The sequence below is a fragment of the Triturus cristatus genome, chromosome 6, assembly GCF_964204655.1.
Source record: "Triturus cristatus chromosome 6, aTriCri1.1, whole genome shotgun sequence".
NCBI lineage: Eukaryota > Metazoa > Chordata > Amphibia > Caudata > Salamandridae > Triturus > Triturus cristatus.
This window is the reverse complement of record NC_140589.1, coordinates 372,676,015-372,964,372: the sequence shown is the minus strand read 5'-3', so window position 1 is coordinate 372,964,372 and position 288,358 is coordinate 372,676,015. Positions and strand designations below refer to the sequence as shown.

General features: G+C 45.7%; 1 protein-coding gene across 3 annotated transcripts; it reads left to right on the top strand.

The window, feature by feature from the left end:
* The first annotated feature begins 118,274 nt into the window (after positions 1–118,274).
* Positions 118,275–264,801, top strand: LOC146817182 (uncharacterized). 3 transcript variants are annotated; one of them, XM_085609183.1, is made up of 6 exons: positions 118,334–118,376; positions 119,493–119,601; positions 133,712–133,823; positions 208,162–208,202; positions 233,908–234,150; positions 255,408–255,568. In XM_085609183.1, the coding sequence occupies exons 3-6, from the start codon at positions 133,781–133,783 to the stop codon at positions 255,453–255,455; spliced, it is 375 nt and encodes a 124-aa protein (XP_085465309.1). In that variant the 5' UTR covers positions 118,334–118,376; positions 119,493–119,601; positions 133,712–133,780; the 3' UTR covers positions 255,456–255,568. The 3 variants fall into 3 exon arrangements, with proteins under 3 accessions (XP_085465307.1, XP_085465308.1, XP_085465309.1); XM_085609181.1 differs by lacking the exons at positions 119,493–119,601; positions 255,408–255,568 and adding an exon at positions 263,223–264,801 and having other exon boundaries at positions 118,275–118,376; XM_085609182.1 differs by lacking the exon at positions 119,493–119,601 and having other exon boundaries at positions 118,318–118,376.
* The last annotated feature ends 23,557 nt before the right edge of the window (positions 264,802–288,358 follow it).

Sequence of the window (288,358 nt, the reverse complement as noted above, 5' to 3'; positions counted from 1 at the left end):
GACCGTATTTTCTGGTGTTGGCGGGTAGGGGAGCCCGCGGAACCATGTCCCTTCCCCCTAAGCATGCCAGGACCATGGCGGCCGGTTCCCACCCTTGCTGGTCCGGCTCATACTCCTCGGGTCCCTCTGATGATTGCTCTTCCCCCAGGGCAGCGGCAGCTACCTGGCGGGGCTTGGGTGGTTGGTTTAGCGGGCAGTTTGGATCGTTGGCGTAGTGGCCTAGTCGCTGGCACCGGTGGCACGTGACGTTGGCTCGGTACCCGGGCCGCCACGGGGGGTTGCCCCGGCCGGCCGGAGGTGGGGTGCTGGCCACGGGTGTTGCTGGTAAGGCGTCTCTCCCTCGCCCCTGGCCCCCTCCTCCTCCCCGAGGACGGTGCTGGCCTTGGTTGCTTCTGTTCTGGTCGTGTTGCCCTTTCCGGCCCACTCGGGTGCTTTCCCACCGGTCAGCTTCGGCGGCGAGCTGCCGGGGGTCAGTCAGCTTACTGTCGAGTAGGTGCTGCCTGAGCTCGACGAAACAGTTGTTTGACAGGTGCTCCCATACCATAAGGTTGAAGAGTTGTTCGTAGGTGGTGACCTGATTTCCCTTGATCCAACCCTCGAAGGCCCGGCTGAAATAGTTCACGTATTCCACCCAAGTTGTACCTGGGATCCGGGTGCAATCTCTGAACCTCTGGCGGTACATCTCGGGCGTGAGGCCGTAGCGGGTGAGGAGGGCAGCCTTCATGTGGTCGTAGGACGACATTTGGTGATCGGGGAGCTGCAGCAGGGCATCGCGACCCTCGTTAATGAATCTCCCCCAAAGTCCGGCTCCCCAATCACTCCGGTCGATCCGGTGGGAGGTCATTGCGATCTCATAGGCTTTAAACCACTGTTGTATGTCGTCTTCTCGGACATACTCGCGGACCACATCCTTGGGGATGTGAACTTTTTTCTCAATAGGCCCCGGGGTGTGTGGTCGCTCAGGCACCCCCAGTTCCTTATTCTGTTTGCGCAGTTCTATTTCCGCCAGTCGGCGCTCGTGCTCGAGCGTTATTTTTTTCTCTTCCAGTTCTCTTTGTCTCTGCTTTTCTTCTCGTTCCTCTCGAAGCCGCATATGCTCGAGGTTGATTTTCTGTTCAGCTAACTTAAGTTCCCCATCCATCTTGAGTCGTGCCATCTCTAATTCGTGTAATCTGACTCTGTCTCTTTCTCGTATCTCCTCCTGTGAGAGGCCCGTTCCCCGCTCCTCGGGAGCCGTGGCGTTCCCCTCTGGTGTGATGCTGTTTTGGTCTGGTGTGACGCTGCTTTGGTCGGAGGGTCCTGCGACCCCAGTTTCTGTCCATGACTCAAGAGCGCGCTTTAGATCATCCTTGGTACTTAGGCCGGTGGTAGCAATGCCAAGTTCTATGCAAAATTGTCTCAGTTCGCGGTGGTTGTATTCTTCTAATTTCTCCATTTGGAACTTCTCGGTAGAGCTGCTATCTTTGGTCGACATCGTGCTTTGTCGCGGGGTGAGCTACTCTCTGTACGATTACGCGTTGATTCGGATCGCGCCGCTGGCCACCAATGTTAGAAAAGGTAGATGGACCGGGAGGGTCGGCCGGGGTCAGGAGGAGAGGTCTCCGGGGAGAGCCGTCTCCAGCGATCGTACAGACAAGTAACTTCCCCCCCACAGACAGATATCACACACGGATAAGGTTCAGTGTTCTTTATAAGCACTTATTTAAGGTACGGTTAACTGGTACAAGGAGGTCTGGACTCAGGGGTCCCCTCGATTAGAGTCTCGCAAGGTAGGGAAGGGGGTAGCGGGACAGTCTATTTACCAATCAGGTAGTTCGGATGAGATGATGATGAGCTCACAATCCTCGAGCTTGGTGGTTAGGTGGTATGGGCCGCGGCAGCGCCAGCAGGTCCCGGTGTGGATGGTCGATACAACGGGCCGCGGCAGCGCCAGCAGGTCCCCGGAAGATATACGGTCCGCGGCAGCGCCAGCAGGTCCCGGTGAGGATGGTCGTTACAACGGGCCGCGGCAGCGCCAGCAGGTCCCAGGAAGATGACTGTTGTAGAAGGCCGCGGCAGCGCCAGCAGGTCCCGGTGAGGATGTTCGTTACAACGGGCCGCGGCAGCGCCAGCAGGTCCCAGGAAGATGAAGGTTGCAGAAGGCCGCGGCAGCGCCAGCAGGCAGGACGATGGTTCACAAGAGCGGGCTACGGCAGCGCCAGTAGACCGTCAGGGTTGAGTTCACTCGGTGTCTCTCGACTCCAGGATACAACTCCCTTCCTGCTCCGGAGCTGCCTCAGTTATAGGGCTGGTGCCCTTTGATGTCCGGACCCTCGCACTTGGAGGTCGGAGGGTCCGGGATGAAGGTGTCCAGACACCCAGCAGGGGGTGGAGCCAGTGCCTGGGGGAGCTGGGGGCGCTCGGCACCTGGCGGGGGAGAGCCCTTGACACTTCGTTCTCCCATTGACCTGCCAAGTGGTCCGCTCACCTCCTGGGTGGATGGTGGTGCCGGGATGTCGGGGCCGGCCAGGCCCGGGGTTAGGGTCGAGGGGAGGCCATGCGGCCGCGTGGTGCAGGGCCCAAGATGGCGGCTTGACCCGGCCGGGAAAGCCGGTGGGGCTGGACCCCGTGATGAGTAGGGGTCCGAGGGCAGAGGGTCCGTTGGGAGACGGAGTACAGGTGCTTGTTGCGGGGATATGCCAGGTGGGCCGGAGTTCGGGCCCTGTCGAGCGGGGAGGGAGCAAGCCGTCTGTGAGGCCTGTCCAACACCAAGTGTTTTTGGTTTTATTTGAATGAAGATGTTCTTTGTAGACAAAATGCTGTTTAGTTGATGTAGTCTCTGAAAGTTAAAGAACATATATTGTTTTGGTTGTTTTCGTTTTTTTAAGTGGGGTGGTATTGCTGTTTGGTATAGACTATAGGTGTTAATTTATACAGGTTTTTAAAAACTTAAAAAAGAGAACATGGATTTGTTTAGGGGTTTAGGATGTTTTGGGGTTTGAGTAGGATTTAATTAATATTTTAGAAAGTATTTTGATAGTATACTTACTTTTTTAGTGAGTCCTTTCTGGCAATGTTCAATCTTTTCTTTAGCTGTTTTGAGTAATATCTGTAGTGGAAACATAAAGAGATGGAATATATAAGTTAGTTATTTATTTGAGTAAAGGTAAATTAGTGTTTTAGTTTAATTTGGCAGTTTAGTTAGAAAAGATAATTTACTTACGTTTTTAGAATAGTAGTAGGATGTAGGTTTCTTCTGTTTAGCAGAGTTTCTTCTTCGTTCAATGCTTTGGTTTAAGGCACAGTAGAAGACTTGTTTTAATTGGTTTATATAGTGGTTTTAAATTGTTTCTTGAATGTTATTGGTTGCTTTCTGTATGTGGCCTTTCTATTGGATGTTTTGAATTTTTTTTATTTAATTGGTTTCCTTTTATGGAAAATGCTAAGTAAGAGTATATGTAGTTTTAAAGGAGGAGAGTTTTAAATAATTATATAGAAAAAGATTGTTTATAATGTGTTTTAATTTTTTTGAATGTGTTTGAAATGCCTATTGGATAATTATTTCTGTGTTTTTTTATTATGTTGTTAAATATTTATATAGTTATAAATGTTATGTTTATGTTTAAGTAGAATATAATTGGAAAATGTATGTTTTAGGAAAATATTGTATTTATGTTGTTTAAAGTATTGGTTTTATTAGTATTAGAATTGTCGATATATTTAAAAAAAACGATATTATTGATGTCTATATTTTGGTTATCGATATTTGTTACATGTGTTATATTTATTTATTTATGTCGATATTTAGTATTGCGATATTGATGTGTGCGATTTTTGTGTGATCGATATAATTGTATTACGATATTGTAGTGTCGATATTAGTGTAGTTTTTTAATTAAGTATACAATGTCGATAATTTTGATGTCGATATTTTTGTTGCAATATTTGTGTAGTTCGATAATGTGTCTTTCGATAATATGTCAAAGATCCGTTCATTATTTCACTCACATCCCTCCCTAGCTCATTTGCCAGTACTACTCTCTCTAGCAGTCCAGTACCACCCCATGTCCAGGATCAACATGACTGCTGATATGTTTGCAAATGATTAAGATTTAACTATAGCAGATACAGTTTTAGTTGTGAATATTTAACACATCTTCCTGCTGCTCTGTTCTTCAAAGATCGACTGAATGACGGTTTCCACTTAGGATATGTGATATACATTGTGGCGTGCTTTGTGCTCTGTTATCGCAAAACAGTTTCACACTGTCCAGTTCTTTGTCCCGAGATACCAGGAAAAGATTTAGCTAATAAATGTGGTATTCTGTGCCTATTACTACTTTATATGGTCATACGGAAGAAGTCTGCTGAGGAATTAATATGCATAGTGTTAGCTACGGGGCCTCTTTTGCTGTAAAAAGCTAATGTACTAAAAAATGGCCAAGACCTGCAAGATGCCTTGAATATTTTTCCTATGGAGTTCACCATAAACTAAGTTTATTTCGTGATAATGGGCCATGCATATGGTATTTTGTGTTTTACTGAAATTCAGTACAGAGGAAGCTCAGAATTTATTTTTACCACACACTTTGGCCTTTGTTTATTTGAAAGCAGTGCAGGATTTGGGCCTCTTCCTTGTTTACTGTTCTTGTGCTCGGTCTTGGTGAAAAGAACGAGAACTACTCCGCAACTACATTAAATATCTTGCCGTAGATTGCATAGGTGATTTTGTCAAGTGTCGGGCCTTGTTTAAGCACCCAGGTTCCAAGCTTCATTTTGACATGGAGGCAATAGGAATGAAATTTGAACTTGATGACCTGGGTCTGTATCACAAACATGGTCGACTTAAGTATACAGGCTCAGAACTGGCTCCAGCACATGTTTTCTCTCAAATTGAGATGTTTGCACCACATATTTGCAAAAGTGGAGCCATGGCTGTCTCTTCAGGATTCTGATCTGTAGGTAGTCGCACCTTGTAGACTAACTTGTAGGTTTTATGTGTTACTGTATATGCAGTAGACAGCTGAGTTTCAGCAAAACCGGAGCACTGTCCTCTTCTGGGCCTCAGCATGGTTGTTGAAGTTATACATGATATGGACCTGGTCCTTCTATGTATGAAGATACAGCTCCTAAAGGCATGCTTTTTAGACCATCACCCTATAAAACCAAGAACAGGAGTACTAGGTACAGAACATAGATTTTAGATGTGTTTGTATGCACAGTGATCTTTTTTGCCAACATTTTTATACCTGATCTTTAATAAAGCAAAGCTTAGTACTGCTGTAAGAGAAGGAGGAGTTATAGAGCTTTGCTTCCCCTTACTGAGACCCTGCTCAGAATTCAGCCGTGAACCTGCTGGTCACTACACAGCAACATGCATTCAACAGAGAGCTGGAACCATATGAGTGTCACCAAACTGGAGTGGAAGTAGGGTCCAGGGACTTTGCGAATGGACTAACGGGCCTATTATTTGGCTTACCTGGCCTTATGGGGTCATAGCAGGAGCATCCATCAGAGAAAATTGCTCTGATGTAGAAGTGGGACATGTACTGTTTAGAATCAAGAGAGCTGTAAAGCAGTAAAAGTGCAGAAAAAGATGTTTTTTCTGGATTCTACTGAAAAAGAAATGTTCCTTTCTGTTATATTGTATTTGTTATAATCTGCTTTAACTGAAAACCAGAAATCCAAAATACATATTTAAACTGATTGGCAAAGGAGAAAGGCCTCATATGGGCAAGGTAAACGATCTTCAAACTGATCTGATATTGTGAGAGGCATGGGATGGGGCCTAACTTCTGCAGAGGACTTCATTTGTTGTCTTATAGTACACTGTTTAACAGAATTTTAGGATGCTTATGGTATATACGGCTGCAAGTATTAGTTCCCACGTTGACACAAGAACATGCTGCCGCTCACTCCCACAGTCTTGCGTCCTATATGTGCTTCCATTCAGGCATAAAAGCACATAACCACAATCCTCAGGCTGAACCAAAGCCTGCTGTTTGCTCCCATTTGAACTGTCTTTCCCCTGCTTTCAGCAGCCTCTCACCCCCTACTTTCCATCAATGGCAGCATAGTGTTCCTGCGCAGGATTCTGTAAAGGGTAGAGGGAACATTGCCCGTGGATCACAAAGTTATAGCCCCTCCATCATTCATTAAAGCCCTCAGCACAGGATTGAAGTTGTTCTCCTGCCAGGCACCTGAGATTCTCTTTGCAGCAAGCATTACTGCCTTTCCGTTTCAGAATTTTCTTCTGAGAAATTGGCCTCAAAACTTATAGAATCACTCCCACAGCCCAGAGACAGTTACTCAGGTCTCAAGACATCCAACAAAAAAGATTATACCAGCATTTCATTTGGGTACCAGAGGAGCAGAGATGGAGCATGCTTACAGTGCATGCCACCTGGACATGCTTCCATTAACTTTAGAAATGGCAGACTCTTTGGTAGCCTGTGATATGCCCCCATGGTAACCAGATAACTATACTTTGGACCTTCCAGAGGTTAGTACTTTGTTCAGCTTTTCTTATTCAATACTGAGGAGACCTGTGCACCAGCATCTGGAAACATGTGTAAGCTGTAGTTGGATCCAAGAACATCTTGGCTTCAATCTCCAGCATAAGGTTTGGACATGTTTGCTGTTGTTGGTTGAGGCCCAAGATCTTGAAATTGTCTTTCTATCCAGTTCCAGAGCTAGTGTTGTTCATAGGTACAGGAACACTTAACCACAAACCTGACCACAAACTGAGTAAGTGAGTGATGTACACAGTTATAGAGGACATGTAGTACTAAAAAAGCGGATGAAAATGTGTGAAGCAGTTAACAGAATATGTGAGTTATAAGAATCTTGCACTCATAGCATTATTAGCAGTTTACCAAATGACCATTAGAAAAATGTTTAAAAGTTGAGGCACTATGGCAAAAGAGCCCTTCCTGTGGATTTTCGAGTAGGGCTAGGGATAGGTTTAGTGCCTAATGTCAGTGGTATTCAATCGTAAAACAACTGACAGGACATATAGTGAGTATTGGCTCACTATTCAGCCGCTGTCCCCACAGTGGCAGGAGCTCATTACACCCTTCTCTGGAATCTTAACTGGACTGTATCCACTCATCTGAGCATTGATGACTGGTTCGTAGGTCACTCAGCGCACTTCAGGTAACACCCATGACCTTTTCTAAAATGGCCACCTTGCTTTTTAGGTGATGGATTTTGGATGTCACTTTTTTTAAAACTAATTTGCATTTTTCATCAAAATCCATGCATTTCCAGTAAATGAGAGTTCACCATTGCAATTTAAATGCAGGATTATACTGACTGACTTAATCAAAAAGTAGCTTGTACTGTTGCTGAAGGGGTGGGAAGAAGTGTAAAGTTCGGGGAGAGGGCTGGTTGAGAGTAAGACGTGGGAAAGAAGGTTAGTAGAGAACAGTTGTAGCCACACACAGAATAGTTAGAATAAATTGTTGATGGGGATCAACAATGCTGCCAACTGTGGTATAGTAGCAGGATCAATTGGAGATCCATGCTACCTGAAGATTGAAATACTCATCTTCTGCAGACCAGAGGATCCCAGGTGCAATCAAAATCTGTAGATAGTTCTGTAAAATGTATACCACCTTTTAGTAGCATACCAAGTTCATTATCTCATATTCTCATGTTTCCTGTTTGCATATTATTTCCACTGCCTTAAGATGCAGAGATTTGCAGCCACCAGAGATGTGGTAGTACACTTCTTGCAATGGATCTTTATATTCTCAATACTAATTTGTTGCCAAGGAGGACAAGTGAAGCATATTTAAGTAAGCTAAGGATGGGATTATAGAATACCCTGCTGCAGTCTAGTTGCTAGCACCTCCAAAAGGTAACATGTGGGCTGAGACCTGCCCCTCACAGTTGAGAAGGTATTCAGTTTCAATTGTGCGGAAGTTTGAAAATGCGTATCTTACATTTAGCTTCATGTAGATCTCTGTCTTGTGAAAGCAGTATCGTAGACCGTCCCCCCATATCAATATATTTCAATACTGAAGAATGCCTGGTCTCTGGAAGGGCTGTCCGAAAAACAATTCAATAATCAATGTATCAAACAAATCAGAGATGGTGCTCCTGTGTTAGTCTAAGGTTTCAGTAATTCTATAAAATGTATGGGGAGGGACCAGAGCTTGTTTTGCAATCCATGTCTTAGGTGTGAGATTGACACATAATCAGGACTATAAGTCGTGATAGGATTTGATTTGGCCATCATGTAGCACATCTTCATGCTAGACGATCTCTTTGGACTCAGTGAGTAGGATTGTTTCCTATAACAACTTTTGCATTATTACACCTTTTGTGCCTGAGAGTGGCGGTGTCAGCATATTTTCAGTTGCTTGTTTATAGACTGTCATGCATTCAATATGGAAAAACAACAGTTGATGGACAGAATGCAGAACAATGTCATACATTCACCCCAGTACAGAGATCTGGGCCTAAATCCATAGTTTTTTTGTTCACCATGCCATTCCAGTTTGAACCCAGCCATATGCAAATCAGTCTTGACCCTGTGCCTCATGGGAACAGTCCAGCCCGAACTGCCAAGCCAGGTCCTCCCTGGACTGGAACCAAGCATCCTAGGACCGGTTTCGGGGTTTCACCCCTCTTCAACCAGGATAGCTTGATTCCAGTGGCATGGAGAGCACGGGACTCACCTCTGAGCATACCCGTCCCACTCGGGGTGACAAATGCAAAAACAACATTTGATGGACAGAATGCAGAACAATGTCATACATTCACCCCAGTACAGAGATCTGGGCCTAAATCCATCGTTTTTTGATCACCATGCCATTCCAGTTTGAACCCAGCCATATGCAAATCAGTCTTGACCCTGTGCCTCATGGGAACAGTCCAGCCCGAACTGCCAAGCCAGGTCTTCCCTGGACTGGAACCAAGCATCCTAGGACCGGTTTCAGGGTTTCACCCCTCTTCAGCCAGGATTGCTTGATTCCAGTGGCATGGAGAGCACAGGACTCACATCTGAGCATACCCTTCCTACTCGGGGTGACAAATGCATACAAATGCAGTATGGCACATAGCATAGTGTTTGTGGCTTATGGAGGGTAACAGGTAGACATCCAAGTTCTTCTATTGTTAATCAGACTGGTCTAGTAGTGGCTTTGAAAAAATAATTGGCCATTTGAGATAGTTAGTGGGCCAGGTAGTATATATCCATATGATATATACTACCTGGCCCACTCATATATCTATATGAGGTAATCTGAAGCTTCTGGAACTAGTACCTGCATGCACTTTTGAGACTTTAACTTTTTATGTAATTCCTGCCAATACAAAAAATTCATTTAGGCGTCAATATTTTGTAGTCACTATTGTAGTAGTATTGGATTTATGTCAGATATCATCTATACAAATGTAATGTGACATAAATATTGTCCTAAATATCTTTTTAAAAATATCATCCAGTTGGGGGTTGGAACACTATGTAATGGATATTTACTTGTGGCCTAAGAGGTGTGGGTTTCTGATGCTTGACGTTCAGATGAATAAGAAAGTCTTTGAATTCTCAACTGTTGAAAGGTGGGCCATTGTCAGACTTCAGAATTGAAGGAACACCCCATGTTGCAAAAATACCATCTACCATCTCAATTAATGTTTCCTCAGTGATCGACGAGAGATCTTCTACCTAGGGAAAGCGAGAATACTCCTCAATGACTACCATTAGATGATGTCTATTTTCATGGGGTCTAAAGAAGTCAACAGCGATTCTCTCCCACACACACTTTGGAAGATCATGTTCAATGGATGCTGGGTTGTTTTGGGAGATAAACAGTTGCACAAATGACAGGCTTTTAATTGCCTTAAAACTCTTTCATCAAGATGAGGAAACCAAACTCGGCCTCAGAGAGCTCGCTTAGTTGCGACAATACCACTATGTCCCTCATGTGTCATTTTAATGACTTGCTGCCTCAGACTCTGCATTATGAAGATTCTCGAACCTCGTAAGACGATACCTTCTTATGGTAACGGAAAATTCATCTTTCACGTTTTTTAATATCCACTATTCACTGTCATTTGTAAGCGGTCGAATGTACTGTTTCCAGGATTGATGTGCAATAATGTTTTTGAGTATTAGCATCTGTGCTCATGGCAGCAATAATTCATTCCACCGATATAGCAGCAGATGTACTGGACTTTATAATGAAGTTAATATAGGCTTCTGATGTTTTGGAAGTGGTACTATGTCACTGTCCTAGCACTTCGTGAAAAGTAGTCAGCTGGGTTTTGATCTTTCCCTGGTCGGTGCACAATAGTGTAGTCCTATTCTTGCAGTTGCAATCCCCACCTCTCAATGCGAGGGGACATCTTGGCTTTGGGATTGCCAAATATTGTAAGCAATGCTTGATGATCCGTGACAATAGTGTAATGCTTTCCTTGTAGAAACCCATGAAAAGATTCACAAGCCCACACCACAGCTAGGCCTTCTTTTTCAGGTTGGGAATAGGAACGTTCAGTTTGTGAAAAACGTCTGCTAGCATAAGCCACAATATGCCTTTGTGCATTTGGAAATCCATTCTGTTGGGCAAGAATTGTGCCCTACCCTACTGAGTTTGCATCAACCACATCTGCATTTAGGTTTGGATCAAAGTAGGCCATTTCAGTGGTGTTCTCAATTGCATATTTGATTTTCTTGAAGCATTGTTCACATTCATGTGATCTGACGGTATGGGGCATCATCAGTATGTGGTATTTTCATTATTACTTCCTTTACTACTTCATCTGCAAGATTCATGAGATATTTGATGATCTTTTTGTTATATGCTTCTTTAAGTGCATCAATGAAATTATCTAAAGTTTGGATTCTGGCAGTCCCTCTTGCGCCAATATTCCTCATTTTTGTGATTTTGAAGGAAAGCAGTGGTTTCAGGAAAATGGCAGTGTTATGATCGTTTGTGGAACTTACTGACGTTGAGAGTGTGTGCTGTTCAGACAGTGCTGGATGGGCACCTAATTCTGTAATTCTGGAAGTACCTGCTCAGTACTTGAACATGGGTGGTCTGGCCCACTTACTGGACACGCAGTGCCTTCTTCCTCTTTTACGGTAAGTAATTGTTTTGCCTCATGCATGTGTTCATCCCCATTTTCAATCTTCTGCATTGTACCTGGTTTCCACTGCCGTAAGCGTTTCTCTGTACTTGGCTTTTTCTCTTCTAATGCTTCATTGCACCTGGCTATTGCTGCATTTAGTGCTTCTCTGTACCTGGTTGTTGCTGCCTTCAACGTTATTGTTTCATATGGCTTATGGATCTGTGTCGTGTTGCAGTTCCTCTTTCACTGCCTCACCAGCAGTTTCCTGGCCGATAATCCACAAATTTCCATGGAAGGCCTTTGTCTTCTTTGAAAGCTTTGCCCTGGCTAGAGTGGCGCTTTGACTCCACATACGCCAACCATCAATCTTCCTTTCATCTGAGACCCATCTGGCATGCTCGACCAGTTTGTTGGACCACGGCAAACTCTCTAGGAGAGCACTGTCTGTTCTTCGGGTTATATATCTCCTATCTGGTACTATACATTTTTCTGCAGCATGTGACCATTAACATTCTACATCGTGAATTCTATCAACCACACCCAAGCACTTACATCACTATTCTACGTCTGTCAGGAACCAAAAGGGTTCCATCATCTCTAATTCACAAGCCACTACAAGGAGGAATGTATATCTTGACTCAACTATTCCCAATGTTTTAGCGAATTTTGCCTTCCTAAATCCTGCTTCTATTTCTTTTTGTGGGGCCACACCTGAGGGACATCCTGTGCAAGCCGTACCGGATATAAATTAGATTTAGCACCTTTAGTGCCAACTAATTTGGGAAACACAGATTCCAGTGTGGCTTTGTCTTGAGTTCTAGCCGAGAAAAATGCATGATTGATGATCCAGTGTCCAAGATACACCTAATGTAATTGTTCCCTTTTGGGAAGATGAAATTCTGTTTATATTGCAAAAATATCTTAGTCACGGAGGCCTTGAAGTCACGGAGGCCTTGAACATATCGAAAAGTATCCTACACCCCTCCCTTCTCTCCATCCCTGGAATACAACATCTTCTGCTTCTGGGATTAAAACATTGCTTTAAAGAATGTGAGTGTAAGGTGAGGGGTACGACACCAGGCCTTGTGCTACTACAAACATGTCCTAGACTGGCAATGTTGTGGAGACTGAGGTGCTTAAGTATGGATTTGGTGGTCTGAGTTTCTTGTCCAGCCAGTCCAGGTCACACAGGCTCCTTTGACAATGCTGTGATCCATGTGAATCTAATTCTTTTCAGATTCTACTATGGACAACTCCACTTCTACTGTCATTTAGAATGCCGCATATAACAGAGAGGTGTTGGGTAATGCCAGCCCATCTACCTCTGTGCCATGCATTAGACGCTTCTAACACACCCTCGGTGCCCCACCCTTTCATACATAACGTTGTAGCTCTTGTGTGATTAGTTTTAAATATCTCCTGTCGACCCAGATCGGAAGGGCTTGGAAAATGTACTATAGATGTGGGAGATATTAATTTTCATGATATTAATCCTCGTACCCGAGATGTGATCAGGTTACCCCAGGACTCCAGGTCCAGGCATATTGAAATAGCTCTCCCAAGCTCCTGGTAATCTGAACTCACAAATAGCTTTCAATTTCTTGACCCCAAGGAATAAAAAATCCCCATTGTAAGAAGGCTGCTTTAGTTTAGGGCTTCGGATATTTCATATTCAATTTTGTAACAAGGGACCGATTTGAAGGACTCGAGGATCTTTACAGGGGGAGAGAGTGCGAGGGCCCTTTGGTTAGTAACACATTGTCTGCATGAAGGATAATTTTATATTCCAGAGAGCCAAATTGTATTCTCACCACATGATCCGATTGTTGAACCTGGCAGTATAGGGGCTCTATGAAAAGGGCAACAGGACCGGGGATAAGAGGTATCAATGCCTTGGTGCCCTTGTGCCACTTATAGGCCTGTAAGGTCGGGCCTTTAAGTACAATTCTGGCAGTGGGACCTATGTAATTAGAGAAAATCATATTAAAAAACGGGATCCGATTACCATTCACTGAAGGACAAGGCATAAGAAGGACCAATCCACCCAGTCAAAAGCTTTCTCGTGCCTCTTTTTACCTCTAGCAGACCAGAAAGGAATCCACTGAAATTAATCTGCACCACAGGGCTAATATAGAAAGATTTGACTTTGAAATGTAGCTAGGATAATATGCTTGCCTGTTCAAATTCCGGAACAGGTATCCCCTCTTGATCTGATTGAATGCTATCTTAGCATCCAGAGAAAGTGCTACTTTCTCACAGGGATCATTTTTACGGTATTTTTGGATGAACAACTCAGAACAAATGCGACCCTTGAAGCAAGGATGAAACCGGGCAGCCTTGTAGTCTATAAGCGTGGACCTTCGCTTGTATCTTTATATATTTATTAGCATATATGACTGTAGCTATAACATTGTACTGGTGCACCCAGACGCTTATGAATAACAGAGAGCAGGTGTGACCGATTGCATTTAGTTTCCTTTAAGACATTTAGAAGTAGTGAATTTAATATTGACATGCCCATTTAAAAAAAATATTTTATTGAATCCTCCCCACCTACAGTGCTTTTCTTATGGCTATATACTTTATTTCCGAATTTCTACCTTTAAGTGACTATCAGGCCAACACCAACAGAGGGTGAAACATGGGAAACCAATAATTCTGCTCCAGATTATGATTTGTGTTGCCCCATGTTTCCTCACAGGAGCAACCAGTAAGCACCCTGCAGTTTCATTATGTTTATAAGAGCTTTTCCTCTGGCTGAGCAGAGCTGATCTTGATTGGGAAGCAAAGTAAGGGGCAGATTTACAATCCCCTTGTGCCACTTTTGCATCACTTTTCCCATTTTAAAAGTGATGCAAAAGTGGCGCAAGGGGCTTGTAAATCTGCCCCTAAGTGTTTAACTTGTATTTCCACTCCTCCTTGGCATACAGCTGGTGTCTTGCGTTGCGATCGTATCCTTGTCAGTTTGAGTGTTTGTCTTTCTAACATTGTTTTGCTTTCTTGCCTTCCTTTTCGACAACACAGATTTTCTCCACAGATCTTGGTTGAAGTACATCTTTCCACCTGCCCAAACTGATTGATAGAATCTCATAAAATCTCTACACCAACATACAATCCTAGGAGAAAGGTAACATGAGACCTGGTTTCCCCAAACCCCAGGACAATTTGGGATTAACTGTGCTCTTGTTGTAACAATTAGGGTCATTTACTGCTGACAACCTGGACCTACTTTATTATCGGACCCAAAATCTAACTACTAAGTAACACTCGTTAGCTGAAGCTACTTTTGTATAATACAATTTTTAGACTGATAGGAATAGGGATGTGTGATGAAACATGTTCGGGGCCTTTCTTGTGTGAGTTCTGGCTTTAGTTAGAAATACTGAGATTTTAGTAATTTTGATGCATAGGTTGTTTAGATGTTTTGTGTATAATAAATAACCAGCCATTGTGAAATACCAATCATTATATATGTGTCCTTTTTGGTGGAACCATGGTGGGACTCTGCTTTATAAATAACTCCTGCAGATGAGAGATACTCTGACAGCGTTGTCTGACTCCTAACACTGCCTGTCTAAAGGATAATAACTTGTTAGAGAGAGGAGTGTGAGATATCTGCCAGTTCTCATTTGTTCTAAAAATGTTACAATATCTATATTTCCTTTTGCTGTGGATCTATCTGAGTGTGCCCACAAAGTGGGAGGTTCACAACATTACTTCCAGTTCCTCAAGGCTCAACCCTTAAGGGCCTTGAGAGCCAGGAATTCAAAAATAAGTTACACTTGCAGAGTGTAACTAGAAACATCCAGAGGAATTTTACAGTCCTCCTAAGAGATAGGAGTGGTGACCCCTGCTCCTGCTGGGGTTTGTTAAGCACTTAACAGATACAATGTGCCTTCCCATATAATTTTTACCACATTGTGATTAGGTCTTTGTGAGCAAAAGCAGGAGAATCAGAAGAGGTTGAACTAGAGGTGGTTGAGATACCATAAAAATGATCACCCAACCTGACTGCCCTTAAGACGGTGAGAGGATTCCTATTAATTGGGTGCTTAGGTACCCTATTGGCTGGATCAAACCCTGTGCATATTACAGAAATATTGTGTTCTTGAACTGAAATAGAAGGTGCTAAAGCAAGTTATGCAAACATTGATCCTTTATCCAAATATGGTTCTTTGTTTATATTGATATGCCATTGACTTATATTGAACAGTTGACATTGTTCCAGGGTAGATTACCACATGTAATACAGAATGGATGCTAAGACCCACTCATGCAGTCAGGACATACCTGGCCAGCGTTAGTTACTTATATCCCGCATCCCAAAAAGGATCACGTTTCCATAGCAAATACTGGGGAAATTCTAGCAGAAATAATAAACATGTACATATAATTAAGGCAGTATGAGTTACAAATCCGAGGTGCTAAATTAGTTGGTAATACTCATACAACTATACCAGTTTCAGCTGGAGACTCCACAAACTGTAAAAGCTATATTAAAAGGAAATATCATACAATTTTTGTTAGCTAGGAATCCATGTGCAGTCGAAGTCCTATTTCCTCATTCAACTCCTCGGGATAAATATCAGATTTTAAATAGATGTCTACCGATTCTCAACATTGTCAGTCATAGAGAAGTATATTTGCTACCATGTATTCCACTACATATTGTAGTAACAGAAGTTTTAAAACAGACACAGGAAGAATATGGAGTTTCACTTAGCAGATTGGGAATGAAGCTTATAGGTAAATATAGGCACAGGATCTGAGATTAGTTTTGGTAACATTAAAAGCAATGCAGCATCATTGGCTATATGTCAGAGATAAGCTGCAACTCAGCAAGTTCATAAAGATGTGGACTTACCGAATTGTAAAACCACAAAGAGCCCAATTGAAACCCAGAGTAGCAATCAAGAATATTAAGAAAGCTGAAGTCACAACACTCCCATTGGAGGACTGTGAAATCCCAGGGAGCTGGATGCAAGAAGCCATACTTTTATCATAGAGATGAGTAAGGAGGGTATAATCTGAGAGACAGGCAAAGGTCCCCCTTCTACTCCAAGAGCTGACAAAGGACAAGCCTAGCTGTAGAGAAGAGGGTATACAGGAGGGTTGGGACTACCAAGGCCATCTGTTTTGTGTGTAGCCAGAGCGAGGAAGAAATGTGCCTCTCAGAAAGACCATATAATTGAAGTGTGGGCAATGGGCAGTGACTGTGTAAGACAGTCCGGCAGAAATAACAGCAGCCCACTGGAATCTCATGCTTCTCCTGATCATGGCGAAGTCTAATGACTATGTTTAAGTTGAAACACGAGATGGGCATTTGAGTGAACCAGATCCAATTTATAGAATTCTTATTCAAATTGAAGGTGATGAAGTGTAAGCAATTTCAATGACTTTCTGGACTAAATTGACTGTTTCCCATGATATAAAATTAGCAGAAGAATATTGCCTTAAACTGGGCATTGTAAATGGTTCCAGCTCTTTATAAAAATCAAGCAGAATGAGATAAAGGTGCATCCCCACTAATAATTCTTTTGAAAGATAAACTGTGGGTTAAAAATAAAATTTCAAATGAAATGGGACACCCCGTTACCTCAAACAATTCATGAATTAAATACAGTATCGGTGAATCATCATTGTGTGACCATCACTAATTAATACCTGGTTCATCTAGTTTTAAAACCAGATAATACTGGGAAAGTAATAGGATTGTTGCAATTTTAGCCAAGAAAATGCACATTGTATTGGATTAACTATGCGCAAGAAAAGCAAAACATAATTGACAGAGCAAATTTTTTAATCACTCAGTTTAGTCCCTTGGTCATATTTGAGTTCCTACACAATCAGGGGAATTCAATGCGGCCTTGGAAGATTGCCATAGAGTTATTTTTATACAAATAATTGAGTTACTACAATATGATTTAAGGGCAGTTTCAGATTTCACCAACATCTCTGTTACTGACAATTATTTGAATTAACATTTGCAGCATGCAGGAGTACAGCTTGGTCTGTAAGATTGATGGTGGGGGGTGAGCTTCGGATTTCCCAACAATCACCCTGGCATATTATGTCAAAATACATTATGAGACAAGCAGACTGCATGAGAGGGACTTAAGGGGCAGTGGAAAGGGAAAGGAATGTAGATTGATAGGAGAACTAAAGGGTCTCTTAGGATTGCTGTCCGACCGCCATGGTAGCGAGAAAACACCACCTGCTAGGACCGCGGCATAACCGCCGGTCCAATTAGTATGCTTTGCAGTCGAAATCCGCCCGCGGCGGTACAATCGCGGCGTTTAACATTGCGGCGGTTGTTGCTGCCAGCAGCACCGCTGCGATATCCAAAAATGCATGTCCAGCATATCCCTGCACTGCGTGGCAGGCACTGCACAGTGCCTGCCACCTGGTACAGGAATATGTAGGTGGGTACCATGGGTACCCCCCACCCAGTGCACCCACACCCCCCCAAACACATTGGGGGCCTGCAATGGGCCCCCGGAGACATTCTCCGCATGCTTTTCAATGGCGTTTCCACAGCCGCGGAAAGGCTGGCTACCGCCGGCATCATAATCAAGCCGGCGGAGCCTGACCCTGCACCAGCCCCATTTCAGCGGTCCAGCTCCGCCTGCCAGGCTAGTGTGCGGACTGCTACTGGCGGAAAAGTGGCGGGCGGGAAATCTCACCGTAGCGGTCGTCACCGCCAGGTTTTCTGGGTTGCAATCGCAGGCGGATGACCTGGCAGCAGCCATCCAACCGCCATCCTAATAGACTCCTAAGTGAGAAAAACGCAATATTTTGTAAAATATCCAACATTTTGAGAACTTTCAAAACAGAGTTTGGGGTTTTTGTCAGTGTGTGCATGCCAAACTCCCAGGTGAAATCCGACAAGCACCACACCATACCCGACTGAAATGATATTTATTAGGGGGATGGAACTCCCCCCCCGCACCTGAAGCTATGCTCCTAGCAGCATATATATAGGATAGTGTCTTTCTTTATTTAATCTATTTCGGCCGATGGCCATAAAAGTAATACAATTAAAATAATTTAAAATGAAACACAATTAATGTCATCTAAAAACTGTACAAGTACCATGCACAAAATGTTTCTTAGAATTGGCCTAGAAACACAAAAACAGATATACAAGATCTGACCATAGACAAAAACCTAATGCGGTCCGTTATGCCTAAAAGTACAGATTATGCATATCATGCTGTCGTATTATACATAGTTATAAAGATTACAGACCGGAATAATAAACTTTAAGGAGTAGAAACTCCAATACAATACATGACTAAGCATGTGCATACTGCATTTATCACATAGATCATAGGATCTTAAATATTGAAGAACAGAGGTAGTATAGATACAGAGAAACATCTAAGGTTGCTTACCCTACCCTGTCTCTGAGGGCAGCCATACTAAATAAAGTGCAAGTACTCCAGCTTACATTCTATTGATAAAAATACAAAATCTACAGTCAATAATTCATGATATACATTAGGAGGGGGATTTGCATTAAGGCTGGGCAAAGACTGAAGTGAGGGTAAAAGAGACAATTTTTTGCCGAAATGACCATATGCTTCCCGAATATTTAGCAATGGAGAAGAAAATGACCGGAGAGGTGTTATTGCTACCATGTATTGCACAATACCTAGAAGACGCCACAAAGAACAATCCAAAGCCTGTGCTGCTTGTAGTACCTTGGACAAAAAAAGAGAAGATGGTTGCCGTTTTTTTCATCACTTCTACAGACAGAATTTGTTTTACTACCTCCTTGATAACCATTCCATTGAGCAGTAAAAGAAGCAAAAGGAAGTGTATCTAACCTGAACCGTATGTAAAGGGCTTTATGAATGGGGGATCAATATCATTCATATAATTTCAAAGTACGAGGTAGGCTTGAGTCCTATGAAACAATCAGTAATTAGGCCCAAGACTACCTGTTTGGAGATGTTGTCCTCCTCAAAGTCCCAATAAATGGCCTTCAGTTTCTTAGTTGCAGGAGTTGTAATAGTTTCAGGGTACAACCAAAAATGTAGATTCATAGAGTATAAGGTCTGTTTTACATAGTCCAACCAGGGTTACAAAACTTCACCATGTGATCTATCCAAAACATCTCTTTGACCCATCCTGTATTCTGCCAGTTCATGGTGGACAACATTTGTAACCAGTACAAAATAGGTTTCAGTTGCACTATGGGGACAAAAGACCGAAAGCCTAGGTCATGCTTAAACATCAATGGCATGCTTCGGGGCAATTTAAGGGCTACTCTTACCTCCAGGGCTTTTAAATTGACGTATCTCCAAAGTTATGCTCCATATATTGCGGCAGCTACAGTTTGGCCCTCCAAACCCCAAGAAGGGGGGAAATTGGGTGCAACAAGGTCCAAGGTCTTTTTTTTTGATAAACAAGTTTTTATTGTTTTAGGTAGTACAACAGAAGAAACTTTCGGGACCTTCGAACCACCACCACACAGTAATACAGTATAAAAAGCACCGCATTCCCACCATCCCCTTGAAACCCCCCCCCACCCCCACCCGTCTTCTAAACGGCCCATCATGGTACGTTGCCCAGCCATTTCCCCCAGACTTTTCGGTATTTCTTGGGGCAACCCCGTGCCCGGTAAAGAGTTCGCTCCTGCGCCGCACACCAGTCCACCCCGGCGCCCCACTTGGCCAAGCTAGGCGGCTGGGGCTGCTTCCACGCCGCTGCAATGTCACGTTTGGCCACCATTAAGGCTATCATGAGGAATAGCTGCTCCGGGCATGTGCCATCCAGGCCGTCAGTGATGCCCAGTAGGGAGTGTCTAGGCTCATGTGGCACCTCCCACCCCAGGACCTCCGTAAATTCGGACTCTATTCCCCTCCAATACCCCTCCAGTTCCGTGCAAGACCACACCATGTGAATGAAGTCGGCCGGCTCAGAGCCACAGCGGGGGCAGGCCGCGTCAGTGGAGAGGCCCGCGCGGTGTAGGCGAGCCGGTGTGAGATAAGCGGTGTGCAGGTAGTAAATTTGGATAAGCCGCAATTTGGCGGAGGCCGTCACCAAGCGGGGGGCCATAAGGGCATCCCGCCAGTGGGCCTCATCCATGGGACCCACCCATCCCGCACATCGTTCCTTAAGGCCCTCCAGGGATGTAGGGGTGCAGTTGATGAGGGAGCGATAGATCCTGGAAATGCCCCCCCTTCCCAAATTACCCATCATGACGTGAGCCTCCGGGGGGCTGTGGTCCGGCAGCTGAACGTCCAGTGGGGTGTAGGTGCATATGGCGTGGCGTAGTTGGAGGTATTTATAGAATTGGGAGGGGTGGAGGGAGAAGCGCGCCTGCAGCTCTGAATAGGAACACATTCGCCCTCCCCGCCAGACGTCCCCCAGCTGGGAAATGCCGAGTAGGTCCCATGATTTAAACCCCTCCAGCTCCGCGACCTCCCACAACCAGGTCCCATGCCACAAAGGAGTGACACGGGTCAGCCTCCCAGTCCATCGGGTGTGGCAGAGTGCCGCTCGCCAGGCCAGGAAGATTGCTTTGGTGATATCCGGGCAGGATGCGGGATGGAGGCGCCATACAGGCGGTCCTGAATACCGGAGAAACCAAGGTCCCCAAGTTCCACCCTGTTAGAGTTGGGGATCTCTGGTTGGCGCAAGGTTGCCCTTGTGTCAAGCAGGAACCCTCTCCTCCACGTCAGGGCGCAGGATAACCCTTCGCGAATGACCCTTGCTCACCCTCTGGGTGCGTGGCGTGAGCAGCCAAGGCGATTCCTCAGGCGTTGTTGGTTAAGCACTTACAATCATACACACAGTAAATACATCAATCTCCCCCAGAAACGGACACCAGGCTTAGGTATGTGAAAATACGCTTCTTTATATAAAAATAGGTATATATATCTCCGCAGACTTATCACAAGACCAATAACGTTTTCGCTATGCCACCAGGTTGTAAAGCGGGCAAATGTTCGTTGTTCGTAGCTTCAAATGGATACTTTGTGGTCTCTTGCAAATGTTACTTGTGGTTCCAGTACTCACGGAGATCGACTCCTGCAAACGGGGAAATAAGGCGTTGCGGGCCCCGAGCCCGATGCTGGAACTTCTTTCGTGATGTGGAGAGTCGGCACCGGTCGGTGCGACTCTCAGCTTGGGAAGTGTTCTTGGGTCCTCAATCAGCAGGTGTGGGCAAGTAGGCAGGCGCGGCCCGCGACCCTTTAGCACGGCGGTGCAGGGGGGGGTCTCCACAGCGGGGGCGGCGCGGCCTGAGATGTCCGGGGATAGCGAAGCGGGGTCGCAGGGCACGGTCAGTGCAGCTGGATGACCCGGCGTAGATCACAGTCGTCGGACGGCTTCCGGCGGGAGGGGTGATAGCGCGGTCAGCGCGCTCCAGTAGCAGGCGGTGACAGGGATGCAGGCGGCCTGGCCCGGGGACAGAGAGCGGCTCGGGACGGAGCGGGGCTCTCACGGGTTTGAGGCAGGCGAGCTTCTGAGTGTCACGGCCCTAGGAGGGGCGATGAGGGGCGCAGTCTCTTTTCCAGCGGGATGCACACACGGCTCGAATTGGAGGACGAGCAAAAGCACAGAGAACCCACTGTTCCTGGGGTTTAGTTCAGGGGGCAAGCTCAGATCAAGCCCTTGGAGAATGTTCAAGCACAAAGTAGCAAAGTCTTTTCAGTAAGTCCCTTCCTCTCCTTTCTCAGCAAGGCAAGCAGCAGGCCAGCTCCTCCAGCGTCTTCTTCTCCTTCTAGTCGGGCAGAGGTTCTTTGTGGTAAGCAGGATTCTGATTTCTTAGGAGCCAGGCTCCTACTTTTATACCATGATTCTTTTGTTCTTTAGCGCCAGGGGGCCTAGGCCTGGCTCAGTCCAGTTCTGGAGCACTTTGTTATGGTGACTCTGCTCTTTCCTTTCAGCAGCAGGGCAGAGACATCAGCCGCCCCACAGGGGGCGGCGCCGGCTTTGTGGTGGCAGAGCACAGGGCTATTCAAGAGTCAAGGTGTACTCCTCCCACCCATCCAGGTGTCACCTCTCTACCCACCACCTGGCAGCCAACCTGTCTCTGGGGATCCCCCCACCCTGCTCCTTACTGTTGCCAGGCAGAACACACACACACAGCAGAGGCGGACTGAGATGGTCAGGTCAGTAAATACTAACTTTCTAAAAGTAGCATTTACAAACCCAGGATACTAAAATAAACTTGACTACAAGAAGTATTTTATTATCCTGAGTTCAGGCATACTAAACTTGACACTTCTACCATGCTCCTTGAGTCCACTGGGGTCACAGCGTTGGCGTGATCCCGGCAGCCCATTCTGGCCTATGGAGAGCAGGTAGCCTTCAATAGTGAAGAACGAAGATGGCTGTAATTCACTACTAAGACATGCCACACACATCAGGGCATGTCCTACCTTATGCCTACAATGCACCCTGCCCTTGGGCCTACCAGAGGGGTGGCTAATATGTAGGTAAGGGAAGGTTTAGGGACTGGCAAGTGGGGGCACTTGCGCAGTCAGCGCAACGGTCCCGGACCGCGCACAGGGTCTGCGGTGGCAGACCCTAGACACACTTTACAAGGCCGCTTCCGTGGGTGGCGCAACCAGCGCTGCAAGCCCACCAGCAGCATTGGCATTCACAAGCCCTGGCACCCCTGGTGCACTTTACTGGGGACTGACAGTGAATCCAATAAACCAATCATGGACATCAATTACAGGTACACTTTACCTAGGGAGCACTTGCACTGCGGCACGGATTAGCCGTGGCGCAGTGCCCTGAGCGGACAACACCAGCAAAACAATCGAGGCACACCATCAAAAAGTGGAAGGGAAACTCACGCCAAGGTGCCAGGTCTAACACGTGTCCCCTCCAGCTGAAATGTGGGGAGAACTACCCTTGCCCAGGGGGTTCCTCGTCACTAAGGCGGAAATACCTGGACAGACCGTCAGCGTTGGCGTGATCTGTACCAGGACGGTGTTCCACCGTAAAGTCCATACCCTGTAGGGAGATGGACCACCTCAACAGCTTCGGGTTTTCACCCCTCATTTGCATCAACCATCTGAGGGGCCTGTGGTCCGTCTGAACCCGGAAGTGAGACCCAAACAAGTAGGGTCTTAGCTTCTTCAGCGCCCAGACCACAGCAAATGCTTCTCGCTCAATTGCACTCCACCTACTTTCCCGTGGGAGTAACCTCCTACTGATGAAGGCTACGGGTTGGTCCCAGCCCTCCTCAGTCATCTGTGAGAGAACAGCCCCTACACCATGCTCTGAAGCGTCTGTCTGTACTAGGAATTCCTTGGAGAAGTCAGGGGCCAAGAGCACGGGCGCCGTGCACATGGCAGTCTTCAGGGTGTCGAAAGCTTTCTGACAGGTGTCAGTCCAAATCACGTTCCTGGGCTGCTTCTTGGAAGTCAGCTCCGTCAAGGGGGCAACGATCGTTCCATAGCCCTTGACAAACCTCCTGTAGTACCCAGTGAGCCCCAGGAAGGCCCTCACTGCGGTCTGCGTCTTGGGGGGTTCCCAAGCCAGGATGGTCTCAATTTTGGGTTGCAAGGGTGCCACCTTGCCACTCCCCACTTGGTGTCCCAAGTACACCACGGAACCCTGCCCGATCTGGCACTTGCTTGCCTTGATCGTGAGGCCTGCTCGGCGCAGAGCCATCAACACTTCCCCGAGGTGGCGCAGGTGTTCGGGCCAGGTGGCACTGAACACTGCGATGTCATCCAGGTAGGCGGCACTGAACGCATCCAGCCCAACCAGTACCTGGTTGACCAACCTCTGAAAGGTGGCAGGGGCATTCTTCATTCCAAACGGCATGACTCGGAACTGGAAGTGCCCATCTGGAGTAGAGAATGCTGACCTCTCTTTGGCCCCATCGGTCAAGGCGATCTGCCAGTACCCAGACGTTAAATCAAACGTGCTGAGGAACCGGGCAGCCCCCAGCCGATCAATGAGCTCATCAGCTCTGGGGATGGGGTGCGCGTCAGTCTTCGTTACTGAATTGAGTCCTCTGTAGTCCACACAGAACCGTAGTTCAGGTGTGGCTCCCGGCGCAGCAGCTTTGGGGACCAAGACCACGGGGCTGGACCAAGGACTGCTGGAGGACTCAACCACCCCTAGCGCAAGCATTTTGGAGACCTCCTCCTTAATGCAAGCTCTGACCCTGTCAGTTACCCTGTAAGCCTTGTGCTTTACAGGTAAGCTGTCTCCTGTGTCCACATCATGGACGCACCAATCTGTGACACCAGGAACCAGGGAGAATCGGTCGGAAAACTGTCCCAGCAAGTGGCGGCAATCTTCCTGTTGTTCAGGCGTCAGGGTGGGTGAGAGGTTAACTCCATCCACTGACCCATCTTTCTCAGAGGCCACTAAGAGGTCAGGAAGAGGCTCGGTCTCCTCTTCCTTTCCATCATCAGTGGCCAGCAGCATGCCCACTTCGGTCCTCTCTAAGTGGGGCTTAAGGCGGTTAACATGTAGGACCCTCAAAGGGTTCCTGGGAGTCTGCATGTCCACCAAGTAGGTGATAGGACTTTTGCGCTCCACAACCTCAAATGGACCTGTCCACTTATCCTGAAGTGCACAAGGCTCCACTGGGGCCAAGACCCACACCTTTTGTCCAGGTTGAAGCTCTACCAGAGTGGCATTCCGGTCGTACCACCGCTTCATCTCCTCCTGGCTGGCTTCCAGATTTGCCTCAGCAAGTTGCCTGAAACGCCGAGTCTGGTTTCGGAAGGCCAGCATGTAACTATATACATTCTGGGGAGGTTTCCTGGGAGATTGCTCCCAGCCTTCCTTTACCAAACTCAGAGGTCCTCTTACCGGGTGACCATACAGAAGCTCAAAGGGGCTGAACCCTAGAGACTTCTGCGGCACCTCTCGGTAAGCGAAGAGCAGGCATGGCAAGAGGACGTCCCACTTACGCCTCATTGGACCGTCCAGGCCCATGATCATGCCTTTGAGGGTTTGGTTGAATCTCTCAACCAACCCATTTCCTTGGGGGTGGTAAGGAGTGGTGAACCTGTAAGTTACCCCACACTCCTTCCACAGGGATTTCATATATGTGGATATGAAATTGGTCCCCCTGTCGCTCACCACCTCTAGAGGGAATCCCACTCGGGAGAAAATTCCCATCAGTGCCCGTCCCACCACGGGGGCCGTCACTGTCCTCAGAGGGATGGCTTCAGGGTACCGGGTGGCATGGTCCACCAAGACCAGGATGAATCTGTTGCCCAGGGCTGTCTTGGGGTCCAGAGGCCCCACAATATCAATACCCACTCGTTGGAATGGCGTACCGACCACAGGGAAAGGTTGCAGAGGAGCCTTGTGCTTCCCTCCGCTCTTACCACTTGCCTGGCAAGTCTGACAGGTTCTGCAGTAGGAATCTGAATTCTTATGCATTTGGGGCCAGTAAAAGTGGGTGACAAGCCTGTCATAGGTCTTGTCCATCCCCAAATGTCCTGCTAAAGGCACATCGTGAGCCAGCCCCAGTAGGAAGGTTCTGAACTTCTGGGGTACCACCAGCACACGGGCTGACCCAGGTTCAGCAGCCTTAGGCTCGGAATACAGGAGGTCACTCTCCCAGTACACGTAGTGTGTTTTGGCCTGAACACCGTTGGCCTGGTCTGCAGCCTGTTGCCGCATACCCACGAGAGAAGGGCATTCTTTCTGCTCCCTGCAGAATTCCTCCCTGGAGGGACCTCCTTCTTGCTGCCAATGGGTCAGCTCAGGCAGATCTCCCAGTTCGGCAATCTGTTCCCCGGTAGGCTCCAGAGCATCCCCCTCAGGGTCTACTTCCTCCTGGGCCGTGGGAACTTCGGGGGCCGGTTTCCCGCGCCTCCTGCGCCTTCTCCCTAAGGCCGGTTCCTGGACCTCTCCCTCAGGCTCCAGGACCCTCTCAACACCCCTACTGGCTGCCATGGACCGGGTGGTCACGCACGCCCAGTCGGGTAGACCCACCATCCTCAGATGCGTGGTCTTCTCCACCTTTTCCCAAGGGGAACTCTCCAGGTCGTTCCCTAGCAGACAGTCTACAGGCATGTCAGTTCTCACAGCGACTTGTAGAGTACCAGAGACCTCCCCCCACTCAAAGGGAACTTGAGCCATTGGACAACGACTCTCTACGTTGTCAGCATTGACAACCCTACAGTAGGCATTGGGTACAATTTGCTCTTGAGACACCAGGTGTTGCCTCACCGAGGTCACGCTGGCTCCTGTATCTCTAAGAGCCTCAACCTTCTTTCCATTGATGGTCACCACTTGCCCATATTTCTTAGTGTTAGAGGGCAGGTAGGTTACAGGGACCATCTCACTGTCTCTTAGCGAGACTAGGGTCATCTGCCCGGGACCCCCTCCCTCCTGGACTGCTACCTCCTCCCCAAAGTTAACACTAGCTACTTGCCGGGGTGGAGCACCAGTGGGTGCGGTCTTACCAAACAGGCGACACTTAGGATCAGAGGCAATGTGACCCGGGTCACCACACCTATAACAATTGAAGGGCCTCTTTGGAACAGGTCTACCTGTCGGGGCCCCGTTCGGCTGCGGGGGTGGGGAAGGGTGAGAACCCTTCTGCTGGTTCCCTTGGGAATTACTTTGGGGGCCTTTTTGGAACCCCTTCTGTTTACCCTTGTCCCCCCCACTCTTCTGCTGGGGACCCTGCCCACCTTTGGCGGAGTCTCCCACTTGACCCTTGTGGACCCTGGTGCTGAGCCAGCGGTCCGCCTCCTCAGCAAGCTTCCTCGGGTTGGACAGCTTGCTATCTATCAGGTGCTGGCGTAGCTCAGGAAAACATTGACTGGACAAGTGCTCCCATGCAATTAAATCAAGCAGCCCTTGATAATCATTCACTTTGCTACCCTTCACCCAACCATCCAGCGCTCTGCAGAAAAAGGTCACATACTCCACATACGTGCTCTCAGGGATCTTCTTGGTCTCCCTGAACCTCTGTCTATATAGCTCAGGAGTTAACCCATACCTGGTCATTAAAGCTTCCTTCATATGGGGGTATGAGGTCTGGACTTCTAAGGGCAAATCTAACAGTGTGTCCCGCCCTTCCGCAAGGAACCTTCCCCACAACCCCGCTCCCCAGTCTTTCTCAGGGACCCGGTGTGAGGACATGGCCACCTCGTAGGCTCTAAACCACTGCCCTATGTCATCCTTTCTAAAATACTCCTTTACTACATCTTTGGGGATGTACACCTTGGACTCTACCTGCGCTGGTGGAGTGCTGCCACCAGAAGGAGCGGTGTCCAAACTTTTCGCCTTCAGCTCCAACTCCTTCAATCTTATATCATGATCCATTTGGCGTTGTTGTGCCTCCAGGGCCAACTTCTGCTTTTCCATTTCCATTTGTCCGGCCAACTTTGCCATCTCCATTGCATGCGCCCTGTCGGCTGCCCTGTCTGCCAGCTCTTCTGGCGACCGGACTCTGCTGGGCTCCTCAAGGTTGTCGGGTGGAACGATGTCCCCCGCATTCCGTGGGTCTCTTGACTCCTTCCAGGCTCTCAACGCCTTGGTGTACTGGGGCTTCCTCTTGAATCCAGCATGGGGAACTCGGAATTTTACACTGTAGCCTTTCAATTGCTCCATCGAGTAGCCTTCCAGTCTCTCCCAATCCACCTCATCTATTCCGGAAATCACAGAGAGTGCTCTCCCAGCGGAGAGTGAGCTAGGCATGGTTGCAGTAATGGCAGATGTCTCAACAAAGTTCAACAAATAAAAACCTGTGGCTGCGTTATTTGGTCTGCTCTCACTATCTGGTGATTAATAATTCACTGTATGTAAATTACAAGTGCAAATCCGAAATCCCACCCGCTGCCAACAATGTTAGAGTCGGGGATCTCTGGTTGGCGCAAGGTTGCCCTTGTGTCAAGCAGGAACCCTCTCCTCCACGTCAGGGCGCAGGATAACCCTTCGCGAATGACCCTTGCTCACCCTCTGGGTGCGTGGCGTGAGCAGCCAAGGCGATTCCTCAGGCGTTGTTGGTTAAGCACTTACAATCATACACACAGTAAATACCTCAATCTCCCCCAGAAACGGACACCAGGCTTAGGTATGTGAAAATACGCTTCTTTATATAAAAATAGGTATATATATCTCCGCAGACTTATCACAAGACCAATAACGTTTTCGCTATGCCACCAGGTTGTAAAGCGGGCAAATGTTCGTTGTTCGTAGCTTCAAATGGATACTTTGTGGTCTCTTGCAAATGTTACTTGTGGTTCCAGTACTCACGGAGATCGACTCCTGCGAACGGGGAAATAAGGCGTTGCGGGCCCCGAGCCCGATGCTGGAACTTCTTTCGTGATGTGGAGAGTCGGCACCGGTCGGTGCGACTCTCAGCTTGGGAAGTGTTCTTGGGTCCTCAATCAGCAGGTGTGGGCAAGTAGGCAGGCGCGGCCCGCGACCCTTTAGCACGGCGGTGCAGGGGGGGTCTCCACAGCGGGGGCGGCGCGGCCTGAGATGTCCGGGGATAGCGAAGCGGGGTCGCAGGGCACGGTCAGTGCAGCTGGATGACCCGGCGTAGATCACAGTCGTCGGACGGCTTCCGGCGGGAGGGGTGATAGCGCGGTCAGCGCGCTCCAGTAGCAGGCGGTGACAGGGATGCAGGCGGCCTGGCCCGGGGACAGAGAGCGGCTCGGGACGGAGCGGGGCTCTCACGGGTTTGAGGCAGGCGAGCTTCTGAGTGTCACGGCCCTAGGAGGGGCGATGAGGGGCGCAGTCTCTTTTCCAGCGGGATGCACACATGGCTCGAATTGGAGGACGAGCAAAAGCACAGAGAACCCACTGTTCCTGGGGTTCAGTTCAGGGTGCAAGCTCAGATCAAGCCCTTGGAGAATGTTCAAGCACAAAGTAGCAAAGTCTTTTCAGTAAGTCCCTTCCTCTCCTTTCTCAGCAAGGCAAGCAGCAGGCCAGCTCCTCCAGCGTCTTCTTCTCCTTCTAGTCGGGCAGAGGTTCTTTGTGGTAAACAGGATTCTGATTTCTTAGGAGCCAGGCTCCTACTTTTATACCATGATTCTTTTGTTCTTTAGCGCCAGGGGGCCTAGGCCTGGCTCAGTCCAGTTCTGGAGCACTTTGTTATGGTGACTCTGCTCTTTCCTTTCAGCAGCAGGGCAGAGACATCAGCCGCCCCACAGGGGGCGGCGCCGGCTTTGTGGTGGCAGAGCACAGGGCTATTCAAGAGTCAAGGTGTACTCCTCCCACCCATCCAGGTGTCACCTCTCTACCCACCACCTGGCAGCCAACCTGTCTCTGGGGATCCCCCCACCCTGCTCCTTACTGTTGCCAGGCAGAACACACACACACAGCAGAGGCGGACTGAGATGGTCAGGTCAGTAAATACTAACTTTCTAAAAGTAGCATTTACAAACCCAGGATACTAAAATAAACTTGACTACAAGAAGTATTTTATTATCCTGAGTTCAGGCATACTAAACTTGACACTTCTACCATGCTCCTTGAGTCCACTGGGGTCACAGCGTTGGCGTGATCCCGGCAGCCCATTCTGGCCTATGGAGAGCAGGTAGCCTTCAATAGTGAAGAACGAAGATGGCTGTAATTCACTACTAAGACATGCCACACACATCAGGGCATGTCCTACCTTATGCCTACAATGCACCCTGCCCTTGGGCCTACCAGAGGGGTGGCTAATATGTAGGTAAGGGAAGGTTTAGGGACTGGCAAGTGGGGGCACTTGCGCAGTCAGCGCGACGGTCCCGGACCGCGCACAGGGTCTGCGGTGGCAGACCCTAGACACACTTTACAAGGCCGCTTCCGTGGGTGGCGCAACCAGCGCTGCAAGCCCACCAGCAGCATTGGCATTCACAAGCCCTGGCACCCCTGGTGCACTTTACTGGGGACTGACAGTGAATCCAATAAACCAATCATGGACATCAATTACAGGTACACTTTACCTAGGGAGCACTTGCACTGCGGCACGGATTAGCCGTGGCGCAGTGCCCTGAGCGGACAACACCAGCAAAACAATCGAGGCACACCATCAAAAAGTGGAAGGGAAACTCACGCCAAGGTGCCAGGTCTAACACACCCTGTAGGCCGGATCGGACCATCCCCCCCAAACCAGTTGTGAATGACCAGGAGGCGGGTGGCCAGATAATAGAGGTAGAGATTGGACATGCCCAAGCCCACATCAAAGGTGGGCAGGCGGCATATCGATAGAGCCAACCGAGGCCTCCCACCACCCCATAGAAATCTCGCCGCCATCCCGTCCAGCTCACGAAACCAAGGTCTTGGAAAGGAAAGGGGGGTGTTTTGCAGCACATACAAAAACCGGGGAAGAATCATCATTTTGTAGAGGGCCACCCTCCCCAGCGGATTGAGGGGTAGCTGTTGCCATCTTGGCAAGTCCGCCTTGGCTTTCTTAACCAGGGGGGTAACGTTAAGCGCCCAGCTCAGTTCCGGGAGAAGGGAGACCCAAATGCCCAGGTATTTAAAGGACAACCGGTGGAGGGGGATGGTCGCTTGCCAATCGAAACATTCCCGGGAGGGGTGCAAAGGAACCAGAACCGACTTCCGCGAATTTAGAGACAGACCAGACGCCTGGCCAAAGCGGCCCAAGATGTATAATGCACGGGGTCCAGCGCACCGGGTTTCCAAGATACAGCAGGACGTCGTCCGCGTAGAGGGCGATTTTGTCAGCCTCTAGGCCAGGCCATTCCCAGCCCTGAAGGAGAGGGTCAGTTCTAATCAGGGCAGCAAGGGGCTCCATCGCAAGCGCGAAGAGAAGGGGCGACAGCGGGCACCCCTGCCGCGTCCCCCGGCCGATCCGAAATGGCCTCGACAGCGCTCCGTTGACCAATACCCTGGCACGGGGGCAGGCATAGAGGAGCCGCACCATCCCCAAGAACTTAGGGCCAAAACCCATGTCGGTCAGGACATCAAACAGGTAGGCCCACCCCACCGAGTCGAAAGCCTTTTCGAAATCAGCAAGCAGGAGGGCGAGGTATGGAGTCAAACGGTGGCGATGAGCCAGGGCCACATGGAGGCGGCGAAGACAATGGCGGGTGCCCCGATCGGGCATGAAGCCACATTGATCCGGATGGACCAGGGTCGACAAAAAGGGCCGGAGCCATTGGGCCAGGACCGCCGCATAGAGCTTCATGTCAGTATTGATAAGAGAGATCGGTCGGTAAGCCGCTCTGTCAGTGGACGGCGGCGTAGACTTAGGCAAAACCACAATCGTGGCCAAGTCAGCTTCCAGGGGGAAGGAGCCCTTCTCAATCGCCTCCGCATAGTGGTCCCGCAGCCGCGGGACCAGGCTATCCCTATAGGTGGCATAGAATTCTTGGGGGAAGCCGTCGGGTCCCGGGGTCTTCCCAGCGGACGTACGCCCTATTGCGTCCCCAATTTCCTCAAGGGAAATGGGGGCCTCCAGGCTCTCCCACTCACCCGGCCGAAGCCGGGTGAGTCGCACGTTACCATGCGCGAGCAGAGTGGCCAGAGAAAGATCCGGTGCCCGGGCCCGGTAGAGCTGAGAGTAGAACTGGGCGAAAGCTTCCGCTATCGCCATGGAAGAAGACTGGAGCACGCCGTCGGTGATCACCGGAATGATGCGCAACGTCCTGGGATAGGTGGCCAGGCCATGCAACAGCGCGCCGTTCTTATCGCCCCATCCATACACCCTCGCCAGTGAAGATTGCCAGAGAAGCTTGGCCGCCTCAAGGGATCGCTGACGGATCTCCTCGCGAAGGAGCCGCAGCTGCCGGTTCTCAGCTGGGTTGTCGAGCTCAGAGAGAGATTGCTCCAGCCGCAGCGCCCGGGCCTCACAGGCAGTGAGCTGCTGTAGCTGCGTCTGGCGGTGCCACACCACATGCGCCTTGGCTGCGCCTCTAATGGTCGCCTTGCAGGCCTCCCAAAGGGTGCCCGCCGAGGAGACCGAACCCTCATTGGTGCAGTAGTACTGGGTAAGCTCAGTGCCCACCGCCTTACGAAGTGTCTTGTCTTGGAGGAACCAAGCGTTAAAGCGCCACATCGGCCGGGCCGTGTGAGGTGGAGGGCCCAGACCCAGGAGGACCGGAGAGTGATCCGAAATCCCCCTGGAGAGGATACGGACATCTTGGATGCCCCCGCAATCGGCGGGGGGGACGAAAATCGCGTCAATACGTGCGTGAGAGTGGTGAGCGGCCGAGGTGTGGGTGTACTGACGAGTGTGAGGATGCCAAATCCTCCAGGCGTCGCATAAGCCCTGGGCCTCGGCCCAGCCCGCCAGTTGCCTCGCTCTCGCAGCACGGGAGTCTGAAATCGGTCCCGACGAATCCAGCTGAGGGGCCGAGACGGCATTAAAATCCCCTCCAAGCACAACAGTACCCAGCGGGAAGGTCTCCAACAGAGAGGCGGCGTGAGATAAAGCCTGCGACAGTCCGGAGGGTGGCGCATAGAGCGACAGAAAACTGATCAGCCTACCATCGAGGGTGCCGCAGATAGCAATCCCGGTTCCATGAGGGTCGTGGGTCGCCTGTGTAAGGACAAAGGGGAGGGAGCGGTGCAGCAGGACGGCCACCCCGCGGGAGCCACGGGAAAACCCAGAGTGCCACACCCGATCATACCCGTAGCGTGCCAGAAAGGGACATCTCTCACCGAGAAGATGGGTTTCCTGAAGCAAGAGCACATCGACCCCTACGCGCTGGGCATATTTAAGGACTGCAGTGCGCTTGAGCCTATCCAACAGGCCGTTCACGTTCCAGGACAGGATGCGCAGCTGGGCCTTGGGGGCTAGGTCTTCTATGGAAGCAGTGGACGTGAGTCGCAGCGGGGGCGGAACAACCAGGGGGGCGCCGGGAGGACACCGAGCGGCATGGGCGCGTGGGGAGGGGACGAGGAGCAGGCAGGCACCAGGGGGATAACGAATGTCATACTGAAGGGAGCCGGGGAAGGCCGGCTGAGAGCGGGCTCTAGCGGAGCGCGTGTAAGTGTCAGTGTGGAGCCACACAGTGGCGCTCGCAGGATGCTGCTGTGTGACAGGCCCAGGAAGAAACAAACCCAAACTAAAAAGAACACCCTCCCTAGGAGGAACAACCAACAAACCCCCACCCCCGACCCCCCACCCCCCACCCTACACTTCGAGAACGGAAGCATCTGTCGCCCTAACTTTAACTAACAACTACAAGGCCCCAAGCAGGGGCGCTCGGGTGTAAAGAGCGTGGTGGACCCCTCCTGAAGTACGGATGTAAGTGTTCTGTCCTAGGTTACTACATAAGAGCGGGAAACCGCTGAATCCAAGTCCGAGACTGATGCCCCCGCAGCGGGACCAGGCCGTCGAACCCCCTGCCAACACAGAGGACGAAGAAAAGTCACATGGCGGGGCTGCGGGAGAGGTCGGAGAGGTCTATGTGCGTGGGGAGGGGGGCCGGGGATGGGTCCGGCAGATGCGATGGGCGGCGTTGAGAACCCCCAGCCGCTTGAGAGGACGCCCCGGATGAGGCGGATGAGTCCCTCGGTTCCTCCCTGACACACTCGCGGATCGTGGCCCAGCCGCCACCACACCTCGGGGCCGCCGGGATTGCGTGCGCCTCCTGCGTCGTGGTCGCTGGAGCCTGGCAGTGTCCTGGTCCGGAGGTCGCCGAACAGGTGACACCCGCCCGGGCTGGCGCAATGGTCGTTCCTCGGTGAGCCAGGTCCATGCCTCCCGGGGAGTGTCAAAAAATAGAGTCTTGCCCAGGAAAACAACGCGGAGGCGTGCCGGGAATTGGAGTTGATAGCTGAGGCCCAAGGAGCGCATCTTGTGTTTCACCTCCGTGTAAGAGCGGCGTTACTCCTGGACCTCCCGGGTGTAATCCGGGAAGACCATGATGGTGTGGTTGTTAAAGGACAAGGGGGCGTGCACCCACGCTTCCCTCAGAATAGCGTCTCTGTCTCTGAAGTTGAGGATCCGCAAGAGGAAGAGGCGCTGGGGGGCCCCCACCGGAGGCTTGGCTGCCAACGACCGGTGTGCCCTCTCCACCACGAACCAGGTTGACAAGCTGGCCGCCGGCATCCAAGACTTGAACCACGCTTCCAGGAAGTCGTCGGTGCGGCCAGACTCGACCCCCTCCGGAAAGCCCACCAGGCAGAGGTTGTTGCGGCGGGCCCGGTTTTCGGCATCCTCTGCCCGCCGATGCAGCTCCTTGGAATGGGTCGTAAGCTCCCAGACTTGGTCTTGGAGCTGTCGGATGTCGTCCTCCGCCGTCGAAATCCGCGACTCCGTCTCCGTGATGCGGGCCGTGGCATTGCGGAGGTCCTGTCGCAAGAGCGTAACGTCCACCTTCACATCCCCAACCATCCCCTCCAGGGACGCGCGGGAGGCATTGATGGCAAGCAGGATGGCGGCAAGGTCTTTGCTAGGAGTTGATGCCGTCTCTCCGCCCGCACCCGGCGGGTCTGGGTTCGTAAAGCGGTCGATTTTGGTCTGGTGGGACGTGGTCGTCGACTTGGCACCCCTGTCCTTGCCCATGATGGCGCCCGGGATGTGTTCGCCGGTTCCGAGGCTCGGTATGGCGAACTGCCGGCCAGCCGCGCCCTTCCGCCAAGCAACTGGCCGGTGCGGGGCCAGGGACCGGAGGGTCAAGAAAAGAGGAAGAACAGAGGCACTGCTGTCCCCCAGCGGGGGGAGGCCAGGAGTCCACTGGAAACGCCGCTGCCCCGCTCTGATGCGGGCCGGGCGGCCCTCTCACCTCACCACGCCCGCTATGGCGCGACCCACTCTCGTAGACGTCGTCAGATTGGGCGCAGTCCCTGGTCCGTCACACCGCCATCCCTCGCAGTGGGCCCGCAGGTTCGCCCGGTGCAGTGGGGCCACCCCGCAATCGCCCCCGGGCCCGATCAACAGCAGGACCCCTCCGGGGTTAGGACCGGGACGTCACCGCCCGGCCGGCAGCAGAGTCAGCCCGGGTGAAACCCGGGGGTGGGGGAAACAGGGCGCCCTCTTCTCGCCGGCGGCAGGGCCCAGCCGGTGGTGTGGGGGGGTGGAGTCCAACGTCCGCAAAGCCAGGGGTGAGCTCCCATGCCGGCCGCCTTCGTCTGTGTCCGCAGGGCGCCGTCACCCCTCATGGTGGATCCACGCTCGAGGCTCTCCAGGAGGCTGCCGCCCGGCCGCCGCCGGTGCAAGTCCCAACCAACGGCATGGAGAAGAAACAGGAGCCAGTCGCAGCGCGGCTCGATGCGCCCGCCGGCACAGGCCCACACCGCTCGCTCCAGGCCGTCACCGCTGCGGGGCCCCCGCAGGTCCCAGGGCACCCCACTGTGCCCGTTACAGCGCCCTGGTGGTCCATGGAAGACTGGGGTTCGCCTCCCCGGGTCCTGCGATGGGCGGCAGGCCGCCGCCAGACACACGACCTTTGCCCCTCACTGGCGCCGCGGGACTCGCGCCGCGCCCGACGCCGGCTGCGGAACCAGCCTGCCGCGTCCCTCACGGCCTCGCGGCAAAGGGCATCAGAACTCGGCCCCGGAACAGGAAAGCGGCTGAAAGTTGCACCGAGTGTTGTGCAGCGGTCCCGCTGCAGGCGGTGACCTCCGGATCGCTGCTAGGACAGCGAGGCACGGATGGAGACCGGATGCGAGGGGTCGAGCATCAGGAGCCTCACATCAGTGCGGCCATCTTGATTAGCGCCACCTAGCGCTCCCAAGGTCCACGGTCTTATTTGCAAATTTTAGGATGGCTGCCGCCATGTGCTTTCATGTAAGGGCACTTTTGGTAACCTGGGTACCCCAAGTATTTTCAAAAGAGGCAAATCTAAATCTAGAACTTTCTCCAACTCCTCCCCTTCCAGCAATAGGGACCCTCTAAAGCCTCTATGAGGGTGTATAGCCATAAATGTTGTCTTGGCCACATTAAATGCCAGGCTGTGATCTAAGCAAAATATGTTAAACTTACTCAAAAGAGTCTGTAGGCCCTTGGGGTTTTTCGATACTAGTAACGTATCATCTGGAAATAGTAAGATGGGTATTTTAGTTCCCCCTACAAATGGGGAGTCATTATCACAACCCAAAAGGTAATCAATGCAGTCATTTATAAACAGCAGGAACAAAGTGGGAGCAAGGATGCATCCTTGTCTGACCCCTTTTTCAACCTTAAAGGGATTGGTATTTTCCTCATTTTATTTTCATTAATCCAGGTGACAAGCTGATCTAATAAAAGCTTAACATTAATTTTTACTGGAATCAATGAGACTAATTGGGCGGTAGTTATTTTCTGGATCAGACTTTGGCCTTTCTTATGCCTCCCCTTTCAGTGCGGTTGGTTTCTCACTTCCTGCTGGCATTGAAAATGTGTGTAAGGTAGGGTGCCCAAATTACCGGTTCTAACTTAAAGAGGTACACCGGAATTCGATCTAACGTCTTTCTAGCCTTCTGTGATCTAATGGCCCGCTCATTTCTGCCACTGTAAATGCCCATCAATCTTTAACAAATTCTGGTTTAGAAGAAGTCTTGCAGGGTGTAGGAGTCACTGTGAAACCAGAGGTATCATGGTTTGCAAGGGTCAGTGGGGAGCTACTGTATAAAGAAATAAAATGGTTCACCCAGTCTAGTGGAAGGATGTGTGATTCTGGCTTCATCCTATTTTTCTTGGCGCCCTCTGCTATTATATGCGAGGAACGTTCCTGATCCGGTGAGTGTATTGCAAACAAGATTTCACTCCAAATCGCTGGCTCCCCTGAAGATTTTGCTAATCTTAAAGCTAATTTATAGTCTGCTCTAGTTAATGTTATATCATGCAGGAGCCCTCTTTTAAGAGCACTAAGGAGATTGCTCTCGACAAACCTACATACCCTACCGCACCAGGTAGGATCTGCCTTCAGAGGATAGGTTCTTATGTGGGGAGGTTTAGTAAAGAAACTCCTTTTCAGTTTCTCAAGCTATTTGGAATGAACATCCATAATCATGTTGGATGTTTTCTCTAAGTTTGCCGTGTAGGAGAGAATGGAAAACTAGGTCTTGGTATAGTAAGGTATACTTGGACTCATTTTCTGCAAATCTCCCCCACTTAATTCTCTTCCGATAATTTCTGAGCGAAAGGACATCTCGAGGCAAAGGCAAAGAGGGAAGTAGTCTCTCTCATATCTAGATGGGACTTTCATATCAATAATATTTCCCAGAGTTGAATATCTAGTAGAAAACAATCATTTTGGCTCTGGTATTTCTTTTAAAGGTGAGACACATCCCTAAGTCAGATTTGGTTCTACAATTACGAGCTCTCAAGTGGCAACTCATAGAAAAATCCAACATTTGCAAGGCAACCTGTGGGAGGAATTTTAAGAATGGACCTGAGATTTTGTGATAATGTGAAGATGTAATCATTCACGAGATGGAGGACAGGGGAATCAGCTGATGTTTTTTTTTTTTATTTCTGTTTTTTATTTGCAAAAAGAAAAAACAAAGGAACAACATGGTCTGTTATTAGGCATTAGAGTCACTATAGCACCGGTTACAGATATGAACAGCATAAATCAGTAAAGCGTGCATATTATTTGACATTAAAGTCCGTTCAGTCCATGTTTCCCAAAACGGAGCGGCGGGCCTGTGGAGGCTCACATATGTCGCCCCTGTATTCGTTCCACTTTGACCACATCTCCCCCCACTTTCGGGGGCACCCCCGCGCCGTGTATACAGTTTTCTCTTGCAGCATACACCAGTCCATGTCCCTTTGCCATTCGGCCAGTTTCGGCAGTGCGGATGCACCCCAAAGGTGGGCTATGTTTCGTTTTGCTACCATTTGCCCAAGAGTGACCCACAGTTTCCCTTTCGCAGGTAAGTCCGTGGGTTCCCAGATGTTCAGGAGGCATCTTTTGGCCTCTGGGCGTAAGTTCACCTCCCATACCTCTTGCATGCAAGACACCACACGCCTCCAATACCTCTGCACCCTCGAGCGCTCCCACAATATATGGAAGAAAGAGCCAGCTACACCGCATCCCCGTCTGCAGAGCCCCTCCCAACCCCGTCCCATCGCCTGCAGTCTAGTGCAAGAGATATACACTCTATGCAGTATTTTGAGTTGTATGAGCCGGAGTCTGGCCGAAATCGCCACCTCTCTCAGGGAAGCCAGCGCTTCCACCCACTCCTCCTCATCGATCTCCAGTCCATCCGCCACCCATTTCTCTTTAAGGGCTCCAAGGGGATCAGGGGGATTATTGATAAGCTTCTTATATGTAAGTGAAATGGCGTGTTCGGGCAAGAATCCGTCGAGCAACCTGTCCTCCAGAGGGGAGGCCTGGGGGGGCTTGGTCCCCGGTGGGATGTTGGCTTGAAGGGAGTGCCTAATCTGCAGATATCGGAAATATTCCGTCTGCGCTAAATCATAAGTTTCCTGCAGGTAAGCAAAGGATCTGACCCCCTTGGGCCCCCACAAGTCCTTGACCTGGGAGATACCAATAAGGTCCCAACTAAGAAATCCCCTCATGCGACCCAGGCTGCTTAGTCTCTCCGACGCCCACAGTGGAGTGGCCATCGTTCGTGTTAGACCCGGCCCTCGTAACATAGTCAGACCTGACCCCTGCACCTCACACCAGCCCCGAGCCCCTGGCCTGGCCGATCCTTCCCACCAGAACACACACACACGACCCGGATTCCCCCCGTCCATAGGCCTTCCTCCTTCGGCCACCCCGGGCCCGCATGCCCACTTCATGCACCAAGATGGCTGCCCGGCCCCAGCGCGACCCTAGCCTACAGGCGCCACTCCGGCTGGAGGACATCGCGCTCCCCTTGGGATGAGAGAGGGAGGAGCAGTTTTCATCACACCTCTGCGCTTCCCTGGGAAGGTGGGTTTCGATCGACCCGCCGGCCTCCCCGAGGGCTGGCTCCACGCCTGCTGGGTGTCTGGGGCTCCTCCCGACCCGGCCCTGAAAGGATCAAAGGACAATAGCAGGAAACCCCCAACAAGCGACCCCCAGGTGACAAGACCCCTGCCTGCACAGACTCCGGACATCAAAGAGGAGTCGCCCTATAACAAGGGGTGCTCTGGGACTGTCCGGCAGATTCGCCTTGGAAACACCTGAGCCCTGCTGAGTGACTCGCTGCTCCCTGAAGATCGTAAGACCTCCGAACTTGTGCTTGAGCCCTGCTGAGTGACTCGCGGCTCCCTGAAGATCGTAAGACCTCCGAACTTGTACTCGAGCCTGCTGAGTGACTCGCGGCTCCCACAGACTCTCTTGGTCCCGCCGGACCCCACGACGACAGCGTATCCCCCAGCTCGAGGATTGTGAGCTGCGCGCCGGGTACGCTCCTGCATTTGATCCATATCCCCAAAGACTGTCCCGCTACCTCCTAACCCTCTCCAAGACTTTGCGAGCCCGCGCTCTGCTTGTATATATTTTGCCTTGCTGATCATAAAGATCCTACCACTCCGATCTGATAAAGATTTGCTCTTAAGAACTCCTCGTGTGGTGTCTCTCTGTCGTATGGTGCCGAGTGTGCGATCCTAGATACGAGGTTCCTCCCCTGAGGAGTCTCCCACCAGTGCCCGGCTACGATATCTCGAGGGTGGGTCTCAGGGAAGTCAGGGCCCCCTCCGGGCCCCTCTGAGGTCACCTTCTAACATTGGTGGCAAGCGACGGGATTCGGGCCCATAATCTAGAGATCGTACAGTGAACGGCTGACGCACTACCGACAAAGATGGCAGAAGGAAACACCGTGGTTCTCGTAGAAGACGACGCCAGTACCGTGTTCCAGGTGGAACAGCTAGAAGAGTACACTCAAAGGGAACTAAAGCAATTCTGTAAGGAACTCAGAATCGCTACCACTGGTCTCAACACCAAAGAAGATATGCAAAAGGCACTGAAAGCTTGGGTGGATTCGGGAGCCCCCCGCCCAGAAGGAGCGGTGGAGCCCCACGACGAAGCAGGACCCTCCCAAGGAGAACGCAGCAGCAACCAGGTGCGAGGCTTCGTACCAGACGGGGGCCTATCCCCGGAGGAACTCGCAGACAGAGAAAAAAGTCGCCATCACGAGCTCGAATTAGCCAAACTCAAAATTGAGGGCGAGTTGAAATTAGCCGAGAAAAAGCTAGCAGTAGAACAGTTGCGAGTGCAAGGAGAACTGGAAGAGAAGAAACTCCAACGAGAACACGAGGGAAGGAGACTTCAACTAGAACATGAACGCAGTTTGAAGGAAATAGAACTGAAAGCAAGAAGCGAAGAAGCGCGGCCCCAGGGGAACCGGGAGGCGGCCGCCCCGACGGAACAGAAGGTCCACATCCCCAAGGATGTGGTCAAAGAATATTACAAGAATGATGACATTCAGCAGTGGTTTCGGGCCTACGAGGTCGCCATGACCTCCCACCGGGTCCCGCAGAAGGATTGGGGGGCTGGGTTATGGGGACGGTTCCTGAGTGAAGGAAGAGACACCCTGCTCGACCTACCCACCTCCATGCAGACCTCATATGAACACATGAAAGCGGCCCTCCTCACAAGGTACGGCCTCACCCCGGAGATGTACCGCCAGTGGTTCCGGGACTGCCGGAAGATCCCGGGTACCACCTGGGTGGAATATGTGAATTTCTTCAGCCGTGCCTTCGATGGGTGGATCAAGGGCAGCAAGGTAACCACCCTGGAAGAACTAACTGACCTTATGTTATGGGAACACCTGGCTGCCAACTGCTTTGTGGAACTACGCCAGCATCTGCTCGACAGCAAGCTCACGGACCCGAGAAAGCTGGCTGTCGAGGCGGATCGCTGGACCAACACCCGGGTCTCCCGGGGCCCTGTAGGAGAGTACCCCCGAGCCAGTCAGGGACCACCCCGCCAGAGAGGGGGGAAACCAGGGAGGGCAGAGAGAGCCCCAGACTAGCCCCCCGAAGTCCCAACCTCCGCCTTTCCCGGCACCCCCACCCGCTGTATCCGGCCCCCCCCTGAGACGGGGGCACCGGGTAACCATCACTTGTTTCCGTTGCCAGAAGCCCGGGCATTACGCCAACGACCCTAAATGCCCCATGGCCCCATGCACCAACCAGGCAGCACCCCCCGCTAGACAGATAGCCAATGTAGCCCTGGGGGAGGAGGTTGAGGAGGCCGAGGAGTGGGAACCCGCCGCTATGGCCCTAGTGCCCTTAGGAGATAGAGAGATGGTCCCTGGGAGCCTCCTGCCCTCTAACACAAAGAAATATGGGCAGCTCGTCACGATCAATGGCCACCAAGTAGAAGCCCTCCGTGACACCGGGGCCAGTATCACCGGTGTCCTCAGCCATTTAGTCCACGAGGACCAGGTCCTCCCCAACGTATTTTGCCCTGTCATTTCAGCCGACAACACAGAAAGCCTATGTAAGGTAGCCCTGGTGCCTTTCGAGTGGGGAGGGGTGGTCGGTAAACTGAAGGTCGCAGTGAGAACATCCCAGCCCGTCGACTGTCTCCTGGGGAACGACCTGGAAAGTTCCCCCTGGGGGCAAGTTGAGCGCAAGACCCACCTAGGGATGATGGGCCTCCCTGAGTGGGTGTGCGCCACCACTCGATCCATGGCGGCTCGACTGACCCCCCTGAGGGACGTCGACGACGCCCCGACCCCTGAAGATGGGATGGTCCACGCCGAGGACCCCCACATCCCCCCACCAGAAGAGTCGCTCGCCAGTGACGAACCACTGCCTTCCGACTCCACCCCAGACACCGAGTTAGGCGATCTGCCCGAATTAGCACAGTGGCGCCACGAAGGGGGCCCCTCCCGAGAGGAGTTCTGCCGAGAGCAGGCTACCTGTCCCTCCCTGGTCGGGCCCCGGCAACAGGCAGAGGCCCAGGCCGCAGGCGACCAGACGGGGACACACCGGGTCTATTGGGAGAATGACCTTCTGTACAGCGAACAGAAGTCGGTGGAGCTAGGGTCCGGCCGAGTGCTGGTGGTACCCCTACCCTTCGCAGACCTCCTCCTGGGCTTGGCCCACGACGTCCCCCTCGCAGGCCACTTGGGTCAGGACAAAACATACAGTCGTCTCGTGACTCACTTCTACTGGCCCAGAATGAAAGCGGATGTAGAAGCCCACTGCAAGTCCTGTACCACGTGCCAGGCCAGTGGGAAGAGTGGAGGAAAGCGCAAGGCTCCCCTCCAGCCCTTCCCTGTCATCAGTACCCCTTTTGAGCGGGTCGGGATCGACATTGTAGGACCTCTGGACCCCCCAACTTCCCAGGGGCACCGGTTCATCCTCGTCCTGGTGGACCATGCCACTCGTTACCCTGAGGCCATCCCCCTGCGCACCGTCACGGCCCCCGTGGTGGACCGGGCACTGATGGGGATCTTCTCCCGCATGGGTTTTCCCCACGAGGTCGTGAGCGATCACGGTACCAACTTTATCTCCCGATACATGAGGTCCTTATGGCAACAATGCGGGGTGTCCTACAAGTTCACCACCCCGTACCACCCCCAAGGAAACGGCCTGGTAGAGCGGTTTAACCGGACTCTGAAGGGGATGATCGCGGGCCTGGAAGAGCCCCTCCGGCGTAAGTGGGACCTCCTGCTCCCCTGCCTCCTATTCGCATACCGAGAAGTTCCCCAGAAATCCTTGGGTTTCAGCCCCTTCGAGCTACTCTACGGGCCCCCCGTCAGGGGGCCCCTCTGCCTGGTCAAAGAAGAGTGGGAAGCGGCGCCCCGAGGCACCCCCCGAGACGTGTTCCGTTACGTCCTGACCCTCCGCAATCAGACTAGGAGGTTCCGGGAAATGGCAGAGGCCAACCTGGAGGCGAGTCAAGAGGAGATGAAGCGCTGGTACGACCAGAATGCCGCGCTAGTCGAGTTTCAGCCGGGCCAGCTGGTGTGGGTCATGGCCCCGTGAAACCCTGCGCTCTCCAGGATAAATGGACCGGGCCCTTCAAAGTAGTTGAGCGGAAGAGCCCGGTCACGTACTTGGTAGACGTCCAGTCCCCCCGGGACCCCCTCCGGGTCCTCCACGTGAACCGCCTCAAGCCCCACTTTGTGCGGACAGAGCTGAGCCTTCTACTGGCCACTGACGACGGGTCCGAAGAAGAGTCAGATCCTCTCCCCGATCTTCTATGCACCAAGGAGAAGGACGGCTCCGTAGAAGGAGTGAACCTCTCCCCGTCTCTCACTCCCCAGCAACGTGAGGATTGCCGCCAGCTCCTAGGGCAGTTTCCGGACCTTTTCTCCCTTGTCCCCAAGGTCACCGACTGGTGTGTCCATGATGTGGATACCGGGGACAGCCCACCAGTGAGACACCGAGCCTACCGAGTCCCCGATCGGGTCCGGTCCTGTATCCAAGCCGAAGTCTCGAAAATGTTGACCCTAGGCGTGATCGAACCCTCAGACAGCCCCTGGGCCAGCCCCGTGGTCCTGGTCCCAAAAGCAGCCGCCCCCGGGGTTGCCCCGGAACTCCGCTTTTGCGTGGACTACCGGGGACTCAATGAGGTCACCCGAGCCGATGCCCACCCCATTCCCCGAGCCGACGAGCTCATTGACCGGCTCGGAGCTGCACGGTTCCTCAGCACCTTCGATCTCACCTGCGGCTACTGGCAAATTGCGCTCACAGAGGAAGCCAAGGAGCGGTCCGCCTTCTCCACCCCGGATGGGCACTATCGCTTTCGCGTAATGCCCTTCGGGATGAAAAATGCCCCGGCCACCTTCCAGCGACTGGTAGAGTCCTGGCCGGGCTGGAAAAATTCAGCGCTGCATATCTCGACGATATCGCAGTTTTTAGTTCCGAATGGAGTGAGCACCTCCAACACCTCCGGAGGGTGCTAACCGCCTTACGCCAGGCGGGCCTCACTGTGAAAGCCAGCAAATGCCAGATTGGGCAAGGTTCGGTAACCTACCTGGGGCACCAGGTCGGAAGCGGGCAGGTCGCCCCTCTACAGCCCAAAATCGACGCCATCCTAGCCTGGGAACCTCCCACTACCCAAACAGAGGTCCAAGCCTTTCTGGGCCTCACAGGCTACTATCGGAGATTCATCCGGAATTACGGCAGCCTGGTCGGTCCCCTCACGGGGCTCACGTCCAAGAAGCAGCCCAAGAAGGTACAATGGTCCCCTGCCTGCCAAGAAGCGTTCAATGCCCTGAAAACGGCCATGTGTACGGCCCCCGTCCTCCAGGCCCCCGACTACTCCAAAGAGTTTGTGGTACAAACTGATGCCTCCGAGCATGGCATCGGGGCCGTCCTCTCCCAAGTAAATGACCAGGGTCTGGACCAGCCCGTGGCCTTCCTCAGCCGAAGGCTGTTGCCCCGGGAACAGAGATGGAGTACCATCAAGCGCGAGGCGTTCGCAGTAGTCTGGGCCCTCAAGAAACTACGCCCTTACCTGTTTGGCACCCATTTCAGGGTGCAGACCGACCATCGCCCCTTGCGATGGCTCATGCAGATGCGAGGAGAAAACCCCAAGCTTCTGCGGTGGTCAATCTCCCTCCAGGGGATGGATTTCACCGTGGAACATCGCCCTGGTACGGACCACGCCAACGCCGATGGCCTCTCCCGATTCTTCCGCCTCAGCGAAGAGAACCCCCAAGAAGATGGGTAGTTCTCTCCGGCTTTCAGCTGGGGGGGACGCGTGTTAGACCCGGCCCTCGTAACATAGTCAGACCTGACCCCTGCACCTCACACCAGCCCCGAGCCCCTGGCCTGGCCGATCCTTCCCACCAGAACACACACACACGACCCGGACTTCCCCCGTCCGTAGGCCTTCCTCCTTCGGCCACCCCGGGCCCGCGTGCCCACTTCATGCACCAAGATGGCTGCCCGGCCCCAGCGCGACCCTAGCCTACAGGCGCCACTCCGGCTGGAGGACATCGCGCTCCCCTTGGGATGAGAGAGGGAGGAGCAGTTTTCATCACACCTCTGCGCTTCCCTGGGAAGGTGGGTTTCGATCGACCCGCCGGCCTCCCCGAGGGCTGGCTCCACGCCTGCTGGGTGTCTGGGGCTCCTCCCGACCCGGCCCTGAAAGGATCAAAGGACAATAGCAGGAAACCCCCAACAAGCGACCCCCAGGTGACAAGACCCCTGCCTGCACAGACTCCGGACATCAAAGAGGAGTCGCCCTATAACAAGGGGTGCTCTGGGACTGTCCGGCAGATTCGCCTTGGAAACACCTGAGCCCTGCTGAGTGACTCGCGGTTCCCTGAAGATCGTAAGACCTCCGAACTTGTGCTTGAGCCCTGCTGAGTGACTCGCGGCTCCCTGAAGATCGTAAGACCTCCGAACTTGTACTCGAGCCTGCTGAGTGACTCGCGGCTCCCAGAGACTCTCTTGGTCCCGCCGGACCCCACGACGACAGCGTATCCCCCAGATCGAGGATTGTGAGCTGCGCGCCGGGTACGCTCCTGCATTTGATCCATATCCCCAAAGACTGTCCCGCTACCTCCTAACCCCTCTCCAAGACTTTGCGAGCCCGCGCTCTGCTTGTATATATTTTGCCTTGCTGATCATAAAGATCCTACCACTCCGATCTGATAAAGATTTGCTCTTAAGAACTCCTCGTGTGGTGTCTCTCTGTCGTGTGGTGCCGAGTGTGTGATCCTAGATACGAGGTTCCTCCCCTGAGGAGTCTCCCGCCAGTGCCCGGCTACGATATCTCGAGGGTGGGTCTCAGGGCAGTCAGGGCCCCCTCCGGGCCCCTCTGAGGTCACCTTCTAACAGTTAGCGTGTTGGACCAACCGAGCTGTCGGTGGGCCGCGTGCCATATTTGCACCGAGTGTTTAGTCGGCCCCGTGAGCTGATGTTTCCCCGGGTTAGAGTACAGTGCGACTTCGTAGTTCCCACCCGGGAGTAACCACCTATCCATCCCGTAACCTGGGTCATTACCGTCCCTATACGTCCCCTGGTTGATTGCCGCCAAGTGGGCGGCCCAGTAGTATTTGCGGATATCAGGGAGGGCTATCCCTCCGTCATACCATCCTAGTGTGAGCTTGTGCAGCGCTATCCGAGGTGTACCTGCCCATAGGAGGGACCGCTGCGCCGCCTCTATAGCCACAAAATAAGAATTCGGCACTAAGTCCGGGTAGTTTTGTAGGGCATAGAAAAACCGGGGAAGGGCCATCATTTTGAAAAGGGCTGCGCGGTCCAGCAGGGACAATGGAAGTTTCTGCCAAGTGGCGGAGTCCCGTTTGAGCCGTCTCAAGGGCGGCAGTAGATTTTGTTCATGGGTAAGCGTCTTGTCCAGAGAGACAAAGACTCCGAGGTAACGGAATCCGCCCTCTGCAATTGTGAGTAGGCAGTTGCTGGGAAGTCTAGGGGGGCTGCCATGGAGGACATAGAGTAGGGACTTGCCCCAGTTGATGCGGAACCCCGAGTTTTTCCCGAAGCTCGCAAAAATATCCATGGCTGCTACAATAGACTTCTGTGGCCGGGACAGATAAAGGACTATGTCATCGGCATAGAGGGAGATTTTGTTCTCCCAACTGTCCGCCCAGCGTATTCCCGTGAGGTAGATGTCTTGCCTAATCCACGCCGCCAGTGACTCAAGGGAGAGCGCAAATAGGAGGGTGGCGTCCAGCGACACCACCACCGCGTCCTCTTGTATCGTGTGGCATCTCCCCAGCACACCATTCAGGCGTCTATGTTAAGAGCCGTATTACGGTGTGGCATGAATCCGGACTGGTCCGGGTGAACCAGTGCGGGTAAAACAGAGTGGAGCCAATATTTTGGGTTCCGCATTGAGCAGAGAGATGGGTCGGTAGGAGGAACATAACTCCCTCGGTTTCCCTTCCTTTGGGATGGCCACTATTGTCGCTATGCTCTGGTCGTGCGGCAGTAGTCCTGTGGCTTTGCTCTCTTCGAACATTCGCTGAAGGTGTGAACTAAGGGTGTCCGGTTTTAGCTTGTAAAGCTCAATCGGGAGACCATTGGGTCCAAGAGCCTTCCCCGGGCGAAGGTCGACTATCGCACGCTCTAGTTCTGCTACGGTAAGTGGAGCCTCAAGGGCCTCCCTGTCAACCTCCGAAAGGCACGGCATACGGATATCTGTTAGCAGGGCCATCGAGTCCTCCTCAGGCTGGTCCGACCCCCTACTCTACACCTGTCGGAAGTGCCGCGCAAATTCTGCGGTGATCTCCCGGGGCTCTGTAACCATTACCCCTGAGGCAGTTTGTATTTCTGGTACCACTTTATGGGCCCTCTGTTTTTTCTCGAGCCAGGCTATAAGTTTGCCCGCCTTGTCGCCTTGGTCATAGATCCTGCCCGCCTTGTGCATAGACACTGTTTGGGCAGTCTGCGTGACCAGCTCCCTATATTCCGCAGTTTTAAGTCGCAACCTATGCTGCCCCTCCGGTTCCTGATTCACGACCGCCGCCTCCTCCAGCACCCGGAGGTCCGATTCAACAGAGTTTATCTGTGCCGCCCGTTCTTTACGGCTGCCCGAAATGGCTCATAGGGCCTCTCCCCTAAGCACTGTTTTAAAGGCTTCCCAAAGAGTTATGGAGGAGCCCACCGATCCGACATTTTGGTCGAAGTACTGAGTAATGGAATGGGTCAGTTTTTTCCTGAGGTCCTCATTTTTAAAATACCAGGCATTGATTGGCAGCACACAACCCTCTCGCCCATTACCCAGCGTGATGTGCGTCCAAACCGGCGAGTGATCGGAGATGCCGCGTGCCAGGTGTGAGGCCTCCCGAATTACCATGTCGTGCTGCAATGGAGTAAGTATATAGTCGAGGCGGGAGAAGGAATGATGTGACCCAGAGTAGAATGTGAAGTGCCTGCCCGTGGGGTGCATCAGCCGCCACAAGTCTGTGAGCCCAAATGCCTCGAGGAAATCAGCCAACCACCTCTGCCCCGGAGGTGTGTCCCTGGGGGGATGCCTATCCTGGGTGCCCGAAACTACCGCGTTGAAGTCTCCCCCAATGATCAACTGACCCTCCGCGAGGGAGAGTAAGAGTTTGCCCAGGTCTGTATAGGATTGATTTTGTAGGCCAGGGGGTACATATGCAGAGAGGAGGTTTAATCTACGGCCCTCCCATCTCCCTGACAGCACCGCGAAGCGGCCCAAAGGGTCCGTCTCCGAGCGGTCAATGTGGAGGGGCAGGGAGCGGCGCAGCAGGATCCCCACTCCTCTGGAGCCAGAGGTGAAGCCGGAGTGAACCGCCAAGGTATATCCCCATCTATTTAGGGCCTGACAGGCATTTCCCAGTAGGTGCGTTTCCTGCAATAATACTACATCAGGGAGGTGTCGTTTAACAAACTGTAGGACAATAGTACGCTTGAGCCCATCCCCCAGCCCGTTGACATTCCAACTGAGGACCTTCAGACTTCTCTCCCACTTACTAGCCATATCCGCTACTGTGTGAGCTGGACTGTCCATGCGCACCGGCGTAGCCGTTGACTCCAATCATAATGCCAACAGAAGACCACAAAACCTTCCCAACTCCCCTCCCTCCCACCCGCCCCCCCAACATTCCAAAACCAGACTTAGAGTGCATTGGACCCCGAACCACGGGCCCGTTATCGCCTGTAGTGCTAATTGTACGGAATGCCCCTCCCACCCCTTTGATCAAGAACTCCCCCCCACCCTGCCCCCTGCTCTGTAGGTTCCAAACTACCCACTTCCCCAATTAGCAGAGCGCCTGTCGCCCAACCCCCCCCTCCAGAGAGAGTGCGCTGCACCTCCCCTGGAGAAACCTCTGTTAGGAGGAAACGTGAGCCGGCCCCAACTCCAGCCACCAAACCTGTGTTACCCCTAAACTTTAAGTCCCTCGAGTTTGTGATGCAATCGAGAGTTAGTCACTGCGCCACAAGGCGAGCGGCGGATGAGTCCTCCTCCCGCTCCGGAGTTATCACCCAGCACCCCATGGATATATCATACATTACTGTTCGGCGAGGCGCTGCGCCGCAGTCCAAGTCCTCATCACTCCCCTGTGCCCTGGAGCGAGTCCCAACGGGGACTGTTTGACCTGGAACGCCAGGACCTTTGGCTCTGCTCGTCGTCCGCTGCTCTCCCCGCCGCCGATCCCGGGGAGGCGGCCCCGGCCCCCGGCTCCAGGCCGCTGTCGTGCCGCACCTGGTCGTCTGATGGCGCCGCGTCGAGCCACTCCTGAACCGTCGCCGGCGAGGTGAAGAAGTGGGACCTTCCCCCCGCGATGATCTTCAGTTTGGCGGGGAAGAACATCATATATTTGATGCCCCGCTCCCTGAGCACCGCCTTGACTCCCAGAAATGAGCGTCGTTCTTGCTGAACTCGCAACGTGAAGTCAGGAAAGAACCGGATAATGGCCCCTTCGTAGTGCAGGTCCCCGTGTTGTCGGGCCGCCTGGAGGATGGCGTCCCAATCACGAAAGTTCAAGATTTTCGCAATCATCGTTCTCGGTGGAGCCCCCGGCCTGGGCCTGGGGAGCAGGGCTCGGTGGGCACGCTCAATGGTGAACAGCTTAGAGAGTCTCTTCGGTTTTAAGTGCTTGAGGATTAAGTCTTCAAGAAATAACTCAACACTTTGCCCCTCCGTTCCTTCCGGTACACCAACTACGCGGATATTACTCCGTCAGGCCCTCCCCTCCTGATCCTCGAGCCGGAGAGCCATTTGGCGGTGCTGGAGGACGAGCTCGCTCACTCGCCCCACAAGCTGTTTTTCCGAGGCCTGAAGCACCTTGATGTCTGTCTCGTTAGTTTTCGATCTCTCCGTGGTCTTGCCTAGGTCTGTGCGGAGCAGGTTGACTTCAATGGATATCTTGTCCATTTTCGTCTCCAGATTAGTGCCCAACGTCTGTACTGCGGCAATTATGGAGGTCAGGGAGGGCTCCGTTCGGTCCGCGGCTTTCCCACCTGCCGCTCCGGATTGCGTCGGACCCGTGGGCACCGCATACTTGTCCAAGTTGTTGGTTTGCATTTTCGTTCCCACCTTGGGCCCCATGTTGGCTCTGTGCTTTTTCATACCCAGGGTCCACGCCACAGCTCGAGCGACGGCAAGCGCAATATGAGCCCTGGCAACACCTCAGCACCCGGCCCGCGTAATAGGTCCGGACCGCGGGCCAGCCTCGCCACCGCGCAGGAAGCCGCAGCAGAGATCAACGCCGCCCACTCCACAGGACCGCTGGACCAGGGCCCCCCCGGCCCGGGCGGAGGGCAGCAAGTGTGTCCTCGCTCTCGGCTGGATGGTGTGTCTCCTTCTATGCACCGCTGCAGAGCTCAGAGCCGTCTAGCAGGCCTACCTCTAGGGCCACTCTCTCCTATCCAGTCCAGGGCGCCCTGGGCCACTCCGCGCTCCCACTTGTCTCCCACCTCAGAGGCGGCTCCACACCCTGGTCTCCGGGGCCTTCTCCTCTCGGTTGGGGCGTAGATGCAGCTGTGCCCGCCCGGCAGAGCCCGCCCAGCCACAGGTCGGCCGCGTCGTAAGCCGAGGCCCACGCAGCCCCACCTCAGGCTCCAGCACTACTCCTCCGGCGCGGGTGTGTGATCTGGCAGGATATGAAGCCGCAGCGCGGTGCGGCGCTGAACGCGGCTCCGCGGCGGCGGCCAGGCCTCGCTACGGCAGTCCAGGGTGCCCCGGGCCGCTTCGCGCTCCCACTTGTCTCCCACCTCAGAGGCGGCTCCACACCCTAGTCTCCGGGGCCCTCCTCTCTCGTTAGGGGCGTAGATGCAGCTGTGCCCGTCCGGCAGAGCCCGCCCAGCCACAGGTCGGCCGCGTCTTAAGCTGAGGCCCACGCAGCCCCACCTCAGGCTCCAGCACTACTCCTCCGGCGCGGGCGTGGGATCTGGCAGGATATGAAGCCGCAGCGCGGTGCGTTGCTGAACGCGGCTCCGCGGTGGCGTCCAGGCCTCGCTCCGGCACCGCCCACGGTGTAGGCCGCAAGCCGGGGCCTTGCTTTATGGCTCGTCCGGCCCCCATGCTCCAGGCCGCCGCCGCGGTCCAGCCGCCGCAAAGCAGAGCGCGGCGATCAGTCCCCGCCGGGCGTCCCGACACCGCTCGGCCCGCTGGTCAAGAGCGCAGCGCCACCGGAGGCTGACTCTGCAGTAGGAGTATACTCCAGCTAGGATTTCTTGGCGGATTTCATGGGGACAACAGCGGTCCCGGCGAGGCTCGGCACCTAGGCGGGCATCTTCGTCGGTGCCTAGTCACGCCCCCGGGAATCAGCTGTTTTGGTAACACTCCTACTATATACATTAGAAAGAAGAAATTTACTTTTATCAAAGGTGGAGATCCCGATGCCAGCAGATCCGGACATTTGATAGATAATTGGCTAACTTGATATCTCGACGAAATCTAGCCCACCAAAGGGTCTACCTGGTTTACACTTACATGCTGGAACATGGAAGGGTTTAAAGCCCTGCCTATATGAAGGAGATATCTCCCAAGTTTCTTGAAACATGATTATGTCAATTGTTTCTATGAATTTCCCCAGTCCTTTTGAACAAGATTGCTGCCCAGCCCCAATATGCTCCAGGAAATCATTGTCAAGTTATTTTTGTTTCTAGCTGTGTGCATTTCTGTGGGAGCACTATGTGTTGGGCTCGACCCACAGCTCCGCCGCTGCATTTTAAAGACGTTCCTTAGAGTGTCCGAGCAGTCCTACCTCTGATCATGTCTTCTTAGCAAGGTTATGGGCCTTGGGCCCCCTGGAGATGGGGCACAGCTACAATTCCCCCCGATTGCACTCTTCAACACACAAGCTGATGTTTGAGCTAGATGTGGTTTTAAGAGAACATACGGGTATTTCACTGGGGGCGGGAATATGAAGATTGATGCCCAATTTTTCAAAAGCAGCCCTTTTAGCCTATATGGCATTCCTCTAAGCTGTTCTTTTTTAAAATGTCTTTGTCACGTCCCCAGTTGAAGTTCACAGGGGCGGTCTGAATTTGACCCAATCCAGGTCTTCTGAAGTTATGTTCTTAAGTGCAGTAATGTGATCAAACAACCACAACAAGTTCCCTCCATTACAGGTGTCAATTGAGCCCTTCGGAATGTATTGAGGAATAAAGAGCAGTTCCAGATGAGACCACTCCTCCTCCTGCACTTGTGCTGGTTAAGATCTTGCTGCACCTTTAACTGGGCTGTATGGAGGCCTACGCTGGTAGCCCTGAGCTGGGCCTGAGGAGCTGTTGCCTCCAGAACTTTTGGGCTTTCCTCTCTGATGCTGACTTAATAAGGCTTCCTGGCAAACTGATACCAACTGGGGCCCTTTTTTTGTGTACCATAAAGATCTTTCTCTTCTGAGCACTGAGGTAGCGGGTATGCTCCAACCTCTCAGTGGTCTATCCATTCCGGCCACTTGGTGTTCGATTGTGGTTCTGTCGGTTAGTGGGCTCCTTTGGGGACTCCAAGGATAAGGGCCTGATAATTCCAGGATCTCCCACTCAGATTGGGTGACTTGGTCCACCCTTCACTTTGTGTGCCTGGTGTCTCATCTACTTCTGTCTGATCACTCTCCCTATCAAGGGTGGGGGACCCTTTTCGTGACAGTCCACATTCCAATGGTTCATTTTTTTGTATTGTCTTTTGAATCATCAGAGCGGCACTCTCTGAGGCTCCCCTGTTCTGACTTGTCTCCTCTACATCAAATAATACAGGTACAGCTGGAGGGACTGTGGTGGACTTGTAAATGGGGAGAAGGGGCTGAGATTTTACATCTAGGATCCTCAGGCAGAGAGCTGGTGGCAGAGCACTGAACCGGTTGGGTGCGGTGGCCTGAAATCAGCTCCCGATCCGGGTCTATTTAAAAAGAAGTTGAAAACATGGCTTTTTAAATAAACTTGTTTGCTCTGGCCTAACCGTTCTGTAGGTAATGTGCTGGGACATTCCTTTGAGTAGCTGTGCGCAGTATAAGTGCGATTAATAATAATAATAATTTTATGTATATCGGAGGGACAAAGATTGGAAAGAGATTTCACGAATTAGTGGCTGCCTTTACTTTATTACTTTTAGCTGTCTTGGGAGGCAGAGTAGTACTTTTTGGAAGGCACAGCTTTTTTGTCTGTTTTTCTAACCTTTTTTGCCCTTATTGTCAGGCAGGAAGTTAGGACTGGCTCAGCTGCTGTTCCAGATTCAGATGTTGCTTGCAACCCTCTCACAGAAACAGCCACATCACTCATTGGAGTGGTCCGATCCTTACGCTCCCCCTGTCGATCTGTTGGCTTGATGGCTGAATATCAAGTTACTATATGGATGCTGTATATTACATGATCAATGAGAAACTTCCAGGGGAATGGCCATTTGGATTATACCATTGTTAATTTGATAGACATCTTCCACCACAGTGGCATTTAATGGCTTAGCCTGAAATGCTTTATTTGTTGTAGAGACTTTGATTGTATCATCCAAATTCCCCAATATTTCGGGTATTGTGCTCAACTTATGATTGGGGAGCATGGGCAGAATTTAACTTTCATGCTGAGTTTTACCACAGTTTCCAAGAGGTTAAGCTTGGAAGCAATTTCTGCAAGGTGAGCTGCCAATGATTGATTCAGATCAAATTTGAGTTCCATTTTACCTGACTGCCAGAGTAAGGCTCTAGCTATTGGGTCCTGTGAGGCTCTTATTGCCACCATCTCTTGGATATGCATTGTAACCAGTGATGATAAAGGTGGCTCAGCAGATTTTTCTGCGGGACCCCTTGCCCCTAATAGGGTACGCCCCAGAGTTTCAACTATTTGAGCCTCGATGTCAGAGAGAAAACGAGCTCTCTCTTCTGGGCAATATACAAGTGGACTTTAGGTTTTAGGGTGATTCACTTGTTTGAGGTTGCAAGACCGTAGGATTTGACTGTTTCCTGGATCTAGTCCAAGGATCAATAAACTTGTGGAGTGGTCGAAATCCTGTTTAAACTTGGGATTTTGCTTGTGGTAACTACGAAGATACCTGTTTTAAGAGAAGGGCTAAGGCTGTCAGTTGGCAGTGACTAGGTCTAGGGATGAGTGATGTAGCATCTGGTCATCCATTGTTTTACCCTCCAGAGCATTTTTACACAATGGCTGCTTCCGTCTCACCATTTCTGATAAGTTACACTTTGGCCGGAACTCAAGAGACTTCTCAGCTCCTTAGGATCTGGCTTGATGTGTCTGGTTAATCCTAGCTGCGCCACCTCACCTCCTAAATTACTGTAGCTATGGAGGGGCAAAAATACACAGCTATGGGTCTTTGTAGATGAATGGGCAGGTGAATGCAAGTTGAGAGGGGCCCTGTTTTTCAATCGAGCAAGACTCCCATGAAGGCCTCCAAGCCACCAGACTGCCACATCCTGGCTCCCAGCTACTGTTTGCCAAGAGGGAATGCCTCATGGGTGCCCTGTGGGACCGATGTGCATGTCTGCTGTTTATTACTATGGCAACCCTTTCTTCTACCAGGTTCCTGGCTGTGGCGCCCGGTCCAGGGAGCCCTGAGGCTTGCAGGAAATTGTGCGGTTAGGTGGTTAAGACAGCCTCGAAGATACAGATGAGCAGGGACTGTCCATGCATCTGTATGACTGGAAACCTATCAGGATATCAACAGGGATGTTGGCTGGGCTGAGCTGCTTGATAATGTAGTAACTATTATATAGGATAGTGTCAATAATCATGGAAGTTCAGTAAAATTCAAAATGCTATTTGAATGTTATCATCCTAGGATAGTGATGGTAAACAACTTGCACCAAGGTTCCTAGGAAAATGTGTGCTTATCATGCCTACACCCACAGATAAAGATTGGAAGGAGAAACAAACTAAAACCCTCAAAGACTTGCAGAGACATGATAATGACAGTACATATAATTTAGTGATGACGCTAACTCCTAGTTAATCATAATCTATTTACCTTATGTCACATTCTCACTTCGTAGGCCAAAATTTCATTTTCCATAATCCTTACTTTGTTTTGTTTTCCTTCCTCTGTCGGCTATTATTAGACTTCGCAATTTTATCAGCCGATTTGATTTACCTATGAAAGAAGTCAAATTCATCCAAATCATAAAGCTAAACATGCTTTAGACTAGTAAAAGGAAATATCTTGACTACCACCATTTTAAACTGTCTAGAGTTTAATAAAAATATTTTCTTACAAATCGATGATTCTGATGTAGATTTAGAGGCTGCATTATTCCAACAAGACACAGAGAAAAAAGAAAGATGCATTTTATCTATCAACCAGAAACTATTTCCCAGAGAAGCAAAGTATGCTATTAATGATAAAGAACACGTGGCAGTGGCATTGTATCATTAAAATATTATTTGTTGGGAAAGGTTTTTATTACACCTAGGCAAAATCTAAATTACTCCAACATAATTGATGTAATTTTGGAATATTCCTTCATGCTTTTTATGCAAAATTCCAAAATTTACGCCATTACACCACTTTAATGCATTGCATAGCAATTTTGCATATTTACATGACACAGAAGCAAATTAAGCAAATGTTATACAAACCTAGTTTTGGTTTTGTATACATAGCATGCATCTCTAGAGTGGTTGTCATGAAATAAGCAAAATAAGCCCAGGATATCATAATGGTTTGGCATTACAGTCATTTCATTTCAAAGCTCTACACTGAGTGGGAAGTTTACAGAAAACTGCAAACTTTCGTTATAGATCTCCGATAATTTAGCCCTGTTTGCAAAATTGTAGCTAAGACGTGTATGATAGGTTGCTTGCTGACACCTCTGTAAATTATACTGGTGGAAACTAGTGTTTGTAGTTCCATTGCAAGTCACACAATTCAGGGAAACAGACAATGACCCTTTAAAAGACTAAGGGGGATATTACCAAGAAATTGCGAAAATTATCGCAAACCGCGCATAGCGCTGTTTTTTTATCGCTGGATTTCATCGCGGAGATAACGCGTTATTATCAACGCTTATCTCCAAGGCGATAGAAAATCCAGCGTTAGCGGCGAAACCTAGCAATAGCTTGAGAAATCCAGCGATAAATCCAACGCGCAAATGAAAAGCTTGCTAATAGGCAGGTGAGGACTTAACCTTACAATCCACCTCCCATTGATTAGAATGGTTAAGTCAGGTTTTTAGCAGGTGTTTGATTCCAGCGATATTCGCAGTTAGCGCAAATTTTTTTATCGCTTCGCAGGCATTGCTAATAGGGGGAAGCTGGGTTTGCGACTGTTTTCAGTAGCTTTAAGTTGGGAATGCCTACTTTGCATGTCATTAGCGATATATATCGCTGACATGCAAAGCGGCACCAAAACGGTTGCTTTCGCCATAATGCTGTCGCTAACAGGGCGATAGAAATATCGCCGCTTTAGCGGCAAAAAGTGCTGCTAAAGCGGCGATAAGGCCCTTGCTAATATCCCCCAAAGTAGCTAAGTAGAAGAGAAAAGTGATCAATTGGGCTTGTGGTGAAAAGAAGGCCCAGCATTATATAGTGGAAACATCTCTGGTGCAGAAGCCAGCATCACAGCCGGTAAGTTGAAACATAAGAGAGAGCCACACATCAAAAGACAGATCCAAGCTGATGTCCTTGACAGTTTCAAGAAAATCTAGTAAAGCTATTGTTGTGGGGCTTCGTGACATTGACATGTCATCATGCTCAGGTTGAGTTGGCCAATTCCTTGGGGATCGGGATGCCTTGTCACTGGCACCTGCTTGAGATTCAAAGGCTCCTCAGTCACAGAGGGTGCCCACGTTTTGATCATTCACAGTCTCCTGGTGAGGATAAGATAAGATAATTTTATTGCACAGTTAATTAAAACTTACAATTTAAGATACACAGCTTTAAAAGAGGTACATGTCAAAGGTAAAAAATAATTATCAGGAGCTAAAATTATGAAGTCTGTGTTGATAGTTTACATTTTTGTTATTGTTCGTTAGAGCTGTGGTCCATATATTACGTTCAAGGCAATGTCAGTCTGTTACTCCGTTTCCTCATTTTGTGTCTCCTTAATTCTATCCTCCACTGCGTCAAAGTATTTTGTGAGTCTGCAGTTTAATTGGGTCTCCTGCGGATTAAAACATAATTTGACTGCATGTCTACAGGTTCTGATGCCCTTCTGGTTCCATATTGCGCGTAAAAAGGATCTCCTCTTATCCATTAAAATTGGGCAGATACATATTATGTGGATTAGATCTTCAGGTCCTGCACTGCAGAGATGGCAAGTTTTATCTTCCTGATTCCTTTTCCATGGCGCCAGGTGAGGGAGAATTGGTAGTATACCAAGTCGCAGTTTTAAAAATTTCTCTTTAGTCTTCTGTTTGAATCCATGGTCGATATACGCTTGGGTCTTTAATATTTAATAATATTTTATAGTCGTTTAGGACTGTCCATCCGTGTGCCCTTTTTGCTAGGGTTTCTTTGTCCTCTAATAACGATGTTATTTTTGTAACCTTTGTTACTAGTTTTTTAAAACTTCTGTGTTCTACTTGGTGAGGAGGATCATTGTACGTTTTTGAAGAACAATACGTTTCTCATGACTTCCTCACCTCTGCGTGTGGCTATCGTCATGGTTCCTTTGTGTTGAGTTACCTTCAATGGTTCAGGCTCAAATGGTAACCGAAACTTGCTGCCTGGGCACTCGTTTTTGATTAGTATGGCAGCTTCAATCTGAATGTTACACTCTCAGGACCTTTGCATGAGACTGCAGTGCTGATTTCATTGGCGGAATACCTCGTCCTACTTCAAGGATGCTTATTAAGTCATTACAGAGTCTTGGAATGTAAGTATATATCTGTCACAACCATATTGATCAAATATATAGAGACATCAATAGCCTGGTCCGAGTTTTGATCAAAAATATAAAATATTTATTATTGTCATCATCCTAACGTGAAAATACATATATCCATGCATATCAAATATGCAATATTACAAAATTGACATAGGTAACAAAGAATAAATGTACCCTACATTTAAGCATCGTGGAGCTCACCACACTCATACCCAGATTCAGACGCCCATACACATTCATTCAACAACATTCTCACAAATATCAACAGCCTACAAATAAACAAGACAGCAGTGGAACAGAAAACAATATTCAACAAAGTGCACTGATGGACAAACAAAAGAAAAAAAAGGAAGCAGAGTTTCAAAATTCACTTCTTTTACATACATATATATATATATAACGAGAGTTATTTAGGGCATGGTTGATTGACATTTTATACATTCTAATAATCTAGGCTTGTTGTCTAAGGATGCGCATTATCAGATATTCCGCCAAGTAAAACGTTTTTCAGGCAGTGTGTTCTGTTTTTTGGTATTTCCTTCGTTTCCCTGATTTTTCTGCCTGTTTATCCAATACCCAGGGGTCCTCTTTGTTGTGTTATTTATGCAGTGCTGATTTGACATTCGCCTCCTGTCCACAATTTTGCGATCATCCATTGTCTCTGGCTCCCAGCTGGGATTGTGGGGGCGACTTTCATAGACCACTTGCTTCATGCAGACACAGGTTAAGGCTACTTATGGGGTGGTGTGGGATGTCTGTTGATATTAACACAAGAACATGTATATGGCTCTCTCCAGTGGTCTCTCAAGCTGTGGGATTCTGATTACTTTGTTCTTTGTGCGCATGAACTGTTCTACCTTCCCATTGTCATGGGGTGTAAGGTTCCTGTGTTGTATACCCCATGATTAGAGTTAGCCTGCAAATTCATGGCCGTGGAATGGTGGTCCATTTATTGTCCTTAGATCCTTAATGGTGCCATGAGTGGCCACTATTTTTTCAGATTTGGGTATCACCTCACTGGCAGTGTTGATTAAGACTATCTCAATTTCAGGGTATTTAGAGTAGTCGTCCACCCTGACCAACATGTGCCGTATTTCTAGCAGACTTCTGAAGTCAAGGCTGGCACATCCCCATGGTCTCTTTTTGGTGATGATAGGCCCAGGTAGGTCTGTCTGGCCAGTGGCTTAGCATGATATGCAGCATCATATGACTGTTTCAACCCACTAGTCCACAAGATGAAACCACACTTTCTGCCTGAGGCACCCCTTTGTTTTCACCATGCCTTAGTGGCCTGCATGTGCTAGCTTTATGGCTTATGCATCAGACGTTGTAGCTCAACTCTTCTGTGGCTTCTCAACACATATCCACTATTATCCATGGCAAGCTAAGGCCAGCACATTGTACAGCCTCGCTTGGACTCTTTGGGCCTCCAGAGTTATTTGCCCCCATTGAGTCTTGAGGGGGTCCTTCCGTCCAGACACCAGAGCTCTGAGAGTTAGTTGCAGGCAGTTGTCTCATCCATTGGACTCTATGTTCTTGTCCATTGTCATTGGCTTCAATTGGGACATGTTCCACGACGTAGCAGACGTCCTCTTGGTTTCTCGTGCCTCACAATCCTCATGTGGTGTTGCAGCTCTAGGATTCCTGGACAAATAGTCGGCCAGGATGTTGGTGCCAACTTGGGGCTTGTACTCAACTTTGAAGGAATGTTCTTGAAGCACCCATTTCTCAATGTGGGACAGGGGCTTTGACGAGGATCGGTGTCAAGGGTTTGTGGTGGTGTGAACCACAAATGTGTTGCTGTAGACATAGACGTGAACGTTTCGACATCCCTAGTGAATAGCGATGGCTTCACATTTGATATGGAGTACTTTTGCTCCGTCGGGGTCAGTTCCTGGGTACCATATGCAACTGGAGCCCCCTCTCTGTATTCTTGCTCTTGGGTCAAAACCACTCTGAAGCCTGTGGGGCTGGTATCTGTGGTAATTCTGGTGGCACTAGTGAGATTGAAATATGCAAGTGTTGTAGCCACGGAGAGGGTATCATTTGAATTTTGATGCTCAGTTTCTTGTTGCAGTCCTCAGGCCGCCGCATCCATGTTGGCCTTGATGAGCTTATGGAGGGGCTGGGTGAATGTTGTGAGGTCCTTGATGGCCCGCCCACAGTAGTTCACCATGCCGATCAAGCTTCTGACTCCAGATGCACAGGTTGGAGCTCATACTTTGTCCGGGTCGAGGGGAACACCTTCAACGAGAAGACATATCCAGAAAAACTGATGATGGTCTAGACATACTCACATTGCTCTTGGTGCAGTGTCATACAACAGTCACACTATCGCCGTAGCCCCTTCCTTAGTCTCTCTTTATGCTCGCCCTGCGAGATGGCATAGCTTAGGATGTTGTCTCTCACCTTTATATTTCTAGGGAGATTTCCCTGATTGTATTCTGCAACACCTCAACGGCACCTGAGATGGTAAAATGGAGCCTTTTGTACCTTCGGAAAACCCACATAGGTTGAGAAGGTTGTAATGTACCTCGAGGTGGGGTGGAGCAGCAGCGGATCCTAGCCAGACCGTAGGTATATTCTGGAAAAACAGGTGGTGGCACTCCTGAGTTTTCCCAGGATGCCATTGACAGTGGGTGTAGGATACCACTCTTGTTTTATTGCCAAATTGGTGAGCCTCATATCTGGAATTTACCTGGCTGTTTGGGTTTCCTGGCAACTACAATGGGGGTTACCCAGGTTGTGGGACCATTTACTCATTCGATAATGTCCGCAACTTTGAGTTTTTTGTGTTCTGCCTCAACTTTTGGGTGAAGGTGAAAGGCCACCCTGCGGTGATGCAAAGAAACTTGTTGCACTGTGTGGTCATTTTGTAGGTATATTAACTTGTTCATGAGGCAGCCAGTGCCCTCAAAAACATCCTAGAATCTCTAAGTATGTCATCCAGCTGACCAGTGTGTACTTGGAGAGCAAAGTGGGCCAAATGGAGGCTTTCAGTGGTGCAATAGCTGAAGAGCATGCCACGTCCCTCAGAGGATATGCAGTGCAAAGACCGACTGTTGGTCGTGGAGGATTCTGACTGTGATATTTCATTTCATTCATTTTTAGCAGTCTTGTCTGACCTTAATCATAATCTCTCATTTGACCATAAGCATAGTCTTACAAGCAGGTGGAGAGAAGCACATGTTTTGGCACGAGTTGTTCATAGGCGTCTCAGCTATGACATTATTGATGCATCTGAGCTGACCACAGCCGAGAGCTTTGTCAACCCAATTTGGATGGTGCAGGTAGGCGGAACTGGATATTGGGACCTGTTCTTTCAAAAGGAGAACCGAATGGATTGCTGCTGCCAAGTCGTCATAGTCCATGTCTTCCAGTTTATCGTGTTCCAACCTGGCCTCCTGTTCTGTAATGCTGTTAACTGTTCCCCTTAAGCTGATGTCCTTCCACTTGCTGGAAAAACAACATTTTCAAAATGGTTTACCTTCTTGCATGGCGTGCAGGTTTTTTCTCTAGCTGGATAATCAGCCAGACGATGGGTGGGCCCTCCACAGTTGCCACTGGGCCCCTGTGGAGAAGGTTTCAATTTAACAGCTGTTTTGGTGGTTGTCAACATGTCGACCGGCTCAGTTTTAACTTTCTTGAGCATACCGCCTCCATCTGGAATGCCCTCACCTTTGAAAGTTCCTTGGAGTGACCCAGTGTTAGAATGTCAGATAGAGGCATTCCAGGGATCTGCCAAGTATGTTCTTGAAGTTTAGAGGAGGCACAGCCCTGTATGACTTGTGCTCAGATGTCCTCAGCCTCATTGGTGAATAATTCTTCAGGCGTGCATTAAACGTATCATGCGAGTCCTCTAGTTCTTGTCTGGCCTGCTGTAATACAAATTGCTCATAATCGGGCTTGGCTTTGGCTCGAAGTAGGCTTTGAGGGCTGCGACCATCATGGTGTAAGTGTGAGGGGGGTCCTACTTCCTCCAATGTGTGCTCCCTCTCTGTTGCAATACCAGTAGCAGTAAAATACAGTTCAAGGCATGTAATCAATACCTCCCACCCCGTTCTATGAACTGAAGGGGGCACTGTGATCAAAAAAGGTTCAATTGTGTGAATGTGCGCCTTGGCGGCCGCCAAGATACCCGCCAAGGAAAAGCAAGTAAGCGCTGTGACCAAGGAGTGGCCATATACAAGGAGCTTAAAGCGTTTGTTGCTGACCTTCCAACAGCATAGGAGAATCAGTCTGGGAATGGGGTGACAGTCTGTGGGTGGGACCCAGGAGTAAAGTGCATGGGGACCCTAGTGCACTCTGGCAGTTGTGGGGAGGCACCGGGTGGAAGGGAGGGCTTCGAGCAGAGTTCTGCTGGGACAACAAAATGGGGGTGGCCGGCGTGCAGGAGCAGAAACACCTCACCAAAGAACAGCGGCTGCATCGCATTCAGCAAAAAGGAGTAAAGCTCAATGCCAATGGAAGAATGAGCTGGCCAGATGGCAGCGAGAGTGAGAAGTGTCGGTCCGCATGGGAGAGAGAAGGCAGCAGAAGTGCCGCTGGCAGCAGGAGCAGACTGGATGATCGGCAAGAGTGAACGGGTTGGGTTGTTTGGGAAGCAAGGAGGAGGTAGGGATCACAAGTTGGTAGACAATGTCTGGTGTGGGGGCCACCATATGGCCGGGTTACACTGGCCTCATCTCCAGTGTTGTGAGGCTACTCGGGCCTAGCTCATGGTTAGCACTGGTATGAAGAAAACACCGTTGGGCAGCAGTGACCCCAAACACAGGGTCCAACCATGAAACACCCCCACTCCAATTACCACGTCCATGGGTGTAGGAAGTGTGGGGGACAGGGGGGATATACCCCCCCCCCAGATTTTGTAGTGAGGGGGACACGGGGGACAAGGGTGGGGGGATAAGGGGATAAAAGAATTTCCCCTTACTCTTCTGTCAGTTGCAGGGCCTTTAGCACGTCAAAGGACGAGTGCTTTGACTTGCTAATTAATGGCCCTGCACTTAACCTGTGATTTTCTCTTTTGTTGTTCTGCATACCTCCAGGAATTTTTTTTCATTTTGCGCTCCGCTGCCTGTAGCCTGCACTTCCAGGACAAAGGAAGAGCCTTGAGGTAGTTTGTTGATTACGGTCTGCATCTTGTCCCTCCTCAGCCTGCCCATACAATATTTGACTGTTTCACACTGCGCAATTCATCCACTGAAAGGCTGATGTTTTGTTGAAATGTTTATTTTGAACAGTTGAACCTCAAATCAGCATCAGACATAGTCTAAGCACACATCTTGGGTTAGAGTGTGTCAGATGTTGTGGTCTGTCCTAATAGTCACACAAATAATAATTTAAATACCACTAGTTTGTCTTATTTCTTTTATAGCGCTACTCAATCCAATCCAGGGTGTCGGAGCACTTTCCATCACACATACACATTATACATTGACAATATGTGTTGAAGAACCAGAACCTTTTGGGTCTGGCGGCGCAGGGTACGCCCTCTGTCCTCGGAGTTCACCTGCTTCGCTACACAGAGACACGGGACACTCTGTCGGCGTTAGAAGATTGGATTTATTTAGCTGCAGCTAGTACAGTTATCCTAGAAGTACACAAAGTAGGTTCTCAGGAGACTGCCACTTTACTCTGTGGCGCATCAGATTAAATACTATACAATATATAATTATTAACGAGACACACTCCCCAAGCATGGAAGAAAAGAGCCAATAGGGTAAGTGGAAAAACAAAGTGGAACCAATAAGAAAGGTTCGAAAACAGAGATATCAGATGACTCGAAGAGACCTCTCCTCCAATGGTGTTCGTCACCCCACCCTCAAGCTGATAGATTAACAGAGTCATAACTAACTTGCAGGTGGAGAGATACGTTTGTGTGTATTGGAGGACAGTTGTGAAACAAGAGAATGCTAGCAGGAGACAGTGAAGGCCAGTCAATAAGATATGATCAGGAAAGAATGGTGTGAGCCTACAGATAGTTGAAACAGGGATTAGGGAAGCCAGACAAGGATTAGTGTACTCGGCTAGTCCAAACACCAGCTTCGCAAATAAAGGCCGAGGACGTATTCTGACACCGGGCTACGGGAAAAGCAGAAATAGACTTCGTTCGCCGTGCTGCCTGAGTGATGGCAACACAAAATGGCGGCGGGTCACAAAATGGCGGGTCGATTCGATCGTGATCGAAAATCGAAGTTCCTCAGTGTGTAAATCAATATATAGGATGTGCAACATAAGATAGTGAGCAATACAAGCTGTAGAAGTCGCATGTCCTTCCCTTTATAATTTGCTGTGCTATATGAGAAGGATTACAATTTATGAACTGCAAGTAACTAAAGGATCTCTATGTTAAAAGCAATAACCCATTTACCCATCTACATAAAATAAACATGTGTCATCTGTGTGTCACATGAAGTGCTTTGGGGAGATATTAACGCTCTATCCTACTTTAATTCAAAACTGAGACTAGAGAGGGGGGCGTGGCCAGCAGCATGGCTGAGTAAGATGCACTTTCGCCAAGCTCTGGCGAGAAGCACCATCCGACACTAATTCCGGCAGTCCACAGGCCCGCAGAAACACCCTTTTTTGCTCCATTTGCTGCAGCCGATACCCTTAATACCCTTGAGGATGAACATCGAACGGATATTGACTGGGAACCACTGATTTGGGTCTGGGAGAGCCGATGCGCCAGCACTGCCAAAATGGCGCCGAGGCGACTCTGAGCTGAGCCAGGGTCCTCTCCTTCGAGGCACGAGGCCCTAGAGACCTGCTCGGGAAGACTGTCGGCCTCTGCAGGTGCGTCTGTGCCCCCCCCCCCAACGGAGCCTTGGTGGAGTGAAGGTGTATGGGCTGTCTTTCGCTGGCCCGCATTGAGCTCCGGAGCTGAGCGGCGCCCGTGGAGAGGAGCCACCCCGTCAGCGGACCTCGCAGGGAAAGCGTGTCCTGTTGCTGAGAACTTGTGACTTGATTTGGAGACCGGAATGGCGCTGCATCATCCATTAACCCCAGGTGAGCCGGGTGGCTGAGGGGATCCGTGCCACCTGGTGTTGGGGCCTGGGGATGGGGTGCTGAACACGGAGACGCGACAGACTGCAGCGGTGTGCTAAAGGCGACAAATCCCTTAGATTCCTGGGAACTGTTCTCTCCCCCTTTCTCTCCCCACTCCCTCTGTGAACTGGAACCGGCTCCAGCTGGGAATAGACACCGGCCTGCTCTGAAGGTGGTTGGCCTTCTTTACTATGAGTATCACACCCGCTGAGACCTGAGCCCTTGATGCTTCTGGCGGGGTAGTGTTGCCCATCTCACACCCTGCTCTGGCAAGGAGGGATCAAGGGGACCTACGGCGGAGCAGAACATCCGTGCCAACAGCCTGGCCATTACGGGAGGGTGCTCCTGCTGATCTCTGGAGGCTTTGAGTCCCTTGGTCACTTGGGAGCCCGCGGGAGGATCCTGTGGAGGGCCTCTGTTCCCCGGTGGCAGCCGGGAGGTCTGACTACTGCTTGATTTAGGGACAGAATCAGCGTATCCTAGTAGAAATAGACACCTCCCGGTTGCGGCCTGACTGTGCTGCAAGAGGGTGGTGAAGGACAGGCCCACTCCCCGCCGTTGTTGAGGCTGGTCCCTGGCGCGCTGCTCTGCGGGCCCCGCCAAGGAGAACTGCAAATATGGGCAAATAAGGCCCTAAACCACCCAGACATGGGAAAATGGACCGGTATACGAAGGTAATCACCACCCCCCCGTAGGAAAGGCTGTCTGCCCGTACTGACACAGACACCCTCCTCCAGGCCATCCAGTCCTCCTGGATGGCATTAGAGGGGAAGATAGGTGAGGTGGGCATGAAGCTAACGCTTTTGAGGCAGGACTTGCAAAATCTGGCGACCAGAGTCACAGAATCGGAGACCAGGCTGGGTGAAGCAGAGGATGCCCTTCACGATCCCCGCAGGGGCATCACGGACCTCCACTCCTCAGCCAAAGATCTACAGTGGCGAGTTGATGACGCAGAAAATAGGGCTCGACGCAATAACCTCCGCTTTGTGGCCTTTAGAGAAGGCATTGAAGGGACTAATATGATGGAATTCCTCTCTACCTTGCTCCGCCACACCTTCCCAACAGATCACTTCTCTGCCTGTTTTTTCATAGAAAGGGCTCATAGGGCCCTAATGGCGCGACTGCCTCTCGGGGCACAGCTGCGCCCTGTCATTGCGCTTTTTTTGAATTTTCTGGACAGGGATATGATCCTTTGAGAAGCTAGGAAGATTTGAGATATCAGGCATGAGAACACACGTATAATGATATTTCCGGACTATAGCAGGGAAGTTCAGAAGCAACGGCGTTCCTTTGATTCGGTGAATGCAAAACTCAGAGAACGCAAAATCCAATATATGCTCCTCTTTCCAGCAAAACTGAAAGTGATTTTCCTGGGAAGACCCACTTCTTCCAAACACCAGCGGAATCATGGCAATGGACTGAGGAAAGGCCTATCTTGCAGCGGCCGGACCTCTCAACACGCTGCAGCCAACCTGCGGCCGGGAGCGTCCTGCGGCCTTCGGTCCGCCATGAAGCGCTACGTCCAAGGGGTACCCGGAGGAGCCGACTGAAGGAGTTGACGCCGTATGCACCAAGAGGTAGCGACAGGCTCCGGCGATGGAGTGGCTGTTCACTAGACTCTCACCTGTTGGCGGGCTCCCACACTCTCCACCTCCCTTACCACCCTGAACCTGGCACAGAGTCGGATATTCGGGACAGTACGTCTGGAGAAGACGGTGAGGATGAGCCTTCTCTACATCCCCTGGCTGCCGCCATAGTGGCTCTGGAACAAGATGCTGGGACAGACACTTTGGCATCGCAGGGAGACCCCCCTGACTCTCATTCCTAAATAAGGGCCTTTGGGACTGGCCGTGACTTCTGTATAACACAACGGAGTCTGTTGCTTGGATACTCCCACCACACCGAGTTCAATAGACAGTGAGTCTGGCAGAGTACTTGATGTGCTCCCTTCCATCGCAGACGAGAGGCTGGGAATGACCACAGACTCGGGCTTTTACAAGCCCCTACTTTTTCTCTCTCTTCTTATTCTTCCTTTCCTCACTCGACTCTTTCCTTCCCCCCCTTCTAAACTTCCGGTCCTTGGCTCCTGCCTGTCTATTGTTGTCTCGGGGTTGTTTTAAATTGGTTTGATTGGGATAGCTGGAGGAGTTTGAACTTGTAGCGTGAGTTGGGCTTGGGTGGGCGACAGACCTCTACCGCCCTATTCACTACCTTGACCATCTGGCAATGGGTGTGACACTAGGGAGGAGGGAGGTGGGGTGGCGGGTTGGGTGTTAGGGGATACACGTAGTTTCTTTAGTTTTCATGGTTTTTATTGTTTTTGCTGAGGTGCAGTCACAGAGATTCCAAAATGTACACATTCATCCACATCGCCCGGACTAGGCATTATGACATTACCCACCTACATGCGGCCCATCCCTACGTACTAATCAGACTTGATGGGTCAGGAGGCTAACCCCTTTACAGTGCTTACCTGGAACGTCAATGGTTTGAGTGACAAAATTAAAAGAGGACTGGTGTCAGCATTTATAAAACGCTCCCACCCGGATGTGGGCACAAAATGTGGGTTCCTTACACGGGGGGCCCACATGATACTGGCACACGCGGGATATACCTCAGGTTCTAGGGGGGTGGCTATTCTTGAAAAAAAATCATTTTTCCGGGTCACACGGTCATGGATAGCTCCTCAGGGAACCTATGTGGGTGTGACCGGAACTTGGGGGAGGAGGAAGGTCACTATCCTTTCAGTCTATGCACGCCCCGGTTGCAGATCAGAACTCTACTCGAGGTGATGGATATCCTATTAGGGACACTGGGATCGACACACATCATTGGGGGTGACTTTAATGACGTAATGCATGCCACACTAGAACGCTCGGGAACTCATGCACACGCTCCCCCAGTTACACAACTAGCCAACCGGGCAGATACTCTGGACCTGGTGGATGTATGGCGACACTTGCACCCAGGAGAATGACAGTACTCGTACTACTCGGGCACATGGGGTTCACTCACGATTGGATTATGTGTTACTCCCCCAGGAAGCCATTCAGGACATTCATGAGGCGGAATACATGGCCCAGGGATTGTCTGACCACTCGTCCCTATATGTTCAGGTGGGGGAGAGGACCCGCATCTGTCGGGGGAGCTGGAGACTATCGGCCTGGGACCTACAGAATAAGGTGGTGCTCCAGGGTCTCTGTGCAGATACCAAGGTCTTCTTTGGCGAAAACCTGGGATCGGTACGGTAAGGGGTCACGATTTGGGAAGCTTACAAAACAGTGCTCCGCTCAGAACCGCATAGCCTGGGAAAAACAGAAGGCCCAGGAAGAGCTTGCCACACTGGAAGCCCAGATTCTTACCCTAGAGCGACACCATCTCGCACAGCGAAACTCACAGGTTTTAAGGCAGTTAACTGACGCCCAACGCCATTACAGGGCCCATGCTACGCAGAAGGCTAAAGCGCAGGCCCAAGCGACTTTGCATAAGCTCTACGACATGGGCGACAAGTTGGGAAAACTCCTGGCGTGGCTTAGCTGGAAGGAGGTGGAGGCCCGTTGGGTAGAGAAAGTGGTAGACTCCCAAGGGATTACACAGACACAAGATGCGCAAATAGTGCAGATGTTTGCGTCCTATTATCAGCGCTTCTACGAAGCCCGCGACTTAAAGATGCCCACGGCCATATCCGACTATCTGACGGGCATTCACACTCTGTCGTTGGATGATGATGGTAGGGAAGGCCTAGACACAGACATAACTGTGGAAGAAACTAAAATGGCTATAACTAAGTTACGTACAGGGAAAACCCCGGGCCCCAAAGGCCTCCCTGCAGAATTCTATAAGAAAAATGTGGATCTCATAGGCATACACCTCCTGCAGCTTTTCCTTGATGCCTACCAAGAGGGGATCCTACCTCTAGATCTGCGAACAGCTATGATTGTACCTATCCACAAGCAGGGAAGCCACCCACGGATTGCGCTTCTTATCGCCCTATTTCCCACCTAAATATGGAGGTGAAAATACTAGCAACCATTCTGGCCCTGCGTCTTAGTCAGGTCTTTACTAGCCTAGTCCACCGAGATCAAACGGATTCCTGCCCGGACGGACGACCCGGCTGAATCTACGAAGAACCCACAACTGGCTTATGGCGGTTCAAGATCGGGATGACCCGCATTTGCTACTGTCCCTAGACGCGGAAAAGGCGTTTGATGCGGTACACTGGCCCTTCCTTGAGGCCAACTTGGTTAAATTCGGTATTGGTCCTGGGTTCCGACAGTGGTCAGACCTCTAATGACTTCCCCATCAGAAGGGGCACCCGACAGGGATGCCCACTCTCCCCACTACTCTTCGCCCTTACGATAGAGGTTGTGGCCTGGGTAGTTAGACAGAGTTTGGAGAGTTGAGATTTCTGCATCACCCCAACAGATGCTGCGGAAGAAAAGTTCTCACTCTATGCGGATGACATCCTTCTTTATATCACTCAACCGACTGTTACCATCCGGCTCTGTTTACAGTCATGGATTTCTACAGGACCTGCTCTGGGTACGCCATAAATTGGCACAAATCGGTAATTTATAGCCCAAGAACTATGACCATCTGACCGGCGCTTTTTGGATCCCTGCAGATAGCACATTCGGGGTTTCTGTATTTAGGGATCCACCTCACCACAGACAAACAGCTTTCCTACCAGAAGAACATCCAATGGGTCATAACTAATTTTTGAAAAAGCACAATCCCTATACTCTGACACAATGGTACCACACTCAAGACTCTAACATTCATTAACAAAAGACATTAAATGTTCATGGCATTTATTTAAAAAAATATACATACAGTTCATAAAATCAATGATACCAATACATGAGCTTAAAAACACAAAACATAACAAATACAAATCATCATATGATCCACAAAACTGTTATGAGCCCGCATAACAGAAGAAATTTTGAAGACAATAAATACACTTTGTCATTAATTACGCATCCTAGTGGGTCATGTAACTGCTGTGGTTGGTGATATATATACACCGTTATATCTACACGCAGTCAACCACAGTGTAGATATAACGGTGTATATATATCACCAACCACAGCAGTTACATGACCCACTAGGATGCGTAATTAATGACAAAGTGTATTGTCTTCAAAATTTCTTCTGTTATGCGGGCTCATAACAGTTTTGTGGATCATATGATGATTTGTATTTGTTATGTTTTGATTTTTTAAGCTCATGTATTGGTATCATTGATTTTATGAACTGTATGTATATTTTTTTAAATAAATGCCATGAACATTTAATGTCTTTTGTTAATGAATGTTAGAGTCTTGAGTGTGGTACCATTGTGTCAGAGTATAGGGATTGTGCTTTTTCAGGTGTAAGCTGTACCCCATTCCCTTCAAAAGACAAGGGGTCTCTCTCGGTTTCTCCGATAAAAATCATAACTAATTTTGCAATAGATGCACAGAGATGGAAATCCCTCCATCTCACAATTATGGGTAGGGCGGCCATGTTACCCTGACCTGTTTCCTTTATGCCCTCCAGAACGAGTATTTCTCCCTCTCCCGGCAAACCTATCGGGTGATAGATGCTGATCTGCGCTCCCTTCTATGGCTCGGAAAGTAGCTGAGGATTGCATTAACCAGGCTGCAACACAACCAATACAGTGGGGGGATCTCCTTGCCTGATATAGAGGTCTACTATTAGGCAGAACACCTAACCCCGGTGAAGGACTGGCTCCATGCCACGTTAGACCACCCCACCTACAGATTCGAAAGGGACACTATGTCGAGCCGCACATACCTATACTATCTGTATGAGGGACGGGGTAAAGGACGGCTTCTTCCGGCCACACAGGTTACGCTAGAGGTCTGGGACAGGGCGACAAAGGCGTTAGGGTGGATGCGCAAGCCCACAAAACAAACACCTCTCTGGCATTGCCCCTGGCTAAAAGAACTACATATGCTGAAGGGCTTCAAGGAGTGGGATGTCATTGGCATTTTGACTATAGGCGACGTGCTAGCTAAGGGTAAGCTCAAGAGTTTCTGGGCGCTGCAGGCGGATTTTGGGCTGCACACCTCCAAATTTCTTAAATATGCACAACTTCTAAATTCCTGGCAGGCACAGGGATCCTTATGTCTCACACTGCCGTAATATGTACCACTGGAATGACGCCTCCTACAGGTACATGTACTTGCTAAGGCGGTCTCGCTGACATACCGAACCTTGAATAATAATGCACCAGATAGACTGGGGAGACTGAGGGAGTCCTGGGAACATAATCTGGGAACGCTTGAAACTATAGACTGGGAGGCGGCCTTGATGCACCTCCGCGAGGTGGCCATTAAATTCCGTCTTCGTCTTATTCAGTACAAGGTCTACTATGACAGGGCCCGACTCCACCGCATGGGCCGCGCTCGCGACCCGAGCTGCCTGAGATGTGGCCAACCGCAGGGAGACGTTTACCATACCATCTGGAACTGCCCCGTTTTACAGAGATATTGGGACAAGGTGCTGGGTGAGTTGACTAAGGTCTTAGGTGTACCACTACCACCAGGCCCTAAGTTCGTACTACTGGGCATCCCCAGAGATGTAGACTTTGGCCGTCCACAGCTCATTTTCACACAGTTGGCTCTGGTGGTGGCAAAACGAGATATAGCCCAAATGTGGGGTGCGGCAGCCCCACCCCAGCTCAGAGACTGGAAGACAGGAATGGATCTATACATGGCAGCAGAGCGGGTCACATATAAGGCGAGGGGCTGCCTTAGAAAGCTCTGTAAGGTGTGGGGGATGGGATGGGATTATGGGCTGGATGGAGGGCTGGGTGATACCTAGCGGGACCTCTAGAGGTCCTGCCAGTCCCATTAGGCGTACTCGTAAATCCTGATATCCCCGAATATCCCAAGTGGGGGCGACTCATTGCACGCTACAATGGAGAATGACACATGGATAGTCTACACGAAATGCTAATATCTTTGGGGACTATGATGTGGGTTATGCTGAGATGAAGGATGTATATTTATGCCTATGTATGACTGTAACCAAAGGAATTTTGTTCTTTTCTGTTTTTTGTTTTATACAAAATGCAAATATTTTTTTTTATAAATAATAAAATAAAAAATAAAATAAAACTGTGACTAGAGAAAACACCTGTCTCCCCAGCAAGTGCATTAACATTCTGAGTTATCTTACCATTATTATTATTTCCCGAGATTTACTGGCTACATAAAGATCTATGCAGCAGGTGCCTTAAGCCCATAAGATATTTTAAAATGCAGACTTTGCAACCAATTAGGCAGAACAGATATACTGCCACGTTTCTCCTTGTTGCCAATTTCATTCTGACAGCATTTTAATAACTCAAGGTATAAGCAGAGGCCTAGGTCTTGCTTCGAGGTTGCATCACTTTTTTGGCACAACTGCGATGCAAAGTCGAATTTGTTGAATATTGTAATGTGCTCAAATGTACTCATGATAGACCTGCTTAACATATGAGGTCTTTTTTTTAAAGAGTTTTATATAGCGCAAACTAGACACAAAGGTATTAGAGATTAAGTAATTTGGCCAAAATCACAGGATGTTAAGCGTCCCTGACGAGATTCAAATCCAGTTCCCCAGCTTCGAGGTTGACTGCTCTAGTTGTTAGGCCACATCCTCTCCCCTTAGAATCTGATGTAATTTTCCGTGATATCACTTCCGGTGAGGTCATAGGTTGTGATGTCCCACCCTGTGATGTCACTTACATACTGCCTAACTTGGTTAGTGCCCCACTTCCTTTAGGACTTGTGCCCTGGTGGGAGAAGTATAATTAAGAACTGGTGTTGGTGGTTGTAGGAGGATGGCTTAGTAATGGTGCACACTCTCAGGAGTGATGCACCTTGCACTAATTCACTCAACCCTTATGGTGATTTTAGTGGTCTTTGATAACCATTTAAAGCTCTCAAAGTGGTAGGTGTGGAGAGCAGCCTTCAGGCTTATCGTAAAGGAGTGTAAAGCAGCTTGTTTTACCACATGCACTCCACAGTGTACATTAAGTGAAAAAAAAACAGACAGTGTTAATAAATATAAGTCTATTTATTATGCAACACAATCACTAACACATTGGCATATCTCCTACCTAGAGATATCAACAATACACACAAGAATACTTCAAAATAATCAGGTAAGTAGCACAAATATAAACTGGTCTACAGGGGGGGACCAAACCATATACTAAGAAAGTGGAATGTGAACTGCAGAGGAGAACAGGACTTGGACTAAAAGACTCAGAGGAGCTGGGGACACAAGGTACCACCATAGGGAAGTACTCTGGTACCCTACGGAGGATGTGCGCAGAGTGGAAACACAGCTGCGTGCCCAATGGAAGTCAATGGAGAAGTTGTGTTGCATTTTTACAGAAGAAGAAACCTTCTGAGAGGACCCCGAAGAAACTCTTTGGAAGACAGGAGGTTGGAGAGCAACCCCACCAGTGGATACCCCAGGAACCAGGTTCCCTGCACCAGGGAAGCCGGGTGCATGGGGGTGAAGTGACGTCAGAACCTGCCGTAGACGACAATGGAAGACTTTGAAGAAGATGTCTCTGGAGAAGCCTGTGAAGGTGTACGGTGGTATCCAAGACTGTATTCTTGAAGAGGAGGACCTGCAAGCAGAGGGGACAGAGTCTATGCCACTCTGACTAGACCAGGAGGCACGGAAGCACAATGCTTGACAATGTCGGGAGGTTCAAGAGTAAAGATGGTGACCTTGGCGCTGCAGCTGTGAGGACCAGGCGATGCTGAGGAAGACCAGGAGCCATGGATGAGCTGTCCCACAACCGGTGTCAGTGTCCAGGTGGTCGGCATCCAACAAGCCTTGGTAGCTGCAACTGCCATAGAAAGCAAAACGTTGTAACCGTTGGGACCAGCAATGTCCAAGGGACTCCCCAAGTGCAGGAGAGTCAGTGCAGATTTGAGCAAGTAGGGAAGCCCACTGAAGCAAAGGAAGACCATGAGAGGACACACAGTCCAAAGGCACAGAAGTTGCAAGAGGAAATCAGGCAGCACACCAAAAATGGAGGTGCAGAGGATGTAGTGAGGATGCTGATCTTTAAAGGATGAGGTGCAGAAGGCTGGAACGTCTTGTAGCCTGAAGATCTCTGGAGTGCAGAGACAACAAGCCTTGGCAACGGCAAGTCGACACTGTGCACTGAGGTTTGGTCCCAACAGCTCTGATGAAGGATACTGTCCTCAAAATTGCAGAGAAGACAGGTCAGGCGTCTAGGGTGCTGCAGAACCACCACTTGTGTAGCTGGGCCTCGGAAAGTCCGTAGGACGACAGGAGCAGCAGACTGGCCAGCTTTGTTGCGGTGCCTGCAGATGAAGGGGAGTGATGCCCACAGGCCTTCTGGAGAAACTGGATGACTCACAGACACAGATGACGCAGAAGACTTGAAGAACAGCGAGACCAGGAGCAGCAGGAGTCTTCCTTGATGCAGTCTCGGTTCCAGTCGAAGTCCAACAAAGTCCAATTGTCCAGACGGTCGAAGAGTGTCTTGGTTTCAGAGATGAGTCTTGTTCCATGATGAATCTCAGGACTCACCCATAGGGGTGCTCTTAAGTACCCTAGGGAAAGGGTTGGAAGGACTCAGGGGTCCCTTCAAGAGGAGGGGCTGGACAGAGGGGAGAATACTCTCCGGTCCTTTGTCAAGTTTTGGCCAAACAGGTATTGCCTCAACTTCTTCAAGGTTCAGACCACAGCAAAGGCCTCCCTCTCAATAGCTGACAAACGCTTCTCCCCGGGGGTCAAACGTCTGCGCACCTATCCCTATCTCAGAAGCATCTGTCTGAACAATGAATGGTTTGGAATAGTCAGGACTATGCAGAATTGGAGCGAGCACATAACTTTCTTCAGTTCATCAAATGCCTTCTGACAGCTAAATGTCCACTGTAATTTCTTAGGCCTTCTTTTGGAGGTGAGATCCTTATGGGGTGTCACTATGGATCCATAGCCCTTAACAAACCTCCTGTAGTACCCAGTCAGGCCCCACAAAGCTCTGACCTGAGTTTGGATAGTGGGAGCAATCCAGTCCATAAAAAACTGAATTTTGCTCTCCAATGGTTGAACTTAGCCTCCACCTACAAGGTGGCCCAATTACACAACCTTACTCCGCTCTATCTGGCACTTTTTGGCCTTGATAGTGAGGCCTGCCTTCTGCAGGACCTCAAGTACATTACTGAGATGGGCAAGGTGATCCTCCCAAAGACAGCTATATCATCTAGAAATGCTGCACTATAGGCTTCCAAACATATTAAGACTTTATTTAAAAGCCTCTGAAATGTGGCAGGTATATTTTATAAACAAAATGTCATCACAATAAATTGATAATGCCCTCTGGGGGTTGGAAATGCTGTTTTTGGTTTAGCATTCTCATAGAATCTGATTTGCCAATAATCAGTAGTTCGGTCAAATGTACTGAGACATTTGGCAGAGGCCAACTAAACATTCGGTTCATCTGCCCTTGGAATTAGATGGGCATCAGTCCTAGTGACTGCATTGAGGCCTCTATAGTCAACACAAAACGTCTTCTCTCTCTTACCATCCTGGGTGTGAGGTTTTTGTACAAGGACTAAAGGACTAGCTCAAGCGCTATCTCGTCTCAATGACCCCCAACTCCAGCATCTTTTGGGCCTCTTTCCTGATGCAATCTCTGACATGGTCAGGCTATCTGTAAATTTTTTCTTCACAGGCAGGCTTTCCACTTTATGGATATACCAGGTGGTTTGACTGGGTGTCAGAGAAAAGAGACCAGGAAACTGATTGAAAACCTGTCTGCAATCAACTTGCTGTTGATCAGTGAGGCTGCCTGCCAAGACTACTACTTCAACTGATCTATCAACAGGGTCCTAAGAGAGGAGATCTGGGAGAGGGTCACTCTCTTTTTCCTGTCTCTTATCAGTGGCCATGAGCAAGCTCATATGCGCCCTGTCAACAAAAGGTTTCAGGTGATCCCCATGAAGTACACTGTGGGGACTTCTTAAAGTATCTAGGTCAACTAAGTAGGTGACTTTGCCTTTCTTTTCCATATAGTGTGGGTGCCACACCACTTGTCTTGTCTTGGAGCCCTGCTGCAGCCACAGTCTCCAACACCCACACTTTCTGTCCTGGCTTGTAAACTGCTAGTACAGCCTTTTGGTCATGGCAAGCTTTCTGAAGTTCCTGGTTGGTCTTAAGATTTTTGCTGGCCTTCTTCATGTACTCAGCCATGCAAGAACCCAGGCCATGCTCTAGTATGTCCTATTTTGGAGGCTTGGAAGATTGCTCCAATCTTCTTTAACTAGACATAATAGACCCATAGCTGTATGTCCAAACCGAAGTTCAAATGGGCTGTAGCCCACCCCCTTCTGAGGAACCACTCTGTAGGCAAAGAGAAGGCAACGTAGTAAGACATCCCGTGGTAAACTCACACTCTTCCCACATAGCAGTGATTTAACTAGACATGAAGTAAGTATGATTATCTGACAAGACCTCCTTAGAGAACCCAACTCTGGAAAAGATTCCCAGAAGGGCCCTGGCCCTTACAGGAGCTGTAGTGGTACTAGAGGGGAACGCCTCTGGATATCTAGTGGCATGGTCCACCACTACTAAGACAAAACTATGTCCAGATGCTGTTGGAGGGTTTAAGGGATCTACAATGTCTATCCCTACCCTCTCAAAGGGAACCCCAACCACTGGTAGTGGGATTAAGGGGGCCTTTATAGTGTCACCTGACTTACCACTGGCTTGGCAGGTGACACAGGAGTGATAAAACTCCTTGGTGTCTTCAGACATGTAGGGCCAGTTAAAGTGAGGAACAAATCTGTCCCAAGTCTTGCTTTGCACAAGATATCCTGCAAGGGGAATGTCGTGTTTCAGGGTCAATAGGAAACTCCTGAACGTCTGAGGTATTACCAACCTCCTGGTGGGACCAGGCATGGGGTCTCTACTTTTTAAAAGCAGAAGCCCATCTTCCCAATAAGTCCTGTGGGACCCCAGACATTCCCTGCTTCCTCAGCAACAGCTTGCTTTCTGAGTTGTTCAAGAGAAGGGCAGGCCTTCTGTTCCAGACTGAAGTCTTCCATGGAAGACCCCTGCCCCCATTAGTTCTACCTTGTCAGGCCCAAGCTCCTCTGGGACCGTTCCCTCACAGGTACTGAGATCATCTCCCTCAGGAGACTGATTCTCACTGGGAGTCTGGGAGGAGGATACATCTTTGCCCTTCCTGCTCTCTCTTTTGGGAGCTAGCTGGTCAATTTCTTTCAGGATACAGAGCTTCCTCTGGGCCTCAGTTCTTGGCCTGATCCCTAGTGACAACAAAGACACTGGCTGAAATTCCCATGATTTCTGAATGAGTCCTGAACTCCACTTCTGACCAGGCTGAAGTTTCAAAATCAGTGCCCAGTAGACAGTCAACAAGTAGGTCTGAGGATACCACAACTCTCTTTGGGCCTTTTAACCTTCCCCAGCTGAGATTCTGAGATTGACAACTGCCATGGAATGTTGTGTCCTGACATTGCTAGCATTGGTCACTTGGTAAATCTGACCAAGTAGATTCTGCTCAGGACACACAAGTTTCACTGTCAACATAGTGACGCTGGCACCTGTGTCCCTGTAAGCTAAATATTTGTGACCATTCATGAGAAGCTGTTGTCTGTATTCGTCCAAGTTAGCGCGACTTACAATAAGGGTGGCAAGCTCAGTGCCACCATCACATACTAAAACAGCCTAAGTGAGTGCCCTGACTAGGCTGTAACACAATGCAGTACCCAAGGTTAACCCAGCTAAACTCTTGGGGCCTCTACAACTACCAATGCTATTTCTAGGGCACTAGGAGGTTTAGGAGTAGTAGTAGTAGTAGTAGCAGTACTGGTGCTAGACTTAGCGAAATTGGCATCCTTTCCCCAATGGATGTTTTTCTTACATTAATAGCAGCAAGGTTTCTTGTTAGAAGAGGAGGAGGAAGAGGATTGAGACCCACTCCCATAGTAAGATTTTTGATGACCTTCAGATGACTCTTTCTTTTCTTTAGATTTCTCACCACATTTCTCTCAGGCCTTAGAAGAATTTTGCTTCTACTGGTCATCACCACCATGAGACTTTTGTTTCGCCCTGGTGCAGAACAACTTGTCTGGCTTCTTTCCCAGGAGAGATCAGAACCGAGTCCACCAAGTACTGGTGCAGTTGCTGATTTTGACAGTTATAAAGGATGTGCTCCCTCGCAAGTAAATTGTACAGTCCTTCATAATCACGCACATTACTTCTATGAAACCAGCCTTCCAGAGCCATAATAGCAGTTTCTACAAAATCTACCCATTCTTGAGTGTGTGCCTTCTGTGTGTCCCTAAACGTAACCCTGTATTGTTCAGTTGTTAATCCAAACCCCATCTATGAGTGCACTCTTCAAGACTTCATAATTGTCTGCATCTTCTGCCTTTACAGTCAAGGGTTTGTCTCTACCATTGTTAGCAAAGGAGAGCCACAGGATAGCTGCCCACTGCCCCAGAGGAACCTTCTGAGTGTACAAGTCCTCTCTAAAGCAGTAATCCACTTATAGATGTCATCACCCTCCTGGTAAGGAGGGACTATCCTGCTCAAGTTCCTAATGTCAAAGGAGTGTTCCCTGACCATAGTTCTGCCACCATTGGATTCCAATCTGAAATTCTTCCTAGCCCTCTGGACTTCTATGGTTTATTTATCTAGGGCCAACTGTTCCTTCTTGATTCTGAGCTTGGCTCACTCAAGTTTGAGAAGGTGAAGAATCTTCCATCTTGCCAGAGATGGAGGTCCCTATTGAAGTGGCAGAGCAGGCAGAATTAACTGAGGCGGACCTGGATCTCCACTAAACCCTTTGTACCCTCTCAGGAGGAATAAAGGGGGTCCTTCCTCTAGGACATCCCTCTGGCCACTAGGGTTATTCTCTGGGGGACTAGAGTTTTCCAGTAAGGGGTCTCCAGGTTCCTTCTGGACATGCACAGAAGCAGTGTCATGGGTGTTGAACACCCTTGGCTCATCTTCTTGAGCATCACCACCCATATCCAAGTTATCCTGCCACCTGACCTTTTTTCTTGCTGAAAATAACTGTTCCCCAAAGATTACTTCACTGTTAATACGCAACTCTCCAAATGTCACTTGTAAATAAATCATCGTAGTTTTGAGCAAAACCTCCACACCTTCAGTCTTTGTTTCAATTACATGCTCAATATTTTTGCTCGAATAATCCGAGCACTAGGCATATCTGCTAGTTTTGACCATTGTATAGTTTTTGTGAGCCTCCCATATAACAAAATGTTTGTGTTTAAGTGCATCCCACGCATTATCCATTTATGACCTTCCACCCTCTGTATTAATTTGTAAGCTCTACACTCTAACACTATGTTTCTGGTCTTCATCACTAACACCTCATATCTGAGCTTTGCCACACTTCTCATTCTGTATATCTCATTATACCTATTTTCTGGGAGTATCTCATAAGTGTCTCTCACAGCAGGCTCTTTTACATCGGTAAGCATCTCTCTTCCACCCAAACACTATATAACTCATTTTTTGGAGCATCCCACACAAGGATAATTCTTATTGCAAATTTATCTCATAGGACTTCTTATATTTTTGTACATGATAATGCGTTTGAGTGCACTCTACACTCACATCATCCATCTGCAATAACACTTCTCATATAGTAGACAAACAAAGTTTCTGTATTGTGTTGTATACTCTACGATGCATTAAGTGTTTCTCCACCCTCCAGCCACAGGAATGCAGGCAATACACTTCCAGTGTTTGAGAAACTATTCTCGCTGTCCTTCTTGTGCCCTGCTAGACCAGGTGTTTCTAAAAGGCATCTGACTGACTTCAATACTCAGACACACAGAATCCTATACCATACTGTTAAACCTGCCAGCCTTAGAATGGTCTTCCGGCATACTTTTTGCCAGCTTAACTCCTTTTTTTATTGATTATTTTTGTTGGCCTTAGGACTCTGAGCATTTTACCACTGCTGACCAGTGCTAAAGTACATGTGCTTCTCCCCTCAACATATTAACATTGGTGTATACACAACTGGCATATTTAATGTTCGTGTGAGTACCTGATAAAGTGGTATACCACATACCCAGGGCCTGATAATTAAATGATACTAGTGGGTCTGCAGCACTGATTTTGCCACCTATACAAGTAGCCCTTTAAACATATCTTAGGCCTGCAACTGCAAGAACCTGTGTGCACTTTTACTGCTATGTCAGCTCGGTATTAGAAACCCCTTGCCAAGCCTTAAACTTTCATTGTATTACACATGTCACCTCAAGGTAGGCCCTAGGTAGCCTGTAGGGCAAGGTACTATGTTGCTAACATGTAGGACATGTACTTTTAAGTTTTGCATGTCCTTTTAGTGAAAATCACCTACATTCATTTTTCACTACCGTGAGGCCTACTCCTCTCATAGATTAACATCAGGAATTCCTTATTACACCCTTTTAAGCTGTAATTCCTGGTTAGAAAGGAGTAGCTGTGTCATGTTATATATCTTGGGAATGGTAATGATAAATCCTCTTTACTGGTAAGGTTGGATTTCATATTTGTATTTTAGATATGCCACTTTTAGTAAGTGGACATTTCTCTGCTCTTACAGCCTCCAATGCACTCCAATATTAGTGCAATTGCATTTTGAGGTTTAGGAATGTCGTGAAGACATTCAGTATATTCTTCCTTTTTAAGATGTAAGATTCCAAAAATTGTTTTTCACATTTGGTCTAATTGCTTTGTGAGTGTAAATAACAATTAAAGCATACTTACAAACTAATACTACATGCCTGCCTTTATCAATGTTTCACTACAAAACTATGCGATTGTAGTCGGTTAACGGAGCGTACGGCTCTCATACAATGGGCTATTTGTATAGGTTCACTGGAAAGTTCAAAAGGTTATCCTTGCCCCTTTCCCAGAAATTTAGTGGCTCCTACGCCCCTGACCATGTCCCTAGCCCTGTGGTAAATAATTTAATTACCGGAACTTAATTTGATGCGACAAATCTATAACAATAGCTCAGTAAAATAAGAGGCAGAATCCGTGGTATTAGAGGTTCGGAACGGGCTTTATTCCAAAATCAATTTAAATTGATGAGCTCCATATTCCATCACCACGAAGGTTCAGGAAGTGAAGACCGTTACTTTATTGACGAGTAATCACTTTTATACAATAGGCATTACAGTGAAGCAAATGCAGGAGGCGTAACAATTGATAGTAAAGATAAAACATACATGCGTAGCAAAAGTGGGTGTAACTGGGTGTAACTAAGGAACGTCATCAGGTATGATGTCATAATAGGGTGGTTCCATGAAAGAATTTCGCAATGTCAGCAGAAATACTTGGCAGAAATGCGCGCGCAGCAGCATGACGTGTGATTGACGTGCAACTAGGGGGTGAAGGGGACTTGACATTTAGCTCTACATGTGGCGACAGAAGTCTGGAGGGTCAAGTCAACCTAATCCCAAATCATATCTAACATCCTATGTTTAAAGAACTGTGTTATCCAAAAGAGAGGTCTCTTAGAGTAGAATCTTATTCTATACTGACTATACTGACTGTGAGTGCGTGTACAAGCGTCTAAGTGTCTACGCTAGATGCGAGGGCAGAAATCGTCCATAGTAACAGGGCTATGAATTACTTGCATAAAGACAGAGAAGCCGGGCCTTTTGCTCGGTAGCTGGCAGAATGTTTACTTAAACTACTAGACAGGAATGCATTGGGTAGGGAGCGGAGCAGATAATTTCGAAGGTGAAATACAGTTTTTGGCAGGCAACAGGCTGATGTCAGGCACCGTTAGCTGCGCAGAGAATGAGGACAAAGTTCATGGATACAGATGCGAGCTCAGACTGGAGCTTTCAGAGGCAGAAGGCAGGAAAAGCTTGATGGCAGAATCAGGGCCTACTCGCCTGGACTGTAAAATAGCATAAGTGAACCATATAAAGCCGGTGGCCTTTCGTACTTAGGAATAGAATATCCGGCCCATTCATGGCGGATCTGAAAGAGGACATGTTGACGGTGGATGCACATGTGTTTGCGTCTTCATAACTGGAACTGGAGGGAACATACATGTACTTGTGATGTATACATGAAACCGTTGGGGTCCAAGATAGGGGACATAACTGATCATAAAAATCCATATTTCCACATTCCCTCCTTGTCCCCTACTTGCCCGTCAAGAGATATCAATCTTCATCAATCCGTTGATCTGTTCATATAGCATCATTTGTTCTTCTTTTTTCTTCTGGGATGAACGAAATCTTGGTGGTGGAATACACGATGTGGCACACAGACCACAGATCGCTGGTCCACATTGTAGGCATAGACAGCAACTGAATAGTATGAGAAAGCCAATACCTAGGAAGGATAGGACCTTCCATCCAAAGGTAGACAATACACTCCAAAACCAACCGGACCAAGTCCAGGTGCCTGGATTCTGGTGTATCTGGCTTACAATCTTATGAAGACGAGTTATGGCTTTATATACAGATGGCGAATTTTCTGGTATGAAAATGCAACAGCTTGATCCGATGACCCTACAAGCTCCGCCCCTATCGGCCAGGATGACGTCAAGGACAAGACGATTTTGAAGCACAACAATCCGCATAGCAGACTGCTCTTCTGTTAAATTGCCTAAGGCGGAAATAGTTTCGTTCACTACTGCTTCAAGGGTTCTGGTTAATCTACGTATCAGCTTACTATTGGTAACTGTACCTATATAGGGAAAGAGACCTTTATTGAAATCTGTGTATTTTTCCCATGCGGTCTCAGTGTAATCGACTATTGGGAGATCTCTCCTTTCTCTATTGTGTACTAAATGAGTATTTCTATGATAATCAGGAGGAGCTAGGAAAACAGGTGGCAAAAGGAATCCGATGTAGCAGGTACCATCCCAATCTAGAGGCAAACGTATATATGCCGTCTGACCACATATGAAATAGGAATGGCGGGAAGCTCTAAATGTAGACTTGCCTTGATCACTAAATTCTATTACAGCGGTGCATCTACTATGGCCCATATGTATGGAACCATTCTTTCTTACACATAATTCACCTTTTACTGGAAATACTGGCATGGCGGGCAAAATTGGAGTAGCTTCGGATTCGACATTTAGGATCATAAGATTAAGCGTAAAATTACCTAATCCATATACTTCATTTTCTAGATCAGTTCCTGTTCTTTTGGGAAGTCCCTCCTTGTTAGGGTGACAGACTTTGAGTAAAACTAAGTTCAGATTTCCCCATACCCAGTTATTCTGGTAAACTGCAGAATTCGAATCTAGGGAATTAATTAAACTAAACCATGCTCCACAGGAGCCATTGTGTGTGAACGGGTATGGAAAGAGAGGTAGGATTCCTTTATAGTTCTGATAGGGAGGGAGTCGACCACATATCCAACAATTTGTAGTATTGCTAACCTGATGGGAATGATGTAACATACTAATAAACGTGTTATTGCGCAGCGCAAATCTATAAGACAACTCATGCGGAGGTAATTCACTAAAAGAATGTTCAGTAGTAACATTATAAACATGTCTAGAAATAGGATAATATGTGTGCAACAATATACTTGCAGTAATTATTAAAAGACTTAAGAAAAACAAAATTAATAACGTCACTGTGCAATGACTACGCAGTGATTTACAGTACGCATGTCGTTTCAGTTTTATCCTTCTGTTTCTTTCTCTATACAGGTCTAAGTGATACATGTCAGAGACAAATTCGACGGATTCACCTTGGAGAGGACTTAAACAATCAAATTGCCTGACTTGTTAGACCTAAGTTTTAGTTTGTATTGTTCATGGTTACTCAGTTCAACCAAAGGAAGTTTTGAGTCAATCGGTGAAGACACGCAAGGTGTGTCGTTTACGTCTGACGGTAGTCCATGAAATTTCTTGATATGACTTGAATGTATCCAGCCTTTGCGACCTTCGATCTTCACGGCTGTCCTCGTTGTTAACAATACGAGTTGAGGCGACTTCCACCTAGGATCCAGCTGAGACTTCCGGTCAAAGTTCCTCACTAAAACCAAATCCCCTGGAATTACGTCATGGGGTTTCACCTCGGTGTTGTCGGGAAAGGCTGCAGCTACCTGTGAACGACAAGATTGTAGTGCAGACATCAAGGAAGCCAAGTAATCTGTCAGCATATTACAGTCAATATCAGTTATTTTGCGTGGTATAGGCGTCCCCCACATATTTGGTGGTCTACCGAAGATCACCTCATACGGGGATAGCCCTGTTCGAGAGTGTGCTACCATTCTCATGTAAAAGAGTGCAACGGGTAAGGCTACTACCCAGTCGACACCTTTCTCTCTACAAATTTTGGACAATCTAATTTTCAGGGTCTGATTATGTCTTTCCACGAGACCTGCTGCCTCGGGGTGTCGGACACAGTGAAATTTCCACTGATAGCCTAACAAAAGTGAAAAGTGTTTCATTAATTCGGATGAGAACGGCTGGCCGTTATCTGAGTAGACAACACGTGGTAAACCGTACCGTGGGAAGAATTCTCGAACTAACTGTTTGGCAGTAGTCGGGGCAGTGTAATCTGAAACCGGGTATGCCTCTGTCCAACGGGAAAGAGCACAGACAACTACGAGAACATATTTGAATCCTCGACATCGTTCCATCTGGATATAATCCATCTGGAGGACTTCAAAAGGGTGATCAGGAGGCTGAAATCCACCCTGTTCTATGGGAATGCTTTTTCCTGGGTTAAACTGACAACAGATCATACAGGTACGAACTTTTTGTTTAGCTGCTGCTCGTAAATGTTTGTTGAACCAAATGTGTTGAATGCTGTCTAGCATAGCTTTTTCTCCTAGATGTGCTGGACTATGTACAGTATTAATTATAACTTGGACCATTGAATCAGGAAGGAACCACACAGATTGTTCCTTCGTCATCCATCCTTGATCCGTTTGGATCCCTCCTAACTCAGTCCATTTCTTTATTTCGTCTGGTGTAGCATGTGTCTGTATGTCGATTACGTCAAGAGCGGGATCCTTAACCATCATGCAATATGTTGGTGTCGGGACTATTGTCTTTGTCATGTCGGATGTTCGAGTTTGAGCAGTCTGTTTATCTGTTCTGTCAGCTAGATCATTGCCTTGAGAAATGATATCAGTAACTTTCGTATGAGCTTTACATTTCATAATTGATATTGCAGTGGGTAGATGTATTGCATCTAATAAGGCATGAATGAGGGGTCCGTGCTGAATGTGGGCACCGTGAGAAGTTAAATAACCTCTCTCTCGCCACAGCACGCCGAAGTCATGTACAACTCCGAATGCATAACGTGAATCAGTGTATATGTTGACTCTTTTATTTGTGGCTTGAATACAGGCTTGTGTCAGAGCGATGAGCTCTGCGGCTTGAGCTGACAAGGTATTTATGCAATTTGTTTCAACGATTTCAGTGTCTGTTGTGACTGCGTAAGCGGCCACTAGCTCTCCTGTACCTGTTCTCATACATGAACCATCTACATACAACGTCAGGTCTGGGTCTGACAATGTGACGTCTGTCAAATCTTGTCTGGGTTTCGTCGTGATAGTGATAACTTCAATACAATCATGCGCTAGTGGGTCTGTTCCATTTATAGGTAACAGTGTGGCAGGATTCAATGTACTACAACGTCTGATTTCTATATGTGGCTGAAACAATGTTAATTCGTAACCAGTGAGTCGTGCTATAGTCAAGTGTTGTGTTTGTGTGCGGTTCAAGAGAACCTCTACTGCATGTGGTACTTGTACTGTCAATGGATGTCCTAATACTATGGCATCGCTTTGTCTGATTGCTAAAGCTGTTGCTGCCACTGATTTCAGGCACGCAGGCAAAGCCTGAGCTACGGAATCTAATGTAATAGAAAAATAAGCACATGGTTTGTGTGATCCTGCTTGTTCCTGTGTGAGTACTGACAAGGCAGTACCTTCGCGTTCTGTAACGAAGAGTGTAAACTGTTTATTGTAACATGGTGTTGCTAAAACAGGTGCTTGGCATAAGGCTTTCTTTAGGCTTTCAAAAGCCTGTGTATGTTCCTGAGTCCAAGGGAGAACAGTCGATGTGGCTGCCTCCTGTGTTGTCAATTGAATGAGTGGTTTTGCTAAAAATGCATACTGAGGGATCCACTGCCTACAATATGAAGTGAGGCCTATGAAAGCCCGCACCTCCTTTTGTGTCTTGGGTACTGGCATATTAGCAATTAGCTGGATGCGATCTGGTGTAAGCTGCCTTCCCTCCTTGGACAGCGAGTGACCAAGGTAAACAACTCGCTGGACACAGAATTGCAGCTTAGAAGGGGACACCTTGTGCCCCTTTTCGGCCAAAAATTGTAAAACCGTCAGTGAGGCTTTTTCACATTCAGGTTCGCTTCTAGCGGTGATCAGCAGATCATCGACATATTGAAGCAGGGCAGTGTTGACTGGCATGTGGATACTGTCGAGTTCTCGTTTCAGTGCTTGGCTATAGATACTGGGGCTTTCTGTGAATCCTTGAGGTGCGCGTGTGAATTTGAAGCTACGTCCATTTAAACTAAATCCGAACAAGTATTGGCTTTCCGGATCTATTGGGACGCTGAAGAAGGCATTCTTGAGATCAATTACAGTAAAGAATGTTGCTTCGGAATCAATAGCTGTCAGTAATGAAGAAATGTCTGGGACTACGGGGTATTGTGGTACTATGCATTTATTTAATTCGCGCAGATCAATAACCAATCGATATACTGGCGGGGCTGTTGGATCGGTTCGTTTAAGAATCGGAATTATCGGTGAATTACATACATTGGAGTCAGTTTCCACAACCACTCCTTGGGTAATAAGCTCGTCAATGATTTGCAGTAAAGCCACTACAGCATTTGGGGGTAACTTGTATTGTCGCATTCGTGGAAGTACCACTCCTGCCTTTAGTGTGACTCGATATGGTGTAATGTTCATGCAACCAACATCTGTAGGGCCTTGTGCCCATAAATGTGTCGGTAAAGTCTGTAATCGGTGATCCATGTCTCGGGACACGTAGTGCCCTTTGAAATCACGTAAAAACAATCTTACTCCTTCCGGAGAACAACATATTATAGCTCCTAGAGCTTTCAAAGTTTTTATACCTAACAAGTTTTCTGGACATGATTTAGTAAGCAATAAATCTGTAGTTCGTGTCAAAGGACCGATCGTAAGTGGAAGAGGCTGTGTTACTTCGTTAATGATGGGTTTTCCTGAAAAGCCAAGGGAAATATTCTGTGTGCCTGAGAGGGGTGCCCCTGGAACTTCACTACGTTTTATTGTTGTTCGGCTTGCCCCTGTATCAAGTAAGAATTTTCTATCTTGACCTAATAGTTCACTGTGCACATAAGGTCCTTCTTGATCTACAGGGACCTCAATAAGGGGTAAGCCAACTTCCCTCTCTAGGCTGTTTCATGAGTATCGTTGATAATCAGGATAGTCATACTGTGCGGTCTGATACATCTGTCGGGTCGTTGTTTGTGTGGCAGCAATAGGCTGCGGTGGTGGAGCTGGCATAGACTGTTGCGGAGCTGGCATGGACTGTGCATGCTGCGGGGCTCCTTGTTGGTTCTGATCCTGTCTAATTGGTCGTGGTCTTTCTTTTGCGTTACCTATGGCAATATTATGTTTTAAAACTGGACAATCGTGTACATAATGACCTGGCTGTTTACAATAGTTGCACGTCCCTTTTACAGGACCTGTTGAAACACTGGACTGTGTTATACCCTTCTTATGACCGTCGGCTGGCACTGTCTGGGAAACTAGCATTTTCATTTTCGTGTCTTTCATGCGTCTATGTTCATGTTCTTGTTCTTCTCTAATTCTATTGTGATGGTACTGTAGCATTTGTAACATTTGTGATGGAGTGTTACCTTGCCAGGTACTCTCGAACTTCAATATTCTATTCTTAACTTGGGGCAAGGCATTTTCAACTAACTTTGTCACAAACAGATGTGGATACGACTCGCTACTTGCTTTTATTCCACTATTTATACCAAAACATTTCTCAAATCGGGAATAGAAGTCACTAGTGTCTTCATCTGATTTTTGTTTACAGGCTGAGATTGCACCCCAGTCTTCCTTTTTCGTAGTTAATAAACGTGGCAATACCTGTACTAGTAAACCTGGTAGTGCTTTGGTCTTGTCCCCGAGCCCTGAACCTGGACCTCGAGCTTTTTCTTCGTTTTCTAATGCTGTCCAATCTATCTTCTGGTCTCCCACCTCCCAATCCTTTTCCTTGAGTTTTTCGTAAATGCCCGCAGGCATTAATACCTTCAATATTGTCATAATGTCGGGGTAGGTATATTCTCCCATGAGTAACATATCTTTAATTTCACGGTGGAAACCCGCTGGGTCTTTGTCATGACTGGGTACCACTTTCTTCATTTCTAATAGTTCTATTTTGGATATGGGTATGTATACAAACACACGTTTAAACTCATTGTCATCACCCTTTATCGGGTGTACTTCTCGTAAGGGATTTTGTCTATCCATGTAATACGTCGTTCTTTCCTTGATGGGCAGTGAGACATGTTCAGGACATAACAAAAAGAATGTACTGCCTTCTGTATTCTAGTATTTCTCTAATTAACTTAGTACCGGAACCTCTCCATTTATTCGTGAGTAATTCAGTCAATATATCTGGTAAGGGGCCAGGATCGGAGTGTTGGCTTTTATATAATATAAGGAGTTGTTGAATCATATAGATACCAGCTAAACGCTGTTCATCTGGGGCGAGGTTCAAAAACGTATGCACTAGTGTATCATCACCATATTTTCCAGGACTATCAACCCAGTGTACGGCTGACCTGGCTAATTCTTGTTCATCCATAGAATCGAGTATATGATAACCCCTTCGTTCTCGGAGTAATTTGTCAGCGGCTTGGAATGAATGTTCAGGAGACCTTATATTTATTATAGGAGTTTGGAATTTTCTGTTATTATCTGGACGTATCGGACATATCGGATCAGTAAAGCATCTAGTATTATTGCAAGATCTTCCTCTACCTACATAGGCCATGGTTTCTAACTGTCCTGTGGGCAGTTCTAATTCTTCCTCATCCTCGGTTTGTTCAGGTTCGTCTACTGCTAATCTTTCTTCGTGTATTCGTTCTATTTCTTTACGGATCTTTCGACTCATAGCTACTATACATGATCGTTTATCGTGTCTCCCCTCTGATATATTTTTACCCCAAGTGGTAAGAATTTGCATTTCTTCCGGACTTACCCCTGGTTGATCTTGATTTCTGATCACACAGTTTATGAGGAAACGTAACAGTTCCCCCTGTATTTCCACCTTTTGGTACTCCATGGCTCTGTTAATACTCTCAGGGTCTCGCCCTGACTGAACAAAGTGATATATATTTTCTAAATGTGCAGTCATTCCTGGTAGCTTCCCTAAGTATATTGCAGCTCGTCGGATACGTAATGATGCCAGCATCATTTCGTCCCCTTTTCCGGGTACTGGGTCATATCTACAATCTATTAGAAGTTCCTTGAGCGTGTTGGGAGTTACTAGTTTGGGCGTACGTTGGTGGGCTAATTCTTGAAAGGAAAGTTTATTTGTTCTGGGTGGCGTAGAAAAAATGCTTGATGCACCTCCGGTAGCACCACCTGGGGTGCTGGATGTGAAAGGATTCGTTGAACGGGATATAGCAACCATAGGTGTGGATGCAGATGTAGAAACAGATGTGCTTGCCGGAACTCGTGTCGGGGTTTGCTGTTGCAGAGGTACAGACGGAGGAGGGTCTTGGCGTTGAACCCCCTCGGCAGACGGCCTATGTGGCGCAGCATTAGCATACTCGGGAGCTGCGTCGTCTAAATAAGAGGAAAGAAAAACATCTTCTGCGGATCTGGGATGCCCTTTGGGATGTACTTTTATCGGAAACAATGGGGGTGGCAAGTCTTTTGGTATTTCCGGAGTAGCCTTAGGTAATCCTTCGGCCAGAAGAGGATACATACCATTCACAAGGGCATTTCTTTGTCTGTCTGTTTGTTCTGACTTTACTCGATTACCTTCTTCACTTAATACACTTTCTCGAATTTTATTTGAATTCTCCTTACTTTTCTCTTCCTGTCTGAGCGCTTTTTCAGTGCGTCTATATGATTCTTTAAGCCATAATTCAATGGCATCTTTCTGTGACTGTCTAGCTTTCTTTTTCCATAATTCTTCTTCTACTTTCATAATGCAATCTGCATCCCAGGTCCCCGCTGCGGGCTACCTCTGACTTTCTGGTAATTCCTTGGTGTAGTCTGCCCATAAATCAAGAAATAATATGGCGTCTAGGCCATGTTTATGATACATGAAGTACCCTGGAGTGTCCCTAGGAGGAATGGGAACAGCTTCTTCGAGTACCCCTTTTCTAGTTGTGATCTGTCTTAATTTCGAAAAGAGCGGCATATTGAGAACTGATCTGATACCTAATTTTTGAACACGTTTAGTACCATAAAACACAATAATGAACAGTCATTCACACCACAGTATACAGAACATATTTAAAACATTTTAACATTTAACATTTAAATGAAATAGACAATGATGGCCATTTAGGGAATTAGTCACTAAGCATAATACTCGATACTAACTAGGTAATTCTGAATTATATACTAGACATACTTGATATACTGCTAAACAGTACAGATACACTGCTGAAACAGTGCAGACCGGATTTGTGTACCCAAACCCGTCTTGACCGGCACAAACTATGTGCACGTCAGAACGCCTCCCCGATAATGGTACTCACCGGGTAGCTCGGAACGGAAGGCCTCGGAACTGAACTGAACTTGAACCGGACTGGACTCGACTCGGACTTCGGAAACTTCGGAAACTGGTGGGCCTCTGTATACCTCGGATCTTGCTCTCTCAGCTAGGCTCTGGTCGGGATCCTTCGCACTTCTCACCGCCTCGTCTGGGTGTTGATCGCAGCCTCAGTTACCCCCGCTCGGCAGGAGGGAGATACAGGAAATCCTGTGGGTACGCGTTGTTGTCCGTCCAGCTGTGACAGGAGACCAGGCCTGCAACGCACCGCCGGCGCATGAGATGAGAAAGTGTCCCTGTTCGGGCGCCATTTATGTGGTAAATAATTTAATTACCGGAACTTAATTTGATGCGGAAAATCTATAACAATAGCTCAGTAAAATAAGAGGCAGAATCCGTGGTATTAGAGGTTCGGAACGGGCTTTATTCCAAAATCAATTTAAATTGATGAGCTCCATATTCCATCACCACGAAGGTTCAGGAAGTGAAGACCGTTACTTTATTGACGAGTAATCACTTTTATACAATAGGCATTACAGTGAAGCAAATGCAGGAGGCGTAACAATTGATAGTAAAGATAAAACATACATGCGTAGCAAAAGTGGGTGTAACTGGGTGTAACTAAAGAACGTCATCAGGTATGATGTCATAATAGGGTGGTTCCATGAAAGAATTTCGCAATGTCAGCAGAAATACTTGGCAGAAATGCGCGCGCAGCAGCATGACGTGTGATTGACGTGCAACTAGGGGGTGAAGGGGACTTGACATTTAGCTCTACATGTGGCGACAGAAGTCTGGAGGGTCAAGTCAACCTAATCCCAAATCATATCTAACATCCTATGTTTAAAGAACTGTGTTATCCAAAAGAGAGGTCTCTTAGAGTAGAATCTTATTCTATACTGACTATACTGACTGTGAGTGCGTGTACAAGCGCCTAAGTGTCTACGCTAGATGCGAGGGCAGAAATCGTCCATAGTAACAGGGCTATGAATTACTTGCATAAAGACAGAGAAGCCGGGCCTTTTGCTCGGTAGCTGGCAGAATGTTTACTTAAACTACTAGACAGGAATGCATTGGGTAGGGAGCGGAGCAGATAATTTCGAAGGTGAAATACAGTTTTTGTCAGGCAACAGGCTGATGTCAGGCACCGTTAGCTGCGCAGAGAATGAGGACAAAGTTCATGGATACAGATGCGAGCTCAGACTGGAGCTTTCAGAGGCAGGAAAAGCTTGATGGCAGAATCAGGGCCTACTCGCCTGGACTGTAAAATAGCATAAGTGAACCATATAAAGCCGGTGGCCTTTCGTACTTAGGAATAGAATATCCGGCCCATTCATGGCGGATCTGAAAGAGGACATGTTGACGGTGGACGCACATGTGTTTGCGTCTTCATAACTGGAACTGGAGGGAACATACATGTACTTGTGATGTATACATGAAACCGTTGGGGTCCAAGATAGGGGACATAACTGATCATAAAAATCCATATTTCCACAGCCCAGGTGGAGCTAGGTCTCTCCAACATTACAGATGCCACTCACAAGACGACTGGGTGCTTATCTCCCAAGTCGCTGTCGAGAAAGGGCTGTACTTCTGGTGGTGAATGGAATAAGGAAGGCACCACGGTTCTAGATTTTATCTTTTTTGCCACTTGCCCTTTTCACTTGTCCTTGTATGGCCATAGTAGGTTGCAGTAAAAAGGATGAAAGGCTTAGTAGTTCAAATTAGGCACTGGAATGGGAATCAATGTTAATAAACTCATTGCAAGTGAAGAACACTTTATCGAAAAGCCAAAGATCACCGAGATCGGAAAGTACCTATATTGTTGTGAAGGGAAAGAGATGAATGTGATTCAAGAGGAAAGAGCAGCCACGCATACAAACAGAAAATCTAACATTTCTGTCTAATAGAAGTGGATTAATCTTAAGAGGCAACCGAATGGCTGTCAATGATGAACATAGGAGGATGAACCATCTTGAAAAGAGGAATGAAAAGAAACAATGTGAGGATTACGGACAATCAGAGTTTAGCCAATACAGAAAGACCGTGACATTGAAGTGATATTTGAAAGAAGAGTTAAGATGGTTTTCAAACACTGAAGAAAGCCTGCTTATATTTAGGCTGTATTAGCCATAAGCCCCATGAAAAAAAAATAGAGAGTGAAACAGGACGAAAAAGACTGACATAAGGAAACATGAAAGTCAGTGTAGTTGTTTACTTTAATAAATGGAAAACCTTAGCATTTGTAATTTTTTTGATGCACTACACAGTCATCTACACTTTACTTCGATCTGGATGGGTGGAACAATCTATTTTTATGTAATTCCTCCTAGGATTATGTAGTTGACTGCCTCCATGCATTGGACCACCACGGGGTCTCTATCTTTTTGAGTCATCTCTCAGCACTGTTATCAGTCAGCTGCTTGGTTATCTCAGGTCACTGGGGTGCCATCAGGTAGAGTCTGTCACATTGTTACTGAGTCTGATGGAGGCTTTGGGAGCTCCACTCCCACCCAGGAACTCGTGCACTAACTAGATGTTGGAAAGGAAACAGATCAGGCCCTCACTTCATCATACATGTTGGTGATAAGTAACAGTTTTTCTTTATGCATGATGTTTACTTTTATATTTACATACATCATTATTGAAGCTTTTTACTGCTACTTATGTTTTATCAGCCACTAAGGGATTTTTAATAGCCTGGAGGGGAGACCGTGGAAGACCTATTTTCAGCTGATCGATATGGCACCATATTCCTCCTTTTCTCTGGTCTCCTTTTGAAACAGCTGTTTGGTACGCTACTGGGTTGATCTTGCCAATGATAGATAAAGGTCTTCATCAAGAAATAAGAACATCTTTTCTGTAAATTAATCACTTCTAAAGTTATATAGATGCACTCAATCCACATATACATATTCGTTTTTCATGGATTTCAGATCATATTATTTATTTTGTCTATCTGCTGATGTTTCCAAAGTTCTTTGAGCAAAAGCAAATGCATGTCATAAAAATGTCTGATATTCTCAATGTAGTAATTGGTGGTAGTGGCACTTATGAGCACTGGCTCAGTACTTTGATAAAACAAACGTTGTGGCAACACCGTTTCTGTTTAATGAGTAATTATGCCAGTAACATCCCAGTGCAAGGGGTTGCCCTAGTGGTCAATATAACTAAAGACAATCACAAAACTCAATTTCTTATTATGCCATTTATAGTTTTATTCCACACTTTCACTGGAGGCTGGTCAATAAGCCATATGTATCTTTTGTTTCACCCTCTTATTTTCCAAACATTTTTAATAATATCTGCAACAAACAATTTTTCTTGATCTGATTCCAAAAAATACAGTAAACTAACATGAAAAAACGAGTAGAGTGTTGACCTCCTTGTACTTAAATTTGTCTTATATGGTCAACATATATTTATTTCCTCTCGCTAACTCTCCAAACTTTGTATGTGATTCCTCTTTTCTGTAAAGATGCTCTATAAAAGTGCTCAAAGGCCATCTTAACCCTTTGGTTGGCTAAATAAAGCATGTCATGAGCATAAGCTAACAAGAGTTCCCAATGTTATTTTAGGGCAAAACCCATCATGGAGGTAACAGGACTAGTAGGCTTTTGTCAACCCCTGCAAATGATAAGTGTCTTTCAATTTCCTCCTGACTAATTGTACCCTCACCCCAGGATGATTAAACCGTCTTATGCTAGAATGCTGGTTTTATGCCTCATCCAAATCCCCACTAGAGATTCTGTTCCCAGTTGTTAAATTTAATTCTATATCAGGACCAGAGGCAAGGATTATGGTTAAACTTTCTATCCTTTATTACTTCCAGCAGTATTCAACTTTAAAACTACGTTTCCCAAGGAACACCAGAAAAGTAATGCAAAAGAAAGTGCCATCAATCATCACCAATGTCATGTCCATATTTCTGGCTTCCAGCAGCAGATGAGTCTCCTCGTTCCTTTATTCAATATAAACTTTCATGATAGTGCGTTGACATATATTTCCTTAATTTACAGAGCTTCGCTGTGAGAGCGCGACTCAGCGCTCCATTTGCAGCTTTCTTTTACTATAATTGTTGGGGTCGTGTAAATGTGGTGAGGCGTGCTGCCTGTTCTAGGGTACCTAAAACGACCACAGAGACGCACACTGCATCTCGTTGCTCTGTGGGGGCTGTGCTCATTTTCAGGCAGCAAAATTGACAGGTGGCAACCCACGGAGCCTACTGCCTCTCCCCAAGCCGCCTGGAAGCCTGATGCCCCACTGGGGTCTGTAAAATCACTGCGGGCGCTTTAAATAAAGCAGCTAATGCCCAGTTCCACCAGGTTTGTATTACAAAATATTTCCTGCTTATAGCACAATTGCACTCTGTGTCGCTTATGGGGCTGGACTTAGGTCTTAGTGTTTCCTTTTGTAGCATATTAGGGAGTTACAGCCCCAGGGCTCAGACCTCTACAGTGCCTCTAGCATGCCAAACTGAAGCTGGTATCGCCCGGCGCTAAATACAGCCCTAGGGCTAACCTGAATTGCTGTCACTTCCACCTGGACAACCACCACGACCCCAACACCACCTCCCTCCTAGAGAACCTCGCCACCATAGGACTGAAGCAACTAGTCACCACCCCCACGCACACAGCAGGACACACACTTGACCCCGTCTTCGTAGAAGGAAACACTGTCTTCTACAGCCACACCACGGAACTCCTCTGGACAGACCACCACTGCATCTACTTCTCCTTAAAAAACCCCACCATACAAAAGCATGTCCACCACCTCCCCAGTAGAAGCTGGAACAAAGTCACCGAAGACCAGCTCACCTCTGGCCTCATCAGCACCTCTCCACCGACTATGCCAGATGCTAACTCCACAGCACGCAACATTAACCACTGGATCACAAACTGCACCGACACACTGGCCCCCCTCAATAAAGCCACAAAACTACATAGCAAGAAAGCAAGCTGGTTCACCCTTGCACTCCAAGAATCCAAACGCTCCTGCCGACGACTCGAAAAGACATGGAGGAATACTAAAACCTCAGAAACATGCACCACCTACAGAGCAGCTACCACAGCATACCACCAACTCATCAAATCCACAAAGAAGAGATCCCTCCGAGACAGAATCCACCCCAGCGCTCCCAAAACCAAAACACTCTTCTCCATCATAAAGGAATTTGCCAAACCCTGCAGTGAAACAACAGACTTCCCACCCTCCCAAGACCTCTGCAACAGACTCAGCACCTTTTTTCACCTCAAGATTAAGACGATCTGCAACAACTTTGATAACCAAGACCTCCACACCGCTACAGCTTCCCCCTAGCAACGCCACCCAACAGACCCTGCTCAATTGGACCCCACTCATGACTGAAAACACCTTAAAGACCATGAAGAGCATCCACTCCAGAGCACCCTCAGACCCTCAGCCCAACTCACATCATCCAGAGAGCCACCGTGACCATCTCACCCAAACTACGCTGGACGATCAACTGCTTCCGAGAGACCGCCAAATTCCCCGATGACTGGAAACACGCCAAAGTCAACCCACTCCTGAAGAAACCCTCCGTAGACCCGGCGACCTCAAAACCTTCAGGCCCATCTCCCTGCCTCTATTCACAGCCTAGGTCTTCGAAAACGCCATCAACACCCAGCTAGCAAACTTCATTGATGCTAACAAAGTCCTGGACATCTCCCAATCCGGATTCTGCTGCAACCACAGCACCAAGACCGCCTTACTTGCCGCCACCAACGACATCCGCTCCCTCCTCGACAAGGGCCAAACGGCAGCCCTCATCCTCCTAGACCTCTCATTTGTCTTCAACACCGCCTCCCACTGCACACTAGCCACCAGACTCCACAACTCAGGCATCCCTGGAAAGGCCCTCAACTGGATATGCTTATTTCTCACTCACAGAACTCAGCGAATCAGACTCCCGTCTACCTCTAGTAATCAACAAAGGCCAACTGTGGAGTGCCCCAGGGATCCTCCCTCAGCCCCACCCTCTTCATGGCCCCTCTCGCAACCATAGTTAGAAACCATGGGCTCAACATTGTCTGCTAAGCTGATGACACCCAGTTTATCCTCTCCCTCCCCAACGAACTCAACATCCCCAGACGCAACTTCCAAGAAGGGAAGAAAGCTGTCACCACCTTGATGAAGAAGAGCTGTCTGAAACTCAACTCTGAAAAAACAGAAGTCCTCATCCTTGGCTCCACTCCCTCCGCATGGGATAACTCCACCCCGCCGAACCACACACAAAACCTCGGCATCATACTAGACGCATCACTCTTAATGAACAGCCAGATCAACGCCGTATCCTCGGCCTGCTTCAACACCCTCCGTATTCTCCCAAAAACTTTGAGATGGATCCCATCCGAATCCAGAATAAATGTCACACACGCTCTCATCAGTAGCAGACTGGACAATGACAATGCTCTCTATGCCGGAATCAACACAAAACTACTACGCAAACTCCAGACCATTCAGAGCATCGCAGCCAGACTGATCCTAGACATCCAACAAACAAAGATAACGAGCTCAAAGTTAAACTTTAAATAACCCAGTCATCAGGGCCATCAGAAAAACAGTCTTCCTTTGCAGGGAACCCATTAGGTTTGTATAAGAACCCTCACCCACCAACCTAGTGGGCGGCATGCTTCATCATCAGGTTCCCACCCAGGAAGCCAAGTGCCTCCTAGGTGTTATTCGACACCTGATTACAGTGTAGCTGTTTTTTTTATTGTGTTTTGTCTTATGTTAGTGGATACCGTGAGGGTGAGAAGTTAAAACTACCTCCAGGGTACCAAAATCTTCATTATGTGGTCCCTAGGGTAGGGTTAAAAAGTAGATGTTTGGACGTGAAGGAGAGAGCATGATCTCACATGTCTCTTCAAGGATGTGAAAAAATAGTGATCCAAGTGAATTGGTCTACATGTTTCAGCCAAGAAATGTCCAGTTGATTGTCTTTCTTCAGGATCTGCGGCACAGGGTAAACCCTGAACACACGTGAACTATGCACTCACGCTAAGGTGTGCATAGATGTTTAAGGTGCGTAACTTACGGGTTTCACCATTAGATGTGGTGAGTTTTAATGCACAAACGTTTTTTCGTAGCATAGACCCTGGTGGGAGGTGGTGCCTATAGTCACACTTGCGTCAAGGTCAGTCGCCTACTGAGTTACCTTCTCATACCTCACTCTCGGGATCTTGGCAAAAAAAGTGCATATGTTCCCTCCTCTCTCTCTTTCCTTTCTTGATTGATCCTAGACATCCCCTGTTGCAGCCATATCACCCAACACCTCCATGATCTCCACTAGCTCCCTATCGAAAGAAGAATAACCTTCAAACCTCACCCATGCATACAAGCCCATCCACAACACCGGACCAACATACCTCAACAACTGCCTCTTCTTCCACGCACCCAAAAGACACCTCCGATCAGCTGATCTCTCTCTGGCCACCGTTCCACGCATCTACAAGACCAGAATGGGAGGAAAGTCCTTCTTTTACCATGCAGCCATGGCCTGGAACGACCTCCCCCTCCACCTCGGGCAAGCTCCTACATTGCTCCAGTTCAGGAAAGGCCTCAAAACATTATTCTTCAGATGACCCCAGCACTCAACGGAGCCACCCTGATCCCCCCAGCACCTTGAGACCCTCGCAGGTGAGTAGTTGCACTTTACCAACCCCTGATTGATTGATTGATTGTCATTACACTTCTTAAGGCACATTGCATGCCCAAAAGCTGTCTGGTTGCGCCCAGCGCTGCACACTCTCCCCTCCTGGTTCCTGTGATTGTTTGGTGCCCTTCTGACCTCAAAAGATTTCATGCAGTAAGGGGAATACCTAGAGGAAGAATCCATCAGAGTCCTTCATCTAGATGATGAGTTTTGTGAGGCGGTGGATGCCTCCATTTACCAGGCGGTGGCTGCCACCATGGGACCTTTTGAAAGGTGCCTGAATCAAATGGTGCACTCTTACTCAAGTCCCCTGGACCTGTCCTGTGAACGAACCCTGGCATCAGGTTCTCTGCAAGAACCTAACCAGCCTTCGGTCAGACTCTCCCAAGCGGAAAGTGTATCCTAGCAAGGACATCACAGCCTTTGAAAGGTTGAAGAAGGCTTTTCTTGCCCCCCCCCCCCGACCCAACACACCTAGACGGTGTGGAAGACGCCTTGGGCACACTACTCGACCTGACTTCATCCCATTCCTACCACTGGGTGAAGATGAGGATTTCCATGGGGGCTACAATAATGAGGCGGGACCCTCTAGGCTCAAACGTCCTTCTCCTACAACCGATTGTTATAACCTCGGACACCCAGCTGGAGGATTCCTCTGACATAATCAACAGCAACGACATGATACACCCACGCTCGGCCAACTGGCTCCCGTCGGCAAACGTGGGCAAATATGTAGCAGGCTGTCTGCGGAAACCTCTGGAGAAGGATTCATAGGCCCGTCTCCGGGCCAAATGGCAGTCTCCCTCTCTAACCAGAAAGATAGCCCTTATGCCAGAAATAGAACCTAGAATGGCCACATTCCTCCAAAAGTAGATTAGGGCCCTAAGAGGATATAGACAGGTTCTGGAAGTCCTGCCAGGACAAACTACTGGATGTCATAGGGCTGCTCACAAAAATCCTGGAGATGGCTGAGGAAGCCGAAGATTCCAGTTCTGTGATTCCCCCTGACTTATTATCTGGCTAGGTGCCACGTGCTGTAATTATTCCTGGAAAATGACAATTACCTGCTGTTGGCAGAAAGGCAACGGTCCCTCCTGATTAAGGTGCAACCCAAGCTGCGGGATTTGTCAGTGACGGAGGCAGGTGCAGTGGATCAAGGGGGGCTTTTTGGGTAGTCCTTCATCAAGGAACTAGTGAAATTTGTGGCTACATTCACTTTGTTGCATAAGAATATCTTTCACCTCAAAAGTTTTGTCGGGCCAGCTGTGGTAGAGGGCACTCAGCCGGCAGCTTCTACACACATGGCCCTCCTAGGGGTCAAAGCTTCCACATTAGAAGAGGATTCAGAGGCTGCAACTCCAGGGGTGCCTCCAGTCTGCGCAATCAGCCGAGTGTTCTTCCTTCTTCCTAACTAAAGGTGGGGGGTTGACTGGCTTTGTTTCTTCATAATTGGAAGGCTCTTACCTCCGATGCATGGGTTCTGCAAAACATACAAGGCTTTCAAATAGAGTTGTACGGTTCCTCTGTACAACGCTCCATCCTCATGTGCTAGCTTGAACAGGCTGCTTTGATAGATCAGGAGGTAGCAGATCCGCTCCGCAAGGAGACAGCTACCACAACACACCTCCATCCTTGCAGTCCTCTCAGCAATCTCTTCCTAGTGGGGAAGCGTGATGGGGGCTAAAGACCGGTGATCAACCGCAAAGAGTTCAATGGGTGGTTGTTGTATCACAAGTTCAAGCTGGAGGGAATACACCTTTTGCGCGACCTCCTGTGGCCGGACGATTGGATGGTTCATCTCAACCTCAAGGACACAAATCTGACTGTCCCCAATATTTCTCCTCACCCAGGTTGCTTCAGTCGAGGACTACAAGTTCAAGATCTTGTTGTTCGGGCTCTCTTCGGCCAACTTGTACTTTACCAAAGTCTAGAAGCCTGCCATAGAAGCCCTCAGGGCACAAGGTTACCGCCAAATTCTCTACCTTGACGATCTCCTCCTCGTGAATCAATGCCCGTTCACTTTATTGGGCAGCTGTGAAAGACAGTTCATTTGCTGGAAAGGGTGGGGTTATTTATCAACAAAAAGAAGTCGCTTCTGACCCCATCCAAACAGACCACCTTTCTGGGATTCCTCATCAACCCTGCAGAGAAGACTTTGACTCTCCCCTCTGGAAGGTTGCGATAATTCGGTGAGAACTGCGTACCACTCTCTCTAGACCCCAACCACACTACACCAGATTGCCAGAGAAGTGAACCTACTGTCCTCCTCGATCCAAGTGATATTCTCGGGGCCATTGCATTGCAGGGCCCTACAGCGCCTCAAGGACTTCCACCTCTTCAGTATTCGTGACAGGTTCCTTGGATGGGGGAAGTCAGGAACGTGATGCAGTGGTGGTTGACACAGATGGAAGCCTAGAATGGGCACACCATTTTCAGCTCGGATCCAGATATAGCTATAAATCTGATGCCAGCAAGTTAGGTTGGGGTGCCTGGTGTTGGAACTTGTTTACTTGTGGAAGATAGTCTGCCGAGGAGCAATCATTGCACAAAAACTGCCTGGAGCTCATTGTGGGTTCCTTTGCTGTACAGTGCTGGGCCAAGGAGAAGGTGGGCAACGTTTCAGTGGTATGGTACATTAATCATCTGGGCAGCATCATATCGAAGATCCTGGCAGACCTAGCCAGGGATTTATATACTTTTTGTCTGTCCAACAATGTAGCGGTCACAGCGGAGTATCAACCAGGAGCATCCAACAAGATGGTGGATTGGTTGGATATGAGTTTGTGGCAGCTGGACCCACAGGTCTTCAAAGTGCTACAGGAGTGATGTCCATTCACAGTGGATATTTTTGCATCTCACCTGGACCACCAGGGGTAGATGTTTTTCATTTGGAAGCTGGATCCGCTGGAAGCGGCGACTGATGCCTTCCTCCAGGACCGGTTGAAGGAGAAGGGGTACGTGTTTCCCCCTATGCAATGATAATGTGTCTCTCGACACAGGTACAACAGCAGAAAGCAAGCATAATCCTGATCATTTCATAATAAAAGTCTCAAGCTTGGTTTCTGGTTCTTCTGGAACTTCCCTGGGATTTTCCGATGCACCTGATCTCCTTCACGATCCTCTGGGCAATTATCACCCTCTAATCCTACAGGGGAAAATGCCCCTCATGGCGTGGCAGATTACAGGTCAAGGAGGGAAAGGTGGTGAATCCCGGGCCTTTAACACAAAGCTAAAACAATGCTAGCCATGGCATGGGTAGACGGGATAGAGATACAAGTCTGCATGTTTAAAGTGGATTTGCTGGTGTCTTCAGCTTGATGAAAATACCTTGGGGTGCAACATTGTCCCTTTTATGAATTTTTTTAGCCTCTCTGGCGTGTCAAGGTCTGGCCTATAGAACGATTAACTTGTACCGATCGGACATTTCTGCAGGTCATCTACCAATTCAGGGTGTACAGGTCGGAAAACAACTTTTGCTGTGCAAAGGGGAATCTGCTTGGCATTGCCCCTGGAGAAGAGCTATTTGTCCCTGTGGGATGTCAATTTGGTGCTTCAACTGTTCATGGCAGCGTATTCATTTTTTGTCATAGGAGGAACTGTTTGCAAAATTGGTAATGTTGCTTTGTCTTGTTTTCTGTCACACGGTATCAGATGTGTGAGCGCTTGACATCACAGGATGGGTTTTTACCCCACAGGGAGTTACCTTTCATATTTCCAGGAGAACTAAATCCAACTCCATAGTGATATTCCCCTAAATTGTGTGTTGTATGGTGCCTACAAGCATATGAGAGTATGACGGAGAACTTATGCCCTCTGGGTGAATGGCAATTGCTGAATGCGTTTAAGAAACCTTTTACAGCAGTCCCTCTCCCACCATTGCCCATTGGATCCGCTGGGTCATGCAAGAAGTGGGCACTGATGTATCACACTTCAGAGCTAACTCTGTAAGAGAGACCAAGGCCTCCAAAGCCGTCACTCTAGGGGCTCGACTAGAGGACATTTTTAATGCAGCAGATTGGTCTTCAGACTCAATTTTCAAACGGTCATTGTGGAATGGGAGACGGTTGCTTATATGGACATGACCTTAGTGCTGATTGGTTGAACTTTGTTTTGTAGTCCTTTCCCTGTGTTGCTTGGGAAAGGTAGTTTTAAAGTTGATTACTGCTGGAAGTAATAAAGGATAGAATGTTTGAGTATAATCCCTGCCTCTGTGTCCTTAACAGAATTGAGTCTTTCCTTTACAAAAGCTATGAAAGTTTTTATTATCCTGTTCTTTGGTGGTTCATGAATGGGTGCTAACTGCCATTTGGTCAGTATTAGGCATCAGACAGTGAGGGACTTTCACTCTTTTGTTAAATTCCTATAATCCGACTTCTGTGCTCATATAATCAGGTAGTTAGACATAAGGTGGATAGTACGAACAACTCAAGATTTTTTATTAGACTCTAAGAGGGACCCCAGTATAGCTAAAGGAATTTGATACTGTCTCACCATGACAGGATCAGTGTTGGGATCAGTGAGGGTCTCTGTCTCATGGGTCGTAATATACCCACAATCAGAAGAATTGTTAGGAAGCATTCCCTGAAATTCCAAGAACACTTGTCTTAGTTGCTGTTTTTGTTCTTCTGTTTTGCATGCATCTTATAGGATGATCCGTTCCATCATTTCATTCAACCCAGGGAAGTTGTTTGAAGACGCAAGCTGATACGTTTCTGCTAACTGGGAGCATCATTTATGCATGACCACATTCACTGGAACCTCCTTTCCCTTTGGCTCCCTAGCCTGAGAGAGAATCAGATTAATAATCTAAAAGATTACTTTATCTCCTTCACCTCCCTATAGGCCCCCTTTGAGTAATAGTGATATATTGATAGAACATTCCTTTTAGAAATGTCATTTGCTCTTCAGTTCAGTTCATAATCTTTATTTCGATCACCAGGATCACAGAAGATATTCACAACAATACACACTGCATTCTAATTGGGGGTACATGCACCCTATGATCATAATAAATGGCATATATACATAGTTATTTACAATTAGAATTTGAGGGCTTTGAGGCCATACGTAAATAAAAAGATTCAGAACTAGTCATAAAACCATTATATCTCATATATAAAACATTAATATAAAAAACTTTAAAATCCTTTTTTCATAAAAATATAAAAAAGGGCCGTTAAAAAAAGAGATAAAGGGCGTGGCCGGGTAAGATGGCCAACCGGACGTAGACTGTCTCGGCTCCCGGTCCGCGCACTATTCCCAAACTGATTTCGGCGGCTAATTCACACTCTGCCAGCGAGAAAATATATTCCTGAGGAGCGGAAGATGTGGGTGCAAACTGAGTGCTCCAAATTGCCCCCCTCGCACTCTTATGGCTGAAAACGAAGCCTCGTTGCGGAGCTCCGGCCCTCGTCAAAATGGCACCCGCTGTCCAGAGTGAGTCGGAACATACCTGTGCCCAGTGACTCACACGATCGGCGATAGGGGAGAGGATTCCACTCCTGGCCGAGGCTGGGGAAGACGTCCTGTGCTGCCTCGACCATTGAGGACTCCTGGGCTACGAACAGCAAAGCCAGCAATTACGTTTAAACGGACCCTGCAGCACTGCGGAGCCGTTCGGATTGCTGAAGGTGCGTGCATGACGGGGAAGAGGATCGGAACACGGCACCATCTCGGCCGCCTGAGTCTGGATACCGAGGGTCTGTCTCTGGTGGTGGGAGCCTGAACATCACCGAATTTAACACTGCTGCACGTCTCGCCTGACCTTAAGATGGCGGTCTGGTCGTGACTACAGGCGGCGATATACCCTCACCCTTAATGTGCGGCCTACAGCCCGACCCCTGGTGATATAGTCTTGGCAGCAGTGCACTGAAGGATCCACGTGGCCTGAGGGTACAGCGGTGCTGCCCCATGGTAGGTCCTCTGGCGCAGACATGTGGAGGTAACTGGGCTGCTTCCTCGCCCCATAAAATGGCCCCCGGCAGGTTCTTTGGGGCTGGGTTCTCCTGGTGATGGCAAAGTCATTCCCAGGCCTCTCCGGCGGTGCTGTCTTGGCCGTTGCACCCAGGGGAAGTAGGTGGAATTTCAAGGCCTCGGTGGAGGAGATTGCGTGCGCTGCCAATGCACCGCAGCGGAACATCACAGACCCACGCCGCCCCCCTGGGCCTATTGGGTGAGTGACCGCGGTATGAAGGGCATCTGGAGACCCCGGGGCAGGAATCTGCAGCCGGCAATGTATGAAGCTCCACTACTACTGGAAGGTACCCGCCGCAGAGCGCCCCACTCGCCATAGCTGTCTCTGACATGGTGGACAGGCCGGACCCCCAGGCACTCCTACACCGATTTCCCTAGCTACAGACAGACTGCTTAGAATGATGATATAAAGCTTTGATCCTTGTGCCTATTCACTTTATCGCCTGGAGGACACCTCACGATCACCCTATTGCCCACCAACGGGGCGCATCTCACAGGTTCTGTGGGCTCCTACAGTGGGCGAAGGTCGATCGACTAGAGACCTGTGATTTTAGATGACCTGTGCCCCTAAGTACGGAATCTGACGCCATTACTCACCTCCTAGTCACTCTCCAAAGGACTCTACATTCGTTATTTGCACGTCACCTTGCCATAGCTCCGGGGGTCCTTTGGGACCCACCCTTATGCCGCCCAAGAAGATGACGAGCAAAGCACGAATCAGGGTTTTAAATTTATTTATACCAGCAGATAAACGTCCACCGCCAGGCTCCAGCGAGGGGGCAGACGACATGGCGCTAATGAAGGAAGACCTCCTTGGCATGTTTAGAGACTTTGAAACGGAACTTCGGAAGGATCTTGGCCAGGACATAAAAGCTTCAATGGAACAACTGCGGTCTGATCTTACTGAAAGATTGTCCTCCCTACAACAAGACGTGGATTCAGTGGGCACACGAGTGTTGGATCTGGAGGCGCGTACTCAATAGCACGATAAACATACCACAGAATTGACAGAAGATGTCCGAAACCTCCAGGACCAGCTCCACCAGACGCAACTCAAAGCGGAAGACCTCGAGAACAGGGCCCGGAGGGACAACCGACAGATAAGGGACCTGGAGGAGGGAGCGAAAGGTTCTGACCTTGAAGCCTTCCTGGAGGGACTCGTCGCTGAGATCCTAAGCCCTCAAACTCTCAAAATAAAACTAGATCGTGCTCACTGAGTGGACGGACTGGCGACAGGCGAAAAGAAACGTCCAAGGGACATGCTGGCCAAGTTCCGCTCCTACAAAGTAAAAGAGGCGGTGCTCCTAGCAGCTCGGAAAAAAGGGAACATCTCCTTCCAGGATCATTCCTGCTCCATCTATCATGATCTAGCACCGACCACCCTGGCTAGGAGGCAATCATTCAGACCCATCACCTCGAAGCTGCGTGATGATAACATAAGTTACAGACGGACTTACCCATTTGGGTTGAGCTTTGAGTTTAATAACAAACAGCGCCACATCTCGGACTTGAAGGAAGGGTTGGCCCTCCTGGGCCTCTCCTCGGAGGAGACGGGCCCTGCCCACGCCAAAGCACACAGGGGCATGCAGGGTGGCCCAACGGTGACTCCCTGGTCCATGTGCACACGTGGGAACCGTAGATGAGTCTCAAGAACGCACCTTCTCCAACTCGTCCACGACTGTACTATCAAAAGTCAAGTAGACACTATCTTTCATCATGGAATCAAGGCAGCAGCTGTCCCCTGGCAGACCGATGTGGCTGACGACAATCATAATTATTACTGCGCATGGTGGGGGAGCATGCCCGGCATCATTGGACGCTTGCTGAGACGCCTTCGGGGCCTCCACTCTGACCTGATTATTGCTCTTGGTGTCCTGCGGCCGATCCGAAGTGCGGGTCGACTTACGGTTTGAGGAATTTCACTGCCCGGCGGGTTCGGATGCTTTACTCCTACCGAAGCCTGGATGGCTGCTGGACTGCGGTTTCTTCTGCTGTCGCCTGGGTCTCCCTCTGCAGATTACTCAAGAGATCTGGAGTCTGTGGGCCTGCCAAGGCCTGGCATCCAGGTCGGGGGCACGTGATCCAGCGACCAGCTCAGCGACATGGTTCCTCAGGCGGAGGCGAGGATGACCTGCTTCCACAGATGGACTTATAGTTCTGACGCTATAAGTATGGCTGTAAATTACTGCAACCTCAAGTTCTGTTTGGGATAGGTGTGGACGGGGACCTTGGTCGAACCGTCCCCACCAAGTTCCCGTGGGGTTTTCCCTTTCCCCAGCTGTTAACATGTTAGTGGTTTTGCAACCGCGATGTTTGGTAATGTTAGTTTCTATTTTATTTGGGGATGTGGGGGGGGTGGAGGGGTGATGGTGGTGGCTTTTTAATGCTAATATCTATTGGCTTTGGTTATTCCAACTTACCTTCAGGCAACACTCACACGAGAGACTTGCTCCACTTGGGACGACTCAGACACCATGACACGATGAGACAGTTAGCACTGGCAGGGAGGCAGATATACCAACGCTAAATAGATGGCTATAACCATTTGCTCATGGAATGTAAAGGGGCTTAACACACCCCAAAAACGTCGAAAGGTCTGGAAATATCTCACAGATCATCATCTTGATATAGTGGCCTTACAAGAGACCCACCTTGCTAGAGCGGAGGACACCCGCTTCCGACATAAGCAGTACCCACTGATATATAGATCTTCTCCACTAACGAAACATAGAGGGGTGGCGCTCATTTTCCACTCCTCTATGAAATTCCAACCATTAGACGTCCACACCGATAGAGAAGGTCGCCTAGTCATGGTCAAGGGCCTTTTGATGGGGAAATCTTGCACATTTGTAGCAGTCTACGCCCCCAATTCGGGACAAAAGGCTTTTTTAAACTCGTTGCTGGGGAAGGTTCAGGACTTTGCAGAGGGTCCGACAATTCTCATGGGAGATTTCAACCTGAGCTGGCAGAAAGACCTATCCACAACGTTCTGACACTGGCTCATTTTCCACAGACACTAAGCAACTAATACATGATTTGGGTCTTCTAGGTGCCTGGCGTGCTCTTTACCCCCAATCCCGTGACTATACATTTTATTCGCATGTGCATCTCGACTACATTAGCCAAAACCTAATGGGGGCACTTCGGGAAGCTAAGATATTCCCTCTATCAGTCTCAGACCATGGCCTAGTTTCAATCTGCCTGGGTTGGAGTAGCACTGCCTCAGCCACTCCCAGGTGGTATTACCCGACCTCCCTCACGCGGGATATGGTGCTTTGCGCCATATTGTGAGAATCTATAGATTAATTTTTTAAACTCAATAACCCCAAGGACACATCGGAGTATACCAACTGGGACACGTTTAAGGCAGTCTTCAGGGGAAAATGCATTGCCCTTAATTTGACTTTGAATAAACAGCATACCAAGGAGAGGGAAGCTCTTGAAGTGGAGCTGGTCGTGGCCGAGAACACACATAAAACAAACCCCTCTAGAGAATCTCTTTGCCAACTCACTGCCCTGCGGGGTTAGCTCAGAGCCATTTATAATAATAGAGTGGAACTTACTTTCCTTCGGCTCCGCCATCTATCCTACTCTCATGGTAATAAGATTGGCAAACACCTAGCCAGGCAACTGAAGGAAAAGCGAGAACGAGAATATATTGGAGGTATACGAGGGGAAAACGGGGAGCTCACACATGAAGATGTGGAAAAAGTTAACATCTTTGGTTCCGTTTATAAGACCCTTTACACTGCAAATCATAGAGACACGAATGCTCAATGCGACTATCTCCAAACACTGCATTTCTCGCAGGTCTCTCCAGATTGGAACGACACACTCACTGCACCCATAACTTCTGAAGAGATAGGCGCTGCTATAAAAGCTCTCAAACCCCACAAGGCTCCCGGCCCAGATGGATACACTGCCCAGTTATACAAAACCTTTGCCCCAGATCTCATACCACACCTCACGTGGCTTTTCAATAAAATGACAGAGGAGGGGGAGGCCACAAGATTAATGGCTGAGGCAGTGATCTCAGTTATACATAAGCAGGGGAAAGATCCTCAACTATGCCCGTCGTATCGTCCCATTGTCCTATTAAATCTGGATGCGAAGATATACTCCTCCATCCTTGTGACACGCTTTAACGACCTCATGCCTGATCTCATACTTGCTGACCAATCGGGATTTATCAAGGGCCGACAAACTCATGACAACACCCGACGCATAGTACACTTGATAGAGAAAGCCACCAAAAGGCAAATTCCTGCTGTCTTGGTGGGACTCAATGCCGAGAAGGCCTTTGACAGGGTACATTGGTCTTTCCTTTTTAACACACTCACAAGCTTCGGATTCGCGAACAAATTTATTAACATGATTCGGGCCAACTACGTCCACCTCTGTTCCAGAGTGCAAGGTAATGGGATACAATGAGCCCCCTCCCTACACACCAAAGGCACTCATCAGGGATGCCCGCTCACGCCCCTTCTATTTGCTCTTAGCATAGAGCCCCTGGCGATGACTATGAGGGCCCACCCAGAGATTCAGGGAATCCCTTTCAGTGGTGACTCACACAAAACTCACACTTTTTGCAGATGATGTTATCTTGTCCCTCTCCGACCCAACTAGAGCCCTCCCTTCCTTGCAATTGGAGCTAGGGAGATTTGAGGCCATGGCAGGCTTCAAGATAAACCTCAGCAAATCATATATACTCAATCTCACTCTTCCGAAAACCAACGCAAATGAGCACTCCTCTCCAATGGACCACTTCTTCAATACAATACTTGGGGATTCAGTTAACACCCCGGGTCGAAGGGCTGTTCAGTGCCAATTTCCCATCCACTCTCACACACATAAAAACAGACCTTGCGCGGTGGAAACCTCTCTTTATATCCTGGCTTGGCCGCATTCACGCTATCAAAATGACACTCCTCCCTAAGCTCCTGTGTTTATTCCAAGCTTTACCTATAGAAGTAGAGAGAGACTTTCTTTGCAGGGTTAAATCTACGATTCTCCACTACATTTGGCAGGGGGGACGTGCTCGCTTCTCCTTCACACTACTACGTCGCCCTCGTGCTGAGGGAGGAGTGGGTCTACCAGACCTCACATTATACTATAAGGCAGCCCATCTACGGGTGCTGACAGATTGGTCCAAACCAGAGTCCGACAAACATTGGCTCCATATGGATCGCTCAGTGGTGGAGAGAACCATCTGGGACCTAGTGTGGAGACCCAAGAAAGATAGGCCTAAGAATGCATACATAAGCACCCCTACACGCACCACCCTGAAAGTGTGGGACTCGATAGCGAATAATGTGCAGTGGACAACGTTCCCCTCGCCATATACGCCCCTTCATTTTAACCCAGCTTTCCCCCTGGCTCTACATGAGGGGCCCTTTGACGCTTGGAGGGAGGGAGGTTGCTTAGCTTTGACACACCTCTTCCATAACACAGACCCCCTCACCTTTGACAATTGCAGAAGAGATTATGGTCTGGAGAACATGGAGCGATATCACCACACTCAACTGCTTCACTGGGCTCTCGCCCCACAGGTATGAGAGGCGGCCACCCGCCCCCCCCACTAAGTTTGAGATTTTTTATTTCAAAAGCCACTACCATGAAAGGGGTAATCTCATTTCTATGTAACTACCTACTCCCCAGTACTCTCTCCCCGCAGCCACTCTACATGAACATGTGGGAGGGCTTACTTCAGCTGGATATATCAGATGGGGATTGGGCATGGCTTTGGACTGACATCACAAGACACAATCACTCTGTAGAGTTGCAGGAACGCCATCTCAAAACTATGATGGATTGGTACATTCACCCCTCTAAGCTCAAACAGATCTTTCCTAAAACCTCCGATCGATGCTGGACGGGATGCGGGCTCCTAGGCAACTTCAAATATATCTGGTGGGATTGCCCTACTATACGCCCATTCTGGGAAGAGATTCTAACATACATCAAAGATATGTTAGGCTACCCTATTCCGACTTCCATGGCAGAGATACTTTTAGGGCTCCGTGACCCACCCCTCGAACACCAGAACCGAGCTGACAAAGCAATCAAGTGGTTATGTATAGGTGCAGCCAAGGTCCCCATAGCAGCTGCCTGGAAAAAGAAGGAAGCCCTGGCGATTTCCCTCTGGCACTCTCGTCTATGGAAGTTGCTCAGCCTCGAAAGAATGTCGGACATCTTTCAGGACAACTATAACATTTTTGAATATAAATGGGGCCCATTGGTTACCTTTCTCTCGAAGGTGTTGCCCCTAGCTGTCTGTCCTCCCTCTGTTAGAGAACTGCATCTCTTTAAATTTTGAGCCATTCACGACTACTCATCGTTGAGCACATTAATATGGGCTAGCCACCACCATCGTTTGTGGGGGGGGAGGGTTGGGTTTCTGTTACTTATTTTTTTGGGGGGCTTTGTTTTTTGAGGACGTTTCCTTATCTTGCATTGCTTCTTCCCGTTGGAAAGGTTTGATAGCTGCTCATCATAAAAGACAGATGGGTTGAGCAGTTGACTTTATCTTTACTGGACATTGAGAAATGGTCCGAGCCTTTATAACATCAGAAACTGTACCCTTTATATTTGCACTACCCTATGAGACACTGGCTGGGACATTGGCTATGTACTATGCCACTGCTCAAACCCTTTTTACGCGTCCTATACAAGAGCTCACTGGGTTGAGTGATGTGATGGCATTCTTTTGGTTGATGTAATGGAACAATTTTCAATAAACATAAGTTTGACCAAAAAAAAAAGAGTTAAAAAGAAGAAGAGAAAGTATGCGACAGGCAATGGCCATAAAAAAATGTGCAAGGAAACAGTCAAATATACAGCAATATATACAGCACTAGAATAGGAATAAGATTCTATAGCTATGACCATGATTATGCCAGAAGTTTACTACAGACATTACTAGTCGGCAACCAATAACATTTGCCTAACCATTTTAAACAACAACTTACTCTTTTCGCTAATCACTAGGTTCGATGGGCACCGGGGTCTTTAACATTTTTTCACGTTTAAACCACATCAAACCTAGAAATGTGGCAGTTGCTTTTGCACATAATTCATTTGTGTTTGTCAACAATATTCTCATTGCAGTAGTGCTGCACCTAGTACACATATTTCTGCATAAAGGTTTCAACCATTTAATCTGGGGGGCCTCATAGGCCAGGCACACAAATAAAATATGTGAATAGGTCTCCTCAAATTCTACACATAAATGGCACTTACTATCATTTAAATTATGCCATTTGCACGTAAAAGAGTTCTCTGGTATTGAACCCACCCGGAACTGAAAGCAGAGTCGTCTGTCTCTGGGCTTGGATATAGCATCCCAGAAGGGTTCATTCAGAGGACATGGCTTAAACTCTATGAATGTATCTGTCATCGTAGCACTACCGGAGGTTTGGATACTATTCGTTACGACCATGGACCAGTAGAGCTCTTTCATTTCTTTTTGTGAGGGGGAACTGTTGACCCTCTGGATCATCCCATAGATGTCGCATTCCCATGTTGACCAATGTGTTTTACACCTTTTGCAACCATATAATTTTACGAGAGGTATCGGCTTTCCAGACATCTTTAAGGGCAGCGGCATAATGTGATAGCTCAGGAGTGGTCCATAATCTTCGCCAAGAACCTATGGGGCAAAACCTTGCTATCTCATTCAATCTATTTCAACCCAGGTCGTAATATAGAGGCTTAAGTGCAGTGCTCTGAGGTAATACGGTGACGCCTCTCAAAAATTTGTGTTGGGCTAAAGCTAGTGGTGTCAAATTTTCATAACCCCGGAGTTCAGCACCATATAATACAGAAGCTAGGACTTTGGTGCTGTAGATCTTCAAAACTGGGTTTATAGGCTTAGTTAGTGAGGACTTATGTTCCTTCAGCAATGCACCTGCTAGTTGGCTATGTTTTAAGGCCATGGTTTCAATCTGGGGTTTCCAATTTTATTTCCAAGCGTGATTCCTAAATAATTAAAAACATCATTTTGGTCAAGATAGTCATTATTTAGGGATACCCTCCCCTTGATGGCCCGGTTTTTGTGGTGAAACATAAATTTAGTTTTGCTTGTGTTAATCACAAGACCACGGGCTTCAAAAAATTCTTCAAGCCTCGCTAGCACCCGTTGCAGGCCACTCTGTGTTATCAAGATGACAAGTGTGTCATCTGCAAACATGAGTATAAGTGTTTTTATGTCTGCAAGTGTGGGCACATCAGTCAGGAAGGTGGTAAAATAATTACCAACCCCATTGATGAATAGTGAAAATAATGTTGGAGCCATAACACACTCTTGGCGGACCCCTTTGGATACAGGGAAACAACTGGAAATGTTACCCTGTTTACCCCACCAGACCTGTGCAAAGGTTTCCTCGTGTAACATCACCACAACAGATAAAACTTGTAGTGGCATCCCAAGATCCTGAAGGACCCACCAAAGTTGATTACGGGGGACCAAGTCAAATGTGGATTTTAAATCCACAAAGGCAGCCTATATGGTATCTCCCGCCAGCACTACAAGGCGCTAGTATATTAATACAAAACGAAAGACCTGGTCCACCATACTGCCGAAATCCTGCCTGGTGACAATATATCATTGTCTATGATCCATTCCTGGATTCTGTTTAGCACCATTCTTGCCATTATTTTTTGTATAGCATCAATAAGGCTTATTGGCCTATAGTTACTGGGGCTTGAACAATCACCTTTCTTATAAATCGGTAAGATCTCTGCGGCCTTCCTAGAGACAGGTATAGAGGCTATTGAATTATTAACAGTAATATGTTCTCATGCCAGATGGCCCTATCAGACAACACTTGCTCTTTATACTCCTCTACTTCTGAAAAAAAATGTCTATAACAGGATTGATGAGATCCATAGTGACCCAACCAAACGAGGCTTACTAATCAACATTTTTCTCTTGCCTTGGTCAATTGTAATTATGAATCTCAGCACTTCCTTCCTTTAATTTACCCCAAGATACATGGGTCTGTATGATAATGTGTTTGTGACTCCTTTTTAGAGAGTGACGTACACTTCTTGTTCCTGGATCAAGCAATAGAAGCAAGAACTGGGTTGCCTTTAAAGTGAACATATCCCCTCGAATAATCCAGCATATTATTCCCTTTAATGATCAACAAAGAAGCAGTGTTTTTCCACTTGCCTGAGATATTCCCTTTGAGTGGGAAAGCAGAGCCATCATACTGTGGGCCCCTCTTTTTGATTTCTCTCCTAGTGTTCATAGATTATACTTTTTTCCCTGTAGATGTTTAATAATGCTAGAACCATGTCCCCTTCCCCATTAATTCTCAATTTGAGATAATACTGGTCTCGATTGCAAGTGATCTTTGCAACACCTGGTCAGGTTCTCACTGACCTTGGACCTTCACACTTTCTGGTATGTCCCCTTTTTGATAAATTGCAAACACATTTTCGGCCTTTTGGAATTTCCATCCTTCTGGAATAGGAATTTGACCACTGCTTTAATTTTTTCTCCATCTTTTACCCGGGTATCAGTCGGATGGGGTGACAACAATGCTACCAGGAGTTTTGGAACCAGATTTCCACCTTGTTTTCTACATTCTCTATAATGTGGCAATGCCTTCCTCGAGGGTTGATGATGTTTTCCCTCATTTCTATATATAGGCCAATTGCTCATGATTACGTTTGTATCTAAATCCAGCGATCCAAATTCTACCAGAAACATGTCTGGTTCAGTTGATGATGATTGATAATTGAAAGCACTTATACCTCATCTGAAACATGATCAGGAATGCATTCTTAGTCACTTCAGGCTGGGTTCCCTGCAGACTTCATTTGTGTAATCAATGCATTTAGAGGTTCGAATGAGTACATCTACTGTGTGTAGAAATTTGGTTAGGTTGCACACCAGAACAGCTACTTTGTTTACCAGAACAGTGTTGGGCAATCTTGATCATCATATCAGAAATTCCCAGTACCGGAATATCTTACCCCTTGAAGTGCCAAATGGTGCCTGGCCTAGATTGATATGCCATTAATCTGAATCCTCTAGAGATTGGTTAACTTTCTGACACAGATCCAGAGAAACAAGAGTTCAAGTGCTGCTGATGCCCAACAGCCTCTTCAATGAATGCTGATATCAATCTAGCTTTGTGGGCATAAAATAAAGTTTTTCCCTATATCGGAGCCTACATAAAAAATTAATTTCAGTGAATTGATAAATTGCTGCAGTTTCTGTAGATGTTGTGTCCTTATTGTTCGAATTGCAACTCATTTTGACTTTTTTACTATTGCTTTCAATACTGTGCATTTCACTTGACCCTTCTAGGAAGGAATGCTTCTAACAGTTTGTATGAATAATTTTTACTATCACTGAACTTCTATCTAACCTCAATTTCACCCACCACATTTCCTCAGCTACACACATCAAAGGTCACACACTGGACCAGGTATGGACCACTAACCTCACGGTCTCCACGCCCACAATCTTACCTTGTATCAGGTCCGACCATCTAATAAAATTTACGGCATCAATTCCCATCTGCAGTAAGACCCCCACGGTCAAGGGGGGCATGATCAGGAAATGGAGCGCCCTCAATGAACAGGAATTCCAGGACAGCCTAGCCAGCTCCATCTCCCGCATTTAATCCAGATGTGGATCTCTTTGAAGCTAACATTTCAGCCTGGCTACTAGCAGCCAGCAACAAACACGCCCCGCTTAAAAAACTCAAACACGCTCGTCGGTCTGAAGCTCAGAAATGGTTCTCCTCTGAGCTAAGAGCTTTAAAATCGGCTCTCCGCCAAAAAGAAAGGAAATGGAGACTCACCTACACCCCTGAAGGAAAACATCATTACCTAATTGCCCGCAAAGAAAAAAGCCATTATGTTAGCCAAGGCCGCCCACTTTTCGGCTAGAATCACAAACTCCAATAATAGATCGAAGGATATCTTCGCTATAGTTAACAACCTATCTAATGCCGAGAGAATCCTACTCCACTCCGACCCAAGATTTGTGTGATTTCCTAAATAATTACTTCTTGGAAAAAATCTTTAACATCAAAGCCAATATCTCTAGTTCCAGCCCCAACGGGGGCCCTCCCTGCCAGGATATCAAATCCTTCCACCCTAGATATCTTTCCCCTCATAGATGCCTAGTCCTTCCAGGTCTTACTATGCAGGGTTAACTCAGGCTTCCCCAGGGACTGCTGTCCACCTCATATCCTAAAGGACACCTTTTCTACCCTCCCTCCCCCAATTCTGACCTTCCTGAACGAATCTCTCTCCTAGGGCAGGGTCCCCAAAGCATTCAAGAACGCATGTTGTGGTCCCCCTCCTAAAGAAACCAGGAACTGACCGTCAGAACTTATCCAACTATAGGCCCATCTCCCTGCTCTCCTACTTGGCTAAGGTCCTTGAAGCACATGTGGCAGCATGCTTGTCCAATTTTATCGAGCTGTCTGAATACTTAGACCCTCACCAAGCGTGGTTTCACCCTGCTCCCTCTACAGAGACAATGATCCTAGCTGTACTGGATGCTCTACGAGAAAACGCTGATAAAGGCATCCCTCAGGCCCTGGTCCTCTTAGATCTCTTGGCCGCATTTTACACAGTCGACCATGTCATCTTAATGGACCGTGTCAAAACAGGCCGGCATTCAGGGCCCAGCTCTCAGCTGGATTGGGTCTTTTCTCAAGGGCCGCAACCAAACAGTACGACTAGCTCCATTCACCGCACCTAAGCTAACCACCACATGTGGGGTCCCTCAGGGATCCTCACTTTCCCCCTTGCTGTTTAATTTGTATCTTCTACCCCTGATTCAGTCCTTGAAGGAATGGAAGACTACTACTTTCAATTATGCGGATGACCTACAGCTTATCTTTACTATAGATAACTCCCCTGAATCAATCCTGGAATACCAGGGTACCATGCTCCACATCCGCCATTGGATGGACCAAAACCATCTGAAATTGAATCCCAGCAAGACCGAGCTAGTCCTGAATGGGAACAGTCAGACCTTTTGGGGCCCACACTACTGTGTGGCGGAACTCGGCTCCCCCCCCCCATCCCATCCACCTCTGTCAAGAGTCTAGGGGTAATCATCAACAACGACCTATCTCTAAAAACTCAAGTGGGCACAGTGGTCTCCACCTGCTTTTTCCAGTTACGCAAGATCAGAAAGATAAGCCGTATGCTCACTCATTCTGCATTGATTCAGGTCATGATAGCCTTGGTACTATCACACCTAGATTATGCCAATTCTATATACGTTGGCCTGCCACTCTTCCTTAGTAACGGCTCCAGCTAGTCTAGAACCAGGCGGCAAGACTGATCCATCAGCAACCCAAATGGCAATCTGCCAGACCCCTGCTAAAAAGTCTTGACTGGCTCCCCATCCCCCAATGTACAGCCTTCAAGATGGCTTGTATCATCTTCAAGTCTCTCCACGGCCGATGCCCCAAATTTATCAAACGCCTCCTACCTAGGTACACCCCTTCCCGCAGCCTTCGATCCACCAACCTTCAACTTCTGACCACCCCCACCTTTAAGCTAAAACGTCAGAGTGGCCGTAGGTTCGCAGCCTTGGCCCCCAGACTTTGGAACTCCTTTCCACTAGAGATCCGATCTTGCACCAACCTTCTGAGCTTTAGGAAAATGCTCAAAACATGGCTGTTTACGCAGGCCCACGCCTAACACCTCCAATGGTCCCGGTACACGCTAGAGCCAGCGCCAAGAAACCTCCCGGTGAATGTGCGCTATATAAGAAATTGATAACATAACATAACATTGAACTATCACTGGAGATTTCCTCAGTTTATTGTTTATGTTTAGAAGTTAATGAGTTTATTTGGATCTCAGGTCTTTCTGACCATGTACTTCACCCTAGTTAGCTTGGCCATATGCTGGTTATGCCATTTCCTAGGAATCTGGGTTGACATCTGTCTCAGCTCAGATTGGATAGGGTTATTGATGATTTCTACTATTCCTTAATCTCTGCTTCCTTTGGTCTCTCCTCAGAACAATCACTTGTGAGAATCTCCATTCAAAAATCATCATTTCTCAGGTTAAGTAGTGTGATGAAATTTCCTATCACTGGCAGTTTTTTTTAATGTTTTCATCATCTTGATAAGTATTACAGTGACCCCCTGCTTTGTGTTGCTCCATTATTAGTGCTATATATTGTGAGTTATTTGCAGTTACAGGATTCAGTGCCTGAGTGGGTTCCACATAATTGGAACCTTCTGGCCTATTTTTGATTCCCCTCTCACTTGATGAGAGATCTAGTAGTTGTGGTGGGGGAATTAACTGGCCTATCTAGGTTTCCTCTGGATCAATAATTTCCAAGCTGGATACTGCATTGCCTTACGTTTTGTGTTTTAATGGTTTTATCTTGAGATTCCAGTTAGGAATTTTTGGGGTACCCCAGAATCACGGGTCTTGGTCTGGGGGTCAGATAGGCGTCCTTCTAAACACCCTTCTTCCCCTTCAGGTTGATGGTTGAAGCGATTTGGTCCTTAGCTTCAGAGGAAGCAGCTGTTTGACCTTTCCCTTTGCACTCACCTCATTTAGAATAGGTTTGTTAGATATATCCATTGTCCACATGTATTCTTTGCTTAGTCAATTTTTTTTAAAGGCACAGATTAGGATATCATACAAATTGCAATTAGCACGCAATTATTAATTAGCACTTTGTATCATATTTACTACATATGCAAAACATCTGCTATGACACCTTGTCTATCTTTTGTCCAGTAGGAATATCTTACTAGGCTATTATCCTTGGTAATACTACCTCCCAGGTACTTCATAGTCTACTGCCATCCACTCCAATATGGCGGCAATGTCAACACGTATCGACCTCAAGTAGCTATTTTTAATACATGAGCTTCGCGAGATTTCGCAAGCGTTGTTGTATTAAGATACAACACGCTGTACGAATCCACATTATGGGCACGCTGCGGAATTATGTTAGAATATAGTTAGACTCACTTTAACCTACAATTAAATGTGAGGTGTATTATCTCCATTTAAAATTATACCAGAATCGCTGATGTGAATAATAGACTTCTCATTAAGGCGGCGGTTTCTCATATCAATCTAATCTTTGATAGTCTCCACATTAATGAATTCGCTTATACTTTGTGTGTCTTTTTTAGCCAAGTGAAATCTAGTACCAGACCGAAGTACCCATGTAGTGATTCACATTCCAATATGGCGCTGTCGTTTTCACCAATTACCTAGTACTCCATAGCTTCCGAGCACATGAACTCTTTGAAATCTCGTGAGCCTTCCTTAGCCAATCAACACTCAGTATCAGATTTAAGAACCAGCTTCTGCCCGCCACTCATGACTACCCTTTTTTTTCGACTGTGATGTGTAGACTTTGCCGATATACTGCCGCACGCAGGTAAGAGATTTTTTGCATTAGTTTTTTATTAATCCTTTTCCTAGTCTTTATTGAGGTAGAGATTTGCATAAAGAAATAGCTATCTATCTAGCTTTTGGTTAAGTTAGTGTTTGCTAAACTAATGTAGCATTGCCCTTTTACACGATATGTTAGATTGTAAGTCTCACAGTTGCCTTATTTTCAACAATACAGACATAGCACTATCAGTCCACACGTTACATTTTCAAAACACTCTTGGTGGATGCTTGCTTGTTTGTTGGTTACTTTCAGTCTGAATACTACACGTTTGCTCCGTTGCTTTCAAACACCCCAATATAGCGTCCTATATGCTTATCGGCCTTTTTCGGCTTGCTAAATCCTTGCAAACAGGTTGCTGAATAGGAGTCCTAGCCGTTAATCTCCTTAAACAGAGTAGCTTGCTTTTGAGTTGTTTTTGAGCTTTTACATTAACTATTGTGTGCGTTAAGAAGAAGCTTTCTATATAAGCGATACTTTCTCGTCATAATTAGGTCAAATAACATCATACGCAATCAGCGCAGAACTTGTTGTCTGCATAGACGATGCTGATTACGGCTTTTAGCAGAACAGGGTTGTTTAGACTTCCCGAAAATATCTCATATTCGAAATTGATGTCATGATTGATTCTGTATTAGAAGCCTAAATAGAGGGCTATATATTGGCTCTCCGTTTATGCTACACACAGACATTATTCGTCTTGACAATAATAAATATTGTTTGGTAAACTCCAATATAAAGGAATTGCTGGGTATATATTTCTTATACAGTCTTTTTTCATATTATATTCCTCAATAATTTTCTCAATACTTAGTTCTTCGTAGAGCTTCCACCATAAACATTAATAGAGTGCAATTTAATTTATAAGTTGTTTTCTTCGTCTTTCGTTTAGTTGTGAATACAAATTAAATATTCCACAAACAGTCTCTCAGGGTACTTAATTGGAAATTGATAAAAGCTGCCCAATCTGTCATTTGTTGACTTGGAATCAAAATTACAACCCATATAAATAGGGTAAGCATGTCCTTTGGAGATTTAATCTAAGTATATTATGACCTCAAATTAGGTCTCCTTAACTAACACGTCTGCCTTCATCATTAGAGACCGACTGGCAAAATCGGGAACTTTGATAGACACGTGTGTTCCTGGCATAATCACAACGAAGACGATTAGAGTCTACACTCGAGGCTACCTGCTGGTTTAATCTCAGGTAGAATATACATTGAACTACAGAATATAAGTTTCTGTCTCACCAATTCTGAGATCTATTATGACTAAGGTCTAGTTTGCACTCAAGGTGAAGGTTTCTTCTATATTCTAAACATACTTGTTCTTTCCTTAAATCACGTTGTGTGTGTATAATCTTACTGGTGAGACTACTAATAATCTTGCGAACTTGGGATGCACTTGAGTAATATGAAGTCAAAATTGTTATTAAAAAATGTATTATTTCCTGCTATTACTAAATTAGTTTATTTAATTCCCTACAGACAACCCCCGTCATTTTAAGGGTTTGAAATCCCTTTCCCTCTATATTTGGTCCTGAGGAAGGTGGTTTTCCACCAAAGCGCGCGTAGGCCAAGACCAAGAGGAGTGGTCCCAGGAGATACAGTGTCATCAGTAACAATCTTAATTGTTGTTGTTTTTTCTCCCCTCAGTTTTGTTGGACCTTGCACAGTATTTGAATCTTATGTTATTTTTATGAGTATGAGGATGATTGATGTATGTATGGAGCAGTGAGCATGATGAGAACGCATTTGTGTTAGGAGTTGTGGGGTTGTTTATATTTATGAATATAATATTTGTTATTGTGGATTATATGTAATATATGTTTATTGTGTACAAATTACTAGATGTTACTATTGAAGATGAATTCAAAACTATTTTTCAAATTAATCCTTCAAATCAAATAATAAAAAAATAAAAAAAAGAAATGAGTTAAAAAAATTATTTTGCATTTACTTTAATTTGTTTCTAATTACAGATCATTTGTTGGCAGGATAGAACCTGAATAGTAATTTAGGTCTTGATAGAGGTTTCTATTGTATTCTTTCCCTTTGGACTGCCTAGGATTCTGAATCAAATGGAAAGGAGTTTCTTCCCTTATTGTTAGTTGGGGTAAAACATGTGTTAATAAGTAATAATTATTCTCTCCATACGCATATACATTTACCCTAGTACAACCTGTTTCTTTCAATGGATTGAATATTTTCATTTTGTAGTGTCTTTGGTCATTCCTGATCACTATGCTCCGGGTTTCGCCCGTTGGGCTGCTATGGTTTGTCCAACAAGTCATTTGGGCTGGTAATTCTGTCCACCAAGCAGATAACCACTGTTGGAAAGTGGGTTATTAGTAGTGGTAAATATGCATCTACCAGTGGCAATAAGGCCACTAACAGAGTCTAGGGTTCAGTACAGGCCTCAATAAATTATTCCCATGCTCAAGCCTGGGTACCTTGGCTGCGAGCAGGCAGGCATAACTTAAGAAACAGGTATGTACAGGATTTAAAAACACTAACCCAGTAAGTAACTAAGGCAAAACACACAATAAAAATCCAAAACCAATTTATAACTATGGGAAATATTTCTATCCTTAAAATTACGCCAAAACGACAAAAATCTGGTCGTGCTTGACCTGAACAAAGTCAAACTTTCAGGCCAACCACGATGGAGCCCTGCGTGGATAGACTGAGTGGGAGACCCCTGTCAGAATTTTACCTTCAGACTTAGAAACTTTTCTGGAGCTTTTTGTGCCAGAGTTCTTAGATTCTCTTCACCAGTCCGGATTCGGTAAGGGTTCGCCAGCTTGACTTTCAGGGAGCTCCGGGTCAACTCTGGAAGTTGGACCTCCGGAACGCTTCAGCGGGAGCAACCTGGAATCAGGGTCGGTTCGCGGTTGAAGGTGGCTGGCTTGGCTCTCGCAATTGAGTCGGTCACCTTATGGAGTTTTTTTTCAAAATCTCTCCAAACGTCTGAGACTTCTTCCTGAAGTTCCTCTTGAGGGTTCAAAACACAATCCAAGAGTCTGGAAGCTCCAAGATGGTCCTTGAAAGGTTGGAATCACAATTCCAACAATGCACCTGGCCAAAACTCCTAATGCACTCCAGGCAGTGGACTGTAGGTTGTGATGATGCAGGTGAGCTCTGTTAACCTGTGGCTTACAGGGAGTCCACTATTTAATCCTTAAGAAGCAAGGTACAGGTACAAGGCTGCAGTTCGAGATAATGCAGCAGGTGCAATCAATCAGAATGCAAGGCCTGGTGGTGCAAATTATATTTCCAGCTTGGCAATCCTTCTTCTTCTCTTGGTTTCAAGCAGCAGAGCTGAGAGACTCTGCACCTCTCACATATTTATTCAGAGTTCTATGGGGTCAAGCAAGAGAGCACTCCTGTCCAATGAGGTGCAAGGCAACAACCCAGAGCATGACCACTTCTTCCAAAGTGTGGCACAATCTTCTCCCAGAAAGCACTATTCCTCCAAAATTCAACATGTCTGAAATCTCATCAGAGCATGAAGAGCTAACTAGACCAATTCTCAGTATGGCTCCTTTCCATAGCTCTCCACCCCCTAACATCTGCAGATTCCTGCCTTAAGCCCGCTATCTGGCTGGGTCAGAAGGGATGGGGGTAGATAGACCTGGCATTCCCTGCCTGTCCTATTCCTCCTTTGAAGCTTCTTGCTTTACAACCCCTCCCTCTTGCTCCGGCATTCCTGTATAACAGAACCCTCTCGGCCAGATAGCCCCTACCTGGGTGAGCCAGTTATCACTGCATCAAAGCAGCCTGGCTAATCCTGTTAACACTGACCAATCAGGGAGGAATGCCGGAAGGCTGCATTTTGGCTTACAGTCAAGAAAGTTTTATAACTTTATTTCTGTATATTTTAGGATAAATTCAACAATAGAATATTGTTGGATTTATCAATACCCTTCTCCTAAGTCCTTGAATGATAATTCATTCAATCTCTAGCAATATCGATGCGTTCATAAACTATTGCCATGTTATCCTGTGAGGTTAAACATCTACAATGAGGAAACTGCAATGTGCAATTTCTCCATCATCAGGCCACATAGAACATCTTTTATAAGGGCCCTGCTTATAGTTACATGACCCCACCCCCTCACCCTTAGGAGGGACCTTTGGGGCTCTGAATATGCAAAGATAATGTAGATCCTTCCGCAGAGTTCTCATACCACCAACGTCGATTTTAGGAGGCACTTTACTACAGTGGGGAAAGTGAAATGTGCACTTTCTCTATCCCCAGGGCTTATAAAACATCTTTTATAAGGACCCTGCTTATAGTTACTTGTGCCTCCCCCACCATACCTAGGACACCTAGGGGAGACACAGTGGGGACCTAATATGTAACCATATGGTAGATTATCACTTCTTAAAAGCCCCTACTACCAAAGTCGAGTTTGCAGTTCATTTACTTTTATAAACAGCGCTGCAATGCAGGGCTGCTTTTAAAAAAACCTTTTGCCCTCAGCAGTACGAACATGCAAGTGCAAAAAGGGCTGCTTGTATCTAAACTGCCATGCCCTATTATATACTAGGGACTTGTTGGTAGTTTTTTTCCCTCTGCCCTATTATCTACTTAGGACTTATAAGGTAGGTCATGCCAATGATAAGTGTACCCTAATACATAGTGTACCGTAATGCATATGTGTGTTTTTAACTGTGTTTTCAATCAAAAATCTCTTTATTCGATTCAAAGAATCATTAGAGCATACAAACACATCCATAAAACGTTACAGTTTTAGCCCATTTAGTACAAATGTATAAAAACAGATTTTCAAAGCTATAATACTTAAAAAAACAAAGCATATAACATTTTTTTGTTTTTCTTAGATGAAGCATTACACTGAGATCATGAATTCTTTAGAAATTGCTATAAATACTGTACATAAATTACTATTCAATTGACGCATACAACTCTAGTTTTATCTTGAGTGCTATAAAAAGCTTTTAAGTATTAAAAAATGTTTTAACATTTTTGCCCTTTCTTATTACTTATATAACTAGCAGCAAACAAAAATTTACTAACGCCCAGTACCACAAGTTGGGAGCTATCAGATTTTAATATTCTTAGTGCCTCTAGATAACTCCAACTATTTAGTCTTCTGCACAGAGGCTTAATCCACTTTCATCTAGGTGTTGCATAAGCTGTGCAGAAGAATAAGACATGCGCAATATCCTCGTTTGCGCCTAATAGGCACAACGTGTATCTAGAGTCCCTTTCAATCAAGTCAGACTTTACCCATTTTATTGTGAAAGTGTTGACTTGAATTATCCCATACCTAAATTTCATATAGAGTGATTTTGCCAATTGCGGTTTGATCTCGTCTAAGAAAGGCTCAAAACTCGGGGTCATTCAAAAAAGACAAAAATTGTGATGTCAGTCTCCCTGACTCGGGTTCTAAAGTGATCTTGTGGAAAATAAATTCCCAGTATACATTCCTGATCTCTCTCTTTGAGTCAGGAATCAATAGGTTCGGGTTTGCCCAGTACCAGCTCAGGCCTAGATCTGAGAGCCATTTACAAACATGGGCCAGCCAGGGCAGAGTAACATATACATCCAATTGCAGGAGCTCCCTCAGAGTCTGTCTATAGGTCTCTAGTTCTTCTGTTGTCCAGATTCTAATCCAGTAGGCCAAAAGTCTCCAAACAGCAAGATGGTCTAGCCTTTTTATCCCAATGTCATATGTGAGTGGGGCCATTGGGGTATTTTTTGGTAAACGCGTAAACATTCTCAAGATTTTATTTTCCCCAATAATTAGTGGCTGCAGATTATCGCCTCCCCATAACTCAGATCCATAAAGTGAGGCAGATTGGGCTCTGGCTTTATAAACTTCTAGCGCAGGAGTAATAGCCTTGGATGCAGTCAGATGCTGCTTCTTCGCAATAGGAATATAATTCTGCATTAACATGGTGTTGGATTTATTTATTTGTGTCTTCCATGTGAGTTTTGAATCTATTGTAACACCTAAATATACAAAGTTTGGAACTCACTCCAAAAGCTCCCCATTCAAAGTTAATCTTTTTTGGAAGTTTTTATGTGGTTTGATAGCCAAATACTTAGTTTTGTTAGGGTTTATCTCTAATCCTTTTGTGTTACAATACTTATCGAGGCTCTCAAGTAAATTTTGAAGGCCCCTCGGGGCTTGTGACAGCAATATTGTGTCATCAGCAAATGTGAGAGCACAAATATGCTTGCCTCCAAACTTGGGTGTGTCATGTAAGGCCAATTGCAAATACTCTACCATGTCGTTCACATATAATAGGAACAGTGTGGGCGCCAGGACGTAGCCCTGGCTCACACCTCTCCTAATCGGGATTTCCTCTGTGAGCTCCCCTCCTGCACCTTCAGCGGACCTTTGCAAAGTTCCCCTCATGAAGCCTTATGATCTGGGTTAGGATCTCCTCTGGGACTCCCTGCTTCTGCAAAGATTTCAACAGACAGTCTCTTGGGATGGAGTCAAAAGCTGCATTCAAGTCGATGAAGGCGACATATAAATGTCCTTGCTTTATTTTAGTATACTTCCACGCTATACTAAAAAGTCTAAAAACTTGATCGATTGTGCTTATTTTCCGCCTAAAGCCGGCCTGGCATGGTGAGAGGATATCTTTCTCTTCTATCCAAGTGCTTAGCCTAGCCAAAATTTGTTTGGCATACACCTTTTGGGGGATGTCTATCAGACTTATAGGTCTGTAGTTTGCTGGATCATCTCTACTTCCATTTTTGTGGATAGGGACTATCTCGGCCCCCTTCCAAGATTCTGGGATAGCCTCTCCCCTAGCTATTGCATTGCACAATCGGTTCATATATGGAACCCACACGTCTGGAGAATGTTTCAGAAGGTCACAGGGGATCTTATCAGGTCCAGGAGCCTTTGCTGGCTTAATAGTGGCTATGGCAAGTGCAATATCCTCTAAGCTGAATTGGAGGGGTATAGTTTTTGCAAGCAGCGGAGGCTCCTCATAAGGAGCTTACTGATCTGGGGCGAGCACATCTAATACAGCATAGAGATTGGAAAAATGTCTGTGCCATGTACAAGGGTCCAGAAAGTGATCAGTGGTCACCTTGTTTCCTTTGTTCCCCTGAGCTATTAATTTCCAGAACATAAACTGATCTCTTGTTTTTGCAGCTACAATCAGGTCACTTCAGCTAGCATCCTCCCATTCTCTCTGAGCGGTCTTCAGTACTTTATTATAGACAGCCCTTTCTTTTTTAATCTGGCTTACATTCTTAGATTTGAGAGCACCGAGGAGTCTATGTTTAGCCCTGGTACATTCCTTGTTGAACCATGGGTTCGAGGACTCTAGACTTGAGCTTGGTTTATTAGTGCTCCTCTGTGTTTTAGTTAGCCGTTTTTTTATAATCTCAGCCATTCTTTGATGGATTTGAGTGAACGGTGTCTTCCCCTGGCTTGACTCTATGTAACTCATTAAGAGCTCACAAAAGCCATTATATATGTTGGTGAGGGGCTCGCCCTGATCTACTATTATTGGCCATTTGACAGTTCTCCGGTTATTACTAACTGATGGATGCCTAGCCTCCTCTCTCTTTTTCATTGGGTAAAATAGATGTTTCGCAACCCAACCCCCCTCAAAATCTAGACATAGTGGGAAGTGATTGCTCTCCTCTCTTTTGTCAGCCTTAAAGTCCTGAATGTGGGCCCAATATGCTGTGCTTACCATCACATAATCAATGCGGGAGGAAGCGTTTCCTCTTGAGAAAGTGTTTGAGCACTCAATATCTGCAGGAAACCACCCATTGCATGCCCTTAGCCATCTCTCTATCGAAAAATGAAAGATTTGAGTTGCTGATGTCGTACACGCCACCTTTTTGTTTATGTCTAACAGAGGGTTAGAAGACCATGTCCATTCCAACCATTGGCTCGTAACAACAGTTAAAATCACCCCCCACAATGACCATCCCATTTGGCACACTGTTATCTAACAATTCCTCTAGCTGCTGAATTCCCAATGCTTCCTTTGTACGCTCCCTTGGCCTTAAATATATGTTGAAAAGATATACGTATTTCTTATTTTCAAATGTCATCTTTATCCCCAGAATATCCTTGGAGCCCATATGTACTGTCTCTACAATGGTGTTTAAATTAATTTTAACCCAGATAATCAGCCCACCTGAGGGTCTTCCTCTTTTCGATGGTATTGCCCCTATATTAAAGGGTCTATAGCCTAGTTTATGTAGGGACTCTATCGTCCATATTTCCTGAAAAAGGCATAAGTCAGAGTCACTGACATACGCCTGCCAGTCAGGTTCAGAAAGTTTTTGATAGAGCCCAGGTACGTTCCAGGATAACATCTATAAACTATCTGGGGCTGGGTTAGCAGAGGACGTGTCAAGGGTCCTTCTTAGTACACTATTTTTTTTTGGTTGTCTATGTACATGGGTGTTACTTGTGGATCTTGTGAGTGACTTATATATAGATGGGCATCATGTGATGCGTGGGGACCCACTACTAGTTGGGAAGATTTCGGATTTTTATGATTATGTGTGTTCGGTGGTTAAAATCCCATCAGAGTAGTCATTTAGTCAATCCACTGAAGTTATGGGTCCCCTCAGGAGCTGGTGGCAGAGTATTTCTCTCTAATACAGGTGTTCTTGTCTGCCTAAAGCTGATTTCTGATTGAAATAATGAATGTGTTCGTAATTCATAATTATCAGATTGTCTGCAATGATTTTGGAATGAAAAGTTAATTTTATATCATCCAAATTCCCTGTTTCTTGCCTAAGCCGTTCGGCTTTTATAATATCAGATCTTATTATGGAAAGGCATTGGCGTTTGTTCCTAATCCAATGTGTCACTTTATTTATTAGAGAGTCTTTGTCTTCTCTGGATTCCTTTCTTAGACTTGGGACATTTGTCAGGAAAATGTTATACATGTTCTTCCCCGGGCTAGGTATAGGTTGAGGTATTGGGTAGAATTCCCTTGATTGTTGACTACCTATATCCCCCCAGCCTGGTCTCAAATTCTGGCACTGCCCTTCTTTAGCTCTGCAATTTTGCCTATTTGTTGTGTGAGTATCAGAAGGGTTGGTATTAAATACCCTGTGCCGTGCAAAGGGGGGCATTCTATGCTGTGTCCCCAGAGTAGGTGAGTGATTAGTTGTTAGTGGTTGGTAGAGATTCTTGCAAGCTAGGGAGTTCTTACGATGAACTACCTCCTTTAAAGTGAAAGCAGAGGAAGAGCTAGGAAAACACCTATCGGTTGCTCCTGCAGTCTGATTGCAGGTGACGTTTCTCACTGTAGAATTACTTTCCCCTTGTATATTACTCATTTCATTTGAAGTAATATTAGTTTGTAGTGGGATGTTCCCCACTGTTCTCTTAAGGGCCTGTATCTCATCTTGTATAACATCTAATTTTCGATATAAGTGCATGAATATCCGTGCTCTCAGTCTGTACCCCAATTTCCCTACTGCTAACTTTCCACTGACTATTATAGGTAGCATTACTTATACGTGTTGCCTGACCTTCCTCTTGGAGGGTTTCCAACAGTGAATATCTGTTTGAACAAGACACTGTTGGAGCCTCATGGGCTGTCTGTCTTCCTTGACAGGACACTGTCTCTGAAGGGAATGAGGTCAAACAATCAGGCTTACTCTGGGTTAGCTCTAAAGGGGGAGATTGAGTTTGTGCAATAATCTCCCTACCAGTGTGATGGACTATAGCTGTAGAATCAGGGGGTATGATGGTACTCAACTTGATCTGCTTACTATAGTATGTGGATATTTTTTTAGCGCCAGGTTTCTTTCACTAGCTAAGATGGTTTCAACCTCCTCAATTAAATCATCTATCTTTGCTAATGTACAGTTATCCGCTGCTGACTTTGTTGACTTGTAGATTTTCGCTTGCTTCTTTTTTCCTGCCACGATCTCAACAGCCTTCGTTTTCCCAATTTTTTATACGATGTATTTCTAGGTGCAAATCCTGTTTTAACTGCTGTCTATTGCAAAAATAACAATTGATGGACAGAATGCAGAACAATGTCATACATTCACCCCAGTACAGAGATCTGGGCCTAAATCCATCGTTTTTTTGCACACCATGCCATTCCAGTTTGAACCCAGCCATATGCAAATCAGTCTTGACCCTGTGCCCCATGGGAACAGTCCAGCCCGAACTGCCAAGCCAGGTCCTCCCTGGACTGGAAACAAGCATCCTAGGACAGGTTTCGGGCTTTCAGCCCTCATCAGCCAGGATAGCCTGATTCCAGTGGCATGGAGAGCAAGGGACTCACGTCTGAGCATACCCTTCCCACTCGGGGTGACAAATGCAAAAATAACAATTGATGGACAGAATGCAGAACAATGTCATACATTCACCCCAGTACAGAGATCTGGGCCTAAATCCATCGTTTTTTTGCACACCATGCAATTCCAGTTTGAACCCAGCCATATGCAAATCAGTCTTGACCCTGTGCCCCATGGGAACAGTCCAGCCCGAACTGCCAAGCCAGGTCCTCCCTGGACTGGAAACAAGCATCCTAGGACCGGTTTCGGGCTTTCAGCCCTCATCAGCCAGGATAGCCTGATTCCAGTGGCATGGAGAGCAAGGGACTCACGTCTGAGCATACCCTTCCCACTCGGGCTGACAAATGCAAAAATAACAATTGATGGACAGAATGCAGAACAATGTCATACATTCACCCCAATACAGAGATCTGGGCCTAAATCCATCGTTTTTTTGCACACCATGCCATTCCAGTTTGAACCCAGCCATATGCAAATCAGTCTTGCCCTGTGCCCCATGGGAACAGTCCAGCCCGAACTGCCAAGCCAGGTCCTCCCTGGACTGGAAACAAGCATCCTAGGACCGGTTTCGGGCTTTCAGCCCTCATCAGCCAGGATAGCCTGATTCCAGTGGCATGGAGAGCAAGGGACTCACGTCTGAGCATACCCTTCCCACTCGGGGTGACAAATGCAAAAATAACAATTGATGGACAGAATGCAGAACAATGTCATACATTCACCCCAGTACAGAGATCTGGGCCTAAATCCATCGTTTTTTTGCACACCATGCCATTCCAGTTTGAACCCAGCCATATGCAAATCAGTCTTGACCCTGTGCCCCATGGGAACAGTCCAGCCCGAACTGCCAAGCCAGGTCCTCCCTGGACTGGAAACAAGCATCCTAGGACCGGTTTCGGGCTTTCAGCCCTCATCAGCCAGGATAGCCTGATTCCAGTGGCATGGAGAGCAAGGGACTCACGTCTGAGCATACCCTTCCCACTCGGGGTGACAAATGCAAAAATAACAATTGATGGACAGAATGCAGAACAATGTCATACATTCACCCCAGTACAGAGATCTGGGCCTAAATCCATCGTTTTTTTGCACACCATGCCATTCCAGTTTGAACCCAGCCATATGCAAATCAGTCTTGACCCTGTGCCCCATGGGAACAGTCCAGCCCGAACTGCCAAGCCAGGTCCTCCCTGGACTGGAAACAAGCATCCTAGGACCGGTTTCGGGCTTTCAGCCCTCATCAGCCAGGATAGCCTGATTCCAGTGGCATGGAGAGCAAGGGACTCACGTCTGAGCATACCCTCCCACTCGGGGTGACAAATGCAAAAATAACAATTGATGGACAGAATGCAGAACAATGTCATACATTCACCCAAGTACAGAGATCTGGGCCTAAATCCATCGTTTTTTTGCACACCATGCCATTCCAGTTTGAACCCAGCCATATGCAAATCAGTCTTGACCCTGTGCCCCATGGGAACAGTCCAGCCCGAACTGCCAAGCCAGGTCCTCCCTGGACTGGAAACAAGCATCCTAGGACCGGTTTCGGGCTTTCAGCCCTCATCAGCCAGGATAGCCTGATTCCAGTGGCATGGAGAGCAAGGGACTCACGTCTGAGCATACCCTTCCCACTCGGGGTGACAAATGCAAAAATAATAATTGATGGACAGAATGCAGAACAATGTCATACATTCACCCCAGTACAGAGATCTGGGCCTAAATCCATCGTTTTTTTGCACACCATGCCATTCCAGTTTGAACCCAGCTATATGCAAATCAGTCTTGACCCTGTGCCCCATGGGAACAGTCCAGCCCGAACTGCTAAGCCAGGTCCTCCCTGGACTGGAAACAAGCATCCTATACAACGTAGTCGCTCAACCTTTAATACAAAGAGGAAGATGGGAACAGCTGGTTAATGGGTTCTAAATCCCCCTAGTATAAGCTTGTGATGAGATCACATCATCTACAGGCAGTTAGGTTATTAGATGAAAACAATCGTCTGATACAACACCCAAACTCCAATAAAGCGTCCTTTGCATCTATTGTCTATCCAGGTTAACAACTATAACCGTAATGATGGTAATTGTTTTGCACAAGGGGCAGTAACAGCAAAGGCTCAATTACCCCGGAATTAAAAACAGTGAACAGGATGGAATTTCGTAGGACAAGGTACTAGACGGCTACGTTAGGTTCTGCAACAGGGCTTAACCATCTGTTATTGACGAGTAGCACGGTGACCTCACGGCTTAAATAAAAAAGTAAATTGTTGTTCCGCAAACCACAGTACTTACAGGCTTGAAGATCTTGCCAGTCTTCCAGTGTTCAAAAAGTAGAGCCAAGAGTAAGTGCCCTGCCCTGCCGCCTCCTGTTGCGGATGGGCGCGTCCCGCAGCGCGTCCCACGCAGCGGTGTCCTCAGCGCGCTTTATACGCCGCAGGTCAGTGTGGATGAATGGCAGGTGCGGAAGAAGAAAGTTGCGGTGAAGGGGAGCCTGGGAGAGAGAGCCCCTGTGCCTGGCTGCAACCCTGCCATGCCTCTTCCCGAGTCTCAAATGCCGAGTGGTCTATCTGTGTAACTGTGTTTTCAAAATAGCACTGGCCCTGGGCCTCATTAGAGCTCAGGGACAGTCAGAGTAGTTTCCACCAGTACCAATCAGCAAAATACATGGGTGCACTGGTCACTCAGGTTGACTTTGCAACAACCCCACCATGAATGTTGTTGGGGTATGTCTAAAGTTTGACTTTCAGTGTTTTAATGTTGCACACTTACCTGGTGTGCACACTCCTGCAGTGGCTGTACTAAGAAAACGTAGCCTTCTTCCTTAAAATTGATTTGCTTTCGGGGGGGCGTGGCTTGGCGCCCAACAGACATGGCAGCGATCCCGTGAGGCTCCCGGACCGGCGTGGTGGAAACACGCTTCTAACTCATCCAGCGTGCAGCTGCCCGGCCGAATTGCCGTATGAAATGAAGCCTGCACGGATGTGAGCTTCTCCGCCGCTTCTTACATCCTTTTTCTCTGCTGTTTTCAAGAAGTAAAAGCTTTATGTGTGATCGTGCTGCAACAGTCGCCATTTTGTTTCAACGGATCTACCGCGAGCGACCGCTCTAACTCGAATTTTGGCGAAAATGGCTCTGTTAAAAAGCCCCAGGATCTTTTGCTCAAAGTTGCTCTAATGCCCTTCCCTGGGAACATCTCTTGGCAGTGCAATACTAATACTTTGCCTCAACTAGTTATAATTTCAGGAGATTGCAATTACGGCCAACATTTTGTTTCTAAGGATATACCGCGAGCGACCGCTCTAACTCAAATATAGGCGAAAATGGCTCTGTTAAAAAGCTCCAGGCTCTACTGCTCAAAGTTGCTCTAACACCCTCCTCTAGAAAATCTCATGGCAGTGCAACACTAATATATTGCCTCAACTCTTTATAAATTCAGGAGATTGCAATTACGGCCGCCATTTTGTGATCTAGTTATGCTTTCAACACGCTGGCAGAGTAGTTTTAAATCAAGCACAGCTGTCTTTTCTCTGATTATTGCTTCACCCACCGGGTGAATGGGAAATCTTTTTAAACAACTTTTAAGTTTACTGCTTGTGCATCATAATTTAGAGTAACTGCATTGACTGGGAGTAAAAGCAGCATACCAAGTATTAAGTGGCATAGCAGTCACTCTAGTGACAGAGGTTTCAGTAACCTTTGGTATATCACACCTCCAATCACTGCGTAGACTCTACTACATTTCAACATTTACTGTGGATGCATTGTCTTATCTGGAGGTGTTTACTATAAGACTGACTCTGTTACTCCATATGGCGTTTTCCCCCATTTTAAGTCTTGAATTGGTCTTCACGAGGCTATACCTCATGTACCTCACAAGCTGATGGGCAGAACGAAGAGATCCTTTTTCAATACACCGAAGCCAAAAAGCGTCTTCATTAAGAACTCAAAACTATGCTCAGAGCTCTCCAAGCTGGAACATCTTGAGTCTCTGGCTACAGAAAGCAACAACACAACAATGGAACCCCAACGAACAATACCAGGAAAGTCAAACATGAAACGTCTGAAACAAGATCCCCCTTCACCACCCAAACCGGCTTCCCCAGTCTCAATGGAGTTGTTGTTACAAGAAATAAGGACACTTAGACCTTTGTTGAGGAAACCAATTCCAAATTGCAAATTCTCTCTGATAATTGGTCGCAGCTAGACACTAGACTCACAGCAGTAGAGCACAATGTATCCTCTCTTAGTGATACTACTAAAAATGTTTCTTTCTTACAAGTTTCAACTCTCCAAAAGCAGATTGAGGACCTTAAAAATCGAAATAGGAGAAATAACATTCATATTTATGGCTTGGCGGAGTGGGCTGAAGGTACAGACCCTATCGCTTTCCTCATATCCTTCCTTACCAAGATTCTTCATCTACCAGAGGGTACCAATCTGAACATACAGCGTGCCCATAGATTGGGCCGTGTCTCTACGAATACCTCTTCCTCACAGCGACCAAGAGGAATCATCCTTTATTTTCTGGAGTACACAGACTTACTGAAAGTTCTTGCAGCCGCTAAAGCTATCCAACGGATCTCCTGGTCTGGCTCCACACTCTTCTTTGCCCAGGATTACTCTAAGGCCACAACAGCCCAACGTAAAGCCTTCCTTGATATGAGACCAGATCTATGCTCCATGGGTGCCAGATATGGCCTTTTTCATCCGTGTTTATTCAAAGTCACTTACAACAATAAAACAACATCCTATGAGGATCCAGTTCATCTGCAAAGCTTCATCAATTCGCACAGGACAGACTTTACGGACTCTTCAAGACCTTCCTCCTCACATGTTACTTGACTTGCCAAAACTTCATGTATAAAATGTTACATTTTTCTTAGTTTATATGTGGTTCGCTGATACTTACCTTCAAAATATATACTGTTTAGAGTTGTTTTTGAAATTTCCAGTCAATGCTACTCAGTTCAATATTTTTATGTTTGCCATTTTTCCTACATTTTGTCACTAAATATTCTACTGTTTCTTTTTTTACTTCCACAGTAGGGCTTAAGCTTTGCCGTGTTCCCCCCCTGGTTCTGCTTGATCTTCACTGGACGTCACGTCTGTTCCATGTGGCTCCACCTACCTCCGTATTCGTGTTCCCTCTTTGTAGGTATGTTATTTGTTTTGTCTTTTGTTTTCCAGTTTGTTTCACAGTCTCCTACTTTTTCTCATTTAGGTCTCTTATTGATTCTTAATTCTATGTGTTTTCCTTTATATAGATGTATATTTTTCATTGCAAATCTACACTCGTTTACTTCTCTAGTCTTCTACCATTTAACTATTGTATACACTCTTGTTCACAGTATTACAGTTGATCTCTATCTTTGGTCTTGATTTTCTGATTCTTCTATTTCTTCTTACTATGTTTCTCCTTGAATTAATCTTTTATCATCTCCTTATCTCCTTTCACACTTTCTGCTATTGCTGTAATGAATTGGACTTCTGTTTCAGGTTCTTAGGTCATTTTGACTCTGACACCTTATGTCGCTGAAATTAATTTCATCGAACGTTAGGGTTTAAATTCTCCTATTAAAAGACAAAGGGCCCGATTCACAGAATTAACTTAAGACAAAAGCCTAAACTTACTACTTTTGGTATTCACAGAATGCACTTACTACTTTCGGTATTCACAGAATGCACTTACTACTTTTGGTATTCACAGAATGGATTTACGACTACTAACTTTACGTCCGCACTCGGGCCGGAAATTCCGGCCCAGAGGCGGAGCTTCCGGCCCAGAGGCGGAGCTTCCGGCCCGGAGATGGAGATTTCGGCCATGGCTAAATCTCCGCCACCGGCCGGAATCCCCACCTCCGGGCCAGATGCTCCGCCTCTGGGCCAGAAGCTCCGCCTCCGGGCCAGAAGCTCCGGCCCGAGTGCGGACGTAAAGTTAGTAGTCGTAAATCCATTCTGTGAATACCAAAAGTAGTAAGTGCATTCTGTGAATACCGAAAGTAGTAAGTTTAGAATTTTGTCTTAAGTTAATTCTGTGAATCGGGCCCAAAGGGTCTTAACTCATTTGGCTAAATTAAATGCTGACATAGTATTCTTGCAAGAAACACACCTCAAGGATGCTGAGTCTCTAAAATTAAAAAAGGATGGGTAGGGAAAGTCTTCTTTTCTCAAGGAGATGGTAAACGTAATGGAGTGATGATCCTTTGTCATAAATCAATCCCAATTGTATTACTTTCGCAAGAATCAGATATTGAGGGTAGATGGTTGAATGTTAAATTGTCACTAAAGGGTGTTTCAGTTTCTCTCCTCAATGTCTATGCTCCCACAGGAGGTGACACTTCTTTTTGGCCTACATTGGCCAAACAAGTTACCAAGTGCATTAATGTTAATTTTAGCAGGTGACTGTAATCAGACTTTTGACCCGTTCGTTGATAGGAATTCCAGATTTCCTTTTATCCCTAATAAGCCCCATAAAACTTTTGTCCATGCTATTACTCAACAGAAACTCCTTGATGCTTGGCGTCCATGTAATCCAACCACTAGAGAATACACTTTTTATTCTCCTACCCATCAGTCTCAATCAAGACTTGATTATATATTTGCTTCCCATGATATTTCGCAATCCCTCACTAATGCAGAAATCGGTCCCATTTTATTATCAGATCATGCCCCTGTCTCAATTATCCTTGATATCTTGCCCAAAAGTGCTGGTCCTAAAAGATGGCGTTTTAATAACGCTATACTTTTAAACCCAGAGTTTAATTCTTCTCTTAGTATTTTTTTTAGAAGTATTTTGAGATAAATCAAACAGAGTCTCTGCCATTCTCAACTATTTGGGACGCTTTTAAGGCCTCAACACGAGATTTCATTATTGCCTTTGTTGCCAAGAAACGAAGAATTTCACGTAAACTTTCTAATGATCTCCTACTTGAAACTAAGAAACTGGAGCACTCTTATTATTCCTTTCATTCGAAAGATTGTTTAACAGCTCTTATAAATGCCAAACTACAATTTAATAAGAAATCGAAAGATGATGCCTCATTGTTTTTGTTAAAATCCAGTGCAAAATTTTATGGTGGTAAAAACAAAGCAGGGAAAATACTGGCCAAGTATTTAAAAATCCGACAAAATAAATTGAACATTGATTCTATTTTTGATGAACACTCTGTGTTAAAGTTTAAAGATGTTGGAAATTTTAAATGAATTCTCCACCTTCTATAAATCATTGTACACATCTGAAACACAACCTACAGATCATTCCTTATCACCCTCCTGCCAGCTCAGCGAACCCCAGCCAGGCCGCCGACAACCTCACGAAGTGGATCAGCAGCTGCGCGGACGAACTCGCCCCGCTGAGGACCCCGCCTAGCAGACCCGGCAGCAAGAAGGCCCCATGGTTCACCGACGAACTCAAGAGCTCCAAGAAGAACTGCCGAGCCCTCGAGAAAGTCTGGAAAAGGGAACCGACACCGGACAACAGGACCTCCTACAAACTTGCCACCCGGAAACACCACCAGCTGATCCGCGCCGCCAAGAAAACAGCATTCAAGGACCGGTTGGACAACAACGCACACAACTGCAAGGAACTCTTCAACATCGTGAAAGAGCTTTCCAACCCCAGCGCAGGAAACAACGACATCACCCCATCGCAAGACCTCTGCAACTCCCTCGCCTCATACTTCCACAACAAGATCACGGACATACACAGCAGCTTCAACAACCAACCAACGCACACCACGACCGACCAGCCACCCCCCCCCACCACCACCCTCCACGCCTGGACCCCGATCAGCACCGAAGACACCATCCGCATGATGAACTCCATCCACTCCGGATCACCGACCGACCCCTGCCCTCACCACGTCTTCAACAAGGCCGACGCTGTCATCGCACCCCACCTGCGAGACATCATCAACACCTCCTTCGACACCGCCATCTTCCCTGAAAGCTGGAAACACGCCGAACTCAGCGCTCTACTCAAGAAACCAACAGCGGACCCCACCGACCTCAAGAATTACCGCCCCATCTCGCTTCTCCCGTTTCCAGCCAAAGTCATCGAGAAAACCGTCAACAAGCAGATGGCCGCCTTCCTCGAGACGAACGGATCCCTCGACCCCTCTCAGTCCGGCTTCCGAGCCAAACACAGCACCGAGACCGCCCTCATCGCCGCCACCGATGACATCCGAGCCCTGATGGACAATGGAGAAACAGCGGCCCTCATCCTCCTAGACCTCTCCGCGGCATTCGACACGGTCTGCCACCGCACCCTAGTACGGCGCCTCAGCAACATCGGAATCCAGGACAAGGCGCTGGAATGGATCATCTCCTTCCTCGACGGAAGAACACAGAGAGTCCGCCTACCACCGTACAAGTCAGAGGCCTCCGAAGTCATCTGCGGCGTCCCACAAGGATCATCCCTGAGCCCCACCCTCTTCAACGTCTACATGAGCCCCCTCGCGGCCATCGTACGCAAACACCACCTCAGCATAATCTCCTACGCCGACGACACCCAGCTGATCCTCTCCCTGACCAACGACCCCGCCGCCGCCAGAGCCAACCTGCACGAAGGGATGAAAGAGGTAGCCGAGTGGATGACGACCAGCCGCCTGAAACTGAACTCGGACAAGACGGAGGTCCTCGTCCTGGGCTCCTCACCCTCCGCCTGGGACGACTCCTGGTTGCCTCCCGCCCTGGGCACCGCACCCAAACCGACAGACCATGCACGAAACCTGGGCTTCATCCTGGACTCCTCCCTCTCCATGACCAGGCAAGTCAACAGCGTCTCCTCGGCGTGCTTCAACATCCTACGCATGCTACGGAAGATCTTCTGGTGGATCCCCACAGAGACCAGGAAGACCGTCACCCAGGCCCTCGTCACCAGCCGACTGGACTACGGCAACGCCCTCTACGCCGGGACCACCGCCAAGCTCCAGAAGAGACTCCAGCGGATCCAAAACGCCTCAGCCAGACTCATCCTCGACATCCCACGATCCAGCCACATCTCCGGACATCTGAGAGACCTTCACTGGCTCCCCGTCAACAAGAGAATCACCTTCCGCCTCCTCACCCACGCACACAAAGCCCTACACGACCAAGGCCCGAGCTACCTCAACAGCCGAGTCAACTTCTACGCTCCCAAACGCCACCTCCGATCAGCCAACCACGCCCTCGCCGCCGTCCCCCGCATCCGAAGAGCGACTACAGGAGGAAGGTCCTTCTCCTACCTGGCCGCCAAGACCTGGAACTCCCTCCCGTCCGACCTGCGCCTGACCCAAGACCACCTCTCCTTCAGGAAGAAGCTGAAGACCTGGCTGTTCGAGCAGTAGCGGCACCCCCCCCCCCAGCGCCTTGAGACCCTACGGGTATGTAGCGCGCTTTATAAGTGTCACTGATTGATTGATTGATTGACATTTCTTTTCTAACATCCAAAAACGTCAACATACGCCTCCAGATCTGTCATCTCTGGAGACAGATATAGCACAGCACGAACTCCTAAAAGCTTTGCAGCACCTTAAGTGGGATAAAGCACCAGGCCTGGATGGTTTTACTGTCGAATTTTACACCCATTTCTCTAAGCTCCTACTGCCCAAATTAAGGGGCATATTATCAAGGATGGCATTAAAATTATTGCCGGTTTAGCGACAGAAAACTGCTGCTAAAGCGGCGATAATGGGCTTGATAATTTGCCCTGGAGAATTCCAAGAGAATCCCATGTTCACACCAGAACATGAACTTCTATTGGAATTCTCAAGAGCATATTATCAAGCCCATTATCCCCGCTTTAGCTGCAGTTTTCTGCCGCTAAACCTGCAATAATTTTTAACGCCGTCCTTGATAATATGCCCCTACATTCTTTGTTAAATTCTTTTAGCTCCTTAAACAGCTCCTCTGGCTCACATTTGCCTCATTCCTAAAGAGAGTAAAGACTCTAAATACTGTAAGAATTATAGGCCTATTTCCCTGGTCAACATTGATTATAACATTTTCTCTAAAGCACTAGCTATACACTTGGACTCGTTTTTGACAAACCTCCTTGGTAAAGAACAATCTGGCTTTGTTAAGGGGAGATTCATAACAGATAACCCGAGGCTTCTCTTTAATGTCTTATCTAAATCCTCTCACCTAAAACACCCCCTTGCGGCAATTGCTTTGGACGCAGAGAAAGCCTTTGATAGGGTTGAATGGGCATATTTGTTTCATACTCTTAGATGGTTTGGTTTTGGCCCCAATTTTCTATCCTTCATTTCTCTTTAATACTCCAACCCTCGTGTTGCTGTTTGTGCCAACGGTATGATTTCTTTGTTTTTTGATTTGGGTAGAGGAGTGCGCCAAGGATGCCCTGTTTCTCCCTTTTTATTCAATTTAGCTCTAGAACCTTTTCTTTCCAAATTACGTCAAAATCCTAACTTGTATGGTTTCCAAACCCTAAATTCCCAAATTAAACTTGCCGCCTGTGCTGACGATATCTTACTCTCTATGTCAAAACCAAATGACTCAATCCCTGCCTTTTTAGCAGAAGTAAGGTCATATTCCCTTATATCTGGATATAAACTGAATATCGATAAATGCGAGATTTTACCCCTGACCAAATACACTTTTAAATCGGATTTTCACTCCACTAATTTCATATGGAGCCCCAAACATATTAAATATCTAGGATTACATGTCACTGCCTCAATATCGGACACGGTAACGTTATGTCTGAATAAATGTATTCAAAAGATTTCTGATCTAACCACTAAGTGGCACCCCCTTTATTTATTCAAGTGGGGTCGCTTAGACAGTATAAAAATGATGCTGTCACCCATAGTTTTGTACACTATCTCTAACATACCAGTCCCTATTCCCGCCAAATTATTCAGAAAAGTTAATTCTATTCTTTCCTCCTTCCTGTGGAACAAAAAGAAATCCTGAATGTCCATATCAAAACTAATACGTCCCAGGATGGAAGGGGGAGTTAATTTCCCTGATTTTCGAACATATCAGAAAGCATTTCTTTTATGTCAAGCTTCTCTTTGGTTGCAAGACTCAACAGAAGAATATCCTTTATGGACCTCATTTAAGCATCTCTTTCTATCTCCCATTTCCTTTTCAGAATATCTCTCCTTCTCACGCAAACCACAGTCCCTCTCTACCCCTATAAATAAACTCACTTCCAAACTGCTTGAATCAATCTCCCCTTCTGTTCCAGTTACTAATGACTCTTGTCTCAATTCAACAATTCTGCACAACAAAAACTTGCTCATCCGAAATAAGCCCTTTTATTGGAAGACTTGGAGGCAGAAGGGACTAATATGGATTCACCAATTGTTCTCACAATCTAACCTTTTATCCTTTTCCTCATTAAGTCATTCATTTAATTTGCCTGCCTCATTTAAACATAAATGTATTCTGCTTGAAAAAGCTGTAATGGATGCATGCAATCAATTGTCCACTGTACCTAATACCCTCAGTGTTCCAAACACCCCATCACAACTTCATACTTTATTAAAAACCATGCCTAAAGCTTCCACTATATACAGCTATTTACAGAATACTGATAACGCTCAACAGAAATTTAAAATAGAAGAGGCATGGGAACGTGACTTTATGATATCCTGCCCAGTGTCGTTATGGATGAAAATATGGTCCAAGATCCGCAAATCTTCTAGAGCAGCTAACAGAACGCAGACACTATTCATCGTATATAATAGACTGTTATTAACACCAAATGTCTTAAGCAAAAGGTTCACCAATGTGTCAGATGCTTGTTGGACATGCTCGTCCTCAAATGCTAACTTATTTCACATGCTATTTTCTTGCCAACTTTTACAAACTTTCTGGGAACAAGTGTGGTCCCAGTGTGGTCCCAAATTAATCTAATTTTTGGTACTAAGTTTTCTTTCTCCATTACTTATATTTTTCTAGGAAGTCTCTCGTCTATTTGGGATACTGTTCTGCTTAATGTCAAAATTATTGACTTGTTACTAGCGGTTGCTTTTCAACAAATCACTACCAATTGGAAAAACTTCACAAAGATTTCCTACAGGGCCTGGTAGTATATGATCTGTCATAATCACAGGTTGGACACTTCCTTTGTGTACTCTATACAACTGGCTACGAAACGTTTAGACTTATGGTCTCCTGTTACAATATTTATTGACTCAAGTGCAGCACGTCGCTCTCAACTTCGGCCACCTCAACAAGAAGTCCTTAAACCTTCCTGACTCCTCTAATTGTTCTTAGATATTTATTTATATATTTTATCGTTATCCACATTTAATTTATTTAGTTCTGTCATGTTTCCTTTTTATGAATAAGTCCGATTCATGTACTTCTACTGTAACAGATTTGTAATGTGATGACATGAGTTTAATTTTCTGCACTATGTATTGACACCTTTATTCTTATCAATAAAACTTCTTTGAACTAAAAAAAAAATGTGATTTGCTTTCGATTTTTGTGTACTGGGGCTGCCTTCTTTTAAAACGAATTCCCTCAGGTTTGTGACCTTGGTTTACCAAGTATGTATGATGCCAAAAAGTGAATTTCAGGATATGAGAGTGCTTATTTTCTCATGTTTTTGTCTGCATATCTGAGTGCTTCGTTTAGAATAGACCTTCATTCTCGCTAAATGTCTATATATTAGTTAGTTTTTGATTTATGTTTTGGGATTTGCTGCAGGGGCTGATGTCATTTTAATTGTTCATTGCCCTGGTCATCCTCGGCTAAGCTCCCACACATTGAATGATTGATGGAGGGATCATGTTTGGCGATACCCGGTTGAGAATCAAGTAGTTGTTGCACATTTCGGATAAGCATCTGCCAACCCATCGCATTATTCACTCTGGTAAATATTTGGGAATATTGCTTTGGTTACACATTCCTATCCCGACCCTTGCCCTAGTTTTGATTTCCCAGGTAGAGACCCCTCTGTGTTTCTGGAAGATTAGGCTTCGGTTTTATTTGGCCTCGAGGAAAAGGCACCATCAGAAGCAGTTGCCCCCTTGCGGTGAAAAAGGCATAACTCTTTGATTTGGGGTAATATATGTATACTGTGAAATTCTTTCACTTATTTTAGAGAGAAATATAATTGTTTCCAGTAGAACCTGTGTTTTAAAATGCTCCCTGGTTTTGAGGGATGTTTTGAAAGGTAGGATATTGGACGTGTTAGGACTTCTGCAATTCGGTTTGCACATCTTTCACATATGTTGTAAACGGCTTGAAAAGGAGCTCAGGGGTCATTTGGACTGCAACCACTATTATGACAGGAATGGTTTTATTATATGTGGACTGGCTTTTGCCCTCTTAGCGTCTGTTTTGTTCCCCTTGTAGTTCGTACAGTGACATGTTGTGGTCAATTAATCATTTCAATGGCTTTTCCTCTTTGACATTTCTAATCTGTTGCTATAGTGTAGTATGATTTGCTCTGTAAAAGAAAGCTGTATGCAAAACCATCAGCAGTAGGAAAAGCCCTTCCTAATGCAGATAATTATTTTCTTGGGTTTTTCTCAGGTTGGCACTTCATTGAATACTCCTTGGGGCAGATTTATGAGGCTCGTTGCGCCATCGGAACGTCACTTTTTGTGACGTTCCGTGGCGCAGAAGCCTGCGTGATTTTTATCAGGCAGCACTGAGCCACTTTTTTTGGCTTAATGCTGCCTCATAAATATCAGTCCCTTTAACGCAGTGTTCTGCGTTAAAGGGGCGTGCAATGGGTGTTGCTGGGGGCGTTCCCAGCATCATCCATGGCCGTTTGACACTGCCCCAGATTTACGAGAAATCGTAAATCTGAGGCAGCGCCAAAAGCTTCCGCCTCCCCAGGGGAGGCGTAAGGGAGGCGCAACGGGGAGAAATATCTTTATTTCTCCTCGTTTTTCCTTTTTCTATGTGTGCTGCATTCTGCAGCACCCATACAAAGAGGAAAAACCTCTTGTGATTATTTTTGTACAGAAAGGATTCCCTTCCTGTTTAAAAATATTCATCTCCGCAACGCAGGCACCCTTGCACCATGGTGCAGAGGTGCCAGCGTTGGCGCAGGCAGCCCATTGTGCGCCGGCGCAGGGGAAAAGGACAGGAATGCGCCGCATTTTATAGATACGGCGCATCCCTGTCCTTTTCTTTTGCCGTAGGGAAGCGCAGCAGGAAGTCCTGCTGCGCTTCCCTACGGCAAAACCTCATAAATCTGCCCCCATGTTCTTAGTCTGTTGGGGGTTAAATTGTTACTTTTCCCATGATGACGAGTTTAAAGTTGTGTCAGTTTTCTATTTGGTGACCTTTCAAAGAAACAATGAAACCCAGCATACGCCGAAATGCCGATTGTAAAATTCTCTGTTGCTCTTCTGGTTTGGAGAATCCCTAGGCTCTCATAACTACTGTTCTTCGTGCTCTGCAACTGGATGTGTGGGTTTATTTATATTTGTAGGCTTCTCCAGGTTTGTGATTCATTTAGACTCATGATGGTAATCATGTTGGTGGTAATCTCCACAGTCTTCAAACTCTAATTCTTCGTAGTTTATCTTCAGAATCGCAGCCCTTGGCCTGGGTAATCACAAAACAAACAGAGGGGAACCATACCTGCTACAAGTCCCATAGCTGTTGAAATTAACCTCCGCATATTAAGGTATTTCGGGGCATATTATCAAGCCAGGCGAAACAATTATCGCCGCTTTAGCGGCAGACAACTGCCGCTAAAACGGCGATAATGGGCTTGATAATCTGCTCTATGGAATTCCAATTGAAGCCCATGTTAGACGTGCTTCACATTTAACATGGGCTTCAATTAGAATTCAATAGAGCATATTATCAAGACCATTATCGCCGTTTTAGCGGCAGTTTTCTGCCACTAAAGCGGCGATAATTTTATCGCCTCGCTTGATAATATGCCCCTTCGTGTTTAAACACGTGTTTCAATTTCACTCTGTGGCATTTAAAACACTTGCATCCATGTTTGTGGGCATGTCCCTCTTAGCACAGTATGGGGGACATGTCTTTGAGAGAATCATGCATTTGTATCCTCTGCATTATTTTGTCAGTTGGCTCATAATTCATTTTGTCCCTAAAGCCAGTGATCCGAATGCTGCCAGAAACGTCTCTGGTTCATTAATGATGGTTGATAATTAAAAGCTCTTCAGCCTCATCAGAGACATGATTAAGGATTCATTATTTTGTCACTTCTGAATGAGGATACATTCAATGCGATTGTAAAAGTGGTTATCAATGTTGATTTCTAATGTTTTTCCCATCGGCGATTCAAAATTAGCAATCTTCTCTCTTGCTTACAACAGTACCCCTTGCCAACTCAGTATTTTCTCTTTTTGCCTGCAGCTCTGACTTTTCACACTTGTCATGTCAGTGTTAGCACTGGTATCTGCATCTGCATGGCTGGCAAACCTCTTGTTAGATAAGTAGCTTGAACCTGCACTTGCACTTGTGCCTTAAGATCACAGCTTTCTCAGCCTTCCTTTGCAACTGTATGGTCAAATCTTGAACCTGTTATTTATACAGTTTCAGGGCATTTGAATCCTTCGTCTTCATATCTGACACTAAATCATTATGATGGCTTAATAGTCTGTAGACCCCTCTTTCTTTGTAGATGTCTTCCTCAAGCTTTGCTGTATGTTTTTCATATTGCTAAGGTCTTTGTTTTTGCTCCTTCAAATGGTCTTGTTGTATTTGCTAGATGTGCTGTTCATATCTTCCTAACTCATCACCCTCATTCTTTAGAAATGACAAGCAATTAATCTACTGTGCATTTCTGCTTGCATAGCACTTAGCGCAGCTTCCTCTTCTCTGAGCTGGTTCTGTACTAAAGGATATCATCAACTTCTCAAAGTAAGTGTGACATTCCTATATTTAAAAACATATATATTTTTATTGAACATTGCTCAAAATAAAATGGATACCGAAACGGCTCAACACCATGACAGTAGTATACATTTGCTTAAAATAGGATATAGTACTTTTATGACAAATGCGCTTGCTTGAAATGTATTCACTATGAATTTAGCATCTATACACAGTCAACCGCAACAGTCCTGGAAAACTCACCCGCCCCCACCCTCCTCAGTGTCCTTTACCCATTCAATGTCCTTGAAAGGAGAGCCAGCCACCCCACACCTTTTCCCACTTGTGAGGACATCCACAACCTTGATAGACAACGTTCTCCACCAAGCAACACCAATCCAGATTTGATTCATGGTCTTCCACCAGCGATGGGTGTGCCGTGCCTCAAGATTGTGCAATATTTTGCTTAACACATTTCTATTTCTTAACCCTTAATTTTAACAATACATGTTTAGATATGTTTAAACGTTTGAATATATTTTAGACTAAGGAAAGTGTAAGGTATGATGCAACAACTCCAGTCTGTATTTTGATTTTTGGTTTGAAGTTCTTTATGGCAGATATAGTTCACCATAACAACATTTATGTAGAGGAAAATAACATTATTTTACCACAAAATAAAAAGGCATTATATACTTAGTATCAGTATAAGAGCACCCTAATTGTAAGCCAATTTTGAACAGATATACTATCCCAGAGAGATCAGGATATAGAGGGTGAGGGGCAATAACAAACAGAAATACTCATTGAAGGCAATACAATAGAGAACCCAGACATTCTACAGCCCAGCTTCAAGGTTCAACACCCAAAATACCCATGTTGATTAGTCTGGAGAGCAAGCCACACGCAGTGACATTGATGAACCAACAGTGAGTCCCAGACAACAGCGCAGGAGACATCACAGTTTGTTGAGGCCACGATCTTCACAACCTGTTTTCTCTGTAAATAGTGATGATAATTAGAAATTTCTGAAGATTTATGGGCCTCTGTGTTGACCATTCAGCATCTATTCCAAAAATACATTAGAAATATAAATTCAAAATTGATGGGCATGGAAAGAAGCATGCAAAATGGGTTTCAACAATTGGCAAACCCTGTGAAAGAAGGGTAAAGGTCCGAAGGTGAGAAAAGTGGTCAGTGTGACTGATGCTCTCATTAATTTATGTGGACAGTTACAGCAGGAAGATTTGCCACAAAGGCGTGGACAACATAATTATTTTGCACATATTGATGTATTCAGTCCCTCAATGAATCCCTTTACCTGTGCAGATGCACTTTTATCAAGCCTCAATGTAAATTTGCTAATATAAATGGGCCACAATAGTGGGAATGATGTAGTAGAAAGCTTGCAAACTATGCAAGCGGACATCTAGTAAGTGCTTTAGAATGTGATGAACTCTCCAGTGTGAGCAGCATTTATTATAGGGAAGCTATGAGCCTGTGTCACATTTGTAGTTAGGGTGAGGTTGGGGATGGGTTTAACCCCTTGCATGCCCGCCCCTTTCCCCGCCCAGTGCCGCGCCTTTCATTAGCGGGCGGAGTTCATGACGAGCTGGACTCGTCATGGGCACAGCGCCACCGCAGCCCATGACGAGTCCAGCTCGTCATGGGCACTGAAGGGGTTAAGTGTTTAGTCACTAACATCTGAAAGGACGACTGTTGGTCATGGTAAACAGAAACCTTAAGAGTGCTTACATGTCTGCACCTATTATTATAATGTAAGTTAAGAAGGTTTTTGTAACACATTCAAAGACATTTATATTTAAGAAAGTGTCAATGCATTGTCTCATCACTATTTTTAAACACATATATGCATACCTGAAAATAATGGAAAATATTACTTTTTAAGAGCAACACATTTTTATATCACACTTATGTTAGAAATAATGACTAATACCTGCACATCTGGTTCTCCCTTCTGCTACCCTTGATGCACCTTCAGCTTGTGTGGTGGTTGATTTCGTTCCTCTTCATTTGAGTTTGACTCTGCATTACTGTTGGTAGTCCTTTTCGAATAGCTATGCTAAGCAGCATAATACATGTTGCTCTAATCTTGCAGATAGTTTCTGGGTTCTGTTGTAGTGGCCAACCACTCTTGCATTGGCAACTAAATCGACTTTTTAGAAGTACGCATCTCCTTTCAATTACTGATCTTGACCTTTTGTGAGCATTATTAGATATCTGTTCACTTTTTGTAGTAGGATTCAAGTATGGGGTTAAAGTCCAAGAATACTAATCCTATGCACTGTCACATAATATTAAAGAAACATACAAACATAATTGTGAAGAGAATGAAGGAGCGGTTCATATCTTTGTTTTAATGTTACTACCCTTATCAAGTAAATATCCATCAGCAAAATCTCCTATGGGAAAATGGGTGTAAATCTCCTATGAGAAAATGGGTGTAAATCTCTATTATATCAACAAAGAGAGGGAGGTAAGAGGTGCTATAAAGGAGGGCTCATCTTCCTCACTGTGAACATCCAACACATACTAGAGAGCCCTACTCCAGCTAATGGGCTGGTCCTCCCTTTGGGAAAAACAAAAGGCTTTCTTTTGATAGTCTAAACCTCATCCACCAGGGCTACCTCTTGGTGGCATGCTTCATCATCGGATTCTTCCTGTTCCACTGCAGAACAGGACATGCTACTATCTGTGAATTACACAGGAGCACTGGATGATATAAGACCACAAAATAATGGAGGCTAGAAGATGCAGGGGTTCTTTTTAAGTTATAAATACCTGGCTGGTAGGAAACTGTGCTTTATTAAATCCCCCAGTCGATGTGATTAAAATATGGGAAAGAAAAGTTGGAAAGCTTACTTGGGTTTAATGACCCTGCCTTCCTTCCTTGCTTTGTCTACATGTTTCTGCCACACTTCCCTGAGGCATTCACCAGGATCATGAATCTCACTCCTCGAGACCACTCATTACTTTACTTTATAATAAGTGCCAAGTGCTATTCAATCACTCTCTCTGCATGCCAAATATAAACCATACACCTACTTGGTATTTATTCGAAATCATCTTCAACATAAAAGGGAGAATTAGCTTGTAATAGTAGTGGGCAATAAGCAAAATCGGGTGTGCCCAGAAGTAATGTAGCAATCATAAATGCTGCTGCTATTAAAATTCTAAATTAACCATATCGTGCTACAGTCCATGCACTTGAAAAGGAGCGTACAAATGCCGTGAAAATCATAAAATCTGTGAAAACATCTAGCTCACTTACTGGACATAGTCCCTTTGATTAAACATTCATATTAAACATAATGCATGCATACTGGACAGTACATACATAAAGAAACAATAATTAGTGCTCAATAGGTTCCACGGTGACAAGGCAAGCCTGTAGTCACACTCTGCTTATAAAGAGGGAGTCAAAATTAGTCAATAAGTATATCAAGCATGATTCTACAATGAGGATTCACTCGGCTGTGCCATACTTACTCCAACAAGGTCTCGCCTGGTTTAATAACCTAAATTAGCATCCACGGTACCTGCATGTTAACTGTGTAAGCTTGCTTGCCAAGCTTTTAAATGATGTGCCTTGCTGACAGCAGCATGTCGCATCGCAAGTGTATCCCGCTAAGGAGGCCATATGCGGGTTGCTGGTAGTCTAAAAATGACAGGTGTTAATGGAACCACTCCTGGTTCGATTACCAATAACAAAGCTTATGTCAACGGTAGTGTTGAGGAGGGGATTCTTTTGTTTTATTTGGTATTGTGGCATATTTATTAGAAAAAAACAGATGTGAGGAAAAACGTAAAAAGGATTGGTTAATGTGATCTTTTTAGGTTATAAATACCTGGCTGGTAGGAAACTGTGCTTTATTAAATCCCCCAGTCGATATGATTAAAATATGGGAAAGAAAAAGGTGGAAAGCTTACTTGGGTGTAATGTCCCTGCCTTCCTTCCTGTGCTTTGTCTACATGTTTCTGCCACACTTCCCTGAGGCTTACGTCCGGATCATGAATCTCACTCCTCGAGACCACTCCTTACTTTACTTTATAATAAGTGCCAAGTGCTATTCAATCACTCGCTCTGCATGCCAAATATAAACCATACACCTACACCTACTTGGTATTTATTCGAAATCATCTTCAACATAAAAGGGAGAATTAGCTTGTAATAGTAGTGGGCAATAAGCAAAATAATGTGTGCCCAGAAGTAATGTAGCAATCATAAACGCTGCTTCTATTAAAATTCTAAATTTACCATATTGCGCTACTGCCCATGCACTTGAAAAGGAGCTTCCAAATGCTGTGAAAATCAAAAAATCTGTGAAAGCATCTAGCTCACTCACTGGATGTATTCTCTTTGATCAAACATTCATACTAAACATACTGCATGCATACTGGACAGTACATACATAAAGAAACAATACTTAGTGCTCAATAGGTTCCACGGTGACAAGGCAAGTCTGTAGTCACACTCTGCATATAAAGAGGGAGTCAAAATTAGTCAATAAGTATATCAAGCATGATTCTACAATGAGGATTCACTCGGCTGTGCCATACTTACTCCAACAAGGTCTCGCCTGGTTTAATAACCTAAATTAGCATCCACGGTACATGCATGTTAACTGTGCAAGCTTGCTTGCCAAGCTTTTAAATGATGTGCCTTGCTGACAGCAGCATGTCGCATCGCAAGTGTATCCCGCTAAGGAGGCCATATGCGGGTTGCTGGTAGTCTAAAAATGACAGGTGTTAATGGAACCACTCCTGGTTCGATTACCAATAACAAAGCTTATGTCAACGGTAGTGTTGAGGAGGGGATTCTTTTGTTTTATTTGGTATTGTGGCATATTTATTAGAAAAAAACAGATGTGAGGAAAAACGTAAAAAGGATTGGTTAATGTGATCTTTTTAGGTTATAAATACCTGGCTGGTAGGAAACTGTGCTTTATTAAATCCCCCAGTCGATATGATTAAAATATGGGAAAGAAAAAGGTGGAAAGCTTACTTGGGCGTAATGTCCCTGCCTTCCTTCCTGTGCTTTGTCTACATGTTTCTGCCACACTTCCCTGAGGCTTACGTCCGGATCATGAATCTCACTCCTCGAGACCACTCCTTACTTTACTTTATAATAAGTGCCAAGTGCTATTCAATCACTCGCTCTGCATGCCAAATATAAACCATACACCTACACCTACTTGGTATTTATTCGAAATCATCTTCAACATAAAAGGGAGAATTAGCTTGTAATAGTAGTGGGCAATAAGCAAAATAATGTGTGCCCAGAAGTAATGTAGCAATCATAAACGCTGCTTCTATTAAAATTCTAAATTTACCATATTGCGCTACTGCCCATGCACTTGAAAAGGAGCTTCCAAATGCTGTGAAAATCAAAAAATCTGTGAAAGCATCTAGCTCACTCACTGGATGTATTCTCTTTGATCAAACATTCATACTAAACATACTGCATGCATACTGGACAGTACATACATAATGAAACAATAATTAATGCTCAATAGGTTCCACGGTGACAAGGCAAGTCTGTAGTCACACTCTGCATATAAAGAGGGAGTCAAAATTAGTCAATAAGTATATCAAGCATGATTCTACAATGAGGATTCACTCGGCTGTGCCATACTTACTCCAACAAGGTCTCGCCTGGTTTAATAACCTAAATTAGCATCCACGGTACCTGCATGTTAACTGTGCAAGCTTGCTTGCCAAGCTTTTAAATGATGTGCCTTGCTGACAGCAGCATGTCGCATCGCAAGTGTATCCCGCTAAGGAGGCCATATGCGGGTTGCTGGTAGTCTAAAAATGACAGGTGTTAATGGAACCACTCCTGGTTCGATTACCAATAACAAAGCTTATGTCAACGGTAGTGTTGAGGAGGGGATTCTTTTGTTTTATTTGGTATTGTGGCATATTTATTAGAAAAAAACAGATGTGAGGAAAAACGTAAAAAGGATTGGTTAATGTGATCTTTTTAGGTTATAAATACCTGGCTGGTAGGAAACTGTGCTTTATTAAATCCCCCAGTCGATATGATTAAAATATGGGAAAGAAAAAGGTGGAAAGCTTACTTGGGCGTAATGTCCCTGCCTTCCTTCCTGTGCTTTGTCTGCATGTTTCTGCCACACTTCCCTGAGGCTTACGTCCGGATCATGAATCTCACTCCTCGAGACCACTCCTTACTTTACTTTATAATAAGTGCCAAGTGCTATTCAATCACTCGCTCTGCATGCCAAATATAAACCATACACCTACACCTACTTGGTATTTATTCGAAATCATCTTCAACATAAAAGGGAGAATTAGCTTGTAATAGTAGTGGGCAATAAGCAAAATAATGTGTGCCCAGAAGTAATGTAGCAATCATAAACGCTGCTTCTATTAAAATTCTAAATTTACCATATTGCGCTACTGCCCATGCACTTGAAAAGGAGCTTCCAAATGCTGTGAAAATCAAAAAATCTGTGAAAGCATCTAGCTCACTCACTGGATGTATTCTCTTTGATCAAACATTCATACTAAACATACTGCATGCATACTGGACAGTACATACATAATGAAACAATAATTAGTGCTCAATAGGTTCCACTGTGACAAGGCAAGTCTGTAGTCACACTCTGCATATAAAGAGGGAGTCAAAATTAGTCAATAAGTATATCAAGCATTATTCTACAATGAGGATTCACTCGGCTGTGCCATACTTACTCCAACAAGGTCTCGCCTGGTTTAATAACCTAAATTAGCATCCATGGTACCTGCATGTTAACTGTGCAAGCTTGCTTGCCAAGCTTTTAAATGATGTGCCTTTCTGACAGCAGCATGTCGCATCGCAAGTGTATCCCGCTAAGGAGGCCATATGCGGGTTGCTGGTAGTCTAAAAATGACAGGTGTTAATGGAACCACTCCTGGTTCGATTACCAATAACAAAGCTTATGTCAACGGTAGTGTTGAGGAGGGGATTCTTTTGTTTTATTTGGTATTGTGGCATATTTATTAGAAAAAAACAGATGTGAGGAAAAACGTAAAAAGGATTGGTTAATGTGATCTTTTTAGGTTATAAATACCTGGCTGGTAGGAAACTGTGCTTTATTAAATCCCCCAGTCGATATGATTAAAATATGGGAAAGAAAAAGGTGGAAAGCTTACTTGGGCGTAATGTCCCTGCCTTCCTTCCTGTGCTTTGTCTGCATGTTTCTGCCACACTTCCCTGAGGCTTACGTCCGGATCATGAATCTCACTCCTCGAGACCACTCCTTACTTTACTTTATAATAAGTGCCAAGTGCTATTCAATCACTCGCTCTGCATGCCAAATATAAACCATACACCTACACCTACTTGGTATTTATTCGAAATCATCTTCAACATAAAAGGGAGAATTAGCTTGTAATAGTAGTGGGCAATAAGCAAAATAATGTGTGCCCAGAAGTAATGTAGCAATCATAAACGCTGCTTCTATTAAAATTCTAAATTTACCATATTGCGCTACTGCCCATGCACTTGAAAAGGAGCTTCCAAATGCTGTGAAAATCAAAAAATCTGTGAAAGCATCTAGCTCACTCACTGGATGTATTCTCTTTGATCAAACATTCATACTAAACATACTGCATGCATACTGGACAGTACATACATAATGAAACAATAATTAATGCTCAATAGGTTCCACGGTGACAAGGCAAGTCTGTAGTCACACTCTGCATATAAAGAGGGAGTCAAAATTAGTCAATAAGTATATCAAGCATGATTCTACAATGAGGATTCACTCGGCTGTGCCATACTTACTCCAACAAGGTCTCGCCTGGTTTAATAACCTAAATTAGCATCCACGGTACCTGCATGTTAACTGTGCAAGCTTGCTTGCCAAGCTTTTAAATGATGTGCCTTGCTGACAGCAGCATGTCGCATCGCAAGTGTATCCCGCTAAGGAGGCCATATGCGGGTTGCTGGTAGTCTAAAAATGACAGGTGTTAATGGAACCACTCCTGGTTCGATTACCAATAACAAAGCTTATGTCAACGGTAGTGTTGAGGAGGGGATTCTTTTGTTTTATTTGGTATTGTGGCATATTTATTAGAAAAAAACAGATGTGAGGAAAAACGTAAAAAGGATTGGTTAATGTGATCTTTTTAGGTTATAAATACCTGGCTGGTAGGAAACTGTGCTTTATTAAATCCCCCAGTCGATATGATTAAAATATGGGAAAGAAAAAGGTGGAAAGCTTACTTGGGCGTAATGTCCCTGCCTTCCTTCCTGTGCTTTGTCTGCATGTTTCTGCCACACTTCCCTGAGGCTTACGTCCGGATCATGAATCTCACTCCTCGAGACCACTCCTTACTTTACTTTATAATAAGTGCCAAGTGCTATTCAATCACTCGCTCTGCATGCCAAATATAAACCATACACCTACACCTACTTGGTATTTATTCGAAATCATCTTCAACATAAAAGGGAGAATTAGCTTGTAATAGTAGTGGGCAATAAGCAAAATAATGTGTGCCCAGAAGTAATGTAGCAATCATAAACGCTGCTTCTATTAAAATTCTAAATTTACCATATTGCGCTACTGCCCATGCACTTGAAAAGGAGCTTCCAAATGCTGTGAATCAAAAAATCTGTGAAAGCATCTAGCTCACTCACTGGATGTATTCTCTTTGATCAAACATTCATACTAAACATACTGCATGCATACTGGACAGTACATACATAAAGAAACAATAATTAGTGCTCAATAGGTTCCACGGTGACAAGGCAAGTCTGTAGTCACACTCTGCATATAAAGAGGGAGTCAAAATTAGTCAATAAGTATATCAAGCATGATTCTACAATGAGGATTCACTCGGCTGTGCCATACTTACTCCAACAAGGTCTCGCCTGGTTTAATAACCTAAATTAGCATCCACGGTACCTGCATGTTAACTGTGCAAGCTTGCTTGCCAAGCTTTTAAATGATGTGCCTTGCTGACAGCAGCATGTCGCATCGCAAGTGTATCCCGCTAAGGAGGCCATATGCGGGTTGCTGGTAGTCTAAAAATGACAGGTGTTAATGGAACCACTCCTGGTTCGATTACCAATAACAAAGCTTATGTCAACGGTAGTGTTGAGGAGGGGATTCTTTTGTTTTATTTGGTATTGTGGCATATTTATTAGAAAAAAACAGATGTGAGGAAAAACGTAAAAAGGATTGGTTAATGTGATCTTTTTAGGTTATAAATACCTGGCTGGTAGGAAACTGTGCTTTATTAAATCCCCCAGTCGATATGATTAAAATATGGGAAAGAAAAAGGTGGAAAGCTTACTTGGGCGTAATGTCCCCGCCTTCCTTCCTGTGCTTTGTCTGCATGTTTCTGCCACACTTCCCTGAGGCTTACGTCCGGATCATGAATCTCACTCCTCGAGACCACTCCTTACTTTACTTTATAATAAGTGCCAAGTGCTATTCAATCACTCGCTCTGCATGCCAAATATAAACCATACACCTACACCTACTTGGTATTTATTCGAAATCATCTTCAACATAAAAGGGAGGATTAGCTTGTAATAGTAGTGGGCAATAAGCAAAATAATGTGTGCCCAGAAGTAATGTAGCAATCATAAACGCTGCTTCTATTAAAATTCTAAATTTGCCATATTGCGCTACTGCCCATGCACTTGAAAAGGAGCTTCCAAATGCTGTGAATCAAAAAATCTGTGAAAGCATCTAGCTCACTCACTGGATGTATTCTCTTTGATCAAACATTCATACTAAACATACTGCATGCATACTGGACAGTACATACATAAAGAAACAATAATTAGTGCTCAATAGGTTCCACGGTGACAAGGCAAGTCTGTAGTCACACTCCGCATATAAAGAGGGAGTCAAAATTAGTCAATAAGTATATCAAGCATGATTCTACAATGAGGATTCACTCGGCTGTGCCATACTTACTCCAACAAGGTCTCGCCTGGTTTAATAACCTAAATTAGCATCCATGGTACCTGCATGTTAACTGTGCAAGCTTGCTTGCCAAGCTTATAAATGATGTGCCTTTCTGACAGCAGCATGTCGCATCGCAAGTGTATCCCGCTAAGGAGGCCATATGCGGGTTGCTGGTAGTCTAAAAATGACAGGTGTTAATGGAACCACTCCTGGTTCGATTACCAATAACAAAGCTTATGTCAACGGTAGTGTTGAGGAGGGGATTCTTTTGTTTTATTTGGTATTGTGGCATATTTATTAGAAAAAAACAGATGTGATGAAAAACGTAAAAAGGATTGGTTAATGTGATCTTTTTAGGGTATAAATACCTGGCTGGTAGGAAACTGTGCTTTATTAAATCCCCCAGTCGATATGATTAAAATATGGGAAAGAAAAAGGTGGAAAGCTTACTTGGGCGTAATGTCCCTGCCTTCCTTCCTGTGCTTTGTCTGCATGTTTCTGCCACACTTCCCTGAGGCTTACGTCCGGATCATGAATCTCACTCCTCGAGACCACTCCTTACTTTACTTTATAATAAGTGCCAAGTGCTATTCAATCACTCGCTCTGCATGCCAAATATAAACCATACACCTACACCTACTTGGTATTTATTCGAAATCATCTTCAACATAAAAGGGAGAATTAGCTTGTAATAGTAGTGGGCAATAAGCAAAATAATGTGTGCCCAGAAGTAATGTAGCAATCATAAACGCTGCTTCTATTAAAATTCTAAATTTACCATATTGCGCTACTGCCCATGCACTTGAAAAGGAGCTTCCAAATGCTGTGAAAATCAAAAAATCTGTGAAAGCATCTAGCTCACTCACTGGATGTATTCTCTTTGATCAAACATTCATACTAAACATACTGCATGCATACTGGACAGTACATACATAATGAAACAATAATTAGTGCTCAATAGGTTCCACTGTGACAAGGCAAGTCTGTAGTCACACTCTGCATATAAAGAGGGAGTCAAAATTAGTCAATAAGTATATCAAGCATGATTCTACAATGAGGATTCACTCGGCTGTGCCATACTTACTCCAACAAGGTCTCGCCTGGTTTAATAACCTAAATTAGCATCCACGGTACCTGCATGTTAACTGTGCAAGCTTGCTTGCCAAGCTTTTAAATGATGTGCCTTGCTGACAGCAGCATGTCGCATCGCAAGTGTATCCCGCTAAGGAGGCCATATGCGGGTTGCTGGTAGTCTAAAAATGACAGGTGTTAATGGAACCACTCCTGGTTCGATTACCAATAACAAAGCTTATGTCAACGGTAGTGTTGAGGAGGGGATTCTTTTGTTTTATTTGGTATTGTGGCATATTTATTAGAAAAAAACAGATGTGAGGAAAAACGTAAAAAGGATTGGTTAATGTGATCTTTTTAGGTTATAAATACCTGGCTGGTAGGAAACTGTGCTTTATTAAATCCCCCAGTCGATATGATTAAAATATGGGAAAGAAAAAGGTGGAAAGCTTACTTGGGCGTAATGTCCCCGCCTTCCTTCCTGTGCTTTGTCTGCATGTTTCTGCCACACTTCCCTGAGGTTTACGTCCGGATCATGAATCTCACTCCTCGAGACCACTCCTTACTTTACTTTATAATAAGTGCCAAGTGCTATTCAATCACTCGCTCTGCATGCCAAATATAAACCATACACCTACACCTACTTGGTATTTATTCGAAATCATCTTCAACATAAAAGGGAGAATTAGCTTGTAATAGTAGTGGGCAATAAGCAAAATAATGTGTGCCCAGAAGTAATGTAGCAATCATAAACGCTGCTTCTATTAAAATTCTAAATTTACCATATTGCGCTACTGCCCATGCACTTGAAAAGGAGCTTCCAAATGCTGTGAAAATCAAAAAATCTGTGAAAGCATCTAGCTCACTCACTGGATGTATTCTCTTTGATCAAACATTCATACTAAACATACTGCATGCATACTGGACAGTACATACATAAAGAAACAATACTTAGTGCTCAATAGGTTCCACGGTGACAAGGCAAGTCTGTAGTCACACTCTGCATATAAAGAGGGAGTCAAAATTAGTCAATAAGTATATCAAGCATGATTCTACAATGAGGATTCACTCGGCTGTGCCATACTTACTCCAACAAGGTCTCGCCTGGTTTAATAACCTAAATTAGCATCCACGGTACATGCATGTTAACTGTGCAAGCTTGCTTGCCAAGCTTTTAAATGATGTGCCTTTCTGACAGCAGCATGTCGCATCGCAAGTGTATCCCGCTAAGGAGGCCATATGCGGGTTGCTGGTAGTCTAAAAATGACAGGTGTTAATGGAACCACTCCTGGTTCGATTACCAATAACAAAGCTTATGTCAACGGTAGTGTTGAGGAGGGGATTCTTTTGTTTTATTTGGTATTGTGGCATATTTATTAGAAAAAAACAGATGTGAGGAAAAACGTAAAAAGGATTGGTTAATGTGATCTTTTTAGGTTATAAATACCTGGCTGGTAGGAAACTGTGCTTTATTAAATCCCCCAGTCGATATGATTAAAATATGGGAAAGAAAAAGGTGGAAAGCTTACTTGGGCGTAATGTCCCTGCCTTCCTTCCTGTGCTTTGTCTACATGTTTCTGCCACACTTCCCTGAGGCTTACGTCCGGATCATGAATCTCACTCCTCGAGACCACTCCTTACTTTACTTTATAATAAGTGCCAAGTGCTATTCAATCACTCGCTCTGCATGCCAAATATAAACCATACACCTACACCTACTTGGTATTTATTCGAAATCATCTTCAACATAAAAGGGAGAATTAGCTTGTAATAGTAGTGGGCAATAAGCAAAATAATGTGTGCCCAGAAGTAATGTAGCAATCATAAACGCTGCTTCTATTAAAATTCTAAATTTACCATATTGCGCTACTGCCCATGCACTTGAAAAGGAGCTTCCAAATGCTGTGAAAATCAAAAAATCTGTGAAAGCATCTAGCTCACTCACTGGATGTATTCTCTTTGATCAAACATTCATACTAAACATACTGCATGCATACTGGACAGTACATACATAATGAAACAATAATTAGTGCTCAATAGGTTCCACGGTGACAAGGCAAGTCTGTAGTCACACTCTGCATATAAAGAGGGAGTCAAAATTAGTCAATAAGTATATCAAGCATGATTCTACAATGAGGATTCACTCGGCTGTGCCATACTTACTCCAACAAGGTCTCGCCTGGTTTAATAACCTAAATTAGCATCCACGGTACCTGCATGTTAACTGTGCAAGCTTGCTTGCCAAGCTTTTAAATGATGTGCCTTGCTGACAGCAGCATGTCGCATCGCAAGTGTATCCCGCTAAGGAGGCCATATGCGGGTTGCTGGTAGTCTAAAAATGACAGGTGTTAATGGAACCACTCCTGGTTCGATTACCAATAACAAAGCTTATGTCAACGGTAGTGTTGAGGAGGGGATTCTTTTGTTTTATTTGGTATTGTGGCATATTTATTAGAAAAAAACAGATGTGAGGAAAAACGTAAAAAGGATTGGTTAATGTGATCTTTTTAGGTTATAAATACCTGGCTGGTAGGAAACTGTGCTTTATTAAATCCCCCAGTCGATATGATTAAAATATGGGAAAGAAAAAGGTGGAAAGCTTACTTGCGCGTAATGTCCCTGCCTTCCTTCCTGTGCTTTGTCTGCATGTTTCTGCCACACTTCCCTGAGGCTTACGTCCGGATCATGAATCTCACTCCTCAAGACCACTCCTTACTTTACTTTATAATAAGTGCCAAGTGCTATTCAATCACTCGCTCTGCATGCCAAATATAAACCATACACCTACACCTACTTGGTATTTATTCGAAATCATCTTCAACATAAAAGGGAGAATTAGCTTGTAATAGTAGTGGGCAATAAGCAAAATAATGTGTGCCCAGAAGTAATGTAGCAATCATAAACGCTGCTTCTATTAAAATTCTAAATTTACCATATTGCGCTACTGCCCATGCACTTGAAAAGGAGCTTCCAAATGCTGTGAAAATCAAAAAATCTGTGAAAGCATCTAGCTCACTCACTGGATGTATTCTCTTTGATCAAACATTCATACTAAACATACTGCATGCATACTGGACAGTACATACATAATGAAACAATAATTAGTGCTCAATAGGTTCCACTGTGACAAGGCAAGTCTGTAGTCACACTCTGCATATAAAGAGGGAGTCAAAATTAGTCAATAAGTATATCAAGCATTATTCTACAATGAGGATTCACTCGGCTGTGCCATACTTACTCCAACAAGGTCTCGCCTGGTTTAATAACCTAAATTAGCATCCATGGTACCTGCATGTTAACTGTGCAAGCTTGCTTGCCAAGCTTTTAAATGATGTGCCTTTCTGACAGCAGCATGTCGCATCGCAAGTGTATCCCGCTAAGGAGGCCATATGCGGGTTGCTGGTAGTCTAAAAATGACAGGTGTTAATGGAACCACTCCTGGTTCGATTACCAATAACAAAGCTTATGTCAACGGTAGTGTTGAGGAGGGGATTCTTTTGTTTTATTTGGTATTGTGGCATATTTATTAGAAAAAAACAGATGTGAGGAAAAACGTAAAAAGGATTGGTTAATGTGATCTTTTTAGGTTATAAATACCTGGCTGGTAGGAAACTGTGCTTTATTAAATCCCCCAGTCGATATGATTAAAATATGGGAAAGAAAAAGGTGGAAAGCTTACTTGGGCGTAATGTCCCTGCCTTCCTTCCTGTGCTTTGTCTGCATGTTTCTGCCACACTTCCCTGAGGCTTACGTCCGGATCATGAATCTCACTCCTCGAGACCACTCCTTACTTTACTTTATAATAAGTGCCAAGTGCTATTCAATCACTCGCTCTGCATGCCAAATATAAACCATACACCTACACCTACTTGGTATTTATTCGAAATCATCTTCAACATAAAAGGGAGAATTAGCTTGTAATAGTAGTGGGCAATAAGCAAAATAATGTGTGCCCAGAAGTAATGTAGCAATCATAAACGCTGCTTCTATTAAAATTCTAAATTTACCATATTGCGCTACTGCCCATGCACTTGAAAAGGAGCTTCCAAATGCTGTGAAAATCAAAAAATCTGTGAAAGCATCTAGCTCACTCACTGGATGTATTCTCTTTGATCAAACATTCATACTAAACATACTGCATGCATACTGGACAGTACATACATAATGAAACAATAATTAGTGCTCAATAGGTTCCACTGTGACAAGGCAAGTCTGTAGTCACACTCTGCATATAAAGAGGGAGTCAAAATTAGTCAATAAGTATATCAAGCATGATTCTACAATGAGGATTCACTCGGCTGTGCCATACTTACTCCAACAAGGTCTCGCCTGGTTTAATAACCTAAATTAGCATCCACGGTACCTGCATGTTAACTGTGCAAGCTTGCTTGCCAAGCTTTTAAATGATGTGCCTTGCTGACAGCAGCATGTCGCATCGCAAGTGTATCCCGCTAAGGAGGCCATATGCGGGTTGCTGGTAGTCTAAAAATGACAGGTGTTAATGGAACCACTCCTGGTTCGATTACCAATAACAAAGCTTATGTCAACGGTAGTGTTGAGGAGGGGATTCTTTTGTTTTATTTGGTATTGTGGCATATTTATTAGAAAAAAACAGATGTGAGGAAAAACGTAAAAAGGATTGGTTAATGTGATCTTTTTAGGTTATAAATACCTGGCTGGTAGGAAACTGTGCTTTATTAAATCCCCCAGTCGATATGATTAAAATATGGGAAAGAAAAAGGTGGAAAGCTTACTTGGGCGTAATGTCCCCGCCTTCCTTCCTGTGCTTTGTCTGCATGTTTCTGCCACACTTCCCTGAGGTTTACGTCCGGATCATGAATCTCACTCCTCGAGACCACTCCTTACTTTACTTTATAATAAGTGCCAAGTGCTATTCAATCACTCGCTCTGCATGCCAAATATAAACCATACACCTACACCTACTTGGTATTTATTCGAAATCATCTTCAACATAAAAGGGAGAATTAGCTTGTAATAGTAGTGGGCAATAAGCAAAATAATGTGTGCCCAGAAGTAATGTAGCAATCATAAACGCTGCTTCTATTAAAATTCTAAATTTACCATATTGCGCTACTGCCCATGCACTTGAAAAGGAGCTTCCAAATGCTGTGAAAATCAAAAAATCTGTGAAAGCATCTAGCTCACTCACTGGATGTATTCTCTTTGATCAAACATTCATACTAAACATACTGCATGCATACTGGACAGTACATACATAAAGAAACAATAATTAGTGCTCAATAGGTTCCACGGTGACAAGGCAAGTCTGTAGTCACACTCTGCATATAAAGAGGGAGTCAAAATTAGTCAATAAGTATATCAAGCATGATTCTACAATGAGGATTCACTCGGCTGTGCCATACATACTCCAACTAGGTCTCGCCTGGTTTAATAACCTAAATTAGCATCCACGGTACCTGCATGTTAACTGTGCAAGCTTGCTTGCCAAGCTTTTAAATGATGTGCCTTGCTGACAGCAGCATGTCGCATCGCAAGTGTATCCCGCTAAGGAGGCCATATGCGGGTTGCTGGTAGTCTAAAAATGACAGGTGTTAATGGAACCACTCCTGGTTCGATTACCAATAACAAAGCTTATTTCAACGGTAGTGTTGAGGAGGGGATTCTTTTGTTTTATTTGGTATTGTGGCATATTTATTAGAAAAAAACAGATGTGAGGAAAAACGTAAAAAGGATTGGTTAATGTGATCTTTTTAGGTTATAAATACCTGGCTGGTAGGAAACTGTGCTTTATTAAATCCCCCAGTCGATATGATTAAAATATGGGAAAGAAAAAGGTGGAAAGCTTACTTGGGCGTAATGTCCCTGCCTTCCTTCCTGTGCTTTGTCTACATGTTTCTGCCACACTTCCCTGAGGCTTACGTCCGGATCATGAATCTCACTCCTCGAGACCACTCCTTACTTTACTTTATAATAAGTGCCAAGTGCTATTCAATCACTCGCTCTGCATGCCAAATATAAACCATACACCTACACCTACTTGGTATTTATTCGAAATCATCTTCAACATAAAAGGGAGAATTAGCTTGTAATAGTAGTGGGCAATAAGCAAAATAATGTGTGCCCAGAAGTAATGTAGCAATCATAAACGCTGCTTCTATTAAAATTCTAAATTTACCATATTGCGCTACTGCCCATGCACTTGAAAAGGAGCTTCCAAATGCTGTGAAAATCAAAAAATCTGTGAAAGCATCTAGCTCACTCACTGGATGTATTCTCTTTGATCAAACATTCATACTAAACATACTGCATGCATACTGGACAGTACATACATAAAGAAACAATACTTAGTGCTCAATAGGTTCCACGGTGACAAGGCAAGTCTGTAGTCACACTCTGCATATAAAGAGGGAGTCAAAATTAGTCAATAAGTATATCAAGCATGATTCTACAATGAGGATTCACTCGGCTGTGCCATACTTACTCCAACAAGGTCTCGCCTGGTTTAATAACCTAAATTAGCATCCACGGTACATGCATGTTAACTGTGCAAGCTTGCTTGCCAAGCTTTTAAATGATGTGCCTTTCTGACAGCAGCATGTCGCATCGCAAGTGTATCCCGCTAAGGAGGCCATATGCGGGTTGCTGGTAGTCTAAAAATGACAGGTGTTAATGGAACCACTCCTGGTTCGATTACCAATAACAAAGCTTATGTCAACGGTAGTGTTGAGGAGGGGATTCTTTTGTTTTATTTGGTATTGTGGCATATTTATTAGAAAAAAACAGATGTGAGGAAAAACGTAAAAAGGATTGGTTAATGTGATCTTTTTAGGTTATAAATACCTGGCTGGTAGGAAACTGTGCTTTATTAAATCCCCCAGTCGATATGATTAAAATATGGGAAAGAAAAAGGTGGAAAGCTTACTTGGGCGTAATGTCCCTGCCTTCCTTCCTGTGCTTTGTCTACATGTTTCTGCCACACTTCCCTGAGGCTTACGTCCGGATCATGAATCTCACTCCTCGAGACCACTCCTTACTTTACTTTATAATAAGTGCCAAGTGCTATTCAATCACTCGCTCTGCATGCCAAATATAAACCATACACCTACACCTACTTGGTATTTATTCGAAATCATCTTCAACATAAAAGGGAGAATTAGCTTGTAATAGTAGTGGGCAATAAGCAAAATAATGTGTGCCCAGAAGTAATGTAGCAATCATAAACGCTGCTTCTATTAAAATTCTAAATTTACCATATTGCGCTACTGCCCATGCACTTGAAAAGGAGCTTCCAAATGCTGTGAAAATCAAAAAATCTGTGAAAGCATCTAGCTCACTCACTGGATGTATTCTCTTTGATCAAACATTCATACTAAACATACTGCATGCATACTGGACAGTACATACATAATGAAACAATAATTAGTGCTCAATAGGTTCCACGGTGACAAGGCAAGTCTGTAGTCACACTCTGCATATAAAGAGGGAGTCAAAATTAGTCAATAAGTATATCAAGCATGATTCTACAATGAGGATTCACTCGGCTGTGCCATACTTACTCCAACAAGGTCTCGCCTGGTTTAATAACCTAAATTAGCATCCACGGTACCTGCATGTTAACTGTGCAAGCTTGCTTGCCAAGCTTTTAAATGATGTGCCTTGCTGACAGCAGCATGTCGCATCGCAAGTGTATCCCGCTAAGGAGGCCATATGCGGGTTGCTGGTAGTCTAAAAATGACAGGTGTTAATGGAACCACTCCTGGTTCGATTACCAATAACAAAGCTTATGTCAACGGTAGTGTTGAGGAGGGGATTCTTTTGTTTTATTTGGTATTGTGGCATATTTATTAGAAAAAAACAGATGTGAGGAAAAACGTAAAAAGGATTGGTTAATGTGATCTTTTTAGGTTATAAATACCTGGCTGGTAGGAAACTGTGCTTTATTAAATCCCCCAGTCGATATGATTAAAATATGGGAAAGAAAAAGGTGGAAAGCTTACTTGCGCGTAATGTCCCTGCCTTCCTTCCTGTGCTTTGTCTGCATGTTTCTGCCACACTTCCCTGAGGCTTACGTCCGGATCATGAATCTCACTCCTCAAGACCACTCCTTACTTTACTTTATAATAAGTGCCAAGTGCTATTCAATCACTCGCTCTGCATGCCAAATATAAACCATACACCTACACCTACTTGGTATTTATTCGAAATCATCTTCAACATAAAAGGGAGAATTAGCTTGTAATAGTAGTGGGCAATAAGCAAAATAATGTGTGCCCAGAAGTAATGTAGCAATCATAAACGCTGCTTCTATTAAAATTCTAAATTTACCATATTGCGCTACTGCCCATGCACTTGAAAAGGAGCTTCCAAATGCTGTGAAAATCAAAAAATCTGTGAAAGCATCTAGCTCACTCACTGGATGTATTCTCTTTGATCAAACATTCATACTAAACATACTGCATGCATACTGGACAGTACATACATAATGAAACAATAATTAGTGCTCAATAGGTTCCACTGTGACAAGGCAAGTCTGTAGTCACACTCTGCATATAAAGAGGGAGTCAAAATTAGTCAATAAGTATATCAAGCATTATTCTACAATGAGGATTCACTCGGCTGTGCCATACTTACTCCAACAAGGTCTCGCCTGGTTTAATAACCTAAATTAGCATCCATGGTACCTGCATGTTAACTGTGCAAGCTTGCTTGCCAAGCTTTTAAATGATGTGCCTTTCTGACAGCAGCATGTCGCATCGCAAGTGTATCCCGCTAAGGAGGCCATATGCGGGTTGCTGGTAGTCTAAAAATGACAGGTGTTAATGGAACCACTCCTGGTTCGATTACCAATAACAAAGCTTATGTCAACGGTAGTGTTGAGGAGGGGATTCTTTTGTTTTATTTGGTATTGTGGCATATTTATTAGAAAAAAACAGATGTGAGGAAAAACGTAAAAAGGATTGGTTAATGTGATCTTTTTAGGTTATAAATACCTGGCTGGTAGGAAACTGTGCTTTATTAAATCCCCCAGTCGATATGATTAAAATATGGGAAAGAAAAAGGTGGAAAGCTTACTTGGGCGTAATGTCCCTGCCTTCCTTCCTGTGCTTTGTCTGCATGTTTCTGCCACACTTCCCTGAGGCTTACGTCCGGATCATGAATCTCACTCCTCGAGACCACTCCTTACTTTACTTTATAATAAGTGCCAAGTGCTATTCAATCACTCGCTCTGCATGCCAAATATAAACCATACACCTACACCTACTTGGTATTTATTCGAAATCATCTTCAACATAAAAGGGAGAATTAGCTTGTAATAGTAGTGGGCAATAAGCAAAATAATGTGTGCCCAGAAGTAATGTAGCAATCATAAACGCTGCTTCTATTAAAATTCTAAATTTACCATATTGCGCTACTGCCCATGCACTTGAAAAGGAGCTTCCAAATGCTGTGAAAATCAAAAAATCTGTGAAAGCATCTAGCTCACTCACTGGATGTATTCTCTTTGATCAAACATTCATACTAAACATACTGCATGCATACTGGACAGTACATACATAATGAAACAATAATTAGTGCTCAATAGGTTCCACTGTGACAAGGCAAGTCTGTAGTCACACTCTGCATATAAAGAGGGAGTCAAAATTAGTCAATAAGTATATCAAGCATGATTCTACAATGAGGATTCACTCGGCTGTGCCATACTTACTCCAACAAGGTCTCGCCTGGTTTAATAACCTAAATTAGCATCCACGGTACCTGCATGTTAACTGTGCAAGCTTGCTTGCCAAGCTTTTAAATGATGTGCCTTGCTGACAGCAGCATGTCGCATCGCAAGTGTATCCCGCTAAGGAGGCCATATGCGGGTTGCTGGTAGTCTAAAAATGACAGGTGTTAATGGAACCACTCCTGGTTCGATTACCAATAACAAAGCTTATGTCAACGGTAGTGTTGAGGAGGGGATTCTTTTGTTTTATTTGGTATTGTGGCATATTTATTAGAAAAAAACAGATGTGAGGAAAAACGTAAAAAGGATTGGTTAATGTGATCTTTTTAGGTTATAAATACCTGGCTGGTAGGAAACTGTGCTTTATTAAATCCCCCAGTCGATATGATTAAAATATGGGAAAGAAAAAGGTGGAAAGCTTACTTGGGCGTAATGTCCCCGCCTTCCTTCCTGTGCTTTGTCTGCATGTTTCTGCCACACTTCCCTGAGGTTTACGTCCGGATCATGAATCTCACTCCTCGAGACCACTCCTTACTTTACTTTATAATAAGTGCCAAGTGCTATTCAATCACTCGCTCTGCATGCCAAATATAAACCATACACCTACACCTACTTGGTATTTATTCGAAATCATCTTCAACATAAAAGGGAGAATTAGCTTGTAATAGTAGTGGGCAATAAGCAAAATAATGTGTGCCCAGAAGTAATGTAGCAATCATAAACGCTGCTTCTATTAAAATTCTAAATTTACCATATTGCGCTACTGCCCATGCACTTGAAAAGGAGCTTCCAAATGCTGTGAAAATCAAAAAATCTGTGAAAGCATCTAGCTCACTCACTGGATGTATTCTCTTTGATCAAACATTCATACTAAACATACTGCATGCATACTGGACAGTACATACATAAAGAAACAATAATTAGTGCTCAATAGGTTCCACGGTGACAAGGCAAGTCTGTAGTCACACTCTGCATATAAAGAGGGAGTCAAAATTAGTCAATAAGTATATCAAGCATGATTCTACAATGAGGATTCACTCGGCTGTGCCATACATACTCCAACTAGGTCTCGCCTGGTTTAATAACCTAAATTAGCATCCACGGTACCTGCATGTTAACTGTGCAAGCTTGCTTGCCAAGCTTTTAAATGATGTGCCTTGCTGACAGCAGCATGTCGCATCGCAAGTGTATCCCGCTAAGGAGGCCATATGCGGGTTGCTGGTAGTCTAAAAATGACAGGTGTTAATGGAACCACTCCTGGTTCGATTACCAATAACAAAGCTTATTTCAACGGTAGTGTTGAGGAGGGGATTCTTTTGTTTTATTTGGTATTGTGGCATATTTATTAGAAAAAAACAGATGTGAGGAAAAACGTAAAAAGGATTGGTTAATGTGATCTTTTTAGGTTATAAATACCTGGCTGGTAGGAAACTGTGCTTTATTAAATCCCCCAGTCGATATGATTAAAATATGGGAAAGAAAAAGGTGGAAAGCTTACTTGGGCGTAATGTCCCTGCCTTCCTTCCTGTGCTTTGTCTACATGTTTCTGCCACACTTCCCTGAGGCTTACGTCCGGATCATGAATCTCACTCCTCGAGACCACTCCTTACTTTACTTTATAATAAGTGCCAAGTGCTATTCAATCACTCGCTCTGCATGCCAAATATAAACCATACACCTACACCTACTTGGTATTTATTCGAAATCATCTTCAACATAAAAGGGAGAATTAGCTTGTAATAGTAGTGGGCAATAAGCAAAATAATGTGTGCCCAGAAGTAATGTAGCAATCATAAACGCTGCTTCTATTAAAATTCTAAATTTACCATATTGCGCTACTGCCCATGCACTTGAAAAGGAGCTTCCAAATGCTGTGAAAATCAAAAAATCTGTGAAAGCATCTAGCTCACTCACTGGATGTATTCTCTTTGATCAAACATTCATACTAAACATACTGCATGCATACTGGACAGTACATACATAAAGAAACAATAATTAGTGCTCAATAGGTTCCACGGTGACAAGGCAAGTCTGTAGTCACACTCTGCATATAAAGAGGGAGTCAAAATTAGTCAATAAGTATATCAAGCATGATTCTACAATGAGGATTCACTCGGCTGTGCCATACTTACAATGAAACAAGATTTCCCTTCTGTGCCAGAATTATTTTGATAAAATGGTATCAACTTGGTAGTAAACCACACTTGCAAAATGAGCATTCTGCTACTAGTTGCTATTTGTGAATCCTTCATACTTTGAGATAGAAATTCGCTGTTCAGAAATCGATAATAACAATTCGCTATTTGGAGTCACAAAAAAGTAATTTTTTTAAATTTGCGAGTTCAAGCCAAAAAATGAACACAAGTCTTGAGACACATGATAGGCAATGTTAACACTTGGTAGGTCTTCCTACATCTGTCCCTTAATCCTCTCTTTCCTGTGACCACTTTCTAATTTGCATTTTAACACTTCAGTCTGAATGTCAAACAATTTTTCAACCTCTTTCATGCTAAATATTAGCTCTCCACATAGGTTTTTTTTTATTTTTAAAAACAGATTTAATTGGGGTTTTACTAATCACATTGCATACATGTGCTCCGGTGAGTCTCGCGTGTAGACATTCTTACATTATGGTCTTCCTCTCTCTGTTTCTGTTCTTATCCCAACTCCCACTCTGCCCCAAACCCCACCCCCCCCCCCCCCCCCCCCAGGAGTCGCTTCACTGTTGACTGTTAGTTCTCTGTGTGTGCAATTATGTTTTCGGGAGTATTGCCCGTTTCGGGAGGGTCATACTGTATGTTAGAGGCTATATTTTCCTACACTCCCCAGCCTATCCCATTTCCTTCTCTCTTCGGTGATGCAGGTTGCAAGGAATTCACTGCTGTTTTGTCTAAGTCGATTGTCTGTAGGTCGTCTACTAATCTCCCCCAAGCACCTGCTGTGTCCAGCGTTCCTATGCCTCGTCCCGCTTCTCGCAGTAGAATTCTGCCTTCAGAGCTTGCGCACCTTTCTAATTCACTTTCCCATACCTCTGTTCCCGTTCCTCTCATCGACTTCCAATTTCTAGTAATTTCCCACTTGGCTAGTACGTAAGCAATGTCTTGGAATGTCCTTGTTACCATTTTTCTAGCTGTGTGTGGGAACCAGCACAGTAAGCAGTGTCCTGGTCTGTGTGGAATCTCTTTGTCTATGATGTTTTCTACTATTCTTTGTACCTTTTCCCAAAATGTCCAGCACATGTGCCTCCCTCTCCTCGCATCTTGGGCAAACTGCTGTCTCTGCTGGGAAGTATCTTCTAATCTGCGCAGACGTAAGATATGATTAGTCAAGTCTGGTGGCTCAGTGGACTAATGCATTCACTGCAGGGGCCTGTGTTCGACCTCATGGTCATAGGGTTCAAATCCTAGCTGGTCCACTGAGTTCAATAAAAGGAGTACCTTTGAGTTGGGTAACAATAAACATCTTGTTATTCAGCTCCAAGAGACCTATGGGTGAACCTGTGCTTACAAATACACATGTTATGTTATAACACTCTGTGTAAGACATAGTCAGTTATTCATTTAAACCTCGCGTTTCTAGATATCTTGATGGTCAAATCCACCATGGTGTGCCAACCTGCTTCCGGGATTGGAATTCCCAGGTCCAGGGATCGTTTTTATTCTGCCTGCCAACAGGGTCACATATCTACAGCAGTCTAGTGCCCATGGATCCAGAGGCCCAGTGCTTTTTACATGTTGTGGTGAGGGCCCTGAGCAGCAAAAAGTGGCCCAGCGGTAGGTCAAACTCTGAACGAAAGTCCACAAAGGGGAGTATCTCAGAGTACCTAAAGAGTTCCCCCATCACCATCACCCTGGCCTCTCTCCAATCATCTAGACCCGCTCAGCTCCCCTGTGTGGTAAATATCGCAACAATTGTAGAGGGAGATCAGGGGAGTAGGGGATCCTGCACTGGGCATGCTGCAAGTACCTGGCCCAGCACCGGGCAACCACTTTGGTCTCCTCCGGTCTCCCTGTGACCTTCTTTGTATCCGCAGTAGTATTTTTGCTAGCTCTGAGGTCTTTGGGGTAAATGGACAGGGAGTCCCCAATGATTCCTCCTGGCTGCCAGCCATTGCTATGCTCCAATGTAATATGCTTCAAGGTCGGGGACTGCTTCCTCCCGTCGTGGTGGAGCGTTTCATCGTGTGCAATGCCACCCACCTGTGGCTTTGTCCCCAAATAAACATTGTAAGCTGTGAGTTCAGGTCCTGAAATGTCGCGCGAGGATCCCACACCAGGGTCCCAAATGTATATAGCAGGCGCTGCAGGGCCACCATCTTCAAGAGGGCCACCCTGCCTGCCACCGACAGCGGCAGTAAACCCAAGAATCCTATGAAGGATCGGAGGGATCGTATCACTCTGCCCACACTGCCTTGTATTAGGTCAGCGGGTTTGTGACATACTTTTTTTTTTGATAATCAAGTTTTTTGATCTTTAAAGAACAAATCACAAAATAGATTGGCAGCAAAAACCAGCACATTATATGGGTAGGATACAGCTGTAAGAGAGGCGATAGAGACTTATAATTATTACAGAAAACACACACCCCCCTTAGGGCAATAGATTGAACCATTTACCCCAAATCTTGCCAAAAAGCTCAGGGCAGCCCCTGGCCTCAAACAGGGATTCCTCTTGAGTTCCACACCAATCCAAGTGTGATATACTTTTATTCCCAGGTATTCCAGGTAAGTGAGTTCCCATTGTAGGCCCGGAGAAGGGCCTATCAGCGGACATGGGGAACAACCCAGTTTTCTTACAATTCACTTTCAATCCTGAGAGTCGACCAAACCCGTCCAGCATGTTCTGAGCACCCCGAAGATCCTCCCTTGTGTCTTGGAAGAAGAGCAGGAGGTCATCAGCGTATAGTACTATGTGGTGTTGGGCCCCTCGTATCTCCAGTCCTCTGTAGTCTTGACCCATCCTTGCACAGCGCGCCAGAGGATCCATGGCCAGGGCGAACGGCAGCAGGGAGAGGGGGCATCCCTGTCGTGTACCTCTCTCCACTTTTTGGTTCAGGGAGATAACTATTCCTGTGCGGACTCTGGCCTTCGGGTTCATGTATAGCAGTGTTACCCAGCCCAGGAAGCCTCCCAAACTCATTGTATCCATTCCTGGTACAAAACGTGCCACTATAGCCTATTGAAAGCATTTTCTGTGTCTACTGTGAACACTGCCGCTGCATCTCTGTCATAGTCCTCTACATTTAAGATGGCCATAATTCGCCTTATATTAATGGCTGTGTTTCTCCCTGGGATGAAACCAGCTTGGTCCGAATGTAACAGCTTAGGCATATAGGTCAACAATCGGGTCGCTAGTATTTTGTTCAAACTTTTATAGTCCATGTTCTGCATGGATAGTGGTCTGTATGCCGTGCGATCGTGTGCTAACTTTCCAGGTTTTAACACTGGGATAATAAGCACTTCCCGGGTACTGTCAGGTAATGTCCTCCTTTCCCTAGCCGCCGCATACATCGAGACCACCTGAGGGGCCAGCTCCCCTACTTAAGTTGAGTAAAATTCAGCTGACAGTGCATCTGTTTCCAGAGTTTTGTTATGAGCCATGTGCTTAATGGCCGCCTTCACCTCATGGAGGGAAATGTCGGCTCCTAGTTCCTTTGTGTCCTCTAATTCTAATCATGGCAACCTCAGTCTTTCTAGGTAGTGTCTTGCATCGGTATCCTCGCATAGGGGAGCCCCTCTGTATAGTGTAGAATAATACTGGCCAAATATTTCATTGATCCCCTCTTGTGCGTATCATCTATTTCCCTCATCGTCTTCTACTTCAACTATTAGAGACCCACTGTTAGTGGGATTGATCAGCCATGCTAATAAAGAGCCAGACTGGCCCCCACTGCATGCTTGCAGTCTCAGTATTGTTTGTAATCGAAGCATCGAAGCCGTTCAGTCTGTTGGGCTACCATTTCCCTGGCTTCCTGAAGTCCCGGCTGTAGTTCTGGGCATCCCAGTCGCTTCTGTTCTAAGTCTCAAAGTTCTTTTTTGGCTGTCAGAACTTTTGTTACGAGCATACGTCTGACTTCTGTGGTCTCCACTATGCAGTGGCCTCTTTGGACCACCCCAAAGGTGTCCCATTCCGATAGCAGGGAGGTAGCTGTTCCGTCATTGTCATGAAAATATTGTGTGTTCTTCTCCTGAATCCTTTCCCTAAATACCTGGTTCTCCAGCGCCTCCGGACGGAGTCTCCATGTGGGGATTGGGTTGGGGTGCATCCATTTCAGAATCAGCAGGACTGGGTTGTGGTCCGAAATTGTTCAGGCCAGGTATTCCATAGTGCTGACCTGGTAGTGGACTTCTGGCATGTACAGGAATGTGTCTAATCTAACATGCACCTCATGTGTCGTGGAGAAGTATGAGTAGTCTCTGTCTGAGGGGTGTAAGGTTCTTCAAGAGTCCGCCAGTCCCCAATGTCCCTGCCAGTGTCCATATGCCCGTGCAGTGCGTGTTGTCTGAGAGTCTCATAATGGCGGGTGAGATCTGTCAAGGTCTACATCTGCCATGTTGTTGAAGTCCCCTCCCACATTCGCTGTGGAGGTCAGCTATGGGGCTAAAACTCGGGTTAGCTGGGCAAAGAAATGGATCGGATTCGGATCTATGTTGGGGGCGTATACATTCACTATACTCGGGGTTCGCCGCTCCAACTGTCCTTGTACCACTATGTATCGGCCTTCTGGAACATCTAATGTGTCTATGAGTTGGAAGGGTATCCCCGCTCGTACCCAAATCAGCCCCCCCCCTATCGTAGGTGGAGTATATAGTGTTGAACGCCAGGCCATCCCAGCATCTCTGTAAGGCCTGTCCTTCCTTTGCTATTAGATGTGTTTCTTGGAGGAGAACTATTTGCACTCCTCTCCGGTAGGAGAACACTTTGTATCTCTTAGACATGGTGTGCATTCCCTTTATGTTCAATGTTAAGCATCTATACGTTAGTGTGCCTGCCATCTGTTATCTGTCAGCAGCCTTTGTCTCCCAAATTCTCCTCCTCCCTTTTGTGGTGCAGTCCCCTGCATTTTATGAGATGTATGTGAAGCGACTCGAAGTTTCCCCTTTAGAAAACAAATAAAACAACTTCCCCAACGCCCCTTCCCCAGGTAGGTGGTCTCTCCCATCCAAACTGTTGATCAAAGTCTGTAAAGAGTCCACTCACAGAAAGTTCTGTCAGGGTAAGTGGCCCTGTGATCACCTCCTCCCGTCAGCCCTCCGCCCAGCTCAGGTACAGCATCTAATGCGCAATATTTTTCCCCTCTTCCTATCCCATCTTCTCTGTTCTACAAAATTGTCTTGCTTGTGCTCGTCCACCCCCTTCCCCTCTTGTCATTCTACCTGTTCTCTCAGATGAATTAATCAGCTGTTCTTGATGTCACGTTCGGCATATCAGCTCTCAGTGCCTCTGAGGTGCACAAGCCATGCTCTGAGTCCGAGTCCATTCCAGTGCCTCCAGGGCAGTAGAGTTTGTCTCTTTACAACTTATCAGCGCCACCATCTTGATTGCACTCTGTCGCTCCAATTGTACCTCTGCCTGTGATGGAGGTACTGTGTCTCGCTTAGCGGTCTCACTTAGCTGTTCTGCTGCGGGACCTTGTATAGCATCCTCCGCGTCTCCTCTGTTATCTGGGTGGGACCTCTCCTTGGTGGCATTCCAGACAGTCCCATGCCTCTTTCAGGGAGCCCAAGAACTTTGTTCCCTCAGGTGTGGATACCCGTAGTTTGGCCGGGTATAGAATTGTGTATTTATATTCCAGCTGCCTGAGTTTTTGTTTCACTCTCTGGAATGAGCATCGTTGTTTTGGTACCTCCCTTGAGAAGTCTGGGAAGATTCACACTATCATGTTGTTTGCCTGGAGATCCCCTTGTCTCCTAGCTTGTGCCAGTATGTGATCACTGTCCTTGTAATGAAGTAGTCTTGCTATCACAGGTCTCAGTGGAGCATCAGGCACGGGTTGTCTCACCGGCCCTCGTTGGGCCCTCTCGAGGGCGTAGAATGGCAGGAGGCCCTCGGGTGCCATTGTTACGCATAGCCAGTTCTCAAGGTAGTCCACTATATTGTTTCCTTCCACTTTTTCTGGCAGACCTATCACTCTTACATTGTTCCTGGGTGAGCGGTTTTCAGCGTCCTTAGCACGGATCTGTAGTACGCGCACCTTTGATTCCAGTACAGCAAGCTGACTTTTCATCTCCTTGAAGACAGGAACCGTCTCAGGGATCTGACGCTCACTTGTTGTGACTCTTAGACAGACACCTGTGGTCATTTCTCAAGATGCCTAATTCCGTGCCTATAGAGTCTATTTTGGCTTCTAACCACTTGCTAGAAGTAGTTAATTTCCTGCAGGATATCATGCAGTGTCAGATTTGTGGTAGGCTCTGCTGGAGTAGGGTTCTTGGACTCCTCTGATGTGTTTTTGGTATGGTAGTCATCTTGATCTCGCCTCTTGGTCTGCTTCCCCATTATTGCCTGTGCCTCTAATGCCCTGCTGGGCAGTTTCCAGGTCTGGGTGTCCGAACCTACTGGTAGATCCTTCGCTCTACGTCTGTATCTACTTGCGTACAGTTCTATATCTCTCTGCCTTCGTTAAGTGTCTTAACTGTGGGGATGCATGCTGGTTTCCTAATTATGGGCCTTGTGTGTCTCAGGTCACCCATCCGCAGACTCTATGGATTCATGTAGGATAGTGCACCCTGAGGTCACTGTGTGGGGGCCCTACTGTTTGCGCAGTCAGTGGGTGAGTTCTGTTTCATTTTATCTCAATTTGCACGGGGCGGATTCCACACGCTCTTCTTAGAAGAACTGGTTCTCCCCTTAGTCCCATCTCGCAGGTGCCTCCCAACTCTTTTCTCTGTTCTCCAGTACCGGACTGCTGTTTCTCCAGAACATGGGATTTCAGTCAGGTCTCCCCAAGTCTCACCCGTCTGGGGAGATCTATGGTCCGCAGGGGGCCACCACCAGCGTGTGCAGGCCTCACCTCTTCGTATCGCAGTTATTTTCTCTCAAGGTCACTTCTCCTTAGTCTATTGGTAAGTTCAGGACTTCTGTGATCTAGGGCCTTTCTCCGTTATTCAGTTGTTCACCATCTCCAGTGCCCCCTCCGCCTCCATCCAACCCTCTCAGTGTCTAGATTCACATGTAGGGCTCTGGCAGGTCCGTTGTTGCCTCAAGTCTGCCCCCTTCAATCTCTATTTGCCATCTAGGAAAGTTCTCTGGGCCACTCCCATACTAGGCGTGGTGCAGAGGTACCGCTGTGGTGCTTGACTGCTCTGCCCGCCTCTGCGACACTCTGCAGCCTCAGCGTTTGCTTCGGGAGGCCGTCTTCATCAAGTTGGGTTCGTGCCCGTGGCTGGTTTAGCTGTCTTCAGAGCATGAGCTCTGTTGTTTATCCTTGTCCCGGCTTCTGTGTGGGGGGTAGAGAGGTCTCTGCTGTGCGGTTGCCCCTCTGGGGGTGCGCGGGGAGCACCGAGGAGCTGCTGCGATTCTTCTCACATCGGCGTCGTACTCCTGTGTCTTTCCACTCCTCCTCCAGTCTAGGCTTATGTACCAGTCCGCAGTAGCTCTTCAGTCCCACCAGCCTGGCAGAGGCGGCTCCACGGTCTGCTCAGGTTGCAGCCAGGCGTCGGTCAGGCTCTCTTCTTCGTCTCGTCGCTGCTCTCTCCGTTTCAAGGCGGTTACGCAGTTCAGCTCTCTGCAGGTAAGGCTGCAGCCATTTTGGGAGGTACGTCATTGTCTGGTCAGTTTCAAGGTTTATCGCCCGAGTGCCGAATTATTTTTTGGTGCTGGGGTTACGGGGTGCCCCTTCGCCATCAGCAAGTTCCCCGAGGGGGGACAGGATGGTGCTGAATGGCGGCCCAAGCAGTGCTGCTCACTCCATCGGTGTCAGGCCACACCCCGACTATCCACATAGGTTAATCAAGAATTTTGTTTTAGATTTAACATTAGTAATCATCACAATCTGTTTTGAAGTTCAAACACACATGGGTTGTCATGCCACATTATACCATCCTGGCCTCTCATCACATTCTGTATTCTTTGTAATCATTACACCTGTTAAGCTGTAGTCCTAATCCCATGGTGATGCCCAGAACTCTATTTTCTGTTTTCTCCCAATACAGGATCGTTTTAATGATTTGCACCTTCTGCCATTGTGCTTTTAAATCGTTTTGGCAGTAGGCACTTTACACACCATACCCTATGCATGCCCCAATATTATAAGAACCAAAAATGGAAATAGATAAGTTATAACGAACATTTAAATGGGATTGTAATTTAGTATATGGTTATGTGCCCCAAGAAAATATGTAATGGGGATTTCACTCATGGAGTTGAATTTATTTGGATACAATCTACCAGTGTGCAATATTTTAAAATTTTCTCTTTTAGTTCCGGGATTGATTATCCAATATCCAAAACCAGCCAAGATAGCTCTGAACATACAAGGGTTACCAAGTCTAGGGGGTCAGTGTACATCTACCATTTAATTATCTGGGATTCATTCCTGCAATGACATATGACTATCTTCTTGTCAGATCTTTAGTTGCACATTGTAGAACTAGACATTTAGCTTGGAACAACTCATGAATAAAGTCCAAATTCACTGAAACAAATCACTTTGCCAAAACATATTCATGTTTATTCATAAGAAGAGCACACATTCCTTAGGGATCTAGTTATGCTGCCCAAATACGTTCCCCTCACCCCCCTCATGCTCGGCATGGGCAGCTGGTCTTTTGGCGGTGTAGCAAGGCTTCGCCCGCTGCTCTATTGGGCTCGCATTAGGCGAACCCCAGAGCGAACTCCAGAGCTTTCTGCTTATGCAGAAGCCCTGTCTGAGGTCATCAGGCTTAATACAAGCAGAAAAGTGGGCTGGATTTCTAACATCTGAAAAAGGTTGTCAGCTTTAGGGCTCCAAGCACACTGGGACGAGCAGGACCCGCCGAGGAAAGAAGAGCTTAAGTGCCTTTATTGGGAATGGGTGGGAAACCGAGAATTCAGCAATCTGAACGTGGGGAGGCTAACTGCAAAATTCCACTTACACAAACAGGATAGATGCCTAGAGCCCTTTTTAGATATAATCCAGGTCCCCTGGGATAGGACGCTGTATATCTGCTTCCGGCTTGGGACACTTACCACTTGTGACATCACAGCTAACCAGCATACACATATTCCAACACTAAAGAACTGCCCATGTTACAGGACGCTGGCAGAAAACATTGCCCACGTTATATTCGCTTGCCAGGCATATTCCATACCAAGGGTGAAGTGGTTAAAACCAGTCTGTTGACAATTGGGCACACTGGATCATCGTGTTGCCCTGCGTATCCTTAGATCAGATCCTAGACCGCTCTTTGCTTGTAGTGTGGCTAAGTTCTTAAGTCATACTTGGTCTATAAGACGAAAGATCCAGACAGGACCACGGTAGTCCCTAGAAGGATGTGAGTTGTACGTAGTTGCTGGAGGGCTCTTAGGATGCAAATCTCTTAATTTTTTTTATTTTATACAGTTTTGTACGTGCACTTTACTGCTGCTAGTTTCCCCCTAATGTTTGCATATGGGGTGACTGTAAATTGAGTCCACTCGTGGATGCACTGTAATAGTAGCACCTTAGCGTTTATATCACCTCATTTTAAAATTTATTTTATGTATGTTTTACCTTCTCATGTTGTATAGTTATGATACTGAAAGCTCTAAATTTAATTGAACAGCTTATTGCACATTGACCTTAGCAGGATGGATTAGTTGTATATATGTGCCTGCAATATGCTTTTCCATCAAATTAACTTTTTTATATCCTTTTTTTACTTATTTAAAATGTTGTTTTTATAGCTTTTATGACATGAGCTGTTGAAATAAAGCTTATAAAACAACATCATAAGAAGATCAACGTAAATGCAGAACGTTCTCTTGGGTCAACTTTGCAAGTTCAATAATCACAATTCATTGCCTTATTTGAATTACAGCAATTCGCACAATTGCTTCATTGTGCTTCAAACACATATAAAGAACTGCAAATTATAATGCCTGGACGAAAGGTACTTTCAAATTCATCTTTGGAAATATAAAACAAAACAACATGTCAAATAAAAGAATCAGGGACCAACTTACAAAGGTAAATCTACCCTAAATTTACACTTACATGGACTGGCAAGATGGCCTATTGGACGCGCGGCTAGAGTGCTCCACTGCCCCATGGTAAAATCCTGCTAAATCCTGGGGTGGGGAGCCACACTTGAAGAATATTTTGCTTCATAAAGACTCATTGCCCTAATATCTCCCATTTGCAGATTGGCAACCATTGTGGAGGTTGCATGGAGGCCGAGAAAGAGCGGTGTGGCATGCCTGGTGATTACTGTGCTGGGAGAGCCTACTGCCTGTTGAGTCTAACGTGTGTGGCACTGCCTTTGATTATGAGGAGGACCACAGACTGGGGTTGCGTTCAGGGGTGCTTGTGATGTTGCTGTTGGTGACTGGTGGTGAGGGGTGTACCGCTCTGCCTAGTAGCTCCGATGTGAGGGATGGCCGACGAGGCAGCAGTCGCATACAGCGGGGGATAGGAGCAGCCTGTGCCTGTTGGGCATACCCTGATGCCCGAGCTGCGAACACACTGGTCGCCGCAAAATAGAAAGGAGGCAGCCTTTAGCGCTGTCCCTGGAGTAGAGATGGAGGCACTGGGGGTGCGTGTTGGACCCTCACATGACTGCCAGAATCCTGAAGAGCAGACCTCCTTGGGGGGAGTGACATCAACAGCCATAGAGGTGGAGCAAGGAGGGTGACATGGGCATCTGAGAGTGGACCCTGCTCACGGATTGAGAGTAAGCCACAAACTGGAACTGGAAGAGGTTTTGCATTGGGCTTGTGACTGAGGGCAGGGTGCGTGTTCAGCCCCCATGCCCTCCCTGTGGATAACGGCCTAGACTTGAGCGAAGAGACCTGGATGCAGTGAGTGTCCTAGGGAAGCTGTGGCTGTGACACTAAAGTTGCTTGGGCCTTGAGGATGGGGCTTGTCTATCGGCTGCTTGGAGCTGTATCAGAACACCTGGATGGCTGCCAGTGAGAGCAGGCAGATAGCAGAGCTGTGCTGGACTGGAATGGCGCCCTATTGGTATAGAGGCAAAGGAGTGGTGTGAGAGCAGCGTGGATGGGATCCTCCCCCATTATTTCATTTTGAGCCTCTTGTAGTGGGGAAAGATAAGGCCACCAAGAGCCCCCAGGGCAATACCATCATGCAGTATACTCTACCACAGGACCCTGCCACAAGAGCTGTCGGACTACTGGGGGCTAAAGCACCAGCCCTGGAGGAGGCCATACATGGCTCACGCACTGTGCTTGAAGAGAAGATAGATGCGGTGTCCACGGATGTGGACCACTGCTGAACACTCTATTACAGACCTACAGACTGAGGTTACATCGCTTTCAGGTGCAGGTGTCCCGCTTAGTGGCTACAACTGAGACTCTGAAAAAAAGAGTAGAGGATGTTTAGGGTGGCTTCCTGAGGAATAACCTCAGATTTCTGAGCTTTCTGGAATGAGTAGAGGGTGCCTCAACTGAAAGCTTCCTTGGGGACTGGTTTAAGACAAAGTTAAATTATGATGCATCAGACCGGTATTACTTCACAGAGGGCTATGAGTAGCTAACAAAGCTGGACATATGTAAATTACTATTACATTAAACCATATAGTCCTTGTGTCAAACTTATTTCTTTCTTTCATTATTATCGTTCTCATTTTTTTACTTGTTATTTCTTTACACATTTTCCATATCTAAATTAAATTATGCATGAAACACAATGTGAGTGCATACAATATATACAACACTATACAATTTGATCCAGTATTTATGCTGATTCTTTGATCAATATTTTTCATTCTATGTGAAAAAAACCATAAGAAAGGGATTTAGACTAAAAAACACAAGGAAACAATTTTTCAAAAGAAGATACCTCATAATGAATTCATACCACCATGCATTCAACACCACTCTCTCCTTGCACACAAACACATTCATTCACTCACATTTTACATTCATACCCATCCTAACTGCTGATTACAATCATTATCCATGGACAACGAGAAAATTACTATTTTTTCCAGCCGTTGTTCTGTTTTAGGTTGGTATCTTGTACACTCCTGAGTAAGGACTTGAGGAGGTGCGAAGCATATATGGTGCAACATACTATTGCAAGTGATCATCTCCCACTGACCATTCTTGTGAACGTAAGCGGCAGAATGCTTCAGATACATCTTCAGCTGGCCAAATTCTCGCTCCAACTAGCGACCTGGGATCAATAAAAATAATTAAATGGGGGCCCTCCTGCCAGGCCAGATACAACCAGTGGAAGCAGGTCATTCAAACAACTGGCAATGAGAAGAGCTGGACAGAAAAATTGATTCGCTATTCGAAGCCCTGAATGCAGGAAAGCAACCTACACACAAAGGTAAACTTATCGGAAAGGGGCCCATTCATCTCCTTGATAACAAAGAATTCAACAAGAGCAAAAAATGGTGTCACCAGGTAGAGTCACAGTATAAGAGAGAAAAGTGCGCTTGGACGAAAATAATTCTGAAAACGCCTAGAAAATCTAACAAAATTACCACTTGGCAGCTGAAACAAACTTACATAGAGCAGAAATGGAAATACATATACTCCCTGCTAGTGCCTAAGAAGAACAGGGAATTTTGGGGTAATGTCAACGGCCTTAATGGTGGAATCCACATGGAGAATGATGACCTGACAACGAATGGGCAGCCTACTCAACAAAGCTCTATGCTGACTTAGAGAAACCCTTGGACAATATCATGGAGGCGGAGGGCAACCATCCTGACGAACATGAGGTAGATCACACTGTCATAACTGACAAAAGAAACCCTAATTACTGTGAAGGGCATTCGAAGGATGGGGCCCCTGGACGCAATGGTCTACTGGGCAGCATCTTCAACGAAGATCAGGAATTCTGGGCTCCTCACATGCACAGCCTGTTCAACCAATGCTATAATACATCAGCAGTACCAGACGCATGGAAAGGCTCCATCTTTCACCACATTTATAAAAAGGGGGATGCCTCCCATCCGGAGAATTACATACTGATCGCTCTGTTGGACGTTGATGGGAAGGCATTTGCAGAAGTACTCCTGAAAGGGCTAGAGGCCTGGATAAACAAAATTCACAGCATACCTCAATATCAGACATGTTTCCGACCCAATTCATATACGTTAGACAACGCCATTGTCTTGTCATATTTGGCAACTATGGCCACAGAGGTCACCACCCTACCACTCTATGCCTGTTTTGTTGATTATAGTGCCGCCTTTGATGGCATTGACCGTAACATACTCTGGGCAAAACTTGCAAAGTGGGGAATCCCAAGGAAACCTTTGGCGGCCATTATGATGCTTCACACTGGCACATGGGTTCGCACAAAGCTTATGCAGACACATGAAACTGCTAAGATCTATATGAACAAGGGATTAAAACAAGGCTGTGTGATCGCTCCCACACTGTTCAATCTATACACTGCGGACTTGAGAGAGGGGCTTTTGAAAGTCAACATCTTTCCACCCAAACTATGCCATCTTAGATTCCCCATTATGCAGTATGTGGATGATCTGGTTCAACTGGATAAAACCAGAATTGGTATGAAAAGGGCATTGGAAAAATTACATGTTAGTGTTTTAAAAAATATATTTTAGAAATTTGAAATGTAAATTTATAAATTAGAAAATATTTGTTCAAATTTTGAAAATCAAATTAGGAGCGGTATGTTGGGTTTATAGGGGATAAGGGTGGGGAGTGTAAAATAATATACTTACAAATGTAAGAAATTAGAAATTAAAATGTATAATTTAAAAATTATATTTTCGAAAAAAATTCTTTTTTTTAAGAGCGGTATGTTCGGTTTATAGGGGATAAGGGTGGGGAGTGCTTTAAAATAATATATTTAAAAAAAAAGAAAATTCAAGAAAATTAAATATATAATTTAGAAATCATATTTTTGATTTTGGAAAAAAAATGTAGGAGCGGGATGTTGAGTTTATAGTGGATAAGGGTAGGGAGTGTATAAAAATAATTTATGAGAAAAAAATTAAGAAATTTGAATTTTTTAATTAAAATTTAGAAAATATATTTTTGAAATTATAAAAATATTGCAATTAATTATATGAAATATTGAACCAATTTAATATAGGTATTGTCAAATAATTAACATTTTGGTGCCGATTCCGATCCGGTAAAAAAACTTTCCCGTACGATTCGTATCCGTATATTTTTACGTAAGAATCGTACAAGTCCCGTCCCACCGGTGAAGTACGATTCGTACGTGAAAAATACATACGAATCGCATCGGGAAAAGGTCTACGAGACGTACCCGGACAGTTTTACGTACAAATCGTAAAACTGAAGTCCGAGCGCACAAGTACGATCCATTCCGCCCTTCCGAATACACAAGCGTATGTAAAACGTCCCGTACGTAGCGAACTCTGTACCACTCGTATCCCGGGTAAACTTGTGCCCGGGATACGAGTCGTACAGCCCCCCCTCCCCCCCGCGTATGTCAGCACCGTACCCCCGTATGTCAGCACCGTACCCCCGTAGGTCAGCACCGTAACCCCCCATGTCCGCACCGTACCCCAGCTCCGTACTTGGACGCACCGCACCCCAGCACCGTACCCCAGCCCCGTACTTGGACGCACCGTACCCCAGCCCCGTACTTGTATGCACCGTACCCCACCACCGTACCCCAACCCGTACTTGGACGCACCGTACCCCAGCCCCGTACATGGACGCACCATACCCCAGCACCATACACCAGCCCCGTACTTAGACGCACCGTACCCCAGCCCCGTACTTATATGCACTGTACCCCAGCACCGTACCCCAGCCCCATACTTGGACGCACCGTACCCCAGCACCGTACCCCAGCCCTGTACTTGGACGCACTGTACCCCAGCCCCGTACTTGTACGTACCGTACCCTAGCACCGTACCCCAGCCCCGTACTTGAACGCACTGTACCCCAGCACCGTACCCAGCCCCGTACTTGGATGCACTGTACCCCAGCCCCATACTTGTACGCACCGTACCCCACCACCGTACCCCAGCCCCGTACTTGGACACACCATACCCCAGCACCGTACCCCAGCATCGCGTATGTACGGACCTTACAACAACATTGCGTATGCGAGCACAGTACAACAACATCGCGTATGTACGCACCATACATACGCAAAAACGACTCATACTGAACCAGGACACTGTAAAACAGCACAAGGAGGGTCAATTTGACTCGCACAACACCACAAAACACGTCTACAGTAGAAGAAACATCAAAATGACTGACCTGGCACATCCAAACAGGCAAACAGAGGCCCAAACTCACAACCACCTCTTATAACACACCCACCAAAATTTCAAACTCAGGCACACCCACAAATGGACCAATAAAAAGGGCCCACACACACAAACCATGAGCCTTTGCAACAGACTCACTGCAGCTACAGAGCACACCCCAACAACTGCACCCATACACCTTAACATATACACCTTCACACAAACTCCTTCACACATACCCCCCCTTCACATTCCCACACACACCTTCACATTCACACCCACACACCCACAACCATCCACACCCTCACCCCACACCATGCCCACAGACAAGAATCCGAAGTTCACAAGGGAGGAGCTGGACATCCTTGTCAACGAAGTCATCAGAGTTGAGCCACAGCTCTTTATACATTGGTCAGACAGACCAGCATAGCCGAGAAATCACGCCTGTGGCAGAGGATCGTCGATAGGGTGAATGCTGTTGCACCCATCAGAAGGACCAGGTATGAATGCCAAGCCAGGTGGTATGATCTGCGGAGAGCAGTCAAGCGGAAAATGAACGAGGACTACGCCCAGAGCAACATCACTGGAGGTGCCTCGGAGGAGAAGGTGATGGCCCTGTTTCCGCCGGTGGGAGTACATCGACTCGAAGGAGTTGCAGAGCCTGGTGGGTACACAAACAACTTACGTAACATGGGGGTAATGGCATCCACACCCCAACTACACCAAATGCACGCAACTACCCCCAAGCCCTCACCGGACACAACCACACTCAAAAACAACGCTCATGCCACTAACATGTGTATGCCCCATTCACAAAGCAAGGCCATGCCATGTCCCAGGCTACACGAAGCAGTAACCCAAGACTGGATGTCCGGGATGCTGGGAGGGTGGGGCTCACAAAACACATTGTTCAACTCTGAATCAGACACCATTGCCCTCAGCCCATATGGCCCAGGGACATACCCATGCACCATGCTCAATGCACAGGGACTGGCAAAGTACTGACAAGGTAGCTGACACTTGGCCCTGTAGGCAGCACAAGGCCCTCCTGTGACCACTGCAAACTCAAACACCAACACAACAAGCTCAGATATCTAGGACAGGAACTCACACTCACTGTCATGGCAGCATGCTCCATGGGGGGACAGATACATCACCTGGGAGACCCATTGCCAAATCACATAACACCCACCAGCAGGCCCTGTCACACACACCCCTTACACAAGCACACACACCCGGGGCAGGCAATGGATTTACACACTCTCACAATGGACATGTGACACAACAAGATCAATCCATAGCCAAAGAAGCATCCAAGCCAAAAATCTACATGTCAAACACTCAGGAGAACATATCAATCTGTCCCCCGCAACATACCCATCCACAAGTGAACATTGAGGAGAATGCTAGGCACATACAACTAGAATCACAGTCCCAGGCTCTGGAGGAACCTGAGCCCATTGGCAGCGACGCCTCAACACTCTGCGGATGACCCCAACCCACCTGGACATTCTGGTATCCAAGCCCCTGCAGCACCTGCTTCAGGAACTTCTGTGCCAAACACCACCCCCATTCCTGCCACATCCCAGGAGACACCCAGGAGCCCTGCCCGCAGTGAACAACTGAGCCAGTCTGACCGGGAGGGACAAGGTTCGCCGGGCACCCAGGAGGAGGCAGACAACCCCACAACTGCCATCCCTCAGGGGTCCCGTAGACCCGATGTGCCCACAACAGCAGGCCAGGCTCGTGTGGGCAGGGGTGATGGGAGTGGAGGCAGGCGGAGGCGAGAACCTGACCAGCCAGCTGAAGGGACTGGTATGTCACACATACGCAACATCATGGATGCATACCGGCGTGACACCAGAGCCATCAGCCAGGTAGTGGAGACCCTCACAGAGATTATGAACCAGCAGGCCGAGCAACACGCCAGTCAACAAGAACACCAAGGACGGATGGAGGCAAGACTGGCTGAGCTCCTGGCGGTGCAAACGGACATAAGCCGTTCACTTCGTCGGATCACCGACAACATGGGCAACCCTCCCTGTGCCACCAGGCGAAGACCACCACCAGCCACAGGGAGGGAGGAGGAGGCGGATTCGTCCGATGGAGCGTCCCAAACATCGTCAAGGCCTGCATCTGAGGGTCCCGTGAGGAAGGTGGGTCGTCCACGGAAAAGACCGTGAGAGGCAGCGGACCATCCACATCTCCCAGGTCACCTGGCCTGGCAACTGGCCTTCATGCGCAACAGCATCACCTCATTCACTGACATTCTCTGCCCCATGGACTTGCTGGTCACAGTCTGACCAATGATGACAAACACTGTGTTCTGGACTCTGATGACTTCAAATGCCAAGGATCCCATCTCCCCCTGTGAACTTTGGATTCTTGGCACACTGTATAGCACCTATTTTTTCCCACAAAACACGCCCCCCACCAAGAATAAAACTACATTTCTTTAATTAGATGTTGCAGTCATTTTGCATGAGTCCACAACATACGTGTGGGGAAATGTCAAACTATGCCTGAGTGTTGAACTAACTCCAGCCATCCATACCCTGGGATCTGAGTCCGGTACAGGACACACATGGGTCACAATGTATCATCCAATACAGACATGGAGCACAATACTCACCCGTGATGGCCTCAAGCTGCTGAGGGGGGCTTGCAATACTGTGCGGACAGACCAATTTGGAAGAGTATCATTAAGACGGAGAGGTCATGGCTCATGTGGAGGTTCCCAGGGAGGGAGTCCCAGGTATGTTTGGCCAGGTGGGAGAACTATCTCCTGCATGCTGTAGTTCGGTGGATGTGAAGAATGTTGGCCAGGGCAAGGTTGGATGCACGGAGTTGGCCCAACGGGGTCTTGGATGACAGACATCCAAGGTTGGTTTGGGGTCTCGGGTTGTGGACTGCCTCCTGAGTGAGGTTGAGGAGTGTGAAGGTCATCCTGCAGCAGACAGTGATCCATTGCAGCTATCTCAGGTGGACGGTGATGTGGCTGGGGCGCGCGATGTTGAAGCTGAGGTGTACAGATGCACCCTGGATGTGGACAAGTTTTCCGGGAGTTTGGCTGTACTTGCTCCGTAGAGGGCGGGGCTGTAGTTGACACGACTGGTGTCGTGGACCTGGGGGACGGTCTGTCTTGCCTTGGAGTGGATCTATCTGTGGATCATGTGCATCATGCAGAGAGTGTTGCAGCATGAGGTACAGATGCTGGTGAGTTGCATGGCAATTGTGAGCAACGTGTCCATGATGCACACCATCTTGTGTGCGTGGCCACTGGGTGCTGGTGCATTGCCCTGGCGGGTGGGACACAAGGAGTTGACCCAACTGTAAGGGGACAATACTCAGATGATTACCTCAGTCCTGTACAAGTCCAGCCTCAGGTGGCTGATGTTCAGCCATTCATCAACGGACCTCATGCCTTCTTGAAGGTTGGAAATGGTAATGGCTGTGTCTTTGGTGAGGGTGAGGAGCAGCTGGCTGTCAATGGCATACGAGATGATGATGAGGTTGTGTGCGCATGTGATGGTGGAGAGGGGGGTCATGGACACATTGAAGATTGACACGCTGAGAGATGAGCCCTGGGCCATGTGCCAGATGACGCCACTGTACTACATGCCGAAGGGATACCAGTGTTGGAGATTTGTGAGCTGACAGTGTGTGAGCACATCTTGTATAATGCTGTGGAGAGGTCAAGGGGGGTGGCCTCACCATTGTTGAGCAGGGCAAAGTTGTCGGTGTTGGTGGTAATGATGACGGTTGCAGTGGGGTGATTACTGTGGAAGATGGTCTTGTGCAGGTTGCCTGGAGCTCTTTGCGTGGAGGAAGTTTGTCAGTTGCTCGTTGACTGTCTTCCTGATGACATTTGCTGGCTGGGGAAGCACGGTGATGTTCCTTGAGAGCCTGCGTTCCTGCCGTCCATTGTCTAAGAAGGGCCTGGGTCACTGCATGCCTCTATCTACCATGAAATGTGGCTAACTCCAATGATACATACATGACGTGCTGGATGGTGGCTACAAGGATGGGGAATGATGTGGTTGAGATGTAGTGTGGGAAGGGGCCTGATGGAGATCCCGAGGGGATGTTGCACATGAGCCGGGTGTTGTATCTGATGATGATGGAAGTCCAAAACCTGAGGGGGGTTGGTCCCGCGTATAATAGTGCGTTCTGCCTCTGTGTGCCAAGGCTTGCGTGTATGTCCATGAACTTGCAGTGGTAGAAAGTTGCAAGGGATTGGCTCAGCCTTGCAAGGGTGGGGTGTCTTTTGGATGGAGAGCTGATGTCAGTGCACTCACAATGCTGATGAGATCCTTGATGTCATGCGGTGTCTCCAATTGTCCTTGCTGATGATATGGTGATGGCTGTGTGTGCCGTTTTCCAGGGTTGTGAGGCCACTGATGGTTATTTGTGTTGCAAGCTGTGCACAAGAGTCCTGCTAGACGTGTATGAGTCCAGTAGGTCTGCCTTGTCCTAGGTGGCTTAATTGTTGATGTGCGTCACAGGAAAGTCCGTGAACATGGCTAGATTGTTGGATCAGTTGCTGATCCAGTGTGTGAGGTTGCAGGGTGTGGCGGTGGTGTTGGTTCCAGTGTCCCACACAGCATGTCTGTGTTGACTTACATGAAGCATCTTTGGGGGATTGGTAGCGGGGTGTGTGGCAGTGTGTTGCTCGTTGGAGACGTGGATGCTAATGTGGATGGATCAATGATGGATGCTGGTGTGGATGTGAGGGTGTGCGTGACGATGGACGTGTTGATGGCTTTGCGGAATTGTGGATGTAGGCCTGGAGATCTGTAGATGAGTGTTACTCTGAGGGTTTGCAGGGCGTTTGTGCCAAACCGGATTGTGACCCTGAGTGCGTACTTGGGAATAGATATCAATTCATCCTCCGAGATTGTTAGTGCCGTCCCTGCGGGTGCTCTTGTATCCGTCTGAGATGGCAATGAAGAAGTTGTGGGCTGAGGATTCTTGTATCCAGGTCACTGTCATGAAGGTGATGTGTGGGCCTGTTGTGTTGAGGAGGTAACAGAGTCCAATGACATGCTGTTGGATGGAGCCGGTGTGGAGTAGGAGGGACATGACCTGGTTGGTGTGACAGGGCCTGGAAGGCGGGGCAGCGATGTGAGGCAGTTGGAGTGGCACACTCAGCATGCGAAGGTGTCGTGCGTGCGCTTAGGGTATGCCTGAGAGCAGGCGGTTGATTTTCGAGTGGACATTGCTTGGAGGGTGGCTGCAACATGAGACTGTTGTGTGATGTGGGTCATGCAAGGACATGAGGGTCGTGCAATGTGCATGTTGCATGCGCTGACAGTCCTGCCTTTGGCACCGCGTGGCCGCAACAGTGGCACAGACAAGCGCATGACAGCCTAATGAATGGGTGGAGGGAGGAAGGGAGGAGCATCTTGGAGGCGTGTGGGTTGCAGAATCCGGGAACTTGGTGGGCCCTTGCCGCAGGGGCCGCAGCAGCAGGCAGCATGTACTGGAAACTAGGACGAAAGTAGCACACAAAGACAAGGATGTCAGAAAGGACAACTGCAACAGGCGTATGTAAAGGAAGGAGTGTCAGGTTACTCATGGCTCACCCAGAGAAAATGGATGAACAATCACCAAAGATGACTGACACAGGATCAGAAAACAGAAGGCCGAGCTGCGCACAGGAGACACACCCTCAGCAGGCGTTGACGGCCCGTTGGGAGGAGCAACCTGCCCAAATACATACACAACCATGGACTTCATGCACAATAGAGATTATTAGCCATGAAGAACTGCATGCATGTTGCCGAACGACACATACACTCATATGCACAATCTTTGACAACTATGCCAGAGATGACGCCTGCAAAGTGGCAAGAGACCTGCATTGACAGAGAGGAGGCATTTTGGAGGGTGAGGAACACCTTTATTACTCAAGCTCACACTAAGGGAAATGCATCAATATGAACAGACTCACAGGTCATTTGACTGAACATGTGGGACCTATGCTGGACCCCCCCTTCACAACACAGATGTTGTAAATCCAAATGAACTGGCACACAAGTTAAGGGGATGAGCCAAACACCTCCTGCTGCACACGGAGGGGCTGCAATTCCCCATTGAGCCTGTTATGGGGATGTCCCACACTATGTCCACCCGTAGCATCCCATATGTTTCAGAGGGAAGTTTTACACACATTGATGCCTTCATCAGAATCCAAAATCCATTACAGATGACTGTCACGAAGGGTGACTATCAATTCATGGGAGTCATGCTACATGTTATGTGCCCCATGGTGAGTCGACATGTATGCATAGTAACACAACATGCACAGAAGCAGTCCCCACACATTCCAAACATGTACCACCCCCAAAATGCCTTGCTGCAATCCTTACCCAAAATGACATTTCCCCATGTCCGTGCATGGAACGCTGATTCAGCAGACGTTGCAATACTCATGAGGAATAGCAGGAGGACAACGATGACACGAGCAGACAACATGCGCAAGAACCTGGGAATGACAGACACACAAGAAGTCAGCTAAAAGATTTTTCTCCACATACATGGTCATATACTAAACATGAACAATGTTGACCCCATGCTAGTTTAAAAGAAAGTGTCTGCTAAAATGTGTGGAATTACATCATCACTCGAGTGACACATCAGAACACACATCTAAGTCACTTAGCATACAGTCAGCTGGACACACACATTGCAACACATGCCACCCAAGGCTACAAGCGTGCACACTCAGACCCAGTGACTCACCATTATGAGAAGAAGTTGCGTATGAGCTGACTCCGGATATCCTCCTCCTCACTTGCCTCGTGACCAAGCCCTTCATCCTCCACGGGTGGATGTTCCTGCTCATCCTGCTCCAGGAGGAGTGGCACTGCCTTCTCCACTACCATGTTGTGCAGCATGCAGCACATGAGGAAGATTTTGCAGACCTTCGCCGGTGCATATGGGAGGGACCCGCCTGTCTTGTGAAGGCACCGGAATCGGCTCTTCAGGAGGCCAAACATCCTCTCAATCACTCGCCTGGTCTGCCCGTGTGCATTGTTGTACCGGTGATCTGCAGTTGATCTTGGGTTGCGGAGAGGCGTCATCAGCCATGGCATGTTGGGATATCCAGAGTCCCCTACATGGAAACATCATGTAAATAAGTGGGTCAGGAGATGCCGTAAGAGCCAAAGATACCGCAACACACAGGACAAACAGAGTATACCCACCAACAAGACATGCTCATTCATTGGGCAGCCACAGCATCATTTGTGGCACCCTGCTGTGCCTAATGATGTAGGCATCGTGTGCTGACCCTGGAAAACATGCACAGACATGGGAAATCAGCATGTTAGCAAGACACACCACAAGGGCATTTATAGAGTGGTAATGTTTACGGTTGCGATAGGCTACCTCCTGTGCCTGTGGTGGTACCAAAGCCACATGTCTCCCATCAATGGACCCAATGACATGGGGCATCCCTCCCAGGGCATAGAAATCACCCTTGACACCTGTCAACTCCTCAGGAGTAGGAAAATGGATGAATTCATCAAGGTGCTCCAACATGGCTGCCAAAACATCACGCAGGACACGGCTGAACATTGTCTGTGACATGCCACCAACATCAGCTATGGTGAATTGAAACATACCTGTGTAGGGCTGCCATCACCTTCATCTTGGGGGTCAGCGCAGTAGGATACCTGTGTCACGGTTGGAGGTGTGGTGCCAGCTTGGCAGTCAATTCCTCAATCAACTGTTGAGTGAATCTGTAACGTCGGATGCAGGCACGTTCCCTCATGGCACCCAAGTCTGGCATTGGTCGGGGGACAGGTGGTGCCCTGCAGAAAATTGTATGGAATAACGAAGATTGAGAGCATAACAACATCAATGTCAATGAACAGAGCACATGCTAAACTGCTACTACACATCAGCTAAATACTGTAAGTCTGGTCTGTGCAATACATCCAGGACACGTATGCCAGCTTGGTGATACTCCTACGAAAAGCCAGATACACCCGTTGATTGGCAAGTCTACATGACATGCCCTGAAACGAGCTGGGGGCCAATCTGAGTGAACAGCCAGAGACATCACAGGAGTGACATACATCCACATAACTGCATTTAAAGGATGTCATCTCATACAGACAGCTGATGGCAAGCTAGACGCACAGGTCACATGGAATGTCAAATGTACAGATCAAACACATTGCGATGAAGGGGTACACGTGAAAACAGAAAACACAGACATTGAGACGACGCAGATATGTCCTCATGTGAATATATCATGTCCGATGCATACAGACCCTGCTTACGTGGGAATCCACATGTGGCATGGTGTGCGTAGATGTGTGCCATGCCCATCTCCACACAGACACATGTTGGATGCAGCAACAGCAGATGTAGTTGACGGACCACTAACAGCAAGCTCATGGGAAAACATAACACACACATGACATAGTCACATCGGGGCACGCTGATCGTGAAATGTCAGTTGTTAGTGTCCCTGTCCCTGGCATCAGGGGACAGTTGCGGGTGGTGGTGACTGTGCCATACCAGTGATGCTGTGCTTGACACGTTTGTACTACAGGCACACATGTGCAAAGTGTGAAGGGGAAGTGTGCCACATAGTGCCCCATCACACATGACATGTGTACACAGGTCATCACACATCAATTGTGCAACTACATGAGGAGACGTGCAATAGCACTGCCTGACACACCTAGGCCCTGCACATGAAAGTCTGCAATGACAATGACTTGATGTACAGCCTTGTGCGAGTCAGAGACCTCCATTCTTTTCGTGTGCGCCTCCTATCACCAGTGTAAGCGTGTGAAACGCACTGTACACACGCTCTCAGAGCGTGTGTACGGCCCGTATCACTCTAGTAGTGGTGCCGTAGTAGTACGCGTGGTACGGACCGTACACATGTCATGTGTACGGTCCGTATCACTATAGTAGTGGTGCCGTAGGAGTACGCGTGGTACGGACTGTACACACGCTCTCAGAGCATGTGTACAGTCAGTATCACTATAGTAGTGGTGCCGTAGGAGTACACGTGGTACGGACCGTACACACGCTCTGAGAGCGTGTGTACGGTCTGTATGACTATAGTAGTGGTGCCGTAGGAGTACGCGTGGTACGGACCGTACACACGTCGTGTGTACGGTCCGTATCACTATAGTAGTGGTGCCGTAGGAGTACGCATGGTATGGACCGTACACATGTCGTGTGTACGGTCCGTATCACTATAGTAGTGGTGCCGTAGGAGTACGCGTGGTACGGACCGTACACGCGCTCTCAGCGTGTGTACGGTCCGTATCACTATAGTAGTGGTGCTGTAGGAGTACGCGTGGTACGAACCGTACACATGCTCTCAGAGCGTGTGTACGGTCCGTATCACTATGGTAGTGGTGCCGTAAGAGTATGCGTGGTACAGACCGTACACACGTCGTGTGTACGGTCCGTATCACTATAGTAGTGGTGCCATAGGAGTACGCGTGGTATGGACCGTACACGTTGTGTGTACGGTCCGGATCACTATAGTAGTGATGCTGTTGGAGTACGCGTCGTCCGGGCCGTACACACGCTCTCAGAGCGTGTGTATGGTCCGTAGCACTATAGTAGTGGTGCCGTAGGAGTACGCGTGGTACGGACCGTACACACACACGCGCACTCCTACGGCACCACTACTATAGTGATACGGACCGTACACACAACGTGTGTACGGTCAATACCACGCGTACTCCTACGGCACCACTACTATAGTGATACGGACCGTACACACGACGTGTGTACGGTCCGTACCACGCATACTCCTATGGCAACACTACTATAGCGATACGGACCGTACACATGCTCTGAGAGCGTGTGTACGGTTCGTACCACACGTACTCCTACGGCACCACTACATGTGAAACGCACCGTACATGTTTTTTTGAATCAAAAATTACATAGGGGACAAGTATTAGGCCCAAAATGCATGCTGGTTGTCATGGATACAGAGATTTCAGTTGCAATGTGGCCATCATGTGGGCTTGAAAAGTCAGTTGGCCCAAAAATTACAATGTTGCAAAGTGGTGTTTGCCTTGCTATGATGCTCAAAATTTGAACCATGCTAATTCGTGTCATTGGTTATGTTTAAAGGGATTGGAGGAAACGTAGGATGCAAATGAGTCTGACCAATCATTCTGTACTCCTGTAAATGAAAGCCCCCAGCAAGACAGATATAAGTCAGCCAGAACCCATGAGAGGGCACTTGCCTGCACTACTTTCCTGTCGACCACACTGCTGCTGTCTGTGCTTCCTCTGGCACCATGTCGCGTACTGTGGAGAGGGCCCAGCCATTCACACTTGAGGAGAATGAGGCATTGCTGGATGTCCTCCTCCCACAGTACCCCCGCCTGTATGGGAGACCAGGGGTGCAGGTGAGTGCTGACTCCACTACCTTTGACTGTGCACCTTTTTTGGGACTATCACTTCTGGCATTGTGTCCAGGTGTGACAGACATGCAATGTGGTTTAGAGTGGGTCCCAGGGGGGGTAAAGGCTTATGTATCTCATGCAGAGCATGATGTAGTTCCTGGGTGCACTCCTCACTTGCATTGCGCTTACTGTGACATTCACTGCATAGTGCATGACACATTCAGCCTGGCAAATCTTTGGTGGCATATTCTGGCTATTGTCCTGAGGTGATTCAGTGGTCCCCCCGGTGTGACAGGTGACTGTACCCACAGATGTGTATGAGTTGAGTAGAGCTGTGGTGAGAGTGTCCAAGTGATGTGTACGCCCTCCTGGACATTGATGTGTGTGAAGGTGCCTTGTCATGTGGGTGAGTGTCTATGTGAAGTGTTGCACCACAGCTGCATGGATAAGGCAACAGCTCTACCCATCTGATGTGAGAAGTAAGCCGTGCTGTGTGACTTGCTGAGCTAGCCCAACACCTGTGACACCCCACAGGCAAGTGGCACATGTGCAGAGTGAGGTTTGTATCCGCTGTTGCCAATGGCAGGTGATTGATCTGTGCCTGTGTACTCTGCTGAGGTTGCATCAGTGGCCTGGGGCATGTAACTGCTTTGAGGTGCTGTCCATCAGCCTGGTGTTGCATGTGATGCACAGTGTGTGCCATGATCAGGGAGTGTGTCGCACCCCTCCTGCCACCTGTGTACTTTCAATGCCATGTAGTGCATTGGGGCTTCCACAGAGGCCAATGTCTATATGAGATAGATGCTATTCCTTGGCAGCATCCTATGCCCTGTTCAACATATCAAAGATGTTCAAATGTGTGTCTCTGTGACATGGAGCAGGTGTAGTGATGTTGTCTCACTTTGTCATCCTCACAGGTAACTGCCTACGAGAAGGGGGGGGATCTGGAAGGAGATCGTCAGGGCCGTGAGATCGGCAGGGGGTCGCAGTCGGCGCCTAGCCCAAGTCCGAAAACGATGGCAGGACATCCGGTGCTGGACCCGGCGGATCGCCCGGGTCCAGCTGGGGCTCTCACCTCCACGCCCCCACAGCAGGTGCCGACGCCTGACCACCCACATGATGCGTGTCCTGGCGGTGGTCTTCCCTGACCTGGATAGGCAGTTACAGGAGAGACAGCAGCAAGGAGGGGGTAGGTACATGTCTGTTTGTTGTGTTGTGTGTCCCCAGCTTTTGGAAGTGCTCTGTAGCCTGTATACACTGCCAGGGTTCATATGTGCAGTGCATATTCTGTTCCCCAAAGTCAACCGGTGCTCTTATTCGTCCCTTCCCCTCCTTGACATGTGTCCCCTGGTCTGTGTGTAATCACAATTGCACAGGGTCATCTAGGCTGCCAGTTAATCCAAGTGCACATTGCTTTCTGCATCATGTGGGAGGGTGGTCTGTGACATGTGTTGGTACCTTGCCTATGCCCTGTCCTGTTCAATCTGTTGGGGGTCCATATTTGTTGGCACTGATGATGAGTCTCAACATGGGAGTGTGAGGTTTCAAATGAACACACTTGCAGCATGCATGTCAATGTTGTGGCCTCAGACATGATGTGCATGAGTGGGAGATATGCATAGTGCCAGGACGTTTGCTCATGTTACAGTCAGATCATTCCAGGAACAAGGAGCAGTGTGCCCACTACAGTCCCCTGAGACACCCTTGCCTCATAATCATGTGTGTCATCCAACACTGTGTCCATTCTCAGTGTGTTCAGCATATGTTTGCCTCTGTGGCATTATTCCCTGGCCTCATTTGTATTTATCCAAAGTGTGCTACATGTGTCCACTGGACAGTGAGACCCCATTTGGCTTGTGCATACTCACAATGGGCAGTGCCTGTGTGTCTATTCACAACTATCTGTCGATGGTTGTTTGTCACAAATATGTGTTGGCAGCCTCACGAGGTGATGTGGAGTACATTTGGGAATTCTTGCAGCACATTTTTGTAAACCCTGATTAAGAGGTGTCACTTCTTGATCTGTCTCAATCACATTGTCTCAGGTATGGGGGATTTGTGCGGGCGAGGCCTACGTGGCCAAACCTTATGTCTCCTTGCCAGGCCTGACCGGTGTGTGATAATTGGCTGGACAGAGACTCAACGTGCAGTGACCCAGTGATGTTGTGCAGGGTTTAAAGTTTGTGCTTTGCAGCATGTGTCAATTGTTTAACTACATGATTCCTGCTCATACATTTTTTGCACCAGTGTGTGGTCCAGATGCTACGTAGTTTGGTGTTTGTGTGCTGACATCTGTGTGGACATTCTGGCTTGCCATGAGGGTGTCTCCTCAGTGCAGGTATGCCTTTTTACGACACAGTTGCAGCCCCATTAGCTTCTGCGTTGTCCTGGGTTTGGACATGTGTGCCACTCCACATGACAGGCAGTGGGTCAGATGTGTTGCCAACTGTGTCATCAGGTAACGGATGGCCATGTGACAACTGACATAATTCAAGTTGTTATTCAAAAGGTATTGTACCTTGGCACTCACAACACTTGTCAACAGGTCTTCATGTTTTAAATGCTTTAGTTTGATGTTTTGTTGTTACGAACAATAATGTGCCTGCATGACAGATGTCTCCCAAGGAAGTGCACAACAAACCACCTTTCCACTTTCAGGGAACACGCTGGCACATTTTAAAAGGAGGCACTGTTCTAATGAGACTGTTTTTCAGATTATACATATACATGTTCCCCCAGTGTTGTGGAATTTGGGTAAGTCCTTGGTTGTTGGTGATACCAACTTACGAGTGTCAAGTCATCAAGACCTCCGTGGGCCCATGTATATGTACTTTCTGCAAAACCATTTCTTTCTAACAGTGGCTTCTTTAAAGAAGGCTGCCAGCTTGTTCAATGACTCGGTAAATGTAGTTTTGTGTGCACCTCCTTGGGAGCCATCTTTTATGAAGGCACATGTGTGTTCTGTTCACAAAATGGCACATTCCCAAATTCTGACCATTTCGATTGTGTAAAGTATTGTGATTCCCAAGGGACCAACATTTTTTCGTTTTGTGTTCCAAAGTACTTACAGGTCTCGGAGTGTGGGGACACCTTTGGTATTGAGGTGGGTTACTTTGCCTTGGGTGCACCACTACTGTTTCTTTCAGGGTAAACAAGAGGTGGCATGACTTCATTGCATTGCTCTGCTCACCTGTTCCCAGACACTAGCTCCACAGTGTATTTCTCATTCAAGTTTTGGGCTGGTGTGTCCTATTTAGCCTTGTGTCCAAGTGGCATGGTGGGTCTACCAACTGGGGAGTACAGGGAATACATATGTGCAGAGTAATCTAGCTGTTACTCATGATGCATTGCCTGATATGCACTGTGACCTATTGGTTTTGTACTCATGTGTCAGATGTATACAGGTGACTGATGTTTTTCTGTATCTTCACCTTGCCCACAGCATCATCATTGGAAACTGAGGGAGACACCTGCACGGACCTGGATGAGGGACCCAGCACCAGTGCCACCAGTGCTGGCGAGTCTGCGGGAGCCAGTGGCACGGAGGGCGAGGGGAGTCAGTTGGAGGACCTGTCTGGTGGCGATTCCAACTACGACGCAGAACGGTCCGAGGCTGACCTCATCGAGGGGGCGGAAGCTGCTACAACACCTGGCAGCAGCCCAACATCTGTCCCCGCCTCCTCCATTCCCATCACCGCCCTCCCAGTTGCTCCGGTCCCTTCTCTCCGTGCAGGGCCCCACCATGTCTCCTTCGGGACAGGCACCGCACCCCCTGCCACCCCTGCTGCCCTCAGTGCAGAGTCTGTGGACATACTGCGGCAGTTGCAGGTTGGGCAGGCATCGGTGCTGACTGTCCTCCATAGCCACACCACACTGCTGACACAGATGGTGTCGTTCATGGAGGGCATGTCAGCAACGATGTCTGAACAACGCAGGTTTCTGCGGTCCATGGACTCTTCCCTGGCGGCAGCAGTGACTCTCCTGCAGCGCTTCGTCCCCCCCTACCCCAGCCCCATCCACACATCCCTCTCCCATACCTGTCCCATGCACACCCAGACATTCCCAAGCACGCACCCCACCAGACACAGGCAGCACACCACCAAGTAAGGGCAAGCGCACACCTCCTGGCACGCACACTCAGGGGGATGTAGGCACACCCACTGGGTCTGGGGCAAAAAGACATACACGCAGCCACAGTCTGAGTCCGCATGCCTCACAACCCAGTCCCTCCAAAAGCACTCCCCTTGGCTCCCCTGCCAAAATGACACCCAAAGAGGTCGACATGGGTGAGCTGCCCATCACCCCCACTGTGACACCACCCCGCAAGCGGGTGAGGAAGTCCCCGGGAAGGGTTGTTGAGTCCCCCCTCTACACCCCCTCCCCCAAGAGCGCTGCACCCCATCCCTCGGCCACCCCCCCTCCGTTGGCCCTGGGGTTTCTTCCGGTGCAGGGGTTACCCTGGACGCCCTGGCAGCAGTGTGCAGCGCCGAGTTCACCTCCACCTTTGGCACTGCCCCACTCCCTGTGGTGGAGACGTCCACCCCTGCACCCACCACACCTACCCTTCCCCCTCCTGTCCCTGCGGTGCCTGGTCCTTCCCCACATGATGCCCCCCCCCCCGGTCGACGAACCTGAGGGTTCCACTGTGCAGGCAAGCTAGGGAAGACGCGTGCCCATGTGTCCCCCCAAGGACTTCTATTATGGACTGGCCATTGCCCTTTGTATATAGTGTGATTTCATAATTTGTTTTTATGCTGAATAAAGCATTTTATTTTTACTTTGAATACTATTGCAATTCAGGTATTGATATTGGTGCTGAGGCTCCAGGAGTTGGTGTTGTGGTAATGTGTTATGGTTCTGAGAAATGTTCTAGTCTGATGGTCATGAGGTGGACCATAGTATCTGCGTGCCATCACAAGGTCTCTGCAAATAATCATTCGTAGTGTGTGTTATTTTGTTTTGAGACATTGTCCCAAGGAGTGTTCCTTCCTCTGTGGCACCTGACATCTTCCCTGCAAAGAGTTGCACAATTGTTGTGCTGACCTGTGTCTACATTTCACTGTTGTCAGTGATGTGTTGTTATGGCACTATCATCATTGTCAAAGTTAGGGATGCGTACATACACCCATGGAGTTGTGGTCATCTGATAATGATGTACACCCCCCATGTCTCTGTCCACTGCTGGGAGTCCTCTGCACCCACCCCTCATATTGCATGCCACTGCTGGTAGTCATTTACACCCACCCCCATGTCTCTGTCTACTGCTGGGAGTCGTCTGCACCCACCCCTCATATTGCAGGCCACTGCTGGTAGTCATTTACACCCACCCCTCACATGTCTGTCCACTGCTGGTAGTGATATGCACCCACCCCCATGTCTCTGTCCACTGCTGGGAGTCCTCTGCACCCACCCATATATGTCTGTCCACTGCTGGGAGTCATATACACCCACCCCTCACATGTCTGTCCACTGCTGGGAGTGATATGCACCCACCCCCATGTCTCTGTCCACTGCTGGGAGTCCTCTGCACCCACCCCCATGTCTCTGTCCCCTGCTGGGAGTCCTCTGCACCCACCCCCATGTCTCTGTCCACTGCTGGGAGTCCTGTGCACCCACCCATATATGTCTGCCCACTGCTGGGAGTCCTCTGCACCCACCCCTCACATGTCTGTCCACTGCTGGGAGTCCTCTGCACCCACCCCTCACATGTATATCCACTGCTGGGAGTGATATGCACCCACCCCTCATATTGCAGGCCACTGCTGGTAGTCATTTACACCCACCCCTCACATGTCTGTCCACTGCTGGTAGTGATATGCACCCACCCCCATGTCTCTGTCCACTGCTGGGAGTCCTCTGCACCCACCCCCATGTCTCTGTCCACTGCTGGGAGTCCTCTGCACCCACCCATATATGTCTGTCCACTGCTGGGAGTCATATACACCCACCCCTCACATGTCTGTCCGCTGCTGGGAGTGATATGCACCCACCCCCATGTCTCTGTCCACTGCTGGGAGTCCTCTGCACCCACCCCCATGTCTCTGTCCACTGCTGGGAGTCCTCTGCACCCACCCATATATGTCTGTCCACTGCTGGGAGTCATATACACCCACCCCTCACATGTCTGTCCACTGCTGGGAGTGATATGCACCCCCCTCATGTCTCTGTCCACTGCTGGGAGTCCTCTGCACCTACCCCCATGTCTCTGTCCACTGCTGGGAGTCCTCTGCACCCACCCCCATGTCTCTGTCCACTGCTGGGAGTCCTCTGCACCCACCCATATATGTCTGTCCACTGCTGGGAGTCCTCTGCACCCACCCCTCACATGTCTGTCCACTGCTGGGAATCCTATACAGCCACCCACCCCCTTGGTGCAGTACACTGCTGTCCTGGGCCTACACACACACCAATATAAAGGTAATATGCTGCACCAGGCCGTACGCCAACATTCGTGGCGTGTGTACGCCTTGTATCCCAAATGTACTGGTGCCGTAGGGGTACGTGTGATACGGACCGTACCCCCGCATTCATAGGGTGTGTACGGTCCGTACCACGCAAACCCCTACGGCCCCAATCCAATAGTGAAACGGCCCATACCCATGCTATGTATGTGTGGGTGCGGTCCGTATCACTATAGTAGTGGTGCCGTAGGAGTACGCTTGGTACGGCCTGTACACACGCTCTCAGAGCGTGTGTACGGTCCGTCCCACGCGTACCCCTACGGCACCCCTACAATGGTGATACGGACCGTACACACGCTCTGAGGGCGTGTGTACGGTCTGTACCACGTGTACCCCTATGGCACCACTACTATAGTGATACTGGCCGTACACACGCTCTGAGAGCGTGTGTGCGGTCCATACCACGCGTACCACCACAGCACCACTAATATAGTGCTACGGACCTTACCCACGCTTTGGATGTGTGAGTACGGTGCGTATCACTATTGTAGTGTTGCCATAGGGGTACGCGTACACGTCCACTTCCGTTGTTGCGGGACGCAGGGATTGGTAGACACGCCCCCCGGAGTGACCAGACCCTGGAGGTAATGTATGTCCTCAATATTGTAGGTTTTAATTTGGGTAGGGGGTATGTTTCCTGCCCCTCACCCCCCCCTTGGCCCCTGGGTGTTGTTCTCACCTTCTGCGGCGTGTGCGTCGGGTTCGGTGCACCAGGTCGTAGGCTAAGAGGGCCGGGATGACACGTAGGTCGGGATCCGGGGCTCCGTTTTTGCGTCGGACTCAGTTTTCCGGCATTCTTTGGCTGCTGTAAAAAAATAGCTGTGGCGAGTGACGTAGGGACGAATCGTACTTGCTGGTCCGTAAAACGCTGCCTGACTCCGTACGGACGTCGCGTACGCGCTGTCCAGGATCAGACTCGTAGGTATTTTTTTGCCGTACGGTGTTTTGTACAAATCGTACGGAAATGGTATTTCTGTACGAATCGTACTTGGTGGATTGTACGGTGGACTTCCCGGGTACGAGTCGTACGGAGGATATGCTCCGTACGAGGAATCGTACCCGGATTTTACAGCATTGGAATCGGCACCTTTATGTTTAGTGTACTTAGTTATATTACATTAATTATAATAGGAAAATATATATATATATGTTACAGGTCTGGCAAGTCCTTTTTTTTACTGTAATTACAGAGGGTATAGTAAATTAATAAAGTTTACTGTTCAGCACCTATCATTAATTAATACTAACTGGAGTGGGAATAGTAAATTAATTAAGTTTAGTGTCCTGCACCTATCCCTAATTAATACAAACTGGAGGGTGAATAGTAAATTAATTAATTTTTTTGTGTCCAGCACCTACCACTAATTAATACTAACTGGAGTTGGAATAGTAAATTAATAAAGTTTACTGTTCAGCACCTACCATTAATTAATACTAACTGGAGTGGGAATAGTAAATTAATTAAGTTCAGTGTCCAGCACCTACCCCAAATTAATACTAACTGGAGTGGGAATGGTAAATTCATTAAGTTTAGTGTCCAGCACCTACCCTGAATGAATACTAACTGGAGTGGGAATAGTAAATGAATTAAATTTAGTGTCCAGCACCTACTGCTAATTAATGCTAACTGGAGAAGAAATAGCAAATTCATTAAGTTTAGTGTCCAGCACCTACCCTGAATGAATACTAACTGGAGTGGGAATAGTAAATGAATTAAATTTAGTGTCCATATCCGACTCCTAATTAATTCTAACTGGAGTGGGAATAGTAAATAATTAAGTTTAGTGTCCAGCACATACCCCTAATTAATACTAACTGGAGTGGGAATAGTACATTATTTAAATTTAGTGTCCAGCACCTACTGCTAATTATTGCTAACTGGAGTAGAAATAGCAAATTCATTAAGTTTAGTGTCCTGCACCTACCCTGAATTAATAATAACTAGAGTGGGAATATTACATTAATTAAGTTTAGTGTCCAGCAACCAAACCCCTAATTAATACTAACTGGAGTGGGAATAGTAAATTAATTAAGTTTTGTGTCCAGCACCTACCCCTAATTAATACTAACTGGAGTGAGAATAGTAAATAAATCAAGTTTAGTGTCCAGTACCGTCCTTGAATTAATTATAACATGAGTAGGAATAGTAAATTAATTAAGTTGAGTGCCCAGCATCTACACCTAATTATTATTAACTGGAGTGGGAGTAGTAAATTAATTAAGTTTAGTGTCCAGCACCGATCATGAATTAACACTAACTGGAGTAGGAATAGTAAATTAATTAAGTTTAGTGTCCAGCATCTATCCCTAAGTAATACTAACTGGAGTGGGAATAGTAAATTAATTAAGTTTAGTGTCCAGCTCCTACCCTGAATTAATACTAACTGGAGTGGGGGTAGTACATTATTTAAGTTTGCTGTCCAGCACCTACACCTAATAATACTAACTGGAGTGGGAATAGTAAATTAATTAGGTTTAGTGTCCAGCGCCTACCCCTAATTAATACTAACTGGAGTGGGAATGGTAAATTATTCAAGTTTAGTGTCCAATACCTACCTTGATTTAATACTAACTGGAGTGGTAGTAGTACATTAATTAAGTTTACTGTCCAGCACTTACCTCTAATTAATACTAACTGGAGTGGGAATAGTAAATTAATTATGTTTAGTGTCCAGCACCTACCTTGAATTAATCATAACAGGAGTAGGAATAGTAAATTAATTACGTTTAGTGTCCAGCATCTACACGTAATTAATACTAACCGGAATGGGAATGGTAAATTAATTAAGTTTTGTGTCCAGCACCTATCCCCAATTAATACTAACTGGAGTAGGAATAGTAAATTAATTAAGTTTAGTGTCCAGCTCCTGCCCTGAATCAGTACTAACTGGAGTGGGAGTAGTAAATTAAGTAAGTTTACTATCCAGCACCTACCCCTAATTACTACTAACTGGCGTGGGAATGGTAAATTAATTAGGTTTAGTGTCCAGCACCTACCCCTAATTAATACTGACTGGAGTGGGAATCGTAAATTAATTAAGTTTAGTGCCCAGCATCTACACCTAATTAATACTAACTGGAGTGGGAATGGTAAATTAATTAGGTTTAGTGTCCTGCTCCTATCATGAATTAACACTAACTGGAGCAGGAATAGTAAATTAATTAAGTTTTGTGTCTAGCACCTATCCCCAATTAATACTGACTGGAGTAGGAATAGTAAATTAAGTTTAGTGTCCAGCTCCTACCCTGAATTAATACTAACTGGAGTAGGAGTAGTAAATTACTTAAGTTTATTGTCCATCACCTGCCCCTAATTAATACTAACTGGATTGGGAATAGTACATTAATTAAGTTTAGTGTCCAGCACCTAAGCCTAATTAATCCTAACTGGAGTGGGAGTAGTAAATTATTCAAGTTTAATGTCCAATACCTACCTTGAATTAATACTAACTGGAGTGGGAGTATTACATTAATTAAGTTTACTGTCCAGTACCTACCTCTAATTAATACTAACTGGAGTGGGAATAGTAAATGAATTAAGTTTAGTGTCCAGCACCTACCTTGAATTAATCATAACAGGAGTAGAAATAGTAAATTAATTACGTTTAGTGTCCAGCTTCTACACCTAATTAATACTAACTGGAGTGGGAATGGTAAAATAATTAAGTTTAGTGCCCAGTACCTATCATGAATTAACACTAACTGGAGTAGGAATAGTAAATTAATTAAGTTTTGTGTCCAGCACCTATTCCCAATTAATACTGACTGGAGTAGGAATAGTAAATTAAGTTTAGTGTTCAGCTCCTACCACGAGATTAATACTAACTGGAGTGGGGGTAGTACATTATTTAAGTTTACTGTCCAGCACCTGCACCTAATTAATACTAACTGGAGTGGGAATAGTAAATTAATTAAGTTTAGTGTCCAGCGCCTACCCCTAATTAATACTAACTGGAGTGGGAATGGTAAATTATTCAAGTTTAGTGTCCAATACCTACCTTGATTTAATACTAACTGGAGTGGTAGTAGTACATTAATTAAGTTTACTGTCCAGCACTTACCTCTAATTAATACTAACTGGAGTGGGAATAGTAAATTAATTATGTTTAGTGTCCAGCACCTACCTTGAATTAATCATAACAGGAGTAGGAATAGTAAATTAATTAAGTTTAGTGTCCAGAATCTACACGTACTTAATACTAACTGGAATGGGAATGGTAAATTAATTAAGTTTAGTGTCCAGCACCTATCATGAATTGACACTAACTGGAGTAGGAATAGTACATTAATTAAGTTTTGTGTCCAGCACCTATCCCCAATTAATACTAACTGGAGTAGGAATAGTAAATTAATTAAGTTTAGTGTCCAGCTCCTAACCTGAATCAGTACTAACTGGAGTGGGAGTAGTACATTAAGTAAGTTTACTATCCAGCACCTACCCCTAATTACTACTAACTGGAGGGGGAATAGTAAATTAATTAGGTTTAGTGACCAGCACCTATCCCTAATTAATACTGACTGGAGTGGGAATCGTAAATTAAGTTTAGTGTCCAGCATCTACACCTAATTAATACTAACTGGAGTGGGAATGGTAAATTAATTAAGTTTAGTGTCCAGCACCTATCATGAATTAACACTAACTGGAGTAGGAATAGTAAATTAATTAAGTTTAGTGTCCAGCATCTACACCTAATTAATACTAACTAGAGTGGGAATGGTAAATTAATTAGGTTTAGTGTCCTGCTCCTATCATGAATTAACACTAACTGGAGTAGGAATAGTAAATTAATTAAGTTTTGGGTCTAGCACCTATCCCCAATTACTACTGACTGGAGTAGGAATAGTAAATTAAGTATAGTGTCCAGCTCCTACCCTGAATTAATACTAACTGGAGTAGGAGTAGTAAATTACTTAAGTTTATTGTCCAGCACCTGTCCCTAATTAATACTAACTGGATTGGGAATAGTACATGAATTAAGTTTAGTGTCCAGCACCTACCCCTAATTAATCCTAACTGGAGTGGGAATAGTCAATTATTCAAGTTTAATGTCCAATACCTACCTTGAATTAATACTAACTGTAGTGGGAGTAGTACATTAATTAAGTTTACTGTCCAGTACCTACCTCTAATTAATACTAACTGGAGTGGGAAGAGTAAATGAATTAAGTTTAGTGTCAAGCACCTACCTTGAATTAATCATAACAGGTGTAGGAATAGTAAATTAATTACGTTTAGTGTCCAGCATCTACACCTAATTAATACTAACTGGAGTGGGAATGGTAAAATAATTAAGTTTAGTGTCCAGCACCTATCATGAAATAACACTAACTGGAGTAGGAATTGTAAATTAATTAAGTTTTGTGTCCAGCACCTATTCCCAATTAATACTAACCAGAGTAGGAATAGTAAATTAACTAAGTTTAGTGTCCAGCTCCTACCCTGAATCAATACTAACCGGAGTGGGAGTAGTAAATTTAGTAAGTTTACTGTCCAGCACCTACCCCTAATTACTAACTGCAGTGGGAATAGCAAATTAATTAGGTTTAGTGTCCAGCACCTACCCCTAATTAATACTGACTGGAGTGGGAATCGTAAATTAATTAAGTTTAGTGTCCAGCATCTACACCTAATTAATACTAACGAGTGGGAATGGTAAATTAATTAAGTTTAGTGTCCAGCACCTATCATGAATTAACACTAACTGGAGTAGGAATAGTAAATTAATTAAGTTTTGTGTTTAGCACCTATCCCCAATTAATACTGACTGGAGTAGGAATAGTAAATTAAGTTTCGTGTCCAGCTCCTACCCTGAATTAATACTAACTGGAGCAGGAATAGTAAATTATTTAAGTTTACTGTCCAGCACCTACCCCTAATTAATACTAACTGGATTGGGAATAGTACATTAATTAAGTTTAGTGTCCAGCAACTACCCCTTATTAATCCTAACTGGAGTGGGAATAGTAAATTATTCAAGTTTAATGTCCAATACCTACCTTGAATTAATACTAACTGGAGTGGGAGTAGTACATTAATTAAGTTTACTGTCCAGTACCTACCTCTAATTAATACTAACTGGAGTGGGAATGGTAAAATAATTAAGTTTTGTGTCCAGCACCTATTCCCAATTAATACTAACTGGAGTAGGAATAGTAAATTAATTAAGTTTAGTGTCCAGCTCCTACCCTGAACCAATACTAACCGGAGTGGGAGTAGTAAATTAAGTAAGGTTACTGTCCAGCACCTACCCCTAATTACTACTAACTTCAGTGGGAATAGTAAATTAATTAGGTTTAGGGTCCAGCACCTACCCCTAATTAATACTGACTGGAGTGGGAATCGTAAATTAATTAAGTGTAGTGTCCAGCATCTACACCTAATTAATACTAACTGGAGTGGGAATGGTAAATTAATTAAGTTTAGTGTCCAGCACCTATCATGAATTAAACACTAACTTGAGTAGGAATAAGAAATTAAGTGTACAGCATTTACACCTAATTAATACTAACTGGAGTAGGAATAGTAAATTAATTGTGTTTACTGTCCAGCACCTACCCTGAATTAATACTAACTGGAGTGGGAATAATACATTATTTGAGTTTAGTGTCCAGCACCTACCCTGTATTTATGCTAATTGGAGTGGGAGTAGTAAGTTAGCTATATGTTTATCAATTTATAATCTTAAAAAAACATTATAGTTTAAAGTAGTTTAATATTTTAATTATAAGATAGTTGTAAATGAAAACATAAGCATTGTATGTATACTTCATCAAAACATATTATTTTAAAAACAATATTTAATAAAAATAAACTTAATATCTAACGTTGAATCTAACATTAATAAAATGGTCGATAAAAAAAATAGACATTTGAATTTTTTAAGGAGGTTTATTTATTGTAAAGTATTTAAAAATCATCAAGAAATATTTTTTATTAAAAATATCTAAGTTAAATAAAGACATAGAGATAGGAAATCATTATTTATTTTACCAATACAAAATGTTTTGTACATATGAATATTTTTACATCTAATAATGAAAGAGATTTTTTTAATACAATATTGGTACATTGTTACAAACAGTTTCAGAAAAGATGCACTCCTGTCGGAAAGCGTAGCCCTTCGAGGGGTGGCACTGCGGCGGTGGAGTAAACCGGTGATAATTTTTCTTGCAAAACGGAGTTCCAACTGTGCTCTCAGGTCAAAGAAAAGACACCACACCGCTCCAAGATACTTCAAGGGGGTTTATTGCTTCATAAACCCAACGTGACGCGTTTCACCCTCAACGGGCTTGCTCACACACCGTTATGCTACCGGACCATCGTTTACATACATTGTTCGTACAATCATGGACATGAAAAGGGGACTTTTTCGAAGGTTTTACAGCGCCATATTGGAAAAGTAAAATTGTCTCAGATAGCAGTACTTAATGTGCGCCATTACAGAACAGTAAAAAACAACACATATCATGGCAAACACACTTACAGTCCACTTGTTATTTAATAAAACAACGGTAAATCGCTCCTAGTGAGCTTGGTACTGAAACGTTGCTCCACGGCTCCTGCATACGTGTTTCAATAAACATTAGAAGCACCCCCGGGACTCGTGTCGTGCAATGTGATTAATAATCCACATTTACTCCAAAAGCTTAAGTAGCGTTTTGCGATCTGGTGTCGCGTGTCATACTTCCATCGTGAGTATACAATTAAATGTCTTGGAGCGCAAAAAGTGTGTAGCCTGGTGTATGCTTAATAATGACAGGAGATATGTTTGGTTCGCCTGTATGCGTTCTGTATTGCACCTTAATGGTCAAACATGCTCCCATAGTGGGTACAGCCTTAGTTAATGCCGGTGTCAATAACATATGGGTGGATATTACCGGGTCATTTGGCTATTATACACTTCCAACCACCTGTGAGTTTAATCTCATGTTACTAGGTGTCCTAGTGTATTAATAATTGATTGCGAGATCTCTTGGATCGTGGATCCTACTAATGCATTAATGGAAGCAAGAACATAAACTGCCTGTCACAATTGCCCCGTCCAAACGTACCAAATTCCATACATTGGTCTCTATTTAGTCCAGATGTAAAAAATACGTTAAATTGTATTGCAATACATTGTTACAAACAGTTGTATACATTTTGAAATAGCAGATAATGTAGGCTAATTTTTTTTTACATACATTAGAAAACATTTGTTTTTATTTATAACAGTGGTTAATTGCAGTTTGGTATTGTGAATAATATTTATTTAGTTACATATATTGGTAAGATATTAATCGTATATCATATCATATCATTTAACAATTTTCACAATTTTTTTAAACATTTTTTACGTATAAACTTAGTTACATTTTCCAAATAAATAATGATACATTTTAATTAATAATATTCATATGTAAAATATTAATCTTATTGATTATTACATGGTTTAATTCATAAACTTTTTTTATAAGGTAGGCATTTTTTTAAATATAGAAAAATCATTACAAGCTTTTCATAAATGTATGTAACTTGTAAATACATGGAATTATATAATTTGACATAATAAGTGTTTAATATTATTTATTATTATAATTTTACAATGATATCAAAATAAAAAATACATTTAAACAAATAAGATAAACGTTGTAGTATGTTAATTAAACATGTAAGTAATGTATATATAATGTAATGACATGCTTTAAATTAAATTAGATTTATTTTATATGTTTGAAGCTGCCATATTTGTTTGGGACTTGTATTTTGTAACCGCTTGTGGTTTGTTCTGGGTTATTTCGAAGGGGAGAAGGTCGCGGTTGGGAGCTGCTTCGCATCAAGGAAGGTAAGATTACTTTTCTTTATTTAAACTACATTATTAATTTAATTTGAAGGTAGTTAAGTTGTAGTTAGTGTGTGTAGAGTTAATTTTTGGAATTGTGGTGTTTTTTATGCATTCGTTAGGTTTTGACTATTTATGTATCGTTATTTTTTTAGGCCTAGTTTAGAAATGTTAAAGTCTTGTAGGATATGTGTTATTATGGTGTGTATAATGTTTGTAATACTGTTACATTGTATATTATGTGTATATGTGTGGGTGGGAATGTTTGTGTGTTTTTTAAATGTTTTGTACAATCAAAGTTGCTGTTACTACAAGATTTTAAATTAAGGAAGTGTATATTAGTTTTAAGTAACTAATAATTATTTTACACTTTTTTAATTTTTCGGGTTTTCATGTAGCGTTTTCTATTTTTAAAACACTTTTTCGGGGTTTTAACCCCTTCGCTGCTGGGCCTTTTCCCCCCCTGTGCTAAGCCTTTTTTTGGCTATTTGGGGTAGCGCGCGCTTATGCCACTGTAACGTTTTGACCACTTAAGGTATCCACACCAAATTTGTGTCCTTTTCTTCCAACATCATTGGGATTCTAAAGGTACACAGGGTTTGTGGATCCCCCTGGAGGGGTCCCAGAAATTAGTCAAAATACAGCTAAATTTTGGTATTTTTGGAAAAAAGGGCTGCAAATGAAAGCGTCTGGGTTTTCCCTGCAAATGGTATCAAAAAAGGGTTTGTGGGGCTGAAATCACCATTTTCCCAGCTTTTAGGGAATGACAGGCTTTTGTCAGAAAACCAAAATTTTTCACACAGGTTTGGCATTTTTCTGGGACATAGCCTGTTTCTGCTATTTTTTGTGCTTTCAACCTCCTTCCAGTTAATGGTAGAAATGGGTATGAAAGCAATAATGGATCCTGGTAAGCTATACATTTTAGAAAAGTAGACAAAATTCTGAATTCAGCAAGGGGTCATTTGTGAAGATCCTTTAAGGTTTCTTTACTGAAACTAACAGTTAAATATAGGAAAATTTGAAATTTAGTTGAAAAAAACCAGCCTTTTGTGTTGACGTTTTCACCTGTAACTTCTTCTAATTATGACAACACTTTGAAAGCAATATACTGTTACATCCGCTGGATCTTTCTGGTTGTGGGGATATATAGAACTTGTAGGTTCACCAAGAACCCGACGAACCCAGAGTCAAAAACTGAGCAGCAATTTGCAATGGCTTTTTATTACGTACCGGCTATATAGCAATTATTGTGGAAAAATCGGTATGAAAGACACCTATGTATTTCTGAAATTAGAACAAATTATAGAGTTTAGAAACAGTAGATATTTGCACATTTTCAAAATTGGGAATACTCATACTAGCTTGAGAATTATCGGTCATTTTTCAAAATGACTTCTTTTTTACAGAATGTCTTTCATTTGGAAGGCAGAAATGCATCGAAAGTCAATAGGTAATAACAGTTGCTTTACAAATCTGAATTACCCCAAGTCTCCCGATAAAAATGGTACCTGACTTGTGTGGGTAGGCATAATTCCCACGACAGAAAATGACTCAAAACCCAACGTGAGCACACCACATTTTCACAATGAAAAATTACCCTTTTTTTGCAAAGTGCCTAGCTGTAGTTTTTTAACCCTAGCTCTGCCGGCACTTAGGGAAACCTAGAAAATCTATACATTGTTGAAAACTAGACACCCAGGGAAATCCAGGATGGGGTGACTTGACTGCCTCCCACCAGGTTCTGTTACCCAGAATCCCTTTTAAACCTAAAACTTTTTCCATATAAACTCCCTAATTAAAATTTGACCAACAAATCCCTGGCATATACTGGACTTTTTGCCCCCCAGGGGGGCAGGGAGGCTGTAACTTTTGCAGGGGAGGTGGTGGGGGCATGGGCGTGCCTGTTTTGAGCAGCCCCACCCTAATTCAAATTTGCCCCAAAAGAATCCCTGGCGACTAGTGGGCTTTTTGCCCCCCGGGGGTGCAGATTGGGGGATGATGCCCCCAGGGGGGGCAGAAAGCCTACTAGATCCCAGGGATTTTTTTGAGCAAATTTTAATTAGGGTGGGGGCTGCCAAACACGGGCATGACAATGCTCCCACCCTAATAAAAATGTTCCCAAAAATATACCTGGCGTCTAGTGGGCTTTTTGCCCCCTTGGGGTGGCAGATTGGGGGCTACTGCCCCATCTGTTCCCCAGGGGGGGGCAGGAAGGCTGCAATTTTTGCGGGGGAGGGGGGACAAAAAGTCCAGTAGACGCCAGGGATGTTTTTGGCAAATTCTAATTAGGGTGGGGGCATTGGCATGCCCGTTTTGCCCCCAAAAAAACCCTGGCATCTAGAGGGCTTTTTGCCCCCCCGGTGGGGCAGATTGGGGGCTAATGCCCCCATCTGCCCCCCGGCGGGGCAGGAAGACTGTAATTTTTGCAGGGGAGGGGTTGGGGGCATGGGCAGGCCTGTTTTGGGCAGCCCCCACCCTAATTCAAATTTGCCTAAAAAAATCCCTGGTGACTAGTGGACTTTTTTCCCCCCCGGGGGTGCAGATTGGGGCAGAAAGACTGCATTTAGCCAATTTTTGTATGGGAGAGCGAAGGCCCTTGCCCAAGGGGCCGCTTCCCCCTCCCTGGTGTCTAGTGGGTGGATCCCTGTTTGGGGATAGCCCTCCTGGTGCGATCCCGAAGCAGGGATCCACTGGGGAGGGGTACCATTGGAAAGGGGAGATTCTCCCCTTTCCAATGATACGTCTCCCGTCGTTCTACGTGCCCACGGACCTGAGATAGCCCCCTGAGCACTTAGAACATGAAACTAAAATGAGCCTAAAGGCTCATTTCAGTTTCGGTTTCTGTGCAATGAAGACAGCGCGACGTGCGCACTGTTCTTCATTGCACATCAACCAGGGAGGGGGCCTCGGGAGCTGGGGAAGCTCTTCCCCAGCTCCCAAGGTCAAAGGGATTAAATAGAAATCCCTCTGCTGTCTGCAGCAGAGGGATTTTGTGCCCCTGGCCTCATGACGGAATGGTTTCGTCATGAGCATAGGGGCACTGATGCTCATGATGGAACCATTCCGTCATGAGCATCGAAGAGGTTAATGCTTTATGCATTGTAGATTTACGGATCGAGGATTACTTTTTGGAATAGTTGGATTTTTTTATTTTTGGGGGAGTAATTTTTATTCAATTTGGATTATGAATTACCAGCATTGTTTTACAAGATGTGGGATTTTCTGTCTACAGCTATGTAAATGGTAAGTTAATTTAATTATTTATTGTGGGAGGGAAATGCTATAATGATTACTGGTATTATTGTTTATTTTTTCAAATATCTCATTAATATGTCTATATCTTTATTTATTAATAAAAATATATAGGAAACATTATTTAGTTTAAAAAATAATAATTTGTAGGCATTTTAATAATTTTAGCAGAAAAGTATTATATATTTTACACTGGTTTCAAAGTTTAGAGTAGGGTTTTGGCAATTATTGCTAAGTATTCTAGGCATCTTGTTGTAGGGTATAGTCTGACTTATTGTAGGTATTCAAACATTTGTTTAGTTTGTTTGGATAGTTTAGGCTTTATTTGTGTGACATATTGCTCCATTCTCAGCTGTTGGTAGCTCTGTTCTTTTTGGAGGGAGAGTAGGATGTTGTTTAGAGTAGGTATACCTCCTCCTGTTGCTTGTAAGGCATTATGTCAACCTTCACATTGTTTGTTTTTGCCTCTTGATTTAGTGTGCTAAGGTAGACATTCCACCATGGAATTTGGTATTTTGGTTGTCTCCTATGTGCTGATCTATGGAGTCTTCCCACCCAGGTATCTTCAAAATAGTGTAAGAGGGGACTTGATTTTTGTTCGTGTTGGTGGTAGTAGGGACTTTCTATTAAAAGATTGTAATGTTCTGCCACGTCAGTAACTGGGAAGTAGGCCAGTGCAATACGTTTTTTTATTTGGTAAGCGAATGAACTGTTTGTCGCATATTCAACACTTAGGGGTCAATTCCGATCTCGCTCGGAAGGCCTACGAATCGGATTTGGCTTTTACGGATCCGATTCGTAGCCTTTTTTTCCGACTGAATTGTAGACAGGTCCGAACGACCAAGTATGATGCAAATATTGCATACACGCCAACTGAATCATCTCCCAACCCGATCCCATCCGAACAACTCGTACGCAGACGCTTCGTACAGCTCAATGGACTCGAGCGAGCAAGTACGATGCACGATTCGGACAGCCCACGAATCGGTATGTCCTGGTCAAAAAAGCTGCTGGAATCATGCTTTTGGGGCCCATAGCTGGCCCCCCATCATCTGGAGCATTCTGATTTGGACCAATGGGGGTACCCATGGGTCCCCCTTCACATGCATGCACAGTGTGGTGGGCACCATAGGGTGCCCGCAACAGGGTGCACGCTTTTCCCCACCTGCCCCTTTTTGCTATGGGAGCCTGTCTATGCGTCCCATGTACGGGCTCCCATAGAGTTCAATGGGAGTCCGAGCAAACCGAGTCTGTACGCATGTGAATGCATCGTACTCGCTTGCTCAGACTCCAGGTGCATGATCTGCTCGTAAAGCCCTAAGGATCCGTGTCGATCAGAAGGCTTTCTGAGCGAGATTGGAATCGGGCCCTAAGTGTTGATTTCTGAAGGTGTCTCCATAGACACTGATTGAAATGATAGTGACATCCTTGAATTGATGTGTGTGGGTAGGACTTTAAAATTGCACTTATCATAGCCTGCTCAAAATCTATTATTATTTTCTGCCGAAAATAAATATTTGTTTCCTGTTTAATCTTACTTAGTACTTCCATATATGTGGAGTTCTGTTTATTGGGTAGCAAGGCATAGATTAAGGGAAAGTATATGGGATATGGTAGAATGGGCCCTGGGATATGGTAGAATGGGCCCTGGTGGAGGAGATGCATATTCGGTTATCTAGGACAGATGACAGGGTAGCAGAAGAGCGAGAGATTTGGGTGGCATCATTTGAGGGATTTTAGGCGGTGGAAAAGCACTCTCTGGGTCTGAATAGGAGAAGTCAGGCAGTGGTGGTGAACACACAGAACACTCACATGGAGAGGGAGAGGGGGGTGCAGAAACACAGGGGTCAGTGGCACAGGAGGGATAAAGTCGTTAGCAGAGGTGGGAGGTGGAGATACAGAGGAGCCTCCTGGTGCCACCAAGAACTGTGGACATGACTTACTAACATGTGCTTATTGGTAGGGGGGTGGGGGAGGCATGGCTCTCCGGCTAAATTGGTGGTGTTGAAAATGATGATCGTCATGCTTGTATGTTTTTCACACATGGAGAGTGAGAGAGTAACAACACAGTTGCGTTCTCCCGTACTAGCCTTTTTTTCACAATAAGCAACTGTTGTGGGAAGAGTGGAAAATCATAATCTTCAGTTGTAGTGGAGTACTCTTCCAATACCCAATTGTCAGGTGGAATATCAAAGATATTGAAGTAAAAGCCTCACTCACATAATAGTGACATGCTTCATCATAGGCAAATACTCCACACCCAGAGTAGATGGTACTCTCTGGGCGGACTCAACCAAAGATATAATGGGAGTTCTTAGATAAGTGGGTAACTGGTTAAGCAGGGAACCAGGTTGGAATTAAAAATACCTACGAGTATACCCTTATTTGGTCCTTTATTCTTGGGTACTCTTGGTATCGTTAAAAACTTCGTGTTGGGGTTATTTTGAATCTAATTTAATTCAAATGTGCCCTCAGTTTTGTGCCAACATGTTTCGGCCCTTGCAACTAGCCCAATCGGGTCTGGGGGCCTTCGTTAGGGGGATATATTTTTGTTCTGTATTTGTATATCCCTGCCGTGTGTCAATGCATGTGTTACATGCAACCCGAAAGTGAGGCCTAATGCACTCACCTGTACGTGTTCGTATTCCGACACCAGTAGTTTTTCTATTAGAGATATCAAACAGAAGCAGTTCAACATTTATACCTTATAAACATATTGAAAATACTACTGTGCCTATATTGTGCTCTTATTTTCTACAATGAAGGTGGAGTGTAAGTGCACCACCTGACTACGTGCTCACTATTTGTGGCTTAGTGGACTAAAAAAATTTCAATCCAAAAAAGTGCCAATTCACTAAAATCCAATCACCGCGCTACGTGCTCTCTAAAAGGGATTATTGGATCATAATTGTAGTAGGCACGACCGTTGTGTAGGTTAAAACCAAATGCCGCAATCTCTACTGTCTCGAGAAAGGCGCTGAGCGTGGTGTTATGAATCCCTCATTGGAATTCTTTTAATAACTGTGTTCTATAGTGCTTGTTTATAAACCTCTAGACAGGATATATTCATTGTTCTCATCTAAGGTGAAGGGAGAATTATCTTTCCGACCATGTCAAATTAATAAAGCAACAACACATTGTTTCTCACCTACTGGGAGATGCCTACCCGCACCATGCAGTTCTCATGTGTAGGGATGATGTCTTGTAGTCACACACTAAATTGAATAAACGATATTGGTCACATGCTATCTGATGCAAAACACGACTTGTTTGTTATATATCTGACATGCGTGGTATTAACATCTATGCGGAACGTGCACTTTATGTTATCGATATGTGTCTCCCCCACAACTCATGGTAGTATTACCCAAATTCCGTAGCGAGCAGTCGCTACATTCGCACACCCGATGAGACTCAGAATATTATAAAACATGGACAATATCCCGCGGTGCAGTTCCTAGTTGCCCAATAAATCTACGAACCTCGTGTCCGCTAGTGGAAGGCGGGCTGTTCTTGCCTGCCCCTTCCAGATTATTGTGTTCTACATGGGCGATAAGGAGGCATCTTCTCCTCCCCCTTAGTCTAAAATGAGGTAACAACAATTGTGCTGCCTTTCAAGTGTCTAGTGTAGTTAAATTGGGGGCCTCCATGAGTAAATGAAATTCTATCCCCACTTACTTCATCAAAGATATCACCCGCTGTTCCACCTCTCGGGACACATCGTCTGCCGTCGGAGAGGTTCCACCGATACTGGGGCCTTAAGTAGAGCGTATTCCTTCTGTTAATTAGTCGCTCTATCTGGTTCAGAGTGATCTCTATGGTTGGGAGGGGGGATGCCGGGATGTTTGGCATGTGTCTAATTGGTGCCCAGGATTTCTGGGTAATGTAGTTTTGCATGTCGCGTTTACGGTATGCTTTCGTTGCGGCGTAAATCTAATTCTTTTTTATTTCAATCAGTGTAACTTTATGTCACCACGAGGTTTTTACAATTCCGGTCGGGACCTCTGAACATCGTGTGTTCAACTACGGAATTTAAACGAGTATGTGGAGAGTGTGTTTACTGCCAAGGTTCGTGGTGATTCTTCCACTCCCCATTTATAACTCCTACATATAAGCAAGTGTGTGGAGAGTGTGATTGCAGCCTCCCAACCATAGAGATCACTCTGAACTAGATAGAGCGACTAATTAACAGAAGGAATACGCTCTACTTAAGGCCCCAGTATCGGTGGAACCTCTCCGACGGCAGACGATGTGTCCCGAGAGGTGGAACAGCGGGTGATATCTTTGATGAAGTAAGTGGGGATAGAATTTCATTTACTCATGGAGGCCCCCGATTTAACTACACTAGACACTTGAAAGGCAGCACAATTGTTGTTACCTCATTTTAGACTAAGGGGGAGGAGAAGATGCCTCCTTATCGCCTATGTAGAACACAATAATCTGGGAGGGGCAGGCAAGAACAGCCCCCCTTCCACTAGCGGACACGAGGTTCGTAGATTTATTTGGCAACTAGGAACTGCACCGCGGGATATTGTCCATGTTTTATAATATTCTGAGTCTCATCGGGTGTGCGAATGTAGCGACTGCTCGCTACGGAATTTGGGTAATACTACCATGAGTTGTGGGGGAGACACATATCGATAACATAAAGTGCACGTTCCGCATAGATGTTAATACCACGCATGTCAGATATATAACAAACAAGTCGTGTTTTGCATCAGATAGCATGTGACCAATATCGTTTATTCAATTTAGTGTGTGACTACAAGACATCATCCCTACACATGAGAACTGCATGGTGCGAGTAGGCATCTCCCAGTAGGTGAGAAACAATGTGTTGTTGCTTTATTAATTAGACATGGTCGGAAAGATAATTCTCCCTTCACCTTAGATGAGAACAATGAATATATCCTGTCTAGAGGTTTATAAACAAGCACTATAGAACACAGTTATTAAAAGAATTCCAATGAAGGGATTCATAACACCACGCTCAGCGCCTTTCTCGAGACAGTAGAGATTGCGGCATTTGGTTTTAACCTACACAACGGTCGTGCCTACTACAATTATGATCCAATAATCCCTTTTAGAGAGCACGTAGCGCGGTGATTGGATTTTAGTGAATTGGCACTTTTTTGGATTGAAATTTTTTTAGTCCACTAAGCCACAAATAGTGAGCACGTAGTCAGGTGGTGCACTTACACTCCACCTTCATTGTAGAAAATAAGAGCACAATATAGGCACAGTAGTATTTTCAATATGTTTATAAGGTATAAATGTTGAACTGCTTCTGTTTGATATCTCTAATAGAAAAACTACTGGTGTCGGAATACGAACACGTACAGGTGAGTGCATTAGGCTTCACTTTCGGGTTGCATGTAACACATGCATTGACACACGGCAGGGATATACAAATACAGAACAAAAATATATCGCCCTGACGAAGGCCCCCAGACCCGATTGGGCTAGTTGCAAGGGCCGAAACATGTTTGCACAAAACTGAGGGCATATTTGAATTAAATTAGATTCAAAATAACCCCAACACGAAGTTTTTAACGATACCAAGAGTACCCAAGAATAAAGGACCAAATAAGGGTATACTCGTAGGTATTTTTAATTCCAACCTGGTTCCCTCCTTAACCAGTTACCCACTTATCTAAGAACTCCCATTATATCTTTGGTTGAGTCCGCCCAGAGAGTACCATCTACTCTGGGTGTGGAGTATTTGCCTATGATGAAGCATGTCACTATTATGTGAGTGAGGCTTTTACTTCAATATCTTTGATATTCCACCTGACAATTGGGTATTGGAAGAGTACTCCACTACAACTGAAGATTATGATTTTCCACTCTTCCCACAACAGTTGCTTATTGTGAAAAAAAGTCTAGTATGGGAGAACGCAACTGTGTTGTTACTATCTCACTCTCCATGTGTGAAAAACAGATTTAGAGGGGCCTCCATAGCCCAGAGAGCCTTAAAAAATACAACTCCTCAAAGGGTTACAGGGACACTGAATAAAATCTATTCTGGTAGGACCCTTTACAGAATCGGGGGGTGGTACACCTCCCTCTGTTGGTAAAAAGAACCCTTTAAAAATGGCGGAAGGGTTCGCCTATGATGAGGATGAAATATCATCCATTTTAGCTTTGCCATCACTGATCTCTGACTTACTTACGTATGTAAGCCAAAACAATGGCGATTGGGATTCCTTAACGAATTGAAACGAACACAACTCAAGACCCTACTACATGGTGCAATTATGACCGAATATTTGAGGGGCAACATAGCACCCAACGGTCTGATTGTAACAAATTCTCCACGAATATTTTTGAATGACCCGGAATTTAGACGCAGCTGGTCCTTGATTGCATGGAAATGCAGCAGGGATTGGCTCGTCTTAATTATAAAACTGCAAAAAGACTTTCAGATGCTCTACTCATTGAAATAAAAACACTAGAAAATGGTTTGAAGACTCAGATTACAATCGCACAATTTAAGAAGAAACTAGATGAAAACAATAAAACTATTAATGAATACAAAGAATATCTTACCCAGGCAAAAATCACAAAATTTCAAAAAGATTTTAAAAAGTTCAAGTTTGAAAACGTATTTCCATACTCCAAAGAAGATTACACACCAACTGAAAAGGATAAATCAGATTTTACAGATACAGATAGCACAGGCTCTGGGAATTACTCAAGCGATTCATCATACGACGGCCAAAAAGGCAATCAAAGACGCAGAGGCAATCGTCCCAGAAGGAATAGGGGTACATACCAACACCTTGGCCCATACCAACAACCACCGTTTGGGTGGAACCCCTTCATGCAAGCACCTTTTCAACCACCACAATTTGGATATCAATGGCAACCCTATCAACAACCTTTTTTAGGACGAGGCCGGACACAAAGAGAAGGCAACCGGAGAGGACCCAGGGTACAGTGGGAAACAAACAGAGAAGACCCTACGGCACAGGAACCGAGACCCAGCACGAGCAAGAACACACAGGAATATTAAACCTGAGCACCAGAGTCCTCTCAAAAACACAAGAAGAAGTGCTTAAGAAAGGACTAGGCTTCGTCCCGACGAATAGGTCTAATCTCTTCAATTTAAGAATAGAACTAGCAGAATTTTTCCGTCGTCTTCGACTATCTGTGTTCTTTTCAGAAACAGAGGGACCTGAAGAATTGACCGACACTGGAGATAAAAACACTGGCCTACAAAAGAAATCAAAATTCATCCCTCCCAATCATACCATGCCACCAGCACTACTAGCCTTTGAAAAGGCGGTAACACGGGAAGTTGATCAACTCAAAGATAAGAACCGTAGATCGTTCAACAATTTCACAACTATGGAACGGCGTACACTGACGGAATTCGACCAGATGCAGGACATCATCATCAAACCAGCGGATAAGGGAGAAGCAACAGGGATCCTACCCATCGCAATGTACAACATGGAATGCCTAAAACTATTAAATGACTCCCGTAATTACACACGGTTGCAGAGAGATCCAACGGAAAACCTAAAATCAGAAATACAGGAGATGGTAACGAAAGCTACAGAAGAGGGATGGATCACTACCACGGAGGGGAATTTTTTGAAAGAGAATTACCCAAAGATACCATACTTTTATATTCTCCCGAAAGTACACAAGAACATAAATCCACCACCGGGAAGACCAATCGTTTCAGGCATTGGTTCGGCACTCGAACCACTCTCAAAATTCGCTGACCATTTCTTAAGACCAATGGTACAAAAAATGCCTTCATACCTTAAAGATACACAGGACATCTTGTTGAAACTCCAACTACTAAGATTTGATCCAACTACCGATTACTTGATGACCCTCGATGTGGAGGCGCTTTACACCAGCATTCCACAAGAAGCTTCTCTAACGGTGATAGAGAAACTACTGAGATCAGAGAATTGGACATCAATAACACCGATAAAGTTTGTTGTGGATTGTGTAAGATCAGCTCTGACGAGAAATTACTTCGAATTCGAAGGAGAGTACTTCCTACAAACCCATGGTACATCTATGGGCATGACCTGCGCGCCTAGCATAGCGTGCCTTTATGTCCACAACTTTGAAACAACGTTCATATATAGTGAGACAAACCCTTATCAAACCAACCTGGGTGCGTGGAAACGCTTCATCGACGATATATTCGTCATCTGGAAAGGAGATGCTGACAGAGCTCATGATTTTCTGGCTTGGTTGAACTCCAGGGATGAGTACCTGAAGTTCACGATGACCTTGGCAAGAGATTCCATTACCTTCTTGGATCTAAAGATCTGGCCAACTGAAGGGATACTAAAAACAGAAGTGTTTTACAAACCGACTGACGTGAACAACTTGCTCAGATATGATAGCTTTCACCCCAAAGCTCTAAAAGATAACCTGCCAGTAGGTCAATTTCTAAGATTGAGAAGAAATTGTACAGACAAGGCGAAATATGAACTCCATGCTGAACAACTGACAAACAAATTAAAGACAAAGGTGCCGATCACGATCCGGTAAAAAATGTCCCCGTACGACTCGTATCGGGTCTTTTTACCGTACGAATCGTACAAGTGCCGTACGAACTGGCAATCACGATTCGCATGGTAAAAAGTCCATACGAACCGCACTGGGAATATTTCCCCACACGTCCTCGGGTCGGAAAATGTGTCCGACACGTCCTCGTACGATTCACCGTACAAACGTGAAAGGTGAACTCCGACCGGGGAATCACGATCCATCCCGGGCGTCCGAATGTACAACCGTATGGTGAAAAGACCGTCCGCACCGAACTCCCATAACAACCATGGAGACGTCCAAACAGGTGCCCGGTACGTGCCGTACCCCCCCCAGCCCCCGTAGGTACGGGCCGACCCCCCCCAGCCCCCGTAGGTACGCGCCGACCCCCCCCCCAGCCCCCGTAGGTACGGGCCAACCCACCCCCAGCCCCCGTAGGTACGCGCCGACCCCCCCCAGCCCCCGTAGGTACGCGCCGACCCCCCCTGTGTGTACACCCGTGTACGGTGCGTACCCCCCGTGTACGTTCGAGTCGTACCCCCACCCGTGTATGTACGGTGCGTACCCCCCCGTGTACGCTCGAGTTGAACCCCCCGTGTACGCTCGAGTTGAACCCCCCGTGTACGCTCGAGTCGAACCCCCCCGTGTACACTCGAGTCGGACCCCCCCGTGTACGCTCGAGTCGAACCCCCCCCGTGTACGCTCGAGTCGGACCCCCCCGTGTACGCTCCAGTCGAACCCCCCCGTGTACGCTCGAGTCGAACCCCCCCGTGTACGCTCGAGTCGGACCCCCCGTGTACGCTCGAGTCGTACCCCCACCCGTGTATGTACGGTGCGTACCCCCAGCGCGTAGCGCTGGGGGTACGCACCGTACATACACGGGTGGGGGTACGACTCGAGCGTACACGGGGGGGTCCGACTCGAGCGTACACGGGGGGGTTCGACTCGAGCGTACACGGGGGGGGGTCCGACTCGAGCGTACACGGGGGGTACGCACCGTACATACACGGGTGGGGGTACGACTCGAGCGTACACGGGGGGGTCCGACTCGAGCGTACACGGGGGGGTTCGACTCGAGCGTACACGGGGGGTCCGACTCGAGCGTACACGGGGGGGGTCCGACTCGAGCGTACACGGGGGGGTTCGACTCGAGCGTACACGGGGGGGTCCGACTCGAGCGTACACGGGGGGTACGCACCGTACACGGGTGTACACACGGGGGGGTCGGCGCGTACCTACGGGGGCTGGGGGGGGGGGTCGGCGCGTACCTACGGGGGCTGGGGGGGGGTCGGCGTGTACCTACGGGGGCTGGGGGGGGGGTCGGCGCGTACCTACGGGGGCTGGGGGGGTCGGCGCGTACCTACGGGGGCTGGGGGGGGGTCGGCGCGTACCTACGGGGGCTGGGGGGGGGTCGGCGCGTACCTACGGGGGCTGGGGGGGGGTCGGCGCGTACCTACGGGGGCTGGGGGGGGGGTCGGCGCGTACCTACGGGGGCTGGGGGGGGTCGGCGCGTACCGGGCCACCTACTCTGGTCGATTCGCGCCGTACTTCGCTTTTGCGGCACTTTTTGGGTGCCGTGAAAATATTGCCGTCCGGACTGCTGTCGGTTCGAATCGTAATTCCTGGTTCGTGAAACGCTGCCTGAAAGCGTCCCGACGTCACGTCGCAGCATTCCCGGATCACATTCGTATGTATATTTTCGTCGGTCGGTGTTTTTTACGATTCGTACGGAAATGGTGTTTCCGTGCGAATCGTAATTCCATGTTTGTAAAGTTTTACAACCGGGTACGAGTCGGACGGGGAATTCGCTCCGACCGACGGTTCGTACGCGGTTTTTAACGGATCGTAATCGGCACCAAAATCTTATCCAAAAAGATTGATCAAACAAGCATATAAAAGAGCGAAGAACAGCAACCGAGAGGGATTGCTTGAACCTAGAACTAAAACTGAGAACAAAAGAATGGTTTGTGTCACTACCTTCGGAACAGAATCCAATAAAATAAAAGGAATTGTCCTACGACATTGGAGAACCCTAAACTCAGGGGGTCTGGGATTGGAAAAACCATTATTTGCCTTCAGGAGAGGGAAGTCAATCCGGGATGCTGTTGTTCATACCCGTCCAAATAAGAGACAAAAAAGAACAGGACAGCAACACACTTTATGGAATCTCCCAGAAGTGGTAGGACATTTCCCGTGTGGATCTTGCAGCGTATGTAGATTAACAACAGCTACCAAGGAGATTAACGTAGGCCTAAGAACCCCTTGGCAACAACGTTCCTTTAGCAATTGCAATAGCCAGAACGTAGTCTACCTAATAACATGCAAATGTAAGAAGATATACATTGGTATGACCACACGGAAAGTGAAAACCAGAATAAATGAACATCGGAGCACATTTAGATGTGGTAAAACAATTACCAAAATGATGCGACATTTTCAAACCCAGAATCACAATGAGAATGATTTCACTTGGACTGTGATTGAAAAACTACCAAATAGCTGCAACGAAGGACAACTACTCAAACTGGAACAGAGATGGATCTACCGCTTGTCAAGCGAAGGAATACGCTCTACTTAAGGCCCCAGTATCGGTGGAACCTCTCCGACGACAGACGATGTGTCCCGAGAGGTGGAACAGCGGTGATATCTTTGATGAAGTAAGTGGGGATAGAATTTCATTTACTCATGGAGGCCCCCGATTTAACTACACTAGACACTTGAAAGGCAGCACAATTGTTGTTACCTCATTTTAGGTTAAGGGGGAGGAGAAGATACCTCCTTATCGCCCATGTAGAACACAATAATCTGGGAGGGCAGGCAAGAACAGCCCGCCTTCCACTAGCAGACACGAGGTTCGTAGATTTATTGGGCAACTAGGAACTGCACCGCGGGATATTGTCCATGTTTTATAATATTCTGAGTCTCATCGGGTGTGCGAATGTAGCGACTGCTCGCTACGGAATTTGGGTAATACTACCATGAGTTGTGGGGGAGACACATATCGATAACATAAAGTGCACGTTCCGCATAGATGTTAATACCACGCATGTCAGATATATAACAAACAAGTCGTGTTTTGCATCAGATAGCATGTGACCAATATCGTTTATTCAATTTAGTGTGTGACTACAAGACATCATCCCTACATATGAGAACTGCATGGTGCGAGTAGGCATCTCCCAGTAGGTGAGAAACAATGTGTTGTTGCTTTATTAATTAGACATGGTCGGAAAGATAATTCTCCCTTCACCTTAGATGAGAACAATGAATATATCCTGTCTAGAGGTTTATAAACAAGCACTATAGAACACAGTTATTAAAAGAATTCCAATGAAGGGATTCATAACACCACGCTCAGCGCCTTTCTCGAGACAGTAGAGATTGCGGCATTTGGTTTTAACCTACACAACGGTCGTGCCTACTACAATTATGATCCAATAATCCCTTTTAGAGAGCACGTAGCGCGGTGATTGGATTTTAGTAAATTGGCACTTTTTTGGATTGACATTTTTTTAGTCCACTAAGCCACAAATAGTGAGCACGTAGTCAGGTGGTGCACTTACACTCCACCTTCATTGTAGAAAATAAGAGCACAATATAGGCACAGTAGTATTTTCAATATGTTTATAAGGTATAAATGTTGAACTGCTTCTGTTTGATATCTCTAATAGAAAAACTACTGGTGTCGGAATACGAACACGTACAGGTGAGTGCATTAGGCCTCACTTTCGGGTTGCATGTAACACATGCATTGACACACGGCAGGGACATACAAATACAGAACAAAAATATATCGCCCTGACGAAGGCCCCCAGACCCGATTGGGCTAGTTGTAAGGGCCGAAACATGTTTGCACAAAACTGAGGGCACATTTGAATTAAATTAGATTCAAAATAACCCCAACACGAAGTTTTTAACGATACCAAGAGTACCCAAGAATAAAGGACCAAATAAGGGTATACTCGTAGGTATTTTTAATTCCAACCTGGTTCCCTGCTTAACCAGTTACCCACTTATCTAAGAACTCCCATTATATCTTTGGTTGAGTCCGCCCAGAGAGTACCATCTACTCTGGGTGTGGAGTATTTGCCTATGATGAAGCATGTCACTATTATGTGAGTGAGGCTTTTACTTCAATATCTTTGATATTCCACCTGACAATTGGGTATTGGAAGAGTACGTCATGCTTGTATTACTGTCTTACATGATGCTGCAGTCCTGTTTTGGTATCAGTGAAAACAATAAAATCATATTTTAATATAAGATGTACACTTTTGAGTAACTGTACTACTTTGGGTTATTCACAGAAGTATTTATTTTAAATCTAGCACCATTTTTTTAAAAAATATGTTGAATTATAATAAATAAAAACTTGAATCTCAAATTAAAAATAAATATCCCATCTATAGAAAGAAATGTTATCATATGTTAATATTAATTAAAAATGATTAATAGAATTAAATGAAAATAATGTAATCATGTTTTAATAACAATTAATATTACAATAATTTTAATTCAAACAAAGGTTATTAAAATATTTTATAATTAAATAAATATGTTTCAGTTTTTGAAACTTTAAATATGTTATGTTTTTAAATAGTTTAAATAATTTAAGATTATTTCATATGTATTTTAATTTAAATCCCTACCCTGATTCTTTTTCATTGGAGGCCATGGCAGGACTTGCGATTGTAGGATTGTGAAATCAGCGCACACCTTATTAGCTACGTGATAAAAGAAACTCAGGGTATCATTATCAAAAGAATGCGTGCAACCCAGAGAAAGTCAGCCAGCCAAATGCAATGAAGTTCTGCTGGTGGAGAACCACCAGTGTACTGGGTGCACAGCGCGTGTACAAGTATATATTTTTCACAAAATTAACAAAAAAAGCATCAAGCAATTAATTCTTTGATAATTAGTACAAAAATATCAATAAAGTATCAGAATATTATCAGCTTTTATACAAAAAAGAAGGAATGACATCCGTATTTGCTAACATTGCTATATCATTTGTAAGCAATGATGTTTAACACAAAAAAACAGTGTTAGAAAGAATTTTTTGAAAGAATTTTTAGATGGTTGAACACTAAACATGAAGTATCATCTTGCCCGTTCTTGCCCAATGCATTTCAGGATATAAAATCCCTTCTTCAGGGGCCATTAGAAAATGAAAAATTAAAAAACAGTAGTAAAGATTTTTTCTAAGAAACAAGGATAAAAAGGATAATCAAGCAAATATTCTATGTACAACATCCATCGAAGGGAAAATGCTAATATGCGTTCAATTAGAGGCAAGAGAAGGGTGTATTAAAGAGTGTAGTTAGTCTCTGAGTGCGACAAAATAATTTAAGAACAAAAAAGAAAGGAAGAATTGATGGAGATACCAATACGTAGATAGTGCACGTGAAATCCTGAAGAGGTCGTGGCCAAGGAGTTACACAAAAAAAGAACTTCTAGCTTCTAAAGCGAAAATCAGTCATAACCACCAGGTCTTCGTATCCAAATTTTCGACAAAATCCAACACCATTAAAAGAATCATCTTGTCAAGATGGAATATATTGAAATGTGATCCGGATTTTAAAGGTCTGTTTGATCAAGAGCCTTTATTTGCATACACTCATAGTAAAAATCTTAAGGAGATGTTGACTCAATCTCAACCTCTTGATCAAAATGAGTACACAGGTATGCATAAGTGTCATAACTGTGTGAACTGCAATAATGTCATCACAAGAAACACTATTAACCATCCCCATACAGGCAAAACTATTTCACTACGGTACAATGGTAATTGCAATTCAAGTTACGTTATGTAAACTATCAAATGTCCATGTGGTTTTCTTTACGTTGGGAAAACGACGCGAAAAATTAAAATACGCATTTCTGAGCACAAAAGCACAATACGCACACAGAACACTAACTGGCACGTGCATCAACGTAGGCTTTTGCGATTCCTTAATTGCGATTATTAAGGAATCGCAATTAAGGAATTGCAAAAGCCTATGCATGTTGGAATTGCTATAAAAATAGCGATTCCTACACATTCCTTAATTGCGACCCGCAAATTTCGAGTCGTAATTAAGGAATGCCGTCCCATTCATTCCTATGGGCCTCCAGGCCCATAGGAATGAATTGGAGATTGCATGAGCAATTTGCGAGTACCAGTAGGTACTCGCAAATTGCTCATGCAATTTCAAGGGTGCAAGGGTGTCAAAATGATACCCTATTGCACCCCTCAAATTGATCTGTGCACATATGTTGCACAAACACATGCCCTAAAAGGCATCTGTGTGCTCAACATGAAACTTTGAAAAATGCACAAAAGTGCATTTTTCAAAGTTTTTGCAAATTACCATGAAGTACAACTTCATGGTAATTTGCTCCCCCTATTAGCGAAATCGCTAGTTTTTTTTTTTACTTTAATGCATTGCATTTAAGGAATCTCAATTTGGGATTCCTTAAATGCAAACGCAATTTAAGTAATCGCAATCTAGAGATTCCTTAGATTGCAATTTTTGCATTTGGGATGATGCATCCCAAATGCAAAAATTCCGGTCGCAAAGGGGCAGATTCTGAGAATCTGCCCGTTTGCGACCGGTATTTCCTTTGATGCATGTGCCTGTAAATCAGATTTGGTGTCGCACTGGCTTGACCATCATCACACAAATGCACAACTTAGGTTTACTATTCTGGAAATTCTAAAATGCAACCTAGGTTTTGATAATGCTAAAAGGCTTAGCCAGAGGGAAGTGTGGTGGACTAAATTCTTACAGACTGTAGCACCAAGTGGTCTTAATGATAAAATTGAAATGCAATGTTTTCTTTGAAATACAGACGATATACACTTTTATATGTCATATCATAATACAATGTTTAATCTGCAATACATAACATGAAACATTAGATTGTATATATGCGTTCTGTTCCTGGCAATCTTTACAAGCCATAAGTCACTTATTCATTTGAGTGTAAGTTTTTTTTATAATTAACAATGCAATCTTTTACTCCATTTCATCTTGTGTATCCCTGTAGTCACTAATCTCACTTCACAGACACATGTCACCATCACTTTTACTGTTACTAGTGTCTAAACAGCTCAGTTCATTTAGCTCTCAGAATTTAATTCAACACAGTATCAGTGTCCTTATATGTATTCGGGAACCATTTTTTCATGGTGCCCGACTCTCGTCCCTCTATAAATAGTGTCATTTTGACTATACGCATAGTTCATTTTGACGTCTAATTATACTATCAGATACATCAGTAGTTGTTTTCGTCTTCTTAGGTAACACGCGCACTCTTGAGCATTTTTGCATCAACAGAGCCCATCCATTTTCGAGTTACGAGGTAAATCTCTTTGGCAACATATATTCATTTGGTTATCAGTTGGTTTTATAATCTTGGTCGCCATTGTTGCACTTCATTTTCCAGTTTGTGTCTACCTGAGTTTCACCTGGATCTGTTAGTATATCGTTTTAGCCCACATTAATTGAGTAAGCTTATACGCAATATATATATTGATTATCACTGCGGTTATTAAGCACCACACGGTGGGTTATGTTTCCTTTGACATATAGCAGTCTTGCTGTTAGTATTTACACCACTGGGAGTGGTTGATTCGGTTACAATAATGTAGGGTGATTTCACGTGCCCTATCTACGTATTGGTATCTCCATCTATTCTTCCTTTCTTTTTTGTTCTTAAATTATTTTGTCGCACTCAGAGACTAACTACACTCTTCAATACACCCTTCTCTTGCCTCTAATTGAACGCATATTAGCATTTTACCTTCGCTGGATGTTGTACATAGAGTATTTGCTTGGTTATCCTTTTTATCCTGGTTTCTTAGAAAAACTCTTTACTACTGTTGTTTAATTTTTTATTTTCTAGAGGCCCCTGAAGAAGGGATTGTTATATCCAGAAATGCATTGGGCAAGAACGGGCAAGATGATACTTCATGTTTAGTGTTCAACCATCTAAAAATTTGTTCAAAAATTATTTCCAACTGTTTTTTTGTGTTAAACATCATTGCTTACAAATGATATTGCAATGTTAGCAAATACGGATGTCATTCCTTCTTTTTTATATAAAAGCTGATAATATTCTGATACTTTATTGATGTTTTTATACTAATTATCAAAGAATTAATTGCTTGATGCTTTTGTTGTTAATTTTGTGAAATATATATACTTGTACACACGCTGTGCACCCAGTACACTGGTGGGTCTCCACCAGCAGAACTTCATAGGACTTGCGATTGGCCATTTGTGGTGGTGTACTTACACCAGCTCTGAGCTAGAGTATTTTTACTACTGTTTTGCATCCTTTTTGGATGTAGTCGCTTTAGAAGTGCAGTTTGTTAACAGCAATATGCTTACTTTTTTGTGAGTGAATCTCTGTCCCTCCCAAAACCCCTTTTTATCTCTCCCTAAATCCCTTCTAACTCCTTCCCAAACGTCTCCCATTTAGTAGTAAGTATGCCCAGTTCTTCCAGCTACTACCCCAGCCCCTTTCACATTACCACTAAGGGGCCGATTTCGATGCAGTCAGAAACTGCTCCGACCATCGGTCGGAGCCGTTCCGACCACATCGAAATGTTCTGTTCTGATTCCTTTCCAACCGACCTATTATGATGTGGTCGATCGGTAAGGATCCCAAACAAGGTTTCCAAATGGCTTCCGACGGGCTCTCAAGCCATTCGGAAAGGGGCCAGTAACCCCTCTTTGTGCTGAAGGGATTACAATGGCGGATCCCCACAGCCTATCTGTGCTGGCTGTCTGAATCAGACTTTAAGGGCCCCCATGGGGGCAAGTCCTCCAGAAGGCGGCCGAGGGGGCACATATGGTGCTCCCTTGTTGATCCCTGCACCTTGTGGCAGACACCTTGATGTGCCTCCCATGGGGTGCAGGGATGAACTGAACCTCAGCTCTTTACAATGAGAGCACGCATTCCAGTGAGAATGCATGCTCCTACTGTAGAGAATAGGAGTGCAACCGAACAGTGTTTAGTCGCATCCTAATTGCTGGTTTGGGACCGCAGTCAGGAGGTCGGTCGGTCCCAGTTCCAGATCGATGTTGGACGGACTCCGGTCCGTCCAACATCGGAATCAGCACCTAAGTAGCAAACTTATATGTGTGTGGATCTCCCCATAGCAAATATAAGCGAGGATGAGGTGGAGATTTACATTAGCATGCGTAGTTGTAGTATTACTAAACATACTACAAAATACAGTTTGTAAACTGGGTCCTCCATTTTTAACTTTCATTTCTCTTCAATGTTCAACCAGCGTGCTTTGCTGATGTTACAAAATATGCCAACATAATTGAGGGTTAGTAACATTCATAAACATTTTAGGTGTCAGGGTTTTGGTATGCGTTAGCACAATAAACTTCTGCTTCGACTTTTGGCAGGTTAAAAATAGTACTTTTCTAAGATATTCTTTTCAATAAATTTACAGTTTTATAATTCAAACCTCATGTTCGAATTGTAGCCCTTTCTCTTGAACATCACTTTGCTGTAATCACACAATGTAAAAATATCCAGTTTGTTTTATTTGAGCCCGATAAGTGTAGCTGCATATTTGGAAATTTTGTGTCTGTATTCTTAAATATAGAGTGGCGCTACAGAATAACATCTCCTGAATGGACTTCCTTGAATAAGTTTGTGAACAATGAGCGTTTTTAAGAATGGAAATAAATGACCCTTAAAGACTTCCATTATTTGACTATCTGTTTAGAACCTTCTGATGCCAAGCCCCCTCTCACATGTGGGGAATCTTAACAACTTACACAATATGTATACTTGCCGAGGCCTCTACTGTCTCAGGTTCACTTCTTAAAGAAAATGTCATTAAAGTTATAAAGAAAAACAGTTTAGTCACATTTAACTTACACCTCTGCTGGACACCATTTAAACTACTCCAAAATTAAATTATTGCTCAGTTCTACTTGACATTAGCCAAAGATCCTTTACATGAAAACCCAGAAAAAAAGAAACCTATCCCTTCTTGTAATATGCACATTGTAGCACTATCACAAAAATATCTAACATACATCACCCCTTTAGAGGTCAAATGTTTAAAGAAAATGCTTTTTCACTTGTGAGTGTCAATGCTTTTTTTTAACTTGTAAGAGTTAATATGTAATTTACTGCATAGGATGCCCATGTGTACTATTATTACATTGGGCAAACAATAAGGCAATCCAAAATAATGCAGACTGAGCATAACTCAATAGCAGAAGAAAAAATATGAAGTTAGCTGTAGAAAGACACTGCCATTTAAAACGCAACCACCTACAAATGTTGACTTTCCAAAGGCTTGTAAAAGTTAAACAACGCAGGAGAAATGTATATACATAGCAATTATTAGACAGGAGAGAAATATATTGGGTGAATTAATTAGGCTCTTTAACACCCAGAGGAATTAATGAAGAAGAAAATTGATTGTATTTTTCCCCAATGTATTGTGAACAATATGGACTGTAATCTGCTTGCTTTAACACAAACATCAAGTTCAAGTTTTTTTATCAATTTTATAGAAATAACTTTTTGGACGATTAAAGAACCAACTATTCAGTTTATCAACTCAAAAAGGTTTAAACCCATAAACAAATTCATGACTATTGAGAATCAAAGAGTGCTTTGCAGTGTGGCAGACACACAGTTTTGTAAGACCATAAAATTCTCTGAAATAGATGGTATAAGAAATATTTCAGATAATATACTGGAGGGGCTAGAGCAGTGTGTTAGAAAGTGAGCCTGGGTATTAATATGGAAAATCCAAAAAATACTTCCACTTAATCACAGATATTTAAGCAAACATGAATCGATAATAATTGTGTACTTCTAAGCCTTCAGATGTAGAGCACTCCATATTATTGAAGGAGCAATTGTCTTCGAAATGGATAGATAATTGAAAAGTATATTACAGTATTATAAATATTCAAATATAAAGAAGGTGCATTGGAAGACAGGTGTTTTTGCACAACTTTAGAAATAATAGATTATTTTATGACATAAATGTATCAGGAATGAATGAAAGCGTTGTCTCCCGTAGGTGTAACGTCTCTTACTCAGCACTCCGATATTTGATGAATTTTTTAATAATTTTCGAGTTCCTATAAATGCATCAGGAACATTATTCATAACAAATAAATGAATAGATAAGATTTACACAAGTTGTAGTTGTATTTTGTCCTGTGAGGTGTCAGGTGGGATAAAAAGATATATCCCTTTCATTTTAATTAGATTTTTTCACCCATCCACTCTCCAAAACTGTATTAATAAATGTTAATGCATATCCTAAAAGCCCAAAGATTAAAAAAAGAGTTTGATTTTTGTAGACCATGTAACTTGTATCCTGTGTCCAGAGACTCAACACCTTACAATTCATTTTCAGACATTGAGACATTGTCCTGCATCTCAGGAGTAAATAAGGCTAAAACTGAAGTAATTCTTCTTAATGCATGAAAGCAATTTAGGAACTGACATGCAAATGGTGTTAACAGCCAATTAAGTACCCATGTGAGAAAACTGGGAATCCATTTCATTTGAAATATACAACATATGTATAACCTCACTATAAGTGACTGCTCATCCAGATAGGACAATACTTTATTTCCCATTCAAAGGCTGCCTTTTAAACATGAAAATATGTTTTATTTCAGAAACTGCATGGTTGGTTTAATATTTAGTTTTGTGATCAAGGTCCCTTGAATAGCAGGGAAAAACCTTTCTGCAACCCTAAAACAAGTGAGCAGGGCACAAGCTAACATTGCATAGAATTACTTAGCTGGCTTCTGCACTCTAAATCCAGAGATGGTTCATCCTGCAAATGTTGGGTTTGTTCTTTCTTGAGTCTGTACAAGATGACATAGGAACATGGCACACTGGGGTGTGCCCCGACATTTTCTAATCAGGAATTAGTTAATAAAGTAAATTTAAAATGTTTGAAGCTATCTGTTAATTATATTCTTTCAGAGCAATATCACTCATAATGAAAGAGGAGTTAGGCTGTGTCCAATCATTAAATAATCTCTCTCTGCCATCTGACTTTTCTAATTTGATTTGAGATTGGAAAAGAGGAAGGAGTCTGGAAATTAGAACAACTGTGGTATGTGTTTGGGATTATGCTGTCTTTAGAAATGGTGAATTTGGTATAGTGCTGTGGGCTGACTTTTACAGATTCTTTCAACATAGGAGCTGTTGCAGTGGGCATTAAAGAAATTGGATACTGGACTGTTCCATAAGATCTTCTGTTCTCTTCCTAGTAAGTGGACGATTCCGGACGGAAGTGCTCCGAACCTTCCGCCCGCATCGGAATGTGCCGGACGGATTCCTTTCCGACCTAGCCATTCTGACAGGCTCGGTCGGAAAGGAATCCGACTCGGATTTCTCGAAGGCTGACAACAGGCTCGGAGAGCCAGTCCGCCATCTGGAATTCCTTCCGTTTTCCCCCGGCCGCCTCCTTACGACTGAGGGAGTACGATGGCAGTTTTTCACTGCCTTTTCGTGCCGGTCTTTCCTGCACAAAAAGGCAGTCGGAAACTGGGCCCCCATGGGTGCGAGGCCGCCGAGTGGTGCCTGGGAGCACCTACGGTGCCCCTCTGTGGATCCCTACACCCAGTGGCAGGCACCTTGGGGTGCCGGCCACAGGGTGCAGGGATGAACTGCACCCCTGCTTTTCACAATGCGCACATGCATTCTGCTCGGAATGCATGCTCCCATTGTGAAGTATACGAGTGCGACCGAACAGGGTTCGGTCGCATCGTACTTGCAGGGCCGTAACCGATGACAGCAGGTCGGTCGGTTACGGCTCCTGACCAATGTCGGACGGACCTGAGTCTGTCCAACATCGGAATCGGCCCCTAAGTGTTACATTGCTCGCATCAGTAGAATTATCTCAGGAGGCTTCCCCTCCCAATCATTCTAAAAGCAGAGCCATGTGGTTGGAGGAAATTGCATTTGGATGATTAAATGTGAAAATGTCCTGCTTCCTCTTAGCTTTTGAGGAGTATTCAATATCAGTCAGTCTATGGGCTTTATTATACTCTAGAAAAGCTAAATACGATTTTCTCTGTTTGAGTAACCTATGCTCCAGTTGCCATATTGTTGTGCATTTTTGGGCCGATGTGATTTGGGATCATCCCAAACTAAAGGAATTTGAGGTTGAAGTCCCAAAGTGTTTGGAAAAGGCTTTCATTCTTTTTTTAGGAGAATATGCTTGTAACTTAAATTGGGAGAAATAACAAGGGGCTGACCGAGTCTGGCCAAGAGGCACCCAGAAGCAAAGAGCGGAGGTGAAAATTTAGGTAAATAATTGGATCCTGAAGGAAGTTTTACCTCCTTGGCGGTTCCTAAAAATGTTTAATGTAATCTGGGGCATGTTTCAGGATTTGGGGGCTAAAGAGAGCCTTTTATGGTCATATAGATACATTCACTTTGAGTTGGGAATGAAAGAGAATTGTTGTACCAATATTGGGAGGTTCTGTTATTTAATTTTTTGGGCCAAAATTTGGTATGCACACTTTTCTTTTTATGTTTTGTTTTCCATTGAAGTTATTTGTATTGTCTCGTTTGCTCTAGTAAGAAGCAATAAAAAGGTGACCCTTTTTCTTAGTTTTCAAATTAAAAAGATACATTTGTTACTAAATGTCAGATATGTATTCTGCATTAAAATATTGGCTTTTCATTTGTTGAGCAGCAGTTTTCCGCAACACATCGCTTGAGCCAGTAAACACCTTGGCACATAACGGTTAAATATTTGTAGATGAGTGAACTGCTATTTTACTGAAAGCAATAATGCATATTTTCCCCTCACACTTAATGTGTTAAGTTAAGTGTCATTAGAGTAATGCTTATATTTAGAAGGCAATTATTTATTTGATATAATGATTTTAACACTTATATCAAATTGATATCGACAGTATATCTTTCACAGGTTCAATCAGAAATGTTATATGAAGATGATCGCAGAACAACAACATATGATCAGAGAGCAGATTCCACCAGTTCTTCAGTGAATATGAATGATGGCAAAATTCAGTATGCAGAAGTAGAGACTAAATCAGAAGACAAAAAGCAGGCTGAACATGCAAAGAAAGATCTTTCCCTGGATAAATATGGAAAAATCTCAGGTTTAGGAACAAAGCAGAAGGTTGCATCTGGCAAAAACAACTTGAAGGTTTGTAATACAAATACTAAATTTAGATTTTGTACTGTGTAGGAGTAATTGTAATTGTCATTTGTAGAGCGCATAATCACTGTCAGGTCTCTAAGCGCTGTGAGAGTGAGCCCTACCCTAGCACATGAAGGGAAGGAGTAAACAATATGAAACTGTTAACTGAAATGGCAGGACTAACCTGCTCAGGATAATCACATTATGAGAACATTCTTACCCTCAAGACTCACAAAATGCAATGAATATTCAGTTAGACTTCAGTTACCTTATCGCCTCACTCATTTTATAAGGGTTAGCTGAATCCCTACTACTACAAGTTTACACTGTACAAATAGTACTGCATATTTACAAAGAGAACATTAGGTACCAAATCATATTTAAATGAAATAATAAATGCATGCTTGGAATTACTAATATAAGATCTCAGGGTGTGTATGATGATTTTTCTCAACCTTCCATCAGAGGGACGGTGAGTGAAGGTTTGCATGGTCACTAAAACACCGAAAATTCCCGATTTGCCCTTCTTAAGTACTATATGAGCTTATGCTATTTTCTGATAATGTTGATACAACTATTTCTGATTTATTATTCTTATACTTTTTGGCATTTATAGACTAATAACATATAAAATTGGATTTATGATGCATATCACAGTAACATGCAAATGTACCTGCACCTATAATCATGATTAGCAAGCCTTACCATGCTGCAACGTTCGCTTCCTGGCATTACACCAAACCCATAAGGGTGGGAAAATGCAACTCTGCCCCGGGCATGCCACATTACAGTGGTATTCATTTATGTAATGGTGTGTTTATTATATATGCACTAGGTGTCATGGGAATCTATTTGGCCAGTCGTGTTTTGTGCCAACAGCACCATGTATTCTGGCAATTTTAGCACTTTCTATTAGAATTATAGGTTAACAACTCACAGCAGGCTTACTTGCCAACCCACACCTGTAAATGTCTGCCCAACATCACTGAATATTTGTTGTGGTTCACTGGGGGCAATCAGCGATGCATGCAGTTGATTCATCAAGGTAACATGTGTGCCAAATATTGGCTCTGCACTCTGAGGTTGGCTGGACACAGATACCAGGAGACAAGGGCAGGTTTTGCCATGTGCTGACAGGTATAGTCCCACTATAGTTGTCAGACTGCTCCATTTTGTCAGACCTGTGCATTAGTTTTACAGCTCATTGATAGTGGTTGCGTTAGTTCAATTTGGACAATTGGTTCATGTATACAAACTAAAATTACAATGCACTGATTTGTGAAATGAATTTGCAGGGCCCAAGGAGACAGAGCATCCATTCATGTAGTGTCTCAATCACAGTTATTAAAATGCAGACTTTCAGTGACCTCATTCAATCTGATACAGCGCACTATATGTTTTTAGAGAAATATGAGCAAAACGACTTTCGGAAAGAGATCAACAAATGGAGATACTTGTGCATTCCATCATAGAGTGTTTACAAACACATTTGTTTAAGTCAGTTTTGCTTCTGTTCATATTTGTGTGGAAGCTGCAAGTGTTCATCCTGGCTTCGTACCTTCATTCGGTCCTTCCACTACATCCTGACTTGTCCGGACAGTCATCCGAAAATCGCTTTTGTGCATTCATCATGTGGCACTTCAAAAACTGCATAGGCCACGATTTGTTCGCTAGTTGTGCAGCCACATCCTGTAATTGATGCTCCCGGTGGTACCACACCATTTCTTCTGAGAGATTTGTGGAGTAGCAGTTTCCCGTAGGTGATATTTTGAGTGCCAGGATAAAGGTCAATAGTTAAACAATATTCAAGTGTATTGTTTGCTATGTAATGGGATTGTCTGCATTTGCCTTTATAATGAACAGCAGTAATTTTTAGGTGTCGCCTAGCGATGCAGCACCATGTGTTGCTCGCGTAAGCGAGATCTATTGTTGCCGATTTGCTTAGCGATGCGGGACAAGATAGGTGCACTCGCTGTTGAAGACATGAGCTGTGAACGCGTACGGCGACGTTAGCTGAGGTTGCAGGACTGGTTATGTGCACGTATTATTGATGCTGCATTAACACGCCTCTCACACGCTTTTGAAGACATGAGCTGTGAACGCATACGGCGGCGTTACATAAGGTTGCAGGACAGGCTATGTGCACGCGTATTATTGATGCCGCGTTAACACGCCTCCTGCTTGGCACGTTAACACGCCTCTTGCTTTGTTTGCTGTAATTTGTGCATGTGTTTAAAACACTGTGACGCATATATTAAAACTATGTTACACAATATGCGCGCATATTACTGGCGTCCTGTTGTGGTAAATAATTTAATTACCGGTTCTTAATTTGATGCGGAAAATCTATAATAATAGCTCAGTAAAATAAGAGGCAGAATCCGTGGTATTAGAGGTTCGGAACGGGCTTTATTCCAAAATCAATTCGAATTGATGGACTCCATATTCCATCACCACGAAGGTTTAGGAAGTGAAGGACAATACTTTATTGACAGGTAATCATTTTTATACAATAGGCATTACAGTGGAACAGATGCAGGAGGCGTAACAGTTGATAACAAAGATAAAAAACATACATGCGTAACTTAAAATGGGTGTAACTGGGCGTAACTGAAGAACGTCATTAGGTATGATGTCACAACAGGGTGGTTCCATGAAAGAATTTCGCAATGTCAGCAGAAATACTCGGCAGAGATGCGCGCGCAGCAGCATGACGTGTGATTGACGTGCAACTAGGGGGTGAAGGGGACTTGACATTTAGCTCTACATGTGGAGACAGAAGTCTGGGGGGTCAAGTCAACCTAATCCCAAATCATATCTAACATCCTATGTTTAAAGAACTATGTTATCCAAAAGGAAAGGTCTCTCGAATAAAATCTATTCTATACTGACTGTGAGTGCGTGTACAAGCGTCTAAGTGTCTACACTAGATGCGAGGGCAGAAATCTTCCATAGTAACAGGGCTATGAATTACTTGCATAAAGACAGAGAAGCCGGGCCTTTTGCTCGGTAGCTGGAAGAATGTTTACTTAAACTACTAGACAGGAATGCATTGGATGGGGAGCGGAGCAGATAATCTCGAAGGTGAAATACAGTTTTTTGGCAAGCAGACAGGTCGAGTCAGGCACCGTTAGCCGCGCAGGGAGTAGGACAAAGTTCATGGATACAGATGCGAGCTCAAACTGGAGCTTTCAGAGGCAGAAGGCAAGAAAAGGCTTGATGGCAGAATCAGGGCCTACTCGCCTGGACTGTAAAATGGGATAAATGAACCATATAAAGCCGGTGGCCTTTCATACTTAGGAATGGAATATCCGACCCATTCATGGCGGATCTGAAAGAGGACATGTTGGCGGTGGACGCACATGTGTTTGCGTCTTCATAACTGGAACTGGAGGGAACATACATGTACTTGTGATTTATACATGAAACCGTTGGGGTCCAAGATAGGGGACATAACTGATCATAAAAATCCATATTTCCACATTCCCTCCTTGTCCCCTACTTGCCCTTAAGAGATATCAATCTTCATCAATCCGTTGATCTGTTCATATAGCATCATTTGTTCTTCTTTTTTCTTCTGGGATGAATGAAATCTTGATGGTGGAATACACGATGTGGCACACAGACCACAAATCGCTGGTCCACATTGTAGGCATAAGCAGCAACTGAATAGTATGAGAAAGCCAATACCTAGGAAGGATAGGACCCTCCATCCAAATGTTGACAATACACTCCAAAACCAACCGGACCAAGTCCAGGTGCCTGGATTCTGGTGTATCTGGCTTACAATCTTATGAAGGCGAGTTATGGCTTTATATACTGACGGCGAATTTTCTGGTATGAAAATACAACAGCTTGATCCGATGACCCTACAAGCTCCGCCCCTATCGGCCAGGATGACGTCAAGGACAAGACGATTTTGAAGCACAACAATCCGCATAGCAGACTGCTCTTCTGTTAAATTGCCTAAGGCGGAAATAGTTTCGTTCACTACTGATTCAAGGGTTCTGGTTAATCTACGTATCAGCTTACTATTGATAACTGTACCTATATAGGGAAAGAGACCTTTATTGAAATCTGTGTATTTTTCCCATGCTGTCTCAGTGTAATCGACTATTGGGAGATCTCTCCGTTCTCTATTGTGTACTAAATGAGTATTTCTATGATAATCAGGAGGAGCTAGGAAAACAGGTGGCAAAAGGAATCCGATGTAGCAGGTACCATCCCAATCTAGAGGCAAACGTATATATGCAGTCTGACCACATATGAAGTAGGAATGGCGAGAAGCTCTAAATATAGACTTGCCTTGATCACTGAATTCTATTACAGTGGTGCATCTACTATGGCCCATATGTATGGAACCATTCTTTCTTACACATAATTCACCTTTAACTGGAAATACTGACATAGCGGGCAAAATTGGTGCAGCTTCGGATTCAACATTCAGGATCATGAGATTAAGCGTGAAATTCCATAATCCATATACCTCATTTTCTAGATCAGTTCCTGTTCTTTTGGGAAGTCCCTCCTTGTTAGGGTAACAGACTTTGAGTAAAACTAAGTTCAGGTTTCCCCATACCCAGTTGTCTTGATAAACTGCAGAATTCGAATCTAGGGAATTAATTAAACTAAACCATGCTCCACAGGAGCCATTGTGTGTGAACGGGTATGGAAAGAGAGGCAGAATTCCTTTATAGTTCTGATAGGGAGGGAGTCGGCCACATATCCAACAATTCGTAGCATTGCTAGCCTGATGGGAATGATGTAACATACTAATGAAAGTGTTATTGCGCAGCGCAAATCTATAGGACAACTCATGCGGGGGTAATTCACTAAAAGAATGTTCAGCAGTAACATTGTAAACATGTTTAGAAATAGGATAATATACGTGCAACAATATACTTGCAGCGATTATTAAAAGACTTAAGAAAAACAAAATTAATAACGTCACTGTGCAATGACTACGCAGTGATTTACAGTACACATGTTGTTTCATTTGCTTCTTTCGGTGTCTTTCTCTATTCAGGTCTAGGGGATTCATGTCAGAGACAAATTCGACCGATTCACCTTGGAGAGGACTTAAACAATCAAATTGTCTGACTTATTAGACCTTAGTTTTAGTTTATATTGTTCCTGATTACTCGGTTCAACCAAAGGAAGCTTTGAGTCAATCGGTGAAGACACGCGAGGTGTATCGTTTACATCTGATTGTAGTCCATGAAATTTCTTGATATGACTTGAATGTATCCAGCCTTTGCGACCTTCGATCTTCACGGCTGTCCTTGTGGTTAGCAGTACTAGTTGAGGCGACTTCCACCTAGGGTCCAGCTGAGACTTCCGGTCAAAATTTCTCACTAACACCAAGTCCCCGGGAACTACGTCATGGGGTTTCACCTCGGTGTTGTCGGGAAAGGCTGCAGCTACCTGTGAACGACAAGATTGTAGTGCAGACATCAAGGAAGCCAGGTAATCTGTCAGCATATTACAGTCAACATCAGTTATTTTGCGTGGTATAGGCGTCCCCCACATATTTGGTGGTCTGCCAAAGACCACCTCATAAGGGGATAGCCCTGTTTGAGAGTGCGCTAACCATTCTCATGTAAAAGAGTGCAACTGGTAAGGCTACTACCCAGTCGACACCTTTCTCTCTACATATTTTGGCCAATCTAATTTTCAGAGTTTGATTATGTCGTTCCACGAGACCTGCTGCCTCGGGGTGTCGGACACAGTGAAATTTCCACTGATAGCCTAACAAAAGTGAAACGTATTTCATTAGTTCGGATGAGAACGGCTGGCCGTTATCTGAGTAGACAACACGTGGTAAACCGTACAGTGGGAAGAATTCTCGAACCAACTGTTTGGCAGTAGTCGGGGCAGTGTAATCTGAAACCGGGTATGCCTCTGTCCAACGGGAAAGAGCACAGACAACTACGTGAACATATTTGAATCCTCGACATCGTTCCATCTGGATATAATCCATCTGGAGGACTTCAAAAGGGTGATCAGGAGGCTGAAATCCACCTTGTTCTACGGGAATGCTTTTACCTGGGTTAAACTGACAACAAATCATACAGGTACGAACTTTTTGTTTGGCTGCTGCTCGTAAATGTTTGTTGAACCAAATGTGTTGAATGCTGTCTAGCATAGCTTTTTCTCCTAGGTGCGCTGGACTATGTATTGTATTAATGATAACTTGGACCATTGAATCAGGAAGGAACCACACAGATTTTTCCTTCGTCATCCATCCTTGATCCGTTTGGATCCCTTCTAATTCAGTCCATTTCTTTATTTCATCTGGTGTAGCATGTGTCTGTATGTCAATTACGTCAAGAGCGGGATCCTTAACCGTCATGCAATATGTTGGTGTCGGAACTATTGTCTTTGTCATGTCAGATGTTTGAGTTTGAGCAGTCTGTTTAGCTGTTCTGTCAGCTAGATCATTGCCTTGGGAAATGATATCAGTAACTTTCGTATGAGCTTTACATTTCATAATTGATATTGCAGTGGGTAGGTGTATTGCATCTAATAAGGCATGAATGAGGGGTCCGTGCTGAATGTGGGCACCGTGAGAAGTTAAATAACCTCTCTCTCGCCACAGCACGCCGAAGTCATGTACAACTCCGAATGCATAACGTGAATCAGTGTATATGTTGACTTTTTTATTTGTGGCTTGAATACAGGCTTGTGTCAGAGCGATAAGCTCTGCTGCTTGAGCTGACAAGGTATTTATGCAATTTGTTTCAATGATTTCAGTGTCTGTTGTGACTGCATACGCGGCCACTAGCTCTCCTGTACTTGTTCTCATACATGAACCATCTACATACAACGTCAGGTCTGGATCTGACAATGGGACGTCTGTCAAGTCTTGTCTAGGTTTCGTCGTGATAGTGATAACTTCAATACAATCATGTGCTAGTGGGTCTGTTCCGTTTACTGGTAACAGTGTGGCAGGATTCAATGTACTACAACGTCTGATTTCTATGTGTGGCTGAAACAATGTTAATTCGTAACCGGTGAGTCTTGCTATAGTCAAGTGTTGTGTTTGTGTGCGGTTCAAGAGAACCTCTACTGCATGTGGTACTTGTACTGTCAATTGGTGTCCTAGTACTATGGCATCGCTTTGTCTGATTGCTAAAGCTGTCGCTGCCACTGATTTCAGGCACGCAGGCAGAGCCTGAGCTACGGGATCTAATGTACTAGAAAAATAAGCACATGGTTTGTGTGATCCTGCTTGTTCCTGTGTGAGTACTGACAAGGCAGTACCTTCGCGTTCTGTGACAAAGAGTGTAAACTGTTTATTGTAACATGGTGTTGCTAAAACAGGTGCTTGACATAAAGCTTTCTTTAGGCTTTCAAAAGCTTGTGTATGTTCCTGAGTCCAAGGGAGAACAGTCGATGTGGCTGCCTCCTGTGTTGTCAACTGGATGAGTGGTTTTGCTAGAAATGCATACTGAGGGATCCACTGCCTACAATATGAAGTGAGGCCTATGAAAGCCCGCACCTCCTTTTGTGTCTTGGGTATTGGCATGTTAGCAATTAACTGGATGCGATCTGGTGTAAGCTGCCTTCCCTCCTTGGACAGCGAGTGCCCAAGGTAAACAACTCGCTGGACACAGAATTGCAGCTTAGAAGGGGACACCTTGTGCCCCTTTTCGGCCAAAAATTGTAAAACCGTCAGTGAGGCTTTTTCACATTCAGGTTCGCTTCTAGCGGTGATCAGCAGATCATCGACATATTGAAGCAGGGCAGTGTTGACTGGCATGTGGATACTGTCAAGTTCTCGTTTCAGTGCTTGGCTATAGATGCTGGGGCTTTCTGTGAATCCTTGAGGTGCGCGTGTGAATTTAAAGCTTCGTCCATTTAAACTAAATCCGAACAAGTATTGGCTTTCCGGATCTATTGGGACGCTGAAAAAGGCATTCTTGAGATCAATTACAGTAAAGAATGTTGCTTCGGAATCAATGGCTGTCAGTAATGAAGAAATGTCTGGGACTACGGGGTATTGTGGTACAATACATTTATTTAATTCGCGCAGATCAATAACCAATCGATATACTGGCGGGGCTTTTGGATCAGTTCGTTTAAGAATCGGAATTATCGGTGAATTACATACATTGGAGTCGGTTTCCACAACCACTCCTTGGGTAATAAGCTCGTCAATGATTTGCAGTAAAGCCACTACAGCATCTGGGGGTAACTTGTATTGTCGCATTCATGGTAGTACCACTCCTGCCTTTAGTGTGACTCGATATGGTGTAATGTTCATGCAACCAACATCTGTAGGGCCTTGTGCCCATAAATGTGTGGGTAAAGTCTGCAGTCGGTCATCCATGTCTCGGGACACATAGTGCCCTTTGAAATCACGTAAAAACAATCTTACTCCTTCCGGAGAACAACATATTATAGCTCCTAGGGCTTTCAATGTTTTTATACCTAACAAGTTTTCTGGACATGATTTAGTAAGTAATAAATCTGTAGTTCGTGTCAAGGGACCAATCGTAAGTGGAAGAGGCTGTGATACTTCGTTAATGATAGGTTTTCCTGAAAAGCCAAGGGAAATATTCTGTGAGCCTGAGAGGGGTGCCCCTGGAACTTCACTACGTTTTATGGTTGTTCGGCTTGCCCCTGTATCAAGTAAAAATTTTCTATCTTGGCCTAATAGTTCACTGTGTACATAAGGTCCTTCTTGATCTACAGGGACCTCGATAAGGGGTAAGCCAACTTCCCTCTCTAGGCTGTTTCATGAGTATCGTTGATAATCAGGATAGTCATACTGTGCGGTCTGATACATCTGTTGTGTCGTTGTTTGTGTGGCAGCAATAGGCTGCGGTGGTGGAGCTGGCATAGACTGTTGCGGAGCTGGCATGGACTGTGCATGCTGCGGGGCTCCTTGTTGGTTCTGATCATGTCTAAGTGGTCGTGGTCTTTCTTTTGTGTTACCTATGGCGATATTATGTTTTAAAACTGGACAATCGTGTACATAATGACCTGGCTGTTTACAATAGTTGCATGTCCCTTTTACAGGACCTGCTGAGACACTGGACTGTGTCATACCCTTTTTATGACCGTCAGCTGGAACTGTCTGGGAAACTAGCATTTTCATTTTCGTGTCTTTCATGCGTCTTTGTTCATGTTCTTGTTCCTCTCTAATTCTATTGTGATGGTACTGTAGCATTTGTAACATTTGTGACGGAGTGTTACCTTGCCAGGTACTCTCGAATTTCAATACTCTATTCTTAACTTGGGGCAAGGAATTTTCAACTAATTTTGTCACAAACAGATGTGGATACGATTCGCTACTTGCTTTTATTCCACTATTTATACCAAAACATTTTTCGAATCGGGCATAGAAATCACTAGTGTCCTCATCGTGCTTTTGTTTACAGGCTGAGATTGCACCCCAGTCTTCCTTTTTCGTAGTTAATAAACGTGGCAGTACCTGTACTAGTAAACCTGGTAGTGTTTTGGTCTTTTCCCCAAGCCCTGAACCTGGACCTCAAGCTTTTTCTTCGTTTTCTAATGCTGTCCAATCTATCTTCTGGTCTCCCACCTCCCAATCCTTTTCCTTGAGTTTTTCGTAAATGCCCGCAGGCATTAATACCTTCAATATTGTCATAATGTCGGGATAGGTATATTCTCCCATTCTCTTTCACGGTGGAAACCCGCTGGGTCTTTGTCATGACTGGGTACCACTTTCTTCATTTCTAATAGTTCTATTTTAGATATAGGTGTATATACAAATACACGTTTAAACTGATTGTCCTCACCTTTTATCGGGTGGACTTCGCGTAAGGGATTCTGTCTATCCATATAATACGTCGTTCTTTCTTTGATGGGCAGTGAGACATGTTCGGGACATACAAAAAGAATGTACTGCTTTCTGGATTCTAGGATTTCTCTAATTAACTCAGTACCTGAACCTCTCCATTTATTCGTGAGTAATTCAGTCAATATATCAGGTAAGGGACCAGGATCGGAGTGTTGGCTTTTATATAATATAAGGAGTTGTTGAATCATATAGATACCAGCTAAACGCTGTTCATCTGGGGTGAGGTTCAAAAACGTATGCGCTAGTGTATCATCACTATATTTTCCGGGATTATCAACCCAGTGAACGGCTGACCTGGCTAATTCTTGTTCGTCCATAGAATCGAGTATATGATAACCCCTTCGTTCTCGGAGTAATTTGTCAGCGGCTTGGAACGAATGTTCGGGGGACCTTATATTTATTATAGGAGTTTGGAAATTTCTGCTATTATCTGGACGTATCGGACGTATCGGATCAGTAAAGCATCTAGTATTATTGCAAGATCTTCCTCTACCTACATAGGCCATGGTTTCTAACTGTCCTGTGGGCAGTTCTAATTCTTCCTCCTCCTCGGTTTGTTCAGGCTCGTCTACTGCTAATCTTTCTTCGTGTATTCGTTCTACTTCTTTGCGGATCTTGCGGCACATAGCTACTATACATGATCGTTTATCATGTCTCCCCTCTGATATATTCCGACTCCATGTGGTAAGAATTTGCATTTCTTCCGGATTTACCCCTGGTCGGTCTTGATTTCTGATCACACAGTTTATGAGGAAACGTAACAGTTCCCCCTGTATTTCCACTTTCTGGTACTCCATGGCTCTGTTAATACTCTCAGAATCTCGCCCTGACTGGACAAAGTGATATATATTTTCTAAATGTGTAGTCATTCCTGGTAGCCTCCCTAAATATATTGCAGCTCGTCGGATACGTAATGATGCCAGCAGCATTTCGTCCCCTTTTCCGGGCACAGGGTCATATCTACAATCTATTAGAAGTTCCTTGAGCATGTTGGGAGTTACTAGTTTGGGCGTACGTTGGTGGGCTAATTCTTGAAAGGAAAGTTTATTTACTCTGGGTGGCGTGGAAAAAATGTTTGATGTACCTCCGGTAGCCCACCTGGGGTGCTGGGTGTGAAAGGATTTGTTGAACGTGATATAGCAACCATAGGTGTGGATACAGATGTAGAAACAGATGTGCTTGCCGGAACTTGTGTCGGAGTTTGCTGTTGCGGAGGTACAGACGGAGGAGGGTCTTGGCGTTGAACCCCCTCGGCAGGCGGTCTATGTGGCGCAGTATTAGCATACTCGGGAGCTGCGTCGTCTAAATAAGAGGAAAGAAAAACATCTTCTGCGGTTCTGGGATGCCCTTTGGGATGTACTTTTATCGGAAACAATGGGGGTGGCAAGTCTTTTGGTATCTCCGGAGTAGCCTTAGGTAACCCTTCGGCCAGAAGAGGATACATACCATTCATAAGGGCATTTCTTTGTCTGTCTATTTGTTCTGATTTTACTCGAATACCTTCTTCAATTAATAGATTTTCTCGAACTTTATTTGAATTCTCCTTACTTTTCTCTTCCTGTCTGAGCGCTTTTTCTGTACGTCTATATGATTCTCTCTAAGAAAGTTAGTCGAGTGTGGTCCAGACTCCCAGTTGGGGAGTGGGAGACTGCCTTGAAGAGCTGTCCGCCTTCTCCTCACGAGGATCCAGTGGTTGCGAATGAAGCCTTTGACAACTGGCTCAATTCCACCCTTGACACCACTCTCCCTAAGAAAGAGATACATCATCGGAAGGGCCAAAACAAACAACCTTGGTACTCCGATAAACTCAAGGAACTTAAGCGGGTGTGTAAACGCGCGGAAAGGAAGTGGAGAAAGGATTTTGCACCAGCTTTGAAAACCCAATACAAAGCCTCTCTCAGATCCTACAAAAACTTATTAAAATCTACTCAAGCAGCATATTATCAGGGTAAAATCTCAGAAGCAGCCAATGCTCCTAGAGAGATTTTTAAAATCTTCCAATCTCTGGTGACTACTCAGAGACCAACTATCCCAGCTTTGGATCCCCAAAAACATTGTGAGGATTTAGCCGCTTTCTTTGAATCTAAAGTCTCCAATATCTACTCGAGTTTTGCAACAACGTCACATAGTCTAGATGACTTGGAGACTAGCCCTGACACGCCGGCTGTGGCTACCACTAATTCAGCTGGAGTTCTCCAGATCTTTCCGCCGCTTGATTTGGCCAATGTTGAAAGGCTCCTTAACCACCTCAAATCAGGCTCTCCACAGGACGTTGCCCCCCCAACGGTTCTCAAACAGGTCTCTGGAACAGTATGCCCGGTGATAATGCAGGTCATCAATGCCTCTTTAACTTCAGGAGTTGTGCCCCCCAATTGGAAGAAGGCAAAGGTTCGTGCCCTATTGAAAAAACCTAATTTAGACCCTGAAGATCTGGCTAATTACAGACCTATCTCGCTTCTCCCGAGCCTTGGTAAAATAGCCGAAAAACACGTCAACCAGGTTATTTCCTCATTTGCTGAGTCCTCTGATGCATTACATTCATCCCAGACTGGATTCAGAGCGAAGCAAGGAACAGAAACTGCACTGGTGGCGGTAGTGGAGGCGACCAGGACTATTGTAGATGCAGGAGGCTGCGCTGCGGTGGTCCTATTGGATCTCAGCGCAGCCTTTGATACTGTAAACCACTCTCTTCTGCTGCATAGGCTACGTCTTGCAGGGATTTCGGGTCTGGCTCTTAAATGGCTTCAATCCTTTCTATCGGATAGATACTTTTCCGTCTTTGAGGATGAGGTGGCTTCAAGCCAGCTGCAACTGAGTCACGGCGTTCCCCAGGGTTCATCCCTCAGCCCTACTCTGTTTAATATCTATATGAGACCTTTGGCTGAGGTGGTGCTCCCTTGGGGAATTCAGCTTGTCACCTACGCCGATGACACACAGCTGGTTGTTTCCCTGGTGAGAGACGATACCTCACATCAGGGGATTAACAATCTTACCCCTTGTCTCTCCAATGTACTTGATTGGATGACCTCGTCCTGTTTGAAGCTGAATGGAGCCAAGACAGACATCATGCTGCTGGGCTATAAAGCCCCAATCAACCTGGACCCTTGGTGGCCGCAGCGTCTTGGACCCCCTCCGAAGCCCAAGACCAAAATAAAAAGTCTAGGGGTCTGGCTGGATTCTGCCTTGAACTTCCAGCATCAGGCCAACAAAGTAGCCTCGACTTGCTATGGACTCATGAGAGTTCTTAAAAAAATCCTAGACCTACTCCCTTTTGAAGCCAGACGCATATTAGTACAGTCGCTGGTTCTCTCGCGACTGGACTATGCGAATGCTATCTATCTGGGGGCCCCTGCTACTACAATAAAAACTCTGCAAGCTGTACAGAATTGTGCAGCTCGCCTACTCATGAAAATCCCTAAACGATCATCAGCTAAACCCTCAATCAGACTACTACACTGGCTTCCAGTCCATGAAAGGATTGTGTTTAAGACTTTGTGTCTGGCACATAAGTCTATTCACAACCTTGGCCCATCCATTTTGGATCCTCTCTTTCGGCGCTATCATTCGGTCAGATCTCTTAGATCTAACCAACGCAATCTGCTGGTTGTGTCAAAGGTCAGACTGGCCCGTATGGGTGGCCGTCGACTTTCGGTCCTAGCAGCTAAAGAATGGAATAAACTCCCTGACAACATCAGGCATGAATTAAATCATACTGCCTTCAGGAAGCAACTAAAGACATTCTTGTTTAAGAACATCCTTTAATGCCTGACAGCGTCCTCAGTCTTAACAGCGCTGGGATGCCCTAGGGTAGCCATGCGCTATATAAATCAGTATTCATTCATTCATTCATTCTTTACGCCATAATTCAATGGCATCTTTCTGTGACTGTCTAGCTTTCTTTTTCCATAATTCTTCCTCTACTTTCATGATGCAATCTGCATCCCAGGTCCCAGCTGCGGGCCACCTCTGACTTTCTGGTAATTCCTTGGTGTAGTCTACCCATAAATCAAGAAATAATATGGCGTCCAGGCCATGTTTATGATACATGAAGTACCCTGGAGTGTCCCTAGGAGGAATGGGAACAGCTTCTTCGAGTACCCCTTTTCTAGTTTTGATCTGTCTTAATTTCGAAAAGAGCGGCATATTGAGAACTGATCTGATACCTAATTTTGAACACGTTTAATACCACAAACCACAATAATGAACAGTCATTCACACCACAATATGCAGAACGTGTTTAAAAACATTTTAACATTTAACATTTAATGAATAAACAATGATGGCCATTTAGGGAACTAGTCACTAAGCATAATACTCGGTACTAACTAGATAATTCTGAATTATATACTAGACATACTTGATATACTGCTAAACAGTACAGATACACTGCTGAAACAGTGCAGACCGGATTTGTGTACCCAAACCCGTCTTGACCGGCACAAACTATGTGCACGTCAGAACGCCTCCCCGACAATGGTACTCACCGGGTAGCTCGAAACAGAAGGCCTCGGAACTGAACTGAACTGGACTTGAACCGGACTGGACTCGACTCGAAAACTTCGGAACTTCGGAAACTGGTGGGCCTCTGTATACCTCGGATCTTGCTCTCTCAGCTAGGCTCTGGTCGGGATACTTCGCACTTCTCACCGCCTCGTCTGGGTGTTGATCGCAGCCTCAGTTACCCCCGCTCGGCAGGAGGGAGATACAGGAAATCCTGTGGGTACGCGTTGTTGTCCGTCCAGCTGTGACAGGAGACCGGGCCTGCAACGCACCTCCGGCGCGTGAGATGAGAAAGTGTCCCTGTTCGGGCGCCATATATGTGGTAAATAATTTAATTACCGGTTCTTAATTTGATGCGGAAAATCTATAATAATAGCTCAGTAAAATAAGAGGCAGAATCCGTGGTATTAGAGGTTCGGAACGGGCTTTATTCCAAAATCAATTCGAATTGATGGACTCCATATTCCATCACCACGAAGGTTCAGGAAGTGAAGGACAATACTTTATTGACAGGTAATCATTTTTATACAATAGGCATTACAGTGGAACAGATGCAGGAGGCGTAACAGTTGATAACAAAGATAAAAAACATACATGCGTAACTTAAAATGGGTGTAACTGGGCGTAACTGAAGAACGTCATTAGGTATGATGTCACAACAGGGTGGTTCCATGAAAGAATTTCGCAATGTCATCAGAAATACTCGGCAGAGATGCGCGCGCAGCAGCATGACGTGTGATTGACGTGCAACTAGGGGGTGAAGGGGACTTGACATTTAGCTCTACATGTGGAGACAGAAGTCTGGGGGGTCAAGTCAACCTAATCCCAAATCATATCTAACATCCTATGTTTAAAGAACTATGTTATCCAAAAGGAAAGGTCTCTCGAATAAAATCTATTCTATACTGACTGTGAGTGCGTGTACAAGCGTCTAAGTGTCTACACTAGATGCGAGGGCAGAAATCTTCCATAGTAACAGGGCTATGAATTACTTGCATAAAGACAGAGAAGCCGGGCCTTTTGCTCGGTAGCTGGAAGAATGTTTACTTAAACTACTAGACAGGAATGCATTGGATGGGGAGCGGAGCAGATAATCTCGAAGGTGAAATACAGTTTTTTGGCAAGCAGACAGGTCGAGTCAGGCACCGTTAGCCGCGCAGGGAGTATGACAAAGTTTATGGATACAGATGCGAGCTCAAACTGGAGCTTTCAGAGGCAGAAGGCAAGAAAAGGCTTGATGGCAGAATCAGGGCCTACTCGCCTGGACTGTAAAATGGGATAAATGAACCATATAAAGCCGGTGGCCTTTCATACTTAGGAATGGAATATCCGACCCATTCATGGCGGATCTGAAAGAGGACATGTTGGCGGTGGACGCACATGTGTTTGCGTCTTCATAACTGGAACTGGAGGGAACATACATGTACTTGTGATTTATACATGAAACCGTTGGGGTCCAAGATAGGGGACATAACTGATCATAAAAATCCATATTTCCACACTGTAGATACGCTTTTCGCTTCCTTGTGCAGTGCAGCATAAAACATTTAAATATGCGCTCGCTACGCCTCCTACTTTATTTGTTTAACATGCCTTTTGCATTATGCTTAAACAACAAACATTTATCTATGCATATGGTACTTTATGTACATGTTTTGATTAGCGTGTGCTTTTTTATTAACAAACACCGCACATATGCATGCAACATTTTAGTTAATACTACTTCTGTGTGTGTACTAGTTGTAGTGCACGCTAGTTCCAGTGCACTCATTAACTTGTTTTTCTTTTCAGGTTTTAGCCTTTTCATATTGTTTTTGACCAGAATACATTTGTTTTTTGTTGCTGCTTGTTTGTGGTGTTCTGCTTTTTTTCCCTAGGCCAGACAATGTGGGGGCAGCCAATATGGGCGCGTACAACTGGCACCACATTTGCAATTTCTTCCCTTCCTTTTAGCACCTCAAACAACAAACGCGAATGCGTTTGCCTAGCGCCATGTTATCGCACCTCTTCTTCCTTGCTCATGCTTCATTGCTTAGCATCTTAGAGCTACAAAATAAGTGTTTCTGTTGCTGGCGCCATCTCATGACACCTTTTCTTCTTTGCTTAGTACTTGACGTTACAAGTACAAAATAAGAACGCCTCTAAGTGGCGCCATACGCGTGCACATCTCCTGTCTGTGCCCGCCGTGCTTACGTGAACATGTGTGGACAGCTTGTTAGGGGAATGGCCTCCCTGCTGCACGCCACACTATCAAAACTCCAGATCCCAAGTGCAACAAGGCTAGCCAGTCACACTGCTTCGCTGTGCATTTGGTACACTCTCAGCTGTGTTGTACTGCGAGCTGCCTGCACACCCCACACAGGGGAATGGCCTCCCTGCTGCGCGCCCCCCATTCCATACTCCAGCAAAATCAAGCACCTTTCCACAAAGCAATCAGCGCCGGACCCGCCACCAGCCGCCAACTGGCAACCCCGCGGGTCGACAGTGAACAAACCCCAACAACCAAAAATAGCCCTTCCTCCCCGATACTACACAACACCGGCACGTTAATGAAATCGGAGCCATCAATAAACATGTGGGACATATTTCAAAAGCAAAATGCGCATGCCCGTCGCAAAAACCCTTCGCAGCCCAACGCCATCTTCCCCTGCATTCTCAGAAAGACATACTCCCCATCACAAGCGCAAAGCGCAACTCTTTCATCCATTAGGAAAAGCTTTCAAATCTGAACCTACCCTAAAACCCCTTTTCCAATGGACAGGGTTTCAAAAGATATTTGCTGCTTCCCATGACTGCACCTCCCCATTCTCCTGTGTGCTGCATTCAGTCGTCACTCTCCCGATCACTACTAGGACAGATGTGCACGCGCACGGCCGCTGGCATCTCGCATCTCTTCCGCCTTGTTACAGCATGCGCATGGCGCACTTTCATTTTCCCTCCGTCCCCCGTCGGCTCCAGATCAGCTCGCTCAGAGATCCAGAGACTGGGAGCTGGCAGGCGGCGTCTGGCGCAGAGGTAGGCTGGATGCCTCTGGGTGGAAGGCTGGGGTATTCATTATGCAGCACTTGTTGCATTACTGTGGCGGCCATGCGTCTAACGTTTATGTGCACGGCCGCCCGCCATACTTTGTTTAAGCAGTGAGATGTCCAACACATTTTAAACACGGTAGAAGCTGAGACGCTTTTCAGCATAAGTCCATGCACTCCCTGAACCACGTTGTGCTGGTTCTCGAACTGGTTATATTTGCATTGTTAATCCATCGTAGTCATGAAGACCATGCAAGAAAGCTTCAGCTAACTATATGCATATGACAACCTGGAATGCTTTCCAATCCTGGCAAACCCACCCTGATGTTTTGCTAGTGAGAAGCGCAACATAACGTGATGGGTTTTCCCATCACTCCACAATCCGAACCCTGGTGTGCACACACAATCTACATGTAGGTTATGCATGCCGCCGTTCCATTGGCATCACGTTGCCAATATGGACCAGCAATGCCTGCAAGTAGAATGACAGAGTAGGGGCACCAGCGGTAATATTTGTTGTCCTTGGTTTGGCACGTAATCTGCCTGCAGTAAAAGGAAACGTGCATTACTAGAAGCGCAATGACGTAGGAAGCAGTATTGCAATAGCTTGTAATACTAATGTTAACAAATTTACAACTGAGCACGCATCGCATTGCCAGTAGCACCAGTAATCTTTCTTCCCACCCCCTCCCGTTGTTTGTGTTATCTTTCTTCCCACCCCTCCCGTTCTCCGTGTTGTCTTTCAACTCGCCCTCTCCCGTTGTCCGTGTTGTCTTTCTTCCCACCCCCTCCCGTTGGCCGTGTTGTTTTCTTTATGTCCATGTTGTCTCTGTTCCCGTGCTCACCTGTGACCCACACAGCCGTAACTGTGGGAAAAACCGCGCCAAAGAAATAAATCCAAAACAAGTCCAAGCTATTGCAGTGATGGGAAATGTGCATTTTAAAGCACATAATACCTATATAATTAGTAGGAACTTGATACAATTTAAAGAACTGATTACAAAGAGCTTTTATAGTTTATGATAAGGAAACTTTAACGGTTCTCCAGCTGGAGGTATTCCTCATTCCAAAACCCCAATCGGGGCAGCACTGGCATCTGATGTTTGAACACTGGAGCGGCACCCCCAGGTGCGGGAAGATGTGAAGCGACTTCTTGGCTCGTGGGATGGACATCAATACTGCCAATGTGGACGGACTGACCTTCTTTCTCCAGGTGAGAATGCGTGACTGCTGGTGAGTGCAGAGCCGCTTCTCTTAGAGGTGTTGCCCACTAAACAGGCAGTAAAAGAGGCACAGTTACTGCCAGCCTTGCTTCTCGTAAGCAACGACTACAAGTACAAAGTGTGTGTTTTCGCACAGCTTACAGGTTTTCAAAACACAAAAATAAAAGGCATTATCATTTACAGTGCCAATCGCTCAAACTCTTGCAAATGCGAGACCTATTGCATTGCAAATGCTTGTTTTACGAACTGCTATCATACTAATCGGACCATTCCTATCGCTGTAGGCCTGCATGAATTTCCAGCTCATGGCAGCCAATGAGTAGAATACAGGTGGGGTCATAAGGATGCCACGTTGTGCACAGTACTTGATGGCTTCTCCACAATAATCGTAAAATACCGGGGATTCTGTAATCCCTGTACAAACTGCAGCCACCAATTTCTTTATAATCGGATAATTTTGATGCACCAAGTCACCGAATATTAAGATACGACATCAGAACTCGGCTATTATAAGATTATTACAGGTGAGTTCTGGCATCACAATGTCTGCTGCCTGCCAGTAGCTGAGGTTAAAGGTAGGTCAGTCAGGGAGCATACTTGAAGCAGCTGTTTTAAGCAAGGAAAACAGAAAATTGCTTTTCTTTTTTCTGCTCTATTTTAATAGCGTGGAATTTCAAGCAGAGAGAACATGTTATATATTTTGCACTCCTTAGATAGAGAAAACCTAGAGTCTTTCTGCATCTTTCTGCATAATCTGAGGTACTGCAGTTTTCTTTCTTCTTTAAAAAAAAAACAACTGCCATGTATTAAACTGTTTCCAATATCTGTTTGTAACAAATTTCTAACAGGTGTTTGATGTGTTTAATTTTTCATTAGAGGTTTTCTTATTATTATTCTTGTTTGCAAACATGTTCACTTGTTTATGTGAAAGATCTATGCACCACGGTTTTTAAGTTGTTTGTGGGAAAAGTCATGGTGTGACAATCAAAGGTGACGGTGTGACCATGTATTAGTTAGGTAAAGTACCCCCTGGTGTACATGATAAGGATATTGCAAGTGACCTTGGAGTTTCAGAACCTTAAAAAGGCGCTGGCCTTCGGCCTCATTCCTCTGTATACTTATGGAACTCCTGGGTGACAAGCACTATACTAATAATGGACTGCAGGCAGTACATTATCACTTAGATATTTTTAATTTAGGTAATTTTATATGTTGTTTATTTGGTAAATGCCAAGTTTAAATGCACATTTATTCATGTCATTATCCATTGCAACGTGCCAAATAAGTCTGCTCCAATATATTCATGTTTCTCTATATGGATTGAATTCACCTTTTCCAGTGATTGTTTTTAAATAATCCAGGTTTCATAGAAACTGATAATATAATTTCCTGTTTATTGTTTTTGAACAATAGGCAAGGTTTCAAAGAATATGATTTAGTGAAATGGTGTCAGGGTCCTTTCTGTTGTTTATTCTGATATTGTATACCAGTGTTCAGATACATTATACAAACAGAGCATAATAAAATGGAAATGAAATTGGTACCAGAGACTCGAGGCAAAGGGCATACAGAGCTGTAATCTTCTTCCTTTGCTGAAGGCTACCCGGAGGTGCATCTGGCCTTCGCTCAATGGGCTTATCTGACCTGCCCCGCTCTCTTGTGCCCTTATGATATAATGTGCCCACCACTATTAATCGCTGCCACTGGTGACCACTCCATCCTTCCAACCAATCATTAACTCCACCGGATTCGCCCATTGTAATGTTCTTCGTGATTTGTGACTAATTCCATTTGCTTTTCACTTCCTTGCTGTGGGACCTACCTTGTAAGTAGGGCTCCCGGTTTTATGGTATTTATTTTTTTGCCATTTCCGTCTGTATTTATCCATATTTATTTTTTGCTAATTTTATCTGCATTTATCCATATTTATTTTGGGTTTTGTGGAAAAATTAAGCTGAAATTAGTATAGTTCCACATTTATTTAATCAATAAATATGCCCTCATGCTTAAATGTCTGGGAGGTTTCAGCGCTGTGAAGACCCGCAGAAGATAAATCAGTGCACTTATATGAAAATATGCACATTTCAGTATCAATCTAGTGCATATTGACATATCTACTATCTAAAGCCTCTTTACTAAACTTCCTTTCTTTTTTTAGCCCCCTTTTCTATCAACCCACACATCTATTGGCCTTGCAGTCATGGCAGACAGTGTTTAGAATTACTCAAAAAGCAACCTAATTTCTGTATTTATCCACATTTAAAAATAAATACAGACAAGAAAATGAATGTTTTCTATCTGTATTTATCCGTAAAAATCAGTAGAAACGGAAAACAGGGAGCCCTACTTGTAAGTAAAACCAACTAACCGCCTGATTTTTTTTATTAGCACCTACCTTTCAACGATCCCTGAATTACTATTATTTCAGGTTCTCTACTCTGCCTGTGATATAATCGTGAGTTTTAGTTCTAGTGTGACACTGTATTCGCACCATTCACCGTGTGTGTTTACCCCCTGGTGTTTGGTTCATTCTCTTATGATAAATTCTTCTCTTTTTTTACTCCTTTCTTTTACAGGCCATCTGTTTTATTTTATAAACTACTGGTAGCTTATTCAGACCTCAATAATTCATGAATGTTCTTAGTGAGAAGAAAGTTGTTTCTGATTTTTGTTTCTTTCTTCCAGTTCAACGCTCATACTCTCTGTGCTCAGCAAAATTACGTTTGTTCCTGATGATGACCCAGTTAAATATATAATATTGAAAAGCAGATGAAAGCAATAGGGCAGTGAAGGACATTTGATATCTTCAAAAGAGAGAACTATATATATTGTAGTAAATCTTTACCGGGATTAAATGTGTCTCCTCTTAAAGGAATTAATTGGGTCATTTATACATTTTCTTCTTTTTAAAATAAATTACTATTTCAGGGCAAGTTGGCTGGCATCCTTTGTGAGCATAGTGACATAGCAAGCTCTTGAGGCCTTGCATCCTGCATCTGGCCTCTGCTGGAGTGAGTCCTGACCGCCCCATGTGGTGTCCCCCAGGCCCTGGACTTCTAGAAGTTGTGTTGGTGGTACTGTTCCTGCCTAACTCAAAAATTTGAGGCTAAGAACATATTTCACTAAAACATCATGGAGAGCACACAAAAGAGTGGAACCTACCTGCCAGCCGATCCACCCAAGATGCATCACCAACTAGTCTGATTTCGTGATAGCTCCCGCTACGTTCTTCTCCACAGCAGCAAATCCCTTTCAGCTGGACTTCTCAGTGATGGTATCTAGCCTCTTGGAGCTTCCACCCAGGGAAGGGGTGCCGTCCCCACCTGGCAGTACTGTCTCTTCCAAAGACCTGACTCCCAGAGAGTTGGAAGACAGGGAGAGAAATAGGGCACACTAGCTGGAGGTGGCTAAGTTTAAAATGGAGAGTCAGAGCGAATTAGAGAATAACAAGTTGTCCTTGGAGAGAGAGAGAGAATGAGAATGGAGCATGAGTGGATGTTGAGGGAGTTAGAGATCAAGGCAAAGGGCTTAGAGATCGCTCCCTCTGGTGGCAGCGCACCATCTGTGCCTTCAGAAAGCAGAGTGTATATTCCCAAAGATGTCATCAAAGATTTCCACAAGCATGAGGATATTGGGCAGTGGTTTGCAGCCTATGAGATAGCAATGTTGGCCCACCGGGTCCCTGAAAAGGATTGGGGGGCGGGGTTGTGGGGCCGTTTTGTGAGTGAGGGGAGGGATACTTTGTTAGACCTGCCCAGTGAGAATAGGATGTCTTATGACCACATGAAGGAAGCCCTGATGACAAGGTATGGTTTGACTCCAGAACTCTATAGACAGATTCAGGAATTGTAAGAAACTGGAGGGAACCACTTGGGTAGAATATGTGTCTTTCTTTTGCAGAGCTATGGATGGTTGGGTGAAGGGTAGCAAAGTGGATACTTTTGAAGGGCTCTATGATTTGTTTGCCAGGGAGCACTTATCTGATAATTGTTTTCCAGAGCTACGCCAGCACCTTATTAATAGCAAGTTAACTAACCCTAGGAAGCTTACTGAGGAGGCGGACCGCTGGGTCAGTATCAGGGTCCACAAGGGTCATGTGGGAGATTCCGCCAAAGGTGGGCAGGGTCCCCAGCAGAAGAGAGGGGGGACAAGGGTAAACAGAGGGAGTTCCAGAGAGGGCCCCAAAGTAATTCCCAAAGGAACCAAGGGAAGGGTTCCCAGCCTCCCCCTGAGAAGAAGCAAGAGGTCCTGACAGGTAAACCTGTTCAGAGGGGACCCTACAAGTGCTTTACGTGTGGTCAAATGGGCCACCGTTGGTTTGATCCACAGTGTCCCATGAAGGATTCCAGAGTTCCACCACGTGCACCACCCCGTCAGATGGCAAGTGTAGCTCTGGGAGGGGAGGAGAAGGGTGCCCAAGGTGGGTGGGGTCCTGCAGAAATGTCCCTTGTCTCACTAGGAGACTTTGAGATGGTCCCTCCAGCTCAGCTGCCTGATAACAGTAAGAAATACAGGCAGTGGCTGACCATCACTGGCAATAGAGTGGAGGCTCTTAGAGACACAGGAGCCAGTGTGACAGCTGTCAAGTGTCAACTGGTGTCTCAAGAGCAGGTTGTCCCCAATGCCTTTTTCCCAGTTGTTGCTGCTGACAACACAGAGAGCCACTGCAAGGTGGCTCGGGTTCCCTTTGAGTGGGGTGGGGTGTCTGGTACTCTTCAGGTAGCTGTGAGGCCAGCCATGCCTGTGGATTGTCTGTTGGTCAATGATTTGGAGAGCTCCCCTTGGGCTAAGGTGGAGAAGGCTCACTTGGAGATGTTGGGTCTGCCTGAGTGGGCGTGTGTGACCACTCGGTCTATGGCAGCCAGTAAGGGTGTTGAAGAGGTCCTGGAGCCTGAAAGTATGGCACAGGGACCTGCCTTAAAGAGAAGAGGTAGGGGGCGCGGGAAACCAGCCCCCATTGTTCCCACGGTCCAGGAGGAGGCAGACCTTGAGGGGGATGCCCTGGAACCTACAGGGGAACAGGTTGCTGAACTGGGGGGCCTACCTGAGCTGACCCATTGGCAGCAAGAAGGAGGACCCTCCAGGGAGGAATTTTGTGCAGAACAGAAGAAGTGCCCTTCTCTTGTAGGTTTGCGGCAACAGGCCACCGACCAAGCAGCAGGTGATCAGTCACATTGGATCTACTGGGAGACCGACCTCCTGTATACAGAGCCTAAGGTTGCTGAGCCTGGGTCAGCCCGTGTGCTGGTGGTACCCCAGCACTTCTGAGCCTTCCTACTGGGGTTGGCTCATGATGTACCTTTAGCTGGACATCTGGAGCAGGACAAGACCTTTGAAAGGCTGGTCACCCACTTTTATTGGCCCCAGATGCGGAAGAGTTCAGATACTCATTGTAGGACCTGTCAAACTTGCCAGGCAAGTGGGAAAAGTGGAAGGAAGCAAAATAATCCTCTCCAACCTTTCCCGGTAGTCAGTACCCCCTTTGAACGGGTGGGCATTGACATTGTGGGGCCACTGGACCCCAAGACAGCCATGGGCAACAGGTTTATCCTGGTCTTGGTGGACCATGCCACCCGGTACCCGGAAGCCATCCCACTCAGGACAGTGACGGCCCCCATGGTGGGACGTGCACTGATGGGGATTTTCTCCCTTGTGGGGTTCCCCAGAGAGGTGGTGTCAGACCGTGGAACCAATTTCATATCTAGTTTATATGAAGTCCCTGTGGAAGGAGTGTAGTGTTACCTACAAGTTCACCACTCCTTACCACCCCCAAGGTAATGGGCTGGTTGAAAGATTCAATCGGACCCTTAAAGGCATGATCATGGGTCTTGAAGAACCAATGAGGCGTAAGTGGGACATCCTCTTGCCATGCCTTCTGTTTGCTTACCGTGAGGTGCCACAGAAATCCCTAGGGTTCAACCCATTTGAGCTTTTGTATGGACACCCGGTAAGAGGACCTCTGAGTCTGGTCAAGGAAGGCTGGGAGCAATCTCCTAGGAAACCTCCCCAAGATGTATATAGTTACATGCTGGCCTTCAGGAACCAGACTCGGCGATTCAGAGAGCTCGCTCAGGCGAATCTGGAAGCCAGCCAGGAAGAGATGAAGTGGTGGTACAATCAGAATGCCACTCTGATTGAGCTTCAGGCTGGACAGAAAGTTTGGGTCATGGACCCTGTAGAGCCTTGTGTGCTCCAGGACAGGTGGACCGGTCCATTTGAGGTGGTGGAGCGCAAGAGTGATGTCACCTATCTGGTAAACTTGCAGTCTCCCAGGAACCCTTTGCGGGTCCTACATGTTAACCGCCAGAAGCCCCACTTGGAAAGGTCCGAAGTGGGCATGCTCCTAGCGACGGATGATGGAATGGAGGAGGAGACAGAGCCTCTTCCTGACCTCCTGTCTGCAACAGAGCAAGATGGGTCAGTGGATGGGGTCAGCCTCTCTGCCACACTGACCCCTGATCAGCAGCAAGATTGTCGCCAACTGTTGGGACAATTCTCTAATTTGTTTTCCTCGGTTCCTGGTGTCACTGAGTGGTGCGTCCATGATGTGGACACTGGGGACAGTCCTCCTGTGAAGCACAAGGCTTACAGAGTGACTGACAAGGTCAGGACTTACATCAAGGAGGAAGTCTCCAAGATGTTTGCCTTAAGGGTGATTGAGTCCTCCAACAGTCCTTGGGCCAGCCCAGTGGTCCTGGTCCCAAAGGCTGCCTCACCTGGTGCCACACCTGAACTCAGGTTCTGTGTGGAGTACCGAGGACTCAATTTAGTCACCAGGACTAACGCGCACCCCATCCCCAGAGCTGATGAGCTAATTGATCGGTTAGGGGCTGCACAGTACCTCAGCATGTTTGATTTGGCGTGTGGGTACTGGCAGATCGCCTTAACTGATGGGGCCAAAGAGAGGTCAGCATTCTCCACCCCAGATGGGCACTACCAGTTCCGGGTTATGCCCTTTGGGATGAAGAATGCCCCTGCCACCTTTCAGAGGTTGGTCAACCAGGTATTGACTGGACTGGAAGATTTCAGTGCCGCCTACTTGGATGACATCGCAGTGTTCAGCGCCAGTTGGGAAGAACATCTGCACCACCTCTGGGAAGTGTTGATGGCACTACGCAAGGCAGGCCTCACGATCAAGGCAAGTAAGTGCCAGATCGGGCAGGGTTCAGTGGTGTACTTGGGGCACCAGGTAGGGAGCGGCCAGGTGGCGCCCCTGCAACCCAAGATTGATACCATCCTGGGGTGGGAACCCCCAAAGACCCAGACACAGGTGAGAGCCATTTTAGGACTCACGGGGTAGTACAGGAGGTTTGTCAAGGGGTATGGCAACATTGTTGCACCCTTGACGGAGCTGACTTCCAGGAAGCAGCCCAAGAAAGTGAACTGGACTGACACCTGTCAGAAGGCTTTTGACACCCTTAAGACTGCCTTGTGCACAGCACCCATGCTTCAGGCCCCCAACTTCTCAAAATAATTCATTGTTCAAACAGACGCTTCAGAGAATGGTGTGGGGGCTGTTCTATCACAGATTAATGAAGAGGGCCTAGACCAACCTGTAGCCTTCATCAGTAGGAGGTTACTTCCACAGGAACAGAGGTGGAGTGCAATTGAGCGTGAGGCATTTGCTGTGGTCTGGGCACTGAAGAAGTTGAGACCATACTTGTTTGGGACTCACTTCCGGGCTCGGACAGACCACAGGCCCCTCAGATGGGTGATGCAGATGAGGGGTGAGAACCCAAAATTTTTGAGGGTTGTCTATTTCCCTACAGGGGATGGACTTTACGGTGGAACACCGCCCTGGTACAGAACACGCCAATGCTGATGGTCTGTCCAGATTTTTCCGCCTTAGTGAAGAGAACTCCCAAGGGGAAGGGTAGTTTTCCCCACATTTCAGCTGGAGAGGACACGTGTTAGACCTGGTACCATTTGCGTGATTCTCCCTTCCATTTTTACTGATTGCCTCCTCTGTTTTTGATATGTTTTGCTGCTTTAGATGCTTTGGGCACTGTGCCACTGCCATTCAGTGCCACGGTGCAAGTGTCGGCTACTCAACGAAACACTGCCAAGGGGACTGTGTTGTTGTAACCTTTTGCTCACAAGAGATGGTTAAAGCATTACTTAGTGAACTCCCCCAACGACAAATGATTACATTGAAACACCAAGGTGACACCATTGTAGCAGTGCCATTGGAGTATTTTTACAAACCGGATGTTGAACAATTCGCTTATGTTGGTAATAGTGTTACATCTGCAGATTGGTATACTCCACTACCACTGACAAATAGATTTTTACCTCTTAGAAGAGGCAGTGAACTCGATTGACTGCATAAGGATGTAGCTCAAGCAACCGACATAAACCAAGGTATCCTAATCAATGCTAAGCTCACAAAAATTCAAACCAGCCGTGAGTCTGCCCCAAATAAGACCCAATTACACACAAAATTGATTGTTACAACATGGAACATAGCTGGAATGAAGGACGAAGCGTGGCTTGAATTTGTTAAAAATTGTCATATAATTTTCTTACAAGAAACTTGGCATACCAATGCTTTTTATATTGAGGGATGCTTTTCGGTTGTTACACCAGTAAGCCCTTCCTGGAATGGAAGGGCAAAAGGAGGACTAGATACTTTGGTTTCAGTTACATACCCGTTGATTAAAAAAAAAAGTATATATCAGTGTAGATTAATTTCTATAATAATATATTCAATAACACTAGAAACCAGGTTGTAATGGCTCTAGTGAAGGAACTAGATACATTTACAAAGCCTATCTGGGGTGATTGTTTATATATTTGTGTTGATGATTTTCATTACAGAAAATGCAACATTTTGGCAGCGGAAAACTGTTGTTATAAGGATGAACATGGTGAAGTCTATCCCCACTTCTCTCATAATGTAATTGGAGATACAATTAATGGTTCAGTGTATAAGTATAATCTTGATCTCTTGGAGCAGTTAAGTGCAGAATGACAAATGATGGTACCAACAAACGAAGGCTATAAATACTCTTTATATAATTGACAATTTCTTAATTTCAGAAAATGGCTGAGGACAAATTGAAATATTTGAAGTCATAGAAAGTTCATTTAGTGATCACCATCTGCTATTTTTGACTCTTAGACTTAGTACTGTGTACCAAGAGAGGGCTTGTTTAGCTATAGATATCAAAACATAAGGAGAGAATAGTATGAGTAACAAATGGTCGGGAGTTAATCCGTGCTCCTTGCTTGATAAAATTGTGCATGATAGGCAACAAGACTCCGATATCTGTATGGAGGGAGACTACACTGAAGTACACATTATCACAGCCTTTTGTAATATTACCTTTGCAATTTCAGGAGATTTAAAAATTTAAAACAAAAAGACCTTAAAGCAAAGCTCCAGCTGGTTTGCCCAACAATGTACCAAAGGAAACCAGGCCCTAAAAGAGGCTCTAAAGGATAGGCCTAGGGACGGTGAAATGATAAAAACATTAAGGAAGTCTTATAAACAGACCCTAAATAGAAGGATAGTAGTGATACAGGAACAAGCTTTGGGAAATGTATTACAAGGGGCAGATACACGGGACGCAACATTATTCTGGCAAACTATAAATCGCCCCTTCTTTAAAGATCAGGCCGCAGTCAAGATTGAGAACGTAGTCAAGTCTTCAGATTGAATAAGCCATTTTGGACGGATCTTCAATCCAAATAATGATAATCCATTACTCCTTGAAAATAGATTTTTTTTGTAACAACAGGCTTCCCAAATTCGACCCCTATTAGTTTAGATGAGATAAAAGCTGCTTTAGATAGATGTGCCAATGGGAAGGCATCTGGCCCTGATGGGGTACCTTTAAGTCAGATACTGACTTTTGGGCCCCAATTTTACTAAGAGTCTGCAACGCATCAGCAAGTGGTTTCTGTCTGTAACATGGATGAAAAATGTTATTGTTCTGATCTTCAAGAAGGGAAATAGGGGAGATGCAAAATGCTATTGCCCCATATCCCTCCTTGACTCAACCTCAAAAGTGATGGGCAGAGTCCTTCTGGAAAGATTAGAATGTTGGGCAAGTGACAACTCAGTTGTTACAGAATTCCAATATGGATTCAGAAGAGATTTAGGGACTATTGAACAGTGTGTCAACCTCCACCTAATAATGAGTAAATATACACTTTCCAAAAAGGGCCATCTGCACTTAAGCTTTGTAGATTTAACAAGTGCCTTCGACTTAGTTAACCATGCAAAATTATGTCAGACTTTGGTTAGAATGGGTGCCCCTAGTGATATTATTAATTACCTAGCTCAAATATATAAATTATTATCCACAAGAGTTCGATATGGGCCCAAAGGTGAGTGCACTCCATGTTTTAGTGTAACACGTGGGATTAGACAAGGCTGCGTCCTTGCTCCACTATTGCTTTCCCTCTGTGTCAACGGCGTTGACTAATGTTTGCAAAAGCTGAATACTGACGCCCTTAAAGTCGGCAAATGCATAACTCTGGTCTTGTTGTATGCAGACAACGCGGTCCTGCTATCTGGAACCGCAATGGGCTCCAGTGTCTAATTGAGAACTTCGTTGAATATATGGAAGAAAAGGACCTAAAGCTGAACATCAAAAATACATTCAAAATGGTCTGCGGAAAAGGGACACCGAAAACTAAGATACACCATGTTAAGGAGATGCTGATAGCAGAAACACATTCTTTCATGTATTTGGGCCTAATTTTCACATCTAATGAGCAATGGGGAACACACATCAAAATATGTAAGTCAAAACTTTTACGGTCAACAGAGGCCATTTTTAGATAAAAAAATAAATAAATAGGGAACAAGCCAATAAGAGAAATCCTGACTCTCTATTGGAATGGCTAATCATGCTTTACTTCAGACTCAAGAAAAAACTATTAGCAGTCCTTAAGTCAACCCCTTAATACTTTGCACATAAGGAATTAGCAGTTCCCTACATTGATAATTACATCAGTGTAGCAACACTTACCATTTGGCATGGGATCTGGAGCAAAAATTGAACCAAATACAGTCAGGATATCATAATGGATTGCTTTTCCCTTGAATACAGTAAAACAATCCCATAGTTGTCACATATCAACAAACTCCTAAATGAACTTGATGAGAATGTTGGTATTAATGCTCCCAGGAAAGTCTTATGCCATAGTAAGAAGGATTTGAAAACAGGGTTAATAGGAGCCGGAGAACTGTCAAGGGAAATCATTGTAACTTCAAAGCAGACGATTAAAGCATATTGTGAAGGGCCAATCGAGATAGGCATACAACAATATTTACTCCGGGTACCAAATTTACACATAGATTCTATCAAATGGAATCGAAATCTCATAAGTTGCCCTTGTGACGGAAAGTCGCACCAGTCAACTCTACATTTTATTCTTTTTGTAATTTTTATAAAGATATTAGGAAGAGTATTTTACGTCCTCTATTTCTTAGTGGAAACTTATATTCTTATAAAGCTTCTTTTCATTTTATTTGTAGCTTAGAAAATGAGAGAGTATGCAATGCAGTGGATGCCTATATTCAATTGGCAATTAAAAGAAGAAAGATTAATTCACACCTCGAGGCCTTAGTTTATGAAATAATGTAGGATGTATATCCATTGGGTGACTTTTAGCCCTGTTATCCCACCCTCAATCTTTGGATACGATCAAATTATTCTATTTTATTATTCGTATACCTAAATATAAATTTTTCAATAAAATTACAATATGAGATTCCTGTGTATTTTGTACCATGTTTTATGTGCTTATGGTATTGAATAATTGATGTATTATGCTGAGATATTTTTAAAATGCTTTTATGGTTGTATTTTTAACTTTATAAAGCTGATTGAATTAAATTGAATTGAACTCTACCATCTCCTGAAGATTTCTTCAGAATGTTTTCTAAGTACAAAGGTACCTAATCCACCTCTTGTATCCGACCTGTGCTCCATCGCAATCAGCCTTAACTTTTGTCTTCGACCTTGTCTTGCGTGACTAGATACCTGTGGTTGGCGCTTTGATCTTTTAAGCCTTAGATTTCAATAAAAATGTAAAAAATCATAATCCAGGTTCTACTAATTGGATTTAATTTGTTTTGGTGTCATTTTATTAATTAAAATGTTCTCTATTTTTCTAAATTGATTTGGAATATTTCTGGTGTTGTGTTTTCACTTTATTACTGTTTGTGTGCTACATACATATTTTAAACAGTACGTGTTAAAGTTAACGGGGAGCTGTCAGAGTTATTTGAGTTAGTGTGGGGCACCAGGCAAGGATGGCGTCTGTCACCCTTATGTTTGCCCTGATGGTGAAGCCATTGGTGACTTTTGTCAGCGATACTTTGACTGTCCCCTATGCTTCACAAATCAATACATACTAATATGATATATCCCTATACGCAGATGGCATCACACTATGGTGCCGATTCCGATCTCGGTCGGAAAGCACTCCGTCCGATCCGGGGTGTTTCCCGACCGATCCGGACTCCTGCAGTCCGACCGAGCACGATGCGGCTGTATGCTGTCGGACTCGGTTCGGTCGGACTCCCATAGAAGTCAATGGGAGCCGGTCGTACGACGCATACATGGGATCCCATTGACTGAATGGGTACATCGCAGACAAGTGCGGCCCCTACAGTGGGTACGTGTCAGTGCCATGGGTCTCCCCCTGTGTCTGAGTCGTAAGGCTGCGGGTGACTGGGGGTCCGACGCGGACCCCCGAAGTCCAACTCCGGGAGCTAATGCGAGCCAGACGCTCCGACTCGATCCAGCTGTCTGAATCGAGCATCGTACTAGCTCGGCCGTGAAACGTCTCCATTGCGTGCCACGGTTTGCTTGTGACCGAGCCATACGGAGCGGTTCGGACCCGGAAACGATTCGGACGGAGATTTTGCGCTTGTTCGCATCGTACTTCGACGTCTGGACCCGTGTACAACTTGGCCGGAAAATCAGCCTCCGAATCGGATCCGCTAATGCCGAACCTGATTCGGTGCCCTTCCGACTGACATCGGAATTGGCCCCTTTGTGTGTGCAACCTGACAAAAACCTAAACAGCGTATTGCAGGAATTTGATTTGCGGGATACTAAGATATATACATTAACTGGGGGAAGTCCTGAATATTCCTACCAAGAGCTCACACCCCTCATTTTACCCCGGACTTTCCTCTGCACTGGTGCCTGGAGATGCTCATACATCTTGATATCTGGATACACTGAGACAGGGAAGTCATTCTGCATGCAAATTCTGGGGTCACACTCATGGCCGTGACTGACCAGATCAAGACCAGATCTTGAGATGGGTGTCGCTCTCTTCAACACTGGCGAGGTGCATAGAGCTACACCTGTTCATTAACATACAGCTCCCTCTAACAGCAAGATATTTCACAGTGCTTAGAACATAGTTAGTGCGCCTTGCCTGGGCTAGGAAACAGTGACAGATAAGATGGGAACCCCTCACACTGCCATTTAACAGAGGGGGGTCTGGAGGCTGCTGACTTGAACTTTATTATGCATGCACCCAAGCACACTTTGCCTTCCACTGATATAGGCCTACTGTCTTTCACCCAAACCAAGTAGTGCTGGCAGATTATGTGGCGCCTGCTCCACTATAATCTCCTATGGGAACCCTCCACTATTCAACCCAAACACTATACCTCAGTCGTATTCACACTTGAAGCGTGGGACAAAATAATGGGAAGAACTGGATTGGGTCTTATATACTCTCCCCTGCCACTTAGTCATCACCCACTGTTACCTGCTACACACACGAAAATTTAGTGCGGACACATCTGCATGTTAAAGGACTTGGATGCTGGGGAGACCTGTACAGACAAGGCACCTTTCTGACATTGGAGGAACACCTGACGGACACCCGGAGTACCCCATTGGAGGTGTTCACATACTACAGAATTCGAAGTGGTTCTAGGAGTGCGATCCCGGGCTTCCCTATGGAACTTCGGACCCTCGCTTGAGGCCCAGTCCACAATGCACCTGATTACCACCTTTTATCGCAGTGAAATCCCTGATACAGTCTGGAAATATTGCTGCATGCAAACGGGGCAAGCATCGTTCAGCAGTAGGTTTTACATTATACAGCATCGTTCAGCAGTAGGTTTTGCAACATACATTATAAATGCCTACAACGGGCCAAACAATACCCCCAAGCAACAACATAGATGCGGTCTATGACCAAATGATCACTGTTTGAGGTATGGAGGACAGGGTGCCAGATTCCGTCATCTGGCCTGGACCTGCACCTCTACACATGAGTACTGGAATTAGATCTTTACTGCCCTGTCGCAAATGACTGGCTGTGCAATTGCTATTTACATGTGTGGGTCTCCTGGGATATGTAAAGAAAGTGTACGTTTGTGGCGGTAGGGCTGCTGCTGGTGAAGCGGCTGGTTGCTTGTAGATGATGGTGCAGAGGGCATTCCCCTAAATCCAAGGTTTGGATTTTTCTAATCTACCGTATTGTAAATTACAATACAGTAGATTATCCGCATATATTTTTAGTTCATTACAATTTGTAATGAACTAAAAATATATGCGGATATGCTACCCCTTGCTTCTAGACCCAGAGACATCTGGCAGGACTTAACTATCTGGATCCAGATCTTCCTGACGTCGAATGGTCGTGCATCAACATCTTTGGTTGTGGTGCCAGAACTGTTGTTGACGTCAAAGGTAACGATAATGGTACCTCTGGTGCCATCGTTGTGCTCCTCGACAAGGAGCAAGTCAGTTCATGGGTAAGGGAGGTGCACTCCGAGTGAAGTCAATCAAAAGAGACAGGTATAATCCATCTATCTTCTTTTATTAAAGTTTTCATTTAAAAACTGGCACACAGCCAATGAGTTTCGTTCCATGATGCCAAGGGAACTTTGTCAGGGCTTGGAAATACAAGCATTGGTATAGCCAATAGGTCTCGCCTTTGGGACCTTATAAGTGTTTAGTTATCCAGCACAATATCCTTGGTGCAACATCAACTGTTGCATGGCTAAACACTTATAAGGTCCAAAAGGCGCGACTTATTGGCTATGCCAATGCTTGTTGGCTTTGTGCCCTTCCAGTGCCTGCTTTCCATGAGGACAGGCACAGGCCTTCTTAGGAGACCTCTCCCATTGCTACCTCGGTTATAAACTCACTGACTGGATGCTTGTCCACGGGACCAGCCTGTGGGCACCTGGGCTGCACGTCTGCCTCTGGAGGTGACCCCAGCCCCCCACTGCGGCTTCAAGGGGCTCCGGGGAAAGGAACCGCTTCTGGTTAACGGGAACAGGACTGCCCCTCGCCTTCCCCCTTAGGGGAAGGTGGCAGGGGTTTTTTTACATTTAAAAACTCGCCCACCTCCTAGGGCCAGTGATGGTATATGTCACAGAATTTACTATAGCTCATGGCAGCCCCAGCAACGGGGCTTCCCGGCACTAGACCTAAAACGACGAACGAGCTGCACCTACCGGCCTATCGGAAGGAAAGGAAAGCGGGACGCTAAGTGGGGAAAAGCCACGTTTTCTGGGTTTTTCAGAAGTGTAAGTGATTCTGTCGGATCCACCCTGCAGGGTTGGGGAGGGGGGGTGCACCTCTTTCTCCAATCATTCATTTTTTGCGCCCCTGGACCTTGTGCTGGGTTATGGTTCTGGCGTCTTCAAGGCACATTGGGCGGCCAGGTCTAAACATTGACTCGAACAGTCAGTCCATCAGAAGCACTCCGATGTGTAGCATTCTACACATCTACAAATGTACGACGACGCCTCTTCAGAGGCATAATGCGCTACATAGATGCAAGTACAATAAGCCATGTAGTAACATTATGTAATATAAAAAAATCTAGTTGCATTTGATGGGAAAACTCATATGTGGATTTAGATCATAACGTACCTCTTACCGTACATGATTAGGCTCCTGCAAGTCACAAGGTGTTCCGTGACCATACCGAGGAATGAGGCAGGGTGACTTTAGGGACTCACGGACCGCAGATGTGAAATGATGATGTAGTCATTTGCCAACTGATGATGTGATGACCTGTACCCCAAGGGAGCGGGCCTTTAACCACTGCTAGAGCCCGGAGCATTAGAGCAGTCAGTGAATTAGAACATTCCACCTGGTCAGGACAGAAGGGTGTAAATCACACAGGAAAAAGCACGGAAACAAACCCTGGAATACGGAAGTGGAGGGTCGGCCCTAGCCAGGAGGGTCTTCCAGTCAGCTCCCCACGTCCCAGTGTTCCAAGCGTAGTCACAAAACAAACTTCAAACAGTTCAACGCGTCACTATTATGTACCGAACTTCTAAACGAACATTCTGCCACTGTGTTCTCCTTTCACATCTGCCCACTCCTTCCTCTATTCTTCCCTATGCCCCCCCCTATCCTGGCCCTCTTCCCCTTCCTTGGTCTTTTGGTTGCGCCGTGCATGGTGCGACATTCTGATATGTCGATCTCTTGGTGGGACGACGAAATAAAGCGCTCCATAACCTCACTCACCTTGGCTCTTGCATCAAGTTATTACACTGCTCCTAACGTGCAGCAGCATCACTGTTCAGATAGATTCCCACTTTCCAGCAGTGTGATAAATAATCTATTGCCACAGTGCAATAAAATGAACATAGGGTTGGGGGTTCACCAATGGCCAGAGATGCTGCCCATGTGGAAATCTCCTCAGATAGTCATCAATTGATCTATGCGAGCAGGGGGAGGTAACTACCTCAAGTGACGTAACACATACTGAAGTATTGAGAGATTGAGGTCTGTTATGGGAATACACAAATGACGGGGTTCAGCATAGAGCGGATTGAGAGAAGAGTCAATCTCCTTCAACTATAAATCATAGTCAACCATCAATCAATTAGTTATTTGTAAACCCGCTAGAGTGGCTGGCTGCAGCTTACCGATTACTTCATTTGAACAGCCGGGTCTTGAGTAATTTCCTGAATTGTTGGAGCGACGGTGCAGTCCTAAGGTGCAGGGGGGCGGGTTTGTTCCAAATTTTGGACACTAGGTGAGAAAACAAGCGCGCGCACCTCGCGCCGCTGAAAATAAAAAAATAAAAGAAAAAAGAAATGTGATGAGGAGAGGAGGAGGCAGCAGTGGGGGGAGAAAGGAGGGGGCCTGTGACTCTTTCCCTTGCGGGAGCGAGCAGGTACCAACTGTTAATTGTAAACAGATTGTCTCAAATTTTGCTCCCGCAGGTAGGGAATTGCCAAATGTGCACGCGTTGCCATTCAAATCAATGCAACTCGTGCATGTTAGTGTCCAAAAAAGCAAGTTGATTACAAGAGGTACCCTTCTATGCAATGCATGCGCGCTGCGTAGGCGAGAACTAAAAAATGAAGATTCAATATTTTGACGAACTATATAAAGTATCTGTATTGTCCCAAAATTAAAGTCACATCAGAGTAAGAAGTACATATGTAGGTGTATCCAAAAGTATCGATTCCAATTTAGATTCTCAAGTATATGTCAAATATACATACGTCCATTGGTAAATAATAAGGTGGAAATTGCAAAAATCCCACAGTTGACTCATGTGGAGTAAAGAAGGTAGATATGGTTCCTGTTACGAATTCTTCACAATCCAAAGGGTACGAACGACAGCATGATAACCGGTGCTGACGACTGCCTTGACGTTGACTGGTCTCTTGAACGGTGAGAATGCCTAGAATGATAGTGATGATGGAGGTTTTTTGTGTTATCTCTTACTGGATCTTCCTTTATAGGAGTCTTTAGAGTGAGATATTCTTGTTGCAGAAAAAGGAGCCTCTTCTCTGTCTTTTTTTCTTTGGTTTGTCTTACTTACTCCTGACATAGGTTCCCCAGTTTGCCTCTCCATTGGATACCCTCTCAATCTTTTAGGTCTCTCTGACATTTTCTGTCAAAACTCACAGTCCTTAACAGCAGGCCAGCAGACTACACACACTGAATGTGGGTCTGAAGAGGCCTTTTTTCTCCCACATGCAGGGCACTTCACAAAGAGTGAAGGAATTGTGAAGAAAAAAAGTCACCACAGTAAGATAAAAAATGGTGAAAAATTTAATAAAACCTCAAAGATGTTAAATGAGGTAAAACAAAAATATAACTTTCAGACTCCAAAAGTTAGAAATAAACTGAGTACAGTAACCCAGAGAGTGTTCCTGAGATCCTCTGCGCAATGAGATGGAAAAAAGAACTCGGGCTGTGAGGCAAACCGCCACTACAGTGCATACTGGGAAGGGGAGCTTCTTGATTCTTAAAGTAACAGTGTATTTTTCTCTTACACTCAGTGAACTCTTGACCTGACAGGCTTCTTTTTTGCTTCATTTTCTGTCCCTGCAGTTACTTTAAAACTGTTTCTGTTTAAATTCACGGTTGCCTTGTAGTCAGGTGCTGCAATGTGGTATTTTTACTTTGTTAAACGACTTTTGAGATACGAAATATCATTCAAAAAGGCAGGCCTGTTATCCATTTTGGAGGTAACTCTACAAGTTGACAACTGAGGTATTAACTTGTACTAAAAAGGAATTTTTCCAAGTTTGAAGATAAAATGGATCCCAGCAGATGCACGGGAATATTCTGTGTTTATGACTTCAGTGAGGATACCTATGCTGCAGAACTAGGAATACAAGTGAGCACCTTTTCCTTCTACATCAAGGCACCTCATGCACACTGGGGAAGTGCCATAGGGGTTCCAAAACTGAACCGAAACCAGAGACAATTTGACGTTCTGGTGAAAGGATTCTTTGTTTATTAATCTTAAGTAATGTATAGAAATAGGGAATTCCTGGTTTGAGGGTGGTTAGAAATGCAGCCTCTTTGTGTATTTGTAGAATTTGTTCCAATACAGATGACTACATAAAAAGAAGCTAGAGTTCTTACTACGAAACCTATGGAGAAACAGTACCCTACCAAGATAATCCATAAAGCTGACAAGAGAGCCAGAAACAACCAGAGGGAGAACCTCCTCATGGAACATATCAAACAAGACAAGGGATATGTCATCTTTGTAAGCACATACAGTAATATTTCCAACCAAGTCAAAAAAGTAATTATGAAGAACTGGCGTATTCAGACATGTTATGAATTGAAGCTTACCAAACCACTTTTTTCTTTCAAATGCAACACTAGTCTTAGGGGCATGTTAGTGCAAATCCGGCCAAAAAAGAAATATCACTGAGCACCAATATACCCTATGGGGGTACCCATGTGTATAATGTTCAGTATGTCCCCATACAAAACACACCACTTCCCTAGATTTGACATTGCAACCACCTTAGAAACAAAGGAAACCCACTAACTGCAACTCTAGCAATGTAAACTGTGGTACGTAGGTATGACATCAAGAAAAGACTGAATTCGAAACAGTATACATTGCAGCAATATTCACTGCAAAAGGGTTTCCTCAAAACTAAAAGCATTTCCTAGACAAAGGACATCTGGGCACTGACCTTTTCTGGACTGTGATCAACAAAGTTATCGTAAGCAATGATATGCAAAAAACTCTATTAAAACGTGAACAGAGATGGGTGTACAGGCTTGGCACTCACAAAAAGGGTCTCAATTACAAAATACCATGGAATCAGTTAAACTCCTTATGTACTTGTTGAGGTATGAGACGCTCAGTAGGTTAATGTCAAGTCACTGTTTTCTGTGTGGCTTATGTGCTACATTCACTGTCGATATTTACCACCTTCATGATGAACAAATTTAATTTTAAAAAACGTATTCTAGGAAAATCACTTGGGATTATATTTTATTATAACACACTTTTGTCAGGGCTATATACAGATAGACAACGGTGTAAATAGAAAAATGTGCTTTCAAAAAAGGACATCACAGCAAGGTATTACGTGCATACTGGCTAGTGCTGATGCCCGAATGTTGATTTATGAACCCAAGTGTCCACTTTTGATCTGTAAAACAGACTCTTAATTCTCAAATATATTAAGTTTTAAAAACACCAGCTCTCTCACAGAGTAATGTTAAAATAAACAAATGTTGGAAATTTAAGGGTTCCCCCAAACATTTCGCCTTCCTCCTCCTCCTTTTGCTGAATTCTTCTTGTTAGCTTTTAGGACTCTGAGCACTTTACCTGTTCTAACCGTTGCTAAAGTGCATGTGCTTCTCCCCTAAAATATGGTGGCATTTGGCATATACCTGATTGGCATATTTAGCTTGCTTATAAGTCCCTTGTAAAGTTGTATACACTATACCCAGGGCCTGTAATCAATATACTACTAGTGGGCCTGCAGCACTGATTGTGCCACCTACACAAGTAGCCTTTGAAACCTGTCTCAGGCCTGCTGTTGCAAGGCCAGAGTGTGCAGTTTTCTACCACTTTGACTTGGCATTTAAACCACTTGCCAATCACCAAACTGTGCTTTTAGTACACACAGGTCACCCCTAAGGTAAGCCCTAGGTAGTTCTATGGATAGGTTGCTGTGTAACTAAAAGGTAGGACATGTACTTTTTAATTTGTATATGTCCTGGTAGTGACAAACAGCTAAATCCATTTTTCACTACTGTGAGGCGTACTTCTCTCATAGGCTAGCATTGGGAATTCCTTAAAACACTTTTAAGCTGTAATTCCTGATTTGAAAGGAGCAGCTAAATCATGTTTCATATCTTTGAAATGGTAATGATACATCCTCTTTAGTAGAAATGTTTGATTTGACATTGCTATTTTAGAAATGGCACTTTTAGAAAGTGGATGTGTCTCTGCTGTTAACTTTGCATTTTGTGCCTGCAGCCTGTCACTAATAAACGTCTGGACTGGATGACAGCTACACTTTGTGCATTCCCTCTAGACAGCCACAAGCACAGGAAGGGAAGGCTCATATGCATTCTGAGCACTCATTTGCATTCATCTGTGTTCTGATGGGTTTTCATGGGCAGGGAAGAATGGGAGGGGCTGACACCCGCACTTCAATAGGTAATGTCCTGTCCGCACACAAAGCACTGATTTACTCTCCACTGATAGGCTAGCAGACAGAACTAGGTTTAAAGGGATCCTTGTGCACTACAGAGAGCTCCTTTCAAGTCACCCACTACAGCAAAGGCACTTTTGGGTATAGGTACTGGGGCTCTGACCCTACCAAATCAGTCCACTACTGGACCTGGGAAGAACTTCTGGGCTTGCCTTCTGTTTTCTGAATTCTCAGGGACACAAATGACTTCCTGCAATCATGCTGGTGAAGCTGGAGTCTGCTATCTGAGAGTCCTACCCTTGCCTGGGATGCCCCCTCCAGTCCTAAGCTTCAGAAGTAGGGTCTGCAGCTTATTTTTGCAGAAAACGATGCATTGACTTGACTGCATCAGAAACTCTGCTGTATCACACTTCGATGTAGACAGAGGCTGCTTGGCGACAGCGGATCCACAGCCTGCATGGCTCAAGAACGACGTTCTGCGACAACGCATGTACTTCAACAGAGCTCGACGATGCCGCTGGACCCCCTATGCGTGGTTCGACGATGACACAGTAGGCTCCCTACGTCCACACTTGCTCCAGACAAGTTATTTCTCCAGCAGGACTTGTCTTGGTCCTGTAGTTGACCTACCCTCCATCACCGTTGGCCTGAATTTTGGATTTGTACCGGTCCCTCGCGACCACAAGTAACCTTTTGATTTGCAAGGCTAATGACTTCTAAGCACTGTTTTTGGGTTATTATCTTTAATAGCATATCTCAACTTGTCTGAGTCCTGTAACCGGCCTGCCCTCCATCGCAGTCAGCCTTAACTCTGGATTTACCCCAGTCTAGCGCAACCTCAAGTAACCTTTTAGCGCTTTTGACTTCTAAGCACTATTTTTGTTTTTCCTATTTAAAAAATCATAGCTCTAGTTCTACTTATTGGATTTTTGTTGTTTTGGTCTTGTTTAATTCAGATATATATTCTCTATTTTTCTAAACATGTGTGGAGTCTTTTTTGTGGTGTTTTCTTTGTGTTACTGTCTGTGTGTGTTGCACAAAAACTTTACAAATTGCCTGCATGCCCTGTGACAAGCTACCAGAGGGTGAGCACAGGTTAATTTATAGTGTGTATCTAGCTTAGCCTGACTAGGATCGTGGTCCCTACTTGCAGAAGGTGCAAGCTTCTTCCAATTAGAGACCCAGTTTCTAACACAAACATATTTTTTGTTCTTGCCCATATAGCTAAATGACTATTTGGATAAATTGTGTATCCACACTCCAATTATATTGGACCACAACTCCCAGGCCCATTGGAGGTACACTTCCCCATTGAGTATGTAATGAGGTGATACAGTTGCCCTCAATGATGCAACCATGTAGTGTTCTGACTCTATCGCTGGGAGAGAGCTTCAAATACAGAAGCTGCACAGCTCACTCTCATGTTAGAGCCGGTAGGAGAGAGAGCCAAGCTAGGTAGTGTGTGACACAGCACCCTTGATGATGTAAGTCATGCGGTGTAACACCCACACATTTGGTTCGTTTTGACTTGTCTTTTTGCTTCTCATTGAGACATTTTATACTGTATATATCATTGCTACTCTCTCACAATGTGTGACTATAGGCGCTTGTCCCCCTCCTCCTCCCATGCGACCTAATATGATTCAATGACAGGGTAAGAGATGACTGTTTGCAGTGCTATGTCATGTATGTCATCACACCAATATATGGTGTATGTATCCCTGTCTATACCACATAAATGTCAGTGACTTGGAAACATCTTGCTTTTTTGCTTACAGCATGAAACCATGACTGACACCTAAGATATGACTAAGTATACACTCTGTGATTAGAGGTATGATATATGTGTGCTAAAACAATAGATATTCACATGATTCTGCATGATCACAAATGGAAAAACAATGAGCATCTAATTCACTGTGGATATTGAGTTCACCCAGACGTATGTATGGATGTGACAAAAAACGTCATGTTTTTTGTTTAGGAATCAAGTTCACATGCATGGATGCAAGTGTTCACATGCATAGATGTGTGTGTTGCAGGGGTGTTTGTCCCCCCCATTAGGGTAGTTGGATGGGTAGTAACAATATAAAAATATTTTTGCAGGGCTAATTTGTTCTGTCCTGATGAAAGCCCTGGACCTTTATAGGCCTTATATTTGGGGCTGAACCATATTGACGAACTTGATAGGGTAATAGGAACATTATATCCTTTAATTTACCCCTCTGTTCTGGTGTTTTTAACCATACTTAAACAACCATGAATAAAACGGATGGCTTGGTTGTTCTAGGTATTTTTAATCTGAGAAACCCCAGTTGCAGTTATATCAGAAGTGCATCTGGAATATGGTTGAGTCCATCCTACTAGAGTGGTTGAAGGTCTTGCAAAAAACACCTTTTTAGTTTGTCGCCATTGCAAAGAGTGAGGCTCATTGATTATCATATTAACCGACGTGCAGTGGCTGAATTGGGTGTAATTCCTTTAGGTGTATTGTGAGAGGCAAAGCAACAAGCTATACCGTTGTTGCCAGATACCTGAGTACCCCCGTGTCAGAGATATACGTGATGGGTTCGCTGCATGCAGTGGTGGTGCAAAACCAGCGCAAGCCTTTGCTTGTCATATCTCTCCACTGATAGATGCAGCTCTGCGTGTCAAACCATGCTGACTAGCCTCATTCAGGAGTATCTGTTGAAGGATTGCCTGTGTGTAGTGAGTCTTTGAGGATGAATGATGAGGGAGACACCGCAAACTCTTTCCAATTCCAGGATATGAGCCTCAAGAATAGATAAGTTTTGCAGGATGTTGGACTTGGCCCTTTTTGCAGGGTCATCCCTCAACTTCTTTGCCTTCCTCCTATCTTTTTTTTGAACTGTGGTTGGCTGTTTTATGACTCTGGGCACTTTACCACTGCTGATCAGTGCTAAAGTGCATATGCACACCCTATGGTAAATTAATGTATGGATTAGTGATTCCATGATTGGCCGGTTTGGTTTACTTGTCAGACCCTAGTACAGTGTACCAGGAGTGCCCAGGGCTTGTAAATCCAAATGCTGCTGGTGGGCTTGCAGCACTGGTTGTGCCATCCGCAGAAGCAACCTGTAAAAGTGTGTCTAAAGTCTGCCATTGCAGAGCCTGCGTGCAGTCTGGTACTGTCATGCTGACTGGGTAAGTGCACCCACTTGCCAGTCCCTTAACCTTCCCTTTTCTTCATATCAGACACCCCTATGGTAGGCCCAAGGGCAGGGTGCATTGTAATTATAAGGTAGGACATGTCCTGGTGTGTGTGGCATGTTCTAATAGTGAATTACAGCCATTTTCGTGTTTCACTATTGCAAGGCTACCTGTTCTCCATAGGCTAGAATGGGCAGTTTGATTATTACATCTTATAATCCTAACTGACTCAGGGAAAATGGTAGAAATTCGAATTTAGTATGCCTGAACTCCGAATGATAAAATACAGCTTTTAGTGAAGTTGGTTTTAACATTCTGTGTTTGAAAATACCACTTTTTAGAAAGTAGATATTTTCTTGTCTAACCATTCAAACCTACCTCTGCTAGGTTGTGTATTCCTTGTCTGGAGTTTGAGTGACAGGGCTGGGGGATTCCAGGAGACAGGGTGAGTCCGCCCAGAGGTGAATAGAGAGATCTGCATCTAGATGGAAGGGAGGAGTTGTACCTGGGACGTGAATAGGACAGTGCCTGCCCCTCACAGTGCTGGCTCCACCCCCTGTGGTGCGTCTGATGTCTCTGCCCTGCACTGTGAAAGGAGAGAAGGAATCATGTCAACAAAGTGCTCCAGGGCTGTGCTTTCCTTCCACAATGCTGGCTCCACCTCCTGCGGGGCGTCCAATGTTTCTGCCCTACACTGTGAAAGGAAAGGAGAAGTCTGGTAAACAGAGTGCTCAGGAGCTGGTTTGGACTGGGCAAAGGCCCCTCTGCCCTCAGAGGACAAAGGATTTTGGGGTATAAGTATTGGGACCCTGATCCCAAGAATTTTGATCACTTTGGGAAAACAAGAAGAACACTCTGCTGAGGAGAGGAACCAAGAAGCTGAGGAGGAACTATCCCTGAAACTGGAGGATTGGCCTGCAGTGGTTGCCTACTGCCAAAGAGAGGAGAAAGGAACTTTGTGTGTACTTTAGCTGAACTTGTGAAGGATCTCCAAGGGCTTGGAAAAGAGCTTACCTCCTGCTGAAGTCTCAGGAACAACAGTCTTCACCCCCCAGCTCCCCAGAGTTCTTTGGAAGTGCCTGCTGCTGTTGTTGGGCCTTCTGAGGGACTGCGTGTCGCAAGGAGCTGGGAGCGCAACTCAAGAAGGAGAAGCGTGCCGCCGTCTGAGCTGTTGTCGTCGCATCTCGCCACTGCAGCATCGCATCGAGCGGAAGAGTCTCGCATCATCCAGGAAGTGTCTCTCAATGCCGAAGAAGTGTGTCGCCATTGCAGCCATCGTAGCTGATGCATTGCACCGCATCAAGAGAAGTGTCTTGCATCGAGGAAGAAGCGTGTCGCCATCGCAGCCATAGTAGTTGTCGCATTGCACCGCATCAAGAAAAGCGCCTCTCATCCACGGAGAAGCGTGCCGCCGTCGGAGCTGCTGTCATCGCATCGTGTAAAGGGGTGTCGCCGCTACAACATCGCATCGAGAGGAAGCGTCTCGCAACGTCGGAGAAGAGTGTCGCTGCCAAGGCTGCTGTTGTCTCATCGCGTAAAGTGTGTCGCCGCTGCAGCTGAAGCATCGAGTCGAGTCTTCTCGCAACATCGGAGAAGCGTGCCGCATCTGGAAGATCTTCACGTCTTTATTTCTTTGCACCAAAATCTTCATCGCATCAACATCGTTGCAACACTTTCGTTGCCCTGTGTGTTGCATCTAAAAGGTACATTGACTTAAAGTGTCGCATCTAAGAACTTAAGAGAACTAAGCAAAATTCTACCATCTAAAGTAACAGTATTGTATGTTTTTGTCGTTTAATGATCCTGTGGTAAATCTATATAAAGAATACTTATTTTTGATATAAAACCTTTGTGGTGTCCATCTGTAGTGTTGACACTTGGTTACTGTATGTGTTCACAAATGCTTTACACACTGCCTCTGAGATAAGCCTGTCTGCTCGTGCCAAGCTACCAAGGGGGTGAGCAGGGGCTATTTTAGGAGTGTACCCCTTTACCCTGACTAGAGGCGAGGGTCTCTATTTGTCACAAGTGCATACCTGTGCAAACTAGAGACCCCCCAAGTCTAACATTGGTGTTCAGCGGTGAGGATTCTGGACTTGCATTTGTGACTCATGTACAGTGATTGGTGAACACTACTTAGTGAGTGCAGACCTTAATGCAACCAATACTTGTTGGTAGATTTCTTTTTGGGACTTTCTATTTTTGAGTTACTGCCAAGCTTAAACCATGGTAGAGAAAGCAGCATCCATAGTCTCTGTTGATAATGAATTGGAATGGGAAGAAGAGAAACTGGAAAGCTACAAAGTACAACAGCTGAACTTCTTTTGCAAAAAATGTAATGTTTGCACTACTGGATGAAAAAACAAGGCAGAATTCAACAAGGCGCTGAGGGCCTGGGTAGAAGAAAGGAATGCCACTGATGATGATAATGCAGAGGAGCAGCTGGATGGGCCAGTGGGTCCAAGAGGAAGGAGAACCCCTTCCCCTACTGGTAGCAGTGTTTCTGGTAAAAGTCTGTCTCCAGAGGAGCTGGCAGATAGAAAAGAGTGTAGGATGCACGAAATGGAGCTGACCAAGCTCAATTCAAAAGGGCAGTTAGAATTGGAATTGCAAATTAGAAAGTTAGCCCTAGAGGAAAAGAAAATGGAAAGGGAGCATGAGTTGATTATGAGGAAGCTTGACTTAGAGCTCGAGAGGCTTGAGGCCATGAGTGTCTCAGCCCAGCAACAAGAAATGTGTGTAGCTCAGAGATTGAGCTTTGCTGAGTGGGAGGAGGAATCCAGCTCAGATGGTGGCAGCAATATTGAATTTTCTAGTGCTGAAAGAGTAGTACACACACCCAGAGATGTGGCACCTGACTTGAAGGAGGGGGTTAATTTACACTAGGAGGTTCAAGGATATGAGGTAGCTCCAGTGGTGCGCAGTGTTCTTGAGGTGAATTGGGAAACTGGCACAGGGGTTCATAGTCCTAGTGGTGGGAGGGATTCCCCCATGGTTGAGATCCTGGTGTGTGAGTGTGAAGACCGCCCAGAAGAGTGTGGGTTGAGTGACAGAGACAGTCAGATACTGTCTCGCCAATCTCAGGAGAGTGGTGTGGAGTACGTGTGTGAGGCACTGGATGGTGAGGTGAAGGATAGTTTGGAAAACCCTTGTAGGGGGCTGTGTAATCCAATTGTGGGAAAGCAAATTGTAAGTCCCTGTTTTCCAGAGCTATGCCAGCACCTGTGGGAGAGTGAGTTCTCTGACCTCAGGGAGATCACTTTTGGTGGAGTACAGATGGTCTGGAAAGGCATTGGGGAGTGATCCCAAGATGAGTGGTTCAGGTATCTTCAAACCCAGTGTGGTGGAAGTGGCTCAGAGTATCCCAGCTAGGTCCTGTAGTAGTGAGAGAGGTGTAGGGCCTCACGTCCTGTCTTTAAGGGGAAGGAGTGAGAATGGGTTATGTCCCGGTAGTGCCCAACCTCAGTCTCAGAGCCTGGATGGTTCTTTAAGGGAACACCAGGTGGGAAGCCTAGTCTGTCCTGAGGGGCTGCCCGTTGTGCGGGATCCCCTAGTGTCTGGTGAACGGGGAGTGTCTGTAAGCAGGCCTCCCTCAGTTCTGGTGTCTGCCAGTACCGCTCCAGTTGAGAAGGTTCAGAAGTCCAGTTTGAGGGGTGAGAGGGGGAAAGAGTCCCCAGTGGAAGAACCAGTGGGTCAGGAGCCAGCCAGAAGGGCTGCATCACCAGTGAATGACCATGGTGACACCACTTCTGTCCTGGGGGATCTTCGCGCACTGTCAGATGGACAGGAGTCGGGTGATCTGCGCCAGGCAGACTGTCACACGAGACATGAGTTATGTGTCACCCTCAGGAGGGGTATGTGTGCCCCCAGGAAGTCCTGGTGCGCCAGGTGAGCGTTCAACCTCATGGGTTGGTCCCAGGGTTGGGAAGCCAGGTTCAGGTGTTGTCTGACCTGGAGGGTGGGACAACTGTAATCAGTGTCCTGACCCATGTTGATTCTAGGGTTACCACTCCAGTTGGGAGTGTGCAGTACTCTGGAGTGTGCAGTACTCTGGAAGGGGGTGCAGAGGGAAGGAGTCCTCGCCTCTGACCCCGGTGCAGCCTGAGGGTTTAGACCCCAGGTTGGAGAGCCAGGTTTAGGTGTTGTCTGACCTGGAGGGAGGGACATCTGTAATCAGTGTCCCTACCAGTCTGTCTTCTTGGTGTACCACTCCAGGTGGGAGGGTACAGCCATCTGGAAGGGGGTGCAGAGGGAGGGATTCTTCGCCTCTGACCCCGGCTCAACTGAAGGGTTTAGACCCTAGGTTGGAGGGCCAGGTTCAGGGTGTCCCCCCTGACCTGGACGCCCAGTTGCAGGATAGAACCCCTGAACTGGTGGGTGAATTGCGCAGGACACCTGCCACAGGTGCCCTGGCAATTCTGGAAGGGGGTACCACTCCAAGTGGGAGGGTACAGAGCCCCAAGTAGGAGGACCGGTTGTGGGAGAGGCCAACCCAGTCTTTGGACCAGCCGTGAATTGCGTAGGACACCTGCCACAGGTGCCCTGGCAATTCTGGAAGGGGGTACCACTCCAAGTGGGAGGGTACAGAGCCCCAAGTAGGAGGACCGGTTGTGGGAGAGGCCAACCCAGTCTTTGGTCCAGCCGTCGGGTACAGGCCTGGGGTTGGTGGGTCAGTGCCAGGATGTCATGCCTGACCTGACAGGAGGGAGAATGGACAAAGGGTGCCAAGCACCTGGGGCTACTGCCCCCCGCTCCCTGGCGCCACAGAGGTTTGAGAACCCTGAGAGGCATAAGGCCTGGGTCTCATCCCTGACTACTGTCAGTGGCCACTGTGGCATTTTGCTGTCTGTATGTTGGGACACACCTGTGAGCCAGTTAAGGTTAGGTGCTGCACAGGTGGTGTCCACAGGTGAGAAGAAGGGTTCCCCATGGATTGGCTTGGTGGGCCCTGAGAGTATGGACAGAGGGATTCCAATAGGTTCAGATTGGCGTAGAACTGGAGTCTGCCCCTGCAGTTGCGGGCCAGGTCCTTGTTCTATCGCCCAAAGCAGGGAAGCCCATCAAGGTAGTGATTGGTCTACCCTGCGTTTTGGCTCGAAGGGGGTTGTGTTGGACTTGGCCCTTTTTGCAGGGTCATCCATGAACTTTTTGCCTTCCTCCTATATTTTTTCTGACCTGTTGTTGGATGTTTTATGACTCTGGGCACTTTACCACTGCTGATCAGTCCTAAAGTGCATATGCTCTCCCTATGGTAAATTGATGTATGGAGTAGTGATTCCATGATTGGCTGGTTTGGTTTACTTGTCAGACCCTAGTACAGTGCACCAGGAGTGCCCAGGGCTTGTAAATCCAAATGCTGCTGGTGGGCTTGCATCACTGGTTGTGCCACCCACAGAAGCAGCCTGTAAAAGTGTGTCTAAGGTCTGCCATTGCAGAGCCTGCATGCAGTCTGGTACTGTCATGCTGACTGGGTAAGTGCACCCACTTGCCAGTCCCTAAACCTTCCCTTTTCTTCATATCAGACACCCCTATGGTAGGCCAAAGGGCAGGGTGCATTGTAAGTATAAGGTAGGACATGTCCTGGTGTGTGTGGCATGTTCTAATAGTGAATTACAGCCATTTTCGTTTTTCACTATTGCAAGGCTACCTGTTCTCCATAGGCCAGAATGGGCAGTTTGATTATTACATCTTATAATCCTAACTGACTCAGGGAACATGGTAGAAATTCAAATTTAAAATGCCTGAACTCAGAATGATAAAATACATCTTTTAGTGAAGTTGGTTTTAACATTCTGTGTTTGAAAATACCACTTTTTAGAAAGTAGATATTTTCTTGTCTAACCATTCAAACCTGCCTCTGCTAGGTTGTGTATTCCTTGTCTGGAGTCTGAGTGACAGGGCTGGGGGATTCCAGGAGACAGGGTGAGTCCACCCAGTGGTGAATAGAGAGATCTGCATCTAGATGGGAGGGAGGAGTTGCACCTGGGACCTGAATAGGACAGTGCCTGCCCCCCACAGTGCTGTCTCCACCCCCTGTGGTGCGTCTGATGTGTCTGCCCTGCACTGTGAAAGGAGAGAAGGAATCATGTCAACAAAGTGCTCCAGGGCTGTGCTTTCCTTCCACAATGCTGGCTCCACCTCCTGTGGGGCGTCTAATGTTTCTGCCCTACACTGTGAAAGGAAAGGAGAAGTCTGGTAAACAGAGTGCTCAGGAGCTGGTTTGGACTGGGCAAAGGCCCCTCTGCCCTCAGAGGACAAAGGATTTTGGGGTATAAGTATTGGGACCCTGATCCCAAGAATTTAGATCACTTTGGGAAAACAAGAAGAACACTCTGCTGAGGAGAGGAACCAAGAAGAAGCTGAGGAGGAACTATCCCTGAAACTGGGGGATTGGCCTGCAGTGGTTGCCTACTGCCAAAGAGAGGAGAAAGGAACTTTGTCTGTACTTTTGCTCAACGTGTGAAGGATCTCCAAGGGCTTGGAAAAGAGCTTGCCTCCTACTGAAGTCTCAGTAACAACAGACTTCACCCCCCAGCTCCCCAGAGTTCTTTGGAAGTGCCTGCTGCTGTTGTTGGGCCTTCTGAGGGACTGCGTGTCGCAAGGAGCTGGGAGCGTAACTCAAGAAGGAGAAGCGCGCCGCCGTCGGAGCTGTTGTCGTCGCATCTCGTAAAGTGTGTCGCCGCTGCAGCCTCTTGCATCATCCAGGAAGTATCTCGCAATGCCGAAAAAGCATGTCGCCATCGCAGCCATCGTAGCTGACGCATTGCACCGCATCAAGAGAAGAGTCTTGCATCGAGGAAGAAGCGTGTCGCCATCGCAGCCATAGTAGTTGTCGCATTGCACTGCATCAAGAAAAGCGACTCTCATCCACGGAGAAGCGTGCCGCCGTCGGAGCTGTTGTCGTCGCATCGCGAAAAGGGTGCAACATCGCATCGAGCGGAAGCATCTCGCAACGTCGGAGAAGAGTGTCGCTGCCAAGGCCGCTGTTGTCTCATTGCGTAAATTGTGTCGCTGCTGCAGCTGAAGCATCGAGTCGAGTCTTCTCGCAACATCGGAGAAGCGTGCCGCATCTGGAAGATCTTCACGTCTTTATTTCTTTGCACCAAAATCTTCATCGCATCAACATCGTTGCAACACTTTCGTTGCCCTGCGTGTCGCATCTAAAAGGTACATTGACTTAAAGTGTCGCATCTAAGAACTTAAGAGAACTAAGCAAAATTCTACCATCTAAAGTAACAGTATTGTGTGTTTTTGTCGTTTAATGGTCTTGTGGTAAATCTATATAAAGAATACTTATTTTTTATATAAAACCTGTGTGGTGTCCATCTGTAGTGTTGACACTTGGTTACTGTATGTGTTCACAAATGCTTTACACACTGCCTCTGAGATAAGCCTGTCTGCTCGTGCCAAGCTACCAAGAGGGTGAGCAGGGGTTATTTTAGCAGTGTACCCCCTGACCCTGACTAGAGGCGAGGGTACCTATTTGTCACAAGTGCATACATGTGCCAACTAGGGCCCCCCCAAGTCTAACACAGGACATGTAAAACTTAAGTACCCATGCCCTACTTTTTAAATAAAAGGCATCCTGGCATATGCGTCTTTAGGGCCTACGTTAGGGGTGGTTTCTATTTATTAAAAATGAAGGGTTATGCCTGGAAAAGGTTTATTTTGCCAAGTCGCAATGGCAGTTTTAAAACTGCGCTGCAGAATTGCAGTGGCAGGCCCGAGACATTTTTTAAAAGACTACTTTAGTGGGTAGAACAATTTGGGCTGCTGACCCACTAGTAGCATTTAATTTAATGGGCCCTGGTTACAGAGTGTATCACTTTACTAGAAACGTACTAGTGAGTGAAATGTGCCAATTAGGTGAAAGCCAAATCTACCAATTTTGATGGAGAGAGAACAAGCACTTCAGCCGTGATTAGAGTCCTATATCCAACAAAAAGCCAATTCAGCAACAAAAGGCAAACATCTGGGGAGTGACCCTGCAAAACGGGCCACGTCCAACTGTCTACTTCTGCTTTTCATGGCTTTTTCCTGGTGTCAGGAGGAATTTGGTGCTTTGCAGATTTCTTCATTTCTAATATTCATCTTCAGTCAAGATAAGATTGCTAATTAGTTTTTCCCTATATCTTTTTATATCTCTTTTCTGGAACCCTCTTAAGGAAACAATTGACACATTTCACCTTTCACCAGTGCCCACCTAAGTACCGCTCAGAAGAGGTGCTCATAAGGCTGGATCCGTGGTGAAGTGTCTTTGGGGTACACTTGCACTCTCATAATATACATATCTGGAAGCCGATGCCATACCTCTGGGGTGCAGATTGCTTGAAACACTATACGACTGGGCCATCAAAAAGTAGGATAGTAGACACTTGGTACCATTAAATGCAGACAACTTGCTGATTTACTTATCAAACCCAGCAATACGTTGCAGATACTACCCGATGAGTTATATAGGTTTGTATGGCAATCGGGCCTTCGGATAAATAAACAAAAGTTGGTATTATTTCCACTTGGAGCACTGCAATGCAAACCAATAGAGTGTACTGAGTTCCTACTTAGGCCCACTGTAGTTGTTCCTTATTTAAGCCTAACTGCATGTTGTAAGCCACTTTTGCTGTGCACAGCCACACGTAACATTTTTGTTTGTGCCACCATATTATTTTAGAAATAGGCTTTTCATTTTATCATGTGCACAGGTCAAACAACATGGTGCCCTGTTTTTTTGTGCTCGGTAAAGCAAAATCTCCTAACATACAGACACAACAGAAATGCAGCTGCTGTTTTCCAACATGGCGCTTCTTATCATATAAACCGAGACGTTCCCTTTGAAAAACAGAGAGTAGGATTCTTGCAGAGGGAAAGGTCTTAGAATGGGTGCCCCAGATTTGGGCCTTTTGAGATGGAGATCAACTAATAACAAATGCCAGGTATGAGGGCCAGATCTAATCCCAGAGATCACTGATACATCACTGTGCTCACGTAATGAGGATAGGCTTAGGCAGATATACCATTCGCCATGGTAGGGCTTTTCATTGTTTAAAGTTTACTCATAATGATGATTACTCTGCTCAGTTACATATGTTTTCTAATTGCAGTACTGTTGTTTCATGATAGAGCACGATAGTTTCAGTAAATATTGTGAACTTTCTGTGTGTCTTTCTCTTGTTTCTTATGGATATGCATGAGTGAGAAAATGAAAGGTGATGATCTGTTTCCATGGTTCCCTTGTGAACTAGAGAGTTGTGTTCTGGGGTGCCTATTTACCTGTTACCCTGGGAAGGTTAGTAGGGCGGGTAAGGCACTATGAGCTAGTTGGATTTGGGCCCATAGGTACTGATGTGGTATGGTGACTCAGTCCCTACATTCGGATGTCCTGTGATCCCAGGCATGGTTCTGTTTCCAAATAGAATCCCTGCAACAGAAGCAACATCCAATAGTAGATATACCGTAGGAGCCTGGTTATTTCCCATATCTGGGGATACAGGTGACTGGGGGTCAGATTAAATGGACTGACCTGAATGCTTGTAAGATGTTAGCAGGCATACAGGGAAAACAGATTACTGGGCATCACTGCCCCTATTTATGGGAGGCAGAAAATCTGTCATAATAATGTTGATCCTACCCAAATGCAGTGCATTATGTTGCCTATCCCATGTAAAATACTTAAAAAACTAAAGTCAGCTGTGATTTGCATAGTGTTGGGAAAGGAAAGAAGCAGAGTTAAGATGGAGATATTACAATGCACATACAGACAGGTAGGGCTCAGAGTCTCGGATCTTGAGGCATACTACCAGACTTCATAGCTAACATTTATGGAAAAGTGGTATGGTGGAGAAGGGGGCCACAAACAGAGCACTACTAAAGGGCAAGAAGCCACAGACTGAGCTGACCCAGCTGATATACTTATTGAAGACATCTAAGAAATTAACAAAGCAGATAACACAAAAATCACTGCTTGCCTGGACCTTATATTGGACAAGACTGGGTCGCAGCTTGCCCTACTCCCAAATATTACCTCTCTGGAATATCGCTGCATAAAAAGCTTAATATGAGGTGCTGGAGTGAAGAAGATTCAATGTGGTAGGACAGTGGGCATGCAGTTGCATGGGATCGGAACGGCTGTCCGAATCGGTCATCGTAGTCGCTAGTTCAGAAACCGTGTCCATAGAGCTGTATGATTCGGCTCTGAAAGACTCGGGCTGTCCGAATGCCTTTCAGAACCAATTCGGACTGCCCAGACGGTTTCCGGGTATCGTAATCGGTCATTGGGGAATGTGCACGATTCATTCAGAAACAAGGGTTCCGAATCGGATTCTGCAATACTGAATACCATTCGGAGCCTTTCTGAACATCACAGTAATCGGCCCCATAGTAGTGATGATTTCCCAGGTCTTGACCTGTTGTACGAATGCACTTTTTCCAATGGCTGGTAAAGTTAGAGGAGTGACAATCTTTCCTTCAATTTCTATTTTTAATGTGAACTTTGATAGTCGGAGCAGACTAAAAGCCTTATTATTATTTCAGAAGGAAGTTTCTTTAACATCTTGCAAGAGAGACATTTGAGTGTCAAGTTGGAAGGTCTTCTTCTGAAATGCAATTGCTAGTATGCACTAATTTCCCACAACACTTTGGAGAACTTGTGCACCGCATATTTAATTCTTCAAATACTATGGGAATAGTACAGTTATTCAAAGCGATTTGTCTGGGTTTTGTTAGTACTTTTTAGACTGTCTTCGAGTGATTCCTTTTTTTTATACACTCCCTGATTTCCAAAGTGTTTGGAGGCATACTGCTTATTATTTTTCAGACTGCCAGGATTCTGCTTCTATTTTTGTTGCTCCTCAATGGATGTTCCACCATGGGTCAAAATGGGAATAGCGCTACCACATATGCTGATGTCTCCGGATCACATGATACAGTACTTTGGCATGCCCTTACTGAATGACAGCTGGTCCTTGTCCTTTCGACCTATATGATTACATTGCGTATAGCCTGTGTTGCGTTGTTTGCTGTGCACTTTTGAGTGTGCTTTGGACATATGCCTTGGAATGCAACTGGTGCAATCTATGGATGTGAAACGGCTAATGGATCCGTTAGGAATCAATTTTCAGGAATGTCCTACGTGATTACTGTTGCTGCAAAATGCACATCATGAGTCTTCTTTGAATTCCTCAGCTCTTGGATTTTCAGATCCTGGCTCGTCCTCTGTGGATACACTAATGGCTGTCACACCTTCTGCGGCTGCTGATTGGGCTGGACACAACCACACTTGTTTTTTGGAACTTCTGATTGGGGCATCAACTGAAACGTTGTCTGCGGAAGCTGGAAACAACATGGGGCCTTACTACGATGTCTGTCGGAGTTGACTCTGACCAACACTGTTGCGGACCAGCCGTTGCACAAGCTCCCAAAGAGAAATGGGAGATTGTGTTGATTCCTGCACTGCGTGGCAGACACCTCAAAGTGCCTGCCACATGGTGTAGAGAGCAACAGGGGGGCACCATATGTGCCCCTTCAGCACCCAACTGGAGGCCGCTGTAAGAAGGGGCCCTCCTAGAGTCCCCCAAAC

Coding starts and splice junctions, on each gene's coding strand:
- LOC146817182 (XM_085609181.1), top strand. CDS start 133,781: ATGTGGCTCCACCTACCTCCGTATTCGTGTTCCCTCTTTGTAG. Junction 208,203..233,907: donor GCTGCTTCGCATCAAGGAAG/GTAAGATTACTT, acceptor TATCTTTCACAG/GTTCAATCAGAAATGTTATA. Junction 234,151..263,222: donor CTGGCAAAAACAACTTGAAG/GTTTGTAATACA, acceptor TGTTGTATGCAG/ACAACGCGGTCCTGCTATCT.